Below are 288358 nucleotides of genomic sequence, written 5' to 3' on the forward strand. Positions count from 1 at the left end.
CCTTGCTGGATAGTCTGTTTTTACCTTATTCTTCCATGTAATCGTGTTGTGCTTCTTCAAGTTATATGATTTTACTGTGATTTTAAATTGTCTTTATGTTTGATGTAACCTGCCTTGAGCCTGTTTGTGGGGAGGGTGGGCTAAAAATTGAATAAAACAATTTATTTATTTATTTATGTCATTCATAGTCCGCCTTTCTCACTGAGACTCAAGGGGATTACATAGTGTGAGATCAGTCAGTATTAAAGACATTTCCATACAGTGTGAAGGACATTTCCATATACAATGCCTAGGATAAATAAATACAGTTTACAAAGACATAGCGTTCGCAAGGATCCAATACAGAGTAGGAGAATTGCTGAAATAGAACATAATCAATTCTAGGACTGACAGTAGACAACATGAGGCACAGGTAGTATATAGCAGTACAAATTTAAAAGCAATAGACAATATGTAAGGCAACATATTGATGAAGTCTATGGTTCCTAACTCATTAGTGAAGCATCTGAGCCCCCCTTCCTACAATACACCCCTCCTATCTGAGTAAAAAGCCTTTTTGAATAATTCAGTTTTGCATCGTTTGCGGAAAGCCAGAAGAATGGGGGTTCTTCTGACCTCCTGAGGCAGGCAGTTCCACAAGGTAGGGGCCACCATAGAGAAAGCCCGTGTGCGGGCTGCTGTTGATTTCACTCATATTCAGGCTAGCATCTGCAAAAGATCCTATTCAGATGAGTGAAGCTGCCTTGGAGGGACATAGGGCGGGGGTGGACCTTTAGGTATGCTGGACCAAGGATGCACAACCTTTGTCTATATTCAGATGGAGATCATCCACTAATGCTGCTAGTGCTCTGTCCCATGCCCTGGTCTGAATCCAGACTAGAAAGGGTCTAGAGCGCTATCTTTAGGAGTGAGGTGATGGATTAGTGGTTGAACATCTGCCCTGCATGTGCGAAATGGGTGGAAAAATCTACCCACCTCACAGGTAATTGTTGTGGGATAATAATAAAGTACTTTGTAAACTGCTGTGAGTGTGACATTAAGTTGTCCTGAAGGGCGGTATATAAATTTAATGTTATTATAATATTATTAATAAAATCCCAGGTTCTGGTCCTCATCATCTCCAGTGAAAAAGATCAAGATGGGTAGCTATGTTGATCTGTCTGCAGCAGTCAAAAAGAGCAAGAGTCCAGTAGCACCTAGAAGACTAACAAAATCATTGGGAGGGTATGAGCTTTCCGGAGTCACAGCTCTTCTTCAGACATGACTCACGAAAGCTCATATCCTACCACAAATCTTGTCCCTCTTATAGGTGCTACTGGACTTTTGATCTTTTCACCTGCAGAGGTGAGCTATGACTCATGAAAGCTCCTACCCTACCACAAATTCTGTTACTCTTAGACGTGCTACTGGACTCTTGCTCTTTTCCAGTGAAAAAGGATTTATTTTTAATTTTCTTTCTTTAAAACAGTGCCAAGCCGTCCTTTCCCTCAGCTTGTCCCCGGGGGCCCAAGGCAGGCGCCCCCCCCCCACTCAACTACCTGTAGCAGGTACAACTGGGTGAGGAGAAAGAGAGAGACCTGACCAGGCCTCAAAAGCAGCCGCCCGTTGTCATAGGAACGGAAAGTGTGTGTGTGGGGGAAGCCCACCTGCCCCTCCTCCCCTCACACAGGCTGCTGCGGCCCCAGCTAGGCCCCGCCTCCTCCCCCCTGGTTCCAACCGCCCTCCTCCCTCGGATGTGGCTGAGGGGGCGGATGGAAAGGTGGGAGGAGAGGCGGCGCGCTCGCTCGCTCCTCCCGCAGTGCGCATGCTCTCCTTCCGCGGCGGCCCCCGCTCGGGCGCTTTCGGCTCCGCTCGGCTATTTCCGCCTCTTTGTTGTACTAACTCCCGATCGGAATAATTTTTTTCCTCCCCTTTCTAACCTTCTCCTGCCCCCCCTCTTTAAATTCTTTTTAAAGCCCCAGCCCCGCCCCCAAGCGGCCCCCGCGAGAGTCTGAGGGGAGCGGGCCCCTCCCCCACCCCACCCGCGTGGCCGGCGCCGTCCTCGTTGCTGCTGCTTCCTCCTCCTCCTCTTCCTCCTCCCCCCAGCCAGGTCAGTGTCTTCTCTCTCTCTCTCTCTCTCTCTCTCGCCTTCCTTCCTCCCCTCCCCAATTCAGAGGCCCTGAGGGGCTGCTCCCCCCCCCCGGCCTCTGGGCCAGGGGGCAGGCATGGGGGCGCTGCTGAGGGAGCTGCCTGCTCTGGGTGGGGGGCGACGGCGGGGGCTGTTTTCAGGGGCGGGGGCTGTGAGGAGGCAGGTGGAGAGGGGCCAAACGCCTGCCCTCTTCACGCACGGCTCGGGGGTCTCTTTCTGAGGGGCGGGGGGGCGTTTAAAATTTTGGCAGGGTGGGTGGGCTTGAAGGGGCGTGGGGGCGCTTCCCTACAACTTTCTACCACTGGGCTTGTCCGTGCCCTCGAGAGAAAGGGGATGTTCCTGCTTCCTGAGTTGGGAGACTTTCTCGGATAATTGAGAGACACCCCCCCTCCCCACTTAGGGATGACTTATTGTAGTGGATTCTTTCTCCTCTTTCCCCCATAAACCTCAAGTTAAGTTATGATTGTAGAGACTTCTCTCTCTTTCTCCCCCTTCCTCATATAGTGCCCCCCTCAAAATATACCTAATGTTTGTTTTAGTGACTTCTTTCTCTTCCTCTTTCTAACCTTCTTCCTCTGTGTAGCCCTCTCCCTCAACTAATACTTAGTCCTTATTTTCGTATTTTGGGACCTTTTCTATTCCCATTCCCCATGCAGTCCTCCCACTCAAAAGTACAGCCAAAATTGCTCTATATATTTATCTATGCCTTCATTTAGTGACTTTCTTCTCTCTTCCTTCTCAAGTGTTGAGTTGCTCAGAAATTAGGTAGCCTTAAGATGTATCCTGTGCTTTAAATTTAAAAGCTGAAATTTAAACAAAAGTATCCTTCTCATACTTGTCACACACACACACACACACACACACCCCAGTTATGCGAAGGAGTAGTCTGGCTCACATGGTGACTAAGGGTTTGTTCACATCAGTGCCTTGCTTGTATGACAATGCTTGCTGCTTGCGTGGTTTAATTTGTGACTTTGCTCTGAAAATGTGTATGTGTATATATATATATATATATATATATATATATATATATATATATATATATATATATATATATATATATATATTCAAAGCGTTTGTTTGCTTGTTTGAAGGTCTGTCAAAGCACAATGCCTGTCTTGATTAACTTGTAGCTTGCCCTCCTTGGAGGAGCTGAAGCATTCATGACCTCAGGTGTCTTAAAGGAAATAATCAGTTTTGAATTCTGTAGTCCAGGGATTGTTCAGTCTGAAAATACCTGTTAAGGTTGTCATCAGGGAAGTTCATTCTCAACTACTTAGCCAAACTTTTTGTTTCAGAGTGGGCATTTTTAAATAGTCTCTTTGACGGTGAGATAAATGGCTATAGTGAGAGAAATTGTTACGGGAGGCACTGATCAGTTCAGAGCTGAAATGAACTTTTTACAGTACTATCCAAATTTAATTTTGTTTCTTAAACAGTCTGTTTTGAACACCTTTGTCTTTCTGGGATGGGAGCACTGCAAAAATGCGGATATGTATCGGTGAGACAATATAATTGTTTTGAAATGAGTGTTTCGTGTACTTGAGATCTTTGCTTCGTATCATGGAGTGCCAAACACACTTTTGTGGCTTCAAGTTCATTTGTCCAGGGTGCATTAAAATCCCTTTATGTTGGCATTTAAATTTTGTGTTGCTGTGGCAGTGTGGCAGTTAGAACCTAAATACAGATATGCTTTTAGAATGCTTCATATGCTCCTAGGTAGAATAATTTGTCCTAAATCTTCCAGCAAGCATATATTCCCCCCTCCTCAATTTTTATATTTTTACTATATCAACAGCATACTTTTGTAAGATGTAGTGTTCTTCACAACAAAGCTACAAGAAGTGCATAACTTCGTATGGGGGCTTGTCCTTGAACGACTCAATATTTTCAACTCAGTGTTATAGGAGTATGTAATCTGATTTTTTTTGGTTTTGTATGCAAATACATTGATACTGTATGGCAGGCTTTGCTTTTTCTCCTGATTCAAAAGCTTTATTATTTTTTTTCCTAACTTGTGGTGACCTGTTGGAAAGAAATGTTTGTGATACTGAAGAACTTATTACCTGGTGAGTAGTTCATTGCTAAGTTGTACACAGATCATCTATGCTTAAAAGAGAAATCTTATTTAAGTATACAAAGTGATATTTTACATAGTGAGGAGTATGTTTAAAAATAAACTAGCAAGGATCTCTTTCTTCCTGTAACATGGTAGGTTGCTACCCTCTTTTCCCCTTCCACGTGTACTGTGCAGAATGTACTTACTTCTGTTGCTCTTGTAATGTGGTCCAAAGAGACAGCGATAACTGGAATCTTGCAGTGATGCCAAAAATGTCTGATCAGGTGAACTTGGCTTCTCTCCGCAAAATCTTATTATGCCATAATACATCTGTTGGTCTTTAAGGTGTCACAAGTCTCTTCTTTTGTTTCATCTAATACATTGCTTTTCAAAGTAGCTGCTTTCAAGGAATCTTTTCCACATTGGTTTGTAGTTGTCACTGTGCAAAACAATTCATTTGGTTTGTTTCCTGGGCCTTTTGGGCAACAGATCGTCTCTGAAGCCCTTGTCTGACCAGAGTTTCTCCGAGCCCCTTTCAGGTGGGGGTGGGGGAATTGAGGGAAAACAGGAAAAATATATTTTAATAAGTAGCTTAAAACAGCCACTTTTAATAATTTAGGCCCAAAGTATATCTAGTCTAGCTTGATCAACTCTTACACTAACTTCAAATTAAAATCTCATAGTACCAATTGTGCATCTAAAGATGCATATACTGTTCACATACTGTGGAAGTGAGAGCTTCTAATTGGCTTTGCCATATATTAGCTGGGGGGGGGGCGCGGTCTGCCCCTGCATTGTGCGTGGCTCACGTACTTTTTCATGCCAACAGGAAAGAGAAATTCGTATTTCAGACCAGCAAAATTAAATTACAAGTTTTAAGCATAGCCATACAACACATCTTAGAAAAACTGTGTGCAATTGATTGTCACTCTAGCTTTCATTGAGATATGAAGTAATTTACGTACTTCTTTAGGTCTGTGTAGCTGTGAATGGCAGAAAAAGTGGCATGTACCAACACAGTTTCAGTGCCATCCTTCCTAGGGGAGGGGGAGGGGTCTGTCCTGTAATGCAGTCTGTTGGCCCAACTCTCATTGCAGCCAGACTTGATATCATATTTCAAGAACACAGGCTCATTCGAAGATAGCTGGCTCTGTGGTGGCCAAAAAGCAGCCAGATTGGCATGCCAATAAACTCTCCTGCATTCTGGCCTCGAACAACTTCTCCCATTCTGCCCACCTTTCATTTATGAAAGGCATTTGTTCAAGCATTCTGTGTGTCTGTACTTCATTTAATCCCCAGATTTCTTTTCAGTGGGGATCTTGCAGCATCTTACATCAGTCTTTTCTCCTTTATTTTATCCTCACTACAGCCTTGTGAGGTAGGTTAGGCTGACAGCATGAGTGGCCCAAAGTTACCCAGCAAGCTTCATGTCTTGAGGAGAGTGGGCTGTTAGCTAGTCTACTTCTCTTGGATCACTGATACCTTGTGTATGATGTCTTGCCATTTGAGCCAGCTCTCAGTGTCACATTTTTTGTCCTGCTTTCCTTCCAAGAAGCACCAGGAAATGTACATGGTTCTGTATTTCATATATCCTACCAGTACCCTGTGAGATAGCTCAGGCTGTGAGAGGGATACTGGGCTAGGGTCATCCAGCAAGTTTGGTCGCATGGAGCGTGTAATATGAATGCAGTGTATCCACTGTGCTAGAGATTATTTTCAGTTTGCACAAGAAAACAGTGAGTGAGCCCAGGATGAAGGGAAGCATAGAGGTACTTAAGCTGTACAGATATTTTTGTATTGTGAACACCTGTTTGCTAGCTCTGCTAGTCCGAGGGTTATAAACCAGTCATGTTACTGTCTGTTGTGTACATTCTTATCCTGGTTTTGCTTCAAAGAGCTCAGCATATTTTGTGAGTGTGGCTAGGCTGAGAGAAAGTGGCTGGCCCAAGTCACCCATTGAACTTTACGGCAGACCTGGGCTTTGAACTGTGTTTCTTCAGTGCTAGTCTGGCACTCACCTCTACACTGTACTAGCTTCCTTGTTTCGAAGTGTGAGAATATTCTGAGGTTAAAATGAACAGCTGTGCCTCGGTGAGGAAGGTGAACTGTAAATGAAGCAAGTAAATAAAATACTTCTGATTTCAGTAGGAATATTAAAGCCCCCCCCCTCTCTCACACAACTTTCAGGAAGAATCTATTTATTGCTGGCTTTATCCCTAAAACTCAGGTTGGGTAATGCAGATATTGCAGCAATTGCACTTTACAAAGAAAAAAATGAGTCACTGTTTCCTAGATGCATTCAATACAAATATATTGGTACAGCTCAGTGCCTTTATGCCTCCAGTCCCCTGGCTATAGCAGAGAAGCCAGAGTTGACAACCAGATCTGTTGCTCAGGCCTGGACAAATCTGGTTCCAATTTCAGAGTTGCACCCAGAGCCAGCCTGGCACAGCCTCTCGGAGACTCTTCCCTTTCACCTTTCTCTCTCTTGGCCACTGAAGACCAGGCTTTAGGCGTGGTGGTGATGGCTGCTGCCATTGGCAGCCTCTTTAAAAGTACTCTCCCACTGCTGCAGGGTGTAAGGGGCCAGTATTTATTTGCTTAGTTGAGTTGGGTGCCCAGAAATCATCCAGCTCTCCCTTTACTGCTTTAATGTTACACTGTCTGTACCTGTTTTACAGTGAACGAGAGCTGATCTGTAACTTCAGTCTGTAATATTTAGAATTCTAAAACTCCCCGCTCATAGAAAGCTAGTTTGTGAGGTAGAATCGTACTCTGAACCCTCATAAATATTCTCTGAGTGCGGGAGGTTTTTTTAAATATGGAGGAGCTTTGAACCCGGTGATTCTCCCCACCTGTAGCCTGATATGGCCCAATCTGTGACAAGCCTAATTACTTCATTTCTGAGTGTATAAATGATCTCTAATGCTGGTCCAGCCAGCTACTCAGTCAATTGCAGATACATTTATAAGTGAGATGGCTTCTCTCTCTCTCTTAGCATTTCTATTCTTCAGTAAGCCAAGAGAGCAGAATAGAGCATCGTTTCCTTCTGGCTTCTAAACCAGTCCCTAGACTGTGTTCGCTCTTTTTTTCTTACTGTAGTCCTTAACCCTGTCATAATATTTTTGTCTGTTCCTGTTTTGGCACCAAATATGTGCCTTTCTCTTAAATGTGTGGTTGAGCAGTGGAGAACGAATACCTTTTTATTAACCCCTTAAACATGGCCTTATTGAATGACTGCCAGTTTCAGACTTTGAAATTAAAACTGGTTGTCTAACAGCAACTTTTAAAGAATTTTGTGAGTCTTGAAGGTAACCACAATTTGTTTGATTTCCTGCTTAAAGCAAGGGTAGGTAGTCATGGTACACCTGTCCAGTTGTGGCTTGCCAGCCCATTTTACTCAGAATTTGGGGCTGCCCAGGCAACAAAAGTGAGCCTCTGAGATGCTGGCAGTGCAGCCAGCTCCCGTGGTGTGAGAGAAAGCAACAGACATGGCTTATGCCTGTTGCTGCTCCTGTATAGCTGCTTATGGAGGGGCTCTGGCTTTGCATGCAGAAGATCCAAGGTTCAGACTCTGCCTTCTCCAGTTAAAGGATCAGTTAGTAGGTGATATGGAAAACTCCCTATCTAAGGCCCAGGAAAGCTGCTGCAAGTTTGAGAAGGCAGTACTGACCTTGATGGGCCAGTGGACTGATTCAGTATAAGGTAGCTTCATGTGTTTATGTGCTAGCTGGATGAAAGCTGAACTCTTGAGAGTCTGGGGTCTCCCCTGGATCTTGGCTTGTTCCAGTATGTCGAATCAAATACAATCCTTCTCCCTCCCCGTTTTGGTAGGTAGAAATTGGTTTCCTTGGCACTCAGACCCAAAAGGTTGCCCAGCTATGGTGTGAATCATTCCAAGTCACACGGATAGGCTTATTTTAATTGGCCATGTTCTAGTCCTTGCGAGATTATCTTAAAGCAAGTTCTTGACCCACATCCAGTCCATTTTCCTGGATTTTACATAATGTTCAGGATAAAGGAAGCTTTGTTCACTTGCTAGCTGTTGCCATTGATATGAACGGTTATCTTGTCATTCAGAGAAGTGTGTTAAGTATATTTGTATATCAAAAGGCCTCTTCAGATGTGAATATTTTCTATGGGGAAAGCACTTCCAAACATGAAGTAGCGTGAAACCAGTATGTGTGTGGTCATAGTGGTCAGTTACCACCCAGTTTCAAGCCTCCCGTTCCTTGGTAAGGTGAGAGAATGGGTGGTGGCAGAACAGCTGCATGGGTTCCTGAATGAAATCTCAGCTCTAGATCCCTTCCAGTCCGGCTTCTGCCTGGGGCATGGGATGGAGACATCTGCAGAGACCTGGATCGAGATAGATTGGCGCTGCTGATATTACTGGATTTGTCGGCAGCGTTCGATATGGTTGATTATGAACTTCTGATCCACTGCCTCACCCATGTGGGGATACGTGGTGTTGCCTTGCAGTGGCTGGTCTCCTTTCTCCACAGTCAGGGACAAAGGGTGGTGCTTGGGAAGATACTGTCATCCGACCAACCTGTGGTGTGCGGTGTCCCACAAGGGGCAATACTCTCCCCATTGCTGTTCAACATCTGTATGCGCCCCCTTGCCCAGTTGGTGTAGAGCTTTGGATTTGGGTGTCGTCAATATGCAGATGACACCCAGTTATACCTGATGATGGATGGCCAGCCTGGCTTGGCCCCAGATGTCCCGGAGCGTGCCTTTGATGCCATGACTGGTTGGTTGAAACAGAGTCGACTGAAATTAAATTCTACAAAGATGGAGGTCCTGTATTTGCGAGGGGCGTTAGGTGCCAGACTCCGACTCCCGACCCTCAATGGGGCGCCGCTTACATCAGTGTTGTCAGTTAGGAGTTTGGGAGTGATCCTGGATGCCTCCTTGAAAATGGAGGCTCAGGTTGCAGCGGTTGCCAAGTCCTCTTTTTTAAATCTATGACAGACCAGGCAGCTTGTCCTGTACCTCTCAGTCAGTGACTTAACTACGGTGATCCAGGCATCGGTCATCTCTAGGCTGGACTACTGTAACTCGCTCTACACGGGGCTTCCCTTGAGCCTGACCTGGAAACTGCAGCTGGTTCAGAATGCAGCAGCACATGCTATTGTAGGAGTGCCGACTGGAGCGCATAGAACACCTATATTGCACCAGCTGCATTGGCTGCCAGTGGAGTACCGGATCAGGTTCAAGGGTTTGGTATTAACATACAAAGCCCTATGCGGACTGGGACCAGCGTATCTGCGAGACTGCCTCTCCTCATACGTGCCGCAGAGGATGCTGCGATCAGGAGAGAAGCATCTGTTGGTGGTCCCTGGCCCCAAGGAGGCCCGCTTGACCTCAACCAGAGCCAGGGCATTCTCAGTCCTGGCTCCAGCCTGGTGGAACTCTCTGTCCACTGAGACCAGGGCCCGGCAGGATGTATTAATCGTTTCGCCAGGCCTGTAAGACAGAGATGTTCTGCCAAGCATATGGTTGAGGTCAGGTTTAGCTTCCACTGGCTGAAAAATGGAGAAGAATAAAATCTGAATCCCAACCTACTAGGGTTGTCCACCACCTTATCTTGTTGAGCTGTGTCTGCTGCTATTGATTGCTGCCATCTGAATGTATATTTTTGCGTGTGAAGTTTAAAAAAAAATCTATTTATGGTTTTAATTGTATAAATTAATTTTAAATGTGTTTTAAAATGCTGTAATCCACCCTGAGCCCTTTGTGGGGAGGGTGGAATAGAAATCCAAAGAAAATAAATAGGTGCTAGATGCATGGTGCTAGATGCTCAAGATGCCTTCCACAGAGGATATATAATTATTTGGGATGCTCAAACTGTGCTTGGAGGCTGTAAAGGGGCTGGACAAGTCAGAAGAACTCTGAATTGATGGAGGTAAGTCAGTATGGGAATTGGTGTTCAGCCTGTTTCCTTAAAAGCTGCTGTTTACCACATAGAGGTGCTTCTTTGTCCCTTGATAGCCTGGTGAGGAAGGTGGTGAGGCGTGCTTTTTAACAGTTGGTATTGCTTAGCTGTGGTGATCCCTGGAAATAACTGACCCAGCTATCTTCATAACATGCCTTGGTGTGAAATCCAAATAAGATTACAGTAATATGCTGCATGTAGGGTTGTCTTTGAAGACAGTTCGGAAATTTCAGCTGATGAAACACTCAGTTTTGTAAGAGTTCATGGGAACCTGGTGTGTTGAGCGTGTAGCTTCACTGCTGTGCTGGTTACAATGGCTTCCAACTTGTTTCTTGGCCCATTGCATGTTGCTGCTTTTGTTTTTTAAAGCTCTTTGGAACCACATATATCCATACAAACTAGCCAGGATCCAGCATAAACTGCATTGTTTGGGTGACTGGCTTACTCCCCTTTTATTGGCTTGATTAGTTTGATTGATTTCTGTGGCTATCAGATTGTGGAACTCACTGTCTGTCCATATCTTTAAAGGCTTTCCAGAAAAAATATGAAGGTCTGGAAAGTGTTTTATAAAGTTTAATGGTGTTATCATCTCTGCCTGGGGTTATTAATTGGATTGTATTTTTGTCATGGTCTTATTGATGTTCTGATGCGTTATTCTCTTGTGTGTTCTAGTTGGGTAATAGAAAAGCAGGATATAAATTCTAAAATGATAATACTAACTTCTTTCACTGGAGTGTTTCCCTAGTAGGAATTTGTCATGTTTAGCAGCCTTGAGGGATAAGGGAGTAGTTCAGCGGTGGCCACTCCCTGTCCCATTTCAAGACCAAATTACAAGAGGGTGCCTCTTACGTTGCAAATTGAAGTACACCTTACCCCCACCCCCCACCGCCATGCCTTGGGATGGTTTTTACTTCTAGTCTTCTTAGCTGGGGAGAAAATCAGAATGTAGACCTGGCTCTGTGCAATAGCCAGCTGTATGGGACTTCTTGCTTTTACGAGGAATGTGGCAAACCCAAGCTGCCGGTGACATTTGGAGCACAGTTTCCCTAGGCTGGCTACCCATAGGTTTGTCAGAGTAAAGGATGGAATATTTGAATCATGCTAATTTTAAGAATTCCATAATTGAGTTTTATATAAAACTCTATAAAGGAGGGACCAGCAATTTGAGTTTGCTATGTACTGTGAGGTAAACCAGAAGAACCCAGAAGGTGCTTTATTCTCCCCAGCCCCTTCTCCCAAGTGGTTTTGTGATAAAACTGTTTGCTGACTAGGACTGTAAAAACTACAGGGAATTAAGCCACTACAACCAGTTAAATGTATGTCATACGAGCATGCTGCTGTATAATATTAGAAGCAACAGCATACATGCAAAACAGCATTCAACACTGCTGTTTTAAGAGCCATCAGGCAATTTAAATGCATGCATATGCTTGACCTTCCAGGTTTCATAAACTCTTGTGATTGTTTCCATTTTATTGGTGTTTGAAGGGGGGAAATTTGGAACCTCATATAGCAATGTGTATGCGCTTGAGCCAACAAAGGAAGCTGTGAGAAGGACTCTGAAAGCAGAAACTGTTGCCAAGGCTATTCATATAAAGTATAATCATAGGCAGACATAATCTGTGCACGTGAAGTTGGTCTATACTGCTTGTTCCCAGTACTGTCAATAGGCACGAGGGATTCATGTGATGGTGCCCTGAAGGCTTGATTCTAAGCCTCGGCTTTATAGCACAGTGCTGGAGGCTATTTAATCTTTCTCCTATGCCTGAAAGCAGATGCCTTCCTGTATATGTGATGGCAAGATGTAGCTTCCTTGATGCTGACCTCTCATATAATCATAGTGCTCTGCTTCCAGGTCAAGGAATTGCCACTAGTGTTTCGAAAAGCACTGCTAGGCAGAGTTGCATTTGGCAAATCACATTCTGAAATAAAATATTGGGGAGGGGGGAATCATAAATTTTTCTTGTGGAGCCACTGGTACTTCTAATACCGATAGTTCAGTCTCACAAATAGCCACTTACTTGGGGTCAGTAACATTCCTTCTGGGTGAGTAGTTTGTCTGATCTGCTGCTCCTCCAGTCAACTTGTGATGCGCATGGATGCCTACTGTCCGGTAAGCTGCTAAAAACTGAGCGGATCATCCTACTTATCTGCAGGTCTGTGGTTAAATCGCAGTGATAATGTAATTCAGATCTAAGGCAAGCATGAGTGGCTGCATGTTATTTTGTCGTTCCTTAGCAAAATGCAGAAGTGTCCCATAATTAGACATTTATGCTGCCAGGATATGACTTCTGAATCTAAAGGACTATGCGCCTCTTAAAATAAATGCAAGGATCAGTTTGACCCTTTTTTTAAAAAAAAGCCTTAAAGGACATTTTATGAGAGTAGTAGTGGATCGAACCATCCCACAAGGACATTTCTCCAACAAAGCTGCTCTTTCTCCAGTGGAAGAGCCATTTAATTTGGAGGAAGGCTTCAAACCTGAACCAAAAGGAAAGGTATAAATATTTTAATAAATAGTTAATTAAATAAATTAATCAAATTTGCTCAGTGGAGTGGTAGGATAGGAGTAGGATCCACCCTCAACGTTATCAGTGTTTCTAGGTGGAAAATGTAACATGTAATCACGGTTGAAAAATTTTACCCTCAGGCCAGCATGTTGAACATACAAATTTGCCTCACACCAAGACAGATGGTTGGTTTATCAAGTTCAGTGTAGTCTGCTATGGCTGGAGTGACTCTCCAGGGTCTCATGTGGAAAAAGGTCTTTCTCAGCATCTGATTTCTGAGATGTTAGGAATAGAACTCCAGACCTTCTACAAGCATATCACACACACACGGTTTTAAGCTGTTTTTCAATTGACACTTTCTTGTCTTGGAGGATGGCAGGGGTGGGGTGGAAACTATGCATGCAAACACTCTGTGATGATAAACAACATCATATTAGCATAGTTGATCTTGGTGCTTCTTCCTAGCAAGCAATAGGTTGTCTTTGAGCATGGTGGTAACATGTACATGTTCAAGGGCATTGCTGGTCGAAGAGATGCCAGTTGCTGATAATTAAATCTCAGTCCTTCTCAACCAATGGTGGCAGTCTGTTTGGCAAATCCACTGTTTGGCCCTATCTGTGATCTGGATTTAGTTTGCTTAATTGTAGCCTTGGAGTCCATGGTTGCCCTAGAAATCGGGTTTGTATGTCACCTCATTCAGGTCAGGTATGGCAGTAGGTAGAAAAGGGACCACTTCACGACTTACTTAAATACCTGCTTTTATCATTTCTGTTTTCATTGTGTCTGATACAGGAGGCAGTATGAAGAAAACCTGTCTGTGGGTGTCTCAGGAAAAGCCACAAGTGTGTATGATGAGGAAAGCTAGTGGTGACATGTAGCTTCATGGTTTTTCTTTGGGGTTGGCAGGGGGAAGAAAGTCGTCTCTGCTAAGCTGAGTACGTGCTCTAGTGATGGAATCATGGTGAAACAGAGGAAGTCTTTCAGTTGTCTGCAGAGAGTTATGCCTTGTCAGATTTGGTATGGAAGACGCCTACCAGGAGAGAGATAAATGCCCTCAGGACTCTCTTAGGGGACAATCTACCAGACAGTTTTCTGACATCCTGCTATGTTCGTGCCGATAGCAATGACTGCCCATGACCCTTTAACAAGGTTCTGGTTTCACTGGTAGGCTGAAGCCTGGATACCCAAATTAATGGGGGTGGGTGGACCGAAGTAGGTCTCTCTTCAGACCTAATTTTTCTGAATGGACTGATGAGATGATTTTTAAGACAGCATTAAACCTGTATATTTTACTGTTTTTAGCTTCAAAATAAGGGAGAGTGGGCGAATTTTGTCAGTAAACCTTGCATAGGTTAATTATTTATTTACTGAAGTTACGTATTCAGTGATTCATAGAGTATCCTCCAAGAGTGAGTCATGCATTTTTCTAGGATAAATATGTTAAAAGCACCTGTTCTTGCACTATTGGTTGGCAATCTGTTGTACATTTGGCACTGAAGAGTAGCAACTCAGCAAAGGGGGGTGTTGTCTGAGGTTGCTGGCCTCTTTTTGCAGTCATGATTTCTCGCTGTTCCCACCCACCCTCCGTCTCTCACCACCTATGCCCAGGAACTGAAGCAGCTGACAGTCCTTTCCTCCTGGTTCCTCAAATGTCTTGCAAGAGTTTGGAAAACCCTGTTGTGTTTGCCCACATTACCTTGCTGTTTTTAAATATGCCTTGGAAGCCTGGAGGCAAGGAGTGGCTCTTGGGTGGGAGGTGGGCAATGGAACAAGATGGCAGTGGAGGTGGTTTGGGGAGGGGCTGCTGTCTCCTTCCACACCTGCCACCTAAGGCCACTCTTTCATCTCATTTTTTAAAAAGTTACTTATAACCTTGCTTTTCTCCCCAGAGTAGAACCCAAGTGGCTTGCCACGTTCTCTCTTCCTCCATTTTATCTGTGTGACAATCCTGTGAGGAAGGTTAGACTGAGAGAGAACGACTGGCCCAAGGTTACCTAGCAAGCTTCCGTTGCAGAGTTCACATTCTGCCAGTGGAAAAAAAAGAGCCAGATTGTATACCCTTTTCATTGTATAAGTTTTTTTTTTAATTTAATTCATTCTTTTTGAGAGAATTAGATAAATTTGGGCAGTTCTTCCACTGGGTTCTGAGGAGACTAATATCAAGCTACCAGAGCTAAATTGTGGATAGGTTTTTTTAAATTCTGAGAATACCTTCCAGGAATTCTGGATTCATGTTAGTGTACCCATAATATCTTTCCAGTAGCTAGATCTGAGCAGAGAATTGTCTATAACCATAGGCCGTCACAAATTTTCCAAACCTCACATCAATTAATAAACAGTTAACTTCCAGTATCACTATTTAAAATGGTTAATTAAAATTGATTAAAACAGTACAGTATACCAAACTATCCCAGGAGTCACGAAAGATTGTGTTCTTGTTATCTGACACTGATAACCATGTGTCTTACAGAGTCTCTCAGTTTGCACTTGCAGCCAAGAAGATAAGATCTAAGGTGGTACTGAATGAGACTTTTCTGGATTTCAGAATGTGTGTTTGTGGCTGGTAGGATTTCTTTAGTGAAAACCTAATTTTTATGTGCGCTATGAGAATGGGGTAAGAGGTGCTGAAATGTGAACTTGGAACTCTGTCCTCCAGGAGGTGAGTGGCTGCAGACTTTCGGGGCTGAAATGAAAACTTTTCTGGGTTGAAGAAAGATGGTGTTTGTTGCTTGATGCTTTTTTGCTTCTGCTTCCATTGAGATGTTTTTATGAATTCTGTGGAATCTGATTTTTAGCTTGTACACTGCCTTGAGTATCTTCGGATGGAGAGGCAGTTGATATATAGTCAAGTTAAGATTATCCTGTTACTTAGCTTTAAACCGCCCCCTCTCCAATCATAGCATGTTGCAATAGAGCCAAGCGAGCTCTATGCTGGAATGCTGGCCTGGGTTATGAGAAAACTTCATATCCTGAGTACTGATAATTAAAAGTATCATTCCATTAATGTGGCCTGGACATTCAGCTGTTTAGATAATTTGAAACTACATCTGGGTTTACTTTGTTTCTTTCCCCACCACCTCAAAAAATGAAAGTTTACAAAAGCCCCCCTTTCATACAGATCTGATAGTTTGGGCGACTTAGACTGTGTTCTAAATTTTAGCTCCTTCTTATAATCAGTGCAGTTTAATTGTTTTGGGGGTACAATTTGAGCCCTTCATTTTCATGGAGAGTAGGCCTTCATATTTTAAAAAATTAATTAGAATGGCTTGGACTATACACTCACTCACATACATACATACATACATACATACATACATACATTCATTCATTCATTTCAGGGCTGTAACCAGGAAGTACCCTCACAATTTAACAAGCTTGACATCCCATCAGCCAGATAGTCAGTGAAGCCCAGCATCTTTTATTTATTTCAAATATTTTTATACCACTTTTCTACTAAGTGTACCCAAAGTGATTTACAGAAAAGATACAAAACAAAACAAAGTGAAAAAGCAAATAGTGTCAGTCATGCAATGCAGCAATAGCCAGATCAACTTGGAGTGGCGGAGTGAGAGTGGGGTAGAGAAATTCCTACACTTCCTTTTTTTTAAAAAAATAATTTTTTATTTTTTAATTACTAAAATCGAAAACTACAAAAAGGGGAACAGGGGGAGAGGGAAGAAACGACATATAAAAAACACACACTGCAACTACAAGTTTTGCATTCCCTTCATAATACAATTATTTAAAGTTAAACTTTCTAATATGCTATTAGATTGGTAGATCTCATAAAATACGAACTACAGTCAGGATCAGGTCTTCTCCCCCCCTGCCCCCGTGTCTCGGTCGCAGCTCTCTCTGAACAGCTACTAGAAATTCCTACACTTCCAAAGCCAGCAGCATAGAACCATTTTGCTTACTATTGAAAGAATAGTACATAATATGCAGTGTGAACTTCATTTAGGAAGAGACTCCATAATTGTGGTGCCACTAAGGAAAAGGCCATTTTTTCAGTGGCCACATGAGACCTCGTGAAGAAGTGGCTCAGAAGGTCAGTGTCATTGCTGCGTGGGTTCATGTAGGAGGAGAGACCCAGCCCCAGACCATTAAAGGGCTTTCAAGATGATAACCAGCACTTTGAATTGTACCCAGAATTTAGCTGTGTACCCTGACCTGGATAGCCCCGGTGAGCTTGATCTTATCACATCTCAGAAGCTAAGCAGAGTCAGCCTTGGTTAGGGTTGCAGAGGCAGGCAGTGGCAAAACACCTCTGTTAGTCTCCTGTCATGGAAAACCCACTGGGGTCGCCGTAAGTCCGCTATGACTAGAGGGCACTCTCCCCCACAGCTCAGTTATGGGCAACTCCAGTAAATAATGTAGATGGTGTACTCTGATCTGAATGAAGTTTCTGAAGACTCTTGCAAGGTAACCCTGTCTACAATGCATTGTGGTAGCCAAGCCTGGATGATACTAAAGTGTGACTAACTGACAACTTTGGTGAAATTGCAGCTTTCCTGGAGGAGACCCAGCTCACATATTGACTGGAGTTGCAGGGGGAGGGGGAGAATTTGTGTGTGTATGAAAGACAGATGCAGTATGAAAAGTGTATAGTGCATTTCTCACCCCCCTACGAGAGAGAGAGAGCTTTTTTATTTTGCTAGAATAGTTCTATGTTCCTAACTAATATAAGAAGGGTCCCTACCTGCACATCTAAGTCTGAAGAGGCAACTGAATGCCCTCAGCCCAACATTCCAGCCCATATTCTGCTTGGTTTGCTCCATACTACGCTGCTGGCCTTTATTATGAGGTATATTCAGGCCCCAGCATGCAGATTCCCCCCCCCCCCCCTGCAATCTAATCATCAGGATGTCTTGGATGATGTGTGTTGCATTTTTCTGTAGCTTGGAAATATTTGAGGTCCTTGCAGAGGTGGAGAATGGTCAGTAAAATCAGTAAAAGTCAGTTTTGGTCAGCAATTTGTCAGTTTTTTAAAATAATTGGTCAGTAAAGTCAGTATTTCTTTGTTTTCGTGAACACAATTTGTGGTTTTGTTTTTGCTACTGCATTTTGGGGGAAACGTGATGACTCAGTGAGAACACAGATAACTAGTTCTGGTAGCCACACTGTGGTTACAGATTGCACAGGAACTATTCTTACTTTACAGTGTCAGAACTTATCTGAGTAATGAAAACAATTTCAGCTGACTGCTTTTGAGCCATCTTGTGAACATACTGGGGAAGCTTTCCAGTTTGTTTCCAAGATTTTTCCCTCTCAAGGACAAAGGCACGGTATCTAACAACAGATGCGCTGGCCCTATACTTCAGAAAACAGTTGCTGAAGGACTTTAATAATGCATATTATACTTTGTGCTATGATGAAACCACAAATGCAGCATCTTAAAAAGAATTGCTGGTAGCTGTTAGATACTGGTCACAAACCAAAAACACGATTGTGACTAGGCACCTCTAGACTTTTTTAATGGGTTCAGCAACAGCTAAAGATATTTACAGTAAACTGGATGAAGCTTTGGCTTTGTCACAACTTCCTTGGTCAAAACTGCTAATGCCAATGGGCCAAATGTCAACAAGGCTGTCACTAAACTCATGAATGATTATCTTATTTTGACAGAGAGACAACCTATGGTAGGCATTGGCACTTGTAACATTCATATAGTCCATAATGTGTTCCATAGGGACATGGCAGTACTGGGAGATGATGTATCAAATTTAATTTTCCTTCTTCATGATTTTTTGATGGGTGGCTGTCACGAGGGGATTTCACGAAAATTCAAAAAGATCTTCGTATCCCAAATCATCATTTCTTGAAATATGTATTTTCTAGGTGGTTATCACTAGAAAGTGCTGCCGCAAGTTATGAATTACTTTAAGGACTTTGTCTTCCATAAAGTATAGAAAGATAATTAACCTCTTAAAACAAGAGACAGTGAAATAGAGGTGATGTTTTGTTGCACGAGTGCCCACTTATTTACAGAGTTCACTGGAGTGTTTCAGAAAGAAGAGCCTTTGGTACATGTGATGCACACTGAAGTAAAAACATTCACAAGAACCGTAATGAATTGCGTTTGTAAGAATTCAGCACCATTGTCCCTTCAAGTCTTCAGTGATGAGTACTAACATAACTGTGAGAGAAGAAATTAGTGGAAGTAGAATGTGTGACAAACAAAACTTTCTGAAAAGGAACAGCTACTCTTTTTAACGGGAGCAAAAAAACATTTCATAGCAGCCTGCAAACAACTTTATTTCAGTCATCTTTGGACAAGCCTATCCTCAGAAATCTTCAGTATTTAGCTCCAGCACAGCAGGTCAAGGAAGGAACTCATAAGGATATAATGAAAGTGGCAGCAGTACTCCCAATGAATTTTCCACTGGACATGATTGCGGATGAATGGACACTTCTTAGACTCGAAGATGAAACTGCCAGTGAAACTTGCCACATAGACACGTACTGGAATCAGTTCTTTGAAAAGACAGGAGAGCTCTGAATGCCCATCTCATGGTCAAAGAAACTTTATATCATGTATACAAAAACAAAGTATACCATGCCATTAAAGAGAAGGAGCAAAAAGAAAAAGGAACAGAAGTTAGAAAGCTTTCAGAAGATAATGAAAAGGATAGTATACAAGAGAAGCACGCAAAACTGAAAGTGCTGAGACAAGAACAGAACAAGAAGAGGATGATTGCTTGAATTTTGCTAAGTGATGCAACCGAATATGGTGGGATTCAACACTGCACGGCTCGTGCTAGAAAGCATGGAGAAAGTAGTGGAAGAAGAGAACGAGAAAAAATGCAGATGCAGTAGAGAAAACTGTTGAGAAACTAAAGAGTTTGTTAATAACTTTTTTCAGCAAAAAACCCAAGGATAAAGTAAAAACAAAGACAAGTTTTACCTAACAGTAATCATGTTTTGTTCTTACAATGATTGCTTTGTGCATGATTTTTAATGTTTTGCTGTTTTATTATCTGCAGTTATGTGATTGTTTTTAAAAGGGAATTTCTTTGCCTTAAATTTTGTACAATAATAAACCAAATCTTTATAAATTTGGTTTCCATTAAAAAGTGTGTGATGGCTGGCTATAGGGTTAGTGAAGGCCAGATAATAATAATTTTTAATGAAGTCTCAGTTTTACTTTTAAAACGCTAATTTATTGATAGGCTGGAATTAAGTTGTTCAGTAATTTGTCAGTTTTTAAAATTTTGGTCAGTAAAATCAGTAATTTTGACCTTTTGACTAGTTTCCATCCCTGCCCTTGAGACCTATGTCTTGAGGAAAAGTACAAAGTTTTCAGATATTTTTCAAAATAATCATGGTGCCTTTTGAGTAGTAACAAATTTCAGGGATTTGTTTCAGGGATCTCCAAGTGATAGCTAATGGGTGAAATGCATTGTGGTTTTGTGTACCCCCTCAGTAGTTTGACCAAGTCTACCTATAGTTTTAATTGGAAGGAAAAGAAACGTGGTGTGTGTGTGTGTGTGTGTGTGTGTGTGTGTGTGTGTGTGTGTGTGTGTGAGAGAGAGAGAGAGAGAGAGAGAGAGAGAGAGACCGGCAGGCCAGGGGTGTGTGTGCCCAAAATCCCTTTTGGGATTTTGCCAAGTCTGAGGGCATGCCACTGGGATGCTATTCTTGCTTGATGGAATCAGCTTAGGCATACTTGCTGTGAAGCTGTCAGTTTCTATGGTGAAATCTATTTCAAGTCCTTGGACCACTGGAGTGACCCCTGTATGTATGGAATTTAGCCAGTTGTGCTATTGTTTCCACTGCGGCACATAAGGAGCAGGTGAACGTGGAAGTCCCATTTTAATCAATGGAATGAATCCTAGTCCTGTCCTCTCACTCCACTGAGCTAAATTTGAAGCCTGCTTCCAATTTTGGTGGCCTTTCTCTTTAAGGAAGATCCACTTGTTGGAAGAAGGCTCCTGGGAGGATAGTTGAACCCACCACCCTAGTGTTCTTAGGATTGCAGCTGTAATGCCTTTTAATTTGCTCCACCTAGTTAGCCAACTGTGGTGTTACCTTTAGTGTCAGGAGTTGCTCACAGTTATTCATGTTCTGATTAAATCCAGGTGGGATTAATGCTATATGTTCTATGTGGGGCTGTCTATAGGGTACAGTTCAAGAGCCTCAGTTGATTTTAAATGGAGCCCTTAGGCCAGGGCATGACAAATCCCAGATGCCAAGTCACCATGGTGCCCAGAAATTTCATTTGTAGTGCTTAATATTTTCAGCCCTGATTTTATAGTCATGTGTCAGCAGTTCTCAGTACAAAACCTATTTATAATTTCACATAAGAATGACATAAAAAAGGACATGAAGTTTTTATCAAAGCTTATTTATAGACTAACTTTATACTGTGCAGTGATTGTAGATGAGTTAATTTCTTGACCAGTTGCTCTTGATATTGGCTCCAATATTAAATTAAATAGATATTTTTAAAGCAATAATGAAATTATGAAAAATTGGAGAGGTTAGGATTAGAGGTTAGCTTTTTGTTTTAATGAAGAAAACAACTTTTTAAAATTCTACATCACTATTGTCATAGCTGTAATAAAATTGCAGGAAACAAGATTAGGTTTTGTGGTTATAATAATTAGAAAACGTAATTTAAAATACAAAATCCTGAAGGCTGAAAAATGCATCTGGTTCTTTCATTTTTGTGCTAGGTCCTAGAGCCAAAGAAATTTTGTCAAGGCCTGCCCTAAGCTATTAACCAGTGTTACTGTTTGAGATCCTGTTTTGCTAGTTTTCTTTGCAGCACAATTCAAAGTGCTAATTTTGACCTATAAGGGCTATATTGGACCTGGAGTCAGTGTGATACCTTATCCCATCGGTACCTAGGATTACTAGGTCCCCTTCACTCCCGGTGGGAGGCACTCACCTTCTCCTGCACGACGACGTCACTTGTGGTGACATTACTTCTGGGCAATGCCATCACGCAGGCCTGTTTGGGGCCCAAATTGGCCTGCTGGCTGCGTTTAGCCGAGGCCTACTTGTTTATGCCCCGTTTTCTGATATTAAGTGGTATGCTTCACACATTGCCTTCTCAGTGGTAACAGCAATGGATGTTTGTCTGCTGGTAAATTTATATTCCTTTAGGTGCCAGATGAAGACATGTTTAATTTCTTCAAGCCTTTTAGATCCCCCCTGAAGTTCAGCTTCCTTGTCCTTTTACCAGAAGCTTTTGGCTGTCTTTCGAATTCTGTTTTTATGCTGTTTGTGATTTGATGTGTGTTGTTGCTCCTGCTTTAACTATTGGTTGTGTTTTGTCTTGATCATGACATTTTATATGCATTTTGTATGCAGCCTTGTATATAGTCATATACAGAGGCAGGGATCTAAATATTGCACACTAATTGATAGCTTTTTGGGAAGTGTCCTGACAGCACATGTAACAGTGGTTGCAAGTAACTGTGTTGATCTGCAGATAAATTCCAAAAAATGTAAGTCTTGTAATACTTAGAAATTTGGATATTACAGTGAGCCACTGAGGTCTAGGCAGCCAGCTTTCTGCCACATATTGGAGGTCAAATTTCTGCTAAGCAGGCCCCCCTCCAAGTTCTAACAGAAACCTACAAAATCATTTGAGCTGGCCAATTTTTATTATAACTGATTACTTAGGATAGGTAAAGGTAGTCCCTGTGCAAGCACCAAGTCATTACTGACCCATGGGGGAACGTCGCATCACAATGTTTTCTTGGCAGAGTTTTTATAGGGTGGTTTGCCATTGCCTTCCCCAGTCATCTACAGTTTACCCCCAGGAAACTGGGTACTCATTTTACCAACCGCAGAAGGATGGAAGGCTGAGCCAACCTTGAGCTGACTACTCATCTTCCCATCTTCCGCCAGGATCGAACTCAGGTTGTGACTCGTGAGCAGAGCTTGGGCTGCAGTATTGCAGCTTATCATTCTGCACCACGGGGCCACCTGATTACTTAGGATGCTTGATGTATTTAGGAAAATACTTGCAACATGGAGTGAATATCTTTGTGCCAACTGTATATTTGAATTGGCACTGGATAAGGTGGTGTGTTAACAATAACTCTGCACAGTAGCGCTTCTAATCTCAGTGTTTTTAACACATTCCTAATTAGGTGTGAAGTGATTGAAGTTGGTAGCATCTCACAGCGAATGAAGCGTATTCGGATTTCCTACAAATGTAGTTTGTTTACTTAGGTGGGTAGTGTATTAAGAGGGGAAGGTGATGTGAATTTAATTGATGAATTGAAGCCTCTTTTTGTTTTTGAAAAAGTTGAATCCATTTCTTTTGGAAGATAATCTTTGTGCTCAAGTTTTTCTCCCTTTTGGTGACTGAACATAGTACTTGAATATATTTCAAATGAATACGGAAAGTATAACGTGAAGACCAAAGTGAAGGGCCAGGTGGCAAACTGAAATAAACTATCTGTCCTCAGTTTGGGAGGACAAAAATGAGTTTGCTGGTAAAACAACCACCTTGTTCATTTATTTTAAAAACATGTTTTTGACTGCATAAGAAGCAGGTTCTAGAAATACAAAGAAGCATAATGAAACAATAAATAGAGCCCAGTCCATAAAGTCAGGCCCGGAATTTGAAGCACAATTTCAAGCATACTCATAGAAGGATTGTTGGCCCCCAAAGGCCCACAGCCCTTCTACACTGAGCTCTCCCTCTTTTCTTTGTAATGTACAGTTATCGAAATGACCCCTGTCATGCATTCTCCCCTCACCCCCCAGTGGGGAGTGTGTGGGGGGAGAGGGTGACTGGCAGTGCACGGTGTTGGAACAACACGTGATAAGGCTCCATAACTGCACTTCAGTGGAAAAGAGATAATTCACTGTGGAGTTGCTGTTTTCAGTGGCAGTACTGTGATTACCTTATCTAATTCTAGTGGCTTTTATAGTGGTTAGGAAGACATACCCTTAATGTGAAGGATGATTTGTTTTTCTTTGGCCTTCTGGATTACCACCTTTTCTCTTAAGAGGTGCCGATATCCTGACACAGAGATTCTATAAATTGGAGGGGAGGGGTTGGGGGAGCCTTGTCGTGGGTGTATGGGGAATTGTCTTCATTTGCTTTCCCCAATCCTTAATTGTTTGCAGGGCTTGCTCATTAAAATTAAAACAAATGAAATATATATGTGTGTCCTTTCTGAGGGCAGAGTGATCAGATGTAAAATTAGCTTCCTGCAGATCATGGTCCTTTGTAAACCAAGAGTAAAATTTTGGTTTTAAGTGGGTTCATAGCTCACCGTTATGAGGGAACTTGCTGTGTATTAAAACAGTGTTTGCACTAATGCAGGTATCATACCTAATTGTGGCTAGTGCTGGAAATGGAAGGGACAACAGATTTTTTTTTAATGAACAAGATGGGAGATGGCACAAGTTCACAAGACTGGTTTTCCAGTTTTCAAATCATGGTTTTAAGCAAGATAGTGTAGCATCTGTATTGGCACTTAGTAATAGATTCAGAAAGAGAAATTTGGTTATATAGAGCAGCACTTGCAGGAAAACACACTTGTGAGTGAGCATTCTGATATCCTCATGATTATGGGCAACTTATTTTTTTCTGTGTTGGTTCCCATAATGTTTAAAAGATGGGCTTTAGTAGTGTGCCTTTAAGCATTGGTGTGCATGTGCTTTGGAGCCTTTACCAGAACAGTATAATTATGTATTAGTACACTTGCCAATTCACACTAAGAATACTTTTACTGCTTTTTTTGAGCCTTTAAAAAGACAGGCGAAGATTCAGTTTTATAAAAATAAATCTTGAGTTAACTCCCCCCCCCATCATTTACAGATGTTGCTATGAACTTCACATGCATGTCAGTGCTATTTGATACCAGAGCTGGAAAAATACTTTAGGTTTCAAGGTGTCATTTTAAGTTCTAGCCCTGAACAGAAATGAATACTTTTATTTCATGGGCATTTAAGCTTAATAAGCTAGCCTGTTAGTACCCAGGAGAAATTAGGCAGTGGCTATTATTGTACTCGGCTTAAGCTGTTTTCTACATTTATATATAATATATGTAATGCATTGATTTGAAAATGGATTTTAAAAAATCAAGTTTTAATCATAATCCAGATAAAGCTTTCTAGTTTGCTTTGATTTTTGGTGGATGAGTCAAATGTATAACTGAATCTCTCCCATTGAAATTGAGGTGCCTAACAGTATCAAGATTTGTCTAGGTCTTGCCCTTTCCTTTTGAATTAGGATTCAGTTTGCATAATCACTGCTTAAAATTGTGTGAATAAACTGAAATGTGAATTAGTTCCAAAAAAATCATTCACATTTGGAACTAGACTTGTATGTGCTAAGCTGCAATAGGATTAGCCTTTTCTGTAGGTATAAAGAATTATTTGGCCTGAATTCCAAGTTGAGAAATCAACTGAGAGGTGAGCTCCACTTGTTCGCTAAGGAACAAGATGTACTAATCTGGAAGGCAGCCTATTCAAAGTATAGCCCATTGATCTTAATAGAATATACCTGTGATATGTTTCACACAGGGTATAAGTAGCCTAATGAATCTCATTTTTAGCCAGCTAGCACTGTGATCTTAGCCACTAGCATGTACATAACATAGAAAAGGGAGAGGGATAACATATCTCTTTAATTGTATTCCTAAGAAACTGATTAAACATCTGCATGTATAGTTGCTGGAATGTATACAGTATATCCATGTCTTGGAACAGAAAAATATATTAAGCTTCTATATCTTGTAACTGTAATAAATCTACTTTCCCTTGTCTGAATATACATAGTTTTGTCTGGTGCAGTTCACAGAATAAGCATATTACTCCCATTTTGCAGTCACTCCATTGGTTGTCTATCAGTTACTGGGTTCAATTCAAGATATTGGCTATCACATGAGAGCCAGATTGTTGTAGTGGTTAAGAGCAGCAGGACTCTAATCTGGAGAACTGGGTTTGATTCCCCGCTCCTCCACTTGAAGCCAGCTGAGTGACCTTGGGTCAGGCACAGCTCTCTCAGAGCTCCCTCAGCCCCACTCACCTCACAGGGTGATTGTTGTGGGGATAATAATATTCTTTGTAAACCACTCTGAGTGGGCATTAAGTTGTCCTGAAGGGCGGTATATAAATCAAATGTTGTTGTAGTAGCAGTTGTTATTATTATTATTATTATACAAAGCCTTTCAGTGTTCTTGGACTCACATTTTTGCGGGACCACTACTCCTTCTGTGCTTTTCTATAATAGCTTTGCTCATCTGAGTAGGACCTTCTGCAGATGCCACCCTGCCAATGGATGCGATAAACAACTGCCCGTACAGGACATAGTTTTGTCCCCACTTTCAGGCTTGTCTGAGAAGGTCAGGAAGACTCCCTTATGCCTGTTAATCAGCATACTATGTAAAACAGAATTGTTCAGGAGGTCATTTTTATAACGGTATCAGGACTGTATTATAATGGAATGGTTCAGGAATAGTTAATAAAGGGAATGGGACTGTGGATGTGTGGTATGTATTATCTGTTTGCTGTTTGTATTATCTTGCTGTCCATGCATTGCTTGTTATTAATGTAATACCACTTTCTCCCTCTGAGGCAGAGGACATCTTGATGGGTGATGCCCACCCTCCATTCAGGGAGGCTGGAACAAGTTTTCTACTTCTTGTCTTCCTAGTGGGAATCACCCTTTCTTTCAGTTTCAGTCCTGCCTCAACAGGGAGAGCAGCTTCATCCGTGCGCTGCCTTGCCTTTCAACTGGTTTTCTTCCTTTCCTTCGCTTCTACTTTTCAGAACCTGATTCTTGCCTTGTTTACTCCTTTCTACTCTCCCTCCTTGCTATTCTCTTCCTCCCTGCGCGCCTGCTGGAAGGCTTGCAGGGGGAGCTTTCTCCTTCCTTCCTTTAGCTGTGGCAGCCATTTCATGGCAAGACAATCACGGACCAGCTCTTCCATCACAATAGGATTCCTCTCCGAAGGAGAGTTGGAAGCCCCCCTCACCGCTGCTTCCTGGCAACAACCCCAGAGACAGTGGGGCAAACCGCGAGGAAGCTGCAGCTGCGGCCACTCATATTGCGAAGAGGCCAGAAGTGCAAAGGGCGCTATTCCTCCCTGGGCGAATGAAACACAGCAGCCATTTCTTGCCTTGCAAATGAGGGCAGCATTGCCAACCAGCTGGGAGGCGGCTGTGGAGTGGATTTCTCCACATCCTTAAGCCAGTCTGATGGCATAAGACCCAGTTCGGGGCAGCCAAGCTGGCCTGAGATTCAACAATCATTTGTGCCTCCAGAGCCCATGGTGAACGAAAGAGGACTACTCGTGAGTAATGCCATGGGATTGGGACCTGTGGTAGTACCTCAGGAATTCCTAACTGTCATTAGATTTTTTTTTTTTTTAAAAAAAAGCTAGGTTATCTTACCTCAGAAAGCCACGGCAGCCATTTCTGGCCTTGCCAATGCTGGCAACCTTGCCAACAGACCAGGAGGTGGCTGCAGAGTGGTTTCCCCACATCCAAAGCAATCAATAGGTGCAGGACCCAGCGAGAGCACCAAATAGCAATGGCCCTAGTGCTGCTGATGGTCTACTTGTGAGTAAATCAATTGGGTCAGGCACTGTGATGCTATTCCCAGATTTCCTAAACTTGATTACATAAACTGAGACTGCCAATTTTTGTCAGAGGGAGACAGGCCTCCCTCTGGTCATTCCTCTAGGCCTTCCACCCCCCCAAACAGGGAACTGTGGAAAAGACCATTTCTTACAAAGGGAATCTTAGCAGGACCTCTGAGGCAGCTAGAAAGGAAACCTATACCAGAAAAAGAGGGGAAACTGAAACTTACGCAGATAGTGAAGTTTTTTCACCCTGTTGGTTCCATATATGCCTACACACCCTTTTTTCCTCCGGGGAATGGGGCCTGCTCTCCCCAGGGTTCTCTATCTCTCTTAATCAGCACAGAGTAACTTTATTCTGTAGAAACAAAGAAAAGAACACAAGGCCTGGCAGGCCTTCAGAGGCCTAGCAGGCCTTCAGCTAGCTCCTGTAGACATGAGTAAACCCTGGACTGTAGCGGAACTGCTCCAGTTTTTAGTATCCTGGGACCAACAAAAAACTCCACAGCATTACAATTGCCTGTGCTAAGAGAATTCTTGCTGCAATTGTGTTCTTCCTATCTCTGGAATCTTTCCTGTATGACACCATTTTTAACAAGAGACAGTTTGGTGTTACGGCTGGAGTGTTGGGCTGGGATCTAGGAGATCCAGATTCTCATACCCTTCTCCTTGGGAGACCTGCCTGTGGCCTTGGGCCTGTGGCATTCTCTAGGCCTGGCTTACCTTATGGGTTTGTTGTGTGGCTAGAATGGAAAAATATGAAATGCTGTATACACCTTGGAGCCCCCACTCGGGCTGAAAGCTGGGATTTAGATAAACACAACCATCTTTATACTCAGAAAGGTGCCCTGGGACAAGAAGTCCTTGATGAACAAACTTTCATTGAATTGGCTAGTGGCAGGGTGTCTGCTGTAACCCTTAGCAAATATATTCTTAGTTCTAGTGGTCATTATTATTGTTGCTGAGGATCTACAGATTAAATCGCACCTCTTCTCTATTTCACTCTCTGTAGACAGCAAATGCTATAGACTGTTAGTCTATGTGAGAACCAGATTTTTCTGTTGCAATTTTTCCTTCAAGCTACTGATGAGCAGGTCATTATGACTTTTCTGCCATCCCCTTGAAGGGAGTATGAAATGTGTTTAACCCTATTCTAGGGCATAAAGGGTATGGGATTGATATCTCTAATAGCAGATTGCATTCTTGTAGGAAAAGATAAAAGCCCGGTGGCTCCCTAAGAGCTAACATTTATTTGCTATGTATTTTTGTGAGTTCAGTTTACTTTTTCAGATATCTGTGTGTTTCGTAGTGACTGTTGCTGTGACTTTACAGAGACTCTGAATTCTTAGGTCCAAATAGACAGCACTCTTGTTACAGGTAAGTGCATCCCTCCTTTCTCATGCCTCCACTTCCCCAGGACAAGAGGAAAAGGAGTGTACACCATATTCTTCACAGTGCCAAAAAGAACGGAGATTGGAGGGTGATACTAGACTTAAAATATTCAAGTTCATAAAACTTAGGCATCTCAGTGTGCAGACAATGAGATCCATCACAGAATCCCTACTACTGGATGGCGCACAGCACAGTGGCAGATCACCTGCCTTGCATACAGAAGGACCCAGGTTCAGACACTGGCGTCAGTTGTTCATGGATCTCAGGGCCAACCTACACCAAAGGAAGCATATCTCCACATACTGATCTTGTCCAGGCACCGAAGACTCCTCCGTTTCTGTGCGACGGGGCTCCATCTACAGTTCAGAGTACTTCCATTTGGCCTCTCTAGGGCACTGAGGGCCTTCACAAAGAATTTGATCAACCCAGTGTAAAGCTAAGGGAGGAACAGCATTAATCTACACACTTACTTGGAAGACTTGCTGATCAGGTTAAGCTCTGCATGCCTACAAGCTTACAGTTCCTGATCAATTTACAGAGAAGTTTTTTATAATCCAAACAGAGACTAGAACATCTGGAAGCCTTATGAGAACAACACACAATTGTTTGTTCCTAATTAAAGCAGTGGCAAAGAAGAGAAAGGCGATGTCACAAGGGATCATCAAGGCCAGGTATTTATTGATGACATTTGCGAAACTGATGGGTCTACCGATTCTGATTATCGCTGCCATCCAGTGAGGTCAACTACATAAAAGACCCTTACAGACTTCTGAGACCCTTCCAACTACAAATTATGAGCAAGAAAGTCTTTCCATTCCCCCTCACAGCAAAAATAAATAAATAAAATAATAATAATTTTAAAAAGCCTTGTATGGTGGACAACTGTGACCAGCCTTCTGCAAGGAAAGCAACACTGCATTCCAGTAATGGAACAGGTTCCACGGACACCAGTCTGTCCAGATGGAGAGCTGCACTAGAAGATCCACCAGTGCAAGGTTGATAGTCCAGCAGTGAGATGAGACCCTCTGTCAACCTACTGGAGCTTTGGGCAATTTATCTATCCCTACTACACTTCATAGATCCAGAGCAGTTAGCCGTGTTAGTCTGTAGTAGCAAAATCAAAAAGAGTCCAGTAGCACCTTTAAGACTAACCAATTTTATTTTATTGTAGCATAAGCTTTCGAGAATCAAGTTCTCTTCATCAGATGCCTGATCCGAACTGGTCAAATACAGAAGAGGAGGGGAGGGGAAAGAACGGGACATATATCACAAGAAGACAGGATGCAATTAGTGTGAAGGCAATCAAAACATTCCTTTGCTTGTAAATGTAAACATCTCCTTTTGGTGTGGAGTCAGTTTGCCGCAGTGAAGGTATACAATTCCTATGTAGTATAAGCCCTCGATAACCACAGCTCTCCATGCCAGCTGCATCTGACAAAGTGAACTGTGGTCCCCAAAAGCCCACACGCACTCAGGCTGAGATAATTGACAAACAAAGCACACACCAGGCGTCTCTGGGCTCCCCCAGACCACGCCTCTGTAAAGGAAATCTGTTACCTGTGATAATGTGATAACCATTCATAGTCTCTATTCAGTCCCAGCTTGACAGAGTCAAATTTGCATATGAATTCCAATTCAGCAGCCTCCCGTTGGATTTTGTTTTTGAAGGGTTTCTGTTGAACCACAGCGACTTTTAAGTCTTTGGTGGAATGTCCTGGTAGATTGAAGTGTTCTCCCACTGGTTTTTGGATGTTTCCATTTCTAATGTCAGATTTGTGTCCATTTATTCTTTTGCGTAGAGGTTGGCTGGTTTGTCCAATGTACAGAGCAGAAGGACATTGTTGGCACATGAGGGCATATATCAGATTGGAAGATGAGCAGCTGTAAGAGCCAGAGACAGTGTAGTTGATGCCATTGGGTCCTGTAATTGTATTCCCTGGGTAGATATAGGGGCAGAGCTGGCATCTGGGTCTGTTGCAGGGCCTGGTACCTGTGCTGGTGGCCCTGCTGGCCGATTCATGGTTGTGAGTGAGAAGTCGTTTAAGGTTGGGGGGCTGTCTGCAGGCAAGGAAAGGTCTTCCACCCAGGGCTTCTGAGAGAGAGGTATCATTTTCCAGGATGGGTTGTAGCTCCCTGATGATACGTTGGATGGGTTTGAGCTGGGAGCTATAGGTGACAACCAGTGGTGTTCTGTTGTTAGTTCCTTTAGATTTGTCCTGGAGCAGACTGTTTCTGGGTACTAGTCTGGCCCTGTTGATTTGTTTCTTCACTTCATTTGGTGGGTACTGTAGTCTCAAAAATGCTTGTTGTAAATCTCTTAAGTGTGAGTCTCGGTCGAGAGCATCGGAGCAGATACGGTTGTAACGTAAGGCTTGGCTGTAGACAATAGACCGAGTGGTATGTTTAGGGTGGAAGCTGGAGGCATGTAGATATGAGTATCGGTCTGTTGGTTTCCGGTATAAGGTGGTATTTATTCATCCATTATGTAGTTGTACAGTGGTGTCCAGAAAGTGTACCTGTTGTGTAGAGTGGTCCAGGCTTAGGTTGATAGTAGGGTGAAAGTTATTGAAGTCCTGATGAAATCTCTCAAGGGCTTCCTTCCCATGGGTCCAAATGATGAAGATGTCATCCAGGAATCTTAAGTATAGTAGTGGTTCCAGTGGATGGGAGCTGAGGAAGCGTTGCTCCAAGTCCGCCATGAATATGTTAGCATATTGTGGTGCCATGCGTGTGCCCATGGCTGTGCCATTAACCTGTAGATATAAGTTGTCACCAAATTCAAAGTAATTGTGAGTGAGTACGAAGTGACAAAGTTCAGTGGCGAGGTGTGCTGTGGTTTTGTCCATGATAATATTCCGTATGGCTTGCAGTCCATCTGCATGTGGGATATTGGTGTACAGGGCCTCCACATCCATGGTTGCTAGGATGGTGTCATCTGGTAGGTTGTCAATGGACTGTATTTTCCTGAGGAAGTCAGTGGTGTCCCGTAAGTAGCTGCGTGTGCTGGTGGCATAGGGCCTGAGGATAGAGTCCATGTATCCCGAGACTTCTACTGTGATGGTGCATTTTCCTGAAACAATTGGGCGTCCTGGGTTACCTGGTTTGTGGATTTTGGGTAGTAGGTAGAATCTTCCTGGTCGTGGTTCCTGGGGTGTGTCCATATGGATGCATTCTTGTATGTCCATGGGGAGTGTTTTTAATATTTTATTGAGTTCCCTTTTGTATTGCTCCGTGGGGTCAGAAGGTAGTATTTTATAGAATGTTGTGTTGGAGAGTTGTCTTTCTGCTTCTTGTATATAATTTTGTTTGTCCATGATGACAACTGCTCCGCCTTTGTCAGCTTCCTTGATTACGATGCCAGAATTATTTTGGAGGCTGTTTATGGCCTCTCTTTCTCCACGGCTGAGATTCTGCTTTAGGTGTTGTTGTTTGTCAATTATCTCAGCCTGAGCACGTCTACGGAAGCATTCAATGTAAAAGTCCAATGAGGAGTTACGGCCCTCAGGGGGTGTCCATGTGGAATTCTTTTTCCTGGAGTTTTGTAACGATGGTTGCGTATTGCTGGGTTGGGGGGGGGTGGGGGCTGCTGAGGCTGCTGTGATGGTGTCTGTTCAGTGCTTTGTTCATCGTTTTGTTCAGCAGAGTAGTTGAAGAATTCTTTCAGAGGCGTCTAAAATAGGCCTCCAGGTCTCCACAAAGTTGTATGGTTTGTGTGGGTCTGGCTGGGCAAAAAGATAGTCCACGTGAGAGGACTGATTCCTCTGCTGGGCTCAGCTTGTAACTGGAAAGATTGATGATGTTGCTTGGTGGATCCAAAGTGTTTTTGCTCTCTGTTGCAGGCAGGAGTTTTGAGAATTTCTTCTCCTTCTTGTTCTGTAATTCAGTGAATAGATTGCAATAAATAGTTTCTCTGGTTGTGGTAAACATCTGCCAGTTCCCGGTCTGTGCAGAAGGGGTGTGCTTCATGGAAGAGTCTAGTTCAGAGATCTCTTGCTTGATCCATTGTTGCTTGCTGTACATCAGTCCAATGAGGTGAATCAAGAGTTTCCTGGATAAGGTGTTGCATAGTTTCTCACTGTAGTCTGTGTAGTAAGTGGATTTCAATGGATTCCTCACACGAAGTCCCTTGGGTAGAATGTCCAGTCTTTTGCATTTAGAAAGAAAGATGATGTCTGTTTGTATTTGTGCCAGTTTCTTCATGAGGTTGATGGATTTCCTCTCCATTCGGCTGAATGCAGTGCTTTCCATGGTCATAGATCCAGAGGAGTTAGCCGTGTTAGTCTGTAGTAGCAAAATCAAAAAGAGTCCAGTAGCACCTTTAAGACTAACCAATTTTATTTTATTGTAGCATAAGCTTTCGAGAATCAAGTTCTCTTCATCAGATGCCTGATCCGAACTGGTCAAATACAGAAGAGGAGGGGAGGGGAAAGAACGGGACATATATCACAAGAAGACAGGGAAGACAGACTTTGTGCTTACTTTACAGCCTGGTGTGCTGTCACTTCTGATACTTGGGTGTTAGATATAATCCAGTTTGGTTATAAAATAGAATTTGATTACTTAACCATGTCTACACTTTTCTGTTAAATCTTCTTCTGTTCCTCAGGCAGAGCTTCTGGTGGAACTGCAAGCTCTGATTGGTAAGGGAGCTGTCCAGTTGGTTTCAGCACAGGTTGAACAACTGAGGTTCTATTCTAAATTCTTCCCAGTGGAGAAAAAAGATGGAGGGTTTAGACCCATTCCAGACTTAAAGAGATCTTAATGGGCATATAAGGTTACAGAAGTTCAAGAAGACTACTCCGTTTGTGGTAATGACACTTTTACCCCCTGGGTCTTGGTTCACAGTGGTTGATGTGAAAGATGCATATTTTCACATCTTTATCCACCCTTCTCGCAGGAAATACCTGTAATTCTCATGTGCTAGTACCACTCCCACAGACCTGAACAGATCAGGCACTGATCAATAATCAATAATGACAAGCAAAGGTTCACATTAAGAGACAAATACGTGAAAACAAATAAACAAGAACATAGAGGGAGACATACCATTTAAACATTTTACCACATGTGAGTCTTTGAGGTTAATAATCAACAAAAAGAAGTCAGATTTGATTCCTAAACAAATGGTAAAATTTATTGGAGCAACGTTGGATGCTAGAACCAATGGCATATTTACCCACTGACAGGATAGACTGGTTGGTTAACCTGGCCAGGCATTTTGAATCAAATAGATTTCAATCAGCACAAGCTATCCAGGTACTGTTAGGGCTGATGACCTCGACCACATCAGTGGTCCCATTTGCACATTTGAGGATGAGAACTTTACAACTGTGGTTCACCAGATGTTTTCACCTTGGGTTTTGATCCCTTCACACAAGATTTTCAATCCCCAGAAAGGTCTTACGCTCTTTAGGCTGGTGGACAGTCTATGATTATTTGTCCAAGGGGGTAGATTTTGGTATGGCATGTCATGAAGTTACTACAGATGCCTCTTTAGGGGGATGGGGTGGCCATTACAGGGATGTGTCCATGAATGGCATTTGTTCTAAATCAGAAAAACAAAACCATATTAATTTCCTGGAACTTCTTAGAGTGTTTTATGCACTTAACTGTCTTGCAGATATGTTGTCACACAAAAAGATCCAGGTCCTATCAAACAATACAACTATGGTATTCTACATAAACTAACAGGGAGGGACCATTTCAAGGAAGCTATGTGAAGAGGCCTACTGTGGGATTGGGCTATAGCCCATGGCATTACACTATCAGGTCTACATATAGCAGGCACACACAACACCAGAGCAGATCAGCTGAGCAGAATGGGCAGATCACAGGACGAGTGGGTCCTGACATACAAGTATGCACATCATACTTGTTGATTTGTTTGCCGCAGAAAACAATGTGAAAACCCCTATGGTTTGCTCCAGAGAAGGGAGAGGCAGTCATTCCCTAGGAGATGCCTTTCAGATTCGATGGACGGGGAAACTGTTTTATGCCTTCCCCCCCAAATCCCCTTGTTCAGAAGGTAGTCTGCAAAATACAAGCAGAAGGGACCAGGTACATACTGATAGTTCCATATTGGCCACATCAGCCATAATTCCATACACTCAAGCGTCTAGCAAAGGGATGTTATATCCACTTACCACTGGTGTCAGACTTGATAACGTATGGGCGCACACTACATCTTAGCTTGGGCAGGTTACACCTGACAGCATGGTTTCTAGAGCAGTAGGCATGCAATTTTCAGTCAAGTTGGCATACATTTTACTTAATGCACATAGACTTTCCACAAGAAGATCTTAATCATATAAGTGGAACAAGTTTGTCGTATGGGCAAATGCTAAGGGCTTAACACCAGATGCATTTCAGTTGTTTAGTATATTTGAATACTTGGTCTCCCTAAGGGCTTTCGGACTGTCATCTTCATCAATAAAGATTCACATGGCAGCCATTAATGCATTCCACAGGAGTGTTGATGGGAAGACAATCTTCTCACATTATTTGTCAAAACTATTTTTGAAATGTAAGTGTTTTACTTCAATAAAAAGTTTTTTTTAAAAAAACTATTTTTGAAAGATTATATAACTTACACCTACGAAGAACCCCAATGTTGTTGTACCCTGCCCTGAGCCCGCTTGTGGGGAGGGTGGGTTAAATATCGAATAAACTCTAAAACTAAACTAAACAATAGTGCCCCAATGGTCCCAAGTTAATGTCTAAGCTGTTTGAACCAATGGCAGTTTGTTCTTTGTTCCTTTTGTCAATAAAAGTAGCCTTTTTACTGGCTGTCACATCTGCTAGAAGAATCAATGAACTTAGGGCATTGAGCATAGAACCCCCTTTCCTATAAATATACCTTGATAGAGTAGTGATGCACACCAGCCTACAATTCTTGTCTAAGGTTGTCTCAAAATTCTGTGTATATGCAGAGCATATCCCTCCCATTGTTCTTCCCAGACCCCACGACAGCCCAAGAACATACTCTACATGTGTTAGATGTCAGAAGAGCCATTTTATTTTACAAAGATAGGACTCAAACCTTTCACAAGGACACAACATTTTTTATTTATCATTCAGGCCCTAACAAGGGCAATGTCAGTTCTAGGGATGGCAGTCCATGGCAGATAGACCCCCAAACCCCTCACAGCAAGCACTCCAGTGCATTGGCTGAAAAGGTTTTATTTTAGAGATCCAGTAAGTTCATGGGTACATCCATAGATGGATAAGTTGGCAGGAATGGGGATACAAGCATATGCACTTTGATATAAGGAGCATGATTCCCCCCTCCCCTTGAGCAGTTAGCAACTAGGTGCGAAAATCCCAAAGTCTCATGAGAAACACAATAGCTTTGTCTGGGCAGAGAAAAACAAAAGATTACAAGGAATCAAACTCCCTCTGTCTCTTGTGAGAAGTTACAGTACAGCTACAAGGTCAAACATACTTTCATTAGTACTTTCGTTTTAGGCAGATCAAGGATGGCATGATTATAATGGTTACAGTATATGAGCATGACATGAAAACACACAGGGTATCTACATTGATCAGATCAATACAGAGAGCAGAGAATATATGAATGGCATGGATGAATGGTATGCAGACATGACAGGCAAAGCTGCATCTACCCAGACTATATCTAGGTGGGTGATTTCTGTGATCAGACATTGTTATAACTTAGCCAATGTCCCATGCCCATTTGTTCTTTGAGCCCAATTGACAAGGGCTCAGGTGACTTCAGCTGCATTTATATGAGGAGTTCTTCTCATGGATATTAGTAGAGCAGCTATATGGTCCTCCAAAGAGACCTTTGTGAAGCATTATGCGGTGGATGTCAATGCTTGAAAAGAGTTGGCAGTGGGTCAAGCAGTGTTGCAGTCTGTCTTCACCTGAGAGCATCACCCCACCACCTGGTGAGTAGCTCAGTGTGGGACTGCACTGAAGACCGTAGATGAAAACAAGGTTGCACTTGCTTGTAACTGCTGTTCATCTAGGTCTTTGTGCAGGCACACATTCCCCCCCTCCCTCCTGCCCCACTGTGAGTTCTTGAGTGCAAGTTGGAGGGCGGCACAGGAGAAGTGGGGGAAGAGAGGGGCAAGCTCCCTGAGCACGTGACCATTTTTGGCAGGAAGCAGTCTGAGGGAGAGGCCGCCCGCCCTTAATGTCTATAAGCTAAAAAAATTCCTATTCTGAGCGGCTGACCAATCAAACATAGTTCCCAATGTGTGCCTGCACAAAGACCTAGACAGCAGTTACAGGTAAGTGTGACCCTGGTTTTCTTTTCACTGTGGTGTGCAAAGTGCATTCAAGTCATAGTTGACTTACGATGATGCCATATTGTTTTCATGGCAAGGGATGAACAGTGGTGGTTTGTCATTGTCTTCCTATGTATAAGGATCCTCAACTTCCCCAGTGTTCTTTCATCCAGTTACTGACTAGTGGCTGGCCCTACTTAGCTTCTGAGGTCTGATGAGGTTATGACTTAGTTAACATATAACATTTCAGCATTGGCATGTTTGTGGAATTTAAAAATACATAAATGTCTTTTTTTCTATAAGAAAAGTTGCAAATAAGCAGAATATTTGAGAAAGAATTATAGACTGCTGCATTCTATGCTATCCTACCAGAGATATGTGAACTTTGATCATCCGAGAGATAGGATAAAATAAGAGTTAATGTTAGAAAACAAATTCTGTAGTTTAAAAAGCTGTATTATTTGGAAAGAAACACACTCATACAATTATTAGGTAGCACTGCCAGCATATTTAGATACCAAGTTAAACTTCATAACATTGAAAAAATGGGACACTTTAATAATATATTATCATTACATCTTATATCACATAAATTGTTAACAAAATTATTTACATATAAGCAAAAACACTTGATAATGGTGTAGTATGCATAGTAATTATCATTATCTAATACTGTACATTATCTTCGTATTTTCGTACTGTACATTTTGAGTAAAACTTTCATTTCACCCATTTTTAAAAAAATCATGCAACCATGGTATCTCTTCTGTGTTCCCCCAATTTTTCCATTAATAACACTGAAAAATTCCCATACTGTATATTTTGAATGAAAGAAACCTTATCTAAGCATTTCACTCATTCTAAAATAGAAAATGTTTCATAAGAATTTTTTAGTGTTCCTCCAAATTTCTCAAGTTTTCCATTAGAAAAATTGAAAAAAGATCCTGGGGGGGGGGGAATCCATTTTCCATTTTCTCTTTTTCTCAGGCTTCCCCTGAGTCTGATCCAGCGATTGCAGCTAGTTCAAAATGCAGCAGTACGTGTCATCACCAGAGTGTCAGGCGGTGCACTTACAACACCGGTATTGTGCCAGCTGCATTGGCTGCCAGTGGAGTACCAAATCAGATTCAAGGTTCTGGCATTAACCAACAAAGCCCTACACTGACTGGGACTGGAGTATCTATGGGACTGCCTCTCCCCGTATGTGCCCCAGAGGATGCTCTGATCAGGAGATAAACAACTATTGGTGGTCCATGGCCCCAAGGAGGCCTACTTGGCCTCAACCTTGGCCAGGGCCTTTTCACTCCTGGCCCCAACCTGGTGGAACTCTCTGTCAAATGAGACCAGGGCCTGGCAGGATTTACTATCCTTTTGCCAGGCCTGTAAGACAGATGTTCCGCTAGGCGTATGGTTGGGGCTGAGCTGGGCTTCCACCAGCTGAATAGAGGCGATCGGGATCCCTCCCTGTCTAGTCGCTTTTTTAATGATGGTTTTAGGTGATTGACTGCCCCTGATTGGTTGACTGCCACTGTTTTTGTATTCTTTTAAATATTTATATTGTATTGCTGTTTTAAACTGTTTTAAAGTGTGCATTTTAACGTAACATTTTTATTGAATGTAATCCGCCCTGAGCCTGCTTGTGCGGGGAGGGCGGAATAAAAATCGAAAACAAACAAACAAACAAACAAATAAATTTTTGTCTCGGACCTTTCCCATCGTTATACAGGAAAAACCATCTGTGTCCCTGTGATCCACTGTGACCTTTCAATATTGGATCTAGTTTTGCTTTTAAGTGCATGTTTTATTTCTTGGATCAGGTTTATATGGGCTTACTGAGAGATTTCAAAGCAGAGGCTCTGCTTTAAAATCTCTGGAAATACATCAAAGTCCGAACTTCTCATTTTTTGGAAACAGTCGGATATTTTTACTTCAGTTAGTTTTTGGTGGCTACAGTAGGGCATCATAGAATGCAGTAGGCAGTCAGTCTCAGCCTAACCTACCCCTCAGGGTTGTTGTGATGATAATATGGAGGCAAGGAGAATGATGTAAGCAGCTTTGGGCTCCCCCATTGCAGAGAAAGGCAGTATATAAATGAAGTAAATAAATAATAAATATATAGATGAAGATAGGGGGGCTGTGAGATAAGTTGTTTAGTGGGTATGAAAAAGAGAAGGATGTAGGGTAAGGCGAGCATATGAAGGCTGCCAGGAAGAGGGAAAGAAAAAATAGTGTTAGGAAGGGGGTACAAAGGAAAGTGAAATATCCCCTGCAAGTCCCCACCATGCAGCATGCAACGGGGCCATGGCAGAGGCTTGAGCGGGGAGGGGAAAGGTGAAGACAGGTATTTAGAAACAGAAGTGGGCATCAGAGGATGTGCCCTGGACTGGTTTAAATAGTTTTTCATAGAACGGACTCAGAAGGTTGCTGTTGGAGATCAGCTATCTCCAGAATGAGAATTATCTTGTGGGGTCCTGTAGGGCACAGTCTTATCTCCCATGATGACACCCAACTCTATATCTTGCTATCCAGGTCCTGACAGGATACAGTAGAAATCTTAGATTGCTGCCTGACAGCTGTGGTGAAACGGCTGAAAAATAACAAATTGAAATTGAACCCAGACAAGAATGAAGTGATGCTTGTTGAGAAGTCAGAGATCTTGAAAGACATTGTACTCCCCACTTTCAGTGGAGTTCATCTGACCCTTGCAGCCTTGTTTAAGAACCTAGCGTTATACTGGATCCAGCGCTACTACTAGAAAAACAAGTTAAGGCAGCTGCAAAAAATGTTTACTACAGTTTCACTCTAGCCCAGAAGATGACTTCTTACCTCGACATGGCCAACCTGGCCACCTGGATCCATGCTATGGTAACATCAAAATTCCAACTATTGTAAGGCACTATACATTGGTCTCCCCTCTAAGTTAACTAGGAGGCTCTAATTAGTGCAAAATGCTGTGGCTTGACTGTTAGCAGGAGCAAACAGGAGCTTGAACATCACCCCCATCCTACAGTCACTCCATTGGCTGCTTATCAGCTACCGTTCTCAATTCAAGGTATTGGTTCTTACATACAAAGCTCTTCATGGCCTTGGCCCAGCATACCTACGAGATAGCCTCACTCCTTATGTTCCTCCATGGCAGCTTTGCTCATCTGAACAGAGTCTCTTGCAGGTGCTAGCCTGCAATTGAAATCAACAGCAGCCCGCACATGGGCTTTCTCTGTGGTGGCCCCTACCCTATGGAATGGTCTGCTGGAGGAGGTCAGGAGAGCCCCCACTCTCCTGGCTTTCCACAAATGATGCGGAACCGAATTATTCAAAAAGGCTTTTTACTCAGATAGGAGGGAAGTATTGTAGGGAGGGGGGGGTCTCAAATGCTTCGCTAATGATTTAGGGGCCAGAGACATTGTTGTGGAAATGTCCTTGACACTGTATGGAAACGTCCTCGATACTTATTGTTTTAATCTTATGCTATATAATCCGCCTTGAGTCTCAGTGAGAAAGGCGGACTATAAATGAAATAAATAAAATAAATAAATTGGCCTTTGAGAGAGGACTAATTGGGATTAAGCCTGGTCACAATGTAAGGTACCCGGTTGTCTGCCAGTGACAGGCAAACTCCTGGCAGTTTGCCTCCATGCTTGCCTGTCGCTGGCATTTGGCAGGAGGTGGCAAGCCTCCCAATGATCCCCCGCCACTGGTAGACAGCCTGGGAAACAGGTGGTGCACATGCTTTGGCCATCACTCCAGAAGTGATATCTTTGTGCTGGCTGTAGGAATGCGCCCCATTTTGTGCAGGGCTCATTTTGGCACCAAAGACTGTGTGATGACATTACTTCTGCAATGTATCTGTTGCTTTAGCTGTCCAGGGAAAAGTAATAATAATAATATTATGAACGCTTTGTTTTGATTTGTGTGCTCGTATTCTTATCTCAATATATGTTGCAGGGCATAAGACTGTAGGGTAGGAATTAACATATTATAAAAGGTTGGATGGTGGTGTAGATAACTGTTCCTCTGTGCTTTAGTTCCTAAAGTGGGGGATTCCAGCATTAAGAGTGCTAGTTTAAGTGAAGTAACTGTGTTTAGGAGTGCACTGTAAATCTGCCTACCAGTCACTCCTACCTAGAAATGCATCTCATAATGTCAGGTAGGTCTGTGATTACTATTTATTGAGGGAATGTGCCAGAGTGCTTTCTTCATCTGTTTGTAGTGCATTTAGAGCAAGTATTAACCTTTGGCTAGCCCCATATCTTCAGGGATCATATAGGGGCAATGTTTCCTCAGAAATACATCACTTTGAAGTTCTTGTCTTCACCTTCCTCAAAATCTGGGATTAGGCCTCAGGTATTGAGGAGGTATAATACTCAGGCAGATTTGAACTCCAGGACTTCACCCAACAAAAAAAAAGAAGTACCTCACTGCAGAAGACAAAAGTGTGGTGGGGCAGGGCATAATATCCAGTCAGTTTTAAGCCCCGCTACCTCTCACTGCAGAGAAGTAAATCTTTGGGGGATCTAAATACATTTCCTGTGCCTCACCTTTCTGCCCCGTTTGGTGTAGTGGTTAGTGCCAGACTAGGATCTAGGAGATCCAGGTTTGAATCCCTCTTCTGCTATGGAAGCTTGGTGGGTGACCTTGGCCAGTCATACAGTCTCAGTGTCACCTACCTTACAGAGTTGTTGTGAAGATGAAATGAAGGAGAGAATGTTATAAGCTACTTTGGGTCCTTATTGGGGAGAAAAATGCAATATAAATGAACAAATAAAAATACTTCTCATGAGAATAATACAGGTACACTAATTAAATCAACAAATGGCTTCATAGCTTGGTTATAAGCAAGCTGTTTTTCCCTGGGTAGCTGATAATATATGGTTGCATAGGTTTCTGTGCATGGCTGCTTGTAGTAACTATTACACATGTGCATTGGAGATGGGAAGCAATAATCTGACTCTGAAACCTCAATGGTGTTTTACATTTAGCATGTATTTAACTTTCATGTAATTTATTTTAGTCTGCCCATCTCTTTAAAGCTATGTGATAATTGAAATTAAATTGAGATTAAAATAGACAAGACGGAAGTGATGCTTGTTGGGAAGGCATCACCTAGGGAGGTGGTGAGCTCCCCTTCACTGACAGTTTTCAAGAAGAGGCTGGATGAATACTTGTCAGAGATGCTTTAGGCTGATCCTGCACTGGGCAGGGGGTTGGACTAGATGGTCTGTATGGCCCCTTCCAACTCTATGATTCTATGAAGGCAGAGATCCTGAAGGACATTGTACTCCCTACTTTTGAAGGAGTTCATGTGACTGTTGCAGATTTGGTTAAGAGCCTAGGGGTTATACTGGATCCAGTGCTATTACTAGAAAAAACAAGTTAAGGCAGCCGCACAAAATGCTTTCTGTAACCTATCCCTAGCCTGGAAAATGGCTCTTACCTCAACATGGCTGACCTGGCCAGCTAGAGCCATGCTATGGTAACATCAAGACTTGACTATTGTAATACACTATACATAGGTCTCCCATTTAAACTAACTAGGAGACTCCAGTTGGTGCCAAACATTGAGACTTGACTGTTATCAGGTGTTAGCAGGAGCATGAACATCACTCCCTGCAGTCACTTCATTGGCAACCCATTAGTTACTATGTCCGGTTCAAAGTATTGGCTATCACATACAAGGCTCTTCACGGCCTTGGTCCAGCATACCTACGGGACCGCTTCTCTCCCTATGTTCCTCCACATCAGCTTTGCTCTTCTGATAGGGTCTCCTGCAGGTGCCACCCTGAACATTGGCAAAAGTGACAGCAGCCCACACTCAGGCTTTCTCTGTGGTGGTTCCCACCCTGTGGAACGGCTTACCTGAGGAGGTCAGGAGAGCCCCCACTTTCCCTGGCTTTCCACAAATGATGCAAAACCAGATTATTCAAAAAGGCTTTTTACTCAGATAGGAGGGGTATATTGTAGGGAGGGGATTTCAAATGATCCGCTAATGAGTTAGGAACCATATGTTGTATTGGATTCCTACTAATGCTATGTCTTTGTGAACTTGTATCTATTTACCCTATGGCATTGATTTCGGAAATGTTCCTGATATTGACTGTACTAATCTCACACTGTGTAATACGTACTGAGTCTCAGTGAGAAAGGCTGACTATAAATAACATAAATAAATAAAATAATGATGCCACACTGGCAGTATATGGTATATACCGTGTGATGTGTAGAATTAATTCGGTCAATACTGCTGTTTGGTGTCACTGGACATTCTCTCATGACAGCATTATGGGACTTGGTTAGTCTTAGAATGTTGAATGATGAGGATCTAAGATCTCTTTCTGTTCACCTCCCCCTATGTACTCATGCCCCACACGAGATATTCCTGGCTCTGGGTTTGTCTTTGGCTCATAGAGTTGCCTTTCCTCTGAAAACTCTGCATTTGCTACCCTTCCTTGTTGTAGTTTGTTGTTTGTATCCTTTCAGAAAGTGAGGAAGGCTTCTGTTGCAGACTCCTCCCCTGCCTGCTTTTATTTCTTATGGGGAACTTATTTGGTGCTGGGGTGGAGGGGCGGTGGGGGGGCTAGAGTCATTGTTTTTCAGCTGAATGACACCAAAATTGCCCAAGAAGATTTTCAGGGTATAAGCTTTCAACAAGCAATGCTCCCTTCTTCAGATACAGGAAGGAGTGGAGCTCTTTGAGCCTTTATATCCCAGTCAGGAAGTGGGAAGGGTGAGGCATAGAAAAGAGTCAGGCTGTAAAGGTACAATACAGCTGATTGGAGCAGAAATTGGCACTTATGGTGAGATAAGAATCCTATGTCTCTATTCAGTCCTGAGGATTCCATTGTTCTGAAACAAACTCAGCAACCTCAGTTGCAGTCATCCCTTGAAGCTTCTTTGTTTGAAGACAGCCACTTTTAGGTCAGCTGTGGAATGTCCTGGAAGATTAAAATGTTCTCCCACTGGTTTTTGAGTGTTGTGATTTTTAATGACAGATTTATGCCCATCTATTCTTTTGCTTAAGGGCTGACCTGTATTTGACCACCAGTAGTGTTCTGTTGTTTCATTTGGGCCAGTCTTGTAACAGGTTATCCTTCGGTATCATTCCGGCCTTGTCAGTCTGTTTCCTTACTGCATCTGGTGGGTATTGCAATTCCAAAAATGTCTGTTGTAGATCCTACAGCTGAGATTCTTTGTCAGAGGAATTGGCACAGGTTAGCATCAAGCTTGGCTGCAAAGCAAGCAAGGAAACTCAAAAAGAAACTGAGAAAAACCACTATTACTCTGTCCCTCGGCTTAAACACGCCTAATACAGATGTTCTGTTAAGGCAGGCTGTCTGTCTTAGAAAGTTCCAACTTACTAAGAAGTCCTCATACCTTTCATGGTTCAGGACTCCATCCTGCACTAGCAATTTAATTTTTGATTTAATTTAATTTATTATATTTATATTCTGCCCTCCCCGCTTTCGCAGGCTCAGGGGCGGATAAGGAATCAGCTCTTATCTCCTTCAGCTTCCAGCTCAAGTCAGCCAAAATGAACCTTCTCCCTGTGCCAGGAGGTTTTATTCTTTCCATTTGCCCAACCCCTGGCCAAGTTAAAGGGGCAGGTCAGAAAGGCTTTCCTTGGAGGTTCCAGGAGGAAACCTTTCTGGCATGTTAGTCCTCTAAGCCCGTGTATTCTGCAACACAATGCATGTGGAAGGGTAAGCTTTTATCAGAAAGTCTTCTGGCAACATCTGCATAACTAAAGTCCAAGGCTGGGTGTGGCTTAGAAAGCATCTGGCCTTCTCTCCCCCCTCCTACTTCTTCTCAGCTAAGAGACACTTTTCAAAATGAGGTGAAGGTTTTGACATAGTCCAAACCTACAAATAAAAGCATTCCTCCATAGATGACTTCAGGCTTTTTTTGTGCTTCCTTTTCCCAGCACGCCAAGGGTGTAGTCTGAGACCAGCTACACCGTGTGTCTGTTGAACTCAGAAAAGCATTCTATACAGAGTGGTGAGGAAGTGGCCTTAAGATCATGCCTGGAGTTCCCCCCCCCCACACACACACTTTAAAACACACCCACACCTACACACACTCCCATACCCTCCCCCCCCCCCCCCGAGGAATTCTGGAGAGCCTGAACGCTTATTGGGCTTCATAAAAAAAAATGGGAGTTGCCTTTGGCTTTGCCTACTGAAATGCTTCTCTTTAGTCTTGACAGTGTTTGACTTCACTTATACATACGGAGGCTTGGTAGAGAAATCTCGAAGAACCCCACTCTGCTCTGGCATGGAAGCATTTGCTTCCAGTTAGCCATACAGCATGATCCAGAGAGTTAGCCGTGTTAGTCTGTAGTAGCAAAATCAAAACGAGTCCAGTAGCACCTTTAAGACTAACCAATTTTATTGTGGCATAAGCTTTCAAGAATCACGTTCTCTTGGTCAGATGCATGGAGGGCAGAAGGAAACCCTCTCCTCCTCTATATTTGACCAGTTTCCTTCTGCCCTCCATGCATCTGACGAAGAGAATGTGATTCTTGAAAGCTTATGCCACAATAAAATTGGTTAGTCCTAAAGGTGCTACTGGACTCTTTTTGATTTTCCATACAGTATGAGTAACAGATCCTTCAAGGCATGTAAGTTGCTAGATCCATTGCTTCAGTCTCATAGTATGAGACTTGAGTCATACAGTATGAGAAACTGTTTCAAGTTTGGGGAGGGCTAATCTGTTTTTGTACTCTTGTGCAAAACCAGCCTAAGTAATTAAAATTCTAGTTACCTGAGAGCCAGTTTCAGATTTCTTGATTCAGCTAGCTTGAGCAAAAGGCTCCTGTGGCAGTGCTTCCTTTTTTGACAGCTTCAAGAAATCTAAGATTTTGGCAGCTTCCTCTTCTGTGCAGTTTTGGAGTTGCTTTGAGCATTTTCACTTGAAGACATCAAACAGATAGGAGCAACCCTCAAGGGAATAACATGATAACAAATAATGAAACAGTGAAAATGTTTCATTATTTGAAACATTTTCCCTCTTATTTGTTTACGCATTTTCACTTGAAGAGCAGGTTTAGCTTTCCTTGGAGCAAGCAGTTTGGACATACCTGTTACCTAGATAGCTACAAGTGTCTACCCTCCGGCGCTAGAGGTGTCCCTCTGAGCACATTCAAAGCATGGACTGGAACCTCTAGGATGAATGCTTGTTGGAATATCCTCCTTTTATATACGTGTACACACACGTGCACACACCCTCCCCAAGTTCTCATGACCTGAGCCAATCAGTACTCTAACAAGGAGCAGGGATGGAAGACTTAATCCCTTAAACTTTTGTGAAATAACAAAAACAAAACTCCATTAGAACAATAGGATCAGTACAGATTTCCCCTATAACAAACATAACAAAAGCAGGGGAATATTCACATGTACACTTTCCATATCCTAAACAATCAGAAATCATATTTTGCTGAATTGCCGAGATCAATTATCCTGGTTAAACCTGAAGTTTCCTAAATATTCATTTAAGTCCTAGTGTATGTCAAAGTATGGATGCAATAATAAAACCATATGAAACTTATAGAATGTAGGGATAAAAAACTAAGTAAAATCTGGGAATCTACTTTGAAGTGACAGCAATTCAGCTGACCAAAGGCAGGTGCTATTCCCATAGCAATAGATGTGCAGGTGAACAGGTGTGTGTATGTGAGGCCAGACAAGTCCATTTGTTTCAAACCACTTCATTTTCCTTGCAGGAGAAAATGAAGTAATGCCTTTGGAGCTCTACTTTCCCCAGAGCTCTTTAGGATTTTGACATCCTGTCCGTGGGATCCGGACCTGTTCATAGAATCAAGTTCTTTAACAACATTTGCTTTGTATTTCACTGAGGAAGCAGCTTCCCTGTGGCAAACACACGTTCCACTAATTGTATTTAAAGCAGTGCAGTAGCATTTTGCGGTGTGGACGTTGTGATGCCACCTGCCTTCCATGCACAAACGACGTTTGAAGCCCCTCATTTATTTCTTTGCCTCTGTGATGGTGTCAGTTATAATCCAAGAGTTGGTTGGGATCACTTGGAGGAGGATAGCTGTAGCTGAAAAGGTAGCTCTGGTCACTATAAGAAGGCAATGGCTTTTTTAAAAAAGTATTTATTAAGCATGTGATAGTCAAATTAATAAGACAACAGTCACTACCATCCAAAGACAGCAACTTGGTTTCATTGGACTGTATTAACTAAGAGATGTTTGTCCCGGAGCAAAGCATTTTGGGGATCTGCTTTGCAGCTTTCACAGCAATATTTTTAAAGGTGCTGATGTTGCAGGGGTGGATAGAGGCATTTGGCATTTATTAGGAAGGCCACTACTTTAAGTGGCATTATATTTAGGTTGGCAACTGTAGCGTTGGCAAAGATGAGAGGGGGCTTTCTCTTTAGTACCTGGCAGCAGAGTGCAGATTCAAAATGCAAAGGCTGCCCTCAGCAGCTAATGAGTTGTATGAGTCATTCTCACATCATAGAGGCTCCTTCCTACCAGACCCTGACTTGAGCAAAGACTAGATTTTTACTGAAGCCAAGCAGAGTCAGTGCATGTAGGGAACACAGAGGGACTTCGTGTCCACAGCTGTAGATTAAACTGTGAGTATTTTCCTTCCTGTTCTTTAGGAATGGCTTAGAATTTAAAAAAATTAAATGTATATATTTACTTCCATTATACCCTACCTTTCTCCAAGTGGGGACCTAACACAACTTATATCATTCTCTTCTCCATTTTATTCTCACAACAGCCCTGTGATGTAGGTTAGGCTTAGATTGTATGACTGACCCAAGGTCACTCAACAAGCCTCCATGGCAGAAAGGATATTCAGACTTAAGTCCAACGCTCTAACCAATGATATAACAAAAATCTTCTTCCTTAATATTAAAGAACTGTGTGTTTTAACTAATTTAGCAGGAAGCTCTTTTTAATTCTTGGACCCATTTAATTTATAGTTTTGCCTGAGCTATAAATCTGACTTAAAATTCCTGTATGAACTGGTTCTGAGTATTCTAGGCACTGTTGGGATCATTTCCAAATTGAAGAAAGCATACTTTTTGGAATTATTTCTTTCTAAACTGAATTTGGATCTCTCCTCCCCCTCCCTCTCTGCCTCCTTGATGGATTATACAGAGCAAGTGAAAATACAATATAATCAACAGCTGGGACATTCACTGAGCAGAGTACAGTAATGGACAAAAGTTGACATTCACTGAAAGAGATACAATAAGGTATAGGGACAGGCACAGAACAAAACAAAAAAAACGAACCACGGAACTGGACCAGTTACGAACCAGTTCATGGTTCTTGGGGTTTAAATGCTCCTTTCCGGCCTTAACAGCAGCAGGGAAAGGGGCATTTAACAGTTTAAAGAGCCCTTTCCTGCATTGCAAGTGGCAGGTCCCTTTAAACTATCAGCTGGCAGGCTGCAGGGGGGATTCCCCCCTCACCACCTGCCAGCTGATAATTTAAAGGGACTTGCCGGTGGCAGGGCCCTTTAAACTGCCCAAATCCCAGCCGCCCCAGCCCCACACTTCCCTTCCCCTGCGGCGCAGCGTCCTTCCTCTCATCCCGGGAGGAGAGGAAGGATGCCGCGCTGCAGGGGAAGGGAAGTGTGGGGCTGGGGGTAGGGAGTAGAGGGCCTGGGGTTTGGGCAGTTTAAAGGGACCTGCCGCGGTAGGTCCCTTTAAACTATCCAGCTGATATCCTGCCAGCTGATAGTTTAAATGGACCTGCCCTTGCAAGTCCCTTAAAGGGGCAGTTTAAATGGCCATTTCCATGGGGAAATGGCCATTTAAACTGCCCCTATAAACACGACCCAATGAACCAGTATGCAGTTCGTGGAAGTTCTGTGAAAAAGAGCTTCCATGAACCCTGGTTCGCGAACCCCGAACCGGCCTGGTTTTGGGGGGGGGGGGGTTGGTCATATTTAGGTTTGTGCCCATCTCTAATAAGGTACAGTAGCAGAAAAAAACAAGCATAAAGTCAAGCATAACTAATTTACATGGCATGTTTAGCAATGTGGAACACTCCCAGGTCTGCATGAGCAGACAGTACCCAACAGAGTAATGATTACCTGCTGTCCTTTCCACACATCCTTATAATCAGGGTAAAAACTCTCCTGATTAATTCAGTTTTGCATAGTTTGCTTTTTCTAAAATGCATTTAAAGGTGCTTGTAAAAGGAATGAGAAAAAAATGACAACTGCAGAGGACCAAAAATACGATACATATTGGTTGATGAGAATTTCAAGCATAAACTAAGGAGACACGCTAAGCCCAGAATATGATGAGAGACACATATACTGCATCATTAGATTTGGAAACAGGTTCTGTAGCACCAAAAAAATAAGAAATCAAGGGGCATCTTTAACAGACTGACACCATTTTATGCCAGTGTAGGTGTTTGTGGATGTTACGATGTTTCGATGTTACGACTGGATCCTCAAAATGTAGTCATTTTGGTGGGGGTGGGGGGAGAAGGGTTAAGCGGCTTTGAAATGCAGAAAGTACACAGTAGAATATAAGTATGTAAAACTCAGATCTGATCAAGAAAAATACAGAGACCATTCACTAGGTTGTTAGGCGTGTAATGGGTGGGTCGCCTGTGGTTATGTTGAGAGAGGTTAACACTTGCAATGAGGAAGGAAACCCACATCTGAAGAAGTGGGCTCTAGTCCACAAATTTATGCTGGAATAAAATTAGTCTTCAGGGTGCCATTAGACTTCTATCACGAACCCTTTTGACCAGCCCAATGACCCTAACTTGGAATGATCAGAGAAAGAGCCTGAGGAGCCAAGGCCACGGAACCTGGAAGTCCAGATGGACCAGGGAGTGCCTGTTTCTGCAGAGACACCGGCTGAGGATGAACCAGCAGCACCAGAGGTCACTCTGCCAGAGCTTGCAGGGGAGATGTTGCTACCGACCTCAGAGATAGCTACCCGGCCTCCACTGGGCAGGGTATGAACCTGGACCTGTAGCCTGTTGGGACTGGCTTTTGTGCCACAAGAGCACTGGTGACGGAAGGCCAAGGCCAAGATAGCGCAAAGGAGGCAAAATGCCTGACTGGCCATGCACAATCTCAGCCTGGATCCAGAGCACAGTGCTGAAAATGGCGCTTCCTCAAAGGATCCTGGCCAGAGCACAGTGCAGCCTCAAGAGCTTCAACACCTGCCAGCAAGCGCAGCTGAGCCAGATTACCTCCCAACCTATTTAGGCTGAGGCTAGAGAAGGCTGCATTGCTGCGTCCACCAGTCCGCTAGGTACAAACCCTGTGCTCCAGCGCTGACCTTCAGCTCCGAGATCCCTGCTTTCAGCTCCTGTTCCTTGCCTGCAGCTGCAGTGGAGGCTTCCAAGTGTCACCAACCAAACCTGAGGCCCAACTCCTGAGGAGATTAGACCAGGCCTGCCTTTAGAACATATGGTTACCCCGTGTGCAATTATAGTACAATAGGATTTTTTAAAAGATTGGGCACTGTAGTGCAACAAATACACTTTTAATATGGTATTTTGTCACAGTGTAGGTTTACTTCAGATTTGCAAAAACATACTCTAAGCCCTGGGTGGGTAGCCTTTGTGAATGTTTTGATCTGAAAGAGAGGGCCACCCATCGCTATTCAATATATGATGGAGAGCCAGTTTAGTGTAGTGGTTAGGAGTGGCAGGACTCTAATCTGGAGAGCTGGGTTTGATTTCCCGCTCCTCTGCTTGAAGCTGGCTGGATGATCTTGGGTCAGTCACAGCTCTCTCACAGAATCACAAAGTTGGAAGGGGCCATACAGACGTTCCAGTCCAACCCTCTGCCCAATGCAGGATGAGTCTAAAGCATCTCTGGCAAATATTCATCCAGCCTCTCAGAGCTCTCTCAGCCCCACGCACCTCACAGGGTGATTGTTGTAAGGATAATAACACACTTTGTAAACCGCTCTGAGTGGGCATTAAGTTGTCCTGAAGGATAGCATATAAACCAAATATTATTAGCAGAAGTATAAAAAGAAAAATGGGGTGGGGGTGGGGGTGGGGGTGGGGGTGGAGATTGTGAGCCCTTGAAAGAGAATGCACAAAGCAAGATCAGAAGGACAGCACTTCCAACAGGTGGACAGCGTCTTTATGCTTTGGTGCCTTGTGCAGCCATCGCCTTTGCTTGTGCAGAGAACTGGCCCTGCATGTACGTAGGCTTTTTTCATATGGGGATGCAGGAGATGTGGGATTTGAGGTGGCAGGAGCAGAGAGTGAGGTGGCAGTCTGCAGATGTCCTGGGGTGAATCCCTTGTAATGAGCAGCAAATGAGAAAGAACAGAGTGACTTAAGAGGACATAATCTATTGAATTACGTTTTCTTTGAACTTAATTTAACAGTAAAATGTAGTAATATCTTGGAGTACCTATTTTTGACTGGCCCTCAGAAGTTCTCATATCCCTGACTTAACTTACTGTCATATATGCCTCCTGCATATCTGCCATGAATGTATATTGGCTCTTTCTCGGGCCTCTGAGAGTATGGGAAATTCTTTATTGCTGCAATGCCAGTAGATTATCTTGCAAATACTTTCTCTTTCTCCGCTGAGCCAGTGTCCTTTGACTGCCAGCTGAAACTGGCTCAAGATGTATTCTTCCTGAAAACCAAAGATAAGTTCATCTTTCTCACTGTCTACTCTAAAACAATGTCTCACTCCACATACGCACACACGCACACACACACGCACACCGTTAATGGTCCTCTTTCCCAAAGGTGGGAATATTCCCTATAATTAACATTGCTAGCCCCACCTACGTCACTTATACAATTCCACTGTCTGAACACCTTGTACTGAATGGATCTCTAATAAAGTTACTCAGGGTTTTTTTCTGGCAAAAGAGGTGGTGGAACTCTCTGTATTACCATGTGCGTGCACGCAGCACGTGCGCGTGTGCTCCCAGAAACACACGATGATGTCAGTTCCGGATGTGATGTAATCGTGCAGCGTGGCCACCCCCAGGGCACTCCCTTGATTCAGGCTTGCTCGCCTCCCCTTACCTGGCAGCAATGTTCCCTCTAAGCGGTTTAGTCTTGTGAGGCAGAATTCTACTTTGTTTTTTTTTTTTTAAAGTTTTTTATTGGGTTAGAACATTATTATTTTTACATTACATTCAATTTTCCCCTAATTTTTCGTTTCTAACCCCCTCCCTTTCCCCCCCTTTTGTTGACTTCCAACAGCTTTCCCACCCTCTGTCCCTTTTCCCTTACTTCTATTAAATTCCTCTGTCTAAAACAAATATACATTCTCCATTATATTAAGCAGTACATCTTTAACTCCTTTACTTATTATACACCCAAACTGTACGTCTTTAGATAAACAATTTATCCCATTTTCCAGTTTTAAATATTTCTATATATCATAAACCTATATATCATAAACCATAAAAATTTCCCACATTTAAATCAAACAATTTGATTTGTTCTCTATATATTACTCATTTCATCTTTTTATGGTAATTCTATATAACTCATCACATAATCAATCAATTTAACTCTTCTATGCATTCAGTTTGGTGCATATATATCTTATCAAAGAAAGAAAATATTGTTAATTACTCAATTCTACTTTGTGAGCAGCAACTTGTAAGTTTTGATCACACCTTTTCCAAAACCAGAATCCATTTGATTAAGACTTTTGAATTAGATTGTCTGAGGCATTGGTATTGGGTGCCATCAGTAAAGTTGGTTAATCTTAAAGGTGCTATTGGACTTTTTACTATTTTGCAACTACAGACGAACATAGCTAACTCTTCTGAATATTAAAGAGTGCATCTGTAATATATGGAGTTCACTGCCACATGAAGTGACAAATCCTAGATGGTATTAGGGACTTTAAAAATGATGAGAGAAATGTGTGGATGAAATGTCTATTCACAGTTATTTTAGCATAAGCGTTACAATCAGTAGTTTTTAAAACCAGTAAAACAGAAAAAAGTAAAACCAGTAGCGCCTGTAAGACTAACCAAATTGATGGTAGGGTATGAGCTTTTGTGAGTCACAATCTGAAGAAGTGAGCTGTGACTCGTGAAAGCTCATACATTACCACCAATTATATGTGCTATTGGGCTCTTGCTTAATTCTTCAGATTCATAATGTTAGCTACTTTACAAAAAGTTAAAGGGTTTGGCCGTTGGACCAGTTTGGGCTGAGAGGGTGTGACTGGCTCAAGATCACCCAGAAAGCTTCCATAGCAAAGTGAGATGTGAACCCAGGACTCCCAGATCCCAGTCCAACACTCTAACCACTACAGCATGCTTGCTCTCATCTACCATCCCCACTACCAGCTTCAAGATTTGGTAACAAAACCTTCACCCTGATTTGACATTCTCCTGAAACCTACCACAGGCAACTGGGGAGCATCAATTCCCGTTACAACCCCCCAGCAGCACAACACTCCTGCAGTGCTAGAGAAATTTTTTTTGCAGGAGTCAGTAATATAACCTACTCTTCCCACATTTGTACCTAGTCTTGGCTAACCAATGGATCAGTAACCATTGCCTCTGGCCCTGGCTAATGGGAAACCCTCATCCCAAGCCTGGGATGTCCCAGCTTGGCCCTGACAGGAAAAACATTCCCTCACAGAACACCTGCATGCCTGAGACCAGCCGAGCCTCTTCACTTGGCCTTTCTGTCTGGCTTCCCAGCTTCTCTGTCTCCCTCCTCCAATCCTTTCCACCTGAAATGGAGGTTCAGTTTCATTCAGCCAAACCTTCACCGTTCTAGTCACATCTAAGAGTGCCTCCATACATCTCGGCTAAATGGCATTCTTCACAGAACTCAAAAGATTTTGGGCTGCGTTTCCCATAGCCAATTTGTGTTTGGAAACTCAAAGCAGTGCTTTTACTCTGCAAGGTGAGGGGGCAAGTTTGCAGGGAAAGAGCAGATGGTGGGGTCAGTAAAGCACTCTTTCTCCCACAAGCTGCTACTCCTCTATAAGAATCTTCTTCACAATGCCACTTCGCAGAGAAGAAATGTTGCTTATTGGGAAACTGGACCACATTAAGGAATGTGTATCTCTGGCCTAATTATGTAGAAAACGTACAGTGAAGTTTCTTCCGACCTTGCTGTTTTCTGACCTAATTATTAGCCTCTATTGGTCTTTGTCCATCTGCACTGTAAATCTAACATGCAAAGAGACCTGCTGGAACCCACTGGTCCATCTAGTTCAGCGCTTGTTTCACATGGTTGCCAACTAGCTGCCCTGGTGGGCAAGAAATAAGACTTAGGGGCTGGTGGGGTCCTCTGATGTTGCCTGCCAGCACTGGTATTTAGAGGTTCACTGACTATAAATGTGGAGGTTTCCTCTGGAACTATAGCTAGTAGCCACTGGTGGACTTATCTTCCATGAATTTATCTAATTCCCTTTTAAAGCAATCTATGCTCATGGACATCACCTCATTCACTGGCAGTGAATTCCACAATTTAACTAATGAGTGAAGATTATTTAATGAGTGTTTGTCCTGAATCTTTCCCATAAATTTCATTGGTTGCCCCCAAGTTTTAGTATTATGGGACAGAGGGGGAAAGTTCTCCACTCCATGCATAATTTTAAGAACCTCTCTTGCTATTACCTGCTATTATCTTCCTTCACAAAGGACTGGCAGTCTCTTGGAACTGGCAGACAGCCTGGATTTTGAAGCCCTGAATCCTAAAGACAGTTATTAATGGCCTGATACTTCAGTTCTGCAAAGGATGCAAAGAACCCAACTTCCCAATGCGAGATACATGGAAAGGAACACAAAAACGTGGAATGCATGCAGGTTTATGGTCTTGGAGGAAGGAAATATTTTGCCATACATTGTGTTTTTTAAGCTCTTTGCAAATCCTGTGCAAATTTTATAACACAATATACATCAATTTCAATAATCAATGACTCATGAATTAAATAGTAAAGAGTCCAGTAGCACCTTTAAGACTAACCAACTTTACTGTAGCATAAGCTTTCGAGCGCCACAGCTCCCTTAATCAGATGCATCTGATGAAGAGAGCTGTGGCTCTCAAAAGCTTATGCTACATAGGTAACTTCTCTGGATCTATGATCATAAATTAAATGTCCTGAAAGTCTCTCTGTCACTGGGCTAAAAGGATGATCATGCATGAAAATATAACAGCTGCGAACATCAGAGCTATGACTGCTTGAGCAGAGTTCCATCACTTAGTATCGTGCCTGAAGGACAAAACAGGTACAGCTCTGAAATCTCAGAATAAAAGGGTGGGGGGCTTCCACATAAGAGTTTCCGCTGTGCCAGATTCTGCCTCATGTCCTTCATTTAAAACTATGAAAAAAGACAGCGAGGAGGGGAGATATAAGCAGCTTGTATAACAGAAAATAACTTCGTACTAAAGAAAGAAAGAAAGAGAAAGGGGAAGGGAAGGGAAGGGAAAGAAAGGGAGGGAGGGAAAGAGAAAGAAAGAGGGACAGAGGGAAGAAAAAAAGAAAGGTAGGCTTGCCCCACCGCTCTTACCTTGTGCTTGGAGTGGGCATCATGGAGAGCGTCATGCAGGGCACCTTGCCAAGGGCCCCCTCAGCCTCTTTGTTCTTGCACTCCACTGCTGACATGGGCGCTGGCAGAGCGAAGAGGGGCCTGGCCCGGGCTCAGAACTGGCCTGCTTTGCCACCACTTGACCTCCTTGGCTGTGTGCTCCGCTGCTGGTGCGGGTGCCTCAGCAGGTGACAGAGGCGAGGAGGGACCAGCTCAAACTCCAGCCAGCCTTGCCACCACTCAGCCTCCATGGCTGTGCACTCCATTGCCAGCACGGGTGCCTCGGTGAGCGATGGTGGTGAGGCAAGGAGGGACCAGCTCCAACTCTGGCCAGCCTTGCTGCTGCTCAGCCTCCTTGGCCATGCATTCCGTTGCCGGCACAGGTGCCTCGGTAGGCAGTGGCGGCGAGGCAAGGAGGGGCCTGGCCAGGCTGCTGCTCCAACATTGCTGCAGCTCGTCATTGCAGGGCAGGAAGCCCCTTAGGGAGGTGGGCCCCCAGGGTCTTTGGATGCTGGGGGCGGGGCCATAAGTCACGTGGGTGGTGGCTGGAGGTGCCGGAATGGTGTTCCAGCGCGTTCCAGCTCAAAAAAAGCCCTGAAGTTACTTCAACTGGAACTGTGGTGTGTTAACTGTGGAGAACTTGGGGATCTAACTGCCAGGGACTGACATTTTGGCAGAAGTCCTTTTTCTCTGAACCCAAAATCCTGAAGTTGAGCTACTGGCGTTATGCCATACGAGACCGACCCAAGGGACAGTTACTCAACCTAGAATCAAAACAGACCAATGGAAACAGGGTGACCGGAGGAACCCCTGTTGGATTAACGCCCAGCCTCAGCATCACTGGCTGGGAGTTCGGGGTGATCCTGGAGAGGAGGATGGATTACAGCAACCGGCCAGTAACCACCCTGAGGGAATGGTCGCCCCAGATGTCGACTGGCCAGCAGACTCAGGAAGAATTCCTGAAAGAATTGGGCGAATACATTGGGGGACCGAGGAGGTGGACCATCCAGACCCCGGCGCCCTCCCCCCCCCGTACCTTCACAGAGATGTCTGGTTGGGCTCCTGGGGAGACCATCGGGCATTCCCCAACCAAGAGGGGGACCTTTAGCCCTGCTGCAGCCAGAGCATCACGTGCAGCCAATAGGATTTCCCATGCATCTTTCACTGCCAGCTGGCATGGACTACGCCAGCATGGACTATGGAAATTAGAGGCCCATATTGACGGGGACCCTGAAGAACTGGGTTATTTTATCATGCAAGTGATGGAATTTTTCTAAGAGTTGTGCCACACCTTCCCAAACGACCTCAGCTGGGTAAGTCACCTGGGATCCCAGCTGGATGGTTCGGCAGCTAAGTGGTATGTACGAGATTGGGGCCCCTGGAACTTCAGAACCTCAATGCATTCATACGAGTGTTGAGGGCCCAGTTTGAGGACCCGTTAGAAAGAAAACAGGCCCAGACGAAACTGAAGCGGATGTGGCAAGGGAACCGCCCAGTCCCTTGGTATACATGGTAGAATGGTAGAATTCAGACAGTATGCAGCGAAGGCGCATGACTGGTCTGAAGGAGTCAAAATCGAATTTTTCCAGGCTGGCCTGAATCTAGGCTTGGTGGCCAAAGCCTTGATGCAAGATGATCCTGCCACCCTGCTGGGATGGTTCCAACTGGTCTGCGAGGTCGAAAACAGACCAGGTGGTGAAGCTCATAAAGATGCAACACCAGTCAGCTGCCAAGAAAACCTCCCTGGGACTGGGGAGGAAAGAGAAGAAGACCTTCGGCCCATGCTCCCTGGACACGGAGTGAGCTACCTGCATGAGAAGGGGATTATATCTACAATGTGGAGGAGTTGGCCATTTCTCCGCCGAATGCCTGGGGAGCAGGAAGGGGTGGATGGAGGGAGGCTACTCAGAAAAACAGGCTGCCCCCAAAGCCACCAAACCACCAAAAAAAGCTCCTAAAAAGAGAAGCAAAGTAGCAACCAGCCTCAACACTATGGATGGGTTGAGTGAGGAACCCTTGGAAGAAGAATAAACTCCTGACCAGCTGGCGGGAAACACCAGCAACCTGTTGTGAGGAGGCCCCTGCAGGTCCCGCCAGAGTCACCGCCTCCTGAGGTGAGACCAAAAGTGTCCTTACTTTACATGCCAGTGACTATAGTTAACCCCCAGCGGGGGACCCATATTAGAGTGCGAGCCTTAATTGAGTCTGGATGCACTAGGGACTTGATTGCCTCAGCTCAAGTCACAGGGTTGGGGCTGAACATGTGTAAACTAAACCACCCCATTGTATTTGAACAAATGGATGGGTCCCGAATGAAAGGAGCCCCGGCCAATGTAGAAACTGAAATGGTCCCAGTGTGAATAGGGAACCATTGGGAAGCCAAAACTTTTGTAGTAACTGACACCACCAAATTCCCATTGGTGTTGGGAATACAGTGGCTATGGGACCACAACCCATATGTGAAGTGGAAAATTGGAGAACTATGTTTTGCAGGGTGCATGTGTGGGGGGAGCGTGAGGAATTGCGTAAATTCATTGACAAGAATCTAGCCAGAGAATTCATCTGCCGGGCTAGCCCAGTATTGTTTTGCAAAAAGAAGGACGGGGCGGGGGGCTAAGACTGTGTACTGATTATAAGGGGATTAATGCTGTGTCAGTGTCCAATGCTTACCCCATCCCTCTGATTAGAGACTTGTTGGGAGTGGTGTCTCAAAGGAAATTTTTTTCCGAAACTGGATTTACTAGACGTGTACTTCTGAGTGAGAATAAAAGAGGGGAAGAATGGAAAACAGAGTTTAACACCCCTTTGGGACAATTTGAATACAGAGTCATGCCTTTCGGATTACAAGGGGTATGGGGGTGTTTATGAACCTAATTAATGAAGTACTACACAAATATTTGTATAAGAGCGTGGTTGTTTAACTTGATGACCTGTTGATCTATTTGGAAGATTATGAGTCCCACGTAAAACTAGTATGTCAGGTACTAAAGACTCTCTGGGACAATCACCTGCCGGTGAAATTATCTAAATGTGAATTCCATAAAAAAGAGTTGGATTTCCTGGGATACAGAACATCAAAGCAATGGTTAAAAATGGACCCCACGAAAATTCAAGTGTTGGTAGGGTGGGACCACCCCAAAACCAGGAGACAATTGCAATTGTTCCTGGGGTTTGCCAAGTTCTATAGACCATTCATAAAAAACTTTGCTCAAATTTCCTTACCCTTAACTGACTTGTTGAAAACCAAGGGTAAAGGACTACAAGGGGTGAAGCCCAGTGCTAAATTAAGTTGGGCTACTTAGTGCCAAGAGGCTTTTGAGCATCTAAAGACTTTATTCACTTCAGAACCTGTCCTACGTCATCCCGATGAGAATCGGAAGTTCGTTGTACAGGTAGACGCGTTGTGGCCATGGGAGGAGTTATCTTGCAGGCAGATGAGGAGAGGAAACTGCACCCCTGTGCCTATGTATCAAAAAAATTCTCTGAGGATGAATGGCACAGGTCGGTGTGGGACAAAGAAGCTTCAGCAGTTAAATGGGCTTTATGTACTTGGAGACATTGGCTGGAGGGGACGAAGGTACCATTTGAAATTTGGACTGGTCATAAAAATTTAGAAGTGTTATGCACCCTGCGAAAATTAGGCACCAAGCACCTCCAGTGAGTGGTGTTCTTCAAATTTAATTTCACGCTGAAGCACCTCCCTGGCAAATTTAACTTCCTAGCAGACGCCCTTTTGCGCATGCCCCAACATGAGAGCCAGAGAGAAGATGTAGTAGATACAATGTTCTCTCCGACCCAGTTGGGGGGGCAATAACCACCCGAAGCCAGGCAGAGTTGTTGAAACATAAGCCTTCAGCCATGGACTGGAAGGAAAAAGTGAAAAAGGAAGCAGAGAAGGAGGGGGATGCCTTGCCCAAAGACGAACTGCAAAAGGGAGAGGGAGGCAGATGGTACCATCATGGCAAACTGTACGTATCAGCTAGTTTGAGGGGGGAGGTGCTGAAACACTGTCAGTATTCTATAAACTGGCTGACCACTTCGGCTATTTAAAGACATTGCATTTGGTACAGACAATTTTGGCGGCCAAACATGAGAAAAGATATATCTCAATATGTATCCACTTGCCAAATGTGCCTGATGGGGAAAGCCGGAGGGGGGAACCACCAGGTCTCCTCCGGCCCCTGGAGACCCCCTCCCGATCATGGTCGGTAATCTCAGTGGACTTTATAACTGATCTCCCCTTTTCCAAGAGGAAGACTGTAATTCTGGTGGTGATTGCCTTATTTTCTAAGCAAGCCCATTTCATTCCGTGCTCTAAAATCCCAATCACCCAGAAATTAGCTATTCTTTTCATGCGACAGATAGTCAGACTACACTCATTTCCAGACAAGGTGATATCAGATCGCGGAGTCCAGTTTGTTGCCAACTTTTGGCGGGAGCTATTGAAACTGGCTGGAATTGAACAAAGACTGAACTCCGCCCATCATCCCGTGACCAACGGGCAAACCGAAAGGGTTAGTCAAGTATTAGAACAATTTTTAAGGTGCTATATTAATTCCCAACAAGACAATTGGACTGATTTTCTAAGTTTTGACGAATACTGTTATAACAACACAGTACACAGCTCCACAGGAGCTTCCCCCTTTATGGTAGCAGATAGTTCACTGTCCGTCTTCTGTGCAGCCCCACATGGGACTGCGCCTGCGCAGGCCTGCCGACCGGATTTTTCTTTTCTAGCTAACGTCCACTAGGGGGCGCACGTCCGATCCAATGCGCATGCGCGGCCGTTTCCCGCCTGAGCGACATTGGGCGACGTCGCTCCCTTCCCCTCAGTTTCTTCTTTGCCGCCGACCGGTAGAGATCTAGCTGTCCGCTGTGAAGAAGATAACACCATTTGTGAGGAGATCGTTCTTTTTGGAGAGTTGCCTGACAAGGCCTTGTTCAAACGCTGTTCGACTTGCGCTACGAAAATGACGAGGACGGATGGCCATTCTGTTTGCCTCGAGTGCTTGGGTGAAGGACACATCGTTGAGAAGTGTGAGAATTGCCAACGATTTACACCTAAGGTCAGGGCTGAGAGGGCAAACAGGTTGAATGCCCTACTCTGGAGGAGGGCTATGAGGGCGTCGGGAGCCCCGGATACCCCTCAAAAAGGGCCATCGCCAGTTAGCGGGACAGTCGGGGCCCCATCGGTGGCTGCACAGTCTGCCTGTAGCTCCGTTTCCACCCCCCGCTCCCGCTCTTCGGATCGGTTCCGACAAGCCCCGACTCCGACTTCGGATCCGAAAGACGCCTTGGGCCCCTCCTCGGATCGCGTGAAGCTTTCAAAGTCGGATCCGACTTGGAAACGACGACATCGATCCAGGTCTCCCTCGAGGTCGGAACCGCCTTCTACGTCGGCTCCGAAGGTGCAGAGGACTTCGTCGGATCCGAACATCCCGGCCGGATCAGCTCCTGAACCGTCAGATCCGACGCCAGAACCGGCATCATCAGTTCCGAAGCATACAGAACCGACTCACCTCAGCCTCGCTCTGAAGCCTAGTGCTCGATCGGACCCGCAGGCTTCGGATCCTTTGACATCTTCGGATCCGGTGCCTCAGAGTCGGGACGGCGACCATGCCTTGCCCTCTCAGGGTGAAAAGAAGGCCAAGAAGAAGTCGAAGCACAGACAGTCGACTTCGGTCCAAACTGAGGAGGTGTTCTGGGAGAAGCCCAAGACTCTTTCCCCGCACCTGTCTCCTCGGTCATCCCATTCTTCTGATGAGGACGATGACCTGCCTGACGCTCCACCTCTTGCTTCCCGTGCCTGGCTGGCTGGTGATTTCACCGGTAGAGAGAATCTACCCTGTCACTCACCGTGGAGAGGCTTTGAGAGAGATGGCTCCCTCTATGCGAGATCCCACTGATCATATTCACCATCCCTCGGCAGAGAGTATTGGGGTGACGTACGGAGTGAGTTCTCCCGCTATGGGTCCCCCGGACGGGGTTCTCCCTACCAGCAGCGCGGGCCTTACCAAGATCCAAGCCCTAGCCCTCCTTCTGACCCATCACCCGAGGACATCATTATCGGGACTGGTCGTATTTCTCCAACGGATGATTACAGACTCTATACAGAGCAGATGGTCCGTATGGCCCGTTCTCTGGACATCGAGATTTCGGCGGTAGATCCGAAGCCGAAAGATAAAATTGTGCAGTATGTCCAATCTGGGAATCCGCAGACCATCTCATTCCCATTCACAGAGGGATTAGTGGAAATCATCAACACGATCTGTGAGAAGCCAGCATCAGTTTACCCGACATCTCGTAAACTGGAAGCTCTATATAAGACCAGAGATGATGTCTGTACGTATCTCTTTGCTCATCCACCACCGTCTTCCCTCATTACTGAGGAGATGCAAACCCGTCAGCGCCAGGGTTCCAACAGCACTCAACCCCCCGTTTTCTAATCTTATTTCTAAATCCTAGTTGTCACTTTTTTATTACTGGTAAAGATCTAAACTATATCTTATTTAATAACTTTCAAAAGACCATAATTGTCCTTTAACATCCCATTTTTTCTCTAAGAAAGTGCTCCTTTCTGACAAATGACACCCGGATCAAGGAAGTTCCCCCCTCATAGTGGATGGACAGCTGCACTACGAAGTGAAGGACATTCTGGACTCTAAGTTAAAAAGGGGAGAACTGTTTTACTTAATTTGCTGGGAGCACTTTGATGAGGGACAAAGGGAGTGAGTAAAAGCCTCAGATGTAAATGTTCCCAAACTGATACGCACATTTCATAAGGCTTATCCAAACAAACCAGGTCCTTTGTGAAGATGGGAGGACTTTCTTGGGGTGGGCAGTATGTCATATATGCCTCCTACATATCTGCCATGAATGTATATTGACTCTGCCTCGGACCTCTGAGATTATGAGAAGTTCTTTATTGCTGCAGTGCCAGTAGGTTATCTTGCAAATGTCTACTTTCTCACTCTGCTGAGCCAGTGTCCTTGACTGCCAGCTGAAACTGGCTCAAGATGTATTCTTCCAACCAAAGATAAGTTCATCTTTCTCACTGTCTACTTTAAAACGGTGTCTCACTCCCCCCCCCCCCATTAACGGTCCTCTTTCCCAGAGGTGGGAATATTCCCTAGAATTAACATTGATAGCCCCACCTACGTCACTTCTTCCAATTCCACTGTCTGAACACCTTGTACTGAATGGATCTCTAATAAAGTTACTTCAACTGGAACCCCTGTGTGTTAACTGTGGAGAACTTGGGGATCTTACTGCAAGGGACTGACACTAACAAGTGTTTAAATTGTGGGATTTACTGATGGCCACATAATAACATTGATGGCTTTAAAAGGTGTTAAATGGATTCATGGAGGATTGGTTTATTGGTGGCTTTTAGCCATGGTGACTAAAGAGATCTTCAACATCCAGAGGTTTGATCCAGCAGGGCTCTTTTGATGTTCTAATTTATTTTTTATTTTTGACTCTTCAAATTACAAAGATTCATAAATGCTGGAAAGTCAGTATAGTTACATAGTTAATTAAGGAAAAACTGAATCAGTTGAAGTCATTCAACAAGAAACCTTGGGAGACAGCCCAAACAAAACAAAATCATACAATAATTAAAAACCAATATCCCATTCTGTTCCAGATTTGCTTTAAATTCAAACAGCTCAGTGAAAACATGAATCATTTCCAAGGTTCTATCATCATGTCTTGCCTTTAAAAAAATCAACTTGAATGAGAATCCCTATCTATTATTAACAGATGCCTATTGAATGATATTAATTAGCTTAATACTGAGTTTTGAATGAGTCAGTGTGTTAAGTTTTCAAAGAACAGAGGTAGCAATGCAATAAAAAAAAGTGTTTTTTGAAGAGTGGATGAAAACCTTTCAGTTGTTTCCAGAAACAAATCAGTAAGCCAATGAAGTGTATTTCATATTGGTAGGATGTTTTCCAACCAGTCAGTTCTAGTGAATAATGTGGGTTCAGTGTTCTCTGTAGTCTTCAAGAGAAGCCCTACCAACAATACATTGTAGCAATCAACTCTAGATGTTATCAAGGCACAGAAAACTAACAAGGCTACCTCTGTCCAGGTAAGGGAGCAACTGGCATGTTAGTCTAAACTGGCAAAAGTTGCTTTGTGCCACAGAAGCCTCCAAAACAAGGTTAATCTAACCACACACCCATCTAGTGAACTTCATCTTCATATAGTTGTATACAGAATAGGTTGAACACTATCTACAAGGCCTGGTGAACAAACCATCAACAGTACTGCTGTGTTGTCCAGATTGAATTTATGTTTATCAACAGTCTGTTTGTCAACTCTGGACACATGTTGCCTCTTCTGATTCGGATAAAAACATAAAAGCAAGTGACACAACACTTTGACTTCAGTTCATTGAATTACCTCTCTCAGCAATTTTATGTAAATTGAGAACAAGTGAGCGGTCTGGCACCCCACAGCACACAATTCATGACAGTAGAGTCTCCCAGTATTGTTCTCTAGATCCTCAGTGACAGACAAGAACTCAGCAAACAAAACTCAGTACCCCAGATACTCAAATTAGGCACAGATGGACAGTGTTGAGAGCACAGATGGACAGTGTTGAGAGCTACTGAGATATACAGGAGAATTAACAGGATTGCACACATTAGGGCTGCCCTGGTTTCAGTATAGAACCTGGGACAAAAGCCAGTTGAACATGAATCTATGCAATGAGTTTCATGCAAGGGGCAGCCCATCAATAGTGGAGAAGCCACTGTGCATTGAAATATCTTGCCTCCAAAGGGAAGATTTTGAGATGTGGCAATAGTTCGGACAATCATTAGAGTCCAAACAGGGCTTCCTAAGGAGCAGTCTAATGAGCGTCTCTTCAGAAAGGTTAGAACTAGATATGGGCACGAATCGAAATGTGAATCAAATTTCATGATGAATCTGAACGATTCATGTATTGCAAAAATGCGTTTCATGGGGCCACATTTTTTCACAAAATCTACGACTTTGGGGGCCAATTCATTTGATTTGTGAATGCTTCATGATGCAAGACAGGCTGGCGCAGATATTGATTCCCTAGGCAACATAGTCCCAGAATGTCTGCAGACCTTTTGTTGCCGTGGAAACCCTAATCTTAGCCCACATAACCTTGATAGGCAGCTCTCCCTGCCAGCCTGAGATCTCCTGTTCTGTTCTTTGAGAGCAATGAGCAGGGGGGAGATGGGTCTTCAGTAGCCATGGGAACACCAATCGCATCCCTCCAAACCCTGTTAGGCAGATCTGTCTGCCGACCAGATAGCTCCTGTTCTACTCTATGTGAACGTTCCTTATATAAGGCACAGCTCTGTGCCTCCTGCTTTCAGTTCCTGTAGACCGAGGGAGAGGGAGAGGGAGGAGCTGTTGCCGGGATTTGGAGTGAGAGAGAGTGAATTTGGGAGCTTTTGGCTGGATTTGCTGCTGCTTCAAAAGAGATTGAAAAGACTCTTATTTTCTGCTCTTGTCCTTGCTGGGAAGGTTGTTGGGTGAGGGTGCCTTTGAAGTCTCCCTGCGAGTTTGGCATCTCTGGGTATGAACGGGGCCATTGTAGGGCCCCGTTCATGAACCTAATGAATTGTTTTGTGAAACGAGACAATTTCATGCAAGTTCATGGTTTGCGGGACGTGATGAATCACGAAACTCAGGGTTCTTTTTTTCCCATTTCATGCCCATCTCTAGTCAGAACCACTTCCCCTTCTCTCAAAGAAGCAACAAATCATCATTTGGACTCAGATAATAATTTGAGTAAGCGCTGTAGTAAGCTGTGGTGCCATTTCCAGTTCAATACCTTGTCACAGCTTGAGGAAGTAGAAAACTGAAATTCATCCAAAGAATAACGGTAAGATGATTTCTCAGCAAAATTTAGCAGCTGTTCTATATCACAAGTGGCCTCCAAGTCAAGGCATCTGTGAACAATTTTATTTTTCAAGTAACTATTCCCTGATTCATCTCCATATATTACAAGCCAACTTGTTTATGTCAATAGGAAACACCCCAACGATTGTCACAGAATATTTAAATCAGTCTCTGGGGAAGAACCATCCTAACTGGTCTCCCACCTCTGTGGAGGGACAGAGCCAAGGTAAAACTAGACTTTGCTAGAAGGATCATGGCAACAGAACCATTGCAACCCGCCCTCCCCCCCGATCACTGTCAGTCTGCCCTGCAAATTAAACCAAGTACAGAGTGCAATAATATGGGAGAATCTCATTGCTGTCGAAGTGGTAGGAAGTTCTGAGCTATCCTATCAACAACAAGATAGCCTAGGCATAGAGTTCTCCAGGCACTGATAGTGGTGGCTCCTTCACCTTTTTAAGCTATGCTAGCATTATGCTAAGGATGCAACTTGTGAGTCCTTGCTCCCAGTCTCATTCCGCATGGCACACTTTAAGACGGTTTTTGACTGTTAATACCAATCGGTGCTGAATTGGCTTGGGCTCTTGGCATTCTGCACTGCATGACATTGAAGCGATTTGGTGCTTTTTATTCCAGACATGTTGAGATGCATCTGAAGCCACCTTTTACAGGGGCTGAAGCTGATGTCACTTTTTAAAAAAAAGTTTCAGCACATGCGTTGTAACGTTGCAGTGGTGGAACCCAGCATGTCCACCACCCGCCTCCTGCTCCTTGTCCCTGTATTTACTAACTGGGCAGTCCTGTGCCTACAATTTTTAAAAAAATTCTGGAGAGGTGATTGGCAGTGGAGTTCTGGGGGGAAACCTACAAAGTACTTTCTGTGCTTGTTCCACTAGCAGAATGCTCTGGCATGGTTTGAATTGTCTGGTTGGCACAAAACGGTGCCTCTCTGCCAGAGCAAAATGTTAAAATGCTGCTGCCCAAACAGAACAGCGTTCTCATTGGCCTCCTCACATCACATGACCATATTATTGAGATGAGTCCCCCATCCCCGTTTCCAAATCATTGAGAACATGAGCCTGGTTATAAAGAACATAAAAAAGTAAACCCAAGAAGTGATCAGCAGGGAATGTGGATTGCCATCAGGGAATGGAACGGACATTGTGCTTAAAGGTGTAGAATGCATGAACATCATAGTGTTGCAACTTTCTCTAATTAAAAGAGAGGGACGTTGGATGCTCAGTTGCTTGGGGTTTGTTTCAGGATTTTCTTAATGCCAAAGAGTCACTCAAATGATAAAAATGTAAGTTGTGAGCACAGTTTGTAAAGTTATGAATTTGTAGTCTTAATTCACAATAGAGCTGTATGAGAAATAATGCTGCAGTGTTTTGACCCTTCTTTCTTTAAAAAAGAAATAGAGTGTGTGTGGAGAGCTAGGGAGGGAGTGATTTCCACGGGGTAGTCAACCAATCAAGGACCAGGGAAAGGAATGGATGGGGAAAGAAGCAGTAGAAGATTAAGAATTCTGCACACTGGTAAGACTCATCAACAGTCACTCAACAGCGGCAGGAAAAAAGTTAGGAAAAGCTGGAGAAAGTTCAGTTCTGCATCTCATACCTCCTTTTCTCGTGTGGAACTCTGGAGATTGAGAGAAGCAGAATGAAATCTGAATTGCTGTAAATTGACCATGTCGAAAACACCCCAGTCTCATCTAGAAAGATCTTAGTAATGCATGCCAGGTAGGCATCCTCATCCAGGATTAAATATATGGACCTGGCAGTAAGGAGCAATGCCACCACAACAACTGAGGTTGGAAACACACGTGCATGTGCACGAATTTTCTTTCTCAACCTTTCTCTTATTTGAAGAACATGTAATAAAGATGGTTTACCAATGTCAGTCTATGGACGACAGGCTATGGCAGATAGACCCCTATACCCTCACGTCAAGAAATCCATGATCTTGATTGAAAGGCTTTATTCAGGAATCCAATCGAATCCACAGATAGGTTCATAGGATTGCTCAGAAGAAAAGCAAGCATACAAGCGAGTTGACAGGAATACCTAAATGTGTGAAAATCATTCTTCTTATAGAGCATAATTACTTATCCTCCCTCCCAACAGTAAAACATAACTTTTGGTGTGAAGAAGTTTGAGTACTCCTCGCATTGTTTACATATCAGTCTAGACACTAGGAAGGCATAAGATTAAAATTGAAACAGTGATTCATGAGAACGAACACTTTACAAGGTCAGAAGCTCTGGGAGCTTCAAAGCAGTTAGATAAGGCACCTGCGGCTTCAGTAGGCCTGTGAAAGCAAGGCAATTTATGGCATTGACAATATGGAGTATATGAGGGTTACTAGGTACTGCAGATCAGCCATCAGAGAGGCCAAAGCTCAGTACGAGCTGGGTCTGGCCAGGAGGGCTCGCTACAATAAGAAAAACATCTACACATATGTGAGAAGCAAACGCAAGGTAAAAGAGGCAATTGGACCACTGTTGGGAGTAGATGGAGAAACGCTGATGGAGGACAGAGAAAAAGACAGGCTTAATGACTTTTTTGCCTCTGTTTTCTCCCTGAAGAACTCAGGCACATCTAGAGATAGTAGAAAATGTGACAGGACACCTGAGTGGCTAATTGACATTGACAGAGAGGTAGTGGAGAGACATCTGGCTGCACTGGATGAATACAAATCCCCTGGGCCGGATGGGGTGCACCCAAGAATGCTCTAAGAACTTTCTAGAGAACTTGCAGAACCCCTGTCCATCATCTTCAAGGCCTCCTGGAAGACTGGGGATGTACCACAAGATTGGAGAAGAGTGAATGTCATCCCAATCTTTAAGAAAGAGAAGAAGGATGACCCGGGAAACTACAGGCCGGTCAGTCTGACTTCTGTTGCTGGGAAGATATTAGAACAGATTTTAAAGCGATCAATCTGTAAGCATCTCAAGGACCGCTCAGTGATCCGGGGAAGTCAGCATGGTTTTGTCCCTAACAGATCTTGCCAGACAAAGTCGGTTTCCTTCTTTGATCGAATGACCAGCTTACTGTATCGGGGGAACTCTGTTGATGTGATTCATCTGGATTTCAGTAAAGCTTTTGATAAGGTCCCCCATGACATTCTGATGAGCAAACTGTGGACTGGACTATAAGACAGTTCGGTGGATAGGGAACTGGTTAGAGGACCGCACCCAAAGAGAGGTGGTCAACGGCATTTCATCAGATTGGAGGGAGGTGTCCAGTGGGGTGCCGCAGGGCTCAGTATTTCAGTATTTTTATCAATGATCTGGAGGAAGGAGTGGAAGGGCTGCTCATTAAATTTGCTGATGATACCAAATTGGGAGGAGTAGCAAACACCCAAGAAGATAGAATTAAAATTCAACAAGACCTGAATACTCTGGAGAAGTGGGCAGCTGCGAATAGGATGCAATTCAACAAAGACAAGTGCACAGTATTACATCTGGGCCACAAAAATGGGAAGGACAAATACTGGATGGGGGATACACTTCTGGGCAGTAGTATATGTGAAAGAGATCTTGGAGTAAGAGTGGACTGTAAACTAAATATGAGCAGTCAGTGTGATGCGGTGGCAAAAAAGTCCAATTCAATCCTGGGTTGTATCAAAGGGGCCATAGCGTCAAAATCGCAGGAGGTCATAGCCCCTCTCTATACTGCCTTGGTCAGGCTGCACCTGGAGTATTGTGTGCAGTTCTGGAGGCCTCACTTCAAAAGGATGTGGACAAAATTGAGAGGGTGCAGAGGAGAGAGATGAGGATGATCGGGGGTCTGGAGAGTGAGCCCTACGAGGAAAGGCTGAGGGCCTTGGGAATGTTTCGTTTGGAGAAGAGGAGATTGAGGGGGGACATGATTGCTCTCTTTAAGTATTTGAAAGGCTGTCATTTGAAGGAGGGCAAGGAGCTGTTCCAGTTGGCAGCAGAGGGTAGGACCCGAAACAATGGGCTTAAATTACATGCACAAAGGTACCGGTTGGATATTAGGAAGAACTTTTTCATGGTCAGAGTAGTTCAGAAGTGGAATCAGCTGCCTAGGGAGGTGGTGAGCTCCCCTTCACTGACAGTTTTCAAAAAGAGGCTGGATGAATATTTGTCAGAGATGCTTTAGGCTGATCCTGCACTGGGCAGGGGGTTGGACTAGATGGTGTGTATGGCCCCTTCCAACTCTATGATTCTATGATACTATGACATCAAGGTACAGCATCAATAGTGGTTCACAGTAACAGCAATGGCTCATTGTAACAGCTCAGCTTGAAATAATGGCATGGATGAGGCGCAGACATGACATTTACTGCCCCCCTAAAGATGGCCCTTCCCCTTAAGGGCCAGGTTTCTCAGGATAGCGTTTGTGAAACTTTGCTATAAGTCTAGGAGCATTTATATGTGATTGTTCCACCCATTCTCTCTGCGATTCATCATAGTCCTTTCATCTTACTAAATAGAAAAGTTTGTGTTTTATTTTAGAATCTAAAATGTCTTCAACTTCATAATGGATTTATCCATCCACTAGCATTGGGTGTGGGGCCCCCCTTTCTGGATGCCATTGGTCAGGTGTGGGGGCCCCCTTTCTGGATGCCATTGGTCAGGTGGGGGAGCCCTTTTTAAAAGGTTGAAGTGGAATATTGGGTGAATTTGTCATAAGTTTTTGGGGAGTTCTACTTCCACAGTTACTTTGTTGATTAATCTCTTTACAGGAAAAGGTCCTAAATATCTCCACCCCAATTTTTTGCTGGGTTGCTCCCCTTTAATGTTCTATGTGGAGATGTACACAAAATCTCCTGGTTGTAGTTTCCATTGTTCAGAGCGTTTTCTATCAGCGAACTTTTTATAGTCCTCTTTTGCTTTGTCCAAAGCCTTTTGTATGATTCCCCATTGGGAAGTTCAATTAGTGCAACATTCTCCTAAGTCTCCTGGCTGTTGGGAGTCAGGGCTTGTAGCAAAAGGCAAGGCATTTCCTTCATATCCATGCACTATTTTAAAAGGGAAGCCCCTGTAGAAGAGTGCACTGAGTTGTTATACGCATATTTTGCAAAATATATAAAATCAATCCAATCATCTTGTTGATAATTGATGTAACACCTTAAGAACTGTTCGAACACCTGATTTGTTCGTTCAGTTTGTCCATTGTTTTGAGGATGATGGGCAGAGCTAAGACCTTGTTCAATTCCAGCAACTTTAAGAAGCTCTCACCAGAAGTTGGCAACAAATTGTACACTTCGATCCGAGATTACCTTGGTAGGAAACGAATGCAGTTTGACTATGTGCTTCATGAAAAGGCTGGCCAATTTCTTAGCTGTAGGAGCAAAATTCTTTATGAAGGGTCAGTAAAAGTTAGCAAAAACCCAGAAACGATTGCAGCTGCCTTATTGTTGTGGGGGGTTCCCACCCCACTACTGCTTGAACTTTTGCTGGGTCCATTTTAAGTCCCTGATGCGAAACCCGGTATCCCAAAAAATCCAGTTCCTCTTTGTGGGACTCACACTTGGACAATTCCACCAGCAGCTTGTGCTTTTGCAAAGTGGTCAGCACCTTTCTGACCAATTCAACATGAGATTTCTTATAAGGAGAATAAATCACATCTAGATAAATAACTACACCTTTGTACAGGTATTCATGCAATACTTGGTTGATTTAGTTCATGAAGACCCCCGAGGCCCCATGTAATCCAAAAAGCATCACAAGTTATTCAGATTGCCCCAGAGGGGTATTTGAAAGCAGTCTTCTATTCGTCCCCCTCCTTTATCCTCACTCGGAAGTAAGCATCTTTTAAGTCCAGCTTTCAAAAGATTCTTCCTTGTGCCACAACACTGAGCAAGTCTCTAATCAGAGGGAGGGGGGGTAGGCATTTGACATGGACACATCGTTTATTCCATGGTAATCAGTACACAGTCTTAGCCCCCCCCCATCCTTCTTTTTGTGGAACAATATGTCATGTCTGTACCCCTACATCCATGTCATTGTTCTAGGTGGTGAACCATTTTGCAAATGCTCTAACCACCACTTTCATTTCTCAAGCAGCCTGAGAACACAGCTGTCATCTCTTTCCTTTGAAGCTCACAGAAGTGACCTTGCACTGTCTGAAATGTTATAGTTTACTCTTATGCCTTTTGTCCTGTCTAGGCTGATGTATAAACCCTAGAGGAAATTCCCAGAACCTTTCCCGTGCAAACCTGTGGTCTAAGTGGGAGGGGGGAAATGATTGAGTATTTAGAGTGTACTTTCTTCAAGTTTCTATTCCTATCAAGGAAGTGTGTACTGCTTAGATGCTTTCTTGGCTCTGAGTAATTCTGTTGGACATAGATATGAAAATGATTGGATTTCTGAATAAAACCATTTTACCAAGAGCTTGGATTTCTTGTTGCAATGGTACAGAGACCTGTCTATGATATCCTGTCATCCATAGCCTGACATTATACAGGCACGGCATGCGGGGAGCTGGCTGACCGGATGAATCCTCGCTCCAAGTTTTTATCAATGAACTCTCGTAATTCCTTCCTTTCTGTAGGTCTCATAGAGTACAATTTTCCCGTAGGTAATTTCCCCCCTGGAAGTAATTCAATAGCACAGTCTGTCCCCACACTTTAGTCCATGCATGTCTTATGCATCGATCTCCTTTAAAAAAAATTCTCCTGTCGACCATTTGATGTATGGATCATGATCCCAAAGCCAACAGCTCCCCAGCACCAGGGGATATTTGGCTACATCACTACATATGTTCTGTTCTCCCAGTGATTCCCCATGCCCGTCGGGGTGAGTTCAGTTCTAAACCCAGCAGGATTCATACTAGACCTGTCCATTTGTTCAAAAACTATGGGTGTCTTTGAGTTCTACAACCTCTAGCCCTAATCCTGTGACTAGGGCTGGTGACATTAGGTCCTGAGTGCATCTGGAATCTATTAAAGCTTGCACTAGCATATGTGTCCCCTTTTTTTGGATTAAGTAACGTCATTGGCATAAACAGTACGGCCCCTTTTTCTCTAACCTCTGGGGGTTTGGGCTCTTGTGGGACCTGACATCGGGACGTTTTTACGGCAGGTCTCTCATTTCCTGACGGCAGAGTGAGGCTGTCTTTGGCTTCTCTCTGTGCGGGTTCTTTGGCGTCTCTGGGATCCTCATTGGCATCCAAGCTGGTCACAGGCCTCCCACGTTTCGGGGCCAATCTTCGGCCCAGCGGTTTAAAGGGGGGGGGATGGTTTTGGCGTGGTGCAGCCCCTTCCCCCTGTGGGCACTGGTCATACAGGGCAGTGAGATGCAAAATGTCCTATGCCCCCACACTGCAAGCATAGTCCTTGTTTCCATTGTAACTCTTGTTCAGTCCCTAGGTGAGGAGGTTTTGGCCCTGGATGGCTGCATCCTCTCCCTCCTGCAGTTGGCTTCCTCGCCCCCACCTGTTGTTGCATTCGCACAAGTTTCACTACTTGGTCCCTATTTTCGACCTTGCATGCTAACTGGATCCATCCCAGTAGGGTTTGTGTGCACACACCCATGCCATTGATGTGTTCTCTGATCTAATGTATTGATCCGATCTGTTCACTGTATTGATCTACTGCATGATTTCATGCCATGCTCACATATTGTGCTTTGTAACATAACCGCATAGTCAGGCCATTCTTGATCTGCCTGAAAACGAAAGTACTAATGCTGACATCACAGGGAAAGTAACCAGCCTGTTATCTCTGAAAATATGCAGCGCTGGTCTTTGATTTTTTGTAATCTTCTGTCGTTGCTATCCAGACTAAGCTATTGTGTTCTCATGCATTTTCATGCCTAAATGCAACCTGCTTCAAGCAAGGGGGGGGAATAGTACTCTCTATATCAATAGTGTCTTTGCTTGTATACTCATTCCTGCCAGCCTTTTCTATCTATGGATGTACCGATGAACTTAATGGTTCTCTGAATAAAAACCTTTTCAACCAATGCACTGGAGTACTTGCTGTGACGGGTTTGGGGGGGTCTATCTGCCATGGACTGCCGTTCCTAGAACTGACAACAAGGAGCAATTTCCTAAGCTGAAAGGGCAAGGATCTCCTTGATCAAGCTGCTGGGATGCCTGGCCAGGTTGATGATGTCTTGAAATCTGTTACTGTAAATGAAATCCCATCTTGGTATTGTCCCCTCTGCTGTCACCCTGACAGTCTCTTGCACACTTCAAGTGCAAACACAAGAGGAGTCTCATGGCACCTTAGGGTCTTAAAAGACCTACAAGATTCCTTTTTGGGTTTCCTGCTGCAGAGTAACATGGTTGGCTCTGGAATTTATCACACTTTGGGGAGGGAGGGATGCAAAACAGGACCCTTTGGTTATCCTTCCACTGCTCTAGGACTTAGTTGGTGTGACATAGTGGATAGAGTGTCAGACTAGGATCCTGGGATACATCGGTCCCAATCCCCACTCTACCGTGGAAGGGTGCTGGGTGACCTTGGGCCAGTTGCATTCTCTCAGTTTAAGCTACTTCACAGAATGGTTGTTATGAGAAAATGTAGTAGGGGAGAATGATGATCTAAGTAACTTTGGGTCCCATTGGGGAGAAAAAATGGGATAAAAATAAAAATAAAAGCATATGAAAAAATAAAGGTGTGCAGATGCCAGACAAAACTGTGTTGCCGGACTAGTTATTCCAGGAACCTTAGAATAACAGGTGGCTTAGAATAGCAGTTCTGATATATTTTCATGAACTTGTCCGCAGGCATGAAAGCTGAAAATTCCTGTTTGAATGAAAGCTGAGATTGTCACTAGTTCTCAATTCTCCTTGCCTGGCTCAGTGTGCTAACTTGCATATTGTACACTCTGCTTTATGAAGCTGTGCCTTGGTCTTCCTCATCTAGTTCTTCTAGTCTGATGGGCAGTATCTCTCCAGAGTCTTAAGTGACAGCTTTTCCTTGCCTACTTTCAGTGACCTGTTAAAACTGGAGATGCCAAGGATAAAAAACTCTAGTCTTTATGATGAAAGCAATGATGAGAGAGAACACCAATCTGCTTTGTAGCTGGCAGAAGAGAGGATTTTAGATTGGTTGGATTCAGTTTTCAAAGTGCTTTTCATCACACTATGAAATAAATGGTTAAGCATGAAGCTCTGAGCATAAAGTTTTATTGTCCCCTTACTATATGTATTCTGTCCTCCCTCCCTGATGGGCTTCATGCTCAGGATGATTCTGATTTTATCTTTGTGGTAAACCAAGTGATGTAACTAAAGCTGGGGGGATGGTTGATAGGGGCAGGATGTTCAGTGATCTCCATATCTGAGCCTAGTGCAAGTAATAAATCTGTCAATCATTTATTACTGTCAGGATGCTAGCATCTGCCATTCCTATGCGGGGCGGGGGGGAGGAATGTTCCAGTGTTATGTCTTGCAGCTTCTCCCGTGAACTGACTATTTCACTAGACTGTTCCTAGCACTGGGAAAGGAGTCTATGTGGCCTTGGAGGCTTTATCCTCCCTTGTGCAGATAGTTCCCAGCAGAAAAGGGGTGGGGGGAGAAATACTAGCCTGGGTATGATATATGTATATATGCTTTTGTGGTGCTTTATTCCTGATAATGACCATCGTAGGATGACCATTGTAAGATCATGATACTAGACTCTTTCAATAAAGCTTTACAAACCCTGTGGAGACTTTTGAAAAGTGTCTGGGCAGATCATTACAGTTGTCAGAAATCAACTTTTTATTTTCTCAACCTCTGAGTACCTGAACCCCAGTGCCTGTTGAATCCTGCTACCTGAGCTTTGACTGGAAGAGGAGAGGATACCAGTCTTGGGAGGCTTCCAGAGAACGAGCTTGGATCAAAAGACCCTGCAGAAGAGTGTGGGCCCAACGCAGATGCATTGGAAGGAACCGGAGGAACTTCCATCGGCTGAGGAAAGCTGTTCAGACCTGACAGACTCTGAGGAGGAATCTTCAGAAGAGTTCTCCAACATGGCAGAAGAGTCGGCGAGTTGACGGAGTAGCACGACGATGTGTACAGGGTTATGGAAGCCCAACTCTGCCTGTATGCAGACCTAGAAGTGATTAAAAGGTGGCTAGCAGCAGCTGATATCCCAGAACTGCAGGACAGAAGTGCTCAGTCGAACGGGGACTCTCCCGCAGCCTCAGATCTGCAGGAGTGACAAAGAAGCCGACTGTTTAGACAGATATATTGTCGAAGGCTTTCATGGCCGGAGAACATTAGTTGTAAATTTTCCGGGTTGTATGGATGTGGTCTTGGCATTGTAGTTCCTGACATTTCGCCAGCAGCTGTGGCTGGCATCTTCAGAGGTGTAGCAGCAAAAGAAAGATCTCTCAGTGTCAATGTGAGAGATCTCTGTCTTTCGGTGCAACACCTCTGAAGATGCCAGTCACAGCTGCTGGCGAAACGTCAGGAACTACAATGCCAAGACCACGACCATACAGCCTGGAAAATCTACAACTAACTGTTTATACAGAGCTTGCTTCCGTGGGAGATGTTCCCTTTGGGGCTTGACGGAGAGCTGGAGGAGAGGGGCCAGTTAAGAGCGACTACTACAGGGGAAGTACAACAGCTCAGGGCCCAGATGGGGGAGATGCGATGTGACATTCACACCTTCTTACGGAATGTTCAGGAGGCGTTGCAGGCGACCTTACAACCAGAGCAGCTGGGGAACCTGGCCAGCCAGCAACTGTTCCTCCCTCCACCCACAGACAAGGAACCCTTGATGGACCGCTGCTGCGGCTGCTGCCGGACGGGTTGGTCCTAGTGGGGCTACCCACACAAGCTGCTCACCCCGGCCTGGTGCCGCCGTCCTAGCCAGTGCTAGGCAGACAGGTACCGTTGGAATTGCCAGCATAACCCACTCATCCCGGCTCGGCACTGCTTCTCCAGCCTCTACTAGGTGGGCAGGTGCCATTGGGACTGCCTGCACAACCTGTTCACCCAGGACCGGCACAGCCGCTGCCTCAGCAGTTGTGGAGGCAGAGGAAATTAGAAGCCCGCTTTGAAGGAGACTCAGAGGAGTTGGGATACTTTTTAGTGCAAGCAGCCGAGTTCCTGCGAGAGTGGGGAGTTACTTTCCCTGATGAAGCAAGCCAGGTGAGCTATTTAGGGTCCAGGCTAGGGTGGGTTCTGGGGAATCAGTAAAGCTCCGGAGCTCCAGAGTGTGGGAGCTTTTATACTTGCATTGCGAGTGCAATACGAAGATCCCCTGGAGGGGGAGAGGGCAAGAACTAAGTTGAAGTGCATGCAGTAAGGGAAGTGGCCTGTGTGTAAATTTGCAACTGAATTTAGAGTATGTGCTGCTAAAATTCCAGACTGGACCGAATCAGTGAAAGTGGAATTTTTCTGTGCTGGATTAAACCCGGATTTAGTAGCTAAAGCAGTGATCGAGGATGATCCACGTATCCTGCTAGGGTGGATCCAGTTGGTGTGTGAGATTGAGAATCAGGAACAAGTAGTGAAGCTGCTCTGACTTCAGCATCAAGCTGGACAGCCTTGGGGAGCCACAGAGATCCGAGGGGGCTACAACTCGAGAGGGAGAGCACTGCTGCACTCAGCTGAGAAGGAAAGGAGCCTGGAACAAGGGCACTGTTTAAAGTGCTGTGGATCTGGCCACTTTGCAGCTAAATGCCCTAGTGGAAGAAAGGCGCCAGTGGAAGCAATCCCAGAGCCTGAGCAGGACAAGCTGTCTCAAAAGGAGAGGGGCAGTGCCGTCGAGCAGTGAGAAGGTGGCAGCTAGGGTAAACCTAGAGCCCAAGAACTCCAGGAATGGCAACAGCGAGGAAGAAGAGAAGGTGATGAGAAACGGTGGAGGCCTGCTGTGAAGGGCACCAGCCAGCGGGTCCAAGAAACATCGGTGCCGCTGCCTATGGTGAGACCAAAAGGAGCTTTTTTTTTTATCCTCGTCACCCAAATGCATCCAAGGTGGGGAACTCATATCAGAGTTTGAGCCCTGATTGACTCTGGATGCAGTCGAGACCACTTTCCCCTGCTCTAGCTGCCAGTTTGGGACTGGATCTGGTGAAATTGTCAGAGCCACTCCAGTTTGAGCAAATGGATGGTTCCCCTGTGAAAGGAACCCTTGTGTATCTATGAGACTGAGTTAACCCCAGTGGGAATGGGAAGCCATTGGTAAGAGAGAACCTTTATCATCAGCCCCACTGCCAACTTTCCAGTGGTGTTGGGTGTCCAATAGCTATTTGACCATGATCCATATGTACAATGGAAGGCAGGGCGCTTATACTTCCTGGCGGAAGAATGCCAAAATCACATATGGAATACTCGTTGGGGCCCCACTCCACTTTCCATGCCAGAGATGGTGTGCCTGACCAGGGAGGAATTTGCAGAGATCCAAGTGCCTAAATAATCATGAATTGGCATACCACAATATCTCATTTTTAATAAAGTCAACAGAAGAACATTGAGACTGCCAGAGTGAAAGCTATCCTGTCACAAGATTGAAGAAGAGCGAATGTTATCCCAATCTTTAAGAAAGGGAAGAAGGATGACCCGGGAACTACAGGCCGGTCAGTTTGACTTCTGTTGCTGGGAAGATATTAGAACAGATTTTAAAGTGATCAATCAGTAAGCATCTGAAGGACCGCTCAGTGATCCGGGGAAGTCAGCATGGTTTTGTCCCTAACAGATCTTGCCAGACCAACCTGGTTTCCTTCTTTGATCGAATGACCAGCTTACTGTATCGGGGGAACTCTGTTGACGTGATTCATCTGGATTTCAGTAAAGCTTTTGATAAGGTCCCCCATGACATTCTGATGAGCAGACTGTGGACTGGACTATAGGACAGTTCGGTGGATAGGGAACTGGTTAGAGGACCGCACCCAAAGAGTGGTGGTCAACGGCATTTCATCAGATTGGAGGGACGTGTCCAGGGGGTGCCGCAGGGCTCAGTATTTCAATATTTTTATCAATGATCTGGAGGAAGGAGTGGAAGGGCTGCTCATTAAATTTGCTGATGATACCAAATTGGGAGGAGTAGCAAACACCCAAGAAGATAGAATTAAAATTCAACAAGACCTGAATACCCTGGAGAAGTGGGCAGCTACGAATAGGGTGCAATTCAACAAAGACAAGTGCACAGTATTACATCTGGGCCACAAAAATGGGAAGGACAAATACTGGATGGGGGATTCACTTCTGGGCAGTAGTATATGTGAAAGAGATCTTGGAGTAAGAGTGGACTGTAAACTAAATATGAGCAGTCAGTGTGATGTGGTGGCAAACAAGGCTAATTCAATCTTGGGTTGTATCAAAGGGGCCATAGCGTCGAAATCGCAAGAGGTCATAGCCCCTCTCTATACTGCCCTTGTCAGGCTGCACCTGGAGTATTGTGTGCAGTTCTAGAGTAGGGGTGTGCAAGCCAAAAATTTTCGGCTATAGCCGAAAGTAGAAAGCCGAAAGAAAATTCTCTATCGTTAAAGCTGAAAGCCGAAACAAGAATCTCTTTCGGGATTCGGGATTCGGGATTCTTTCGGCATTATTTCGGCATTCTTTCGGCTTTTTTCTATGGGAAAATGCCTCCGTCTTCCAGGATGCCTGGAGGAGGCATTTTCCCACCGAATAAGCCCAAAATTGGTGGGGACCTTCCTCTAACCCTTCTCTAACAACCACCCAAGTTTCAGACAGATTGGACTTTGGGGGGCCATGTTATGGCCCCCCAAAGCAGGTCCCCCCATCCTCCCATAAAGGAGCATCTTCTTCATTATTTCCTATGGGGAAAAAATGAAGAAGCAGGCTTCCTTTGCCAGGGGTGGCATTTTGCATGCAAAATGCCCCCTTACCCTCAGGGGCCCTTCTCCCACCCCTCCTCCCACCCCCCACCAAGGCTCAGCCTGCTCCCACTTGGGGGGGCCATTTCATGGCCTCCCCAAGTAGGTGCTCTAATCTCTACCACTGACAGCTGGGGGAGGCTTGTGTTGCCAGGGGTGGCATTTTGCATGCAAAATGCCCCCCAACCCTCTGGGGCCCTTCTCCCACCCCTCCTCCCACCCCCCACCAAGGCTCAGCCTGCTCCCACTTGGGGGGGCCATTTCATGGCCTCCCCAAGTAGGTGCTCTAATCTCTACCACTGACAGCTGGGGGAGGCTTGTGTTGCCAGGGGTGGCATTTTGCATGCAAAATGCCCCCCAGCCCTCTGGGGCCCTTCTCCCACCCTTCCTCCCACCCCACACCAAGGCTCAGACTGCTCCCACTTGGGGGGGCCATTTCATGGCCTCCCCAAGTAGGTCCTCTCAGCCCCTAAAGTCCACCCCTTACAGCCCCACACAAACCCAATTCCCCCCCAGCTGCCGCACACAGACCCAAATCCCCACATTAGCCCCTCACAGACCCAAATCCACCCCCACCTGCCCCACACCCATAACCCCAGGAACAGGCTGGCAAAGGCCAGCCCTCTCCCTTTGTTCCCTATGCTGGGAACTTCTAAACTCTCTTTCCCTGGGCAATTCTGCACAGCCCAGGGGTGCCACAATGGTGGGCACACTTCTGAGTGCCAGCTGGTCCCTGTGAAAGAACACCTGAACCACAGACACCCTCCCTCAAATTCCCCCACCACCTACAGAGATAGCTGGCCAGCCAGCCCCATTGTTCCCTATGATGGGAACCAACTGCACAACAAAGAATAAAACAAGAACAACACAAAATAAAGTTTTTAAAAAATTATTTTCTCCCTTCCAAAGTACAAGTAGGCAAAGCATTATGACACATTACACCAGCAGTCCCCCACACAGAAAAATAACACAACTCACTTAACATCAGAGAATCACAAAGCACGATTCCTGTCAAAAACACTTTATTTCTTGAACAGCTTTAGGTTACACAGCAGGGGGGAACACCAAAGGGCTTGGCAGCAGTATCTTACACAAAAATAACACAACTCACTTAACATCAGAGAATCACAAAAGCACAATTCCTGTCAAAAACACTTTATTTCTTGAACAGCTTTAGGCTACACAGCAGGGGGGGGACACCAAAGGGCATGGAAGCAGTATCTTACACAAAAATAACACAACTCACTTCACATTAAAGAATCACCCCAAAAAATTGCTGTCAAAAGCACTTTATTTCTGTAACTGCTTTAGGTTACACAGTAGGAAGGCACCACAGAGCAGGAAAGCAGTGTACTACACAAAAATAACACAACTCACTTCACATCAGAGAATCACACAAACACAATTGCTGTCAAAAACGGTGAAGTGGGTTGTATTATTTTTTGTAGTACATTGCTATCATGCCCTTTTGTGCCCTCCTACTGTGTAACCTAAAGCTGTTCAAGAAATAAAGTGTTTTTGCCAGGAATTGTGTTTTTGTGATTCTCTGATGTTAAGTGAGTTGTGTTATTTTTGTGTAAGATACTGCTTCCATGCCCTTTGGTGTTCCCCCCCTGCTGTGTAGCCTAAAGCTGTTCAAGAAATAAAGTGTTTTTGACAGGAATTGTGCTTTTGTGATTCTCTGATGTTAAGTGAGTTGTGTTATTTTTGTGTAAGATACTGCTGCCATGCCCTTTGGTGTTCCCCCCCTGCTGTGTAGCCTAAAGCTGTTCAAGAAATAAAGTGTTTTTGACAGGAATCGTGCTTTGTGATTCTCTGATGTTAAGTGAGTTGTGTTATTTTTCTGTGTGGGGGACTGCTGGTGTTATGTGTCATAATGCTTTGCCTACTTGTACTTTGGAAGGGAGAAAATAATTTTTAAAAAACTTTATTTTGTGTTGTTCTTGTTTTATTCTTTGTTGTGCAGTTGGTTCCCATCATAGGGAACAATGGGGCTGGCTGGCCAGCCATCTCTGTAGGTGGTGGGGGAATTTGAGGGAGGGTGTCTGTGGTTCAGGTGCTCTTTCACAGGGACCAGCTGGCACTCAGAAGTGTGCCCACCATTGTGGCACCCCTGGGCTGTGCAGAATTGCCCAGGGAAAGAGAGTTTAGAAGTTCCCAGCATAGGGAACAAAGGGAGAGGGCTGGCCTTTGCCAGCCTGTTCCTGGGGTTATGGGTGTGGGGCAGGTGGGGGTGGATTTGGGTCTGTGAGGGGCTAATGTGGGGATTTGGGTCTGTGTGTGGCAGCTGGGGGGAATTGGGTTTGTGTGGAGCTGTAAGGGGTGGAATTTAGGGGCTGAGAGGACCTACTTGGGGAGGCCATGAAATGGCCCCCCCAAGTGGGAGCAGGCTGAGCCTTGGTGTGGGGTGGGAGGAAGGGTGGGAGAAGGGCCCCAGAGGGCTGGGGGGCATTTTGCATGCAAAATGCCACCCCTGGCAACACAAGCCTCCCCCAGCTGTCAGTGGTAGAGATTAGAGCACCTACTTGGGGAGGCCATGAAATGGCCCCCCCAAGTGGGAGCAGGCTGAGCCTTGGTGGGGGGTGGGAGGAGGGGTGGGAGAAGGGCCCCAGAGGGTTGGGGGGCATTTTGCATGCAAAATGCCACCCCTGGCAACACAAGCCTCCCCCAGCTGTCAGTGGTAGAGATTAGAGCACCTACTTGGGGAGGCCATGAAATGGCCCCCCCAAGTGGGAGCAGGCTGAGCCTTGGTGGGGGGTGGGAGGAGGGGTGGGAGAAGGGCCCCTGAGGGTAAGGGGGCATTTTGCATGCAAAATGCCACCCCTGGCAAAGGAAGCCTGCTTCTTCATTTTTTCCCCATAGGAAATAATGAAGAAGATGCTCCTTTATGGGAGGATGGGGGGACCTGCTTTGGGGGGCCATAACATGGCCCCCCAAAGTCCAATCTGTCTGAAACTTGGGTGGTTGTTAGAGAAGGGTTAGAGGAAGGTCCCCACCAATTTTGGGCTTATTCGGTGGGAAGATGCCTCCCCCAGACGTCCGGGAAGACGGAGGCATTTTCCCATTGAAAAGCCGAATGAAAGACGAAAGAATCCCGAAACGTTTCGGCTTTTTTCTTTCGGCTACCCGAAACGTTTCGGGATTCCCCGAAACGTTTCGGCATTCCCTGAAAGAAGCCGAAACACTTTTGTTTCGGCATTCTTTCGGCATTCTGAATGCCGAAACGCACATCCCTATTCTAGAGGCCTCACTTCAAAAAAGATGTGGACAAAATCGAGAGGGTGCAGAGGAGAATGACGAGGATGATCAGGGGTCTGGAGACTGAGCCGTATGAGGAAAGGCTGAGGGCCTTGGGAATGTTTAGTTTGGAGAAGAGGAGATTGAGGGGGGACATGATTGCTCTCTTTAAATATTTGAAAGGCTGTCATTTGGAGGAGGGCAAGGAGCTGTTCCAGTTGGCAGCAGAGGGTAGTACCTGAAGCAATGGGCTTAAATTACATGCACAAAGGTACCGGCTGGATATTAGGAAGAACTTTTTCATGGTCAGAGTAGTTCAAAAGTGGAACCAGCTGCCTAGGGAGGTGGTGAGCTCCCCCTCACTGGCAGTTTTCAAGAATAGGCTGGATGAATATTCGTCAGAGATGCTTTAGGCTGATCCTGCACTGGGCAGGTTGGACTAGATGGTCTGTATGGCCCCTTCCAACACTATGATTCTATGATTGAGAATCTATTAGGGGTGTGCGCTTCGGGTATCTGATTCGTGTAAAATACCCAAATTGGGCCCGATCCAGAAAGCTTTGGGATTTCAAAAGTATTTGTAATGCTTTGGGAAGCTTTGGGGCCTCCGGGGATTAAGTTTAAAGGCAGGGCTCTTTAAATTTACTCATTTCCCACCCCCACTTGTCCCCACCCCCACTTACCGCTGGAAGAAACAGCCTCTCTCCTGTCCGCTGGCCTCTGGCGGCAGTGGTGGCCCTCTCTGCCAGCAAGCTGCGCCGGTTGTGGCGCCTGCAACAGGGAAGGCTCTCTCTGCCAGCTGGCCGTGCCACCTGTAGCTGCACGCCAACATGGCGACAGCGGCAGGGAAGGCCCTCTCTGCCAGCTGGCCACGGCTGCACAGCGACAACAGCAGGGAAGATCTTCCCCACCGGCCAGTTGGCCAGCGCAGCGTTGGGCCGCTCCAGGCTTCCGCTGGACCAAGTAAGGGGGGTGGGGGTGGGGTTTAAAGGTGGGGTGGGAGTTTAAGGGGGTGGGCCTCCCCCCTCCCCCCTTCCCCCTCCCCCATCACTTCAGTATGCTCCGAATCTTTCTGGAGCATACCGAAGCGACTTGGAAACCCTAATCTGAAGCGGCATGCAGCTTCGGATTTCAGGGCTTTTCCCAAAGCTTTTTCCCACTTTGGGTAAACCCGAAGCGGGAAACACGAATATTTTTTGGGTGCACATCCCTAGAATCTATAAATTAGCTAAACAATTTAACACCAATTTCTTGTTCCTAAAGTGATGGTATTTTGCAGCAAAACTTAAATGGTGTTGAAGTTTGATGTCTTGAATCCTTTGCTTGACAAATGTTGTACATTGTTGTATGGTTCTTGGTGTTCTGGCATTTGAGACGTTCCAGATTTCTAGCCCCAGCTCTGATTTCTCCATCCTCAAGCACTGAAGTCGAACTTTCCATAAAACAGCACTAGTAAAGATTGGGCAAAGCTCAATAACTATACCAAAACACTTGTGTAGGCCCTTAGCCTGCATACAATCAGACTGCAGGGACTTGCCATTTGACTTAGAGCCTTTTTATCCTGATAAGGACAAGGTACTGCCTGATTTTATGTTTCCATTTTTGAAAAATGAACAGTTGATTCAAAAACACAGTGGCATATTTGAAATGGGTACAATACATCTGTTGCCTTCCCTTTACATTGGTTGCTGGCAAATTTCAGATTGATTTCAAGATGGCTGTGCCTGCTTTTAAAGCTTTTACATGCTTTGGGCTTGGCTTATCTGCATCTGTGTACATAATATAACTCTATTGCTGGAATTCTGCTTTGTCTCATAGACATGCTTCTCCTCCCCCCCCCAGCTATTTTCCTTGCAAGTTCAAAAATAAAATTGTTACCTGTAAAGCTTTTCCCCACCTCTTTTTCATGTTTAACCCCTTCTAGCATTTTGATGATGTTGAGTATTTAAAATTTGTTTTCTGTCCATTACTTTTGGGGGGAAGGTTTTTATAAGTGTGGTGGGACACTGTAACAGGCGGAAAACAATTCTGTTTTAAAAATAATATTGGTAAATTTCCAGAAGTAAATTCAGTTGGTTTCTTTTTGTGATGGCTGTTGCTTTGGCTGCAGAACTGGCACTCTTAAGTGCTTCCTCTTTGTTGATGTCTAGGTATCTGGTAGATGGAGGCTTCCTAACAGAAATACAGAATAGGTGCTAGGAAAACATGTAGCTTGAGGGATATACTAAGGGAGGACTAGCTTGAAGCCTCAGCAAATTGGATGTACACTGCTCTGGTTCTGCCCTTGATTGCGGAATAAAGCTCATGATTTCTGCTCCAGTAATGCTGCTTTGCTTTTTGCTGCTAGTCTAATGCTGAAGCACACTGGAAAACTGCCCCACCTTCTTCACACTCAAACAATTTAAATAAGGCTCTGGACACATTATTAGTGCTTAAGGACCTGTTTGAAAGGGCTCTTAATGCAGCTGTTAATCCCAATGCAAGTAGCAGGGACACCAGCAATCTACGAGCTGGTTCAAGTTGTAATGATGTGCAAATATTATGTAAGGGGGGGGTCAGTGCATGGATTTATGAGCCTTTTAAACAATATACCAATATATCAAATGAGAGCATTTCACAGGCCTAGCATCTAGCTTTAAATCAACCCCGCATCAGACACAGAATTTGTTACAATAGGAACTGTGTGACAGCTTTTCCTAAGAGAACCTTCTAAAACTTTCTTAACAATCAAGTCCAAGCATCATGAGTAGAGATGAGCCCGATCTGAATTACGATTTAAAAAAAAACCCGATTTTGGCGTTTGCGCCATCGTGACTCAGCTAATCGGTTCCATCCACGGCATCCGATCCAGCGGTCGGGAGTTTGCTTGTTCAGGACTTGATCAGATTGGTCAGTTTCTGTTCGGAATTGCAGACACTCTGGCACCAATAATTTATTTCCGGGGCAACGGAGTCAGGGGAATGAGCTGTGTTTGCCCTCCTTCTGTCGCCCTCGAAAGCTGTAAGCCCAGCTTTCCTTGATTTGCAGGCTTCCTTCCAACCACGGAGCAGCAACCCAGGGGAAGGAGGGGGAAGGGGGTGTTCTGAAGCCATGAGCACAAAGGGAAGGCAAAAGGCAGCGCAGGAGGCTGGGAGGCCGCCTGCACCATTCACCTTTCCCCAGGACAAGGGGCGGCCGGCTTGCGGGAAAAGCAAAAGGCAGCGCAGGTGGCTGGGAGGCCACTCGCGCCGTTCGTCTTTCCCCAGGACAAGGGGCGCGTGGGCAAGCCGGCCGCCCCTTGTCTTACGGGGCAGGTGAACGGCGCGGGTGGCCTCCAAGCCACTCGCGTTGCCGCCAGCTCCGCAGCGCACTGGGACAGCCGGCTTGCTGCGTGGGCGGGGGGGGGGGGCGACCCAGGCGCTCATGCGTGCATGCGCACAAGAGCCTGACTACGGTTGCCCTGGGCGCTGGCAACCGTAGATCCGGCCTTGGGAATGTCCCCTCCCTGAGGGGAGGCGGCTCGTTGCCGGGTTAAAAACTCCCCCCCTCTACTCTGTGTGTGTGTGTGTGTGTGTGTGTGTGAATGTCCCCTCCCTCCCTGAGGGGAGGCAGCTCATCGCCGCCTCCCCCTGCCTGCCGGGCCTGGCGGCGGCTGCCACCAACCACCATTCCTATATCTCTGGAAACAGAGGGGCCCTCCCACTTTGGCCTCCCTGATTCCCAATTCCAGACCGGAAACGAGACTTGGTCGGTTAGAATCGGCTACCTGCGTTCGGCGCCAGCCCAGATCCACGAACGGCTAGATCGGAATTTTTTTTGGGATCATGCCCATGTCTAATCACGAGATCTCTTTACATTGAAAGAGTTGAGGCTGTTTGGAAATCATACGTCTCAGTTCTATAGAATCATGCACTTTCAAAGAACCTTTCTGTAATTCTATAATGCCACCTTTCTGTCAAGAATCTATGAGATATTCTCATTTTTGGGTACTGGAAATCTACAACCAGGACTGTTTGCCTGTTAGTTTTGAAGCAACCAAAACAAGGGGTGCCTCCACTTGGCTAACTAGCAAACCACAAGCATAAGGAAGGCAATGTGCAATGAAACATAACCTTAAAGGAAAGTTATACAAATCGAATTTATATTTAACCATTATTAAAGTGCAATGTGCCCAGTGTAAATACCCAACGGGTAGCCAAGAGGCCGGCGTAGACCCGTTGTCTACTCTGCAGGGACGGTTTGCCGTGGCTGTTCTACAAAGGACTTTTGATTGTGACATGGTCTACACATAGAGAAATATTTATATACCTATATTTATGCAGCAGTTGGTTTGTTCATATGCATTACGGACGGTTTCATTTGTTGTATGTGGTATTTATGTAATTATTTTCGTATCAATTTGTATTTACACTGGGCATATTGCACTTTAATAATGGTTGAATATAAATTCGATTTGTATAATTTTCCTTTAAGGTTATGTTTCATTGCACATTGCCTTCCTTATGCTTGTGGTTTGCTAGTTTTGAAGCAACGGCACAATGAGTTGCACATCTCAAGATGCAAAGCTTTTGTGGTCATCATTCATTGCAATAGAACTTCATGTGGATTTGTTTCTACTCTCACCTTGAAAATCACGATAGGTTCATGCCAGTGATGTGCATGGCATGGGGGAATCTGCTGCATAGGAGGCAAGGGCAGCTCTGAAGAGTGCAGCTCCTTCTCCCTTTTCATTGTTTGCCACTTTTGCAAGTTTAGCACCAATGGGCCTGGATTCAGTGTACAATTTCATTAACAAGACTGCTCTGATTCATTCTCTTGGCACCATCTGTTCACTAAATGAAGCGGGGGAGGAAGGTGGAAGAAGTGGCACGTGATTATGTAATAACTAGTGTGTTAGAATGAATGATGCTTAATTTGTCACTTGTGGCTGTCTGTTCAGTTTTAACCATTTTTATCTCTGAGTAGTGAATAATACAAACCACAAAGTAAGTGAAACTTTCCGAAGCTTATGGTGTGAACTGGTTTTTCTTCTAGGATAACTACAGCTTAATTCGTAGGGTTATCTGCAAAGGTGCATAAAAATCCTTCTATTAATGGCTTAATCAATGTAGAGTATCCCCTTCCCCCCAGCAAGGGGGTGGGGTATATTCACAAAGCAGCTGTGAGAGTTTTATGCTCTTTTAAAAACCATATATACAAGGGACCATAGTTGGCTTTTGACATTCTTGCATGGGGAAGGTATCTCAGACCTGTGTCATCGTATTTTGTACTTTTTTCCAAGTCTTGGGGAAAAAGAGATGGCAGTTACACATTAGCAAACAGAGTTGCAATGGCATAAACTTGGCTAGTAGTATAAAATTTTTGGTGAGCATGCCAGCATGATGAACATGGTTTGAAATATTTGTTTATCACATACACACATTACAGTTCTAGGTTGCGCTTTAATATGTACCTATAGATGCCATATTGGAGCGAAAGAGTACATGGAGGGGTCATATGAGAGCCGACAAGTTTGGCAGTACTTTTTTGCGGAAAGAACAGATGACTTAAGGTCCCCGTGGACTGCATTCTTCTTCTGACCCAAGTAGGTTTATCAGAGTTACTTGGCAGAAAGGTGGAAGTTGTTAACTGGAAGATTTGTCCTGAATTAACCTTGACAACACACCTGATTTTTCTTAATTTAACTTGCAGGGATCATTTATCTCTGAAGGTTGTTAGAACATTTTCCACAGGACAATCAAGTGATATTTGATCATTGTTCTTTACAAATCTAGTAGCAGTGGTTTGCTGTACCTTTACTTTGGTGGTGGAGAATGCCCTCAAGTCTAAACTGACTTATGGTGACCCCTGGTGGGGTTCTCAAGGCAAGTGACTAACAGAGGTGGTATGCTGTTGTCTGCCTCTGCAGCCCAGGTCTTTGTTGGAGGTCTCCCATCTCATTACTAATCAAAGCTGACCCAGCTTAGCTTCTGAGATCTGATGAGATCAGGCTCACCTGGGCTATCTAGGTCAGGGTCCCTTTATTTTAATTGTACATTATTTTAGTGAGACAAGCAAACCACCAAACTGACATCTGTAGTAAAAAAAACTAACATTCATAGTGGAGTAGTTTGACTCTCGGGATCATAATTTCTTTTGTTACTAAAGCAAGAAAATTGATGCCTTTTCTGGTAAGAAAACAGTTGGAAAAAAACTTACTTTGTTATAAATGGGGCCCATTCCATGAGCATTTGGGCGCGGGGGGGGGTGCTTTTAAAAAATGAAATAGGTTTGGTGGTTGGCGGAAAAGGATATGAGACAGAAAGGGTGTGTAGCTTGACAACAGAGTTGCATTTAGAAGATTTCAATGACAAGTGCACAAGTCAGAGGGGAACTGTTTCCCCCCCCCCACCTGGAAACAACCTTGGGGAGCGGGTAATGAATAAACAGCCCTGGCTGAAGAGAGGCCATTTCTTATTGATGGTAGTGAGAGACTATTGATTTATCTCTGTGTGCGGCAGCTGCATACATCAAACAGGTCAAGACAAGTTGAGAAAGAGGGCTTTCAGGATAGCCTCCTCTACTTCAAGTGGGAAACCTTTGGCCTTCTGTTAGCATAAGTTCAGCTTGATTTTTATTCTGACACTCTTGAATGTTAACTGTAGAAGATTAGCAAAACTTCCCATTCCTGTTGCCCTGTGGTGGCAGGGAAGAATGACATCTCAGGTGGATTTCAATTAGCTGTCCCTTTATTAGCTTCATACATTTAACTTTTCTTCTGGTTTTGGCAGTGTTCACCATTTTAAATGTCAGTATCACCTTCAAATTCATTGAGTTCGGTAATTTTAATTGTTGAATTCACTGAGAATAATGTCCCTTTGGCAATTGTCGTGTTAACTTTCAGGTTTTTTCCTATCTTTTCAGGTCTCTGGATGGCAGACTCTGAAAAGAAATGCAGCTTTAAGAGGTATCCCTCCTAGCAAAATATTACTGTCTGTCTACCATCTTTCTCTCGCATTTCTGTCCTTCCTTTTCTCCAAGGAGCTCGGGGCAGTGTATTTCTTAACATTATCCTGACAACAATCTTGTGAGGATAGATGAGTCTGAAAGATAGTAACTGGCCCCAATTCACTAACAGTGAATGGGCTTAGACTGGAGTAACTCTGCTTAGGATTGTACTATAAGTAATCTTCATGGCTGAGTGTATATTGGAGTTCGTTTCCCCAGTCCTAGATCAATCACTACACCACATTGTCTTTAACCACGTGTCACTGGAAATGTTTGGAAAGAGAATAGGTGTTGTCTTGTTTCAAACCAGTGACATATGAAACAGAAAGCAGATTTAACTCAACCAAAACCAGTCCTTTTGGAGGTCTAATCAAGATGAGGTTTTTTTCTCTCTTTCCATGAGAGAGACTTATTTCTGTTGGTAGTCACTTTAAAGAAAAGCGCTGCTGCAGACTCACCAGGTAGAGCCTGTTTTAACACAAACATCAGGTCCAGTGTAACCTGGTTTTGTATCCGCCTCCAATGCTATGGCATGGCAGCCACGTATCAACTGGAATTGTGCTTCATCGGCAGCCTCTTGGCACTCTTCCACAAAATGCTGTTGAAGATCTCTGTGATCTTTTTAAATTATGCATGCAAAATGCTTGAGATTTTCCAGCTGATCCATCCTTCTACCTAAAGCTAGGGAAATCCCTCTTAGTGGCAAGCATTCATACTCTGGACACAAGAAAATGTTGACACGAGTCTTAATATTTGGGAATGCTGCCGAGTTTTTTTTTCTAGTTAAGTTTGAAGTTTTACTGGGAGTAGCCAGACGTCCCAATAGGAATGGTCAGCTTCAGAATAAAGACACTAACCCATCCATGTCAGAACCAGTCTCCAAATTTCAATCCTGCTCTCCCATCATTCCATCATCATTTCTGATGTGACCAAGAAACAGAACCCCAAGGGATACGAAACAGACAAAGCTGTAGCCCAGTGGTGTTTCTGAATAACCTGTGTTATTCTCTTGTATGTAAGTAAATGGGTGCACTTGGGGGAAACTTTATAGTGGGCAAAATCTGCCCACCAATCTTGATAGTGGCCTGACCTTCATAAGCTGCTGATTAAGTCCAGCTGTTTGGAGCAATTACACTGGCTAGCAAGTGCTGTGCTCCTGAGCAAGGTGTTGGCTTTGGCCTTTAAAGGCCTATGTGGCTGGAAGACCGTCTTCTCCTATATGTTCCTGCCCAGGAATTAAGATCACAGGGAGAGGCTGTCCTGACTGTCGCATCAGCTAAAGAAGCTCAATTGGTAGGTCAGCAACTTGTGGCTCAGTACAGAACCAAATATGGCACTTGAGAAAATCATATGAAGATATATGGAGGAATAGGTTGAGTGCTATATTATGCAACGTGGGTATAAAGGGAATAGCAGGCAAAGATGTTTACAGACTAAAAGGCTTCTTAGAGATGCTTCACAGAAGGTGAATAATCCCAAATGCAAATCAATACAGATTAATACCACTGTATTAAAACAATCATGCAGGGTTCCAGTGGATATTTATTATATATTGTGATATTGTGAGACCCTGTGTGGGCCACTGCTAATAAAGGAGTTGCAACAACCAATGTCTGAGCTGCAGAAGCTTTATGGATGATTAATAAACATGTCAGCTATCAGAAATGTTAAGCTGTATATTTTCAGTTATACAAATGGGTGGTCTTATGTGGGCTCTTTGTTGATCTCTTGCTCTGCATTTTGATGTCATTTGGCTCTTTAATTACAAACCGTTGCTGACCCCTGCTTTAGACTGCAGCAGTTCCCCACCAACTGTACTTTATCAGCCACTGCCACGTAAATGCAGCATGAGTCATTTAAGTAGATGACAGCATCTGACTTTTGATATATATTTTTTCATATGCATATAATATGTATTTGATGCCAAGCAAGATACCTCTTTTGCTTGGGAGGGACTATGAAAAGCAGAAGAATTTTTGCATAGAGAAGCAAGCTTCTTCCAAGAGTTTAAAAGTGTTTGTTTTATACTGAATGGATGTAAATTTTTATCAGATACAGATTATTTTTAAAAAGCAAGAGTAGTATTGACAGGAGGAGAGTTTAGAAATAAGGGGTATGGGTGTGTGGGCTGCATTTCCAGGCTGACCCTTGGGATGAATAGGGAGCAGGAATTGTACAAAGTAGAGGAATACTATTCAATCATTTTATGCATGTTTGCAAACACAAACCAGACTCACATAAGGACTAACACCCCCCCCCCCCCAATTTTTCAAAAATACAAGAGTATGATGCATCTAAAACGTGTGACAGGTGTCAGGCTGTTTAGGCTTGCTCATGCAATGGAATTATATACAAGGACGTAGCCCTGGATGCGGAATGACCTGCTACTATTTGATGTTCAACCTAACCTCAGTTGGTGCTTCTTTTCCCGTGAAGCATGTGAGCTTTCTGTTTTCATAAATCAGCTAAGGTTATGCTGTGTATTTTGAGGATTCGTGGATCTTGTTCACTGCTACCTCTAGGCATTTGATACCTCTGAGGCATACACTTTGTATACAGTGTGCTCAGTAAAATATTCTCCAATAAGAAAGTACTGCTTCATGCAAAAGGTAATTAAGGTATAGGATTAACTGCTAAATGAATGGTGACAGATGAATTCCTGCTCTGTAAAGCATTTTTTCCTTCATGAACCAAAATATATTACCTTAATAAAATGAAAAGTACAGTACTTATTTGGAAAACTCGGATCACAACTGAGGTTTTTTGTAATGACTATTTTAGCTCACCACAGAACTCTTATACAGGTCTGTTAACCTCTTAATCTATGTAAAATTCAAAATCAAAAAATCAAGTTCTCAAGTTCAACTACCACAAGCAACTTTAATGTAATTGCAAACATGTTCAGCGGGAAAGGAATGGAACGTGGGCAAGGAGTCTTAAATGTGGGGGCGGGTTGTATGTGTGGAGAGCATATTCTCAAATCTAAAGACTCAAGTAAATTGAAAATCTTACTGCCTTGAAATTATTAAATGTGTTCCAAAAAAAAAATTAATTAAAATGTTTTCTCAGCCAATGAGTCTCAGCAGTTCTTACTGAAAAGCATCTTCATTTGGTGACACCTGCAGTGTAGGAGCCCATTGCAACAGATGGTGGAACCAGTTTCCCCTCCTGTTTTAATTGTTCCAGACTTCATTTTTCTTCTGCCGCTGCATATTTTTCCTGGTGAGAGAATATGAACAGGTGTTTTCATTTTGCTTCTGATAGTCTTCAGAAGTTCTAGTAAGTCAGTTTCCTGATCATGGACTTTTTTATTCAAGAGCTAAATGTGCTACTCAAATTTGGCTGTTGCCTTTTATCTTCTTTAAAGAGCTTGAAGTCATTTTGGTTGGGATAATTTGTTTTTTAAGGTCAAGGTTTTCAGCCTTTTTGACTTTCAGAGTTCCAGAAGTTCCCCTTGGTGAAAGAAGAGAGGGAGGGAAGGAGGGGTGCACATGTGCACACTGACACCCCCCTCCTTTTGAAAATGAATAAATATCATAAACAACCTTTTGGTTTGTCACCTACAATCCTAAATGCAGTCCTAAGAAGAGTCACTCCAGTGTAAGCCCATTGACTTAATTGGGCTTAGGCTGGAGTTACTCTCTTTAGGATTGTACAGAATATGTGTAATATGTTTACCTGAGGTAAGTTTCCACAGACCCTAGTAACTCTGCATTCCTTGACCTTGGATGCCTAGATTTCTATCAGGCCAGTTTTCACTGACCTGAAGTCAACTGCAGGTTATGCCATTCTAGGAGTTTTACAGTGATAAGCCTATTCTTATCATTGCATGCAAACTGATATTAAACATAATTTGATCCGCTTCACCAGTCCTCTCCCATGGAACATACCGCATGCAGGAGTAAAAAAGCAGAATGCAATGTTTGAGCGCTACATGCTTCAGTAGCAATCAGGGATCTTGATACTTATGCATCTGAAAATGGAACCGTAAAATTTCTTAGCCATTTCAGTATTTTGTGGATACGTATGTGCCAAGTCTGCAGCATTTGGTGATTTGTGCTTATTGTAAGGCAGCGGTTTTAAAACTGTGCAGCAGAAACTCCTGGATTCTTCAGAAGCTTATCTCAGTGAGAAGGTTTGCAGGGAACCTACTCCTGATTGTCCTCTAATCCCCCCTCCCAGTTTCATGAAGATTGGACCCCAGGGGCTAAGCCTATGAGCCCCTCTGAACAAGGTACACTCACCCACTCCATTGTTTCCTATAGGGGAAAAAGTCAAAGTTGACTCGCGCTGCAGAAACACACTGGGGGAAGGCTATCACGGCCAAGACACACTCCCAATTCCCAAATGCATGCAGAGCTCATCCCAGAGAAAGCCCAACAGAAGCAAACTGAAGGATGGGAATGGCATATATCTAGAACAAAAGTGAAGCAAGGGGATCAGCAATCGACATCTGGACTGTACCATTTCAGAGTGTAAATGGGGAGATGTGTGTCTGTATAGCTCCTCCATAAGTATGGGTACTGTTCACACAGCAAACTTAAGGCAGAAGTGCAGAATGGCTAGGCTAAAGTCTTCCCTGGCTTGTTGATTTTGTATGGGCAGGGATATTCTTTTTCATGGTGGGTGTATGGAAAAGTATTGGATTGTGCAAGCCACGCCTGCAGTTTGTAATGGGATCACACTCTGCCTTTTCAGTCTATTCCTCTTATGTCTTTTGTCTTTGTTTTTTAAAGGTTGTAAGTGATGGCAAAGTCCATCTTTTGTTTGATACAAGGTGTTTTGAGGGACGGCTATTGGAATAGCAGGATAGAAATGTACCATTTTAGTTGCATGTTACAACTCAATCTGTCTGCTCTTGGGAGAACCAGATTTCTGTTAAACCTTTTACTCACAAAGAAACATTGCAATATACCCTTTAGGATACCATTTTTATGCTCCTTATTCCTGAACTAACAGTGTAATCCTAAGAAGAGTTACTCCTGTCTAAGCCCATTGAAATCAGTGCTTAGGATTATACTGTGAGTCTTGTAAGTAAGAAAACATATGGCAGGCTTATGCTGAATATCAAGTGTTTCAATTACCCAAACACCAGTTGCATGCATGGATTGCCTTGGTTATCTTACAGACACCAAAGATGCTGACGAGAAAGATCAAGCTTTGGGACATCAATGCCCATATAACCTGTCGTCTTTGCAATGGTTACCTTATTGATGCTACCACTGTAACAGAATGCTTGCATACCTGTAAGTATAAAAACCACTATTTATATAGTCACATTACATTTTTTTTTAATGTAAGGGGATTGGGGTTTTTTGCTGGATGTGGGATAGGATTTGAGTAAGCTGACCTCTCTTTTGCTATCTCACATTTATTTATGGAATGTACTATCTGCTGTTCTATTCAATCTAGGCCACCAAGGGGGCTAACAATTAAAAGCAGAACATTATATGTATCTATTATAACTATCATAAAACTATGAAAATCACGAACATTAGGATCCATGTAAGGGCCGTAAACCTGGTGTGTAAGGCAGAGTGCCTTGCTGTAGTTCTCCCTGCCCTCTGGTGTCCAACTATGCAAAATACCAGGTTTATCAGCATCCCAAGCCTTTCTGAAACTAATACAGCTCTCCAGGCACAGCCTGTGGGTTTGATCCAGACCAACCTGGCAAGTTCCACTGATTCTCCCTCATGACATTCCTCAGGGTCCCACCACTGACCATGATGATCAGTGGGCTGCAGGGGGAGGGGGGCAGGTGAAGAAGAAAAGTTCTTTGTTGGTCTTTCTGGGCAGTCCTGCATGGGACTGTGCACGTGCAAGCCTGCCGATCAGAGGGTTTTTAAGCTAATTTTTCACCACCAGAGTGCGCCCCTTTCCTCCCTAAAATGCCTGCATGGCTGTTTTCCTGCTGAAAACAGCCCTTTAGGGAGACGCAGTGCCCTCTGACCCTCAGTTCCTCTTTTGCCGCTGGTCAGAGAGGTTCACAGCTAAGACTCCTAGGGGTCAAAGCTTCATAGTTTTTTCCTTCGTGTTCTTTGTGTCTGTGTGAGTACAATGTCAGATAAAGCTCTATTCAAGCATTGCAGTAAATGCAACACAAAGATGATGAAAATGGATGGGCATTTTTTATGTCTGACTTGCGTAGGAGAGGAGCACAATACTCAGACATGTAAGCATTGCTAAAGCTTTACACCCAGAGCCAGAGCAGAGAGGGCAGTTTGCTTAAAGGCATCATTATGGGATAAAGCATTGGCGGTAGCGGGACCCTCCCTGAAGACCTCTAAGCCAGCACAGCCTGAAGGCGCCGAGCCCTCGGATCCAAAGACCCCCTAGACTCCGAGACCCAGTTCTTTGGGGTTGAAAACCCCTCAGAGTTGTGCCCACTTGAGGCACTGAATGCATCGGACCCAGCTTGAACCTGACCAGACCAATCAGAACCATTGGTTCTTGTTATGGGAAAATCCAGACTCCCACAGCCAAGAATACATGGAATGTGGCATCTACGGCCACAGGCCTGATCTCCCTTTAAATCTACCCCCCCATCCTCACAGACCCAAAGACATGCTCCCCAAAGTTCCCTGCCACCCCCAGAGCAGGCTGGCCAGCCACTCCCCATTGTTCCCTATGATGGGAACTAACCTGCACACGAGGGAACAATATACAAACACACATTGAATACAGTTTTTAAAAAATTCTAACTTTCAAATTACAACTTTAAAGGCACACTATTGTAACACATCACAGCGGTCTCCCAAACAATAGTACCACAGCTCACTTCACATCAGAGAATCTATCACTTTAGGTTATTATACCATGTGGGGCAAACCTCTGTACCCCCACCTCAAGTCCACTGAAGTTCTAAGTTGAAAGGCTTTATTCCAGAAACCAAGCATTGCTAATACTAGAGGAAAAAATACATTAAGACAGTAATTCTCAATAAGTCTGGCATACACCTGTGTCCAAGGCCACAGTGCTGACTGAGACAGTCTCTGAGTGATAAGAGATAACAGGTGTCCCAGGCCTTTGAAAGGAAGTTGGGTTAAAACAACCACAATATGACATCAAGGCATAGCACAGTCATTTGGCAAGTGGCACCAGCAACCAATGCACAGCTATGACACAGCAACTCAGTGGCATGAATGGGACCCATTCAGGACAGAATAACAAAACCACACAGACACGGTTTCTTTCAAAACCACTTTATTTCTTGGCACAGCACAAGGGCAAGCATCCATCCCTCCCAAACCAAAATGAAAGGGGGAAACCCTTGCAACTTGGTCCAGCAGAACCGTTGTCATTTCCTGTAGTTGGGCTTTCAGTTCAGCCAGTGGGGAAACACCACAGAGCAGAACTGTACCCAGCCACAAGTGCAACACAATGACATTTTCGGAGCACAGTTACAGAGGTTTCCCCCACACACACCCTGCCAGCTTCAGGTTGTACCAGCAAACATCTGTGAAAAACAGTGATGTAGCCTTCATTATCAGCTGGCCACCTGCATCATCCCCACCTGCCCCCACCTCCACCACCCCCACCCCTTCAACATGAACATTTTAACAGCATGCAATAACATTAAACAACATTGGAAAACATCAAAAAACAGTAAAGAGTAAACAGGTGCAAAGTATCCCTAACCTAACCAGTCCCTATCTAACCTATTTCTCCCTCCAGTGGCAATCAACATTTCTGGGGCATGTTATTATTTTCCAGAATAAATCCATAAACATTGTTCTCTTTGCAATGCAAAGCAAGCAGCCAGAAATTCCCGCCTAAATTTCAGGTTGGGAGGGGTTAGGAGGGGTGAGTGCTAGAGTAGGAGAATTATAATTAGAATTATTTTGGTTATTATATGTGAGGCATATAATAACCAAAACTGACACTTTAAGAAGATACGTAAATAAACTGGCAACTAAGAATTTCCCATACCATGAAAAATAAGTTGGATCTTAGTAAATTACCAAAGAGTGACCTTCGGATATATGCTCTATCTGAGGGGGGGAATTCCAGATATTTTGGTTCCAACATTTACTGATTCTAGGAAGCTATTAGCCTCATAGATTGCTATTTTAATTGATTTGTTTACCTCTTAACCTAATGTTATTATTTGTTGTAAGAACCAAATCTTCTAAAACTTTACTTTATAGCATGTTTTGCAATATGGTCAACCCTAATTGCGTATAACGGAATGTATGCCTTCAGTATCTCTTTTACATCTGTAATCCTTAGAATCTCAGTGGGGAAGAAGCTCCTGGGTCAGAATCACCAATGATCTTCACAGAGTCTTCATGGAAGCCTAGATTATTTTTTCTGAATTCAGAGTCTGCTTGTAATGAATATCGAAATTCAGTTCCCTTTTCCACATCAGTAGTTTTCTCCCACTGTTTCTTAAGTTCTTGGATGGCTTGATTGGTTCTTTGAGATGCCTGATTTGTTTTGGACAGTCCAGAAGGTCATTCAAATCCATCATCATGATCTTCAGGAACTCCTTCCATGGCCTGATCAGCTTGCTGAGATAGCTGTACTAATTCATTGTCTTGTGAATTTAGTTTTGACTGATCTTTCTCTCCTTGACACATCTTGGCCAAAATATTTCCATAATCTTGCTTTGCTTAGCAAACTTTCAAGTTTCTTTGTGAGGGAGGAAGAGATCCTTTGTATAATTTCTTCTCGAGGCTGATTCATGACTGCAACCATTTTTTTAGACCAGCAGGTGGTGATAGATGGTGAAACTACGCAGTTCAAAAATCCACCATATTCTCTCCCCCCCCCTTTTTATCACATATCTGTGATATGTATAAATCTGTGATTTGACTTGGCAGTACTGGTGAAGAAGTTTAACATGTGCCTGTTTAAGTACTTGCTAGAAAGTAAGGCGCTTAACACTGTATCCCTGTGAGTGTTCTGACTACGAATTCTTCTGCAAACAGTCTGCAGGAGTTGCTTGGTAAAGTATCTGGAGGAAAATAACACTTGTCCAACATGCCGAATTGTCATACACCAGAGCCATCCACTACAATATATTGGGTAAGTAGGATGTGAAAAGTAATGGGCTTGCTTTTCTAATCAGCAGGTCAATTTGCAATGATGATTTATGCTTATTTTTTATTTGTATCCTATTTTTTTCTCCCTGATCAGGGACCCAGAGTGGCTCCCGATTGCATTTTTGGTCCATCTAATTTATCATCCTCTAATTACTGGGCACTTGATTCAAACTAGTGTGGGAAATCACTCATTTTTCCTTTTATTAGCACTGTCATCTGCATTTAGGTATAGCCAAGTTATTTTTTCTTTTTTATATTTAAATTCTGAATTTTAATTATATTCTCTATTTTTATCTATTTTATAAAATATTCTATTTATCATATTTTTTATCTTACAGATATTGTACTTTTAACCCATTGTTATTTAGTAATTGCATATCTGTACCTGATTTTAATCATATTAAATTATGCTCAAGGCCTATGGCCATATAAACAGAATAAAGGATGATGATGATGATAATGATTTTTCCTTTTATTTAAGCTATATGTGTCTTAAGGTTAAGGGATGAATGGCTTCAGTGCTCATTCCATTATTCAGTGTTAAATAACAATTAGAAATTCTTCATGGCAGAACTTGCTTTTAGACTTCTGTTTTTCTTTTCTTGCCAGTCATGACAGAACAATGCAAGATATTGTTTATAAACTTGTTCCAGGTCTTCAAGAAGGTAAGTTATGCTATACTCTTGAGTAAACATTACATGAGGTTAAAATTCTTCTGTGTAGAGCTTTGAAGGTATGGAGTCATGGGTAAAATGGCATCATGTCTGATTATGTTTCGACTTGCTTTAGCAAGTGAGCAACTCCAGGCAGAGTAATTGTTCATGACTAGAGATGGGCATGAACCGAATTACAAAACAAAGTTCATCACAAACTGGGCAGGTTCATGGTTCATGAACCAGCGGTTTGTGGGAGCTCATTTCTCACAAACTGACGAATTTTAGCCCAGTTCATTTGGTTCGTATTTCAGTTTGTCACTGCAGACAGCCTGGCGTTGATCAATCAGTTACCTAGGCAACGGTGGGGAGCTCTCTGCAGACCTTCTGCTGACCAAGAAGTGACATTTTCGTGAACCAAATGAACCGGTTTGCAAACCAGGGCAAGTTTGTGAAAGTTCGTGGTTCGTGAACAAACGAGCCGCCATTTTTTCAGTTCGTGTCCACTTCTATTCATGACCATTTGGCTATATCCTTGTTTGTGCATGTGTTGTTATAGGTGAATATTGACATTTAGGAGTCATTCTTAAGATTAGAAGAGGCTCCATTTATGGTGGAAGCACTCTTGTTTCTAGGACTATGGGACCCAAATTAGTGGTGTCACTTTACAAATAACTGGGAGACAACTGACAATGTGATATGCTAAATTTTATTGTAAATTATGTTAATAAAGACAGTCAAATAACTATTATTTCAGGTTCTGTAAATTGCTGCAGAAGTGATTTTTGGCACAATATTGGTAAATAGTATCTATTCAGTCTCAGAATAGTTTTTCAGATATAGCAGAAATGAATATATCAATTAATGTAGTACAATGAAGAAATTGTATTTGTAGTAATGTAAACATACTGGGAAAATGGAATCCCTTTATTTAATGTAACCTTGTAAGTATTGATATCCTATGGGAGAAATATTTAATTTTTGTAATAAGCATTAAAAACTTCTAAAATAAAAGATATCAAACCCAGCTGAGTACCTGTAGTAAACAGCCAAATGTCATCCTCGTTTCCACCATACACCAGTAAAGAACACATACCAAAGAAATACAAATGTATATGTCAAAAACAAATCTCTTAAAACAAACATTTCCCATTGAGAATTCTAAAATCTCAAGAATTACAGGTATAAGCTAACATTGTTCAGACATCTGACATTTACTATATAACATGTATAAAGATGGAATCAAACTATACGTATTGTTCAAAGCAGTGTGAGATTATTTGTTTTCAGGATATGGGTTTCTATGCCTTTTCTTTTAAGAAATAATAAAAATTTTGAAAATATGCAAATTATTCTAGGAAATTGTCAATCCCATTTCTTTGCCGTTCTTTGTACTGCATGCCTCTGAGAATGCAATGTAAATATCATTACTGTTTTTGACTTAAAAGTTGCATTAAGAGTATATCTGGCAGAAGGGGAAGAGACTGTCCCCCAAGTACAACTGAACTAGTGCATGTGATAGATGGCAATAATATGAGATTTTAGATTTAAAAGTAGAATTGTGCCCTTTGGGAAGTGGTTTACGCTCAGAGAAAATGTGTCCAGTTTCTGCTCAGCAGATTAACTACAGAAAAAATACCAAACATTAGAGGGTGCTCTTGACACATTTGTTGAAATTGCTAGAAGAGGAAGGAACTGTTTACTTGACTTGGTGAAGTCCATTGATCTTAACAAAAGACACTGTTTTAAAATGTTAAACAGCGGAAATGAGGAAGCAGAGGGAATTCTACCACAAATTGGGCATGGAAGTACCAGGTGACATCAAAGGGGAGACGTGCTCAGCCAAGCAACATTTAGATTCCCACCGTAATGGTAAATAGACATTGCGTGTGTTTTGCTGTTTTAAAAGAGTCCTTGTATTTCCCAAAGAAAAACTGTTTGAGCTTTATTTCAAGGTGGTTTGAAGTAGTGTGTATTTTACTAAACAGCCTTTGCTTAAAGAGCCAGGTACACAGTGGCTTGTGAGATACAGTGTGTTTAGTTTGCCATGGGTTGGAAATTGGGTTGCCACCAAGTGCTGGCAACTGGTTGGGAGGCTTGGGTGGGTGGGGTTATTTAAAACACCATTGCTTGGGTGGCATGACATCACTTTCAGGTTCACACCAGAAGTGATGCCACAATGCTGACGTGACCCTGATTTTTGCAGCATTTCCTCCCTGCCACCATACCAAGAGATGGTGGGTTTGGGGGTGGGGGGCTGCCAGCCAGTGGTAGACCTGGCAGCACTAGTTGGAAAGTTGTCCCCATAATCTTTAAATGTTAAGATTCTCTGGTGTAGGACTCATCGTCTACTTAATACACACACACAGTGGGCAAACGTTTCGTATTCAATAGCCAGTTTTCAGTCTTCAAATCCCTAGTGTGTCTGTACCATAAGTGATTGTCTTGCCAGTAAAACAAGGGGCAGTGGTTCAGTGGTAGAACATTTTCTTTATGTGCAGAAATCCCTGGCATTTCCATTTAAAAGAATCAGGTAATGAATGATATGAAAAGCCCTCTACCTGAGACCCTGGATATTCTGCCAGTCAGAGTAATCACGACTGAACTTGATGGACCAATGATCTGGTTTCAGTGTAAGGCAGTGACATATGTCCGTATGTCCAAAAGCCCAGTCTTACGAGTTGCTGCGAATTCTAGCAGTGTTGATGGGTTTTTTGCAACTACAGAACAAATACTCCGGCACTTAAGTGGTTTATTGCAACATGATCTACTTGAGGTAAGAGCCTAGTTCAGGTATACAGTGTAAGCTGAGAAGGCAGCAACTTACAGGATCTAAGCTAGGATTGAGTCCTTGTCTTAAGGGTGCAAGTGGCCCTCTAATACAGGTGGTGGTGCAGGAGTTACCAGTGATGCTTTTGTGGCCAGTGGCTCCTGTTTCCCTTGTGATTCTGTATCATTACTGTACAAGGGAGCCTGTCCCTCTTTTAGGGTGTGGAAAAGGGTCAGTTTCCCTCTCTGTTCTCTCATTTTGTTTGCCAGTTTTGATGTTGCACATATGCCTTGTTATGGATGCTGGGATATATTTTTTCCTGGCAGTCAAACAAAGCTGGCTGTATCCAGCTTGGCAGGAGCAGAAGTATGGTTTATTCACACTACTGCAGATAATGGGCACTAAAGCAGTCTGTGCAATGGGAGCATTTAAGACAAGGCATGCAGATTGCTACTCCAGCATAAAATACTGATAATGCAGAGAGCATGCTGGTTTTGCAGGCTGCTCTTTAGCTGTTGGAAGAGCTTAATTAATTGATTGAAATATCAGTACCCTGTCTTTCCTCTTGACTCTAGGTGGCTAGGGTAGTGTCCATATTGTTCTAGGAGCAAGGCTTTTAAAAATGGAATTTAGTTTGTAAACATAAAAAGGATATTGCATTCAAAGTGTACAAAATATTAGTTCCTAAAGTAATATTGCTTAATACTGAGACTAGTTTGGCAAGTCATTTTTACCAGGGCCTGTATTTTGAACAGAGTCGAGGAGGCCAATATACACTGATCTATTCCTAAAGGGAAAGGGCTCTTAATCCCTTTTCTGCCAGTGTGAATACCTGCACAGGCCCCAGCAGAATCCTTCCTCAGTGGCTCTTTACTATTTTTACCTGTGCCTTTCCTTGTATGGGGCAGGGGAGTAAGTGGCTGAGGTGCATAATAAGAGAATAGTTAGGTGGGTAGCCATGTTGGTCTGCAGTAGAACAGCGGGATTTGAGTCCAGTGGCACCTTAGAGACCAACACATTTTTCACAGTGTAAGCTTACAAGAGTCAGAGCTCCCTTCTTTGGAGGATAAGAGAATAGCCTCTGTTGCAGGAGGATATTGGGGATAAAAAAAACCCATTTCCAGTGTCTCACCTTGACAGACGGTGGCTCAGGTGTGGAGTGAGAATGGGGAGAAGAGAAGGGCGGAGCTTGAGATCAGTGGGCATGTTAGCAGACAGATTGGAAACACTTCTGGGGCCAGATTTGATGCTGAGCCTTCAGATTTCCTCTTCCAAGTACAGAGAAATTTAAATGGTTAAAATGTCAGAGCCAAAATCTGTATGTCCCTGATGCTTTTTTTTCTCCTCTTAAAAATGTGTTTTCATTGCAGAATGCATAAATGCCTATTGATGAGAAATATGGAGGCAGGGGAATTTGCTAACAAACCGTTCATGTTAGAAGCAGCAAGGACTTAGCTTGTTGCCTTATTTCTGTGTCCTTATCTGAAGTTAATGGTCTTGGAGGCTCTAGTTTTTGACTTCAAATGTCCAAATCTGTGGCATATATATCAAACACAGAGTGCTTGTCATTAAGCTTGAATTGATCTTAGTATAGGGGCACATTTGCTTAAAAGCAGTGGGTGAATTTGGAATCTTTAAAGTTTTCCACTTCATCGTAAATGTGCTTTTTTCCAAACAGGGGAAACAAAAGCAGATGAGAGTACAAACAAAGAAACGTCAGAAGAGAAACAGGAAGAAGATAATGATTATCACAGAAGTGATGAACAGGTATTCTTTAAAAGTGGTCTTTTTATTTAAGAAGGTGGCATGTAGGTCAGCAATTCTCAAACTCCTTGAAGTGGGGCCAACTTCTAAACAGTCTATCCTTTTGGGTGAGGTGTGTGCTCCCTTTTAAACTAACTCCAAGGTGTTTTTCTTATGTTGGGGAGAGGCAGTCTCAAATTAATTAAAACTGAACAAGTTCATGTTTAGTATTTATAAAATATATAGCATTCCGGAACAGGAGGCTGCATTTTATGGCCCTTTTGCACATTATGCAGAGGCAAACCCAGATCTGCCATTCAAAAGTCCTCTTCCGTTCTTCCTCTTTCCTCTTGGCCTCATGACCCTCTTGCAGCCAGAGAGTTGTGACACTAGGGGTGTGCAATTCGGGTTTCCGATTTGGGAAAAATACCCGAATCGGACCCGATTCTCAAAGATTCAGGATTTCCAAATCGCCCCCAGCATGCTGGGCCCATTTCAGAAACCCCGAAACAAGGCTTCCTGAAGCTTTGGGTTAAGGAGTTCAAATGATTCTTTCCATGCCGCTGCGCAATGGCGGGAAAAGGGCATTTAAAGTCCAGCTTCAGCTGCTTGGTGGGGACTTCCCTGCCAGGCAGCTGAGCCAAGCCAGTGGGGTTTAAATGCCCCTTTCCGTGCTGCTGCCTCATGTACCCGATGGAGGGGGAGACAAGGGAATTCCTTCATCTCCTCAGTATTGGGTGAATGAGCTGAAGCACGGCAAGTTTAAACTTGCCAGGCCTGCTGCTTTCTCCTTCATCTGATGAAGGGGAGACGGGGAAATTCCTCCATCTCCCCTCCATCGGGTGAAGGAAAAGTGGCGGCCTGGCAAGTTTAAACTCGCTCTGGCCACCACTGCCTCTTCCACACGATGGAGGGGAGATGGGGGAATTCCTCCATCTCCCCACCATCAGGTGAATGAGTAGCAATGTGGCCAGTTTAAACTTACTGGGCTGCCGTTTTCGCCTTCACCCAATGGAGGAGAGATGGGGAAATTCCTCCATTGGGTGAAGGAGAAAGCAGCGACCCAGCAAGCTGAATCTTGCTGCAGCCACCGTTGCCTCTTTCAACTGATGAAGGGGAGACGAGGAAATTCCTCCCATCTCCCCAGGATCAGGTGAAGGAGAAAGCGGCCGCCTGGCAAGTTTAAACTCGCTGCAGCCACTGACTCTTACCTGATGGAGGGGAGACGAGGAAATTCCTCCACCTCCCCAGCATTGGGTGAGTGAGTGGCAATGTGGCAATTTAAACTTGCCTCGTCTCCCCTCCATCATGTGGATGAGGCAGCGGTGGCCACAGCAAGTTTAAACTTGCCGCGCCGTTGTTCATTCACCTGATGCCAGGTAGACAGGGGGATATCCCCCGTCTCCCCAGCATTGGGTGAAGAGGAGGCAGCGGCGGTGGGGCAAGTTTAAACTTGCCACACCGCCACTCACTGACCCTTTGCCAGGTAGATGGGGGAATTCCCCCCTCTTCCCGGCATTGGGTGAAGAGGAACCTACAGGGGCAAGGAAGCTTCCATGTGCTCCAAATCTTTACGGAGCATATCGAAGCGGGTCAATAAGCAATTTCCAACTCTTTTTCCCGCTTTGTAAATTACGAAGCGGGAAGAACGGAATCTTTTTTTGCTGCACACCCCCAGTTGTGACATACAATTTACGAATCGTTGGTATATAACTAAAGAATTTTCACTACAATATAATTAACAGCTTTTTTAAAATTTACAAGGTGAGTATTTGTGGAGTTCAGAATTCTACTTTCTCCATTTTTGCTGCTACAAAAGAACTTACAGGAATTCCCCATTAACAAATATTGGCTGTTTTTGACCTTCCCCTGACAGGTCAGCATCTGCTTGGAATGCAACAGCAGCAAATTACGTGGATTGAAGAGAAAGTGGATTCGCTGCTCAGCACAAGCCACAGTCTTGCATCTAAAGAAGTTCATTGCCAAAAAACTTAATCTTTCTTCTTTTAATGAGGTAATAATTGAATACAAATTTTCTTTGTATGGTGAAAATTAAGCATTCCACTGTGGACCTTTAAATGTTTTTTAAATCACATTAGAAGTGTTTGGAAATGTTTTATTCTAAGCTTTCCAGTAGCTTGTTTGATAGCAAATGATGACACATGGAAATATTCCCTGGGACGATGGCTATAATATCAAAAATATGGTTGCCTCTGATGATCTAGTTCTGGGCTTTTTCAGCATCGGTCACATTGTCCCTCAGTTGCATCTTGACACATTCATGGATTGGTGGCTTATGCTAACTGGAAGTCCTAACCTCCCAGTCTTTCTGCTCATCTGTGCTATTTAGTAAAAGTAGCCAAGATGCTTTCGGACTTTACTCTTCATCTGGTATATAAACTTGCTTTTAAAAGAAAATCAGTATTGCCATGACCACTAGCTATTGTGTTAGAAGCCATAGGTAATTTTGGCCTTGTTGATTTTGAAAGTCCATTCATGCATTTAAAAAGAAGTGTCTTCTTGTTGTGCTAAAATGCTTTGCATTTCCTAAAATAGGCTGCAGTTGGTTCATTGTCTTATAAGGGAGGATGCTCTTCTGTTCCACTGGTTGACTGAATTGACTGATTTTGTTTGGAAAATGGTGTTGTCTGCTCTCTTGAGTTCCCTGCTTGATTAAACCAGTGGCCCAGGTAGTCAGCATCCTGTTTCACACAGTGCCTACTGGTTGTCCTGGAGGGCCAACAAACAAGGTGTAAAAAATGTTTTCCTGCCTCTGGATGTAGAGGTTTTTGTGGCTGGTAGCCATTGATGAACTTATCCTCCATGAATCTGCCTAAAGCCTTCCATGCGCCCATGTGGCCTTTTGTCCCAAAGCAGTTTTAGGTGGGTACCCATGTTGATCTGCAGTAGAAGAGCAAGAGTCAAGTCCAGTATCACCATAAAGACCAACAAGATTGAAATGGATAACATTTGAGTGAGAACTCATTTAACTGGTTCCAAAATTTTATATATATGGGGAAAGAATATAGACATCAAGTTTAACATCAGAAATGCAATGGAGAACAAACATTCAAATCTCTTAATGAAGTCATTAGATACTTCATGGCTAAACAATACATGCAACAGAAAAATGAAAATTGTAGGGTTGTTATGTACAGTTGATAGTATAAGATTTATAGGTATAGTAATTTCAGATAAATCGGGTCCTAGGGTTGTATATCATATTTTGATACATGTTCAAGAAACGGCAACCATTTCTCCATGAACCCAGTAGTTTTGGGTAAATGTCTGTTTGATGTTGGCCATCTGAGATCTTTTCCATTATCAGGTGGTCCTAGACCTTCGTATACCCATTTAGATAAAGAGAGGGCTGATTGTCACTTCCATTTTTGAGTGACTGCTGTTTTTGTGGCCACTAAGAGACTAATTAATAAGTTGTGTCTAATTTTGGGAATCAATATTCTTGCCAGTAACTCCAGACATTCTTAAATTGCAATGTGTATAGGAATCGTATGAGTCTGTCATTTAATCTGTGTCCCCACCTGGGGGTGGGTGGGGAGAAAAGACTTAATGAGTGGTTCTGATTTGTCAGCCGTGTGTGGGGTACACTTTCAAATGATCGTAGCCTAGAAAGCCCTGTCCTGTGAGCTAAAGGCAGGGGGTGCCTAGCAAATATAGGGCTTCTCTTCTGCACTTCCTAATCCCACTGGTTACCCCTGTAGTTTCCATGTTTTTTGTATCCTTCCTGTTTTATGCTGCCTGTTTTCCCATGTCATAGAGTTAGATGCCTGTAAATGTGCTTTCCCCAACAACAGTAATGGAATAGTGGCTTCTCCAGGCCTCCTTCAGGCTTCTCTTCATTTGAATCCTAGCCGGGAGCCAGCTGTCCTCATGGTAAATTGGTTCTGTGTAAACTCGGTTCCGTGTACAGGAATGTTCAGAACTTGAATATGCTGATTTTGATCAATAAAGCCACAGCTCTGGACCTTGTTTTCTGTAAACTTTGGGTCCTTTGTGGACTGGAGGGGTGCACATTGTGACCCATCGTTTCATTTTTCCCCACACCAGCAGAGTGTGCAGTTTTGTCCTGAAGCAAGTATGTGCAAGTCTAGTAAGTGTCTAAATATTACTTCCACACCACATGGCTCAGATTTATTTATTAAAATATTTGTATCCCACCTTTCTTGCTGACCATAGTTGCTTAACAATCACACAGACAAACAAAAAGCTCCAGCTGTGACCCACAGGCAGCAAACAGCTGTTGTGAGACTGAAACTAAGACCAAAATAACAAGACTAAATGAGCTACCAAATGCCTCCTTATGTGTCTGGCAGAGAGAGCCAATAAGTTAGGACCCTTTGTGCCTTCTTGGGAGTGGAGTTCTGGAATGCTACAGCTGCTACAGAGAAAGAATGGTCTTGTACTGTGTCCAGTTGGACAACTCAAAGAGAGGGCTTAACCAGGAAGGAGACCTTGGTAAGATCTGAGATGGCAAACAGGCTTATCATGGGAGAGACGGCCCTCCAGGTAATAAACAGCAGATATTTTGTAGATAACACACCGTTGCTTGAGGGTTGAGCTCTAGATGTTTGTGTTGTTAAAGGACTTTTGCTTTGTGTTCTGATTCTTGGAAGTAGTTCCTGTATTTTGCTCACTGAGAGGGTAGATTTCTCCCTTAAGATCATCACTTTCTTTTTTACACTTCTAATTCAGATATGATTGTCACGATGTACATATGTTAAATTGATTTTGTTTGTGAAATAAACAGTCTCTCTGTATTTTTTTTTAAATCAGCTGGATATATTATGCAATGAAGAAATTCTGGGCAAGGACCACACTCTCAAATTTGTAGTTGTTACAAGATGGAGATTTAAGGTATGTTGTCAGTACTCTGGAAGATCAGTGCTTTTAACATTGTAGATTAAGTAAAGGTTGGTTACGTAATTCAGCCGGCAGGTGGTGTACAGCCTTTCTCAGATTCCTTGTGGCCCTTGTGGTATAACGGCTAAAGTGTTGAACAAGGAGTCAGGAGACTTGGATTCACATGCTTTCTCAGCCCTGAAGTTCACTGGGTGACCTTGGTCCAGTCATACTATCTCAGATCAGCCTGTCAAAAAGGATAGTAATGAGGTTAAAATGGAAGACTGGGGAATCATGTAAGCTGCCTTGATAATTTTTGTTTGTTTGTTTGATTGATTGATTGATTGATTGATTGATTGATTGATTGATTGATTGATTGATTGATTGATTGATTGATTGATTGATTGATTGATTGATTGATTGATTGATTGTTGGGCTTCTATCTCACCCTCCCTGCGAGCGGGCTCAGGGCGGGTTACAGCAGTAAAACATAATTAAAATTCACAATAAAAATGCAGAATTTCCATAAAACACCACCCCCAGACAGCAACCGTACAACCCACTCTTGCTAGTAACACACGGAGGGGTGGGAGAAGGAGGGGAACAGGTCATTCACTTAAACTCATATGAGGGGGTGGGCAGATGGTCTAGTAAGAGGCCGGCTAGGAGCCTCTCTGGATGACTGCTGGACTGGCCTCAACCATATGCTTGGCAGAACATCTCAGTCTTGCAGGCCCGCCAAAACAATAGAAGATACTGGCAGACCCACGTATCCACCGATAGAGAGTTCCACCAGGTTGGAGCCAGGACCAAAAAGGCCCTGGCTCTGATATAATAACATAATAATAATGGTGTACTTATAGACCGCTCTTCTAGACAGGTCAGTGCCAACTCAAAGCTGTGAACATAGTCAGTGTTGCTGTTATCCCCCCAATACAGCTGAGGAGCTGGGCTGCGAAAAGTGGTTCATCCAAGGCCACCTGCTGAGCTCATGGCAGTGGAGGGATTCAAGCCAGCAGAGTGATGACTCGTAACTACAGATGGGCATGAATCGCATTACGAACTTCAAAAACCCACGGAAATGGTGATCGCGCAATCGCGATCCGGCGGTTTGTTATCGGCCACGGCCAATGAACCAGTGGTCGGTAAAAGCCTGGTTCAGTGCGTTTGGCCACGGTTCGGGAAGCCAGATAGTCAGGCGCCAGCAATCAATTCCCCTGGTAACAGAGCCGGGGGAATGCCTGAACTCTGTCTACACTCCTTCTGTCGCCCTGGAAACCCCAATGGAAGCCCAGCTTACCTTGATCGGCAGGTCTTTTTCCCAACCACGGAGCTGCAAAGCGGTTACAAGTTGGGAGAAGACACCCAGGGGAGGGAGGGGGAAGGGGGTGTCCTGTAGCCACGGGCACTCCAATCTCATCCCTGCAAACCCTGATAGGCAGCTCTGAAGGCCAAACACAGACCTCCTGCGTTGCTCAATGGGACCTGTGTTTATAAAGAGCCATGGGCTCCCAGGCTGGGTTTCACTTTCAGCGAGCAGTGGAGTGGGACAGAGCTCTTGCTTGCCACTTGCTAGCCCTTGGGGAGAGAGACTAATTCAGCTTGGATTTGGGGGATAGGGATCTATCTCCTCTGGTTCCAGGGCTGCTGCCCGGCTCTGGGGCCAAGCTAGGTGGGCACCTCGGCTGAGGGCTCACATTGATTATTGATCAGTGCCTGATCTGTTCAGGTCTGTGGGAGTGGTGGGCTAGGGCTCTAGTCCCTCCCTCCCTCTGGCGCCAGGGCTTCTGCCAGGCCCTGTGGCCAAGCTCAGTGGGTACCTTGGCTGAGGGCTCACATTGATTATTGATCAGTGCCTGATCTGTTCAGGTCTGTGGGAGTGGTGGGCTAGGGCTCTAGTCCCTCCCTCCCTCTGGTGCCAGGGCTGCTGCCAGGCCCTGGGGCCAAGCTCAGTGGATACGTCGGCTGAGGGCTCACATTGATTATTATTAATCAGTGCCTGATCTGTTCAGGTCTGTGGGAGTGGTGGGCTAGAGCTCTAGTTCCTCCCTCCCTTTGGTGCCAGGGCGGCTGCCAGGCCCTGGGGCCAAGCTAGGTGGGCATCTTGGCTGAGGGCTGACCAAATGATTCTTATTATTATCACAATCCTAATCATTTGAATTGTGATTCTTATTATTACTATTATTATTCTTAGTCTCGGTGCCTGTTCTGCCCAGGTATCTTGGTGTGCTGGGCTATGGCTCTAGCCCCAGCCTCTGGTTCCAGTGCTGCTGCCAGGCCCTGGGACCAAGCTCAGTGGGCACCTCAACTGAGGGCTCACACAGTGTTATTAGTGCCCGTTCCGTTCAGATCTGTGGGAGTGGTGGGCTAGGGCTCTAGTCACTCCCTCCCTCTGGTGCCAGGGCTGCTACCAGGCCAATCTCAGTGGGCACCTCCGCTGAGGGCTCACATTCATTATTATTAATCAGTGCCTGATCGAGTCAGGTCTGTGGGAGTGGTGGACTAGGGCTCTAGTCCCTCCCTCCCTCTGGTACCAGGGCTGCTACCAGGCCCTGGAGCCAAGCTCAGTGGGCACCGCAGCAGAGGGCACACAGAGTCATCTCCTTTCCTGTCCTCCTTAATTCTAGTTTGGTGGCACAATGAATCTTCCTATGTTGGCTGCCAAGGGTGGTTGTGGGGTGAAGTGCAATGGCAGTCCTCCTGGTTCAGTTGTGAAAAGCAGTATTGGGTGTGGCTCGGGGGCCGCAGGGAGTCCTCCCGCTCCCCCCAATTCACCTATGTGGGCTGTGGAGGCCCAAGAGGTCTTTGCGCAGGAGGGAGAGAATCTCTCTCAACATTTTGAGGAGGGGTGGGTGGGCGATGGATCCCTGGAGGAATGGTATGTGTGTTATGAAAGATCCCTCCCGTCCCCATCCCAAACTCTCGGTGGTGTCCCCTCCTGCAGTCCACCTCTCATCCCATCGTCTGTGTCCAGCCCCGCAGCGCAGCCTGTAACCGTTCGTCCTCCTTCCCCTGGGACAGTTAGCGGTCGACGTTACAACACCTCCATATGGAGGCACTTTCGGGCCTTTCCTGATGACCCCCGTGTGGTGCGGGGCTGTGCCTGTGATGTCCTGGTGCACAGGGGCAAAAACCCAAAGCACCTGTCTTCGATGGCCCTGACTTGGCACCTGAAGAGGCACCACCCAAGCCTGTCTCCCTCCTCACCCAGTGAAACATCTATTGGGGGGAGAAAGGGGGCCACCAGCTCTTCTGAGCAGGGGTCAGAGGGAGGATCACTTTGTCCTGAGGTTGATGCTGGTGAGAGCAGAGCGCTCGGGCAGGCCGTGCTGGTGGAGGTTGTCCCCTCGGGGTCTGGGACAGCGCTGCTTACAACCTCGAGGCTGATGGCTCAGGAGGCGGCTGTTGCTGCACTGTTCCTCAGTGGGACCCTCGGGTGAGGACCCGCGGTGGCTGTGGGATCAGGCCCCTGGTCCGAATGACACATCCTCTCCCTCCCACGCCGGGAATACCTGCGTGCTACTCTTTGGCCTGGCGGTTGCAGGGGGATCTTCCCACTTACCCCCACATGACAGGTCCTCTCCCTCCCATCCTTTCCGGCAAGGCAGGAAGGTGGGTGATGCTGCTGATGGCAGCCTCCTTTGGGCACTTGCGCAGCAGCTCGGGAACTGTTTCACATATCGTTAAGCCGCACGGTGCCCCCATCCATCGCAAACGCAGAGCCCTCTGAGCAGGGGGGAATGGGTCGCTCGACTGATGTCCTTCCCACAAAGGCAGGAAGGTGGCCGATGTCAGCCGCTGCTGCTGCTGTCACGTTTCCATCTCCCCCTCTCAGGAACCCCTCTGACCCGTCCAAACAATGCCTCCTGTCCTGCCCATCCCCTACTTTTCGCAAAGGCAGGATGGCGGATCAGGTCAGCCCCTGCTTCACGAGGGACTATCCTGTTACTGCTCCTTGGTTACACAGCTCGGTTGCGCTCGCGCAGCCGATTGTATTGTGTACAGATACAGTCGGTTGACAGTGTGGCAGCACCCCTGTAATGATTTCAAGAAATGGGTGCATGCGTCTTTAAATGTTTGGTGAGATAGGTGAAGAGTGGGGGTGAAAGAGAGAGATGAGTGAGTGATATGATTGGTTGATGACAGAGTGGGTGGAGTGAAGGCGGTTTTCAGTTATTGAGGGAGAGAAAAAAGATTCAGTTAGGGCAAGAGAGGCGAGCTGTGTGCAGCCTGAGTGTGTTCATGTATTTGTGAGGGAAAGGCAACCTGAGTGGAAGCCTGAACTGAATGTGTCTGTGAGACTACATATTCATTCTATTTGAAGCAGGCAAACTGTGTGTGCGCCTGAGAGAGGAAGAATTGAGAGTGAAAAGAAAACAGGCTGGCTGTGTGCTGTCTGAGGAGTTCTCTGTGAGAGAAATATAGAGCCTAGAGAAAGAGGCTAACTGTGTGTGAAGCCTTACAAGAGATCTGTGTGAATGAGTTTGGATGAAGCAACTAGAAGAACTAAGAACGACTTTTATGTAACCAATACGCTTCTTAAAAAATAAACTTTGTTTAGTTATATCCCAGAGTTATCTCCCATTCCTATCCTCAGGGCCACATAGAACCACGAAGGAGCCTGACGCTCAAACACGTTACAAAAGGGAAAATTTAAATAAAACATTTTGGAATAATATATTCCTGGTGGCAGCAAACTACCCAGAGGGTGTAAGGGGGAGATTTAAAGCAAAATCCACCCTAAAGAAAGTACAGGTCATAACAACCCCTGTCAACGGGACTCACGGGACCTCTTTCAGCTGGGTGGGAATGTCCCCCGCAACTCTCGTCCTTTCCGTCAAGGCAGGAAGGTAGGTACTGTCTGCTGCCACCTTATTACTCCTCAGTGGGACCCTCGGTTGAGGACCCGCAGCTGCTGGGGGATCTTCCCCCTCCCCCTCCTCATGTTGGACAGAACAAGACAGACAGATAGAAAGATGGATTGAAAAACAGAAACAAAACAATTGGAAAAAGATGGACACACAAGCCTACGTATGGATGATGATAAAGGAAAATAGAAAACATAGTTATTGAAAGATTAAAAAAAGACCTGGAGGTTGGGGGGGGGGATCTTCCCACTTACCCCCACATGACAGGTCCTCTCCCTCCCATCCTTTCCGGCAAGGCAGGAAGGTGGGTACTGTCGGCTGCTGTTGAAATTTTCCTTAGTGGGATCCCGAGGTGAGGACCCGCAGTTGCTTGGAGATCAGGCCCCCGTCCGAATGTCATGTCCTCTCCCACCCACGCCGGGAATACCAGCGCGCTCCTCCTTGGCCTGGCGGGCGGGCACATGGGTGCCGCCAGTGAGCGGCCAGATTCCCCGCCCCCTGAGGGGAGGCGGCTTGTCGCCGCCTCCCTGTGCCCGCCAGGCCCGGCTGCCACTGCCAGTACACACATTCCTGCCATCGCAGGGAATACCGGCACACTCCTTTTTGGCCTGGCGGACGGGCACATAGGGGGGTGCCGCTGGCAAGGAGCCAGACCCCCCCTGTCCCCTGAGGGGAGGCAGCTTGTCGCCGCCTCTCCGTGCCCACCAGGCCTGGCGGCCGCCTCAGTACACACCTTCCGGCCCTCGCTGGGAATAACAGCATGCTCCTTTTTGGCATGGCAGGCGGGCACATGGGGGGTGCCGCCGGTGAGCAGCCAGAACCCCCGCCCCCTGAGGGGAGGTGGCTCGACACCTCATTTCCGTGCCCGCCAGGCCCGGCGGCCGCCCCACTACACACCTTCCGGCCAGCGCCAGTAATACCAGCACGCTCCTTTTTGGCCTGGTGGGTGGGCACATGGGGGGTGCCACCGGCAAGCAGCCAGACCCCCCTCCCCCTGAGGGGAGATGGCTCACCGCCACTTCCCCGTGCCCACCAGGCCTGGCGGCCACCGTCTTCACCCACATTCCTGCCGTCGCAGGGAATACGAGCGTGCTGTTCTTTGGCCTGGCAGGCCGGCACATGGGGGGTGCCGCTGGCAAGCGGCCAGACCCCCCAACCCCAGCGGCCCAGCGGCCGCCCCCAGTACACACCTTCCGGCCCTCACTGGGATTAACAGCACACTCCTTTTTGGCATGGCGGGCGGGCACATAGGGGTTGCTGCCAATGAACGGCCAGACCCCCCGCCCCCTGAGGTGAGGCGACTCGATGCCGCCTTCCCGTGCCCGCCAGGCCCGGTGGCCGCCCCCAGTACACATCTTCCGGCCTGCGCTGGGAATACCAGCATGATCCTCTTTGGCCTGGTGTGCGGGCACTTGGCGGGTGCCGCCGGCCAGCGGCCAGATCCCCTGCCCCCTGAGGCGAGGCGGCTTGTCAGTGCATCCCCGTGGCCGCCAGGCCCGGTGGCCGCTGTCAACACCCACCTTTTGTACACTGGGCCAGCGTCAACCGGTGGCTCTAATTGTATCGAGTGGGAGTTTCCTGGGGGCCTTGAATTGGAGAGGGTATAACTCCAAGATCCCTTTTGCAATCTTGTCCAAACTTGGGTGATGGCTGTAGGAGAACCTGCAAAAGACTCCCCGGGAATATGGGCTGTGTTAGTGCTACCGGGGCCGTTCCGCGTCCCACGAACCGCGAACCAGTTCGTCCACGGAAAATGTTGGTTGGGGTTTGCAATCTCAGGATCGTCGTTGGCACCGAACCACGAACCACTGGTTCATTAATTTTTTTTGGTTCGCGCCCATGTCTACTCGTAACCCAACCACTTAACCCTTATGTTACAGCAGCATCAGTATCTTGGAGGAAGGGCAGGATAGACAATTATTTGATTTAATTTATTTATTACCTGCCTTTCTCCCCAGTGCGGGACCCAGAGAAGGTTACATCATTCTCTTTTCCTCGGTTTTATCTTCACAACCACCCTGTGAGGTAGATTAGGTTGAGTCCATGTTGACTGGCTCAAGGTCACCCCGCAAGCTTCCATGGCGCAGAGAGGATTACAAACCTGGGTCTCCCAGGTCTGCAGTGGTTCTCAGTATATATCAAAATATAGAGATGGCCCTTCCATGCTCCCAAGTTGGAAGCTGCTGATGCATTTTGCTGCTCTTCAATTTCCTTCCCTGCAAATTGTGTAAGGATACCCCACAGGTCCTCCTTCCCGTTGTACAGGCCCTTGGGGCATCCTCTGATTTGGGAAGGGGAATTTCTGATAGGTTGCTGAAGTGTGAGGGAGCTCCTCGTTGGCCAGTGGTGTGGTGTCTGGTGGCAGTGGAGCCACTGTCGAGATGCTCCGGTCTTCCAAGCCGCTTTGCTGTAGAAGAACCAAAATCCTCAGGCTGAAAAAGTTGGCTGTGGCTGACATTCCACATTGAAATAGGATTCTGCTGGCCTTTTCCTTAAATAAATGTATTTTTTTTATCTTTCAGAAAGCACCTCTACTGCTACACTACAGACCCAAAATGGACTTGCTGTAAGAACTATTCTGTCCTTCTGGACAGGCTTTTTTGTTTGCAGAGACTATCATCGGGCACCTTCTTCGTGCACCACGCAATTCACCCGTGTGAAACAAACCAGCAGAATCCATTCCTGGAAACAGTAGTGCTTTCCCATCCAACCATTCTTCTGAATATTTCTCCTAGGGATGTATTAAACCCAGCTTTCTGGACAGGAAAATATTTATACTTTTTTCTACTAAAAACTAAATTAATTGCAACTCAAGAGGACACTACCAGCACGGAGTTTACAGACATCGGAAACACTTCACAGTTCCCCCAATGTGCAGCTTGGTTCTTGGCTGCTGTCTTGCGGTGACACCCAATAAGTTAAAACATTTTGCAAAGAGGACAATGTCGCTTCACAACTTAATGTAAGGGTGGTATATTTTATTGCAAGGAGTTCTGTCTTTTATACCTCATATCCATCTTGTCTTTTTAGTAAGCCCTTCTTAGGATATTTAACAAGATCTAATGACCAGTGATTATCTTTTGCTGTGTTACACTGTTTCTGGTTTATGCCCCGTTGCCTATCGCTGTCTGGCTCATTTGATTGAGGTTATCAAAAGAGTTTCAGTTAGTGTTTTTTCCCCCCAACCCCTAACTTTTCCCAACTTCATTGCCATTTTACTGGGTCACATCCTCAAAGTGCTGAACGTTTTGGAAGAACCTTCCTTGCGGTGTTAACGGGGTTTTGCAAAGCGAGAGATGATGTCAGGGTGAGGGATTTGCCTTTCCCGTAAGGGAAATGAGCCCTCAGCAGCCTTATTTACTTGAACTCCATTATTGTTCCTTTGAACAACACACTGTGTGAATGCTGCAATGTATTTTCTATGGACTTGCGTTAGGGCATTGACCTCCCTGCTGGTTTTTATTTTCCCTAATTAAGACCGTTTGTGTTCAGCTGATTCTCTGCTGAACGGCCATTATAGGATCAGACTGAGTTGGTAATGTGATACTTTCTGGCCTTTAAGTCTGTAAATCTGGATTTGTGGTTAATTCAGCCCCTCCATGGAATACTTTACACCCCTAAACAATATAAGCTCTCTCTCTCTATATATATACAGTTGAAAAAAGGTAATTTACTGCTTTCCTTTAAACATCTTGGGACTTTCCCCCCTCCTAGTGTGTGTGTTCGGAAGTAATTTCTTCAGCTTTACCTTACGCCCAAAATGAGGCGTGAATTAGAACATGCTATCCTTCATTGGTAAAAGACGCGCAATGCAGGGGTGGAGAAGTTTATTAGGGACCACAGTTTCGAAGTAGGCTGGTGTGGCTGAACCCAAGAACAGGCATTCACGTTCTCATTTTTGCATGTTTCCCTACACACAGGCATGCGGTTTTTCCTCTCACATGCACACACATAGACGCATAGAGGCATGTGTATTCTTTGCATGTACACAAATCAGCCTTTCCTCCTTCATGCACCAGCATGAGCAAGGAGGCAGCTGCTGCTGGGACTGGTAGGCAAGAGGGGCCTCCTCTTTATTTCTCATGACGCTTTGCTGTGGTGTGGAATGCTGCCTTGAACTAGCTCTTGCCTGTATCTCTACATTATAACCCCACCTGATTAACACAGGTGGGATTGGTATTTGGTAGGAGACCGGGAGCAGCAGGCTTTGGGAGGGGACGTGTTTCAGAGAGACTGGCAGAAAAGCAGATGGGGCCAGAAATTCCCTATCCTTGGTATAAGGTCTTTTCTACCTGGGGCTTAAACCCGAGGAGTGATCTAGAGTGAATCCTTAGGAATTTGCCCGTCTTTGTTTCTTGCTTTTCTGAGCTCCTTTAGGGTAATGGGTTTTCCATTGTGGAGCAAGCCTGGACAAGGGCATAGTGTGGTGTTATGTCCTTGGGGTATGGCCTGTACAGCAGTGTGACGTGGGATGCTGTGTTTTTCCTGGATAACTTTGAGATGAAGTATCCCTGTTTTACATGTTTCAGCTAACAGACACTCCATTAAAATACTGGTCTTTTCCATTCTCTTACCACCACCAGAAGAGATCCCCCAATATCATCAGTAAGGAGCAGGTGTTACCATTTCCTTTCCAAGTTCTGGTTATTCTATTTTCACCTGCTAGAATTTCTTTTTCTTTTTCTTTTAAATTACTCTTATTGGAAATGGAACTCTCCCAAATATCAAAAATAAACAAGACTCTCATGGCACCTTGAAGGCGAACAAAATGTTATTCTAGCATAAGATTACATGTACTAGATTGTACTTTTTCAGATGACTATATGATTTTTATCTCACAGTAAGTATTTAACTATCTTTGCGAAATCTGGAACTTACCACCCTTTGCAGGTGTTAAACTAGTTTAGTGCAAATGGTCTCATATTCTTAAATAATTACATTTCGACTTGTACTTCCTGTATTTTATGCACCTTTGATCCTGCTAGTGTTGGGCTCTTGTTTTTCATATTTTCCATTTAAAATGGCAGCATATTGAAGATCTGAACAAGTGGTTTTCTTAGTCCATAATAGCTTATGCTGGAATAAAATTTTGTTACATACAGTACAGTCGTTTTTACTTCAACAGATTAGTGTGGCTTACCCCTCCAGAATAATTCACAAACATCCTCTTCCTTCGTCTGTCCTCCAGTGGCTCATTACAATATTAGAAACCCATGTTGTTGACTTATGTGGCATTCCATTTCTACAATTATAATGGAAAATATGAATGTCCAGAAGTCAAAGGAATCAAGTAAATCCAAAGTGAGGAAGATGAGCAAGCATTGAATGTCAACATGAATATGTGAACAGGTGGGAGGAAAAACACAAGCTTCATGTCCCATTGAGATGAATGGGAAATCAGTGGTGTTCTAATGCCCTCCCATTGATTTCAGTAAGGCTTGCACAGGAGATTTTCCCATTGGAGCGTGCCTTTAACATTTGGTTCTCATGAGGTAGGATGCTTAGGGTAAGCAGTTACTTATTTGACAAGACGTATTGCTTGCCGTTGTCTAGAAAACACCTCCTAAGGCTATTATAAAAGAAAATGCCTGTTAATGGAAAGGACATCGCTTTTTTGGAGTTTGGTGAACTGTGGAGAATTCATGAAGCCATTAAAGAACACAAGTGCAGCCTTAAACTTGAGGTATCCTAAATTCAAAGGCCGCGTGGTGCTATCTGAACATGTATTGGCTAACACTGCTTTGTTGAGCCTTAAACTGGGAGCCCCTGCCCCAAAGTCTCTTGATTCAGTTAAATTTTTTTAAAAGGGTTTAATGACCATTTACAACTATTCAGTCTACTACCTCAGACTAGATACACAGCTGAATTGTAAGACCCGTGCCATCGTAAAATATGGAATACAGATATTATCCTGTGTGACTTAAACTGAGGTATTAAATAATATCAAGATGTTAAAAAGCCCACATCTCTTGACTGCAACAGTCTACAGAATCTGTATTGCTAAGTTTCTAGCAAGTTTTTGAATCACTTGAATTTGATACGGTGCTATATAAATATATTTAAATATATATCTAGTTGCGTGCATGAAACCAAAGCCAGCCATTGACACCTGAGCTGGTTTTGTTGCTCATAAGTTTGCTTATCTCTCCTTTTGTAACAGCCTGATGAGGACAGCCTTGGCAGAAAATCCCTCTCCCCTTTTAAAAACAGCTTCTCAGAATACCTTCTTTCTTCTGTAGAAACTGTGTTCCTTGGGGTGTTTGTGGTTTAGAAGACCTAGCTGGGCTTTTTTTTTAAATCAGAAAACTGTATACAGTGAATTCCAAGAGAAGATCCTTGTAATAGGTATTGCCTCTCTTCTGTGAAGCTTTTAAGAGGCAAAGGTTGCATAGCAGCTATGTTGGTGAAACATTCAATTGATCTTCTGGTTCAAGGTCTTCAAATCGCATTCACCTTGTGTGACTTGGGTTTGCTCTGGCCACTTGGAGTGTCTTCTGGTCAGTTAAGCGATATATAAAGTTACTGTGAAGTCGTTTTTTTAAAATGACTGCTTACCGCTGGTAAATAAATGCAGTAAAAATTGTTGTGTTGCATTATCCTCGGCAACAAGGAGACAAACGTTACGCCGGTTCATTGTCTCACTTGTTATAACTTTCTTTTAAAATAGAGAAATCAGAATATATAATATTGAATTTTAAATAAGATTTGGGGGGTTTAAAAGTTAACTTTATAAAATTATTTATTCTATTTTAAGCCTTCTGTCTTACTTTTTACCATCTAAGTATTTTTTTGGTTTTGATGGTCCAGCTTTATTTATGGGCATATAAAATGAAATTGTGAGATGTTTTTACAAGCTTCTTCTTCTTTTCAGAGCCAAATTACACATTACGTTAAAAGGCAGTTTGTGCCAAAAATGGCAGCAGCATGCATGCTCTTCTTGCCTCCCTCTTGACTGACCAGTCATGATGTCTAGCGCAACTTACCAGTGCTCTGTCATTGTGATGTTTTGTGCTTCTTCTCCCTCCGCTTCCTCCAGCAGAATTTTGGGACTTAGATAAATTGTGCAGGATTATAGGTCGGAGACGACTTGATGGCACATAACACACACATCGTGGAGTGGTTGGTGGGGTGGGAGTGGGATTAGATATGCTGTTGCTCTTTTCAGTGGTGTTTGCCGATTTGCGTATAATGTCTGGTTTGGTCTTGACTTTGATTTTTTTGGTGTGTTTTATTTTGTATGGATAAAGAGCATTATTTTATGCTTTTTGTGCAATAGTTTTGAAACATGCTTTTGTTAGGCATACATTTTAAATTGTAAATGTAGCATCTACTAATCGCAGCTCTGAAAAAGGAATGTAGGTGGGTTTAAATGTACATTCAAATGGGCTCTTCTGGGTTTTTTTTTTCCTTTTCTATTTCTTGGGATTTTAAAGATTGACATTTGGGACTTGTGTCTATGTGCAAGAACTACCTGTTAGCAATATTTTTAAAATGATCTGGCGAGAAGTCTTAAATGTGAAATGTGGAAGGAATTGGCAAAACTTGCAGCCCATCTGAATTTTATTTTGTGTGTGCCATTGGTATGTCTGATATCCCCCCCCCCCCAACTGTGTACCATCTAACTGGGAGATCTTTCTTTCTTAGTCGTTGTGCAATGCTCCAGACACAACAATCTAACCTCTGGGGAAAATGCAAACAGTTTTTAAATTATTATATGTCAAAACTATGATGGTGCTAATTTTTTTCCCTCAATAGGATTTGAGCCTTTTGAAAGATTATCTAGTTCTTATTTTTTTTTCATAACAATATAATTAGTCTTGAGAGATTTATTGTCCTGTTTCTTTTCCAATTGATGATAAATGTATTTGCATAGATAAATCTATTCACAATGATTTGAAATTGAGCTGTAAGTTCAACACAACGGGAGAAAGCCAACCAGTTTGTACATCCACATGATGACTATTTGATAAATTTATATTTTCACCCATACATAAAGAAACACATATCTTACAGACAGCAAAACTGTATTTCACAGAGAGAAAAAATCTGATTTCTGTATTTCCTCAGGTAATTGTTCTGTTTTAAACATGTCACATGATACCTTAGCCTATATATTGTGTGCATGTGCCCTTGGATTTAAATCTTTAGGAGATCAGGGCACAGGCAAGCAATTGCATGCTAGAATTGCAAGTGGATAAGCTCACCTAGAAGTCAAAATGTGGACTTGGGAAATACAAACTTTTTCTTAAGATGCATACTATTGGCTAGGCAAAGCACTTTCCTTTTTTTTTTAATTTAGTGGAATGGTGCACATATTTCCAGAAACTTATTTCTAACCCTTTAAATTGGCTGTTGTCGTTTGGTAGTTAATTCCCTCTTAGGCGTGCACAAACTATACCCAGAAGGCAGCTCACGAGGTCTGAAGCTACATGTTCACAGTGACTTGGGCACATGTTCACAGTGACTTGGGCTTGGGAACCAGGACACCAGCAGTAATTGCCAATCAACATGAAAGCTTGGTGGTTTGCAGTAGAAGGCAAGTAGAAGATGGCTGCATCCTACTCCACTGGCAAAGGTGTCTGCAATCCTAACTGGGGGAGCAGTAAAGCAAAGGTTAAGGGCCTTCTCTAGTACTCTTCTCTGCTGCAAATGGCTGCATTACCTCCTGCTTTACAGCAGATAACTGAGACCCCAGACCTAGGCTTACTGCCAAACCTGTAGGTTAAGGCCAAAGACATCTGCCAATATCTACACGGTTGTGCTTAGGCATGGCATTGAACCTATCAAGGATGACTTGTGGGTCACTGTTCTCCTTTAACACTTGGAGCCAGTAGTTTGGGCCAGTGAGTACATTTGAGGTAAGGGCCCTAATCTCCTAAGGAAAGTTAAGTGAGGCACATTGCACACCAACCCTACTATGTGCTCAATACCTTAAGTAGGTGACGGCATAACCATCTTGAGATGAGCAAACCTTTCATCTTCAACAAATGTAGGGTTGTGGGACAATAAGCCAGTGCAACCATTTAAGCCTTTATCCTCACTTATGTGGCATAATAAAAGATACTGAAAACTCTTGCCGTATTAAAACAAAATCGTATTTTTGACTTGGTTTCATTTGGAAGTTTACATTTTTTTTTCACGCTTTGTGTTGCTGTGTAACTTTTGTACTCTTGGTGGCTAGTTTTGTCTAAATAAGCCTTTGGGGGGGGATTATTGCTTAATGTTTTGATTTTATGATAGTGAAGCTTGTATTCAGTGTTCTGCCAATTAATATTATATGCTTGTAATAAAAGCAAAACAAAAACAAAACCCCACAGCCCTGCCCGTTCTTGTCTAAGGGTAAGAATGTGCAGCAGATATGAGACAGTCTTGGCTCTGTTAAAACGTTGTATGAAGTCATGGTTTAATTGAAACTGTTTACCAGCTTCCTCCCTGGTTCGACTTCTTTGGGCAGAATGAGGCTGTTGTCACCTGCACTTTACTAAACAAAAAGTAACTGCGGTACAAAACAGTGCCAGAAAAATAAACTGGTTTTTGCAATTGAGGGGGTGGGGTTTTTTGCCCCAGGCAAGGTGATTGAGTATTTTATTTCACCCCTGAAAATGAAAACATACGGAGTTAACCCCCTCTGCCAACTGAGGAATTGAAGAAAGTATTACTAAGTTCTGGTTTCAGCTGTTAAATGGGCAAAAAGTTGGGGAAAGGATCTCAGCAAAAAAAGCATTCCATCTGTTGAAAATATGTATCAAGGCTTTGGGTGTTCAAAACCCGGTCTGGGAGTTGTAGAACAAACCATGACCAGTATCTTTTTTGGTGGAACATTTGACTATCCTGAGATATATTGGAAGCCAGCTCAGGGTAGAGAATATAACTTGTGTCCGTTTTTTATTTTTTATTTAGGTTATTTATAGTTTGCCTTTCTCGATGAGACTCAAGGCAGATTACATGCTTTTTACGTAGTTCAACTCTGGTTAGTTAGTCAACCAAACTTGGGCATCTCTACTAATTATAGTTTCATCATAAATTATGCAGAGTCATCTGTGTAATCTTAATTTGTAGGGAGTTCCATTTTTTTCTGGTTGCAGAATTTTGGCTACCTTTGGGACTGAACTGAATTCATTTTTCAGCACCCAAGTGCACACAACCTACTTTTAAAGTTCTGATCAATTTGATGTGGCTCTTGTGTGTTCTTTTGCTGTTTCTTATTGACTCTCTTGGATCAATTCTTTCTGCATCTTAAACTCAAGACAAGTGAGTAAATTCTGGCCGGGTTCCTGAAACAATTGCTGACTATATGGCTATAGACCACTAATGCCTGGTCTATAGCTTTGGGGCACATGGATATGAAGCCAGAGAACTTCTGGTTGTGCCATGACAGTTGAATAATTCAAGGCTCCTGAGAGGCTATGCACCCATAGAGGAGGTTGCCCACTTCATCTCTGCCTGATGGATACCTATGGCCACACCTCTTTTCAGTGATCCTAGATCAGCTGGGATTGGCTCACACAGATTCAGACAGAATGACCCACCCTTAGAGGTTTCCTCTGGCTTCTTTGTGTGTAATTTTAGGATTGCCTCCTTTTAAAGCAAGAGGCACATCCTTCAGGAATCGCTGTTCTCAGAATCAAAAAGAGTCCAGTAGCACCTTTAAGACTAACCAATTTTATTGTAGCATAAGCTTTTGAGAATCAAGTTCTCTTCGTCAGATGCATGATCCGATCATGCATCTGACGAAGAGAACTTGATTCTCGAAAGCTTATGCTACAATAAAATTGGTTAGTCTTAAAGGTGCTACTGGACTCTTTTTGATTTTGCTACTACAGACTAACACGGCTAACTCCTCTGGATCTGTTCTCAGAATGTGAGCACTTACTTGTCTACGTGTACAAAGCAAAACCTTTAATGGTACAGTTATGAAACGCTTCTATCAATTCAAGGAAAAGATTGGATCTCAGTACTATCCACTTGCGAAACATTGTGCGAGTGAATAGATCTTACTGAAGAGTAAATTTTTTAAAATTATAATATTACCATTCACTGAGCTCTATCATGCTTTAATACAATGTTCACCTGCCGGAAACTGACATTCCTCTCTTGTGAAGGCCAACAAATTGGTGGATTTCTTAATAAATGTATATGGTTTGGACAGTTGTGCATTCTGCATTGCTCTGTATAATTCTCATCCGCCCATCTGTTCATACTTTTAAAATCCAAGTCTTTATTCATAGTTCTGGATTTTCGATATCAGCCAGTGGGGTTCATTTCAGGCTAGCAGACGTCTCGAAGTTGCCATATACCAAGCCAGACCAATGATCAATCTACCTTACTAGAGCCTATCATGACAGATACTGAGGACAAAAGAATGTGGGACAAAGCATGTGCCCTACCAAAATAACACCCCTTCCCCAGATTTCACCTCCTCAGTATATCACAAAGTAAGATGGCGCCCACTCCTCTTGTCTCCAGCATTGCTCCTTCCCACTGAGCTATTGAGCTGTTCATAAAGCTTTTTTCCAAGCTTTGGTCTAAAACTGTTGTCCAGTTCCAGTATTCTGTTCTCAGCAACATCCAATAAACACCTGGTAGGGCTTAGTAAATGTGCTCGTGACATTTTTATGTTTAACAGCTGTTTAGACCCCATCCCTGGCCTGATTATATTGAATACGTATTATATTTCTTGTCATCTTTTGCCTTCTCACAAAATAAGGATTCACAAATTTGCTACAGATGAGGGACAGAGGCAGTAAGTTGGGCGTGGGAAGAGCAGTAGAGAAATTAATCACTTTAATATGCAGGTTCCACCTTGAGATACATTCAGAAGACATCTGCTTTTCAAACTGTGCAAGGAACAAAACAAATTTATTTGACTACTTCAAACATTAGTCAATGCATTTTTTTCAAACGGAGGATTCAGGCTGCTTTACATATTTTCTCTACGTGACAGTTAATTTCCTTGTACATCGAAAAATGGATACAAGAGACAGAGTAGCTTCCAAATGCTTATCTGGGGGCAAAATAGACTTCTTCGTGATACGTTCAATCTGCCCCCTCCCTCTGTATGTAGGACTAATCTCGGACTGTGTGATTCTGAATCCACTCTTCCAAAGGATGAATGCTGCTTTTTCAACTGTGTTTCCCCCCTGATCACTTCTTTTTGGAGCAGAACTGCATGTGCCCTCTTTATGAAGAGGAAATCCCAAACAGCCAGTTTGGTGTAGTGGTTAAGAGCACGGGACTCTAATCTGGAGAGCCGGGTTTGATTCCCCACTCCTCCACGAAGCCAGCTGGGTGACCTTGGGCGAGTCACAGCTCTCTGGATCTCTCTCAGCCCCACCCATCTCACAGGGTGATTGTTGTGGGGTAATAATAACACTTTGTAAACCGCTCTGAGTGGGCATTAAGTTGTCCTGAAGGGCGGTATATAAATTGAATATTATTATTATTAACATGCAAGTCTCTTCCTTTTAGAACACCTGGCATGAGAAAGGAATAATAAATTAAGAGAAAGGCTGTCAGTTTGTTTCAAATTAAAATGAAGGCGGAGAGGGTGGAATCTTAGTACCATGGACAGAAATTCCTTAATATGGTTTGTGTCAGAGAAAGAAGAAGACGTCATGAGATTCCTGCATTTTGCAGGGGGTTGGACTAGATGACCCTAGAGGCCCCTTCCAACCCAGTTGATTCTATGATTTTATATGCAGTTTATCATGCCAAAGGGGAGATTCTGGAGCAGCGGAGCAGGCAAGGGGAAACTTCTGTGGGAAATTGGGTCTCAGATTCAGGTGATGCAAAAACTACAACTGAGTGACCTTGTCTTGCCACTCTTCTCAGGATGCACACAGGCAGTGGTGGGAAGTATTGTATGCTTGTTCTCCGCAACAAGAAAAAAGACAGCTTTAAATCAAAGTTTTTTTAGGGGGGATTTGATTGACAGGAGGAAAGTTGGAAGGGGTTGTGGCTGCCAAGAAGGCTCAGTAAATGGAGAGCCAGAGGGTGGTGTGATCAGTATGCTGGGCTAGGATTTGGGAGACCCCCCCCCCACACACTCTGCCATGGAAGCTTGTGGAGTGACCTTGGGTCAGTCACTCTCAGCTAACCTACCTCACAGGGTTGTTGCTGTGAGGATAAAATGGAAGAAGGGTGAACAGAGTTGCAGGCCATTTTGGTCCTCATGGAGGAGGAGAAAATATAAATTAATTTTTCAAATGGCATCTGGATATAAACCAGATCTTAAAAGTCTTAACGATCCATATAACTTTTTTTGGTTTGCCAGTAATATATTTAAGCTTGGATACACAAAAGATTACTGTGACCCCCCCTGCCTCCCTTTCTACCTGCAAATTCTGGCTGATTTGCCACTCGGGTGCGGGGGGGGGGGACGACCCACAGGGAAATTAGAGGCCTGCAGCAGGAGGGGGAAACTGGGAACAAAATTCTTTCCTTTCATTGAAGGAAATCCCACAACTATATCAAAGCCATTGCATTTTTCTTGACAACAGGCTCTAAAAATGACTGGAAGTTGGAAAGGGGCAGATTAGTACACAAGAGAAAAAGTCTTTGCTGAGGTATTAAGTTTCCATGTGTTTCACTAACTTCCAGTAGGTGGCAGTATTGCTACATGGAGTGACTCTGTATAGAAATCCCACCCCCACCCCCACCCCTCCACCATGGTATTTCCTTATCAGGGCTAATACTGCAGAGAGCTTCTGTATGCTGGGAGTGAAGGGAAACAGGAGGCATCTGCCTAGCAAAAAACACCCTCTTTTCCCTCTGTCTCCCCACAGGCCACCCAGTGATGGTGATATGCAGTAGATTCAGGACTGACAATAATAAATACTACTTTGCACGGTCTATAACTTACAAAGCTCTCTGCGACAAGATGTAGTGCTGCGGTACTCTGCAGGTTCCAGGAAGCCACTTTTTAAATTTCCATCTATCAAAAGAGGAACATTTAGTTCCATTTCTGGCATAAGGCCTGCTCCTCAGAGAGGCTCTCAACTAACTAGTTCTTCTGCCAGCAGCTGTTTCAAGGTGAGACTCATCCGCCAACCACAAGTCCCACCAGACAAGGTGCCAAATAGGGGAAGAATGCTTCAAAAAGCCACTGGTGGCGTGCAAAGAATCACGTGTGGCCCCCAAGCCGCTGCGCGAGTATCGCTGAAGTAGCGATTGCCTTTAACTTAAATGGGCTTTCAAAGGGGATGCTTGTAGGACAGGTCTATTAGCCATGATACCCAAAATGAGGCCTCTTGTTCTGGGGCAGAATACTTCTGAATACCTGCTGATGGGGTATAACAACGGGGGCAGACCTTTTCAAGGGCATCTAGTTGGCCACAGCGTGAGACATCGATGGACCATTGGCCCAATCTGTTGGGCCTGGAATTTATTTATTTCTGTCTACTTTATTTATGGCTCACCTTTCTACCCAGTGGGGATTCTCTTCTCCATTTTATTCTCACAACTCCTCTGTATACTCTCCTCTGTGTACTCTCCTCTGTATACTCCTCTGTGTACTCACCTCTGTATACTCCTTTGTATACTCTCAGCCTATATACTATAGGCTGAGAGTGTGCAATTGGCCCATTGTTGATTAGTGCCTTCCATGTAATATTTCTGTTATTGTCTCCTGATTACATTTTTTGGTAAGCAACTCTACAGCTATCTGCATGGTTTTATTCACTCCTCTTCTGAGGAAGACTTTGAAAGGAGTGATAATTTGGAAGCTCAACAAAAAGGAAGAAGGAAGATCAAAGGAGAATATTTGAGAATGCTAGGAGAGTTTGGTTTTAATATGAAGTGTTTAAGCTGTATTTCACTAAACATGAGTTGCGTTTATCTTAGTCTTACTACTGGACTAGCTGGTTGGACTTTGAATACATATCGTGGTTGGATTGTATACATTGCATGCTGGGCGGTTTTCTTGGAAGAACGTACCCATAGTCACCCAACAAGCTTCCATGGCAGAGCAGGATTTGAACCTGGGTCTTCCAGATCCTAGTCCGACACTAACCTCTACACCATGCTGATGTGAGGAGGAGGCAGTCTGCCAGCGTTCAGAGTGTGGAGCTGTGCTTTCTGAGCTAGGGTGATGCATTGGGGGTTCCACAACTATTCTCAGCTCTAGCACATTTAGCGCACCCTTTTTGGTCCTCCTGGTCATATACTGGCAGAGAAGGGTGATCCATCCTCCTTGGGGACATTATTGCTCCAACAGGTATGAAGTGATGGAAACATTCCTTCCCTGTGGTGGGACAGGTCACAGTTTGGGAATCATTGTATTAACATAAATTTATGTATTTATTTATTTACTTTATAGTCTGTTTTTCTCACTGAGATGCAAGGTGAATGTCAGGCTATAAAACAGTGTAATCAGACAGCATAAGACAACCAGCAAACTATGCCATCGTTCTAGGATTACAGAATTAGAGAGCAATGGGAAGAACAAATTATCTAAGGTAAGGTATACTATAAAACAATACAGGAAGTGGATTACAGGGTATAGGACAATGCCGCAAAAGCAGGTAATTCCTAAAATAATCATTGCAGTGTACTCATAAAAAATGCCTTCCTGAACATTTCTGTTTTGCACATTCTGCACAATGACAGAAGGGCAGGAGGGCCTTCATGACCTCAGGCAGGCCATTCTACAGGGTGCTTTTCCAGTGTTGTCTGTCTAAGCTCTTTCAACTTCTGCTTGCAATATTCAGTGATACAAGTTTTCCAGGCAGTGGCAGCAAAGATGCTCATTTTGTCCTAGGTGACACAACAGTGCCCACATTCCTGCGACAAACTTTACTTGTTGATTTCTTACATCTGCGAATGCAAATGTGTAAGACATTCTATTTCAAGCTTGTTTTATTTAGCCTTATTTAATTATCAGACTTTTAAAGTTGCAAAGGGATTTTTGTAACCTCTGTTGTTATGAATGTATATTCAGCCACAAATTAAGCTATTTTAGTTAATCTGATTCACACCCAATTCAACGGATGGAACAACTGCGCTGTCTAATTTATTTTCTATGACATTTTAACAATGCTTTAGCTGAATAAATCTCTTACGTAATTCCTGCAAACTTTACAAGATGGTAATTGACAAAACAAAGTCTGTAGTCTCTGATTGCTTTGTGAAGGTGTAATAAAGTTGGTATTGGTAGGGAATTTCAAATTAAGAGGAGGAACAGATAAGAATTAATTTGTCAAGATTAACGTGCTATACAAGTTCTTGATAGGCAAAGAGTGTCCCTGGAAGCATGCAGTGTACTTGGTAGCTCTGTATGCTTTAATAAATGTCAAGAGGCATTACCACGTGCAGGTTTATTTAGATATTTGTGTATTGCTCTTCTCCCCATTGTGTCTGCTGACTACATTTTAAATTGATTGCTAGTTTTTTATCACAGAATTGTAAGCCCCTTTCCAGAACAGCCGTAGATGAGTGCGCTTGCTGACCAGCCAGCTTGCCTGAGGAACGTGCAGGAGGAAGACAAGGACCCAACCCGGCTGCCCCTCTCCTTACCTCTCTGATTATAAGGCTGGCAAGCGCTGCTGCCTGCCTCCCTCCCTCCCGTTGCCCGACCTAGTGCTTGTCAGGCCTGCTAACCACAGTACTGCCATATTGTTTGTAACTGCTGTATTTTCCAGTTTTGTTTGTCTGCAGGTTCACAGAGACAGCCAGCTGTGTTCCCAGGACGGCCTTATCTAGCACGGCTAGCCACAGACCTTGGAGGAGTCTTATTTTCGCATTCCCAAACCTCTGCTTCCTCTAGACTATGGGGGGGGGAATTAGAAAGGAGGGTTTGATATATTGCAACATGTAACTAGCACGTCATTCTCAACAAAGCTTTGTGTTCAGCCAGAAGCTTTCTTGCCTTTGGATTTATTATGGACACCTGTACTTTGAATATAATCTTTCAATAAAGACCCTTTTGACTCAAGAGACCTTGGAGTTCTTGCAGCAAGGGGTGGGAGATGAAATCAGAGTAACTTGAATTCCATGGACTTACAGTGCTGAATCCACATGCAGAGAGGGGAAGGCTCAGACTCAGCTTTGGTGACGCTTCTTTGCAAAGGTGCCAGGGACAGGGAGGGCAGGATAGGTGCGCTGGGCTTCTGCAGGTGTCTAGCCCCCACATTTCGGCTCCTTCTAGTTTGGAAAGTTCCCTGAATCCATCACTGTCAGCATTTAAAGAACTCTGTGCAGTGTCTGGAAGCTGGGCAGAACCTGTGCTTTCATTTGGACCTCTCACAATGCAACCTCCCTCCCCATCTTCCAGGATAGTTACATGCTCATGAATTACTCTGTGCTATTCCTGAGGAGCACTTCAACCCTGCTTTTCAAAAGAAAGAAGTACAAGGCAGCTATAGATACATAACCTTGACTTTATAAAAACATCCTCTTAGCTCGCATTTCTGTAGATACCTACTGTAGCTAGATTCCTTCCTATTCACTGTAGATAGATTCACTGTAGATAGAAGGGGGAAACAGCTGCAGGGAGGGGTCCCTTTACAGCCACCCAGAGGGACACTGGGGATACCGTTCCAACAGCTGTTAGAGCTATGCAAACTGGAAGCTCGCTTTGAAGGAGACCCTGAAGAACTGGGGTACTTCTTAGTGCAAGCAATAGAGTTCCTGAGAGAATGGGGCCACACCTTCCACAACGAAGCCAGCCTTGTGAGTTATCTAAGTTCCTGGTTGGGGTGAGCAGCAGCAAAATGGTATGTTATGCTACACGGTCAGAGTGCCAGAACTGCGGCATGTGAGAGCTTTCCTGTTTGCACTTAAGGCACAATATGAAGACCACTTCGAGGAGAAGCTGGACTTTCTAGGATATTGGGTCTCCCCAAAGGGCTTGGGGATGGACCCGGCCAAGGTGCAGGAGGTGTTGGGGTGGGAAGCCCCTACAACAAGACGGGAGCTTCAATCATTCCAGGGCTTTGCGAACTTTTACAGAGCACTCATAAAGAATTTTGCCCAGTCTGCCCTGCTGTTAACTGATCTACTAAAGACTAAAAAAAAGGGGCCAGATGGAGTGAAGCTGAGTGCTAAACTGGCCTAGTCTACTGAGTATCAGGAAGCTTTTGACAGGTTAAAAACACTGTTTGCATCAGAACCCATCCCGTGTCACCCCAAGGAAAACAGAAAGTTCATTGTGCAGGTGGATGCCAGTGATATTGCAATGGCGGCAGGGGGAGTGATATTACAGGAAGGGAAAGATGGGAGGCTTCACCCCTATACTTATGCCTCCCGCAAGTTTTCAGAAATGGAGAAACACTAGTCTGTGTGGGACAAGGAAGCAGCAGCCATTAAATTAACCCTGTTGACTTGGAGACACTGGCTTGAGAGGGCAAAGGTAATTTTTGAGGTGTGGGCGGACCACCAGAACTTGGAAACCCTCAGAATGCCCTGACGGTTGGGCACGAAACAGCTCTGGTGGGCTTTTCAAAGTTTCAATTTATGCTCAAACACCTCCCTGGGACATCAAATTTCCTAGCAGATGCTCTGTCCCACCTCCCGCCACATGAGAGCCAACAAGAGGCAATTGGAGACCCAATGTTCACACCAGCACAGCTGGAAGGGCTGTTGTGACACAACAGCTGGCACGCAAACTCCTTTTAACACTGCCTAACCCCTGGTTAGAAAACGTCAAAGAGGAGATTAGAAAAGAAGGGGGTGGCTCTCCAGATTCTCTCATGGAAGAGAGGGATGGATGCTGGTACAGAAATGGCAAACTGAACATACCAGAAAGCCTTTGTGGGGAAGTGCTAGGAAAATGTCATAATGATAAACTGGCCAGTCATTTCAGGTTTGTCAAGATCTTAAATTTAGTTCAGAGACAATTTTGGTGTCCAGGGATGAGGAAAGACATTTCTCAATACATATGACTTACCCAGGTTGCCTAATGGGGAAAAAATGCGCCGGGTGGGGGAACCTCCGGGACTATTGCAACCACTAGAAACCCATTCCAGACCCTGGTCTATGGTTTCTATGGACTTTATTATTGACTTTCATCCAAGCAAGGGGAAGACTGTGATTCTGGTGGAGGTGGATTTATTTTCAAAGCAAGCCCACTTTGTGCCGTGTTCTAAACTGCCCGCAGCAAAGAAGCTGGCTACTCTGGTTATGCAAAATGTGGTGCAACTGCACTCTTTCCCTGATAAGGTGGTCTTGGAAAGAGGATGTCAATTTGTTGCCAAGTTTTGGCAGGAGCTTCTGAAAGTGACCAGAATTGACCAAGGGCTTAGCTCCTCCTACCACCCGGAAACTAATGGACAGGCAGAATGCACTAATCAGATCTTGGAACAGTTCCTGAGGTGCTACATTAACCTTCAGCAAGATGATTGGTAGATTACCTGCCATACGCAGAGTATTGCTATAACAACAGAATCCACAGCTCTAGTGGAACATCCCCCTTCCAAGTAACGCAAGGGTTTGTGGGCAAACCGATGCCTATGTTGGAGGATAAATCCCCAGGAGGGGAAGGAGATTTGAGGGAATGGTGGACTAAAATAACTGCTCAGTGTGAGCTGGTGAAACAAGTCTTGGAGAAGGCTAAGCAGGACTATAAGATCCAAGTGGATAAGAAACATTCTGCCCCCTGGGAACTGGAACCTGGCAACACAGTGTATGTGTTGACTAAGAATTTTAGGAGAGAACAACCAAGCAAGAAGCTAGGTTGGAAGTATTTAGGACCTTTCAGGGTGATCAGATTGGTAGATTACCAATGATGTGACAGTGGAACTGGACCTGCCAAAGAACTTAAAGCATGTTCATCCGGTATTTCATTTCAGCCTTCTGAAGAAGGACCCTGGACCCGACAAGTGGCATCAAGAACCAGTGGATCCGCTGTCTATCATGGTTGGGGGCCAACTACACCATGAGTTTGACCAGATATTGGACTCTAAGTGAAAGAGACACACGTTGTTTACCTGATTCAATGGAAACATTTTGATAAAAAGTCATGCAGAATGGGTCAAATCTACTGATATTAATGCTGATAAATTGGTGAAAGCATTTCACAAAAAATACCCAGACAAGCCGGGGGGAAGTTAAGTTTGGGGGCAGGGGTAGGATGTCAGGGTCGTGGCCCCTGCCATAAGCTATACTTTACAAGCTTCATGGTCTAGCAGTTCCTGCCATACTTTAGGAACTTAATGTTAACTATTATGCTGGGTCTTAATATTTGTTGACATGCTGTATAAAATCTTGTGTGTAAAGGATCCTGTTAGCTGAGACGGCAGAGACTATGGGCCAAGCTACAAGTGACAAATGACACTTGAACGGCAAGTGAACAGAGTGCTCACACAGTGATCAAGTGGAGTGCAAGTGGACCGCAAGTGAACGGAGGAATGCATGTGAGTCTGTTCACTTGCCATTCAAGTGTCATTCGTCACTTGTAGCTTGACCCTATGTTATCTGACTATGTTGAACTTTTAGCGAGAAAAGAGCTGTTGCCATAGATACATAACCTTGACTTTATAAAAACATTCTCTTACCTCGCATTCCTGTAGATAGCGACTGTAGCTAGATTCCTTCCTATGTGTCAGACAGTAGCTTGCTAAAAGTTGCAATCCAGACTACCTCTTGCAATCAGACATGAGTCCATTGGTTTCAAAAGATTTACTGAATATAAGCAACCATTATAGTCCACTATCCAAGGTGCAATATCTTGGCTGGTACATGAGTATTGTTACGAATGACAGGCAAAGGTTAAGGTACAGAATAGCATACTCCTGCAGGCCCCATCCTCCCTCCATAGTTCTCAAAACAAACGGCTTGAGGCTGAGAAAGTGAAAGTTTCCCAAGGTTGGAAAGGTTGTAGTCATAACATTCCTCTTCACTAAGATAAATGCTACTGAGCCGCTTGCCACCTGCAAAAGAAGCACTTAAAACACTGACAGGATTAAAATGGAGTCTCTTTGGTTTGAACACACAAGAAACATAGTCAGAACATGACATTATGCACTACAGATAGATTCGCTGTAGATAGAAGGGGGGAACGGGGCTGTGCTTAAATGTCTATATATGCTGGGTATTGAGAACCAGACATTATTCCTAACAAAGAACATTTGGGATGCTGAACTGGGGATCATCAATAAATCTTTAACTCATGCAGTCTTGGACTCTTGCAGTGAAGCTAATTGAGATTCAACTGGCAGATCCTTAGAAATAGGAATATGAACTACTCATCCATCCGGAGAGTTGAATACTATTTCAAAACTCATGAGGAAGTGAGTTTTCAAGAAATGATAGGATAATAGTGTCCTTCATCAATTAAAACTTTTTTGCCCACCGGAAAGAAAAAGGGAATGAATACATAGAGATATATTGCTGTATAGCTCACAAAATGAGCATAACTCATTGTTGCTTAAATTTGTAAGAGGTGAAAACTTTGTGGTGTGTAGTGCAATTGTTAGAGTGTCGGCCTAGGACTAGGAAGGCCTGAATTCAGACTCCTAATCTGCAGTGAAGCTCTCTGGATGACCTGGGGCCAGCTGCCTTCTCTCTCATCCTAACCTATAACTCACAGGGGTTTTGTGAGCATAAAATGGGGGGAGGAGAACAATGTATGCCACACGTAGCTCCTCCTCCTCCTCCATGTCATTTATAGTCTGCCTTTCTCACTGAGATTCAAGGTGGATTACACAGTGTGAAACTAGTAGAGTCAATTTCAAGGACATTTCTATAAACAATGCCATAGGGTAAATAAACACAAGTTTACAAAGACATAGCATTAGTAAGAATCCAATACAGAGTTGAAGAAATGCTCAAACAGAACATAAGCAATTCTAGGGCTGACATAGGATCACATATTTAAAGCAACAGATTAAGGCAAGATAGTAGTGAAGTCTATGGGTGAAGTCTACAGTGGAGCATCTGAGACCCCTCCCTACAATACAAAAGCCTTTTTGAATCATTTGGTTTTGCATCATTTGTGGAAAGCTAGGAGAGTGGGGGCTCACTTGAGAAACAGAATGAGGAAGAGAACCTGCGCCATGGTGTGGTTAGAGTGTCGGACTGGGATTTGGGAGACCTAGGTTTGAATCCCCACTCTGCCATGGTAGCTTCCTGGTTGACCTTGGCCAGTCGTACTCTTAGTCTAACCTACCTCACGAGGTTGTTTTGAAGATGAGAACTGGAAAATGGTGGAAGCCCCATTGGGCCTCATTGCAGAGGAAAATGGGGGTATAAATGAAGTAAATGAGTTATCCTAGTCTCCCTGGGCAGAGAAGTGAGGAGTGGAAATCAAAGGCTTGTACAAAGTACACTGCAACTAAATATGTTAATTATAAGACTGCTACTGAAAAGGGTATTCCTGCATCCTGGGTGACGTACCAGTTTTTGAAAATCTCAAAATTTATGGCTCAAACTATACCTCAAATTTGAAAAATATTTAAATTTAGAAACATTTTGAATGCAAAATTCAGTTTAAAATATATGTGTTGAAAAGGGCAGAAAAGGACAACTGAATGATCATAGCCTTTGTTTTTGTGATCATGGTGTCTCCCCTGCCAGAGAAATGTGTTTTGGGGTTAGAAAACTGATGGCGAAGGGGAGGGTTTATAATTTCTAAGTGATATAAAGAGAATAGATAGAGATGTTTTTCTCCATCTGTGAGCTAGAGTGAACCCGAGCAATTAAGGATCTGGCAAATAAGCAAGAGGAAAGTAAGTTTAAATAGTTATGTATTTTTTTAAAAAAAGATGTGTAATATTGTTCAAGTGAAAACAAGGGCATTGTGTGATCCTATCCCAGGGTTGAAGAGGTAACTCTATGGCATCTTACAGTTTGCATAGTCTTAGACTGGCTGCTGAAATTATAACAAATCTGGTAGACCTAGATCCAAGCTAGGTTGGGTTTATTCAAAAGGATATGAGTTAGACTTTAGCCAGTCCAAAGAACTCAAAAGTAACTCAAAGTTTCCAGGCAGATTATGTTTTAATCCAGGTTGAGAAGGAATATTCTGTAGTGACTTGCATAAGGGTAGCTCCGGTGTAGCAAATAAGACCTAGACCTAAACTAGGATTAAAGGATTAAAATTAAAGGCCACACCTCAGGGTTTAACCAGCCAAGGCATATCTGCCATGAAGGTATATGAGTTCTGCCTCCGGCTTCTGAGAGTGTGGGGAGTTCTTTATGGCTCCATGCAATCTTTACTTTCTCTTTCTTGCTCCACGGAGCCAGGGTCCTTGACAGCCAGCTGAAGCTGGCCCGTAGTGTGCTACTCCTGAGAACCAAAGATAAGTTCATCTTTCTCACTGTCTGCTCTAAAACAATGTATCACTACAACCCCCAACACCCCACCCCCCTTAATGGTCCTCTTTCCCAAGGCGGGAAGATTCCCTATAACTAACATTGCTAGCCCCACATACGTCACTTCTGCCAATTCCCACTGTCGATGCACCTTCTACTGAATGGACCTCTAATAAAGTTACTTCATAGAATCATAGAATCATAGAGTAGGAAGGGGCCATACGCTTCATGTCCTACCCTCTGCTGCCAACTGGAACAGCTCCTTGCCCTCCTCCAAATGACAGCCTTTCCAATATTTAAAGAGAGCAATCATGTCCCCCCTCAACCTCCTCTTCTCCAAACTAAACATTCCCAAGGCCCTCAGCCTTTCCTCGTAGGGCTCACTCTCCAGACCCCTGATCATTCTTGTCACTCTCCTCTGCACCCTCTCAATTTTGTCCACATCCTTTTTGAAGTGAGGCCTCCAGAACGGCACACAATACTCCAGGTGTGGCCTGACCAAGGCAGTATAGAGAGGGGCTATGACCTCCTGCGATTTCGATTCTATGGGCCCTTTGATACAACCCGGGATTGGATTAGCCTTTTTTGCCACCGCATCACACTGACTGCTCATATTCAGTTTACAGTCCACTCTTACCCCAAGATCCCTTTCACATATACTACTGCCCAGAAGTGTATCCCCCATCCAGTATTTGTGCTTCCCATTTTTGTGGCCCAGATGTAATACTGTGCACTTGTCTTTGTTGAATTGCATCCTATTCACAGCTGCCCACTTCTCCAGAGTATTCAGGTCTTGTTGAATTTTAATTCTATCTTCTTGGGTGTTTGCTACCGCTCCCAGTTTGATATCATCAGCAAATTTAATGAGCAGCCCTTCCACTCCTTCCTCCAGATCATTGATAAAAATATTGAAATACTGAGCCCTGCGGCACCCCACTGGACACCTCCCTCCAATCTGATGAAATGCCGTTGACCACCACTCTTTGAGTGCGGTCCTCTAACCAGTTCCCTATCCACTGAACTGTCCTGTAGTCTACTCCACAGTCTTCCAGTTTGCCCATCAGAATGTCATGGGGGACCTTATCAAAAGCTTTACTGAAATCCAGATAAATCACGTCAACAGAGTTCCCCCGATCCAGTAAGCTGGTCACTCGATCAAAGAAGGAAACCAAGTTGGTCTGGCAAGATCTGTTAGGGACAAAACCATGCTGACTTCCCCGGATCACTGAGCGGTCCTTCAGATGCTTACAGATTGATCACTTTAAAATCCGTTGTAATATCTTCCCAGCAACAGAAGTCAGACTGACTGGCCTGTAGTTTCCCGAGTCATCCTTCTTCCCTTTCTTAACGATTGGGATAACATTTGCTCTTCTCCAATCTTGTGGTGCATCCCCAGTCCTCCAGGAGGCCTTGAAGATGATGGCCAGGGGTTCTGCAAGTTCTCTGGAAAGTTCTTTCAGCACTCTTGGGTACACCCCATCTGGCCCAGGGGATTTGTATTCATCCAGTGCAGCCAGATGCCTCTCCACAACCTCTCTGTCAATGTCAATTAGCCACCCAGGTGTCCTGCCACATTTTCTACTATCTCTAGATGTGCCTGAGTTCTTCAGGGAGAACACAGAGGCAAAAAAGTCATTAAGCATGTCTGCTTTTTCTCTGTCCTGCATCAGAGTTTCTCCATCTACTCCCAACAGCGGTCCAATTGCCTCTTTTACCTTGCGTTTGCTTCTCACATATCTGTACACCTTTTTCTTGTTGTAGCGAGCCCTCCTGGCCAGACCCAGCTCGTACTGAGCTTTGGCCTCTCTGATGGCTGATCTGCAGTACCTAGTAACCCTCATATACTCCTCTTTAGAGGTCTGTCCTTCTCTCCATTTCCTGAACATTTCCTTTTTCTCCCTTAGCTTATTCTGGAGCTCTCTGTGCATCCACATTGGTTTCTTGGAGCCCTTACCATGTTTCCGTCTTGCTGGGATAGTGAGGGCTTGAGCTTGCAAAAGCTCGTGTTTGAGAATGGCCCACCCTTCACTCGCTCCTTTCCCTTCCAGCACACTCCCCCACGGAATGACTTTCATCAAGCCTCTGAGTTCATCGAAGTTGGCCCTACGAAAATGTAACCTACAAGTCTGGCTATGAACTTCCTTGGCTCCCCACAGCAACTGGAATTCAAGAAGGACATGGTCACTTCCCCCTAAGGTCCCCACCACCTTCATCTCATCTACCAATTCTTCCCTGTTGGTTAATATCAAGTCTAGTATGGCCGAGCCCCTTGTAGCTTCCTCCACCTTTTGAAAAAGGAAGTTATCGGCCAGACAGGTCAGGAAATTGCGTGATTCATGACGCTTTGCTGAGCCTGTCACCCGGCACACATCGGGGAAGTTGAAGTTACCCATAATTACAAGGTTCTGATGTCTGGATACTCTGCCAATCTGTTCAAAGAGGGCAGCATCCATTTCTTCTTGCTGGTCAGGGGGTCTGTAGCAGACTCCTACAATAATACCCTTTGTCCTTCCTCCCCTTATTTCTACCCATATACTTTCCACCGGGCTGTCCGCCCCATTCTCCATAACTTCTTGACAATCAAGCCCTCTCCTCACATACAACGCCACTCCACCTCCTCTTCTACACTTCTGGTTTTTCTTGAACAACTCATACCCATCCACTAGCACATTCCAGTCATGGGAATCATCCCACCAAGTCTCAGTAATTCCTACTATATCGTAGCCCTCTGTTTGCAATAGAAGCTCAAGCTCTTCTTTCTTATTGCCCATACTTTGGGCATTGGTATATAGACACTTGTAGCCTTGTACCTTTGTTTGACCTTTCCTACCCAGGTGGGTCCCCACTGTGTTCACTTCGTCATTGAAATCCCCACGTTGATCGTCCCCTGTCCCTTGTGGCATCAGTTTAAAGCTCTCCTGATGAAGTTCTCCAGGTTCGTTCCAAACGTTTTCTTCCCTGCCCTTGAGAGGTGAAGCCCATCATGTGCTAGAAGGCCTTCTCTAAGAAAACCTATCCCATGGTCCCAGAACCCAAAGCGCTCCTGCCGGCACCACCATCTCAGCCAGCGATTCACCTCAAGTATGGTCCGCTCCCAGTGTGCTCCTCTTCCTGTGACTGGAAGGATAGAAGAGAATACCACCTGAGCCCCCAATGTCTTCAACTGCCTTCCAAGGGCTTCATAATCCTCTCTAATTCTTGCAACAGTATTCGAAGCCGTGTCGTTCGTTCCCACTTGAATCAGCACAAACAGGTACTTACCAGCAGGCTTGATGAGTTTTGGCAGCCGGTCGGTAATATCCTGAATTCTGGCTCCCGGCAAGCAACACCTCTCTCGGAATAGGGGATCTGGCCCAGAGACATGGCGTTCCATGTCTCCATACTTCAACTGGAACACCTGTGTGTTAACTGTGGAGAACTTGGGGACCTAACTGCCAGGGACTGAGTTTACATTTAAAGAGTTCCAAGCAGAGTAAAATAGTAGAGTCCAGTAGCACCTTTAAGACTAACCAACGTTATTGTAGCATAAGCTTTCAAGAGTCACAGCTCTCTTCATCTGATGCATCACCAGAAGAGAGCTTATGCTACATGCATCTGACAAAGAGAGCTATATTATTAGCTGGATGTTAAGTTCCCCTAGCACATGACTGCTTCTTGGTTTGTGAAACAACCCCATTTCTAATAGCCAAGGGCCATCCCCTGAGGAGATAGGCAAACGTACTCATTGGGGTCAGCCACAGATACAGTATTATGCCCGACAAACTTAGGAGAGCAGTCAGGTTTGTAGAAAAATCTTTTAAAAATAAAATCTTTTAAAAATAAAAACTAATTAGGGGAAGTACTCTTCAAACGATAAGTAATATCTGTGCATGTACAGACCCTGCAAAGGAAAGAGCCAGAGTTTGTGCAAAAAAATGGTGGTAATGGCCAACTGGAATCAGTGAGAAGAGCAAGTTTGCTTTGGCTTGCTTTCTTCTGTCCACCTGCTTCTCTCTCCCCCTCACTATGCCAAGCAGCGGTGAAGAAGTGAGCAAACCGGTAGGCAGGTATGGCAGGCAGGTAAGGGGAGAGAAACTATTGAGCAGATAGGCTGGTGGGGGAGGAAGGTGATACGTATCTGGGCAGGAGGGGGAAGCCTGGAGGTGAGTGTGTGGTGTAGGAGAGGTGGCATGTATATAGGAGATGGGAAAGAACCGAGTCACAGCACCACTTGAAACAGAACGAGCATTAATGATATGTGCTTTTGAAGACTAGGAAGAAAGGAGAGATAGTTAAGTGTTAAAGTTAAATAAATATCAGCTTTTGATTGCTTCAAATGGAAAATTGGCATATATTCCTATTATTTAGATTTTCCTCTTTTTATTTTATTTTATTATAGCTTTTTATATTTTACTTTGTTATAGTTTTTATAGCTTCACCGCCATGGTGAAGGTGTCATATTAGACTTTCTGTTTTTTTCCCAATCTCTTTGCGGTTTTTATTTTGTATTTTTTCCTCTTTTTCTTTTATTTTTTGTTTTTCTTTGTCTTCTTTCTTTTAGCTTCGTGTATTTTTACTTAGTCTTTTTTTCTTTTCTTAACTGTATGTTTTACAATTATGCTGGAATTTTGAATAAAAATTTTTTTTAAAAAAGGAAAGGGGAAGGAACCCAAAGTAGGTGAGGTGGAATGATAAGCTCCAGATAATGCCCGTTAGGAGGGGGTGGGGTACAATTCCCAGTGCTGTCTTGCCAAATGCCAGGAGATCTGGGGAGGGCAGTGGTTTGCGAGGATGTGATATCACTTCCAGGTGATTCTCTAGGCTGCCTCCCCTATTCTGTATAGTCTTTACCATTGAGACCTGGGGAGATTTCTAGCATGTCACTGTATGGAGGCCATTTTTTCTTCCGCTTCTCTGTTCCTCAGGGACAGGAAATTGGGGCTTGGGCTGGGTAATTCCTTACCCCTGGTGAGTACATGGGAGGCCTAGAGTGGGGATAGAATGGAATTTCACCTTCTTTGGGATTCCTATCAGGTCCCCACTGTTCGTATGTAATTTTATAGAAAGGAGTCAAATATAAATTATCCATCCAAAATATCCTGCTGGGACATCTTCCCAGATTTTCCAAACTGATTAAATGGTGAAACACTTGGACCAACTCTTGCCAAGAGTTAAGTCTCCTTGACTCTGGCTTCCATTACTGCATAGTTTGGCCGACATTTGCCACTAATGGGACCCTGGTTTGAGGAACAAAATGTAGACTCTCCCCTCCCTTCGTAGACCACCTGTGTCACATTGCTCTCTGGGCAAATAGTCAAATTTAGTTGCAAATTCCAACAAAGAAACTTTCTGCCTGTCTCAGATGCATCAAATGAATGCCCTGAAAGAAAATGAGTATTTTTTGTAATAAAGGCCAAATGCAAAAAACCAAACATTTGAGCTTCTGTGCAATGGAAGCACAATCAGGAAGAGAAGAATCCATTGTGTGCTGCAAAAGGTACCTCTCCGAAGGAAATATTATTCCCCCTGCTATAGTAAATGTAAGAAGATCAAAGGGTCGTCTTTTGTCTGGAACCTTTTATTGTATTTCCTCTTTGCTGCAGGATGGCCGTCGACTTGCTTGGAGGCAGCATAAGCCCCTCTGAGTGGTGCTTTGACCTAGTTAATCCAGAGCCGCCCCCCCCCCTTTTGCAATAAATCTTAATGCTTTGGTTGTTTTGTGTATGTTGAAAGGGTAAAACCAAAGCAAAATGAAAGCCTTTTTTCTCTTGGCCGTTTGTTCTTTTCTAATGGATTGGGGGCAGTCTGTCAGCTTCAACGGCAGTTGAGAAAGGGTCTAAATATCAGGGATATGGTCTCCTGTGCTCACTTTCTTTTGAGGGTTTTGCAAGATCACAATATAATTATTTCCCCATGTTTAAGGGCAAAATGACAAAATACAGCTTCTTGTATTGAATTCTCTCCCTCTTGAACATTCTGTGCCATGTTTTCATTATGTATTTTTCCAATCCCTCCACATCATTGGCTGTGCTTTGGGGGTGGGGTGCTGAAAAAAGGAAATGCATAACCTGATGATATTGTGATGAGACTGCAGAGATTCGCCCTGGCAAGCTGGAGAAAGATCCCATTTGGCCTCTTCTCACCCCATCTGGAAACATTTTATGCAAACAAATCACATGACTTATCTAACTCCAGGGGTCCCCATACTTGAATGCAAGATCAGGTTTTTTTCCAAGTATGCCATCTGTCCCCCCAAAGATGGTTGGTTTACATTCAAAGTTATATCCAGTAATTTGGGGTGTGGGGTGTGGTGGGGAGTATAACATTTTTAGGAGGTCATCTTACAGCATTGCTTTCCTTTGTAGTAAATACGGGTATTACATGTTACTAACAGGGATAGTTAATGCAAGAATGCCATTTTCAGTAGTGCATTGTAGTTCCACCCAAGGTCTTTGCAATTCCCAAAGTGGCTCCCCTCCCCAATCCTTTACTTCCAAAGTTTACCAGAGAACAAATTGGAAACACAAACCATTATTAGCTCTGAAAAATGGTACTGAGAGCGTTTAACTCTCCTTCTATTTCCAATAAGTATAGCTGTTCTTTTAAGGCCAGTTCACACCCATGGATACAAATTTATAACCAACTTTCATCATATATTATTTCTATTACACTTTTCTCTTTTTTTCTTGTAACAATAATCTACTTACCTCTCCACACAAATATCTAAACATCACAAGATGAAATTTAGACTGAGCAAAGATCATCAACATTTTCATAACCAGGCTCTACCTTTAAACTCCAGGAAGCAACATTGGACAGTGAAGAAAGCTGACAGGAGGAAAATTAATTCATTTGAAATGTGATGCTGGAGTAGAGTTCTGCAGATACCATGGACAACCAAAAAGACAAATAAGTGGGTTCTAGATCAAATCAAGCCTGAATTCTCCCTAGACGCTAAAATGACAAAACTGAGGATATCATACTTTGGCCACATCATGAGAAGACAAGATTATCTGGAAAAGTCACTAATGCTAGGAAAAGTGGAGGGCAGTAGGAAGAGAGGAAGATCTAAAACAAGATGGCTTGACTCAGTCAAAGAAACCACATCCTTGCAGGATCTGAGCAAGTCTGTTAATGATAGGACATTTGGAGGTCTTTCATTCATAGGGTCACCGTAAGTCGGAGGCAACTTGACCACACATAAGTACACACAACACAGCAACACTGGGACCCACTGAGCTTCAAGCACATGACAGGAAGTTGCATAAAATCAGCCTCCTGTGACAAGTAAGGAGGTGTCAGAGTTGTGACAGCACTATAGGATATGCTCCATACTGTAAATGAATGTGCAGCATTGGATGAACAACTAGTAGGTGGCCAGGTGGGGGAACAGAAAGAGAGACAAGAGAGTCTTCGAGGTGGCAGATGAGTGAGATTCAGGTCCAGGGGCACCTTAAAAGACCAACGAGGAGTCTCTGTACACGAGACAGTTGACACGTGAAGAACACGTGCCAGGAGATGTAATGGTAGCTAGGAACAGTAGTTTAAATAGACAGAGCCAGCAGCAGGGCAAAGGCTTTGCTATACACTGGAGCAGTGTGAAGGGGCTGTGAAATGCCAGAAGGGAAACTTCAGCCCATTAGAACCTCTCCAGGTCCAAGACTGACTCTGGAAGGCAGCTCCAGCCCATTTCAATTTCTCGCTGCCCTCTGGTTGAGATCCCACAGTTTTAGACTGAAGAGGTGAAAATGACAGAGCCTTTGGGAAGGAGAAGATGAAATTAACAAACCTGAGGAGCAATCTCCGCCTGCTCTGTCTTTTTAGACTATGCTTCCCAGCTAGCATTGCCTCTCCCGACACTTGACGAACACACACCAAGGTGTCCTATGTAGAGAGACAAAGTCTTAGCCAATCCTACTTCACAGGATTGGTGTGGATAAAACAAGGAATCAAGACCCATGTGCTCTGCTTGAAGCTCCTAGGAGAGCAAGGACAAGAATGTAGTGGATGAGAATGAAATCTCAAACATGTGTGTTCCTCATGATGGTGGGAATATGTGACTCAGCAAGTCCTTCGTCCTCTCCCTCTGTTAGTAGAAAGGCCAGTTCCACGATGCCAAGACCCTTGACTGGATTTCAGCTCCTTTGATATATATAATTTGAACAGGGAACAGTAGTGTGTACTCCTCCGTTTGTTTCATCTTATGTAAATTATGGTATCTTTCAACATAATTAGTGTGGGAAATCGCTAATTGCTGGTTTTGTCCTTTCCCCATTTTTATATGTGTATTCAGTTTTTCTGTAATTGTATCTTTCTCTTTGTAACTTTGTATTATGAAATTAAAGAGTCATTCTCTGGATCCATGTACAGTGGATGCTTCCATGTAATTTAGTTAACCCTCACAAACCGACGTAATGGTTTGTGGTCTTATTAACTGGAGCTTCGTAATAGGTTTGCCTTTAACAAATGGCAAGAGTTTTAAAATTCAAAGCTATTTCCCCTACCTCTCTATGTGTGTGTGTGGGTGAGATATGAAAAATTCTCAACTCAGCATCATGCCCAATGTCAGGTTCTGGCAGTTAGACCCCAATAGTACTTCACATCAAACACTCCAGTGCAGTGCAGTTAAAGTGGCTTCATTCAGAATCTATCAGTTCAGTGCACACGTGACTACAGCATTGGCAGAAGTGACGCGGGGATGGAGGGTCAGGCTAGTTACAGGGAAAGTTCCCGCCTTTTAGGATAGGGATGGTTAGAAGCCAAGGGGGGGGAGGGGGAGGAAAGAAAGAAAAAGTGATTTTAGTCCTCAGACTTCGCCTGGCATCCAAGGTCATTCTCCAGTCGGCTCCAGAAGTGAAAACAACCACCTGCAAGATAAGTGGAACAGCTACAATCCTAACTGCAAAAGGCATATCTCATATCTTCAGTACACAGTACAACATACACTTATCATAGTCTCAGAGGATCAGCATCCATTACAGAACACCTTCATGATAGATAGGTTAGCATGCATATCTGACATACTGTCCCCCCAAGGCCCCCTCCCACTCAAGAAGGACCCGGTTTCCCAGGATAGGTTCTGTGGAATTTTTGTACAAGTTTAGGGGCATTTACATCAGAGCTTTTACCCATTCTACATTGCTTTTATCAAAATGTACCCATTGAATCAGGTAAAACAGTTGATCCCGTTTTACTTTAGAATCTAGAATCTCTTCAGTTCTGTAGTGTGGCTGGCCATCCACCATCAGGGGAGGGGGAGTCCCCTGTCAGGGTGCCATTGATCTGGAGGAGGGGCTTTCTTTAGAAGGCTGAAATGAAAGACGGGGTGAACATTTTTTAAGTTCTTTGGGAGTTGTACTTCAACAATTACTTCATTTATTACCCTTACTACTGGAAAAGGACCTAAAAATTTCCAGCCAAGCTTCTTACTTGGTTGCTGCCCCCTTAGGTTTTTGGTGGATACGTACACAGCCCCCTATTTGTAATTTCCAGGGAGCAGTTCTTTTCTTGTCTGCTTGAACCTTGTAGTCCTCTTTGGCTTTCTCTAGGGTTTTTTGGATCAGCTCCCATTGCTTGTTAGTTTAGACCACCATTCTGAAAAGTCCCTGGATGTTGTGATGGTCGGGGTTTTAACAAATGGCATTGCTGTGCCTTCATAACCCTGGGCAGTCATGAAAGGGGAAGCTCCTGTTGAGCTATGCATTGCATTGTTATAACAATATTCTGCAAAAACAAGGAAATCCATCCAGCTGTCTTGTTGATAATTGATGTTGCAGTAAAGGAACTGTTCCAGCACTTTTGGTCTGTCCATCAGTCTGTGGATGATAGACGGAGCTAAGTCCTTGTTCAATTCCCACCATTCGCAGTAGCTCCTGCCAGAAGTTGGCAACGAACTGGATTCCGCGATCCAATATTATCTTATCTGGCAACGAGTGCAGTCTAACTATGTGTTACATGAACAAGGTGGCTAATTTCTATGCAGTTGGCAGTTTGGGGCAGGGAATGAAATGGGCTTGCTTTGAAAACAAATCTACCGCCACCAGTATCAGTGTTTCCCTTCGAGGGGGGGAGGTCAGTGATAAAGTCCATTGAGACAACAGCCCATGGTCGAGAGTGGGTTTCTAACGGTTGTTGAAGACCGGGGTGGTTCCCCCTTCTGGGCTTCCACATCAAACACACTTGACAAGTGGATACATACTGAGACATGTCTCTTCTTATATTGGGCCACCAAAATTGCCTTTGCACTACATGCATCGTTTTTAAATATCCAAGTGACCAGCCAATTTGGAATCGTGACATTGTTTCAACACTTCCCCTCTTAAGCTGGCTGGGATGTATAATTTGCCGTGTCTGTACCAGTTTCCATTTTCTCCTTTTTGTAGTTCAGTTTTTGGCACAGCATCTTCTTCTTTTTCCACTTCCCCCATAACTCTTTCCTCCCAGTCAGGAAGGTTTGGCATACTATTAGCCTTTGTTGCTTGTTTACAAGTAGTTACTGCCTCCCCCAATTGGGCTGGTGAAAACATTGTATCTATCACCTCCTCCTTTTGGCTTTCATGCTGGGACATGCACAGGAGAGTGTCTGCCAGGAAGTTAGACTTGCCAGGGAGGTGCTAGTGTAAAATTAAACTTGGAGAAGAACTCCGCCCAGTGTAGGTGTTTGGCTCCAAGTTTATGTGGGGTGCGCAGTGCTTCTAAATTTTTATAATCAGTCCAGACTTCAAAAGGCACTTTAGCCCCCTCCAACCAATGTCTCCAGGTACACAAAGCCAGCTTGACTGCTGAAGCTTCTTTATCCCATACCACCCAATGGTGTTCAGCTTCAAAAAATTTTTTTAACGCATAGGCACAGGAGTGTAATTTCCCATCATCATCTGCTTGCAAAATACCCCCGCCCATTGCCATGTCGCTTGCATCCACCTGCACAATAAACTTAGCTGGGGCCCCTTTCATTCGAGACCCATCCATCTGTTCAAACACGATGGGATGGTCTAATTTACACACGTTTAGCTCCAACCCGGTGACTAGGGCCAGGGGCAACCACGGCCCAAGTGCATCCAGAGTCAATTAACACCCACACTCGAATGTGGGTCCCCCTCCAGGGGTTAACTAAAGTCACTGGCATGTACAGTAAGGCCCCTTTTTGTCTCACCTCTTGAGGTTCTGATTCTTTCAGGACCTGTTGGCGGGGCCTCCTTACGACAGGTCGTTGTCATTAACCACCAGCTGGGTGGGAGTCTCCTCCTCCAATGGGTCTCTGCTCGACCCGTCTGAACCCTCCATTGCTTGGAGTATGGTTGCTATTTCACTTCTTTTCTTGAGGGCCTGTTTAGGTGGTCTGCCTGTCAGGGCTGCAGCTTTCTTCGTCACTTGGCTCCTCTCCACAGGTTTTCTTGGCCCTCCTGGGCATTCAGTGGCAAAATGCCCCACTCCTCCGCACTGTAGGCATAGGCCCTTCTTCATTCGAATGGCCCTCTCCATGTCCGGGGAGTGGAGACTTAGGGCTCTCCTCTCCTTCCCTCCTGTTCTGGAGGGGGGGGGGGTTCTTGGTTGGCCTCTGGTGCTGCATCTTCAGTAGCTTTACTACTTGCTCCAGGTTCTCCACCTCGCTGGTGAGTTGGATCCATCCCAGCAAGGTTCTGGAATCAATCTAGACCAAGAGCAGATCCTTAGTATTGAAGCTGCTGGAGAACCATTAACTGGATCCGTGCCCGGCTTCAGCATTACCAGATGGGAGCTTGGGGTGATCCTGGAGAGGAGGACATATTACGGGAGCGATCCAGTAACTACCACTTGGGAGTGGGTGCCCCGGGGGTCAACGTGCCAGCAGACTAGAGAAAAGTTCCTGGAAGAACTGGACAAGTTCCTCAGAAGGGGCTTGAGGCTGATCATTTTTAGCCACACTTCCCATTTCCTCATAACATGTTTTATTTAGTTACACACTTTGGGTGACTCTAAACCTCCCATTCTGCCTTTGAAGCTACTGGTTGACCTTGGGCCAGTCACTCACTCTTTGCTTCTCCTACCTCATAGGATTGGTGTGAGGATAAAGTGGAGGAGGGGAGAATAAGGTAAGCTGCTCCAAGTTCCAAAAAGCAGGTTATGTAAATAAATTTGGGGATTCAGGTCAGGGCTCTGCAAATGCTGTGATTATGCAGGGGTACGGGGAGGGGTGGGGGTAGAAGAATATGATATTGGCTGAAGAATTATGCTTCTAGAGGATTTCAGCATTTGTATTTTAAAATAAGCAATTTTCTAGTCCTTGTGACCATAAAGATATGTGTGAAATTAAGTGGCTAATGCCTGCTGAAATCTGAACATAGTGACTGAAAGGCATTTCTAGTGAACAGAAGAAAGGCTTATTAGAATTAAGAAAATATACAAATTTGCAAAAATAATTTCAGGCACAAGATTTGGACTGCCTAAGTACAGAGCACAGACAGCACTGATTTAGATCATGGATGATTCAGATTTAGATAATGCAGCATTCTGCGTTTTTTGATTGGCATTTGATAGCATATTCCTAGCCCAAATGAAAATCTATTAAGTGTTTTTACTAACTGCTTAGGCCTGATTAATAGGTTATAGTAATTGCTTTGTCAAGGTTCCTTGTCACACTGGCTCAGTAGCATCTCTAGAGTAACTACAGGATCTGGTCAGATGATGCAATTCCTTCCTGTGCTGGAATCTTGGGAAGGAAATACTTTGTCCATCATACAAACCCTCCTCTCTACAGATCTTATTGGGATAGCTTGAAGTGAAACTCAAATCATAGAAAAGGGAAGCTGTTATACTCCAATGAATTTATACAGCTTTCGATTGTATTTCTTCTTGTGTCTGATAGTGAAGGGCTGTCCCTCCAAGCAATTTTTTTAAAAAAAAACCCACAAAATTGGCCGACCATGATTACAGTCCTAGTTTCTATAACCATGAAACAGAATCCAGGACAGAGTTAGGCTATTAGAATGAGAATGGGTTTGGCTCTCAGGGGATCTCAGTTTTCTGGGATTTAACAAATAGGCTGTAATTTTCAAGAGATGCTGCCCTCACAAATTGGGGTATCTAGAGATAGTTGGCTGACCCAGCTCCAACCTTTTAGGCTGTCTTTAATTATATATATCTCAATTCTTTCCTACAAGTTGATGGTGCCATTCATTTCCTGTAAGAATGTTGGGAAAAACTTTTATTACCTCTGTTTGCCAATTCTGTAGTCTCCCTTCGTTCCTTGTCTGAGTAATAAATCAAGGCTTCAAATTTGGTGATCTTAGATGTTAACTGGTATTCTATAACCATTCAACAGTTCTTCCTTGCAAGAGGGGAGTCTTTTCTAGCCTGCTCTGAGAGTATGCCTCCAAGAAGAAGAAAAAAAGGAATCAAACAACTAATTCAGAGAATTATGGAATTTATTTAGAACAAATCTCTTTAAAAATTGTAATACAAAGCTCTAAGGAACCAAACTGTAACATATGGGAAAACATGTAATGCATAAGGTAAAATTCCAGAACTTAACTTTATTTCTAACAATACTAGTCCAGCAGAAGCAAAAGTAATAACATTTGAAATATATATTGCCATGCTACAACATAATATCTCACCAATTCAGGAGATCTGTATTGCAGAGAGAGATGTTCAGCTTTCTGGGTGGGGCACCTGCAAGCCAGAGCGGCGTGGAAAGGGGAGCAGTCTTCCCCTATCACTCCTGTCCTGTGTTTTTTTCTCAGTTCTGCGCCCATCTTTTATACCCTCTTGGGTGAGTCTGCCCACCTCTCTCATCCAATCAGATCCCTGGGATTTATCTCATTTTTGACAAGGAAAGTCCCATAATCAGTAAAATTCTGCAAAACAATTGTGACCTTACTGAATTTCCTTTGTTCTGGGACTTGGCTCTCCTGTGGTTACATAACTTCCCCCTTTCCCAGAACTATTCCTCCCTCTTGGATCATTTTAACTCATCTTGAATTTTCCCAAAACACATCACTATCAATCCTCTGGGTTATTTTGACCTATTCCCAGAGCCAACTATGTTTCCATTGCCACATCTCAAACCTTGTCTCTTAAATGAATAACATCTGTTAACTTAGTCATTACTTATATAACCATCTATCCTGACTAATACAAATATACCTTTGTGTGTATGTGAATATTCTTTTATATAAATACATGATCACTACATGATCCTATACCGCTATATATACGAGCATACACTAACATGTATATATAGATGTGTTCCATCACGAAGAGTCAATAAATGATTAACTGTATCATTTGTATCAATGAGCTTTTCAGCAAAATAGAGCAAGGGTCACAGCATTTTAGGTCAGTAACACGGTGGAATATGGCTTTATTATGGCATCAAATTCATGCAGGTTAGGCTCTACACTAAAAATGAATAAATGAGGTAGCAGCTTAAATAAACAACAATACTTGAAAAATACTAAAAGTTATAACTAATTCCCTATTCTAAAAAGTGGCCTGATCTCTTCTTCTTCTTCTAAGTTCAACTATTAACTTTATCTGGAAACCCCTGTACTTTCCTTATGAGGAATTATGTTTCCATAATCTCTCTAAGTTTATCCTAAAACCTTGAATGTGGGGATTTCCAATGCATGAATAAACAGCATGTTAACCTTTAAAACTTAAACCATCTGCAAAGGAGAAAGTAAACTACTAAAGTTGCGCCCCCCCCATCAGTCTTCCTCTCATCCTCAATTATCAAATTGAGTAAGGGTCTTGTGAAGATTTGCTAAAATAAAAAATGGAAGTCTGTATCCTTGCTCTCAGAAAAAACATGAACTCTCAACTCATGTTATTCTGAACATTTATCTCAGAAGGAAATCATAAATGATGTCAGCAAAAGGAAATAGAGTCATAGAAGCATAGAGTTGGAAGGGGCCATACAGACCTTCCAGTCCAACCCCCTGCCCAGTGCAGGATCAGCCTAAAGCATCTCTGACAAGTATTCATCCAGCCTATTCTTGAAAAGTGCCAGTGAAGGGGAGCTCACCACCTCCCTAGGCAGCTGATTCCACTTTTGAACTACTCTGACGGTGAAAAAGTTTTTCCTAATATCCAGCTGGTACCTTTGTGCATGTAGTTTTAGCCCATTGCTTCGCGTCCTACCCTCTGCTGCCAAAAGGAACAGCTCTTTGCCCTCCACCAAATGACAGCCTTTCAAATATTTAAAGAGAGGAATCATGTCCCCCCTCAATCTCCTCTTCTCCAAACTAAACATTCCCAAGGCCCTCAGCCTTTCCTCGTAGGGCTCACTCTCCAGACCCCTGATCATTCTTGTCACTCTCCTCTGCACCCTCTTGATTTTGTCCACATCCTTTTTGAAGTGAGGCCTCCAGAACTGCACACAATACTCCAGGTGTGGCCTGACCAAGGCAGTATAGAGAGGGGCTATGACCTCCTGCGATTTCGACGCTATGGCCCCTTTGATACAACCCAGGATTGAATTAGCCTTTTTTGCCACTGCATCACACTGACTGCTCATATTCAGTTTACAGTCCACTCTTATCCCAAGATCCCTTTCACATATACTACTGCCCAGAAGTGTATCCCCGATCCAGTATTTGTGCTTCCCATTTCTGTGGCCCAGATATAATACTGTGCACTTGTCTTTGTTGAATTGCATCCTATTCACAGCTGCCCACTTCTCCAGAGTATTCAGGTCTTGTTGAATTTTAATTCTATCTTCTTGGGTGTTTGCTACCGCTCCCAGTTTGGTATCATCAGCAAATTTAATGAGCAGCCCTTCCACTCCTTCCTCCAGATCATTGATAAAAATATTGAAAAGTACCGGGCCCAAAACTGAGCCCTGCGGCACCCCACTGGACACCTCCCTCCAATCTGATGAAACGCCATTGACCACCACTCTTTAAGTGCGGTCCTCTAACCAGTTCCCTATCCACCAAACTGTCCTATAGTCCAGTCCACAGTCTTCCAGTTTGCCCATCAGAATGTCATGGGGGACCTTATCAAAACCTTTACTGAAATCCAGATAAATCACGTCAACAGAGTTCCCCCAATCCAGTAAGCTGGTCACTCGATCAAAGAAGGAAACCAGGTTAGTCTGGCAAGATCTGTTAGGAACAAAACCATGCTGACTTCCATGGATCACTGAGCAGTCCTTCAGATGCTTACAGATTGATCCCTTTAAAATCTGTTCTAATATCTTCCCAGCAACAGAAGTCAGACTGACCGGCCTGTAATTTCCCAGGTCATCCTTCTTCCCTTTCTTAAAGATTGGGATAACATTCGCTCTTCTCCAATCTTGTGGCACATCCCCAGTCCTCCAAGAGGCCTTGTGTCAGGTCCAGTATATATCTTAACTATACTGACTCCATTTTCTAATGCTTTTAGTGTTTAAGTATTTTCTCCTCAGGTGCACCAGTTCCCAGGCAGCATTCCCACCAGAGGAGACTGTTTTGTCTAACACCGTTCCACTAGGCATTGGCCTTGAAGGAGAGCAGCTTCCCAGGACTGAAAGATGTTGTTTTGAGAACTGTGGGGGGAGGCTGTTCCAGATGGGTATTGTTACTCTGTATCCTATGCTTGCTCTTCATTGGTAACAATGATCATGTACCATCCTGAGTCTCCTATTCAGGACAGTGGACTATAATGGATCTTTTCTGCAATAAAGCTTCCTTTGCCAGACATTGGACTTATTCTTGCTTCTAAAGGGAATCTTGCAGAGAGTACCTTATCTAGCCACAGTCTGACATTTTGTTACCAATCATGTCTGAGTCGGGCCCAGCGGAATCCAAGGTTGTCCCGGACAGGGATCCTTTGTTTGATCCGTATGCGTCTCCCGACAATCAACCGGTGCAAACCCAAGACTCCCAGGAGCTGGGAGCAACCGGGAACGGAACCGGAGCCTCCACTTCTACCCTGCCTCTCATCGACTTCAGTACTCGGAACGAGACCGAAAGCAACCTTGGGGCAAGGCCGAAAGCAACCGCTCTCCCCTTGATCTCGGTACCCACCCCGTCGGAGTGGGGAGCCAGACCCCGAGAAACCAGAGAGCGCCGGGCAGGTGGACTCCATCCACGAGTCTCGATGGACGGGCGCCGAAGCCTAGAAACCGTCCCGGAACTAGATAGCAGCCAACCATGGCGATATTGGAACAGGACGTTTGAGCAGATGGAGGGGGACACGTCTCGCCGTGGCGCCCTGAGTTGGGATTATTCCGAACTTGCTCCGTGGAAAGAGCCAACGGAAGTCCCTGAACAAAGTTGGGAGCAGATACGAGGTCGCACCTATGCGGTAGATACCAGCATCTCGGCCGTGACGGGTATGGCCAAGGGAATTCTAGCCGCGAGGTCGCGAATAGTCCAAGGGGACCCTCCTCCGTGGGGCCCTTTCTCCCCGGTGAGTACAGCGAATGAAGGTGCCCTGAGCGAACAACCAGGGCCAAGTCGTATGCAACAATTAGAAGCTAAGCTGTTGGATATGGAAGAAAGTTTGGCTCACGCCATTCATTTAATTTCCTCAATGGGGGCAGGAGAAAGACTGTCTCCTGAAGAGATGGCGATACAGATAGCTACCCTTCAAAGGCCTATCCGATGGAGGAAGTTCAGCAGCGGTCGTCACCTACCAGCGAGGGGGGCACCTATCCTGGCGAATCGGGAGAACAACCCAAGGAACTTCCCACTCAGCGGGAAATTCCACCGAGAAGGGATCACCCGGTTGTGCCACCCGGTGAGACTCCCATCGAACCTCCTATCACGGGAGGGGATGTGCCGCCAGACGAGACCCCCGTTGAGAGGCCTACGGAAGGGGAGGAAAAGCCAAGTGATACACCGGTAATACCCCCCCATACTTCCCCTATAACGGTCCGGCCGGACCAAGCGGGAGCACCCGTGGCTCCATCCGGGGAGGGAGCCCCTGGTCAACCGCGCGAAACTGTTCCCGTCGGGCAACCTCCGGGAGATGGTCTACCAGCGCCAAAAGACCAGCCGATGCTTCCCAGAACAACAACGCCTGGGGGGGCAAGCCCGCGCGGCCTTCCACCCATTCGGCCTTCGCCGCTGCGGCCCCTTCCGCTTCGACCACAACTAACCCCGCCGCTGCAGCCGATTCGTTTGCCACTAGAACAGCCCATAAGACCACCTCCGAACCAACCGATGGGGCCTACACCACTACGACCCCGCCAACCCACCCCTCAGCGGCCGATCATTACTCCGCCGCACCGACCTCAACCGCTACGGCCAGCACCTCCGGCATTGCCACCAGCCCAGCCGAGAGCACCACCACCAGCCCAGCCGAGAGCACCACCACCAGCCCAGCCGAGGCCGCTACCCCCGGCTCAACCGGTGATGCCGCCGCCAGCACAACCGGGTCCCCCCATACCTCAAGTGCCATTGATGCTTCCGGCGGACTTCTACCCAGCACCGGCTCCGAGGCAAGACCTCCCAATGGGTTGGGTGAAACTGGACGCCGCTTTTGATGGGTATCCCTCCAAACTGGGCTTTTTTCTAGTGCAAGTCGTGCAATTCTTCAACCGGTGGGGACACCTCTTCGGCAGCGAGGCCAGCCAAATTGAACATCTCGGCTCCCGCTTACAAGGGAAAGCAGTGGACTGGTACGTAGGATTATATAATATCGGGGCCCCAGAACTCGATACTCTCCAGGGGTTGGTAGATGCTATTAGAGCACAATATGAAGACCCCTTAGAGGAAACCAGGGCCCGAACAGAATTGCAGGCCATTAAGCAGGGCAGCATGTCAGCGAGAGACTATATCACGAAATTCCGGCAATTGGCTGCCAAGTGCCCCAGGTGTGAGGAGTCCACAAAAATTATTATGTTCAAACAAGGACTTAATCCGAGACTTTTGGACAGAGCCCTCATGCAAGACAATCCCCCTACGTTGTTAGGTTGGATCCAACTTGTTTGCGAAGTGGAGAATCGCATTTTAGAAGTCCGTTTGGTTGAGCAACAACAACAAACGGGACAAAGAAGACCATTGACCTTACAGAAGGGAGCTCGGGGAGCTGGCTACGCCACCCGTGGAGCGAGAGATGCTAGATGGCAACAAGGGCTGTGTTTGCAATGCGGACAGGCTGGTCACTTTGCAGCACAATGCCCCTACCGGCCTGTGCAAAGACCTCCGCTTCAATTACGGCGTCCAACCCTTGCTCCGTTCCCTACGCTCCAACGCCCGACTCCAGCTCCACGAGCAAACAGAGGCCGCGGCGCTTCCCAAAGGCCAGCCTCAGAAAGGGGGCTGGAAGCGGAAGAAGTTATGGAATACGATCCCGCTTCCCCATCTGCAGAAGTCAATCCAGAAAGTCCCCAGTCGGGAAACGAGATGGATCTGTCGTAAAAGGGCCCAAACGACAGATCCGCCCTAAGCCCGTCCCTGCACGGAACCGGCCACCTGGGTCCATTTTATTCATGCCAGTGACTCTAATCAACCCAGAGAGAAAAATGCACATTCGAGTGCAAGCTCTTATTGACTCGGGTTGCTCAAGAGACATCATAGCCCCAGCTCTAGTCAATGGACTGGTCTTACCAACTCGGGATTTACAAAATCCAGTAATTTTTGAACAAATGGATGGTACCAGCATGAATCCGGTCACGACTGAAACCATCCCGGTGATCACAGGCATGGGACAACATTGGGAAAAGAGGTCCTTTGTCATCAGCTCTACTGCCAAGTACCCGTTAATTCTAGGCAGCAAATGGCTATGTGATCACAATCCCTACATAGACTGGGCTCAAGGATGTATTACCTTCAATCATGCCAACTGTAAAATTCACCGTTGGAATCAAAACTGGGGCGAAGACCCAACATACAAAGAAAAGGCCCTTCTCACCCAAGAAGAAGTCAACCAAATACCCGAACCGTACTGGCCTTTTCTAAATGCTTTCTCGGAGGAGGAAGCTGATACTCTACCCCCGCACCGACGAACGGACTGTGCGGTGGAAATTTTACCCGGAGCCTCATTGCCTAAAGGACGACTCTATCCCATGAGTCTCCATGAACGTGAAGAGCTCCGGAAATTCATCGACACCAACCTCCAACGAGGGTTCATCCGCCCAGCCTCTAGCTCCCACGCCGCTCCAGTTCTCTTCGTGAAAAAGAAGGATGGGGGACTCAGACTGTGCACGGATTTCCGAGGACTAAATGCAGTGTCCACCAACAACGCCTATCCTATACCGCTCATCCGAGACCTTCTCAACGTCGTGGCCCAAGGTAAGATCTTTACGAAATTAGATCTAAAAGATGCTTACTTCCACGTTCGTATCAAGGCAGGGGATGAGTGGAAAACCGCGTTTAATACGCCCCTCGGACAATATGAATACTTAGTCATGCCTTTTGGATTGACGGGAGCCCCGTCTGTATTCATGTCCATGATAAACGAAGTTCTACATGAATTTCTGTACAAAGGGGTGGTGGTGTACCTTGATGATGTTTTAATTTATTCTGACACCGAGGAAGAACATGTTCAAATGGTACAAAAGGTCCTGGCCACTTTGATGAAGAATAAACTGCCCATCAAATTGTCCAAATGTGAATTCCATAAAACCGAACTCACTTACCTTGGGTATTGTATCTCACAAGAAGGGTTGAAAATGGATCCAGCCAAAATACAGGCGATCCAGGATTGGCAAACACCCACCACCCGCAAAGAACTGCAATCCTTCCTGGGTTTTGCCAACTTCTATAGAGACTTTATAGCAAATTTCGCCCAAATCACACTCCCCTTAACAGAATTGCTGAAAACCAAAGATAAAGGGGACCAAGCCAAAAAACCCTCTGCTAAACTACAATGGACCCCCGATTGCCAAACGGCCTTCGAATGCCTTAAAAAGCAATTTGTAACGGAACCCATCCTCTCCCACCCCAACGAACAGTCCCCCTTCATAGTACAGGTCGACGCCAGCGATACGGCGATAGGGGGGGTTTTGCTGCAGAAGGGGGAGGATGGGAAATTGCGGCCTTGTGCATTCTTGTCTAGAAAATTCTCAGAGGCAGAAAGGAATTGGAATGTGTGGGAGAAGGAGGCCTTTGCAGTGAAAGCAGCTCTCACAAACTGGAGGCATTGGCTGGAGGGGGCGAGATACCCTTTTGAGGTCTGGACAGATCATAAAAATTTGGAGGCCCTCCGAAGCCCACGCAGACTGAATGCCAAGCAATTGCGGTGGGCGGAATTCTTTTCCAAGTTCAACTTCACCCTCAATTATCTCCCGGGCAAAACTAACTTTTTGGCAGACGCCCTGTCGCGCATGCCCCAACATAAGAGCAAACGGGCGGAGACTGTCGACACGGTCTTCTCGCCTAAGCAACTTGGGGGCGTGGTGACTACTCGCAGCCGTGCTAAGCAGCCCCTCCCGGCCGACCAAGAATGGAAATCGAAACTTAAAACTGAAGTGGAGAAGGAGGGGAATAAAGCTCCGCTAAACAAACTAACCCAATCCCCACAGGGGGATTGGCTAGCTGGGAGCAAGTTTTATGTCCCGGACAGCCTTAAGCTGGAAGTCTTACAGCGCTGTCATGATGCTCCCACTGCTGGACATTATGGGTACCTGAAAACTTTACACCTAGTTCAAAGACAATTCTGGTGGCCGGGCATGCGCAAAGACATTTCCCAATACGTTAGTTCATGCCCTGTTTGCCTCAGCGCCAAGACCAGGAAAGGGAAACCTCCGGGTCTCCTACAACCATTAGAAACGCCGAACAGGCCCTGGGAAGTAATCTCCATGGACTTTATCACTGATCTACCTCTTTCAAAAGGACATAATTGTATTTTAGTTGTGGTAGATCTGTTCTCCAAACAAGCCCATTTTATCCCCTGTACTGCTATACCCTCCGCTCGAAAACTAGCGGATCTGTTTCTAAAACACATCGTAAAATTACATTCTTTTCCGTCCAAGGTGATTTCGGATCGCGGCGGACAGTTCGTTGCCAACTTCTGGCGGGAGCTTTTGAAAATGTTGAATATTGAACAAGGTATCAGTTCAAGCCACCACCCACAAACCGACGGGCAATCCGAAAAAACAAACCAAATATTAGAACAGTTCCTTCGTTGCTACATCAATTTCCAACAAGATAACTGGGTGGACCTTCTCCCTTTAGCCGAATTCTCCTATAACAACAGTGTACACGCTTCAACGGGAGAAGCCCCCTTCAAAATTGTATATGGGACTCACTTCAATCCCTTCCCATTGGACGCACCCCCTCTCCATTCCTCTAAATCGCCAGATGTATCCTCATGGTGGGGGGAGGCGGTGCAGCAATGGACTATCATTAAAAGACACCTTGAAAAAGCCAAACTGGATTACAAAAAGTATGCAGATCGCCATCGTGTGGCCGAATGGGAATTACAACCAGGAGACCATGTGTATATTTCCACAAAGAACCTAAAGCTAGCTCAGACAAGCCGCAAACTCGCTCTGAAATTCTTAGGACCTTTTCCTGTGCGCAAGGTAATAAATAAAGTGACTGTTGCTGTAACATTGCCCAAGAACCTTCGCCATGTGCATGATACGTTCCATGTCAGCCTTTTGAAGAAAGCTCCCATCGACAACAAATGGCATATCAAAGCTCCACCCATTCCAACTTTAATTGACGACCAAATACACTATGAGGTGCAACAAATTTTGGACTCTAAAATCAAGAGAAATCAGCTTTTTTACCTCATTAGATGGAAGGACTTTGATTCTGGTTACGATGAATGGGTGAACTCTGCACATGTTCATGCTCCTAGATTAACCAAAGCTTTTCATACTCGCTACCCATATAAGCCAGGGGGGGATCTATTTTAAGGGGGGCAGAAATGTCAGGTCCAGTATATATCTTAACTATACTGACTCCATTTTCTAATGCTTTTAGTGTTTAAGTATTTTCTCCTCAGGTGCACCAGTTCCCAGGCAGCATTCCCACCAGAGGAGACTGTTTTGTCTAACACCGTTCCACTAGGCATTGGCCTTGAAGGAGAGCAGCTTCCCAGGACTGAAAGATGTTGTTTTGAGAACTGTGGGGGGAGGCTGTTCCAGATGGGTATTGTTACTCTGTATCCTATGCTTGCTCTTCATTGGTAACAATGATCATGTACCATCCTGAGTCTCCTATTCAGGACAGTGGACTATAATGGATCTTTTCTGCAATAAAGCTTCCTTTGCCAGACATTGGACTTATTCTTGCTTCTAAAGGGAATCTTGCAGAGAGTACCTTATCTAGCCACAGTCTGACACCTTGAAGATGATGGACAGGGGTTCTGCAAGTTCTCTAGAAAGTTCTTTGAGCACTCTTGGGTGCACCCCATCCGGCCCAGGGGATTTGTATTCATCCAGTGCAGCCAGATGCCTCTCCACAACCTCTCTGTCAATGTCAATTAGCCACCCAGGTGTCCTGCCACATTTTCTACTATCTCTAGATGTGCCTGAGTTCTTCAGGGAGAAAACAGAGGCAAAAAAGTCATTAAGCCTGTCTGCTTTTTCTCTATCCTGCATCAGAGTTTCTCCATCTACTCCCAACAGCGGTCCAATTGCCTCTTTTACCTTGCGTTTGCTTCTCACATATCTGTACACGTTTTTCTCATTGTAGCGAGCCCTCCTGGCCAGACCCAGCTCGTACTGAGCTTTGGCCTCTCTGATGGCTGATCTGCAGTACCTAGTAACCCTCATATACTCCTCTTTAGAGGTCTGTCCTTCTCTCCATTTCCTGAACATTTCCCTTTTCTCCCTTAGCTTATTCTGGAGCTCTCTGTGCACCCACATCAGTTTCTTGGAGCCCTTACCATGTTTCCGTCTTGCTGGGATAGTGAGGGCTTGAGCTTGCAAAAGCTCATGTTTGAAAAGAGCCCACTCTTCACTCGCTCCTTTCCCTTCCAGCGCACTCCCCCACGGAATGACTCTCATCAAGCCTCTGAGTTCATCGAAGTCAGCCCTACAAAATCTAACCTACGAGTCCGGCTATGAACTTCCTTGGCTCCCCACAGCAACTGGAATTCAAGAAGGACATGGTCACTTCCCCCTAAGGTCCCCACCACCATCTCATCTGCCAATTCTTCCCTGTTGGTTAACATCAAGTCTAGTATGGCCGAGCCCCTTGTAGCTTCCTCCACCTTTTGAAAAAGGAAGTTATCGGCCAGGCAGGTCAGGAAATTGCGTGATTCATGACGCTTTGCTGAGCCTGTCTCCCAGCACACATCGGGGAAGTTGAAGTCACCCATAATTATAAGGTTCTGATGTCTGGATACTCTGCCAATCTGTTCAAAGAGGGCAGCATCCATTTCTTCTCACTGGTCAGGTGGTCTATAGCAGACTCCAACCATAATACCCTTTGTCCTTCCTCCCCTTATTTCTACCATATACTTTCCACTGGGCTGTCCGCCCCATTCTCCATAACTTCTTGACAATCAAGCCCTCTCCTCACATACAACGCCACTCCACCTCCTCTTCTACACTTCTGTTTTTTCTTAAACAACTCATACCCATCCACTAGCACATTCCAGTCATGGGAATCATCCCACCAAGTTTCAGTAATTCCTACTATATCGTAGCCCTCTGTTTGCAATAGAAGCTCAAGCTCTTCTTTCTTATTGCCCATACTTTGGGCATTGGTATATAGACACTTGTAGCTTTGTACCTTTGTTTGACCTTTCCTACCCAGGTGGGTCCCCACTGTGGAGCTGCCACAGGCATTCTGGGGGAGGAGATGGGTAGCCCCGCCAAGCATCAATGAGCAGGCAGCCCAGAAGCTGGCCAGGGCAGCTCCTCATGAGCAAGGCCAGGCATGCTCAGAAGCACAGAAGCCGGCTGGGGCAGCTCCTCATGAGGAAGGCCAAGGAGACCTCAGCTGGGGATGGCTCGCATTCAGCCCCACCCTGCCAGCAAGGCAAGGAAGCCAGGAAGGGATTAGTGGTAGGAGGGAAACACCTGAGGGAAGGCACAGCTGGGCCAAGTCAGGAGAGGGAACAAGCCTGGAAGGAGGGCGGGACGGGGAAAGGAAACCCTATATAAGGTGGCTAGGAAGAGCTCTGAGGAAGTGGGTGTGAGTAAGGAGTGATGATGTGGAGTGAGAGCAGTGCAATGCAAGAGTTGAGGCTTGGAGGAGAGTTCTGGAAGGAGGAGATGATGGAGGATGCAGAGGGTAAGCAGACCAGGTTGAGCAGGCCAGCGAGTGGACTGAGAGGGAGTCTGGGTGATGTATACCGCCCCTCCTTCCACAGAGCAGGGTCCTGCAGTATCCCTGGCGCTCCTCTGATGTCAGGGCTGGCCCAGCTGGGGCCCTGCCCGGCAGCAGCAGCGACAAGCCCTGACAACTACCACCTTCTGTTTTTTTCCACTTCCATGAGGCCCCATGTCTTCTGCACTCCCTCTTCCAGATCTTTGCGCTTCTCCTTCCACTGTCACCTCTGTCACCATCTCTAGCACTTCAAAGCGATTCTTGAGCTCAAGTGGACCAGAGCATCTTCTTCGTTGACGCCTTTGGGTTTGTACTGTAGATCTGAGAGGAGGCTCAGAAGGGAGATCGACTCTTTCTCCTCCTCCTCGACTTTCCTCTTCTTGGCTGTGCGGAGCCCCCAGGCTGTTGTCAATAAAATCCTCTCCCTCCTTGATCTCCTGAAGGGTGGTGATCCTTTCCTCCAGGCTCTGAACCTTTTCTTCCAAAACTCTGACCAGCTTACACTTCTGGCAAGTGAACTCTGTCTTCTCTTCTGGGAGGAAAACAAACATGGCACACACCATGCAGGTGACTGCGAAGGGGGCTTCAGTAGACATGATTGCCTTCCAAATATACCTAGAGTACTTCTAGCTTCAGCTCTCCACCATGTGCTCTTGCCTCAGCTCAGGTGCTTCTGCTCTGCCTCTGGCGAGGAGGAGCCTTTTTTTTCAAAAGGTCACTTCCTGCCTAGCCCAGCAGGGCCCCAGGACACTAGGGGGCGGGGCTTGTAACCAAGAGCCACAGCAACCAGCTGCAAACAACAGCAATTCACTCAGCCCCCAACAGCCTCACACAGAACTTAACCAGAACCACTCTCTAGCAAGCTACCCAGAACCACTCACCCTCAGCTTCTCACACAGTAGCTAGGAAAGGCAAAAGGCAGAAAGACAACAAACCCTTACCTTCTAGCTTCAGCTCTCCACCATGTGCTCTTGCCTCAGCTCAGGTGCTTCTGCAGAGTATTCTCATAATCTGTGTCCAACTGCCAAAAATCTGAGCCACTTAATTGTGTTCAAGATTCTTCATGGTCCAACTGCAATCCAAACTTTCCAAATCGCACTGCTTTTGGCTTCAATAATTGCTGTTGGTTTTTGGCAGAACATCTGTCTTTTAAACAAAGGCCATTGTGAAATATCAGAGTTCAAACAAAAAGGCTGTTACAAAACTTTTCTTCCCAGCAAACTTAGCTCTTCAGCCATGTATCAAAGGGAGCATGGATTCAAACAGGCCCATGGATTTACCTTTCACAGGTCTCAACAGGTCTCAACAAGAAGCAGAAAAGGTTTATTATGAGAAGTTCTCAGATAAGCCTGATGAACATGCTATTACAGCAGACTGCATGCCAAAAACCAAGTGGCACTTACATTTATGATACAAGTAAACAACAGTTGCTTACAGTAGAGAGGATTATTACAAGAATACATAAACAGTCAAATGAATGTCTCATGATGTTCAGAACATGATAGATTGACAGGTCAAGATTGTTTCCTTTCAGGTCATATAACATAAACTACCAGAAAGACTCTGTGGTTGTCTCTACATTGCTGAGGAAGAACATCCCCAAGGCTAAGAACAGGGCAGGAAGGAAACATATATAGCCTTCATTTGTTCTCAGAGTGCGAACTGGCTTTGAACAGCAAGGCCTACATTTTATTATAACCAAAATACTGGCTGGAATGAAAGGTGATAGGCACACAGGGAGAAGTGTTGTTTAGTCAATTTAGACCACACATATAGAAAACAATAGAGCATCCTAAAAATTCCCTAACAGAGAAAAAGCAAAGTTCTACATTGATGAGGAGGATAGGCAAACCTGTCTCTCTGCTCTTGAAACTGAAGAACTGAGCCACCATTGTGAGGAACCTGAGAATTCAATGTATCTTTGGGTATAGCTATACATTAGACCCTGTGGAGAGATCTTTGCAATACATCAGCTCCCTTCCAGCCTTGCACTATCAAAATCCTGGTTGCTTTGTAAGTTAAAAGAATAAAAATCTGTTGGGATGAATTGTAGCAAAATGCGTTGCAAACTGAGGGCTTATTTTGAAATGAAGCTTGTCACTGTGTGTGTGGATGCCTTTGATCTTGATCAATGGCTGTATCTTGAAATGATGGTTCTTTTTCTGGAGTGGGGATTTTAACGTCGCTGCAAAATTGAAAGCTCTGAATCATTAAACTGCATTTTACTTAAATTTTAAATGACTGAGTTGTTACTTGAGAAGATTAACTTTAAATCTCTCCCTCCTTTGATCTCTTTTTTTGTGTGCTTCAAATGTTTATTTTTAATGTAATGTTACTATTTCTTTCCCCATGAATGTTCATAACATTTTATCCCAACAGCCCGTGAATTCTTTTCCAGTTTGCAAAGAAAATAATAAGGACCAAACCAGATAGCAAAGAATGTGTTTCAAAGTAAGGCTATGATAATATTTTTTTTTAAATGGTGGGTTTCTATATTCTGAAGAATAAAAAAATTGAGTAAAAGAATTAAAGAAGCGAGAAAAGAGGGTGGGAGCTGGCAGGCGGGCAAGTTCTTTTGTGAGTAAAGGTTCTTCTGAGGGGAATAGGCGTGTGCCCTGCTCCCTTTAGGTGATAGGCTGTGGCTCTGTGGGAGAATACTTGCTTTGCATTCCCTCTGCTGCTCAGTCTTTTCCTGGGTCTCCTTAGACACAGACTTGTGACTCATTAGACACCTACTAGACTTGATATTAACCAACAGGGAAGAATTGGTAGATGAGATGAAGGTGGTGGGGACCTTAGGGGGAAGTGACCATGTCCTCCTTGAATTCCAGTTGCTGTGGGGGGCCAAGGAAGTTCGTAGCCAGACTCGTAGGTTAGATTTTCGTAGGGCCAACTTCGATGAACTCAGAGGCTTGATGAGAGTCATTCCGTGGGGGAGTGTGCTGGAAGGGAAAGGAGCGAGTGAAGGGTGGGCCATTCTCAAACACAAGCTTTTGCAAGCTCAAGCCTTCACTATCCCAGCAAGACGGAAACATGGTAAGGGCTCCAAGAAACCGATGTGGATGCACAGAGATCTCCAGAATAAGCTAAGGGAGAAAAAGGAAATGTTTTCAGGAAATGGAGAGAATGAAAGACCTCTAAAGAGGAGTATATAAGGGTTACTAGGCACTGCAGATCAGCCATCAGAGAGGCCAAAGCTCAGTACGAGCTGGGTCCGGCCAGGAGGGCTCGCTACAATAAGAAAAACTTGTACAGATATGTGAGAAACAAACGCAAGGTAAAAGAGGCAATTGGATCGCTGTTGGGAGTAGATGGAGAAACTCTGATGCAGGATAGAGAAAAAGCAGACAGGCTTAATGACTTTTTTGCCTCTGATTTCTCCCTGAAGAACTCAGGCACATCTAGAGATAGTAGAAAATGTGGCAGGACACCTGAGTGGCTAATTGACATTGACAGAGAGGTAGTGGAGAGGCATCTGGCTGCACTGGATGAATACAAATCCCCTGGGCCGGATGGGGTGCACCGAAGAGTGCTCAAAGAACTTTCTAGAGAACTTGCAGAACCCCTGTCCATCATCTTCAAGGCCTCCTGGAGGACTGGGGATGTGCCACAAGATTGGAGAAGAGCGAATGTTATCCCCATCTTTAAGAAAGGGAAGAAGGATGACCCGGGAAACTACAGGCTGGTCAGTCTGACTTCTCTTGCTGGGAAGATATTAGAGCAGACTTTAAAGGGATCAATCTGTAAGCATCTGAAGGACTGCTCAGTGATCCATGGAAGTCAGCATGGTTTTGTCCCTAACAGATCTTGCCAGACCAACCTGGTTTCCTTCTTTGATCAAGTGACCAGCTTACTGGATTGGGGGAACTCTGTTGATGTGATTTATCTGGATTTCAGTAAAGCTTTTGATAAGGTTCCCCATGACATTCTGATGGGCAAACTGGAAGACTGTGGACTGGACTATAGGACAGTTTGGTGGATAGGGAACTGGTTAGAGGACAGCACCCAAAGAGTGGTGGTCAATGGCGTTTCATCAGATTGGAGGGAGGAGTCCAGTGGGATGCCGCAGGGCTTGGTTTAGGGCCTGGTACTTTTCAATATTTTTATCAATGATCTGGAGGAAGGAGTGGAAGGGCTGCTTATTAAATTTGCTGATGATACCAAATTGGGAGGAGTAGCAAACACCCAAGAAGATAGAATTAAAATTCAACAAGATCTGAATACTCTGGAGAACTGGGCAGCTGTGAATAGGAAGCAATTCAACAAAGACAAGCGCACAGTATTACATCTGGGCCACAAAAAGGGGAAGGACAAATACTGGATGGGGGATACACTTCTGGGCAGTAGTATATGTGAAGGAGATCTTTCGGTAAGAGTGGACTGTAAACTAAATATGAGCAGTCAGTGTGATGCGGTAGCAAAAAAGGCCAATTCAATCCTGGGTTGTATCAAAGGGGCCATAGCATCGAAATCGCAGGAGGTCATAGCCCCTCTCTATACTGCCTTGGTCAGGCCACACCTGGAGTATTGTGTGCAGTTCTGGAGGCCTCACTTCAAAAAGGATGTGGACAAAATCGAGAGGGTGCAGAGGAGAGCGATGAGGATGATCAGGGGTCTGGAGACTGAGCCATATGAGGAAAAGCCTTGGGAATGTTTAGTTTGGAGAAGAGGAGATTGAGGGGGCGGGGCTTGTAACCACGAGCAACAGCAACCAGCTGCAAACAACAGCAATTCACTCATCCCCCAACAGCCTCACACAGAACTTAACCAGAACCACTCTCTAGCAAGCTACCCAGAACCACTCACCCTCAGCTTCTCACACAGTAGCTAGGAAAGGCAAAAGGCAGAAAGACAACAAACCCTTACCTTCTAGCTTCAGCTCTCCACCATGTGCTCTTGCCTCAGCTCAGGTGCTTCTGCTCTGCCTCTGGTGAGGAGGAGCCTTTTGTTTCAAAAGGTGCCTTCCTGCCTAGCCCAGCAGGGCCCCAGGACACTAGGGGGCGGGGCTTGTAACCACAAACAACAGCAACCAGCTGCAAACAACAGCAATTCACTCAGCCCCCAACAGCCTCACACAGAACTTAACCAGAACCACTCTCTAGCAAGCTACCCAGAACCACTCACCCTCAGCTTCTCACACAGTAGCTAGGAAAGGCAAAAGGCAGAAAGACAACAAACCCTTACCTTCTAGCTTCAGCTCTCCACCATGTGCTCTTGCCTCAGCTCAGGTGCTTCTGCTCTCAACTCAGGTGCTTCTGCTCAGAAGCACAGATCGATTCCTTACACTGCTTGTGAAATATTCCTCCTGATGGTAAACTGTGATTTATAATTAATATATTTTGGTCTTTCTGCTGGCTTATAATATTAAGTATTACACATTAGAAATCTGAAGTATCCAGATTTCTAATATGAAATCAAAATGCTCTTGTTCCCAGCGCTGGTATTTCAAACAGGAAAAGGACATTTGTGTCCTATATTAGTAGTAATTTGGCAAGTGCAGTTCCATTCCAAATTTGGAGGGAAAGTAGGGTTGCCAGCTCCAGGTTAGGAAATTCCTGGAGAATTTGGAGGTGGAGCCTGGAGAGAGTGGGATTTGGGGAGAGCTCTCAGCAGAGTACAATGCCAAAGCAGCCATTTTCTCCTGGGGAACTGTTCTCTATGGAAATTGAACTCAAAGAGTGGCAAGTTCACCTTCAGGAAGACTCTCCAGGGGAGCAGGCGCGTATAGTGAGGGCTGACAGTGTTGCCTGCCTGGGAAAAGATGTGCTCACTCTGCACCCTCATCAGAGAGCACGAGATGAGCCTTTCAGCCTCAAGAGAGAGGTCTGGCCAGGCTGCCTTTCTTGGTCCAGTAGCTGTGAGGACCGGTGGAAAACAACTCACAGGGCTTCACAAGGTAGATCCTTATGCCTCCACTGAATCCTTGCTCATGTGCCTCATATTCTCAGAGGGAATAAGTGCTTCCCTGAGGCTCTCCATCCCCAGGGACGTTTCAGGAGTGGTTGAGGGAGCAACCATCTAAGAAAGGGTGGTTTGGGGAATGGAATAGCTGGTCCCTCCCATCCAGGGCTTTTTTTCTGGGAAAAGAGGTGGTGGAACTCAGTGGCTTGCCCTCGGAGAAAATGGCCACATGGCTGGTGGCCCCGCCCCCTGATCTCCAGACAGAGGGGAGTTGAGATTGCCAATCTCAACTCCCCTCTGTCTGGTGATCAGGGGGCGGGGCCACCAGCCATGTGACCATTTTCAAGAGGTTCTGGAACTCCGTTCCACTGTGTTCCCGCTGAAAAAAAGCCCTGCTCCCATCCATCCCCTCTGCTGGCAGAGTGCCCCTCCTGGCCTGCATATGCTGTCAAGAGGGCTCGTCTCTCAGTCTGGTGAGGTTCCCAGCCCTCTTGGCAATGCTGTCCTTGATGTGCAGGTTGCCCATGGTTGCCAACATGTATGGCTCCTTCTCAGTGAGAGGTTGTGTGGGGGACTTGATGCCTCTTGCAGCCTTATCATGAGCTTGCCCTCTGCTGGAACAAAGTCTGTACATTCTGTGTCTGGGTCCAGGAAGGAGGCCATTTTCCTCCGAAGCATCTGAACCAGAGGAATGGCCAGACTTAGGGTGACCATGTCGGATGAGACCACAACGGTGAGGTCCTTAATGATCCTAAGGGCCTCCACCATCTGCGAGATGGTCAGCTGATCCTCTTGGCTGAACGGTCTCTCTCCCCTCCAAGGATTGCTCTCAGAGAGCCACATCATGGTGGCGGCCTCCTGCTCCACCAAATGCTTGAGTGTGACATGAGTGGTTTTCCAGCAAGTGACAATGTCACTGATCAGGAAGTGCTCTGGCATGCCTGCCCTGTCTTGCTTTGGGGGCAGTTGCTGAGTTGCTTTCACAGTGTGCGAGAAGTGACCTCTGATGTGACAGCACCTCAGGAGGAAACACTGGAACTCACAAGATTCAACATCCAGTCCAGATTCCTCAGGACAACAGAGACCCAGAGGATCCTTCCCCACAAGGTGAAGTTTGTTGGCTGCAAAGTAAATACACTTGATGCCACTTGCTCAGCTGCCAGCTTGATGTCTGAGCCACCATTGGTCTCCATGTATCCCATGCTGCCATCACTGCCTACCAGCCTCTTGATGGTGGCACCAAAAAATCTACCAACCCTCTCAAAACACTTGGTCAAAAATCATATATTTTTTAATATTTGTACTCTGACAAATATCTACTATAAAAGCTTGTTAATTGTTTTGGCTCTAATGTGTCCTGGACATGAAAAAGTCTCCTTTTAAAAAGCCTTATTTAGGTAGGTGCTATTAACCAACTACAGTAGGAAGAAGCTTACTTTATTTCAGGAATAAAGCAATTCCCTGAAACCCAGATTATGGGGTCATCCTATGGCAGTACAAACACGAGTTCTAAAGCACCTTGCCTGGCTTCATTGGAGCCAAGAGACCAGGGCAAGACAGAAGCAACCTAGGGTTTTTGGGTTTTTTTTTTACTGGCGGGAGGGTGCTATTTACCTATTTGACTATATCACACCAGAATGTTTCTTATGCCTACACAAGCCTCTTAAGGAGAAAACTCAATTGATCCCTATAAGTTAAAATTAATTTGTGCTGTACTTAGCCTACATTAAAAAGGTATGATCTGCCACCCCGCCCACCATGATGGTACTGCCTTCCGCTGTCTTCCTGAGCGTAGCTGGGGCAGTTCTCCCTTGGCCTCAGACTTGGGCAGGGGAGGGGGTTTCACCACCTGGTTCCTCCTCCTGCCCGCTGTGCTCTGACACACCACTTGTTTGGTCTCTTTGTGAAGCCAGCACTCTGCTCCATGGCTTCCCTGGGAGTCTCCCTTATTTTGCACCCTTCCAAACCCTCTCCTCTTAGGCAGCCAATCTGCCCTCCTGCTCCCTGTGCCCTAATCCCTTCACGCCTTCCATAGAATCATAGAATCATAGAGTTGGAAGGAGCCATACAGACCATCTAGTCCAACCCCCTGCCCAGTGCAGGATCAGCCTAAAGCATCTCTGACAAGTATTCATCCAGCCTCTTCTTGAAAACTGTCAGTGAAGGGGAGCTCACCACCTCCCTAGGCAGCTGATTCCACTTTTGAACTACTCTGACAGTGAAATTTTTTTTCCTAATATCCAGCCGGTACCTTTGTGCATGTAGTTTTAGCCCATTGCTTCGCGTCCTACCCTCTGCTGCCAACTGGAACAGCTCTTTGCCCTCCTCCAAATGACAGCCTTTCAAATACTTAAAGAGAGCAATCATGTCCCCCCTCAATCTCCTCCAAACGAAACATTTCCAAGGCCCTCAGCCTTTCTTCGTAGGGCTCAGTCTCCAGACCCCTGATCATTCTTGTCGCTCTCCTCTGCACCCTCTGGATTTTGTCCACATCCTTTTTGAAGTGAGGCCTCCAGAACTGCACACAATATTTCAGGTGCGGCCTGACCAAGGCAGTATAGAGAGGGGCTATGACCTCCTGCGATTTCAACGCTATGGCCCCTTTGATACAACCCAGGATTGAATTAGCCTTTTTTGCCACCGCATCACACTGACTGCTCATATTTAGTTTACAGTCCACTCTTACCCCAAGATCTCTTTCACATATACTACTGCCCAGAAGTGTATCCCCCATCCAGTATATGTCCTTTCCATTTTTGTGGCCCAGATGTAATACTGTGCACTTGTCTTTGTTGAATTGCTTCCTATTCACAGCTGCCCACTTCTCCAGAGTATTCAGGTCTTGTTGAATTTTAATTGGTATCATCAGCAAATTTAATGAGCAGCCCTTCCACTCCTTCCTCCAGATCATTGATAAAAATATTGAAAAGTACTGGGCCCTAAACCGAGCCCTGCAGCAACCCACTGGACACCTCCCTCCAATCCGATGAAACGCCGTTGACCACCACTCTTTGGGTGCAGTCCTCTAACCAGTTCCCTATCCACCGAACTGTCCTATAGTCCAGTCCACAGTCTTCCAGTTTGCCCATCAGAATGTCATGGGGGACCTTATCAAAAGCTTCACTGAAATCCAGATAAATCACATCAACAGAGTTCCCCCGATCCAGTAAGCTGGTCACTCGATCAAAGAAGGAAACCAGGTTGGTCTGGCAAGATCTGTTAGGGACCACTATGGATCACTGAGCAGTCCTTCAGATGCTTACAGGATGACCCTTTAAAATCTGTTCTAATATCTTCCCAGCTACAGAAGTCAGACTGACCAGCCTGTAGTTTCCCGGGTCATCCTTCTTCCCTTTCTTAAAGACTGGGATAACATTCACTCTTCTTCAATCTTGTGGCACATCCCCAGTCCTCCAGGAGGCCTTGAAGATGATGGACAGGGATTCTGCAAGTTCTCTGGAAAGTTCTTTCAGCACTCTTGGGTGCACCCCATCCGGCCCAGAGGATTTGTATTCATCCAGTGCAGCCAGATGCCTCTCCACTACCTCTCTGTCAATGTCAATTAGCCACTCAGGTGTCCTGCCACATTTTCTACTATCTCTAGATGTGCCTGAGTTCTTCAGGGAGAAAACAGAGGCAAAAAAGTCATTAAGCCTGTCTGCTTTTTCTCTGTCCTGCATCAGGGTTTCTCCATCTACTCCCAACAGTGGTCCAATTGCCTCTTTTACCTTGCGTTTGCTTCTCACATATCTGTAGAAGTTTTTCTTGTTGTAGCGAGCCCTCCTGGCCAGACCCAGCTCATACTGAGCTTTGGCCTCTCTGATGGCTGATCTGCAGTACCTAGTAACCCTCATATACTCCTCTTTAGAGGCCTGTCCTTCTCTCCATTTCCTGAACATTTCCTTTTTCTCCCTTAGCTTATTCTGGAGATCTCTGTGCATCCACATCGGTTTCTTGGAGCCCTTACCATGTTTCCGTCTTGCTGGGATAGTGAGGGCTTGAGCTTGGAAAAGCTCTTGTTTGAGAAGAGCCCATCTGTGTTAGTTCCCTTGTGATAGGTTGAGATCCTGCCGCTCTTCTGAGGGCCTCACCTTCCTCCCTGGGCCTGGCCCAAAGCCTTGGCTGAGCTCTCCATTGATCCGAGCCCCACCCCCTTGCCGTGGATCCCTCTCCCTTTATGGCTTGTGCCCTTCCTGTCAGCATCCGGCCTGGTCTTCCTCCACCATCCTCACTGCCGGCCAACATCTCCCCTTCTTCTTGCCTCGGCTGGGGAGGGCATCTGCGGGGGGCTGAGGGCGCCACCTGCCCCAGGAGCTCCCTGGAGCCCGTCAGGAGGCCTGGCATTGAGGCAGGGAGCTCGGGTGCAGCCATGTGCTGGGGCCACATCGCTGAGGAGGCCTCCACCTGCGCCAGCCTTGGGCTTGCTCTGTCTCGCTGGAATGTCAGTATCTGCAGTAGTGGTGGCTGCTGCACTGCCACGGTCATCAGCTGGCTGGCGGCCCACTCTGCCTCCCACCTGGATGAAGCTCTTGAGGACACCGGGCCCATCCTGCTGCCAGGTGAGTGGGTTGATGGGGGCTGCAGTGGGTCATCTGAGGTTCTGGGGAGAGTCTCCCTCCAACCTTCTCCTGGCCAATAGGTGGGTGTTGAGGTTAAGTCCAGGGTGTGTGCCTGTGGCCCTAGACAAAAGGCTTTTGAAAAGTTCACCTAATTTTCTGAATAACCCAACAAAAGGACTCAATTTTCTGAATAACCCAAAACTCCACTAGTGCCAAACAAAAGTAACAGTAACTGCTGTACAGAATAACACACCTCTTGGTGAAAAGCAACATTCCCCCCCCCTCAAAGAAAAAAACGGAACAGAAACTCTCAACAACAAATAGCAAGCAGCAACTCTTGCTTTTAAACCAGAAGAAGCAAGCAAGCAACAACAAGAGAAAAGCTATTTCCTGGCACATAAAAACAGCAAATCTCTGTGAAGAAAATGCTCTTTTTCTAACTTATGCAGAAGCCATGTTTCTTGAGACTTTGGTCAAGAGGCCTTGTGCTAAAGAAACCTCTTGCTAGGAAAATTCCTATTTGCTAGAACCAGCCCCCCCCCCCCACACACACACTTTGCTAGCAGCGTGCCTGAGAAAGTAACTGTCTTCAGAGTCTCAGCTCCCTGCGGCCTTGGAGATAAGATAATGTGTTCTGCTTGTCAGGGAGTGAGCCTCCATGGTACAGCTATCTGCGAGCCAATTAACAATCTTGACTGCTCAAACTATTTGCTCTCGTGGACTGGTGGGTGGTGCCGGAAACTGCAGATTTGGTCTCACCCCTCCTCTCCTCACATACACACCTACCTTTGGTGACATCAGCATTTGGACACCTGATTGGCTAACAGGTCTGAACTACTTAGGTTTCCAAATGGCATAAAAATAGCTAAACATCACGGAGCTTTAAGCTTGTGACTTGACTGTACAGTGACTTGACTGTAACTCGCCCATGGCGTCATCTCTGGCTCAGAATCTGTGGATGGATGCTCATGCAACCATCTTTTCGTTTTGCTGGGATGCCTAGCTGTTTGTGCTTGTGGGCCTCTTGAACAGAGACTTTGACTTCTGCACCCTTGACAACATCTTATTTTGCCTTTTGGAATACTGTGGTATGTATTAGCTAACATGCTTTAGGATTTATTGTTTTATCCCCACAGTCTGTCTCATGTATTTAGAATAACTTTGCACCTTAAATAATTATATTTTCCTTCTGTTGTGGTTTTTGACTTTGAAGCCTCAAAGCAATAATCATTCTGTTGAACCCACTTTGTGAACCTGTTAGACCACCTACTACCTTAAGATTCTGTTTTGTGAACTCTGCTTGCAAGCCACCCTTGCAAGGTAGACTTCTGTTTAGTTCCCTGACAGGCTTGGAGTGTTGTCCCTTACTCCTGTGCCTTGGGATAGACAAAGGGACTGGTGGCAGCCTACTAGGGCAATTGTGAGGCTTTTCTTTCATTGCCTGTTTTGTAACTCGTGTGAACCAGCCTGCTAGACACCGTGTGGCTCTTCCCCTCAGCTGGGTCGAGATGGTGTCTTCAGTAAAAAATGCCAGTCCCAACTCTCTCTTGCCTTTAAACCAGTGTAGAAGGCAACAACAAGAAAAAAAGAGACCCCACCCCCTGCCAGAAGAGCAGTCCGCAAATAAATGAACAGCAACTAACTGGAAACAAACAATCTAGGAATGGCCAAAGCACCCCCACAACAGCAAACGCAGTTTTAAAAAGGGAAACTGTAAGAAAAAACGTGTCCCTTCTTCCCTCCTTACCCTATCCCTTCCACATACCAGGCCAACCTCCCCTCCTGCAAAAGACAGGAAGAAACAGTAAGTCTACAACTCTCAAAACAGGTAGAAGTTCTCCAGGCACGCAGCAGAGGTCTTCCTCCAACCAGGCACAGCAGAGCAGGCAGCAAATCCACTGGGGGGTAATCCCAAAAGCAAAGAGAAGAGAGCAGGACAGAGAGCATGCAACAGCTCTTAGCAGTCTCCAGAACCAGACAAAATGGAGGCTGCTCTGAGCTAAGTTTGCTTTTTTAACTCCTTGCAGGCAGTTTGAAAGAAGTTCTCTTTTTATTGAAGAATCCCATTGGTCAGACAAGAAGAGCTTCTGCACGGATTGGCCACTCACTCCCCCTTCCTGCCTCACTCCCCTTCATTCCCCCTCCCCTCTTGGGAAAAGCCTGGGAATTCTGTGGGGAGAGGGCACTGCAGCCTGGAAAGCAGCCCGCCAAGTGGCTGAAGCCGCTTTTGCTGAATTATCTAAGCCCTCTTGATCCAGCTTCCTAGATCATATCTGGGATTCTTTTGTCTGAACAGGCAAAAGCTCCCCTTCACCTGCAGTTTTCAAGAAGAGGCTGGATGAATATTTGTCAGGGATGCTTTAGGCAGGGCGTTGGACTAGAAGGTCTGTATGGCCCCTTCCAACTCTGTGATTTTGTGAAAGCCAGATTTTGCTGAATTGGCATAAATCCAGTTGTAAAATCTGGTTCAGAAAGCTGGATCACATACCCCTGGTTGGGGCCCTGGTATACATATAGACATATGTCTATACATATAAACACAAAGACATATAGATTGGCCAGAGACATATAGATTGCCCAGAAGCGCATGTGTTTTACCTGACCTGCAAGGAGGATGTTCCAAAGTGAAGCCTAGACATCTGTACCCCCATTTGAGTACCACAATTTTGTGGCAAATTCTATTTTGGATTCTATTTTGGCCAAATTTCTATGTGTGGTATTCTTCATATGATACCGGGCTCAGATAAAACACACAGAGTGTCAAGCAATTGTTGAAGTTAGAATGGCTTGAATGAAGCTGGTATGTCTTTGTATTATCCAACAGCATGCTTTATGTCAGCTTCACAATTTTTCAGTGCAGTGAGTTAGCAAGATACAAAGGCCTTTCTGTTGTAGTGAATTTACTATTTCATCTAAAGGATACAGGAGAAGCCAGATTTGAAAAGGACAAGCTGGAACTTGATAAAATATTTGTTTTCTTGCATGGTGTGTGTTTTCTTCTGCAACTTCCAGACATTTTTGTAAACCTTGTTAAGCACAGAAGGGTGGTGGTAAAGTTCTCCTAACACAACAGAGGAGGGCTAAGCAACCTTTTATGGCTTGAGTATACAAATGCAGTGTGTCCTTGTACAAAGGAGGAGACCAGCACATAAAGAGGAGGGTTTCTAAAATCCCTTCTAGTGTTATTTTCCTACTGAAGCTATTTTTACCTATTCAGGAGAAAATTTGAGCTGTGCACTGATTCCCCTCTCGAAATTTTGGTTGCTGCAGCTGCATTTGATAAAACACACCAGCCAAAAGGGCCATGGAACAAGACTTGTAGTTTTGCCCTAAAGAAGCCATATTTGCAAAGAAAAGATTTTAACTTTTGACTGGGGGAAGGGGGTCAGTGGCACCTGATTGCAGAAATCAACCTCATTTCAAAGAGGAGAGCAGATGGAATTAACAGCCCTTCACTAGAGGAAAATACCTTTGTTTAATACTGCTTCATACCTGAGCCAGTGTCAAAACAGGTTTCTAAGAAGCAGTGTATCTTTTTCATTCAATCTCCTTCAATTGTCCTCCTTGCTATAGATCCCAACCCACATGGCTTTTGTCTGTGTCCATGGTTCCTAGCATAGACTTTTTTGGTGGTCATATGTAAACCCCTCTTTCCTTTTTCACTGGTAGGAAACTGGTTGAGTCCAACCCACTGGATCCATGGTTGCCATAAGCGGAAACAGAACTTCCTGCCTCCCCCCTTCCCTTTCTCCCAGGATCAAAATTTTGGGGAGATCAATGGGTTACAGAAAGGAGATTTTCTATTGATGAAAGTGCCTTCGGTTAATGGAAAATCAGCTCTGGAAAATCACTTCTGATGCTTCTAGGTATTCAGGGGTAGCTTCTATATGAAGATTATGCTCTACTCTAGTGACCAAACTGGAGTGAGATTTTGTTTTGAGTATGCTGCTATCCTTGATTCCCCTCCCCTGCACCATCAGAGGGCTTCCCACTGCTTAAAAAAATCACTAGTAATATTGCAACTATGACTTTCAGTATGGTGGTGAAGGCCCTGACCTGGATAGCCCAGGCAAGTCCAATCTCGTTAGATCTTAAAAACTAAGTAGGGTCAGATTTGGTTAAGAATTGGATGGGAGACCTCCAATGAAGATGACGGTTGCAGAAGCAGGCTATGGCAAACCACTTCTGTTAGTCTCTTGCCATGGAAATCCCACCAGGGGTCACCATTAGAGATGGTCACAAACAGAAAAAATGGCAGTTCGTTCGGTTCGTGGTTCGTTGCGGTTCATGAACTTTCATGAACTCGCTTCGGTTCATAAACTGGTTTGTTCAGTTCGTGGAAAAATCACTTCTGGGTCAGCAGAAGGTCTGTAGAGAGCCCCCCCCCTGTTGCCTAGGAAATTGATTGATCAGCGCCAGGCTGTCTGCAGTGAAAAACTGAAATATGAACCAAATGAACTGGGCTAAAATTTGTCACGGTTCATGAGAAATGAGCTCCCAGGAACCGCCAGTTCATGAACCATGAACTGGCCCAGTTCATGATGAACTTTGGTTGATAATTCAGTTCTCGCCCATCTCTAGTCGCTGTAAGTCACCTATGACATGAGGGAACTCTCCACCACACGTGATGGTGAAGATGGCAAGAATGGAACAGTAAAAAGCTCCGTGTGAGTGCTCTGATGTTGTTGGAAATTACTCTGTATTTGCAAGACAACGACTGCATCAAGGGGAAGCATTCCCATGTGAAAGCAAGCAGGGTGTTGCAATGCTACAGACCTTTTTTCCCTAACCAAAGACAAGCAGAGTAAAAGTGTTGGGTGTGCTTAGTGGATCCAGTGAATGGTTAATGCTCGTTTATTGAAAACCTGGAGTCCACAAAGGGACTCAGAATGTCTTGCAGCACAGATTTCACAAACACCCCATTTACAACCCTAATAAATCCAACCTAATTCAGTCTTAACATTTTGCACAGATTCCTGCATCCAACGACTTCTGAGGTGTGAGTTTATTTTCAGATAACTTGAAATGTATTAACACCTTGTAAAGACTTGGTTTGAATTATTTGTTTGAAAACATTGCAAAGATTCAAAGGTCTTCTTTGTCCAGGGTGTTTTAACAGTGTTCTCATGTCAGTCTTTAAGCGCCTTGAAGCAATTATGCAATGTAATCAGGCGCTGAAGAAATGTAACATTTGCCTATTAATTTTCATAGGGGAAGCCTGCTCCGCATTGTGTCTGTCAGCACTCTCAGGGCTGAAGTTATTCTGAATCACAATGGCACAAAAGCGAGAGACTCTTGGGTATGTTCATAACATTTGAAAAGACTGTGAAGCAGCTAGTGAAATTATTTCTCTCCAGTTTATTTTCAACTGATTTATAAATAATTCTCTGTATTCATCATGAATGCTTGAAAGGTCCCAGTTTTTGTCGTATAGAGAGATGGGAAACAGAATGTGGGAAGAATGTAAATTCTACAGCCTACCGTAATTCCAGAAACTTTAAAGCAGTGACATTTACAAGCGCGTTTTGCACCACCCTTTATTTATTTAAAACATACGGTACAGTTCTTGAAGTGGCTTTCAAAAAATAAAAAAATACAACATCAGTAAATGTTAACTTAGAATAAAATCATTAACTTATCCGGATGTAAACCAAAGTTCAAATCATTATCATCAACCGGACTGGACCCTAAATAATGGAGACAGCAAAGAAAAAAAACAATCAATATAAATCAGAATTCTAGCTCATTATGTGATGGTTTGTGGCCACATTGGGGTTACCGGCAGTTGCCCAGGTGGCTGGGCTGGAGAGTTAACTGCACTAGTCCTTGGTTTGTCTATGTGGGATATGTGTGTATATTTGTGTGTGTGTGTGTGTGTGTGTGTGTGTGTGTGTGTGTGTGTGTGTGTGTGTGTGTGTGTGTGTGTGTGTGTGTGAAAGAGAGAGAGAGAGAGAGAGAGAGATGGGAGGGCAGTGTGTGCTGTGTCACTGAGTTTTGAGCAGATTCCATAGCACCTTTGCTCCAGTTTGCAACACCGTGAGCAGAGATGGCTGCTTTCAGCTGCTGCTAGTTTATTACAGTCCTCTACAGAGCTCAGCAGCGTTCAAAGAAGCTGAGAATAACCAGGACTTTTTGGGAAAAAACAGAGATTCCTTCTGGACTTCCTATTATATAAACTAGAGAGAAAGAAATAAGGAAGGGGGAGGAACTCACCAGGTCTTAATGGAAGAAACAGCCTTTCTAGGAATCTAGAACCATTCACTTAACACTTGCAGGTGCTCATTGGCTACAGAACAGTAGTTGCTATAATTAAGGCGAGCAGAGAGTTAAAATGAGTGACTATGGATTCCTAGAATGGAATCTGGAGACCAGCTGTAATTTTGGGCTATCTTCAGGCTCTTTCTGGTAGCTGGCAACCCTACTGAAAATGAGCATAATTTTTCAGCTTCAAATAGCTGCTAGAGTTCTCATTCCAAACCATCTGAAAGAACAAGGGACTATTCAGCCATCTGTTTGTGAGTCTCCACTCAAAGTACTGTCTTCTATAACTTTGTTTATGAAGCTTGCAAATCCCTTATGAGATCATAAACTTTTGGAAAGTTTTTCCCCCAAAGATCCTTTACATTACACAATATAGAGATTAATATTAGCAATGAACACCACTTATGGAAAGTGTTCTTGTCAGATACTATATCACCAGCCAAGGATATAAGTAGCTGCTGTAGCATAGTGGCTGGGCTATGAATCAGCACTCTGCTGGTTTGAATCCCACTACAGACATGAGCTCAGCAGATGGCCTTGGGTAAGCCATTCCTCTCAGCCCAGCTCCCCAGCTGTATTGTGGGGATAATGATAACACTGACTTTGTTCACTGCTCTGAGCATGGCACTAATCTGTCCACACAGTTATAAGCACACTGTTGTTGTTGTTAAATATATAATTTAGACCAGCCTAACCTGGTTAACCTAGGTGAGCCTGATCTCGTCAGATCTCAGAAGCTAAGCAGGGTCGGCCTGGGTTAGTAATTGGATGAGAGACCTCCAACAAAGACCAGGGTTGCAAAGGCAAGCTACCTCTGTTAGTCTCTTGCCATGAAAACCCCTCCAGCGGTTACCGTAAGTCAGCTTTGACTTGAGGGCACTCTCCAACACCACCAAGTTGTAGATAAGCACAGAATTGCCAGCTATATTGTTCTCACAATACAATAGTTAGTATCTAGGGGAGCCTTAACTGTTGCTTGGCCCCATACTGTTTGGTGGTAGATGCAGCTCCCTCAGTGTTAAAGATTCCATTATTCTGTAGTATGATCATGGAACAAAACACAGCATGGAGTAGTGCTGCCAGGACTTCCTCAGTAGTGTGAGAGCCAAAACACACGAGAAGAAATACCCAGATTCAGCACGTGTTCTCTTACCTCAAGGTTTGCCGGGATCTGTAGGCGTCCTGGAAGCTTAAAGTTTAGCATTTACAGAGCAGCAGGAAGGGAAATACAGGTGCTTGTATTTCCCTTCCCCTTCCTGCTGCTCTGTAAATGCTAAACTTTAAGCTGCCAAGACACCTACACTTCCCAACAAACCTTGAGGTAAGAGAACAAGTTTAGCAGCAGGAAGGGGAAGGGAAATACAGGCGCCTGTATTTCCCTTCCTGCTGCTCTGTAAATGCTAAACTTTAAGCTTCCAGGACGCCTACAGATCCCGGCAAACCTTGAGGTAAGAGAACACGTGCTGAATCTAGGTATTTCTTCTCGTGTGTTTTGGCTCTGAGTCCTTCTGCTGGCAATCTTGTTTGCCTGCTGCCACTGGAAGCAGTAGTGGGAGAAAAGGTTTTTTTAAAGTGATATTTTCCAGAGAAAACCCAGAAGTGACTTAGTTTAGCTGTAGGAATCTCCAGAAACTCTATGGTTTTTACCATAGAATTTCTGATGATTCCCAGAGCTACCTTAAGTCACTTCCAATTTTCCCCAGAAATGACATTGTGATGTAGCTGATGTTGCTCACTCTCTCCAATCCTCCTGCCAGTTACAACCCCAGCATGAAGTGAATTTGATTCTTAAAAGCTGACCTCACCAAACATAATGATTTACCCCACCCCAACTTTTTTAAAAAAGTTTTTTTAAAGCTTTCTTCCATATAAGTGAATAGAATGAAAGGCTGTATATGGGAAATACTCCAGTGAGGTCAAATTCTGCTCTCCATTCTTGTGATTTGGGATCCCATCTTTCAAATTCCTCAGGGTTTTTTGTTAACCAGATTCACAAAGCTAAATAGACTGTGTTATTACTGCTATTGTGAATATTCTCTGTTTTTTTTGTTGCATTTGAGCTATGTAATTACATCTCACCCCATGGTTCTTGTATTTCATGAATAAATTACTCAAATTACTCAACAGTCTCAATACAGTTATCTGGATTTTCCCAATTCTTGCCTCCTACCCTCTGCTTTCTGTCATTTAACACTCACTAATGAATAAAAGTACTGCCCTTTTAGATCACGATCACCATTTTTTTACTCAGGAATGCTTGGTGAGGGATTTTGTCTGCCAGATCAACCTTACATTAACATTCTCAAAGAACTCCTGAGGTTGGCAAGGTAGGAGGATTTACTGTAGAAGCCAGGCTGATTCTTCTGTCAGGGATGCTTCAGGCTGATCCTGCACTGGGCAGGGGCTGGGACTGGATGGTCCGTGTGGCCCCTTCCAGCTCTTGTGATTCTATGATTCGTCAGTTGGGCTTGTTCTTCCAGGTGCTGAATAAGTCTCTCTTGAATAATCGTTCCTACGAATGTATCCAGAACAGAAGTTCTGCTAACTGATCAGTAACTTCCTGGATTGTTTATTCAGATATAAAACAATGCTCAAATAATCACCAGCAACTATTGACCATCAATAATCAGAAAGGGTAGGATTCGGTTTCGTTTTCTCCGCCATGTCGGACGCTCCTCTTCGCTGGCTCGAGAGGAAGCGGCCGAGCACCCTGTCCGGGCGGCTGATCTGCGAAGATTAGCCCCCAAAACTCCCAGTGAGGGAGGCTGGGTCCGGGACGCTGCGGGAAGAGCCCCCTGGAATCAATGCGGGGGGTTAATTGCCCGTTTGTCCCTACGGAGGCCGGCGGACGTGCGCGGCGCCTCGAGTGCTGCCGGGCCATGAGAAACGGCAAAGAGCAGAATTAGGCGAGAGCCTACAAGTAAGCGAATTCCTTCTGTTATTACAAGCGTACGTGAAGGAGAGGTGAGATCTGAAGCCAAGAAGGCTCACTCTTCCCCTTTGCTGAGTCTCAAAATTTGGTTGGCGCCCCCCCCCCAAAATGGCAACAAAGAAACAAAGTCCTGCCCTTGGCAAGTCAGTTTCGGCTGCCTTAAAGGGAGAATCGTTGGAGGAAATTGTACGGAGGGCGGTTGGTGAAGCTATAAAACCCTTTGTTGACAAGCTGAATGAAACAGATCAAAGAGTCGGCTTAATTGAGAGCGAAGTGAAAACCATCAAGGAAGCAGCGGGGGGGGGCAGAGAAGTCTGCTCGGGAAAGTGCGTCACTCGTGAAGGCTACGAATAAAGAGCTTAAACTGGTGGAGAATCAGTTGATCGGGCTACAAGTGGAACGAACACAGACAATTTTGCGCCTCCAGAATGTGAAAGAGGAGGAAAACGAGGACCTACGGGGTCTTGTCTCGGAACTATTGGCGACACCCGCGAGGGCAACTAAAGAAGAAGTTAAAAGCGCCATTTTGGAAGCCCGTCGGGCTACTTCAAAGTATGCAATGAAGCGTCAGTTGCCGCGCGAGATCATCATCGATTTTTCATCTAAGAGGATCCGGGACACTATCCTATACAATTCATACAATGCGGATTTGGACTTCTTGGGCAACAAAATTAAGATATTGAAAGACGTCCCATTTCTAGTCCGGAAAAGACGTTTTAAGTATAAAAAGTTCGCAGCTCTTCTGAGAGAACGTGGAATAAAGTACAAATGGTTATTTCCGGAAGGAATCTGGTTCACCCATAAAGATCAAGCCTTTAAGATATTATCAGAAGATCAACTAAGGGATTTTGAGGACAGGAACCTAGAATTCCAGTGCACCAAGCAAGACGAAAAGGAGAAGTCTGAGGGGGAGGGGGAGGAAACGAGCAATGCGGCTGCAGTTGCGCAGAGAGAACTCCGTCCGGGACCCAGGAGGGGAAGAAAAATTTAACTTGAAATTAAATTGTAATTTGCATTTAGTAAGGTCAACCACTCCATCAATATAATATAAAGCTTTAACTTTTGAATAATGGCAGTATGAAGGGAAAACAGAAATGTAGTGTTTAATGTTTAATGTTTGTAGGGTACCTTCCCCTTTTTTCCACCCCTCCCTCCCTCTCTCTTTTTTCTTTCCTCTTTCCTATCCCTTGTGTTATTGTAGTCTTTTGTAGTTACTGTTTTGTAGGGTATGTATGTATGTAGCAGTTGTATGTTAGATATTGAAAATAAAAATAAATAAATAAAAAAAATAATCAGAAAGGGTAGAAAATCAATATTATGTTTACTATTTACCAATTACCTGCTAGGGAGATGGATTGTCATTATGTGACACACATTTGTTACAAAATTAAGAGTTTCACATTTGAAAACCATTGGGTATAGGTTGTCCGGACTTTTGTTTTAAATTTGTTACTGAGAAGGCTGGGAAGGCTCCCACACTTCTACCATTATGCTGACTGTGAGATCATTTTTGCAAAGTAAATAAGGCTGTCGTGCAATAGAACGGTTCAGGAGGGTGCTTTTATGAAGGGAGTAGCCTATTTTGTAATCTGTCTCCTGCATTGTTTATTGCATGTCATATCTTTGTTTTTTTTTTGATTGCATAGTCATTCATACTAGATCAAATCAAGCCTGAATTCTCCCTAGAAGCTAACATGACAAAACTGGAGCTATCGTATTTCAGTCACATCATAAGAAGACAAGATTATCTAGAAAAGCCAATAATTCTAGGAAAAATGGAGGGCGGTAGGAAAAGAGGAAGACCTAAAATGAAATGGCTTGGCTCAATAAGGGAAGCCATGTCCTCCAGTTTGTAGAATCTGAGAAAGTCTGTCAGTTATAGGACGTTTTGGAGGTCTTTCCTTCATAGAGTCACCACAGGTTGGAGGTGACTTGATGGCACATCACACACAGAGTCGTTCTTCAGATGTCTTAGGAATACTGTCTGACTGTATTGGTTCTGTATTTTGCAATCTGCCCTAAGTCTCCATGAGAAAGGCAGGCGATAAATGAAGTGAATAAATAAATGATTCATGGTGCCTCTATTTGGAACTCTTGTGTTTGAGAAAAATAACTGTATACTCATTGCTGCTAATAATAGCTGGGTTTTTCCACTGAGATTTTGCACATCTGCTGAAATGTTGGGTATCTCACTTTGCTCAACAGTTTTTTCTTTTCATTTCCAATATGTAAGCATGTGTCTCCTTTATACCCCACTAATCCTCTGCTATGTGTTAGTTCTAGGGAAAGAAATGATGGTAAATCTAGTAAATATATTTCAGGGAGAGAAGGTAAGATGAACAATATGGATGATCCTTGTTTTATTCATGAGTCGTTGTGGAAAACAATTTAGTCAGGCTTTGGTGTAGATTTTCTTGAACACCTCTGCTCTGCTAAGTCATATAGAGTCACATTCCAGTCTGATGGTTTTGGTTCACCAAAGCTTTTATTATTTACCTGTGGAAGAAACAACATCCCCACCAAAGGCATGTGTATCAGGAAATGTAATGACAAACAATAGCACTCTTGATCACATGGCTTTGCTTCAAGGAATAAAACTGAGCAATTTTTTTATATAGGCAATTTTGTCATGCAGCAAGCAGCAACAGTGAAGTTCTGAGCATCACTGGATTCTGTTTAAGAGGGAAAAGGGAGGCCGGGAAAAGGTGCTTGCATTCTTCCAAACAAGAGGGCTATAGTCAGGGCTTTTTTCCAGCTGGAATGCGGTGGAACGGAGTTCCAGAACCTCTTGAAAATGGACACATGGCTGGTGGCCCCGCCCCCTGATCTCCAGACAGAGGGGAGTTGAGATTGCCCTCCATGCCACTGGAGCAGAATGGAGGGGAATGTAAACTCCCCTCTGTCTGGAGATCAGGGGGCGGGGCCACCAGCCATGTAACCATTTTAACCAAGGGTATTAAAACTTTTAAAAACTCCCCTCTTGTTTCAGCTGACCCTGGAAGCATGCACGCACTTTGCAAGCGCACATGTGGTACCAGGGGCACTACCTCCTGCCAAGAGTTGCCCCCTGTGCTGGCAACCCACTGAGTTCCACCACCTCTTTACCCAGAAAAAAGCCCTGGCTATAGTAATTGAAGGAACATAGGACTCTTCATATATGATACAGCAAGAAACTTGGGATTGCCAGCCGCTTAGGGCTTTTTCAGAGTTTTTCTTTATTACAGGGAAATTCATTCAACATTATCCCATGAAGCCATGAGTCATATGGGAGGAGTCGACAGCATGACTCCTCCCATCAATATTGCTCCAGTTTCTAGGAAGGGAAATGCTGGCACGGGAATGAACTTTGGTGGGGACTCACCTCACCTGACCCAAGGCATTTGCCAGAACCGTTGCAGTGTGGGAAGGAGTGCTGCAGTGGCTTCCATGCTTACAAACGTAATGGTTGATGGGATGGTGAGTGGGCACTAAACAGGGAGTAGCAGCCAACCTTGCCGAATGATACACAGTTTGACAAAACCAGTTTGTTACATTCACATTTTGTATAGGTATACGCTTGATAAAAGTGCATGCTCATGATTTCCATGTGTGAACTAGCTACAGTAGCTACCCCAAGGCTAGCAACTAATGGAAGAGGCTGTATGCCGTATTTACTATTTCTTTTTTTTCCCTGTTGCAGGTGGAGCCAGAACCAATAGAAGAATAAAGTTCCACAATGCCAACAAGAGGCCAACAAATAAACACCTTGTTTCATATGAAAAACTTCACCAGGGGATATTAAAATAGTCCACCATGCATCTAGAATGAAAAACGATTATAATAAATATTTTTGTCAACCACCAAGAATCTCTTCATAATATGATAGAAATTCACGCACCCACTGGCACACATGACATCTCCTGTGAGTCAGTATTCAGTGCACCCTCTGCTCTGGCCATGCGCAAAGCTCTTAGTTGTAATTGTAATTCAGAGGACCTGGCAGTCCTACAACTAGCCAACGCTGAGTCCCTTTTAGTTTTCATAAAGACCAGATGAAGAGAGAAATCTTTTTTTTTGTCTGTACCACATTAGACAACAACAGGGCTTGAATGTTTTCCAGTACCTCCCACCTCATGGAAACAAAAACCCTCACTAAATCTCCCAGCACATAGAAAAGTAGCTGCAAAAGAGAGAGGTTCTGTCTTACCCTAATCCTTGATCTGCTAATATAGCATGTCAAGGATATATAGAAAATTCTATATTGAGGATCATTTGGTTGTGTGCATTCCTGTATATAATAGTATGATTCAGGCAGAGGCTTTCTACTTGATGCTTATGAGAATTTGGCCTAAGTATGGCATAAGAAACTAACAATAGGCACTGTGCACTTTATATAAATAGCACATTATTCACATTACAGGCTTAAAGAACCAGTGTGGGAACTTTGTTTTGTTAGTTTCTTATCTTTTCCCACTTAAGCCTCTGTTGAGCGAGCTAAGTATGGCATATTGATCTGAGTGTGTGTCTGTGGGAAAACCGCCCCCGATCTCTGCCACCAGAGTCTTTGCAGTTTAGAAAACTGCAGTTGTTTCCCTATTAGAAGAGAAGGATGTGGGAATTGCAGAGGCCATGGCCTGAACTGGAACCCATGTCAAATACTGGCAGCCAGGCCAGAAGGAGAAGCCAAACAAGTGCAGTCCCACAGAAAAGTTTATGGGGAGAGACAGGAAGGTTGGCCCTTCCTGCCGATCAACTTGTGGCGGAGAAAAGAGCCTGATTCACATGAGGAAGGAGGTGCTGGGTATGATGCAGAACAGAACCCACTTTAATCTGGTCCTAATTGCATAGGACTTCAGAAAGTCCCGTAAGTTAGACATCAAAGAATTCACCAAGTTTATTTCTTGTGCCACTGTAGGCATCTACAGTGGGATAAGTCTTATTAGCCGGTTATGTAGAACCTCATGTGCAGTTTACATCGAAAGCTAGTGACTTTGAAATGAGGAAGGGCAATATGAGCTTCTCTGTGTGGAAATAAAATGCTGGACATGATGGCCCTTTGCGTGATCCACCAAGGCTGGTGCTCTTAGCTGAGCTCAACAATTCTTTTCCAGAACCTTTGTGCCCTTTGATTATCAAGTTACATTGTTAGATGGATAACTTTTTATATATATGAAAAGAAAGCTTCTGATATGCGCCGTGTTTGGGGGAGCTCTTTTGGAACAGCTTTAAAATGGTGGACAATTGCTGGCCGCCTTGTACAGACTGCACAGCAGCCTATTTATCTATTTGACTAAAACACAACCCCTGAATCCTTCGTAATTCCTACACAAGCCTGTTAAAGGGAAAACTCTGTTGGTCGCTATTGTCAGTCCCTGGCAGGTAAACCCCTCAAGCCCATCCACAGTGAACACACGTTGGTTCCAGCAGAATCAGCTTTATTAGGATCTATGTAGTTCAGGTCTGTTCTCCATCACAGAGCTTGACAGAAGTAACAATTCAAAACAAGCAGTCTATGTTATAGTTGACTTTCCCCGCAAATAACAGTTAGGTTTTGGTGCGCAAGCCTACAAGTGTTCTACGAGAAGCTACTCAGTTATGACTTTGTACTAGGTATACAATGCCTACTTCCCAGCATTTGGAAACTGGAGAGAAAACTAGAATCTAGGCACATCAAGGTCACGGCTAGCTGAGACTTGCATATTTCTCTAAAATAAGAAGAGAGGCCCTTTCTGGGACCTAAGGGAGTAATGTTTGCAATATGGTTACAGAGGATCAGAGAGAGTTACACAGCAATTCAGTAACAAAGCAGTATAGCTGAAGCTTCAGCATATTGTGGCACAAGCATTATAACAAACAGACAATCATGGCTTGCCTATATACAGACATGACACCTATAAGCTAAAAATTAATTTCTGTTGTTCGTTAATAAGACCTACACCTAGCCTATGTAAAAAAGCCTTTTGAAATGCTTGCCTACTTCTCTGGACTACCCATAGGAAAACTTCAAAATTCCACTAGTGGCAAAAACAAAAATAACAGTAGCAAAAAACAACACACCTCTTGGTGAAAAGCAATCTCTCCCCAACCACAACAGGAACTAACAACAAATAACAAGCAGTAACTTTGGTTCTGAAACCAGAAGAGGAAGGCCAGCCAACAATTAGAGAACAGCTATTTTCCTGCACACAAGAACAGCAACTCTCTCAAAAATGGCGAGCGGGAGGAAATGCTCTCCCTTGCCTTTAAACCACCATGTGAGGCAATGAAAACAGGAGAAAACCGAACCCCCTCCCTAGAACCCCCTACAGCAACTGTAGAACCCGAACACCCAAGTTCAAACAATTTAGCAAAAGCCCAAACACCCACCACCACAACAAAAGCAGTTTTTAAAAGGTAAACTTTAAGGCAAAACTTCTCCCCTCCCTACCCTATCCCTCCCAGACACCAAGCCAGCTCCCCCTCCCACCAAAGGCAGGAAAAACCAATGAGTCTATGACTCTCAAACCAGTTTCTTCAACAGGCAATGAAGGTGTCTTCCTCCAGGAAATGTACAGCAGCAAGCAGGCAGAAAATCCACTGGTAAATCCCAAAGGCAAAGAGAAAAGAACAGGCCAGGCAAGAGAGCCAGCAACACTCAGTTGCAGACTCTCTCCAAGACCAGACCACACAAAATGTGGGCTGCTCTGAGCCAAGCCTGCTTTTTCAAACTCCTTGCAGGATTCTCTAATGTGATCTGAGAAAACCAGACTTAGCTGGATTGGCATAAATCCAGCTTTCCCCCAGGTTCCCAGACCCAGATTGCACACCCCTACTGACTAGCTCCCTGTTCAGTGTACATTTGGTGGTCCACCTGGATTGATTGATGCATAATGTGTGAAACAGACCCTTAGAGCCAGTTTAGTGTAGTGGTTAAGAGCGTGGGACTCTAAACTGGAGAGCCAGGCTTGATTCCCTACTCCTCCACTTGAAGTCAGCTGAGTGACTTTGGGTCAGTCACAGCTTCTCAGAGCTCTTTCAGCCCCACCAACCTCACAGGGTGATTGTTGTGGGGATAATAAAAACATACTTTGTAAACCGCTCTGAGTGGGTGTTAAGTCATCCTGAAGGGCAGTATATAAATCGAATGTTATTATTAGACTGCATGGCTTCTAGCTTGCACTGCTAATGAGACCTCAGTGGAGACATAATTTTGCCACTGTTAACTGTTTATGATGGTTTGGCATGTTGTATGCTGAACTTCAAAGTTGTGCAAATAGTTTTGCAGGTAGGTCAGAATCTAAGAAGTTTGTGTTGCTCTTTTGAATCAAATTTTTTGTGACCATTGTAAAATGGGAGCACATAGTGCCTTCAGGCAGCTGATAGGCTCAATGCGTCTGGCTTTAGGAAATATATAAAATATAATAAAGAAGGCACTGTTCCTACTTACAAGAGCTGGTATTTTGGCAGAAATGCTCAGTGGGAATAATTAAAAGAGAGGATCTTGGTCTTCTTGTCTTACAGTGGGATTTTTGGAGTTCTCTCTGCAATCAGTAGAGAGTGCTGAAAATGATTACAACTGTGTCCATGTGTTTAGTTTCTATTATTTATTTCATTTTTGTGTTGCCTTTCCTCCAACAAACTTGGGGCAGTGTAGACTATCCTCCCTCCATTTATTCTACCTACCACCTCATGAGTTCCTTATGCCAAGAGAGTGACTGGCCCAAATCACCCTGCGAGCAGGCCCGACACGTCCATGGAGGCAGTGCTGGCAGCCGCCTCGAGCCCTGAACTCTAAAGGAGGTGCTGTGTTGGCCCCTGATGACCCCCGCCCCCCCGACCCAGAAGTGGGCCACATCCCTGCTCGCCTCTCTGCCGCTTCATCATTACCGCCTGCCTCGACTCGGCTCTCGGCAAGCCAGGTGCCCAAGTGGTGCAGCAGCAAGTGGGGAAGTGACCAGGGAAGCAGGACGCCTCCCTGCCCCTTCGCTTCTGCTGCCCGCCTCAGTTGAGGGGGACACTCCTGCGCGATGACGTCCCAAGTGACATCATCACGCAGGGTCAGAGAAGAGTTGGGCAGGGGACGCAAGTATGTATTTCATCTCAGGCGCCAGAAACCCTGTCCTGTCTGCAAGTTTGGTAGGGAGAAAGATTAGGACTTTCATCTTCCTGGTCCTAATTGCTGCATCACAATGTCTCTTCATTACACTGATTCTGTATAAGACTGGACCCTGTGGGATGCACAAAGCCCCTTGAGATGAGAAAAAATGAAAATAGATTGGTTCCAGATTTCTGCAACACAAATCCTAGTGCACTGTTGATTGGCTGTCCCTTCCTATTGATTATATTGACTTACTCCATGTAATCCACCTTGACTCCCAGTGAAAAAGACGGACTATAAATAAACAAAACAAAACAAATATTATATATGCAAAAAACCCTGCTTGATTTGTATTTCATTAGTCCAAATGTTACCATCTTGCTTATAAATATCCATTTGCTTGTCTCTATTTTCTTTTTCTTTGAGAGAGAAGTAAACAGTAAAGACAGTAAACAAAGCATAAAATGCCATAAGCAAAATATGTAATAGTGCACAAAGACTATAGAAACAGAATATATAACAGCATATTATACTACAAACCATTTCTCCTCTCCATCCCCTTACTTACATACACTCAACGTTTTATATTTTAAAAATGTTAATGTTAATTTTATGGTTGATCTATTTCAGTAATAGCTATTCTTAATTTTTTCTTAATTTTCAACTACATAGTCAAAAAAGTCTTTCCATTTTTTCTGAAATTCTAAGATTGGTCTGTTATATATATAAGAAGTTAATTTGGCCATAGAGGCATATTCATACAATGTGTTCATCCACTCGATCACATCTGGGCAAGATTCTATCTTCCATTTTGCTGCATATACTACTCTTGCTGCTGTCACCATATATTTAAAAAGTTCATTGTGTGCTTTTATAATGTTACTAGGCAAAATATTTAATAATATATTTTTAGGATTCAACTCAAAGCAGAACTTTAATATCTTTTGCATCTCTTCATGCATTTTTGTCCAGTATCTTCTTGCTTTCTTACATGTCCACCACACAGTTTAGAGGTGGTATCTTCTGTAGACATGGGCACGAACCGCATTACGCATGGAAAAAACCAACAAACAGGCCGCTCAGCTGCTCGCAAATGGGCTGTTTGTGATGCGCCATTCCAGCCCAACAGGTGTTCATCACAAGCCTTGTTTGTTGTGCTTGGCCACTGTTTGGGAAGCCAGACACTCAGGCACCTTCAATCAATTGCCTCAGCAATGGAGGGAAGGACTGCCTGAACTCTGTCTGCACTCCCTCTGTCGCCCTGGACACCCCAATCAAAGCCCAACTTAGCTTGATGGGCAGATCTTCCTTCCAAGTGGGGAGCTGCAAATTGGTAACAATTGGTAATGTGGGAGCAGACACCAGGGGGGAGGGAGGGAGAAGGGCCGTGTTCTGTGGCCATGGGAACTCCAATCTCATCCCTGCAAACCCTGTTACAACCACAGGCCTGTGTTTCTCAATGAGACTTCTGGTTATAAAGGGGCACTGTGCTCCCAGTTCTGGCTTTCACTTGCAGCAAGCAGTGGAGTGGGAGAGAGCTGTTAATAGTGTTTTGGGAGAGAGACAGGGAGAGTGCATTGGAGCTGGGATTTTTTCTGTGTGGTTAGATAGGGATCTCTCTCTCCACTGGTTCCAGGGCTGCTGCCAGACCCTGGGGCATAGCTCAGTGGGCACCTTGGCTGAGAGCTCACATTACTATCAGTGCCTGATTTGAACAGGCTTCTGGGAGTGCTGGGCCAGGGCTCTAGCCCCTCCCTCTGGTTCCAGGGCTGCTGCCAGGCCCTGGGGCCAAGCTCAGTGGGCACCTCAGCTGAAGACTCACAGTGTTGTCCTATTTTCTTTCCCTCTTTTTGCTGGCACAACGAGGCTTCGGGTGGGGGCAAAGCGTGGTCGTGGGGGGAAAGTGCAAAGATTGTCCAGGTTGCCCTATGGGAAGCAGTACTGAGTAGGGCTCTGCAGCAGCCGCTCTCCAAAAATCACCTGTGGGGGCTGTGGAGGAGGCCAAAGAGCTCTTGCCACCGGGTGAAGAGGAACTCTTTAAAATGTTTGAGGAGAAGGAGGCTGAGGGATCCATGGAGGAATGGTTTGGGTTTGATGAAACATCCATCCCATCCCCATCCCAAACTCCCGGTGCTGTCCCTGCCTGCCATCCACCCCTGACTCTGCCTTCCATTGTCTGCTCTGCAGTGCAGCCAGCAACCCTTCATCCTCCCTCCCCTGGAAGAGTTAGCGGGCCATGGTTCAAATCGACTGCATGGAGGCCCTTCTGGGCCCTTCCAAATGACCCCTGTGTGGTGCGGGGCCCTGTCTGTGATGGGCTGGTGCACAGGGGCAATGACTCGAAGCACCTGTCATCGATGGTCCTAACCAGGCACCTGAAGACGCACCACCTGAACCTGTGGATTCCGTCCTCAGCCAGTGAAGCATCCAGTGGGGGGAGACAGAGGGTGTCAGACTATGGAATCTCAGTTATCTAGAGTTCGTCTCCCCCCTTCTGCAAGAAGCACAAAGTTTCTTGATTCCAAAAGGTTTATTGAAAAACAATGCTCAGGATACAGTTATCCATATTCCAAGGACTAGGAAGCCTTGGCTGAACGAAAGCTTTGTTGAGAATGACACACAAAATGAAAGTAACAATACTTCAGACACCCATTCCCAGCCTCCCCCCTTAGTCCTGTCTAGAGAGCCTGGGAAGGCGAGGGCATCAAGGTCGGCCAGAACGGGTTGATAAGAGAATTCTTCGCTCCCATGGATATAGGCAGCCTGGACAGCACCTGGGCCTGGAGGGAGAGAACTAAACAGCTACAGATTATAACATGAGAACATGGCGTAGCTATGGCTCGAGAACTGAACAGCAAACTGGCACTCTGACAGAGGGCTACCAGCTCCTCTGAGCAGGGATCAGTGGGATGGTCACCAGAATCCACCCCAAGCAAGAAGCCTTGCCTTGAGGGTGCTGCCAGTGGGAGGAGAACGGTCAGGCAGGCCGCCCTTGGGGAGGTTGTTCATCGGGGTCAGGGATAGCGCCATTGAAAAGGGTGAGTTCAAGGGCTCAGGAAGCGGACATTTGTGTGGTGGCGGAGATGATTACCCTGCAAGGATTCCCCCTATCTGTCGTGGAGGACATAGGCTTCCAAAGGCTGCTTCAGCACTTTGCCCCATGGTTCTCCATGCCATCATGGTGCATCATTGGTCGTCGAGTCCTGCCTGCCCTCTACCAGTCCGTGTGAGACATGGTGGTCAGGGAGCTGTTGGCCGCCAAAGACCATACCATCCACTTCATGGCAGACCTCTGGAGCGGCTGCCATCATGGGCACCTTGCCGTCACCACCCACTGGTGGCAACCAGAGGACCTCCGCTGCCCCAGGCCAAGAAATGTTCCCCGGAAAAAGGTGCCATGCTTGACACTGGGCTACAGGGTAGTTCTTCTCCAGGCCCGGGGGATGGATGAGGTCCATACTGGGAAGAACATCGCCACCACCGTGAAGGCGGCTCTGAGGGAGTGGATGGGGGGGGCAGAAGGGTTTGTCCGTGGCTTCATGGTGACAGATGTAGGAAGCAACCTGTTGGGAGCCCTGAAAGAGGCAACCCTCCCGGGCCTAGTGTGCATGGTGCACAAGCTGCACCTGGAGGTGAGGGACATGCTCAGGCTAGGGAGCAAGCCAAGGGACAGCTGGGATGAGGGAACATTGCGGACGTGCAACCTCATGGAGAGCCACTGCCACATCACTTCCCACTTCTCCCGCAGCATCAACTCTTCCCACAAGCTGTTCCAGAGGTGGGGGGGGACCCCGAGCACCAACTCTTTCAGGACCTGCCCACCCCCTAGAACTCCACCTATGACATGATATGTCATCTGGTGGAGCAGAGGGGCCTGTTGCAGGACATCCTGTCATCCACGGACATTCTGAGGAGGGGAGAGGAGCTGAGCCTCAGCTCCATGGAATGGAGAGTCCTTGGCCAGATGCCCTGGATGCTAAAACCCTCTAAGGAGGCCACCGAGCTCCTGTGCTCCTATGAGGCCAGCCTGGGTCAGGTCATCCCCTTGATCCATGGGCTCAACCAGTTCCTGGCCAAGGAGCTCGAGCACAAGAAATAGCTGCTCCCTAAGGTCCAGGACTTTGTGAGGAGGATCCAGGTGTGCCTGGCCAAGCACTTGCATCGTCTGCGCCACGAGGCACCGTACCAAATGGCCTCCCTCTGTGACCCCTGGATCAAGGGCAGCATCACCATGCGGGTGGGTCAGATGCTGCGCTGGAAAAAGGAGCTCTGCAAAGTGGTGCTCTGTTACCAGAAAGAGAAGGCCAGCCTGAGGGAACCGGGCAGGGGCGAGGGGTGGGTGGTGGAGAAGGAGGAGCAGGAGGAGCACAAGGAGGAGCAGGAGGAGGAGGAGGGGCGGGGGAGTTTGGAAGAGACCCACACCAGGGGAGACCCGCCCAAATGGCCCCATTTGATCTCTGGGCCTCGTCGGTGGGCTGCGTGGTTGGCCACGGCACAGTGGGTGCGTTGCTCACGGTGGAAGACTCGGTGGAGGCTATGGTGCAAGAGTACCTGGCGGAGCACACCAAGCCCCCCACTTTAATCCCTTGGAGTATTGGGCGAGAAAATCATCTGTCTGGCTGGACCTGTCCATCGTGGCAACCAACATCCTGTCCTGCCCTCCCACCAGCGTGCAGAGCGAGAGGGTGTTCTCCCACCTGGGAGACCTCCTCTGTCCCTGCCATGCACGTCTGGAACTGGACCTGGTAGACATGTTCAACCTCCTAGGGCATCCCTCCTTGGACCTGGACCTATCTGCCCTCTGATCCTCCCCATGTCTACTGTGGCTCTCGGCCAAGGTGCTGTGCAGCGGGCTCCAGCACTCCTCGGTTCTCGGGGCTGCCTCCATGGCTGGCAACCTGTGGTCCTCCTCTCCCAGACAAGTTCCCCGATGTTCTCTCTTTCTACCTATCCCTCTCTTGATGGCAACTATACGACCCCTCCACACAACCTGTCCTGCCCATCCTGTTCTCTAGCTGACAATTCCCTGGATGGTCCCTCTTTCATCTTTTCTGTCTTCTGTTGCAACCGCACTGACCCCTCCCAATGACCTCTCCTCTCCTGCCCACGAAGGCCAGACGGTGGGTGATGTCAGATGCCGCTGCTTTTGGCCACGAGGGACAGCTCTGCTTCTGATGATGATGATAGGGCAACACAGCCTGGGAGCCCCTATCTACAGACTCCCACTGACCCCTCTGTGCGTGGGGGGTGGGTGGGGTCTTCCCACCTACCCTTTCTGCGAAGGCAGGAGGATAGGTGCTGTCCACTGCTGTTGCTGCTCTTGGCCATGAGGGGCAGATAAGGAACATGTAGTTGCACATGTAGTTGTGGAGCATGGGGCCCCCCATCCATGGGCACCTGCTGTCTCCTCCCCTCTGAGAAGGGGGGTGGTTCACGGCCACAACACCCATCCTTTCCACGAAGGCAGGAAGGTGGGTGATGCTGGCAGCAGCCTACCTGAACTGCCTTGACAGGTGAGCTGTCTCTGATTGGAGCAGATTCTGTGGAATTGCAGTACTCTGTTGAGGAAACTGCCGCAAAGGGAAGGGGACGATCGACATGGTGATTTCAATGATGAAGTGAAAACAGTGGTGACCCACATGGGTAGGACAGGTAAAACAAAGGTACAAGGCTACAAGTGTCTATATACCAATGCCCAAAGTATGGGCAATAAGAAAGAAGAGCTTGAGCTTCTATTGCAAACAGAGGGCTACGATATAGTAGGAATTACTGAGACTTGGTGGGATGATTCCCATGACTGGAATGTGCTAGTGGATGGGTATGAGTTGTTCAAGAAAAACCGAAGGGTAGAAGAGGAGGTGGAGTGGCGTTGTATGTGAGGAGAGGGCTTGATTGTCAAGAAGTTATAGAGAATGGGGCAGACAGCCCAGTGGAAAGTATATGGGTAGAAATAAGGGGAGGAAGGACAAAGGGTATTATTGTTGGAGTCTGCTACAGACCACCTGACCAGCGAGAAGAAACGGATGCTGCCCTCTTTGAACAGACTGGTAGAGTATCCAGACATCAGAACCTTGTAATGATGGACTTCCAGTTTGGGATCCATGAAGGTCTAATGCAGTTCAGGGAGCTGAGCTGTCCGTGCCACTGTTTGTAGGGGCTGGAGGGGTGCAAATTGCCCATAGCCCCCTGTTCTCAGGCAGAGAACAAGCAAGTACGCTCAAGACCTCGAGAGTGCGTTGATCTCAGGTGTGAGGGGGGGTCCTACGCAATTATCCCCCATCCACCCTTGAGGTCCCACTCATAGACAGGCAGCCAAGATCTCTGCAGCGGCTCTGGAGTCAAATTCTGACATAAGACCCTCATGCCCAAGCTTCAGCAACACAAAGAAGTACTTTGAATCGATTGGATAATTGACGCAGTGATTACAACCCAAGAGAAAAGTTTAAGAAGGTAAAGATTGCTATCTGTCAGTATGGGACAGATTACAATAAGAAATAAAGTGATAAAGAGAATTAGGCAACTGCGACAGACTTAATATATAACTGAGAAAGTTCCGGCATACAAATTGTTAAGAAGTGACTTTTTAAAGAGAAGTTAGAGCGGAAAAATGAGTATTGTTTACATACCTGCGGCTTGGAGGAGATAGTGGACTGTGAGAAAGTTTCAGTATCGCGAGAGCTGCTGTGCAACGGAGAGGAACAGGAAGTGCATCACAACCATAAAGAGACGGGCAAGAAGCGGCTTGTAACCAACGGAAGTGGAATATCGCCATTTTGAAGAAGGGCAGAGTTTTGACTTCAAGGAAAACGGAAGTAGGACATCTTGGATAAGGGTAAGGGCGGCTGCCTCATAGAAGATCATAGAGAAAAGACGCCCGGCATTTTGGATTTCGTAAACACTAACTTTTGGAAAAAACAATTTAAATTCGGACTTTTAAAAATAAAATAAAAGAATAAATTTGTGCCACGGAGTTAAGGAAAAGAGCAGACTCGTGGAAGCGAAGTAAAGCTAGCCCCACAATGTCGAAAAAGGATTGGCAGACGGCACTGGAAAACTTAGATAAAAAAGTTACAGAGGGAAATAAAGAGATGGAGAAAAAAGTTATGGAAGGAAATAAAGAGCTTAAAGATATGATGCAAGAGATGGCAAAAAATTTGAAGGATTTTAAAGAGGCATTTAGATTGGAGATGGCAGAACTATCCAAGAATATGGATCAAGTCCAAAAGGACTTACAAGTCACACAGCAGAGAGTTAACGCAGTAGAAAACGCATGTATGTGATACAGAAGCCAGATATATAGCAGTGGAAATAATTTGGGACTCAAAGAAGACTTTGGTGATTGGAATTTATGCGCCTAATGGTGCGAAAGAAAATTTTTTCAAGGATTTACAGAAACAGTTAGATGAACTGACCTATGAACAAATAATCCTGGCAGGCAACTTCAATGGAGTTATAAACTTGGAAGAAGACAAGAAATCTAAAAGTGCACATAAAAAAAGAGGACTTTTGCCAAAATCTTTTTTTGCGATTAAGGAACAAGAAAGTCTGGAAGATGTATGGAGGAGACAAAATCCCAAAAATAGACAATATACATTTTATTCAGAAAGACATTTCACACTATCAAGAATTGACATGATCTGGGCCTCCAAAGAATTGGCGGTATGGACTAAAGATGTGGAGATAGTACCTAGGGTAGGCTCAGATCATAATCCAATTATGTGGAGATTTGGGAAAAATACCAAAAGAAGAGGATGGAGGATAAATGAGGATTTGCTGCAGACAGAAGAAAATATTGCGTTGCTACGGAGGGAGACCAAATTCTTTATACAATATAATATGAATAAGGATGTTCCTGTCCAGGGTTAGCAGCCCAGCCCCCGGACTTGCTGACAGGCAGTGGCAGGGGGCAGCCGGGAGACAGCAGTTCAACTGCTCTGTCCGGAAAACAGAGCCAGAACCTGCCTACTCCAGGGGGAAGGGGCGAAAGGCCAAAGCCTCAGAAGGCTGGAGGGAGCAGGGAGAAGCCAGCTAGTCCCACCCCCCAGGGGAAAGAGAGGGGGCTAAGCAGGCTAGAGGAAAAGGGCCAAGGCAGGGGGAATAGGGACCCAGCAACAGCCCAAACAGAGCCCTTACCTGCCAAGGAGGAGAAGCAGCCACTACAGCCCAGAGCCACGCCCTGGCTAGAGGACAGCAGCCTGGCTCAGGAGGTGCTAGGAGCCAAGCCCTTCCAGGTGGAGCTGCCACAGGCATTCTGGGGGAGGAGATGGGTAGCCCCGCCCGGCATCAATGAGCAGGCAGCCCAGAAGCTGGCCAGGGCAGCTCCTTGTGAGCAAGGCCAGGCATGCTCAGCAGCACAGAAGCTGGCTGGGGCAGCTCCTCACGAGCAAGGCCAGGCATGCTCAGCAGCACAGAAGCCGGCTGGGGCAGCTCCTCGTGAGCAAGGCCAAGGAGACCTCAGCTGGGGATGGCTCGCATTCAACCCCACCCTGCCAGCAAGGCAAGGAAGCCAAGAAGGGATTAGTGGTAGCAGGGAAACACCTGAGGAAAGGCACAGCTGGGCCAAGTCAGGAGAGGGAACAAGCCTAGAAGGAGGGCGGGGCGGGGAAAGGAAGCCCTATATAAGGTGGCTAGGAAGAGCTCTGAGGTGGTGGGTGTGAGTAAGGAGTGATGGTGTGGAGAGAGAGCAGAGCAGTGTGAGAGTGGAGGCTTGGAGGAGAGTTCTGGGAGGAGGAGATGATGGAGGACGCAGAGGGTAAGCAGGCCAGGTTGAGCAGGCCAGGGAGTGGACTGAGAGGGAGTCTGGGTGATGTATACCGCCCCTCCTTCCACAGAGCAGGGTCCTGCAGTATCCCTGGCGCCCCTCTGATGTCAGGGCCAGCCCAGCTGGGGCCCTGCCCAGCGGTAGCAGCAACAAGCCCTGACAGTTCTGACCTTCAAGGTATGGGACACCTATAAAGCTGTGATAAGAGGAATATTAATGGACTTGAATGCAAGGGATAGAAGGAGAAAGGAAGAAAAGAGACATGAAATTATGGAGAAAATTAAAGCTAAAGAGATACAATTTAAGAGAAGACCAGGGAAGAAGAAAATTTATCAGGACATAAAAATTCTGCAGGAACAGCTGATGGCAATGAATAATAAAGAATTGGAGTGGAATTTGAAAAAAATGAATCAGAAGTCATTTGAAGGTGCAAATAAACCTGGGAAATATTTAGCGTGGCAATTAAAGAAGAGAAAGGAGAAGAGAACTATAACTATGATTTGAGAAGATGATAAAACATGGGTGGACCAATCAGCTATTAGTAAAGCCTTTTAAAAATTTTATGCAAAATTGTACCAAAGAAAAGAGGTAAAGAGAGACTCAATAGTGGAATACCTGGAGAAAATAAAGCTTCCAATAATTTCAGAGGAATGGAAAGAAAAGCTAAACAGGGAAGTGAAAGAAGAGGAAGTAAAAGAAGCCATTAGGGAAATTAGGGAAAGCACCAGGTCCGGATGGAATAACGGCTAAGTTTTACAAAACGATGGTTAATGAATTGGTACCTTTCTTGAGAGAGGTAATGAATGGAATTTTGCAGGGCCAAAAGATCCCTGATTCATGGAACAAAGCCAATATATCGCTGATCCCGAAAGATGGACAAGATTTGACTAATGTTAAAAATTACCGCCCAATTTCGTTATTGAATAATGACTACAAGATATTTGCGAAAATTTTGGCGGAGAGGCTAAAGGGATGGCTGTTGGAATTCATTGCAGAAGAACAGGCTGGATTTCTACCCAATAGACAAATTAAGGATAATTTAAGGACAGTGATAAATGCTATTGAATATTACGATAAGCATTGTGATAAGGAAGTTGGTTTCTTTTTCGTGGACGCTGAAAAAGCATTTGATAATCTGAACTTGGATTTTATGTTTGCCACTATGGAAAAGTTGCAAATGGGAGATAAGTTCATACAGGTAGTTAAAGGAATTTATAAAGACCAGTGTGCAGCGATTGTAGTCAATGATGATTTGACCAAAAAACTGAAAATAACTAAAGGTATGAGACAGGGTTGCCCATTGTCTCCATTGTTGTTTATTCTGATTTTGGAAATGTTGTTGATTCAAATACGAGAGGACGAAACAATTCGAGGCATAAAAATAAAGGAATTCTCCTACAAAGTCAGAGCATTTGCGGATGATGTAATGTTAATAGTGGAGGATCCAATATACAATATGCCAAAAATACTGGACAAAATAAAGGAATTTGGAGATTTGGCTGGATTTTACGTGAATAAAAAGAAGTTGAAGATATTGTGTAAGAATATGACAAAGCAAAAACAGCAAGAATTGATGGAGATTACAGACTGTGAAGTAGCTAATAAAGTGAAGTATTTAGGAATTGAGCTGACTGCGAAAAATATAGATTTATTTAAAAATAACTATGAGAAATTGTGGATACAAATAGAAAGAGATCTGATAAAATGGAATAAATTAAATTTGTCATGGTTGGGAAGAATAGCAGCAGTGAAGATGAATGTGCTACCACATGTGATGTTTTTATTGCAAACAATTCCAATCATTCGGGACTATAAACAATTTGATAAATGGCAAAGAAAAATTTCGGACTTTGTGTGGGCAGGCAAGAAACCTCGTGTGAAAATAAAGGTGTTTCAAGATTCAAAAGAAAGAGGCGGCCTGCAATTGCCAAATTTAAGATTATATTACGAAGCAATCTGTTTGGTTTGGTTAAAAGATTGGATAACGCTAAAAGACCATAAACTGCTGGCTTTGGAAGGATATAAAAAACTGTTCGGATGGCATGCCTATTTGTGGTACAATGAAGTCAAAGCGGACTCTATGTTTTTGCATCACTACATTAGAAAAAGCCTTTTCACAATCTGGAAGAAATGTAAGAACTATATGGAAGGTGATATTCCCTCATGGGTAGTACCATATGAAGTAATAGATCCGAGAGTGGTTTATAATAAACAACAATGTCTAACCTATAAAGAGATAATGTCGATGGAACATAAAATGTCAAAAATTAAAACGGAAGAAGAGTTATCTTCTCACTATGGATGGTTCCAATACCGGCAAATAAGAGATCTTTATAACTCGGACTGTTCAAAGGGTGGAATAAGATTGGAAAATTCGGAATTAGAAGAAGTGATTTTTCAAGAAGGAAAAAAGGAAATTTCGAAAATTTATAAAATACTTTTAAAATGGTACACGGAAGATGAGACAGTTAAAGTCCAGATGGTGAAATGGGCAATAACAATGGAATCTTGGGAGCATTTATGGAAAAATACGTTGAAGATTTCAACTTGTACCAATATTAAAGAGAATGTCTATAAAATGATGTATAGGTGGTATCTAACACCAAAGAAAATTGTGCTAGGAAATACTAATATGTCAGATAAATGCTGGAAGTGTAAGAAGCATGAAGGATCATTATATCATATGTGGTGGACTTGTGAGGTAGCTAAGCAATACTGGGGAGATATAACTAAAGTAATTAATGAGGTTTTGCAAACCCAAATAAATAAGGACCCAGAATTGTTGCTGCTGAACTTGGGAATGGAAGATGTTCCAAAGCAGTATAGAATACTGTTGTTTTATATGACTACAGCGGCGAGACTTTTATATGCGCAGAAATGGAAAGTGCAAGAAGTACCAACTATAGAAGTTTGGATATATAAATTGCTGTACATGGCAGAAATGGACAAAATGACAAGAAAATGGAAAGATCTCGATCCAGGAGAATATATTGCAGACTGGGGGAAATTGAAACAATATCTAGAAAAAAAAATGGGATGTGAAAGGAGGATTGTGGCAGTTTGAGAACTATTAATTTGTGATTTTAGAAATAGAAGAGAGAATTAACTTTACCATTAATGGGAAAATCCGCTTATTAATCAACCTAAGCTAGTAATATTATTAGTTTGACTTTTTTCAAAATACTTAGTCCAATTAATGATGTAGACAATGGATATATTAGTGGAGACAATATAGTATATATAAAAGAATTTGAATAGGCTTAGATTAAGAGATATAATATATGTATGTTTTAGAGGAATATAGTAGAAAATAAGTTAAGTAATAAGATAGGTTAAGGGTTGGAAAGCTGTTGGAAGTCTATAAGGAGGGGGGAGGGAAAGGGTGGGGTTGAAATAAATTCAGTAGGAGGGGATATGTATGTATTAATGATGTACTCACCAATAAAATTAAAAAAAAGAACCTTGTAATGATGGGTAACGTCAACTTCCCCGATGTGTGCTGGGAGACAGGCTCAGCAAAGCGTCATGAATCACGCAATTTCCTGACCTGCCTGGCCGATAACTTCCTTTTTCAAAAGGTGGAGGAAGCTACAAGGGCTCGGCCATACTAGACTTGATATTAACCAACAGGGAAGAATTGTTAGATCAGGTGAAGGTGGTGGGGACCTTAGCGGGAAGTGACCATGTCCTCCTTGAATTCCATTTGCTGTGGGGAGCCAAGGAAGTTCATAGCCAGACTCGTAGGTTAGATTTTCGTAGGGCCAACTTCGATGAACTCAGAGGCTTGATGAGAGTCATTCCGTGGGGGAGTGTGCTGGAAGGAAAAGGAGCGAGTGAAGGGTGGGCCATTCTCAAACACGAGCTTTTGCAAGCTCAAGCCCTCACTATCCCAGCAAGACGGAAACATGGTAAGGGCTCCAAGAAACCGATGTGGATGCACAGAGAGCTCCAGAATAAGCTAAGGGAGAAAAAGGAAACGTTCAGGAAATGGAGAGAAGGACAGACCTCTAAAGAGGAGTATATGACGGTTACTAGGTACTGCGGATCAGCCATCAGAGAGGCCAAAGCTCAATACAAGCTGGGTCTGGCCAGGAGGGCTCGCTACAATAAGAAAAACTTCTACAGATATGTGAGAAGCAAACGCAAGGTAAAAGAGGTAATTGGGTACTGCCACAACCAGTGACGTCCTTTCCATGAAGGCAGGAAGGTGGGTGATGCTGGCGGCAGCCTACAGTTTGACAGAAGAGGGGCGGGACAAGCCTCTCCCAGAGCAGCATGCGCAATACAACACAGTGGATGTTGTGGTCCTGCCGGTCCTGCTTCGCAATGCGGCCGTTAAGGGCATCCTTTCCTTGTCGAGCTCAAGGGCTCTCTTTGAACCTCACCCTCTCTGGAGCCACCCCGATCCTTCCCATCGACCTCTCCTCTAGTCCTGTGACCATCCATCCTTTCCGCCTAGGCAGGATGGTGGGTGATGCCGGTGGGAGCCTACACCACTTATCTGAAGTTCCTGTCCTGCCTGCGCAGGAAAGGTGTCTCAGACTGGTGTGGATTGCTCTATCACCAGCTCATGGGGCTGCTGGTCCCTGTTTCAACCTCTCCCTGTCCGGAACCACTCTGACCCTTCCCCAACCTCTCCTGTCCTGCACATCCCGCCCGTTCCGTGAAGTCAGGAAGGTGTGTGCTGCACTGCTGTCTGCTGCTGCTGGTTTTGGCCACAAGGGCAGCCCAGAAGCAGTTGCTGTCCCTTCTGAGCAGGGGGAAACAAGTCCTGCACCACAACTCCCATCCTTTCCGTGAAGGCAGGAAGGTGGGACATGTCCACTGCCGCCACCAGCCCGCGGCTCAGTGGCTTTCTCGGCTCATGGCTCTCCAACGAAAGGGGTATTCCCACTCCTGCACCATGATGCAGCCAGTGGCAACCTGTTGTCCTTCTCTCCTGGCAAGGTCCTGGACATTCCCTCTTTTGACATCTCTCTCTCTGGAACTGCTCCAACCCCCTCCAATGACCTCTCCTGCCCACCCCATCCTTTCCATGAGGGCAGGAAAGTGGGTGATGCCAGCTGCCACCACTACCCGGCTCTGATGCTGCTGCTGATTGTAGTAGGGAAACAGAGCACGGGGGCCCCTATCTATGGGTTCCAGCTGACCCCTCTGGGCTTGGGGGCAGATGGGTCCCTCCCACCCTTTCTGTGAAGGCGGGAAGGTGGGTGCCATACTGCTGCTGCTGCTTCTTGGCATGAGGGGCAGCTCAAAAGCTTTTGCAGATACAGTTTTGCAGAAAGGTAAGGGATGCCCCCATACATGGGCACCTGCTTTTACCAAGATGCACCCCCATCTATGGGCACCTGCTCTTGCCCCTGTGCCTGGGGGGAATGGGTCCCACAACTCACTTCCTTTCCATGAAGGCAGGAAGGTGAGTGATGTTGTCGGCAGCCTCCAGTTAGACACAGGAGGGGCGGACAAGCCTCTCCAGCAGAAGTTGACACAATTCTTCAGGGTGGATATTGGGGTTGTCCGTCCCGGTCATGCTGTGCAATATGACCAGGAAGCCTTTGTCCTTTTCTCCATGTCAACTCCCACATTCTCTTTTTTGATCCCCCCCTGGAACCGCTCCAACCCCCCCCCCCCAACCACCTCTCCTGTCCTGTCCATCCCATCCTTTCCGCGTAGGCAGGAAGGTGCGTGATGCTGATGGGAGCCTACGCCGCTCACTTGAAGTGCCTGTCCTGCCTGCACAGGAAAGGTGTCTCTGAGTGGTGTGTGGACTGCTCTATCACCACTCAGTTCCTGGGGCTGCTGGTCCCTCTTTCAACCTCTCCCTGTCTGGAACCAGTCTGGCCCTTCCCAACCTCTCCTGTCCTGCACATCCAGCCTTTCCCCATCAAGGCAGGAAGGTGGGTGCTGCCTGGTGCTGCTGGTTTTGGCCACGAGGGGCAGCTCTGAAGCAGTTGCTGTCAGTCTTCTGAGCAGGGGGTAATGGGTCCCATGACTCCCATCCTTTCCGCAAAGGCAGGAATTATTATGTGATTCTAAGAACAGTAAAGTCTATAGCACTAATGAAGATAATAAATACAAATTTTTGCAAAAAATAGTAATTACGAGAGAGACATAAAAAGCAAAATCACTCAGGGCAATTCACTGAAGCCTGGAAAAACAGAAACTTTTTCACCCGAGACCTAACAATCAATATGAATTAACTGAATTCACAAATAGTTGTGAGCTCTAGAAAAAGACAGTTTTCTTGTGGCTGGACTCAGTGTCTTGGCATTGATATTTCCAAGGGCTAATCCTGTGGATTCCTTGTATCCTCAGATGATATCCCATGCCGGGGCCAGCAGTTCCGCATTACATTGCACTACTGCTGTAATGTGGTATTGAATCACAAAGAAGCATATTTTTTAACGGCATCTGTGTGATGCTAGCCTTAGGTTGTAGCAGTTGGAGGACTGGACAACATCCGTCTCATTGACACACTTTTAACATTAATGATATCCTCAATTAACTGGACCTAAACTAGGCTTACCATTTCCCCAATGAAAGAGGGGGATTTAGCTGTCAGGTGGGGGAAATGGGGGGCAAAATTAGCAATATCTCTGTGTGCCTGTTGACACCAGCAGCCTCCCCGTGTTCTCTGTGACACACTGACATCACTTCCGGCCACATGGAGAGTAACATCAGTGCATTGCTGATGAACCCTACCCACAACCCAGTATTTCTCCCCCACTGGTTGCCAGGGGGGAAATCTGAAACTAAACATGTGATAAAGTGGTGACAGCTATGAGTGGAAACACACAAGACGAATTTAACATGAAGAGCACTTGATTGGTCCTGCAAGCTTTCCTGGGAATGGCTGTCTTATCCCCTGCTCCAAGCAACTGGAAGAAAACTGAGCAAAGTGGATTTTCTTGCAAAGTTTGAACTTGAAGCTCCTGTCCTCATGTGTCTTAAACGCAGAAACGCAGTCCAGCGAGGCAGGAAACGATTGCCAACTCCTGGCTGGAAGATGAAAAATTACTGACACGTAAGTCATGAGGTGAGACTAGTTTTCAGCCCCACATCCTTGGAGATGTGCAAAGATTTTAATAATAACATAATAATAACAACATTCAATTTATATACCGGCCTTCAGGACAACTTAATACCTACTCAGAGCAGTTAACGAAGTGTGTTATTACCAAACAATCACCCTGTGAGGTGGGTGGGGCTGAGAGAACTCTGAAAGAGCGGGGACTGCCCCAAGGTCACCCAGCTGGCTTCAAGTGGAGGAGTGGAGAATCAAAACCGGCTCTCCAGATTAGAATCCTACTGCTCTTAACCATTACACCAATCTGGCAAATTGTCTTCCAGGAGTTCCTGAATTAATCACTTCCACACCCTGCCAATCTTCCCTTATCCACTCTCCCAATCTGGGCTATTCAGGGATATGACAAGCTTTACCTGTCCAGCAATCGCGGGTCATCAAGCACCTTTCTACCTTTAGTAACACCCAGGAAGTTTTAATAAAATCTTTCCCAGTTTTATTGTCTCACCCCAGAGACAGCCATTAAGTTACTGTTTTGGGGCAGAAGACGCTGTCCTGCCCCAGGGTATGTTATATTTAGGGTACCCTCCGCCACAGTTCTGTGTGTGTGTTCCGGACCCACCCACACAGCCTCAGACTGCATATTGAAGCCTCCTTCTTCTTGCTGTGAAGTGCTGGTCACTCAAACTGCTCTTCTCATGGATACCTCCTCTTCTGGACTGGTAATTGTCCCCCAACTCTTCATTCCTTTCCAGCTCTCCTCCCTATTTTCCAGTTAGCTCTGTGTGTATGCTGGGTGTGTTCTCTGCATATTTGACTTGCTCTTCCCCTTAATAAAAACCATTTCTGTTGAACATCTACTTGTCTTTATTAAGAGTTCTCTAGAAGAATGATTCTTGTATACACAGGTGGAGAATCTCACTGGTTGCCCCCTCTTGCACCCTCTCCTTTTATGCTAATTTCCCCAACTCGTAAGGATCCCCCCATTTAGGATAACACATGGGGATAGATCCTATGGTGGACAAACCATGACACACCCTGAGATGTGACCTCTCCCAGGGCTACCCCCCATGGCTGTCCAGGAATTTGCAGCCAGCTGTAGCTACTGAACCAGAAGCACAGGAAGCTTAGGAGTAGGAGCCACTACCAGAATCTGGGATTGCTGCAGGACCCATGAAGGAGAATGGTCGATTGCCAAGGACCCCACAGTTGCCCCCAGGACAACTGAGCTGAGAGAAGATGGAAAGCCCAGGCCAAAGCACAGCTCAGATGGTGGAGTGCCCAATTAGCTGCCCACAGCCTTTCTTCTGACCATGAGGCATCTGGAGACTAAGATCCACCGTAAGGCTTTGCAGGATGCCGGACAAGGTCCAGCTGTGAGTGACTGCAGACTCCAAGCCGCTGCTATAGGTGCAAGTACTCATTTCTCAAAAAAGTCTGAATTCAGCTCTGGCTGCTGTGGGACTAACCAGTCCAATGGTGCTTGCTAGCCTGGCCTTGATGGAACTTCTGCATTCGTTTGGGTGTGAACAGAACAAGTGGAGTTTTAGCAGAGTTAGCAGTTCATGGGATGGAGGTGAGGAATGCAGGTGCCCTTTGGGAGGCATACAAATGCTTTGTTTTCAAACATCCTAATGCTGGGAGAAGAAGTCCAGTGCTGTTATTTTAAGTTCATTAGTTCATATACTTGCAAACACAATCCATTATAGCTTCTCCAGCTGATGTTCCTCTGAAGCTGGGATGCAACTCAGTTGCCAGCCTCTAGGCGGGCGGTGGAGCTTTCCACCACAGAGATCAGTTCCTTTTGAGAAAATGTTTGCTTTTCCAGGGTGGAATCTATGATGTCACTTCCTTACTAAGCCCTGCCCCCAAATCTTTAGGAACTTCCGGGCTGGGATTTGGCAGCCCTAAGACACACAGACACACTCGCTCTCTTTCACACACACACTTTGGAAGGCAGGCAAAGGGCTCAACTTTTGCCCACTCCACATGAAGAATGAGGGAGGGACACAACCTTTTAAAATCTGCCGGTGTTCATTCTACTTCCAGTTCATAGAAGAACAACAACGGCACAGCATTGGTAAAATGTCCTCCTATAGATTGTCCCCTGATGTGCAATTGAAAACACAAAACACCACCACCTTTTTTTGGGGGGGGGGGGTGGGAGTGGGATTGTAAGATCCTTAACAGAAGCATATTTCTTTTAATGAGAGCTTAATTACTGCATTTTCCTCTTTTCTGTATCTCTTCGATTCTCTAGAGGAAACCCTGTAAAATGTTCCCAACTCTGTTTTTTTCCATTGGGATTTGTGAGCAAAGAGTATTAAACTGTCTGTCTGGAATGCTTTTGGGGCAGAGAGGGACTTTTTAATGACGTGCAAGATTTCTCTTTGTGGAAAGAGTTTATAGATTTTCTTCCTCATACTTCCTCTACAAACATAAGAACATCCCTTTCTGGAGTGACATTTCCCTCCAGACATCTGTGAAGGTTATCTAAGCAGCTTTTATGTGTTTAGGACTCTAAATAGGCTTCCCTCCCAGAACAAATGACGAGAGAGCTTGTTATGTATTGGGCTAGCTTCGAGGAAAACAGGGCTCCTCAGGTAGCCGGTCCTATTAGGGATTAGGGTTATCAGCAACCAGTCATTTCCCCTGGATATGAGCCAATTGTGGTCATGTAAACAAGTTACCTTTCGTTTAGTGCCTGCAAATGAAGGATCCTAGAGCCTGTGTTCTTATTGGGGAGTTACTGAAATGGGGTGGGGTTGGAAGTGCATATATCTGGTTCCTCAGGAGCCACATTGTTGTTCTTTTGCAAATAAAGTTACTATCATGAGCTGAAGTCACTGCCTGGCTGACATCACTTGAGCACAAAGCTCAATATTTAATACTGGCAACAAGGATGTGATTTAAGGCAGGTATGCAGCCCCCTAGCCAGAGTGCTAAGAGCAAAATCACTACATGCGGGTAAGCATCCCCGCGCCACGGAGCTGAAGCACACACCGGCAAGGAATTGTCGCCTTGGCCGGGTCAGCACTCACTCACTCCTCTGCCTAGAATACGTGTGCTATGGCCGCCGCAGGCCACTTCAAGCCATTTGACTCAGCCTCCGAGGACTGGGAGTCCTACATCATGAAGTTTGAGTTCTACCTCAAGGCAAACAAGCTAGAGGATGCGGAGTTGCCGAGAACTACATTCTTCAGTGTCTGTGGGTGGTCCACGTTTGATATCGCCTGGGCGTCGCTTGCAGAGCCTTTGCAGAAGTCACTGCATGCTGACAACACTTGAGCACAAAGCTCAATATTTAATAGAGCTACTTTCAACAGTCCTGCCGCTCTGCTCATACACATCATCTTTTAACATAAACAGAGCTGCTAAGATGGGGAGGGGACCAGAGGTACAAAATTCAGGGGTGGAGGCCTGGGCCTTCCTGCAGCTGGGCATAGAAACTCCACACCTACTCTAATCAAGCATCTTAAATATCCTTCTGAGTGTGAGGGAGGATCCAGAGGGAATCTATGAGTCTCTCTCTACAGGAGACATCTGACACCAGATTGGGGTGGTAAGCTTAGCCCCCGATTGACTTGCCTGTATAGAACCTCTGTGTGTGTGTGTGTGTGTGTGTGTGTGTGTGTGTGTCTGTGCACTTCTCCATCTGGTGTAGCAGCAAAAACAGCCTCTTGTCAAGTTTGCCACTTGGAGGCATATTCTGTTAACCAGGGCACGGCTGGAAAGATTTCCAGCCTACTGCCTGGAGTGAAGCCTTTGCCCCACCCTACACCATAACCAGCCTCAAAATATCACATTATTGTTCCACAGTTGTGGTGATAAAAGAGAGAAGGCCAATGTACTGCAGGGACCTATGGAAGCCAATGAAAATTCAGCCTGGTGTTTGGTCACGCATCTGTAGCATGACAAAGAGATAGAACCCAGAACCTGGCTTTTATTACACCGAGGCTTTCTCCACTCCCTCTTCTTTTGAATGTTTAGGCACTAGGAAGTTTCTTTGTCATTTAATTTTGATTTCTCCCGGGTATGTGGTATTACTGACCTATCCTGTTTACCTGAATACAAAACTCTCTCTCTCTCTCTCACACACACACACACACGTTACTGCATGCGAGGCAGATGGGATGAGAAAGTTCCACATGGCTCTAAACAACCTAATGAGATGTGACAAGATGTAAATGAAAGCCATCCAGGTGAAGTCTTGGATTCACTTTGTGGAGATCCATAAAAGAAACTCCCAGGCACTTTTCACTAGGGCTTCAATGAAACAACAGCTAAGCTTGCAAATTGGCGTTCTCTGTGAATTGTCAAAGCGTGGCTTCGTCCCGAGAGATGAAAATAAAAACTCAAGCAAGGAACATTGCAGAACTGCTAAAGACACATTACTATTATTTTGGAAACAATTGCCCTAAACCCCCTTTGTTTTCCGAACTTCACTCTATCTCAGCTTAGGAGTCTGATGAGTAATTGCTTAGGTCTGGGAATGGAAGCTCAGCTGCTATCGATGTGAACTGCTTGATATGGTTTCTGTATTCAAGATTGCCTTTTTCTCATTTCTATTCTGTATTCTTGGGTCAAGTCAATAAAGGTTTTGCTCTTGTGTCTCTCTGTGGCTCTTTCTTTTCCCAGGTGGGGTATCAAACCTAAATTCTGTCCATGTATACAAGGACTAAAATAATTGCTCATCCAGGACCTGCATGTGAGTGGACCCCTGACATGGGGTTTCTCAATTGGTAACAAAGTCATCTGCCCAATGCTGCCATAATGGTGCAACTTTAGGTCTGTTGTCATATATTGGAGTATTGTCAATTTTGACATTTCTTGCCTGGCAGCTGTTATTATTATTCTCAGTTAATACTGTTAAAAGTTGGTTGCTGCTGAATGCCAGCTGTCAGAACCTGTAAAGTGTTGACTGTAATGTATCAGATACTGTTGAATGTTGACTGATACAGGCAGCTCTCAAATATTTTCAAACAGAGGATTCAGCCTGTTATCCATAGTGTGAGAGTCGAGGTGTACATAGACAAGAGCGTCCCAGTTATCAGTTGAGAAATCATAAAAAGGAATGCCGAGATGATGATAATAATAATAATGTTCAATTTATATACTGCCCTTGAGGACAATTTAATGCCCACACAGAGCGGATTACAAAGTGTGCTATTATTATTCCCCCCCAAAACAATCACTCTGTGAGGTGTGTAGGGCTGAGAGAGCTCTGGAAGAGCTGTGACTGACCCAAAGTCACCCAGCTGGCTTCAAGCAGAGGAGTGGGGAATCAAACCCGGCTCTCCAGATTAGTCCTGCCACTACACCAAACTGATTCTCATTTTTTTCCCTCATGTGTTTGTCTCGCAGTCTCTCTACACATTGCAAATTACCTGGGGATGCTCAAGTGTAGGATTTTATGTGTGGTCCTCAATTCACGTGCAGGCTGTTCCTACTTGGTGCACTTGCATGCCGCTTTCAAGGGAGCTCCCTTTGTGTGGTTGTATCTTCAAGTGAGTCTAGCTCTGTTTTCACTGTGAAGCTTCTTTGACTTACCAATTTGCATTTCTTTAAGGTGTGAGAAAGTGTCAAAATTTGCATTTCAATGAATGGATGTGGAGGTAGGGGAAACTGATATACTTTTGCAGCTGAGGAGGAACTGATATTGAATGCATGAATGTATTCACGCAGAGCAAATTGAAGTGTGATTATGTGAGTGAGTGCATGGGAAGTTGTAGGGGGTGCGTAAAATGACATTCACTTGAAAGTCCCTAGGTACTTTAAAATGTGAAAAAAGACCGTATGGAACAGAAAACTTGTGGGAGCTGTTTTGGCCACCATCTTGTATATCTGCATGGGAAACCAGTAGTTTCCCCATGGATTTGTTGTCATGGGCCAAGAGACACATCTCTGATTCGCTTATAGTGTTCTTTCCAAGCAAGATAATCTGATCATTCCCTAAATGGTTTTGGCATTAGAAGTTCAGCATATTCAGAGAATTCCTTTTTGCAATATAAACAAAATCTTTAAAGAATGAGTTGCTTTGACCATTGAACTATATTTTGGGCATTTAATGCTGCTTCTGTATCTTGAATTATATGCACATGTCTTTCGGATTGCACTGTATTTGATATCTTGAGATTACATCTAAATTTAGTACAATTTTGGAGGTGAAACCTCTGGTATTCCAACAAATAAAGTCTGATTTGACATAACTTTTGCAAACATACATGTTTTGCATTTGCACTTTCCAGTCTGCAAGAGACCTTATACTGATATGCTGGTGCAACTTCAGGTCTGTTATCCCTAGAGAGCACCCTAGTGGGAGAACCTAGCTGGGAGACCCAGGTTCAACTCGATGTTCTGCCATGAAAACTTCGTGGATGACCTTAGGCCAGTTAGGCCAGTCACACCCTCTCTCAGCCTAACTGTTGCTAGGAGAAAAATAGAGGAGGGGAGAATGATCCATTCATTGAAATGCAAATTTTGACACTTTCTCACACCTTAAAGAAATGCAAATTGGTAAGTCAAAGGAGCTTCACAGTGAAAACAGAGCTAGACTCACTTGAAGATACAACCACACAAAGGGAGCTCCCTTGAAAGCGGCATGCAAGTGCACCAAGTAGGAACAGCCTGCACGTGAATTGAGGACCACACATAAACTGCCCTGCGATTATTAGAGGAAGAGCAAGATAAGAACAGATTTATATAAATAGTGATCTCCAGACCCAAGGAGCATATCTTCTAAGGAACTCTGTTCTCTAGAGGGTAGTTAGGTTGGCTGATAAACAACTGTTGGCGGCCCCTGGCCCCAAGGATGCTCGCCTGGCCTCGGCCAGGGCCAGAGCCTTTTTGGTCCTGGCGCCTACCTGGTGGACCTCGCTGTCTGCAGAAACTAGGAAAGATTTACCACCTTTCTGCTGGGCTTATAGGACAGAGATGTCCCGCCAGGTGCATGGTTGAGGTTGGGGCTTGCGTGAGCTCCTCTTTGCTGGTCTCCTGCTGAGCAGGGAACGCAGCCCCCTCCTCCCGATTGTCTGCCCACTCACCTAACGTGTATGCCATCGCCCATCCCGTGGGATATATTAGGTTGGGTTTGGCATATGGGTGGCTGTGAAGAGTTGCTGCCACTGATCTTTATGTTTTATTGTATTTTAATGTGATAAATGTATTTCATGTATTTTAATGTGATTTTTATTGATTGATGTTACCCACTCTGAGCCCGCTTGTGGGGAGAGCAGGTTATAAATTTAATAAAACAAACAAATAAATCTTGTATTGTTGTCTCAGCAGAAGTCAGGGGTAATAATCAGCCTTCTTCTAAACAACTAATTTCTTACCCAACTGGCCTTGGCCTTAGGATGTGGATTGATTCCATTTCCTCTCACATGCTGAACATGACATGACTGGCGATGCTTTGCATCCTCTTAACATGGACAGACACAGGTGGGAAGCAGGCCGCTTTGTTTCTTAGCCTCCTTGGAATTGGCACTTGGAGCTTTCCTTACTGCAGCCTCCATGATCAAGAGAGGCTTTCCCCCGTTTGCATCTCCACCCATTTTACGCCACCTCTTGGCCTATCAGTGTTGGTGTTCCCTAACCACTCTTGCCTAGGCAGGGGAGGCAAGCCACTGCCTAGAAGGCACCCAGCTGGATTTTGTGTGGTGTTTGAACTGAGATTCTAACTTTCCCCTTCCCACGCTGCACAAGATGCTTTGCATGTGAGTGTGTTACATTATCTTGATATAGTATAAAGACAGGTCTTTCCGCAACAAAAAAGTTACTTTATTTTTTAACCAAAAGTGTGTCATTGAGGCCTTGGGACGTGGATCAGCCTCCTGTGGCTGGCAGTAACCTCCCATCCCCCACTTTTGAGGTAAGGGGGGCTGGCAAGCAACCCCATATATAACGTGGCTTTGAAATTTGAGGGAAAGGGGGATGGGCACTGGTTATAATAATCTTTGGCATGCCCTACCTCCCATCCCCCACTTTTGAGGTAAGGGGGGCTGGCAAGCAACCCCATATATAACGTGGCTTTGAAATTTGAGGGAAAGGGGGATGGGCACTGGTTATAATAATCTTTGGCATGCCTTCCTCAGCAAGGCTTGCCAGACCACCTACCTTCCTTCTTTTAGGTACCAGACTAAAATATTTCTTTTTATCCAGGATTTTAACAAAGGGGTATTATCTTTTATATATTTTATGGTCTACTTCTGGCTGTTTTATCTACATCATTCTAGGCTGCTTGGTGTGAGAAATGTGTGTGTGTGTGTGTTGCTGTTTAGTTCTGGTTTGTTTTAAAAGTCTTAGCTTGTTTTTTTAAATTGCTTGTTTTATGGCTCTGGTTTTAATGGCTGTGTTTCACTATCTTCGTCTTAAGCTGCCTCTAGAAGTCTCTGTAGACATTTTCTCAATGAGAACATTGCTTGCGATTTGAATCCAGAAAAGGACTGACACATTGTTTCGGAACTGAAACAATGGCCATTTCCATATGCCCTTAAAGGGACGGGCCGCTCACCAAATGCTGGAGGTTTTTCCTCAGGAATCCAGATGTTTCCATTTGGAAAATGGTTGCGGGCCATTTGGCTTCCTTTTTTTTGGTAACACCCAGTTCCCCTCTATGATAAACTCAATATACTGAAGAAATCAAAAATAATATAAAACAAGCTATGAACCAAGCAATAATGTCTCACAAGATAATAATCAATCAAACAATTTACCAATCATAAATAGTTTACCAATCATAAATAGCTATCAGATAATGCACATTCCAATCGGTAGTATAATACATGAACCAATATACAACCAGAACCAAGTTTGAATGAGTCTTTCAAATGAAATCTTTCAAGAAGGAAATCTTTCAAAAAGGAGTCCTGGATAATCAGAGTCATTCAAAATTCAGCCGTCAATTCAGCCAGCTATTATGGCTCCGGATACCAGACCAGACTGTTAATTGCTCTGAGACAGTTGCACTGACCTTTAGCCCCTGAGGAAGCCCATGAAGCGAAACACTCTTTTGCTGGCAGTGTGTTGGGCTGATATTTTTGCCAGCTGCTTCTAGGATTTATTGGACCTTATTTACAGCATGGATACCATCATTTGGACACTGGTGAAAGGAACGGCTGACATTTATCACATTCTTCTTCCTGTACCTTTGGACTTCTTGACACCCAAGATCCATATTGTAATCTTGACCAAACTTGGGTGATGGCTGGAGAGGAGCCTGCTGCACATTCCCTGTGAATATGGGCTCTCTAAATGCTAATGGGGCCACTCTGGCACCGACGAACACCAAACACGTTCGTTAACGGGACATGTTCGGTTCTGTTTGTCTGTTCGTGTCCATCATCAGGAATGAACAACGAACACCCTGTTCAGGGTTTTTTTCCTGTTCGTGCCCATGTCTGCTCATGACTTCTCCTCCTCTTTCCCTGTTTCCTTGGGAGATTTTTATTCTTGCCTCATGTCCTTCCAAAGGAGAAGGATATATTTTTCAGAGATCCTGCCATAAAGGCCTCTCCAACACACCTGCCTTCAGCCTTGATGCTGCACAAGGTGGCCATGGCATAGGGAGGTGATTTCTTAGACTAGGATCCTTTCAGGTGGGTAGGCGTGTTGGTCTGTAGAAGAGCAGGATGCTGGACCCGAATCTTGCTCTTTAGACTAGGTCTCTTTCTACTCCAAAATATTGTCATGAATTGAATTTGCCTCAAGAAACTGTAAGTTCTATCTTTTCTACAATTCAATTGCCTGAGGATTCATTGCTGCATGTTGAGGGAAATACTTCTGACTGTGTAACTCTGCTACTGAACGAAATATAACTATTTCTAATAAATAGGTCACAGATCCACTTCACACATTATGTGGAAGCGAAGAAACCAGAAATGCAACTTGTGTTTGCTTCTGTTTCCTCAGCTTCAACATGACATGCGAATTAGCTCTAGAATCAAGTGAACTGTGAATGCTCTGGTGAAGGCAAAATAGAGGAATGCTTCTCAAATGTATCAATCAAGTACTGAGTGCTTGAAAATGCAACATCAGATTTGGTTTCTTTCTTCAGTGTTTGCTTTTTCAATAGATAGCCAATCAGATGTAATTTGTTGTGATAAGTAACACAGGGAATTGGCAATCTGAAGTTAATTTTTTGCTAGGTATGGGTTAGCAATGACTTGAAATCTTCTTTGAATTAAAATTTGGGGCACCGAGATTTGACAGCTGCTTTGCAGATGAGAACGAGCATTCTGATCTTGTGACTCCTTAGAATATGCACAGTTTCCTTCAGATAGACTCCAGCTGACATATTAGCAAATTGCTTGTTTGGAAATGCTATCACAGACTTTTTTGTGATTCTAAAAATTGTCAAGATGATCCCAATTTCTTTTCCAGGTTATGTTTATTTATTCAGTTTTTATACTGCTTCTCTTCAATTAAGATCTCTAATATCTAGTACTGGATGATATACATTATACAGAATAGATCTATGTTTTGTAGGCTGAGGGGGCCAGAGTTGGCTTGACATGCTTAAGCCATTAAATCCTCAGTTTTAAAATTACTGCATCTATGGCACTTTATAGTGTCTAGTCTGGATCTTAATAATGCGAGGATGAGATGAGGCAGAACCAAGGAAGATGCAGAAAACGCAAGTCTGTGTTCAGCAGAGGAGAGCCGAGTTGTCATGTTGCTCAGAGCAGGAAGCGTATCTTACCTGGCATTTCTTACACAGCCTTCAACATTTCAGGGATCAAAGCTAATGCACTGGGTTTTTTATTGCATTTTTTCTCAGTGAGGTATCTATGATTCTCCTCTCCCCCCCCCCTTTTAACTTTGCAACAACCACCCTATGCGGTAGGCTAAGCTGTCCAGAACTTTAACTATTACACAACACTGGCAAGTAGTGACAGCCTTGTTATGCTGGCTTTACAATACCTACTGTCACACTAAGGGTTGCTGATTTGCTGCTGAAGCTCCCATCCTCCTACAGCCAGGAACACTTGTTGCGGCAGCCCCAGCCACCAGCTCCCACGCAGGGACTGAATGCCATGCATGCTCTGCCACCTCCCTAGGACCGAGGGCTGGAGCACAGTCTACTCAGCTCCCTCTGGTGCTGCTGCCGTGCTCCTTCCTTGCAGAGCATGCTGGCAGCAGCCAGAGGGAGCTGAGCAAGCTATGCTCCAGCTATTGCAGCTTGGTGCCTCAGCTTGTTCCTGGGTCCTGGGCAGCAGAGGGGTGAGTCAGAGGTGCTGCCTAGTGGGCTGGCAGGGAGTGGGTGCTGTCCAAGTGTGATCTCCAGCCCTACCATGAATGGCCATTACCAAGACAAGAGCTATTCTGAATGGGCTGACTGCAAAAGTAAATCACGAGTAAATCCCAAACTTTGCTCTCCTCCTACTGTATCAACAACATCCTGGGCAGGAGGAGCCCTGCAAGATGCAGCTGCTGGGGGCAGCTCCTAGCCTTGCGGCGCATGCCAGCAGTGGCCAAAGGGAGCTGAGTGGACTATGCTCCAGCCCTGGATCCTAGGGAGGGGGCAGAGCATGCACGGCATTTGCTCAGTTCCTGAGCAGGAGCTGGTGGCTGGGGTTGCCACAACAAGTGCTCCTGGCTGGGGTGGCAGGAGAAGGGAGCGCTAGGCACCACCACTGCATGGCAAGGTAGGCATGCGGGGGGCTGTCTGCTGGCTTCCTGGACTGCTCTACTCAATAAGACCCTTGACTTCAACAGCACCAGCAGAGCGGTGGGAGGGATTCTCCCCCTCTTCTCTCTGGTGGCCATTTTTCTGACTGCACTTCTCAACACGTGAAGAACATACGTTGGGCATCTCATGTTGTTTCCCTCTAGAATTGGCTGTGGGAATGAATGAGACTGAACCTTGAACATCCTTCATGTCCAGCAGATACTGTCCCATTGAGCCCTAGTTTTCCCCCTAGTCAAACTCTTGAGTTCCTTACCATGGCTGAGGGAAGTGGACTTCAGATACTGCAGACATGGTGTTGTGATTTCTGGAGACAGATCCTGTACTGGGATTAGCAATGCCTGCTTGCATGGGCACTTGATTCCCACCTGCTCAGCCTGTATGTTTATAGATACCACAGATTAACCATTGGAAGCCATGCAGGAGCTTCTGGCTATGCAGGGATGTGAAAATCACCTTTTGTAGTTTACAATACCCCTCCAGCCTAGTAAAACCTGATGGTTGTCACTGCTGAGTTCTAGAGTGAAAAATGTGTGAGAGAACAATTAAAAACAATCCAATTCCCACCATTTATTCTCCTTTTCTGACATTTTGGGCTTTGAAGGATATCCTGTGATGTCAGAAGTACGGTTTCAGTCAATAGCTGTTATAATTTCATCGCAATGCTTTTTGCAACTTGTCCTGTGCTCTTAGCTATCAGGATGGAAAGGCATTTCCACAAGCATGGTGTTATACTGTCTCATACATAAGCAGAATGCTGGACTCCATCTGTATAGATTTTCTGGCCACTCCATCCATCTAATGCAACAGCTCCTGGAGGAAAGATGTCTCAACAGCTTTTAAAAATGATGTCAGCTTTTTTAAAAAAATATGTGACTCGGCTTAAATGTGGCTTCATCTCTGCAGGTTTTCTTATTGGCAGGCTGCTTAGGAGGGCTGCAGTTTGGATTTGTCTCTGCTCTGGCAGAAGCACAAGGAGAGACGTTGCCTCTTATTGCTGCATCGCTATAATGAGGTCACTGCATACCCTCCTAATAAAGTGTGCACCAGTGGGTATGAACCGACAAACAGGGGTGCCATTTGGTTTCCGGCTGGTGAGACCTGTTCTTAGCTGACCCCTTAATTCTCATTTGAAAGAAGAAGTGATCCTCCTCGGTGATTTGTTCTGAATTGTTTGCACACAGGGAATTGGGGTTGCATAAGGGTGGCTCGCTCCTGTTTTTCTGTGGCCAGTGCAGGATTCTCTTTTCCAATGGTAACGTGATCTGGAGGCTGTGCAAAATATGCTCGGCATTCACATTGGTTTTTAGAGCAGTGTCCTCACGGTGCCTAATTAAGCAATAAATCACCACTTAACTCCAGTCAAATGAAAGCTGAACAGGGAGGGTTATGCACAAAGAAAAATAAAGGGTAGTTGTTGTTGTTTTTTAAATAGCCCATTGCCAAGGTGAACCCAAGTGCTCTTTCTAAGGGACTGGCCTCCAGACAGCCTGTCTCAGCTTTAATGGCTTTTTCATCAAGGCAATCAGTTTCTGGGCTAGCCCGGGCAGAGAGAGCTCTGTTCAGTCTGCACGTTGCCAGGGGTAATTAACCTGCACACTTCCCTGCAGGCCTATTATTTGCACTTCCTGTGCCTCAGCATTGTGAACAATATTGATTGACGAACTCCTCCCCCCCTCCCGAAATCCATATCTGCTCCTCTTTCTCCTCCCACCCACAGAACTGAGAAAGCATCTCTTCTTAGAATCAAGTATACCTGTATCACAGGCTATGCTGGGGTCTATGCCGAGTGCCAATTTATTATTAGTAAAGGAGAGGTATTAAAGAGTAAATCAATGAAGAGGGGTTTTTTTTCATGCTGTCTTTTTCTTTTTAAAGGTAAGCCAGGCAAGGTTTGATGCAATGGCTGTAACTGGCTGTTCTGTTCAGAATGGAACCGTAAAAAGCACAGAACGTAAGATCAACTGCGTTGGAACAGACCAACAGTCTGCTGAGTCCTGTGTCCTATTTCCAAGAGTCTCTCTACTAGAGGTGGGCACAAGCCAGAAAAAAACCAAACCTTGTGGTTTGTCAAATTTCACAAACCACAACTTTCACGAACCTGCCCCTGGTTCGCGAACTGGTTTGTTTGGTTCGTGAAAACGTCACATCCAGGTCAGAAAATCATCACTTCCAGGTCAGCAGGAGGTCACTTCTGGGCCAGCAGAAGTTCAATTCCAGGTCAGCAGAAGGTCTGCAGGAAATCCATCCCCTGTTGCCTAGGAAACTGATTGGTTGGCACCAGGCTATCTGCAGTGATGAACCAAAAAACAAACCAAACGAACCAGCCTAAAGTTCGTGGCGGTTCATCAGAAATGGGATCTGACGAACCACTGGTTTGCAAACCACGAACCAGCCTGGTTCCTGCTTCATTTCAGTTTGTGCCCATGTCTACTCTCTACATGAGACATCAAGCATAGGGAGATTCAATATTAGCCGGAAAGTGTAGTTTAAAAAGACAGAGCCAAAGGCTTTGTCAATTTCACCTCTCTATACAAGGGTAGTTTAAAAAGACAAGGGGATGATGGCTCCTCAGAGGGTTTGTTAATTTAATCTTTGCCTCTCTGAAGGCTCTGTCAATTTCACCTCCCCTTTGGAGAGCTGAAGATGAAATTAACAAACCCTCTGAGGAATGATATCCACTGACTGTCTTTTAAAACTACACTTCCCGGCTAACATTGTGTCTCCCTGTACTTAAGTGTCCCCTTGTAAGATGTCTTATGTAGAGAGACTCCAAGAGTGGCCAGCCAGATGTTACCAGGCCTACTGGTCATGACCCTCACTTACTGACTGCATCCCAGCATCTGGCAACCAGGGGCATTGTGCATTGTGATTATTTACATGTACTGCTTTTCTCCCCATTAGGGACCCAATGTGGAAAATTAATCATTTTCCCCTCCTCCATTTTGTCCATAAAACAGCAATTCTGTCAGTAGGTTAGGCTGAGAGATGGGGACAGGCCCAAGATCACCCAGTGGGCTTCCATGCTGGAGTCCAACACTCTAACCCTGAGGTCTCCAACCTTTTCAAGCCTGTGGGAACCTTTGAAATGTTAAAAAGGGATGGTGAGTGTCAAGCATCCAATGGCAGAGCCAAACACAATACCTCCCTCCTTGCTTTGCAAAAGAATTGCAGAAGGGGAATAAAAAGAAACAAAGGGAAGCCTGCGGGGAGGAAGGGAGAAAAAGAAAGTGGAATCAAAAGAAGGAACGCCTGAAGGGGGAATGGCATCACCAACCAGATGCTTACCAACCCTCTTGATCCTCTGGTTCTTGCAGCTGCTCTTGTGGCCATAGGATACCCTTTCATTTGAATAAGGGCAGCCAATGACAAACGTGCCTTGCAATGCCCTCACCCACTTTCTGAAAAGCTCAGTGGAAGAAAGGGGAAGTCCTGGAGGGTGCCATGGTACCCATGAGTGTCACGTTGGGGAGCCCTGCTGTAACAACTACATCACACCAGCTGAGACCCAGTTGGGTGCAGTGATTAAGAATGGCAGGACCCTAATATAGAGAGCCAGGTTTAATTCCCCACACTGTGTGACTTTGGGTCAGTCACAGCTCTTTCAGAGCTATCTCAGCTTTCCCACTTCACTGGGTGATTGTTGTGGGGATAATAATAACACACTTTCTAAACTGGTCCGCATGGGTGTTAAGTTGTCCCGAAGGGAGGTATTTAAATTTAATGTTGTTGTTGTTATCTAAACCCAGTGAGAAAACTACAACACCCTTCCTTTTATGAGTCATTCGTGGTGGCAATCAAAGGCAATTAGAATCAGGCAGTCACCACGGTCCGTCTCAGCTCTCATCTTGAATCATGCCAGGTCAGATTACGGGCCATATCCAATTGAAGTCCCTATGTGACTGCACATGAGACCCGGCAGAGTTCTTGGAGAGCCTTGCTGCTCCCCTCTGTCCTTCACTGGCTGTGTCTTCCATCTCCACCCCCTTGGCAAAGAGCTGCTCTTAAGGCAAGTTGTTTAATGATGCCGAGAGCAAACAGTGTCCCCTGGCGCTGGTCTTCATCAAAAACTCTTACTCAGAACGCAACAGCAGGTGGATTGTAGCTAAGGCCCTTGCTACCATTTTTCTTTTTAAGGGAACCTTTTTAAAGGGAAGGAGAAATTAAGAGGAGACAGGTGTGTGTATGCATGCTTGCCAAATGCTGCAGTGTTCAGGTTCTGATGTATGGATTGCTGTATTTTAATCCCGATAGTCAGCAAAAGCCATGTTCGCTGAGCTTTCCTGAGCGTACTAATAGCAAGCTGCAGGAAATCTGGAAATGAAAGGCCCCTGACAGTGAGAATCACTAAAGCGGGTAGATGAATGCAGCACCTCCTAATTCTGGCCAACAGACCCCTCTGGCATGCAAGGGCCACTGGAGCGGTACAGTTCTCTGCAGTAGCTATAGCCGGAATGCTTAAAACAGTAGCTGGGATGCTTTCAGAATAAAACAGAACTCAACAGATTCCTGGAGTGTAGCTCTGTCGATGGTGTTTGCTATGATAATGAAATGCTCTTTCTCTATACTGAGGCAGCACACCACAGCATTAGGAACTAGATGGTGAGAATGAAAGAGGGAAGTACTTTAATCCCCTACTTGTGAGACTCTCGGAAGTGTTTGTCTGGGCTCTTTTGGTAACTAAATACTGGATTAGGTGAACCTCTGGAATGATTCAGAAAGGAGGCTTTTATGTTGAACATTTCAGTGCTTAACAGAGATGGCCTTGTCATGGAACAGTGAAAGGTGGAAGATTTGGGTTACTATTACAGTGGCATGTGCACTTGTGCACACAAACAGAGAGAGGTGACTCAAGAGGCACAAACCACTAAAAACTCATCCATGTAAATCTTATTGAAACGTTGATATGAGCATTGGCATAAGTGCAACATAGCTGGTAGAGGCAGTATTCTTGCCCACACATGGCACAAAATATAAGGATGAAAGAGAATATGGTAGAATAGTTGTGACTAAGAACTATTATGTAACTGGTACAATGTGGTGATAAGCTTCCAATATTAAGAATGAACTTTGAAGAGTATCATGGTGCTTGGGAAAGAGCAGATTTTCATGGAAAACTGCACTAGATGTTGGGCAAGGTTTTATTCTATTTTATTTCTTATCCACCTTTCTTGAGGAGATCAAAGTGGATATAGAGCAGAACCACAAGTGACAAAAGGCACAGATTGGACACTTGTCTGCTTCCCTCAAGTTTTGATGGGAAATGTAGGCAGCTTGGCGGAATATTGGACAAGTGACAGTTGAAAAGTCCATTGGACAGCAGTCAGAGAGCCAAGCTGCGAGACCAGGATGCCTACATTTCCCATCAAAACTTGGGGGAAGCAGACAAGTGTCCAATCTGTGCCTTTTGTCACTTGTGGTTCTGCTCATAGAGAACCAGCATGAAAGGAGAGACACATGGATTTTCCTTCTTCTCTGAATTCCTTCTGGGAGCTGGTGGTGAAGGAAACTTGTGGATTGGTTTGTTCAGGAAAGAGAAGAAAGATATTGGAACCTGCTGTTTGCATGGTTCTCCCTATATGTTGCATGAGTTGATTTCTAACTTTGCCTGTAGCTATAATGATTCTAACGGAATGTGCCTGAATTGCCAGTAGGCATAAAGCCTCCTGGATTTTTAAGTTGACTTGGACGCAAACCTTGATATAAAGAAGAACAACTGGCCACTGGTTGTAAAGTCCAGGCTGCTGAGGCTTCCTTTTGGGCTTCACTCCAAATGGGGCTTAAGCCTTATTGCATTAGGAACATCTGGTTTCTTACATGCAAACTGAAATGTTGGGTAAAGACTTCTAACCCTTCCCAGGGCCACACTGTGACAACAGAGGTTTTGGTAGCATTCTCCATTTATTAGCTACTTATAAGCCACTTACTTAGGCATAGGGAAAGTCTTTTTACAGTGCAATCCTAAACAGAGTTACTCCAGTCTAGGCCTATTGAAACCAATGGGCTTAGATTGGAATAATTCTGTTTGAGATTGTATTGTTAAACTCTCTCCTCCCGACCCCCTGGTTAGAGCAGGCCAGTTTCTCCATCTCATTCTTTAGTTAACCCTCAGTTGCTCTTATCCTTCCAAAAGCAACGACTGTGCTCACTCCCTATCAGGAAATTTCCTTTATTTTTTGAGGGGGCTTTTCTTTTTTCAAATGAGAATTGTTCTGTGTTCCTAGGCAGCATCTTGAATATGCAGGAAACCACGGCTTTGGCCCTATGCGGCCCTATTTAATGGCCCTCAGTGTTGGGAGACTGTTGCTGTGATGTCACTCTTTTTTCTGCTACGCTATATGAATTTGATTCTAACTGCAATTGGATTGAATCTTTTGTTGTGACTGAGTATGGCTTGGTGATTTTACAGAACAGGCATAAATATATTTATTTATTTATATTTATTAATTATATTTATAGTCTGTTCTCCCCACAAGCCCGCTCAGAGAAGATCACATTAATAAAACACAATATAAAAGATAAAAACAGGTAGCATAACAATAAAACTACAACAGTACAATTCAATAACACACTGCAGTGCTCATATTGCACAGATCCCTCAACATCAAAATCCCATAGAGCAAGGTGGCCAGCTGCCAAGTATATCACAGACTTGGGGCAGCGTCTCCCAATGGCAGGAGGCCAATTGGATGGCCCACTTGCCTCAAGCACCATATGCCTGGCAGAACATTTCTGTCTTAGAAGTCTGGTGAAAAGAGAGTAAGTCATGCCAGGCCTGGGTTTCCACAGACAGAGAGTTCCACCAGGTTGGTGCCAGTGACGAAAAGGCCCTGGCCCTGGTTGAGGCAAGGCAAACCTCCTTGGGGACCAGAACCGCCAGAAAATGTTTTTCTGCCGAGCGAAGTACCCTCCGCGGAATGTATGGTGAGGGGCAGTCTTGTAGGTATTGTGCATATCAATGCACAATACATGCATAGATACTAAATATTCCTCTGGTACATCCCTTCCATTCCCCCTCCAGCTTCCCATTCAGATACCAAATGTTGCTGAATGTTTTTGAGCTGCAGTTGCTGTGTGATAAATGTAATCAGATCCAAGGCGAGGCAACACACTATTAAACTAAGATTTCATGACCAGTTTACTTCAGGGTGGGGAACTAGAGGGACAAAATTCCAGAGGCCATGGCCAATGGAAGGCCCCATGGAGATGGGCAAGTCATGTGATTTGTTTTCTGATGAGGTGTAGGTGGGATTTGGGCTGTTTGAGGGGCCCTCGAGGGAACATTTATTTGGAAGCCTGCAGGTCTTTTGGCAGCCCTGGTTTAAGGTATAGTAGGTGATGAATAGTATTTAACAGTATGTAAAATGGGGTGTCCTCCTTAGGCAGCGATCTTTGCTGTGGAAATCATAGTAATACAAGGGGTGTTAAAGTATACAAATATACAACAGGGGATGGTGTTACAAGGACACAAGGTCAGCCCTTGTTGCATGATATGCTTTGGATAGCCCAGGCTTGTCTGTTCTTGTCAGATCCCAGATGCAAACAGGCTCAGCTCTGGCTGGTACTCGGATGGGAGACCATCAAAGAAGTCTGGGATTGCTATGCAGAGGCAAGCAATTGCAAACCACCTCTGAGCATCTCTTGCCTTGAAAATCCTAGGAGGGTGCCATAAGTTGGCTGTGACTTGACAGCTAAAAAACCAACAAAATGCTTGGGAGAAGTATGAGAAAAGAGATCAGTTGCAAGCAGTTTTGAGAATGTGTTTCCCATGCATTCGAATTTGCATTTGCAAATTTGTTTCTTCTGACTTTAAATTGCCCGGGCAGCTTTTGACTTCATTAGATATGCATTAGCTAATCTAGCGAGTAGCGCTCTTGAAACACAATCAACAAACAGCCAATTCAGAAATAGAAGATAGCTCATCATGCCTTCATGAATAAGAAAAATAAACCCTCTCTTCTTATTTTGGTTCTGAATTAGTTAATGTAAATCTTCTGCTTCCTATTCCAAACACAACTGCTGCAATTTAATAAGTATATCTCAGGCACTGATGTGGTGCATTTGATGACAAGGATACAACTTTCCGGGAACAAGAGAACAATAATAAGAGAAAGAAACTCTGGTGAGTGCACGTGTACATGATTCTGTCCATGCTGATATACAATCCGATGTGTGTGGAAAGCAGCCTTTTGACGTCCTACGGAAAGTTGATGATTTATGCCAAATGACAATCTAAAAAAAATGGTTTTACAGATGAGAATTTCTTATGAGGTTCCATCCAAGCATAATAATTTAAAAGACTCTCTAGAACTATGAGTCTGTGTGAGGGAGAGAAAATAAAAGTGGGTTAGCAAAAAGACACATAGAAGCAAGCATGGAAACCAGGTTTTTGTCACCTATGTGTTATGTCAGTCTGAATTCCAGCTACATAACACACACGACGCTATTTTGGGTTGGAAATGGCCACAACTTTATTGATTACAGCTGGATGGAGCATTGGCCAGGCATCTGGGCACGGATCCCCATTGGCATCGGAGGGCCCGCCTGCTGCCTGATGCATATCCCGCCAGCCCCATGCTGGCCCAACACAGCAAGTGTTCTGCCACCGCCAGCCATGCTGGATGACCGTTGCCTCCCAATCCGTCAGGGTGAGCAGTCTCAATGCCCGCCACTCACCCTATTGGGATCTGGCCCAATGCCTCAAACTTGCCACAGGAGGAAGGCCAAAGGCCCGACTCCCACAAACGCTCCAACTGCTGCAACCAAAAAGTTGGAGGCACTTCCCGCCCTCAGGGTTCGCGACTTTGATGACCAGAGGAAGGCAAAAAAAACCCAAGAAGCCCTGGCCAATCTGGACCCTTGCAGGAAAAAAATTTTCCTGGCCCCCGAAGGCGACCAACACAACTGGCCCTAGGGATCTCTGCTGGGACCCCCAGGGGCCCGACCGCATCCCCCTGGCCCTACTACTCCTGCTACTCTGCTTGTCCAGATGTTGCCACCAATCGCTCGCTGTCATTCTAAGGGGGATGCCGTGCCTGCAACTAGATCAAACAACATTCGTATATTCTCTCCTGACATAACCCAAATATGGACTGGAAGCTCACCTGCCAATCATTTTTATGCGGTCTGCCGACAGCCCTGCCTCGGCTGCTGTGGTAGATGTCCTGATGCGGAATGAGAGAAAGCTGTACTCGGTTGGTGGAAGGCCTGCTGCTTGCAGGCTGGACTTCTGGGCAGCTGTGAACTGGAATGTTGAAAGTAATCCACTGTTAGCATGAACCAGGAGTTGGCCAGTCATGGTAGGGCATCTGTCCAGGTACTCCCTGACAGCCCGGACAGGGCAGGGGCTGCTATGCCCCATTGGGCAGAGCTGCATCGCCACTCCTCACCCCTGCTGGTCTGTCTTGGAGCACTGAACTTTGACCTGCAACCTGCCACCCTCAAGCGAGATGTCACCCACTGCCAATACCCTGCTTGTCAGATCCCCGGATGACGCCGCCACCAGCTCCCCCACATGAAAGGCCTCATAGAATGCAAGGCAGAAGGCTGCCCTGAAAAGCCTGGTCTCAAAGGATGAAGAACATACCCCAGGAAGCCGCCTCAGGATGACCCTCAAGGTGTCTGCTGTGATTGGCTTCCAGGAATCCCTGCAGGGGGGTTCCTGGCGATCTGAGCCCACCATGGCCCGCTGTGTCAGGAAACTGTTGGTTGGGTCAGCCCGGCCCATTGCCTTGCAAAAAACCGAGATGGCTGCCACGTGCATCCTGATGGTCTTAGGCGCATAGGAGAATGAGCACTTGTAGTTCTCTTGGTCGTTGGGATCGGGCCACTTCATCCAATATCTCCTCAGACAGGCCCTCCAGGTACTGGTTGGTGAGGGCAGCTTCATTCCAGTCCAGGTCCTGGGCCAGTAACTGGAATTCAGTGGTGTATTGGGCCACAGTCCCATTCCCCTGGGTGAGGGCACGTATTCTTTGGTTTGCTTTGACGGCCTTCAAAGGGTTTGCAAAGGTGGCGGAAATGTAGGCCACAAAGTTTGGGAAATCCCCTAGCAGCGGGGATTTGGCCAGTAACAAGAGTGTGGTCCATCTTGCTGCCTGCCCCTTTAACAAGCTGAGGATAAAGCCAACCTTGCTTTTATCCGTGGGTAAGTCTCTGGCCCGGAGTTCAATATACAGCTGGCATTGGGCAAGAAACGCTGGGAATTCTTCCACGTTGCCTTCAAAACTGTCAGGAAGCTTCACTGGGCATTTAGCAGGCGGAAGTGCAGCAGGGGCAGTAAGTAGGGTGGCAATCTGCTGCTGCAAAGTCACCACTGCTTGCGTCAATTGCAGTACCTGGTCCTGCAGCAGCGCCATGCTCCCCAGGGTGGGCATCGCCGTGTCCATGCTGGGAAGTTTTGGGGTGGAAGCAATCTGTCATGGGCTGGGCCCGCCCAAGCTGGTAGCCCAGGTACTAACACGAAGCCAAGGAGTGTCCAAGAGTCACAAGCCAGGTCCAGTCCACAGTCAGAGCACAGGGTAAACGCCAAGGGTGTGTCCAGGATCCAAAAGCCAAGCCAAGTCCAGTCCGTAGGTCAGAGCATGAGAGTATCAAGGCAAGGTGCAGGCAAGAGCAAGACGCAAGGTACCAGGAAGTGGTTGCAGGTAATCAACACGTTGCCTCCACACCTGGCAGTTGCTCCTGACTGGCTTTTATAGCCAGGCGTGGTTTTCAGCCAGCTGCTGGGGCTCCATCCTGATGCTACTCATCGTCGCTCTCCAGCAGCTGGCGTCGACTCAGGCGGCGAGCACTGCGCCATCTCTCTTGCAGTTCCAGTCTCTGGCATCGTCTGCAGCGTTCTTTGGGTGTGGGCGAACTGGGGGGGGGGTGGAGATCCCTGGCTGTGCTGCACCTGTAGCCTGGGATGTCCCTGGCTGAGCTTCCCCTGTGGTATTGGGGCCAGAGGGTGCTGGTGTCTCAGCTGCTGGCTGTAAGCTCTGATCGGCCAGCAGCTGCTGCTCCTGATTGCCGGCTTCTGCTGAGTCAGGGCTAGGGCTGGTTACACAGAACTCCTCTTCTCCTGAGGAGTCCCGGCTGGCTACACGAGGTTCCTCTCCTCCCGAGGAGACCCCACCCTCAGACTGGGCCATGACACCATCCCCCCTCCCAAGGCCCCCCCTCTCCTGAGGACTGGACAGCCCAGGTTTTTGAGGATAGGCCTGGTGGAATTGCTGGATGAGGCGGCGGGCATGGATGTTCCCAGCAGGCTCCCAGGAGTGGTCTTCTGGCCCATATCTCTTCCAGTCCACCAAGTACTGCAGTTGCCCCCGCCGGCGATGGGAGTCTAGGATCTGAGTGACCTCATACTCTTCCTGCCCTTTGATGGTGATTGGAGGAGGGGGCAGCGGCTTGAGATGGTGTGGGTCTGGGAGTGATGCCGGGACTAAAGGGACCGATGAAAGACAGGATGGATCGGGAGGGTCGGTGGCAATTGCAAGTGATAGGCTACGGGGTTAATCTGGTCCGTGATCATGAAGGGTCAAAGGAACCGGGCAGCCAGTTTTCTAGAGGGCCTCTGGCTACGTATATGGCGGGTAGACAACTAGACCCGATCGCCCACTGACAGGGGGCTGCAAGGTTGCCGTTTCCAGTCCGCAGCTTCCTTGTAGGTTTCCTTGGCGAGCTGTAGTTGTTCCCGCAACAGTTCATGCATGGACTGGAGCTCCTGGAGGCGTTCGTCCATGGCTGGGATTCCCGACGAGGGTGTGGTGCTAGGGAAGAAGCGAGGGTGATGGCCATAATTAGCCACAAAGGGGGTCTGTTGGGTGGAGGAATGCACTGCGTTATTATATGCGAACTCGGCCAAAGGCAGTAGGGCTAGCCAGTCATCTTGTTGATGGTTCGTATAGCATCCCAGATACAGCTCCAGGGTAGCATTCGTGCACTTCGTTTGCCCATCTGATTGGGGATGGTGTGCTGAGGATAGGTGGACTTGGGTGCCAAGAAGGGAGTGCAGTGCCCACTAGAACCAAGAGGTGAATTGGGCTCCACGATCGGAAATTACATGATCCGGTCACCTGTGGAGTCGAAAGACGTGCTGAAGGTACAGTTGTGCAGTATCCCGAGCGGTGGGGTTCCGGAACAGGGAATGAAATGGGCCATTTTTGTGAATAAGTCTACCATCACCAGGATGCAGGTATGGCCTTTGGAGCAGGGCAGGTCTGTAATAAAATCCATGGAGATGGTCCTCCAAGGCCCAGTGGGTGTAGGTAGCAGGTGCAGAAGACCCAAGGGTCTGCCGGGAGAAACCTTGGCCCGCCTACATGTTTCACAGGCTGCCACATACCGGGCCACGTCTGATTGCACACGGGGCCACCAGAACTCACGGGTCAATAGATGGGTTGTCTTGTGGCGGCCAAAGTGCCCAGCCGGTCTGGAATCATGAGCCAGTTGTAGGACTTTTGTTCGCAGTGAGCCCGGTGGTACATAAACCCGGCCTCTGTGGGTCAGCAGACCATCTTCCTCTGCAAATCCATCCACCTGGGGTTGGTGGGACTCCTGGATGTTCCAAAGGTATCTCTGAGCTACTGGGTCCAACAACTGTTGAGCCTGTATCTCCTCAACCAACCCCTGTTGGGTTGCGTGGCGGCGAAAGTTTCTGGAGCCAGGATAGTAGTTAGAGGCTGTTCCCAGCCCGGGGGTGAGTTGTACTCTGGTTTCCGGGACAGAGCATCGGCTTTCTTATTCTGGGAACTGGGGACATACATGATCCTAAAGTCAAAGCGGGAGAAAAACAACGACCAGAGGATCTGTCTCTGGTTGAGGCGACGGGCGGTTTGGAGATGTTCAAGGTTCCGGTGATCAGTGAGCACTTGGACTGGGTGTTGAGCCCCCTCCAGATGGTGCTGCCAAACCCTGAAGGCTGCCTTTATCACCAGCAGCTCCGGTTCCCAGATGGTATAGTTCCTTTCTGCGGGGGTAAGCTGGCGAGCGTAGTAGGCACAGGGTTGGGGGACGCTGGAGGAGGTTGCACGTCATGAGAGCACTGCTCTGATGGCAGTGCTGGAGGCATCCGCCTCAACTGTATAGTGTAGCTGGGGATCTGGGGATCTGGGGATCGAAGTACCGGTTGCGTGACGAAGCATGCCTTTAAGGTCTGGAATGCCTCGTTGGCTTCTGGTGTCCAATGGAAGGGTTCTCGAGGCTGGAGAAGCTGGGTAAGGGGGACGGCTATGGATGCAAACTGGGGGATGAACTGCCGATAATAGTTGGCAAACCCCAGAAATCGTTGCACATCCTTCCGTGAGCAGGGGGCTTGCCAGGTCTGTACAGCTTCGACCTTAGCTGGGTCCATTTGGATGCCCCGAGGCAAGATCACATGGCCGAGGAATTCTACGGCAGGCAGGTAGAATGCACATTTTTCCAGTTTGGCGAACAGGCCATGCTGCCGGAGTCTTTGCAGCACCATGCGCATGTGCTGGGGGTGTCGAGCTGGGTTCCGGGAATAAATTAATATATCATCCAGATAAATGATGATGAACTGATCCAGCAGGTCAAGAAAGAAGTCATTCATAAACCTCTGAAACACTGAGGGCGTGTTAGTCAGGCCAAAGGGCATTACCAGGTACTCGTATTGTCCATATCTGGTACTAAAGGCAGTTTTCCACTCATCGCCTTCCCGGATGTGCACCAGGTTGTAGGCTCCCCAAAGATCCAGCTTGGTGTAGATCTGGGCTCCCTTAACTTGCTCCAAGAGGTCAGAGATCAGCGGCAGTGGATACCGGTCTCGGACGGAGATTTTGTTCAGGGTCCGGGAGTCGTTGCAGAGCCGGAGTTCTCCACTTTTCTTTTTGACAAAGAGGACTGGGGCAGACGTGGGTGAGGTGGAGGAGCGGATGAACCCTCACCGCAGTTTGGTTGTGAGGAAGTCCCGGAGTGCAGCCAGCTTCGGCTCCGATAATGAGTACAGGCAACCCACTGGCAGGGGGGCGCCGGGGATTAAGTCAATGGTGCAATCATATGTCCGATGCGGGGGGAGTTGGTCTGCCCCTTTTGCCTCAAACACATCCGCAAAATCTGCGTATATCGCCAGTAGTGCAGAGGCCTCTGGTGCAGCAGCTGCAATTGGACACGGGCATTGATTTTCATGTGGGCATGGCATCCGGAAGCAAAGGTCCTTCTGGCCCACCGAATAACCAGATCATGGCAACAGAGCCAGGAGAGCCCCATGACAAGCGGAAAGTGGGGGATGCCCACAACATCGAAGGAGAGCTGCTCACAGTGATGCTGGATCTGCAAGAGAAGGTCCTGGGTCTCCTTGACCATTGGCCCAGAACGCAGTGGCTGCCCATCAATGGCCTCAACTATGGTGGGGGTCTTCTTTGCCCGCAAGGGAATCGGGTGCTGTGCGGCAAACTTGACATCCATGAAGCAGCGGGATGCCCCTGAATCTACCATGGCATACACTAATAGCTATCGGCCGTTGGGCAGGCACAGCTTTACAGGCACCAGGAATGGTTTGGGATGGTCACAAGAGCCATTGGCTGTTCCAATAAGTAGTTTAGCAGGAGCCTGCTCCAGGTCTATAGCTGGGGTCCTCCTTTTTGCAGGGCAGCCATCGGTGTAATGGCCCACCCCACCATAGTACCAGCAGAGGTTGTGGGCGTGACGCCGCTCCTTCTCCTCAGGAAGCAAATGGGTACAAGACATGCCCAACGGTGCTGGTTCTGCCATCTTTTCGGGCAAGGCCTGGGGCGGAGGCTGACAGCTTAGCACATGGGCTTGTCTCCAGTTCTCTAGCGGCCCATCGATTCGGAGCATAGGAGAATGAGCACTTGTAGTTCTCTTGGTCATTTGGATCGGGCCACTTCATCCAATATCTCCTCAGACAGGCCCTCCAGGTACTGGTCGGTGAGGGCAGCTTCATTCCAGTCCAGGTCCTGGGCCAGTAACTGGAATTCAGTGGTGTATTGGGCCACAGTCCCATTCCCCTGGGTGAGGGCCCGTATTCTTTAGTTTGCTTTGATGGCCTTCAAAAGGTTTGCAAAGGTGGCGGAAATGTAGGCCACAAAGTTTGGGAAATCCCCTAGCAGCGGGGATTTGGCCAGCAACAAGGGTGTGGTCCATCTTGCTGCCTGCCCCTTTAACAAGCGGATAAAGCCAACCTTGCTTTTATCCGTGGGAAACTCCCTGGCCCGGAGTTCAATATACAGCTGGCATTGGGTAAGAAACGCTGGGAATTCCTCCGTGTTGCCCTCAAAACTGTCAGGAAGCTTCACTGGGCATTTAGCAGGCAGAAGTGCAGCAGGGGCAGCAAGTAGGGTGGCAATCTGCTGCTGCAAAGTCACCAGTGCTTGCGTCAATTGCAGTACCTGGTCCTGCAGCAGCGGCATGCTCCCCAGGGTGGGCATTGCCACGTCCATGCTGGGAAGTTTTGGGGTGGAAGCAATCTGTCATGGGCTGGGCCCGCTCAAGCTGGTAGCTCAGGTACTAACACGAAGCCAAGGAGTGTCCAAGAGTCACAAGCCAGGTCCAGTCTGCAGTCAGAGCACAAGGTAAACGCCAGGGATGTGTCCAGGATCCAAAAGCCAAGCCAAGTCCGTAGGACAGAGCAAGACGTAAGGTACCAGGAAGTGGTTGCAGGTAATCGACACATTGCTTCCACACCTGGCAGTTGCTCCTGACTGGCTTTTATAGCCAGGCATGGTTTTCAGCCAGCTGCTGGGGCTCCATCCTGATGTTACTCATCGTCGCTCTCCAGCAGCTAGCGTCGACTCAGGAGGCGAGCACTGCGCCGTCTCTCTTGCAGTTCCAGTCTCTGGCATTGTCTGCAGCGTTCTTTGGGTGTGGGCGAACTGGGGGGGGGGGTGGAGATCCCTGGCTGTGCTGCACCTGTAGCCTGGGATGTCCCTGGCTGAGCTTCCCCTGTGGTATTGGGGCCAGAGGGTGCTGGTGTCTCAGCTGCTGGCTGTAAGCTCTGATCGGCCAGCAGCTGCTGCTCCTGATTGCCGGCTTCTGCTGAATCAGGGCTAGGGCTGGTTACACAGAACTCCTCTTCTCCTGAGGAGTCCCGGCTGGCTACACGAGGTTCCTCTCCTCCCAAGGAGACCCCACCCTCAGACTGGGCCATGACACACAGCCTCATTCATCCATGCTGAGCCCGCTTGCAGGGAGAGCGGAATACAAACATGATATAAATAAATAAATAAATCCAGGAATGCCTCCTCTGGCACTTTGTCCTCTGCCCAGCCAATCTTCTTGGAGAGGAAGGCTGAAAATGCTGAAACAGCTGGCCCGTATGCCCGCCTGGTAGATGGTGCAAGCAAATTCAGAACTCTTTGGATGATCCGATGTTCCCGTGTTCCCACAGCTCCTCCAGGAAGGGGTCTGGGTGTTGTTTGGCATTTGGTGCCAAGTCCCGAAATCTGTCCTCCTGAAAGCGAGAAAGGGCGTCTGCTATGTCATTTTTCACCCCGCCTATGTGGTGAGCTCCGAACAGAATGTTGTGCTGCAAGCAAAGAAGTACCAGCTTACTCACCAGCTTCATGACTCACTCCGAGTGTGACGTTTGCCTATTCACCACTTGCACCACCGCCTGGTTGTCACACCAAAAAAGGATCTTCTTGTCATGGAACTGTTTGGTTCAGACAACTACCATGACCAGGATCGGGAAGAGCTCCAAGAATGTGAGGTCTCTGAGAGTGCTGTCTCCCCTCCAGGCCTCCGGCCATCTTTGTGCGCACCACCATTGCTCCCAGTACACTCCAAAACTACGTCCCCTGCAGCATCTGAGTGCACTTAGAAAGTCGCCCCCAGATCAAGGGGCTTGCCTGACTAGGCAGGCGCAGAATGGTCTACCAGGCGCCACCACCCTGCAGGCGAAGTTCAGACTGCCCAGGACGGATTTTACTTCCCACAGCAACTTCTTCCTTGACCCAAGCACAGCAGTTACTTCCCCCCGCAGAGCTTTCAACTTGTCCTGGGGTAAGCTGCCAGAGCCCTAGAAGGTGTCTATCTGTATCCCCAGGTAAGCTAGACTTGTGGAGGAGCCCTTGGTCTTCTCATGGGCCAACGGGACGCCTGGCCATCTCCTGGAACAGGTTAAGGAGCCTCTGACTATCATCGCTGTTTGCTGTGCCTGCCATAAAAAAATGTCCAGGTAGTGCTTAATGAAAGGGTAGCTCTCGCGATTTTTCAAGGCCCATTCCTGGTGTCAGGCTATGGAAGACAGGATATGGCAGACAGATCCCTGGATCATTGTAGCAAGACACAGGTCCTTGGTTAAATGACTTTTATTCAGAAATCAGATCTTTTCCATATGCACAGGTCCATAGGTTTACTTAGAGGCAAAAAGCGACTAAGCAGTACAGCTTCTTTGAAAGGAATAAAGGCTTGAGGAAGATACAGGTCTAACTACTTAAACATTCCCCTCCCTTCTAAACCACAAGTTTGAGCGGGAAGAAGTCTGGGAAACTTTTCTGGAGTTTATACATTAGCTAGACAAGAACTGTAACATTTCAGATATTACAAGGTCATTTCAATTACCTTTAAAGAAAGAGATTACCCGTAGCTCTCCCAGCTGTGTTCCCAGGCTGTGAGAGGGAGAAACGAAAGTGATGCATACAGTCAATCAAATGTAGCGTATGGTGCAAAGTTCCGGGGGGGGGGGGTTCACATCATTCACAGAGGCGCCTTTTAAGTAGGACAAATGATGAATCAGGCAAAACTCTCCAGGCAACCAACAAGCACAAAAATGAGGGGTCCCTAACAAATCTAACTCCACTACAGGCAAACGCCCAAGGAACCTAATAAATCTTCACTTATAATATCAAAATATTTTGTTATTTACGTCTAGTTCACCATGTGAATACAAAAAGTGTACAATCATACAAATTCTTACAGTACATACATATATACACATATGTCCCAAAGTTGCTGCAAAAATTCAAAGTTGCTGCAAAAATTCAATGGCAGTCCTTTTGTATAACCTCCTATGGAAATTACTGGAGGGGTGAAAGTTCCTGGAATAAGTCTTCGTCTTGTCCACACAATCCGTATAAGTGGGAACACCAACAGGATGGTCAATAGCAGAAATCAACAATAAGTATTTCAAAACAGCCAACTCAGAAGAGCCTCATAGGATCCCTCTGGATCTCCAGGTAGGTGGCAACGAGCCCACCAGCTTAAAGTTGCTCGTTTCGGTTTCCCTTCATCCTGGCCTCCTCTCATAGTAAAGACCACAACGCGAGGAAACCGGCTTACGCTGCTGTTCCACAAGGAGTACACGGCTGCGGGGACTCTTCTGCGGAGAAGAGTCAAATGGGCCTGCCACCCGCCCCATGCTCAGCTCCTTCTTGATAATAGCTGCCACCACGTCTGGGATGTCCCATGCTGATTTCAGGTTGGATGCATCTGTGGCTATGTGCAGCCCTCCATAAGGAATTATGAACCCTTCTGTGAACCCTTCCCACAAAATGGCGGTGGCCGCCCAGTTAGTGTACTGCTGCAGCAGAGGCCACAGTGTAGAAGGGAAAACTGGAGTCCGGGCAGGGTCCACCAGTCCCCATACATGCCATCTTCATTTTTTCCCTGCATTGGTGGAGCCGCCCTGGCCGCCTCCCTGACTTGCTCATTTCCCATCATCTCCCTTTGCCTTGTTGCCTGTTGCACCTCCACGAAAGGGCCACTGAGATCTGGCACCCCAGGAGCAGTCCTGCTGTGAGTGACGGCCATAGGACACCTTGCATATACATAATCAAAATGGCACCTCATCTGTTGACAGCCCCCCACACTGAATTTCCAGCATGGCTTCCTGATGGCATAGTGCCTGGTCCCCAATCCCTTGGCCTGGGGCCTGTCTCCTGAGACCCTGCTGTTCACTGCCCAGAGCCACCCCATACTGTCTGCCTTGTCCCAACGAGTGATGTCAATACCGGATGCCTTTTTCTGGAATTCCTTGTCATACCTGAAGACCGCCCAGTCCCCTGAGGACACTTTGATCTGCATAACTTCCCTCTGATGAGTGGTGAGACGCCATCCCCTCTCAGGGTAGGCTGCCTGATCCACCCCCACGTAAACACTGTAGCCCAGGACCCAAATGGTGAAGGTGCGTTTGGCTGGGTGCTCCTTCTTGTGTCTCTTGCGCTTCCTGAAGCAGCCACAATCCCTGGCCAGTTCCTCCACTTGCAGCAGGGTGAAAACATCCACATAATACCTATTCAGGTTGCGCTCCTGCACTTTTGTGGATAGGTTGTACCCCAATGTAGCCTCCCTGGGGCCCACTTGCAGCAGAGACCGCCTGCACCTGGCAGGGCAAGGGTGTTCCCAAGAGGCACATGCCCCTTTGTTGGTCCTCCTGCAGTGCTGGCAGTGCTGCACCCAGTCTGCCAGTCCAGGAGCATAAGCTGCTGTTTCCCAGTAACCCCATGCCCCGTGCTCCCAATCCTCATCCGCTGATGACTCACCTCGTGATTCCCTGGACAACGAGGAACTGTGGCTCTGACTTCTGTGTTGCATCCTGTAAGACTTCCACTCCAAAGCTTGATCCCGCCCCCAGCTTGTCCCCTGCTCTGTATCGCTCTCCCACAATGCTGCTGGGCTCAACAGGTCCTCTGCTAGATCAGCAGCCCCACTGACTTTGGGAGATGGGCTCCTAGATGCTTTTGGCCGGTCGGCCTTGGGCCCAGTCGATGGAGGGGTTAGGTGCCCCCAAGCCTGCTTGCCCACCGCCCCCCTGAGGCTTCTAGCCTGTGGCTCACTTCACTGCAGGGCCCTCCTCTGCAGGGGCATGGCTGCTGCTGTTGCCCAGTGCAGCCATGATGGAATCCAACAAGGCCTCCATGTACTCTCATAGGCCTTGGAATGCTGCATGAACTGCCTTCCCTTTGCTGGATGGTCTAGCAGGGTGCCTGTTATGCTCCCCCATGGCAGGTGCCTGGCCATGGCTGGGTGCCTGCCGGAGCTCCTCCCACAACCTGCGAGGGGCCCCCGCAGCACCCCTGGTTACTGACATGAGATCCGCCCACCCAGACATGACATCTGCCCACCCGGATGTCATGTCTGTACCTCATCCATGCCATTAATTGATGCTGACCTTTTATTCTGAACCAGTGTTTCATGCTGTACTTCGATGTCATATTGCCAATGCCATAACTACTTTGCTAACCTGAACCAAATCTGCACCAAGATTCTTTACATGGGACCCTCCCCTGGGCAGCATACAGGCCCTACAAGCGGCATATGAATCAGAGAATTTTCAATCCCCGGAGGAACAGAACCAGGCGATGAGGATACAACGAGAATGGGAACGAGAGGTCTGAAGAGTACAAGAAATGGGGATCCTGCTGGTGGGACTGGTTGGGAAACCACTGCCAAGGGAGCAAGAGAGAGCTCCCCAAATGGGCCACCCCTAAACGCTGTGGGATTCTGTGGGACACTGTGGGACTATCACCTCCAGAAAGGGGAAGGCCACTTTTAGTAACTCCTGCACAGTTCTTGGAAGCTCAAGTAATTCTCCCAACTACACAATTTCCAATAGTAACTGGAGTGGGGAGAGGGAAATCCGTTCTCCCCCCCCCATCTTAGTGACTGGCTCTAATGTACCACCCCGAGGAGTTGGGGTCAGTCCGCTTGGGGGAGCACAGCCTTTGATAATTTCCACGGCCGCGAATGGTGTAGGGGCACCAATTGCCACAACACGGAGGAGAGGATCAAGGAACCTACAGGTGCAAGCTCCCCCTGCAGTCATGACAGTTCCTATTTTGCCACCCCAGGGAAGAGTGGGGGGTCAGCAATGGGGAACACAGCCAGTGAGCACTCCACCTGTTGTAATGAGTGTAGGGGCATTGATTACTGCAACGGGGATGAGAGTGTCCTGAAGCCCCCAACCACAGGGAGCCCCTATTGTAGTCCCAACGGGGACAGGATTACAAATGGGCCATCCATGGCAAGGAGGCCCCACAGTATACCCCTCTAGGAGAATGTTGGGGGCCCAAGCACAACCGCTTCAATCACCTCACAGAGTGGTGACCCAAGCAGCCCCCATTGTGTATGGAGCCAATGTAGCACAAAACATACCCTATATGGCGCAGGGACCCATCCAGCAAACCCCCCCCCCAGTGACACCCCAATCCAGCAGCCAGCAGGGCATCAGAGAGTCAGAGTTCCCGGGGTGGGACTGCCGCAAGGATGGATTAAATTAGAAGACAGATTTGATGGAAAACCCGAAGACTTGGGATTTTTTATAGTATAAGCCATGAAGTTTTTCCAAGTTTGTTTCCAACTGGACACAGCTGAGTGAGCAATTTAGGTTCTCGATTAGGGAGCCCGGCAGCTGCATGGTATGTGACTGTATATGAAATGGGAGCACCCGAATTATATAATTTAAATGCTTTTGTGTATGCTTTAAGAGCACAATTTGAAGACCCGCTGAAAGAGGAAAGGGTCCGAATGAAACTCAGGACCATAAGGCAGGGGTCCAGATCCGTACGAGAGTATGCTGCCTAATTTAGGCAATTGGCCACCAAAGTTTATGATTATCATGGAGTCAAAATTGAACATTTCTGAAATGGACTAAATGCTGTCCTGCTAGATAGAGCACTGATGCAGGACGACCCGCAGACATTGTTAGGATGGATCCAATTAGCATGTGAAGTTGAAAACAGAAACCAAGTTGTGAAACTCATACGAATGCAACAACATGCGGGGCCAAGGAGGCCAACCACCAAAGGAAGAGGTTGGGGCCAAGGCCCCCCCATCCTCAGAATGGGGAAGGAATTACGATAGAGACAAGGACTGTGTTTAAAATGTGGGGGTGTTGGACATTTCACAGCCCAATGCCCTGTATGGCCAGTGCCAGGGGGAAGAGGCCAAGATGCACTGAAACCCGCGGGGCCCCCTAAACCACCTGGCCAGAGATTGCCTCCGAAACATGGGAGGTCTGAGACCAGCTTGGATGCTGATGAGGGTCCCGGAGACGCTGGGGAACTCGCACAGAAAGAAGCAGAGGAGAGCCTCACTCCACCGTCGAAAACGAAGCAGACCTGCTGTAAAAAGGTCCCGATGACAGGTCCCAAAAGAGCCCAAGTTGCCAGAGGTGAGAGAAAAGTGGCCCTACTATTTATGCCAGTAACTTCACTTAACCTGAAAAAGGAAACGCATGTACGAGTGCAAGCTCTAATAGATTCCAGATGCACTCGGGACTTAATTTCACCAGCCCTGGTCACGGGGTTAGGGCTAGAGGTGATAGAACTCAAAGAACCTATAGTGTTTGAACAAATGGACGGATCTAGTATGACTCCAGCACCTTATAGAACTGAACCCACCCCAACGGGCATAGGGAAGCACTGGGAGAATAGAACGTACAGGGGTACAGGGGTCTATCTGCCATAACCTGTCATCCATAGCCTGACACTGGGCGGCACATGAAGCCTGGCAGTACCGCATAGCCAGGGGCAGCCCCTGGCACGGCAGGCCCACCACAGGCCTGAGCAAGCCGGCAGGGTCCCGGCAGGGCCGCTGCATGTGATGCCCATGGCCCAGCAGCACCAGGGACAGCCCTGGCATGGAGGGCCAGACACAGGCCCCCACAGGCCCAAGGACCCTGGCCAAGCCACTCCACACCCACCTGGGCAGCACTTGGCGGGCTGGCAGCAACCTGGGAAGCCCCAGTGTGCTGAGGCCAGCATAGGCCCCCCCACAGCTGCGGGCGGCCCTGCTAGGCCCTGTGCCCCCAATGCCCCAGGCAGCCCCCCTGTACCCTCAGGCCAGGCCACATCAGTGCAGGGCCCACACCTCCATCCCAGCCCCTCCAGCCACCCCCCAACCCCCAGCCCCTGGTGGACAGGCTGTGGGGGCCCTCAGCAGAGAAGAGGGACTGGCCACGGAGAGAGGGGCAATGGGAGGGGGGCCAGGAGCTGCATAGCAGCCCCCCTCTGTTGACTTAGCTGTTACCCCCTTTTGCTTTTTAATGTTTTTTAAAGTGAGGGGGGAGGGCCCCCCCCAGGCCCGAGTGGGGCCTCTGCATCCCTCCCAGGAGCCCCTGGCAGGAGCCCTTTATACCTGAACAGACAAGGAAAGCCACGATGAACGTGTTGCTCCGAATGTGCTGCTCCTGCCAAGGCTCCGGAAAGGAATGGCGCTGACCGTGCAGCGGGACCAGAGGAGGGACGGGCGCTCCTCCTCTTCCTGGCTGACCACGCCTCCCCTGCATCCTGCACGGCCCGGTGCCAACATAGCCCGCTGGTGAGTCAGCGAGCTTCTCTTGAAAGAATTGGAATGCTGGATTTTTGCTGATTAGCAAGTTTATAGTGAGGAGTATCGTTTTTCTAAATTAAAAGTTTGTCTGTGAGGTTGTTTGGCTTTTCTGTTGAATGCGTTTGTGATTGTTTTAGTGAGGGAATTAATTCATACCTTTTTGACAGAAACTTACTCAGAACCCGTCTGTGGAACTTTAGTCAAATCTCGTTGCCAAACTCCGTAAGTTTCATATAAGGAAGCTTAATGCTGTTTCCCAGCTCTTCCCTGATGCTACCTCAGTTTTCATAGCTTGATCTCCAAAGTACTCAGCTCAGAGTAGAGATGCCTGAAATGACTAACTCTTGGCCCTTCAAAGCAACTGGAGTACTCAATTCTGCGTCTCTTTTAGGCTTTGGGAGGATTAGATGTTCCATCCATTATCTTTCTAAATTTTCATGGATCATGCTTGAGTGCTTTTGGGTGCTGGCCAGTGAAAAGAAGGTGACTTTCCTCTTATGCTAGCTAAGAGCTTATGCAAGGAACATTCTATCCCAGCAGATGAAGTAAAATAGACAACAAAATGGGCTCTCTGCTGAGATGCACTCTCCATCTTTCCTGTAACAAAGCAGGTGGCTGTACGGTAAACAGGATGGATTCTGGCTGAAGTCAGCTGATCCAAACAGGCACAGAACAGAACATGATTTGGAACGCCTGATACCCTGGCAGCAAAATACCATCCGTGTTCAGTTGAAAACCATGCATTTCCCTGGGTATCAGTAAAATACTTTAATGTGTTGTCAGGGAAAATATATGTTTTGTTGTTGTGCACATGCCTGCCTCTTGTCTGTGTGATAGGCAGTTTGGGTGCAGTCCCTGAAAGGTCTGTTTCCTTGTGATGAGAGAGCACATGAGACTTATGGCAGTTTTGTGATACCTGCAACACGTGCTGGGGAAATTTTTTAATTCCTCAGTGCACCCCTCTTCTTAGTCTGAGTAATTAGCCAAGACTTCAAATCTAGTGATCTCAGAAGTAAAGTTTATTTTTCAATAAACTTGATGCACAAGGCAGATAGCTCCAGAGGAGTTAGCTGTGTTAGTTTCTAGTAGCAAAATAGTGAAGAGTCCTTTAAGACTAACCAACTTTACTGTAGCATAAGGTTTCGAGAACCACAGTTCTCTTTGTCAGATAGCAAGAGCGCATACCAGAATTTGATAACACCCACTTTTATACTTTTCAGAAGGAAAAATACAAGTGGACAACTTTGTTTACAGAATAAGAAATTTTTACATGAAGGTAAACAGTCAAGTGAATATATAAACAATCAAGTAAGAGTTACATGATTTTCAAAGATGTTAGTCTGTGGTAGCAAAATCAAAAAGAGTCTGACGAAGAGAACTTGATTCTCGAAAGCTTATGCTAAAATAAAATTGGTTAGTCTTAAAGGTGCTACTGGACTCTTTTTGATGATTTTCAAATATGATGATGGATTAAAGGTTAAGTACATATCTGCTTTGGGTCAAATATTATAAACAAAATCCTGAGACTCCAGTGATATCTAGACATGTTTTCGAGAGGATATACCTCTTGGGAAACATCCGAGCTCTCACTCACTCCAGCGGCCTTCATGATTGGCCTTCATGTTGTACTGACTGAACACAAGAAGAACAGAGTACAAAGGAGTAATAAATACAAAGTGTGTGAGAGTGCATGTTGATTTGATACACTTTAGTTACTCCAGAGCATAGAAAGATGAGAGACATAAAGAGAGAGCAGGATAACCCAAAATTCCCTAACAATACATTTATAAAGGTTTACCCAGTGTGTGTGAGTAGCAGGCCAGCATTCAGGCAGCGCTAGTCTTGCAAAGCAACTTCTGTGTTCTCAGAAGCCACCACCATCATCTTGGGAGTCCTCTAAAGCTCCTTCTTTCCAGCTAGCTACCAAACTTGTGTCACTTGCACTTGACCACATTTCTCTAACATCCACAAAAGGTTTGCTTAAAGCATTAACCAATGAGGAATATTGCAATATCTGCAACGTTCGCAGTTCTGACTTGGATGGAGTTCCCATTCTACGAGGATTGCTGCAGGAAGAATTGTAGCTCAGAATCAAGTGGCTTGGTCAGCAGGTTCCCCTGGTGTGGCTTTTGGTTGTAGAGTACCTCTTCAGGCGGCAGAAGGGGGATTGTAACATACTCTTTTATCCATATTTTTACTAAGCTTCCACTATCCCAGAAGAAAGATTTATCTTTTCTCTTGAATAGCTTTCAGCAATTAGTTCAAGACCTGTCAAACAGGACTGTTCTTTGAACAAATTCTGCTTATCAACATTGCTGAAACAAAGCATAAGTAATTAAACATGACATCTTCAACAACATGGAAACTACCCAGTAAGAGCATATTTACATCATCAGACAGCACCCAGTAGAAGAGTCTACAATTCTATCCCTTTACCCGTACATCTCCCTGAGCCATTTCTTACAGCACAACCCTATTATCTGAGTAAAAAAACTCTTTGGAATAATTCAGTTTTGCATAGTTTGTGGGAAGTCAGGAGAGTGGGAGCTTTCCTGACCCCCACGGGAAAACCATTTTATAAGGTGAGGGGACTTTATATAATCTTGCTGTCACCCTCCTTAATCCACTGCTTGACTATAGAGGAAAATAACTGGCAGCTTTTTATGGGTTTTTATGTTCTCCCCTTAGGTGTGAATCACAGCCGTTCATTTATAAGGGAAAGATGAAAGGTTATGTCTCAGGGGCAATATCTGGGCCTCAATAACAACAACAACAGCAGCAGCAGCAATGTAATGTATGCCAGCATACCAGCCAAGATTGTATTCTGCATTTTATAATGGTCAATGCTGTTTTGTACTGTTTGCCAGAATTATCTTACTATATAAATGAGTAAGTGTATTTCAGATAACTCACTTTATATCCTGCTGCACCACCAGAGGGTGCTGCCATGGAGGGAAGCCTATGCAAGGCACCATGTCCCTCCAGAAAACGTGCCATGGTGGGAAGCTCAGGCCGGGAGCAGGATGGGAGCAGGTGGCAATGCCTGCCTCCCGCCTTCACCCAGCTGGTATTAGGAGTGAGGCAGGTGGCAATGCCCACCACCCAACCTAAACCAGCTGATATTAGGAGTGGAGCAGGTGGCAATGCCCACCCCTTGCCTTCACTCAGCTGGTATTAGGAGCGGAGCAGATGGCAATACCCACCACCATCTTAACACAGCTGGTATTAGGAGTGGAGCAGGTGGCAATGCTTAACCCCCACCATAACCCAGCTGGTATCAACAGTGGAGCAGGTGGCAATGCCCTCCCCTGCCTTAACCCATTTGGGATCAGGAGTGGAACAGGTGGCAATGCCCACCTTGCACCTTCACCTGGCTGGGATCAAATAGAGAGAATCTGAGGGCACTATGCTTGGGTAAACATGTACAATTTGAGCGGGGCAAAGCCACATTTTATAGGAAAAATGATCCCTGAGGCTGGAGAGCATTCCAGCCACTAGGACAAAGAATCGCCTGAGAATGACAAAAGTTTGAGTACCTTTTATTGGTGCTACTGGGGTGTGACAAAAGAGTAAGATTGGGTTCTTCTGGTGTTTGACAACAAAACGATTGCTCGTTAATGTCCCTGGAGTTAGGCTAATGAATTTAGATCTTCTTTTTTTGCCAAATTTTAAGTTTTATTTAAAGAAATAAGAAAAGAACAGTTAACAGTGCATAGAACCGTATACAAAAAACTATTAAGTATATCTGTAAGATTGTTTAGATATAGTAACAGATTGAATAATAATAATAAAATAGAATACATACCAAATATAGTTATAATATATAAGATATATTTCTTTTTTGCCCCCCTCCCTCAGTTCCAAGCTGATAATCCAAAGTGATACTAGGTATACTTTTCACCTATTGTTAGGGGTCCAGCAGAAATGAAACTATATGATATTAATTCCATTACTCAGCTTAATAGCTTAAAATTGGTCAAGTCTTAAATTAGTGAATTGACCTATTATATGTATAATATGTTGATCCATTGACTCAAACAATTGAAGAGGAAATAATAAAAACAATATGCAGAAATATTACTTCAAAAGGGAAAATGTAGGAAACTTAACAAATACTTTGAGCAAATATGTATGTCAAATTGATTATAAGTAACCAAATATATAAACTACTGAATAAAGTTTTTCCCCTCCGTGAGCAATGAGTTAATTCATTTTAATCAGTTATTAATATAGCAATTAGTAAACTAAGATTAGTCTAGTCTTAAATTAAATTAAGCTATTGTGTATTTAGTATGTTAATCTATTAACACAAAAGGAATAAGAAATTAATAAAAACTTGGTATTTCAGAAAGAGGGAAATGGTATTTCAAAAATAAAAGATAAAAAAAGAGGAGGAGGAAAAATTAACAATTACTTGAAGGAAATGTGTAAGTAAACTGCCAGATAAAATTTTTCCCCCTCCATCAAAAATAAATTTGATCGGGATCAATTACTGAAAAATATCTTTAGATTTGATCTTTGTCTGAAGGAAAGATCCCAGATGTTTGATGTTCTAAAATCACACTTTATGGCATCCATTATACATTCTAAATTGGATTGTTTAATTTATATATAAGATACATCAATGACAGCTTTTATGAGATAGTTAACCATAATTGCATGTAACAGAATAGATGCCCTCGCTATCTTCTTTGCATCCGTAATCCTTGAGATCTCAACAGGAGAGACCACCGGGGTCACAATCACCAGGGATCTTCACAGAGTCCTCAAAAACAACCTAAACTATTTCTTCTGAGTTCAAGGTCTGCTTGTAGTGGATGTAGAAATTCAGTTTCCTTTCCCACATAGGTAGTTTTCTTCAACTGTTTCTCAAATTCTTGAATAGCTTGATTGGTTCTTTGAGATGCCTGATTTATTTTTGGCAGTCCAGAAGATTTATTTTTGGCAGTCCTTGTGTTCCTCCATGGCATCTTTGCTCATCTGAACGGGGTCTCCTGCAGGTGCCACCCTGCGCATGGGCAAAATCAACAGCTGCCCGTACATGGGCTTTCTCTGTGGTGGCCCCTGCCCTGTGGAACAGCCTACCTAAGGAGGTCAGGAGAGCCCCTACTCTCCTGGCTTTCTGCAAATGATGCAAAACTGAATTATTCGAAAAGGCTTTTTACACAGATAGAAGGTCTGTATTGTAGGGATGCTACATAGAGATGCTACACTAACGAGTTCGGGACCATAGACTTCACCACTATGTTGCCTTACACACTATCTATTGCTTTAAGTAGGTACTTCTATGTGCTTGCTCCCCTTTGCCTTAAGTATGACTCTACTGGGTAGTTCTGGGTTGTCGAATGTCAGTCCTAGAATTGCTTATGCTCTGTTCAGCATTTCTTCAACCCTGTATTGGACTTTTGCTAATGTGATGTCTTTGTAAATTTGCATTAATTTATCCTATGGCATTGTTACTGAAATGTCCTTGATATTAACTGTACTAATCCAACACTATGTAATCCACCTTGATTCTCAGTGAGAAAGGTGGACTATAAATGACATTAATAATGATAATGATAATGATACTTTCTCTTTGTCACTTTTTAAAATAAAAAAACTCAGTAGATGCTGACAAGCCTAAAGCATCCATATTTTCAGAATAAGGTTATATCCAACCCAAAATCAGCAGAAAGCACTGATGGTGGCAGATTTTCTCCATGTTACCATTCTACGGAAGCTTCTTTTAACTCCTAGAATGAAGATCTATGGAGCTGTTTGACCACAAAACCATGTGGGTCAAAGGAAGATGAATCGAGACAGGGGAACTGTGTGGAACCACCCTATTTCCATCCATAGAGCATTATGAGTAGAAAAGTCCTGGGTACCACTCTTACAAAGGCAAGCATGTCTTTCCTATTGGATTACAAGTGAGAGTCAGTGAGAATGATACCTGGTATTGAATAGATCTCGGCTACAAACTTATATTGGTTTTAATGCCTCTTTAATTTGTCATAACTCCTTTGAAAGAATTCTGAGAATTGTGATTAGCTGAGAATTCTCTATTAGAGATATATTAGGACTGCCCCTCCCTAGGGGGAGGGGATAGCTATCAAATGGCTTAAAATAGTGATCTTAACACACACACAAGAGTCCTTGAAAGTTAAGGCTAGCAAAATCTTCTCTTTTTCTCAGCATGGCCCCAATGCCATCATTTGTGAGAGGAGAACATCTTTATTGAACATATGGAGTTTGTTAGTTGGCACATTGAAGTGGCTCTGCTGGAAAGCAGTTAAGCTTTTAATCTGTGTTAAGGATTATGTGCTTCGAGGAGGCATAGAGTGCTAAATAATTCTTGCACAAGTGTGAAGAAGATCAAGCGGATGATCAGTTAGGGGTACTTCCCACCTTCCTGTTTCCATCTGCGAGAGTGCTCTTACAAGTTGCTCTTTTTAAAAAAAAATCACCATGTGGGAAGGATTTATACCTCCATTGTTTTAAGAAGTGGAAACAGGAACATTATGTAAATATTTAGGCTGGACGTGTATGGGGGAGTTGGAACATGCCGTTGTGGCCTGTCTTTATGTTGCTCTGGATGTGCTTCTCTTGGACTTCACATGTACATAGGTTGCCAGATCCCCTTACCCTCCCATTGGGAGGGCAGGGGCCTGGCTCTTACTTTGTCCTTGCTCTTTGTGCGTGCGCAAAACATGCATGTGCTCCTGTGCCTGTGTGATGACATCATTTCCGGAAAGTGATGTCATCACTAGACATGGGCACAAACAGCATTATGAATGGAAAAAACCCACGAACAGGCTGTTTGTCTCTTTGTGAACGGGCCGTTCATAAGGCGCCATTCCAGACGAACAAGTGGTCATCGCAAGCCTCATTTGTTGCGTTCGTCCACTGTTCGTGAAGCCAGACACAGGCGCCTTCAATCAATTGCCTCGGCAACGGAGGAAGGGACTGTTTGAACTCTGTCTGCACTCTCTCTGTCACCCTGAACACCCCAATCAAAGCCCAACTTAGCTTGATGGGCAGGTCTTCCTTCCAAGTGTGGAGCTGCAAATTGGTTACAATTGGCAACATGGAAGCAGACACCGGGGAGAGGGAGGGAGGAGTGGGGTGCTCTGTGGCCATGGGAACTTCAATCTCATCCCTGCAAACCCTGTTAGGCAGTTCTTACTGCCAACCACAGACCACCTGCTTTTCTCAATGAGACCTCTGGTTATAAAAAGGCACTGTGCTCCCAGTTCTGGCTTTCAGTTTCAGCAAGCAGTGGAGTGGGACAGAGCTGTTGCTAGCCTTTTGGGAGAGACAGGGAGCTGGGTTTTTGTGTGTGAGGTTAAATAGAGATCTATCACTCCACTGGTTCCAGGGCTGCTGCCAGGCTCTGGGGCCAAGCTCTGTGGGCACCTCAGCTGAGGGCTCACATTGATTATTATCAATGTCAGTGCCAGATCTGGTCAGGCTTCTGGGCATGCTGGGCTAGGGCTCTAGCCTCGGCCTCTGGTTCCAGGGCTGCTGCCAGGCTCTGGGTCCAAGCTCTGTGGGCACCTGGGCTGAGGGCTCACATTTATTATCAGCATCATCATCATCAGTGCCTGATCTGGTGGTCAGGCTTCTAGGTGTGCTGGGCTAGGGCTCTAGCCCCAGCCTCTGGTTCCAGGGCTGCTGCCAGGCTCTGGGGCCAAGCTCCGTGGGCACCTCACCTGAGGGCTCACATTGATTATTATTATTATCAATATCAGTGCCTGATCTGGTCAGGCTTCTGGGAGTGCTGCTGGGCTAGGGCTCTAGCCTCATCCTCTGGTTCCAGGGCTGCTGCCAGGCTCTGGGGCCAAGCTCTGTGGGCACCTCGGCTGAGGGCTCACATTGATTATTCTTAGTATCAGTGCCTGATCTGGTGGCCAGGCTTCTGGGTGTGCTGGGCTAGGGCTCTAGCCTCATCCTCTGGTTCCAGGGCTGCTGCCAGGCTCTGGGGCCAAGCTCTGTGGGCACCTCGGCTGAGGGCTCACATTGATTATTATCAATATCAGTGCCTGATCTGATAAGGCTTCTGGGTGTGTTGGGCTAGGGCTCTAGCCTCAGCCTCTGGTTCCAGGGCTGCTGACCGGCCCTGGGGCCAAGCTCAGTGGGCACCTCGGCTGAGGGCTCACCCTGATTATTACTGCTGATCTGGTCAGGTCTCTGGGAGTGCTGAGCTAGGGCTCTAGGCCCTCCCTCTGGTTCTGGTGCTGCTGCCAGGCTGTGGAGCCAAGCTCAGTGAGCACCTCGGCTGAGGGCTCACCCTGATTATTAGTGCCTGATCTCATCAGGTCTCTGGGAGTGCTGGTCTAGGGCTCTAGCCCCTCCCTCTGGTTCCAGGGCTGCTGCCAGGCCCTGGGGCCAAGCTCAGTGGGCACCTCAGCTGAGGGCTCACCCTGAGTATTAGGGCCTGATCTGGTCAGGTCTCTGGGAGTGCTGGGCTAGGGGTCTAGCCCCTTCCTCTGGTTCCAGGGCTGCTGCCAGGCCCTGGGGCCAAGCTCAGCGGCACTGGAAGCTCAGCTGAGGGCTCAGTGAAGTGGGAGGGAGCAGTTACTTGGGAGAGATACAGGGAGAGTGCAATGAAGCCTGAATTTTTCAGTGTGCGGGGGAATAGGGATCTATATCTCCTCTGGTTCCAGGGCTGCTGCCTGGCCCTGGGGCCAAGCTCTGTGGTGGGCACCTCTGCTGAGGGCTCACAGTGTTCTCTCCTTTTTCTGTCCTCCTTAATTCTCATTTGGTGGCACAATGAGTCTTCATGTTGTGGGGGCCATGGGTGGTCGTGGGGGGAAGTGCAAAGGTAGTCCTCCTGGTTTCCTCGTGGCAAGCAGCACTGGGTGTGGCTCAGGGGCAGCAGAGAGTACTCTCACTCCCCCAGATTCGCCTTTGGGGGCTGTGGAGGAGGTCAAAGAGGTCTTTCCGCTGGGGGGAGAGGATCTCTCTCAAGATTTTGAGGAGGAGGAGGGATTCCTGGAGGAATGGTTGGTGTTTTATGAAACATCCCTCCCATCCCCATCCCAAACTCTCGGTGGTCCTGCAGTCCACCCTTCACTCTGTCTTCCATGACCAGCTCCGCAGCGCAGCCTGTAACCGTTCGTCCTCCTTCCCCTGGAACAGTTAGTGGTCCACGTTTCAAAGCCTCCATATGAAGGCACTTTCAGTCCCTTCCTAATGACTCCCGTGTGCTGCAGTGCCGTGCCTGTTATGTCCTGGTGCGCAGGGGCAATAACCCAAAGCACCTGTCGTCAACGTTCCTGACTAGGCACCTGAAGAGGCACCACCTGAGTCTGTGGTCTCCATCCTCACCCAGCAAAACATCCAGCTGCCAGCTCCTCTGAGCTGGATCAGTGGGAGGGTCACCAGAATCCACTCAAAGCAAGAAGCCTTGCCCTGAGGGTGCTGCTGGTGGGAGCAGAATGGTCAGGCAGGCCGTGCTCGTGGAGATTGTTCCCTCGGGGTCTGGGACAGCGCCGCTTAGAACGGTGAGGTTGAGGGCTCAGGAGGTGGGCCTTCACGTCTTGGCAGAGATGATTGACCTACATGGCTTGTCCCAATCCATCGTGGAGGGCATGGGCTTCCACAGGCAAGTAGCATCTTGCCCCTTGGTTCTTCATGCCGTCGCCGCGCACCCTTGCCCATTGAGTCCAGTGGGTATCTCAAATGAGGGCTGGCATGTTTGGATCAGGTGGAAGTGGCAGGGTCAGGCAGGCCACCCCTGCAGAGGTTGTTCCCTTGGGGTCAGGGACAGTGCCATTTAGAACAGTGAGGTTGAGAGCTCAGGAGAACTCATCCAGATGCAGGCATTTGTGCCACCATGGCTTCTCCGGCCAGGGGCAAAGCTGGGGGGGGGCACCTCTGCTGAGGGCTCACCTAGATAATTATTAGTGCCTGAGCTGGTCAGGTATCTGGGATTGTTGGTGTCATGCTCTAGCCCCCCTCAGATCCCAGGGCTGCAAAAGTCCAGAGGCAAGCTCAGTGGGTTTCTTGGCTGATGGCTCTCATAGGTTTGGGTCTTCTCGATCCTGTTCCATGGGGTAACCCGTTGTCCTCCTCTCCCTGAAAAGTTCCACATCACTCTTTCTACCTCTACCTCTCCGGATGGAACCACTCTGACCCTTCCCTGTGACCTCTCCTGTCCCGCCCATCCCCTCCTTTCTGCGAAGGCAGGAAGGTGGGTGATGCTGGCAGCAGCCTACTTTGGGCATTTGTGTGACAGCTCAGGAGCTGTTGCACATGTAGTTGAGCTGCACGGTGCCCCTATCCATTGCAACCGCTGTGCCCTCTGAGCAGGGGGGATTGGGTCCCACATCTCCGTCCTTTCCACAAAGACAGGAAGGTGGGTGCTGTCAGCTGCTGCTGGTTTTGGCCACGAGGAACAGCTCAACGGCTGTTGCACATGAAGTTGAACATCATGGTGCCCCCTATCCAAGGTGCCTGCTGTCCTTTCTGAGCAGTGGGGAATGGGTCCTGCAACTCCGTCCTTTCTGCAAAGGCATGAAGGTGGCCGATGTCAGCTGCTGCTGCTGCCCTGTTTCTTCCTCTCCCTCTCCACTCCCTCTCCCTCTCCACTCTGACCCATCCCAGCAACCTCTCCTGTCCTGTCCATTCCCTCCTTTCTGCGAAGGCAGGAAGATGGATGATGCTGGCAGCAGCCTCCCTTGGGCACTTGTGCCACACAGTTCAAGAACTGTTGCACATGTAGTTGTGCTGCACAGTGCCCCCTATCCAGGGCACCTGCTGTCCCCTCTGAGCAGGGGGAATGGGTCCCTTGACTCCTGTCCTTTCCACAAAGGCAGGAAAGGCTCACAGTAGTAAGTAGTGCCTGCTCAGGTTAGGTGTCTGTGAGTGGTGGGTAACCGCTCTAGCCCCCCTCAATTCTCTGGACTGCTTCCATTCTGACCCTTCTTAGCGACCTCTCTTGTCCTTTCTCTCCTGTCCTTTCTATGAAAGCAGGAAGGTGGTTCATGTTTGCACATTTTATCACTCACATGGTCCCTAGTTCTCCTATGAACCCTTTGGAGACGTCTGCTGTCCAGCCCATCCCACCCCATCCTTTTCGCAAAGGCAGGAAGGTGGTTGGTGCCTGCCAGTGCCACCAAAACTGTTATCAGTAGTGCCCATACTGCCTGCTCAGTTGAGGTGTCTTGAAGTGGTGTGGAACTGCTCTGCCCCCCCTCAGTTCTCAGGGCTGCTGGTCCTTCTTTCTGCCTCTCCCTCTGTGGAACCACTCCGACCCTTCCAAATGACCTCTCCTGTCCTGCCCATCCCCTCCTTTCCACGAAGGCAGGACGGTGGGTCATGTCAGCCGCTGCTTCACAAGGGACTACCATGTTACTGCTGCCTCCTTGGTCATGAGGAACAACTCAGCTGCGATTGCACATATGATTGTACAGTACAGTGGTACAGCACGGTTGCACAGCATGGTGGCTCCCCTGTCAACAGGACTGACTGGACCACTTTAAGCCGGGGGGGAATGTGTCCTGCAACTCCCATCCTTTCCGCAAAGGCCAGAAGGTGGGCAATGGCAGCAGCTGCTGCTGCCCTGTTTCTTTCTTTCCCTCTCTGGAACCACTCTGACCCTTCCCAACTACCTCTCCTGTCCCATCCATCCCATCCTTTCCACTCACGTAGGAAGGTGGGTGATGTTATCTGCCACCACAGAGTACCTCGGTGGGTTCCTCGGATGAGGCCTCACAATGCTTGGGATCTTTCCAGTTCCCTGTCCATACCGCTCCCTCTCAGGTACTTCCACAACCCTTCCCAATGACTTGTCCTGCCCCATCCCCTCCTTTCCATGAAGGCAGGAGAGTGGTTGATGTCAGCAGCTGCTGTCAGGTCAGGGTCTACCCGTTGCTGTCGCCAGGACTTCCAGGTTCAGCTCCTTACTGTGGCCGGAACCCCTTGGTCCCTCTCTCTCTGACCACTTCGTCTTCCCTCTTTCCTCCTCTCCCTCTCAGGTACTGCCATGACCCTTCTCAATGACTTGTCCTGCCCCATCCCCTCCTTTCCATGACGGCAGGGACATGGTTGGTATCTGCTGCTGCCGCTTCTCAGCAACAGGTCCAGCTCAGCTGCTGTTGTGCAGATGGTAGTGCAACACAGTGCCCCCTGTCCATGGCACCAGCTCTCCCCTCTACCCGGGAGGAATGAGTCCTGCCATGACTCACGTCCTTTCCGTGAAGGCAGGAAGGTGGTTCATGTCCACAGATGCTGGGTTTGGGCACCAGGGGCAGCTCAGGAACTGTGGCACATGCAGTTGTCCTACACGGTGGTCCCAATCAATGGCACCTGCTGTTCCCACTGAGGAAGGGGGAATGGGTCCCACAATGCCATTCTTTCCATGAAGGCAAGTGGTGGGTCATCTTGGAGGCAGCCTCTGCTTTGACACTGGAGGGACGTCCAATGCTCCATGCATGTCCAGCTGGTGTGTTTTGTCCGGACTCTACACCATGCAAGGGGCGGACAACACCATTGGCCCCAATGCTGTGAAGTACCCCATCTGGTGAACATATGTCAGTGTCTGACCTGCCAGGTTGTGTGTTTGTGTGTACGAGGCCTCCACATACGTCAACTTGTCTTGCTGGAGGATTTTCTTAGCAGATTGTGGTTGGGTCATTTTGGTCTGCGGTGGCCAACAACATCAACCACCTTTTATACCTTCCAGAAGGTACCCTCCGGGAGGCCTTGACAGGTGGGCACATGGGGGATGCTGCCAGCCAGTGGCCAGATCCCCCGCCCCGTATGGGGGAGGTGGCCCACTGCCGCCACCCCCCGCCCACCAGATCCAGCGGCTGCACTCATCACCCTCCTTCCAGCCTACACCGGGAATAAACAACCTTAGGCCTGGTGGGCGGTACATGGATGGTGCCCCTGGCCAGTGGCCAGACGCCTGCCCCCTATGGGGGAGGCGGCCCACTGCTGCCTCTCCCAGCCCACCGGGCCCGGTGGCCGCCAACATCACCCACCTTCCGGCCTACACCAGGAATAAACAACCTTAGGCCTGGTGGGCAGGCACATGGGTGGTGCTGCCAGTGAACAGTCAGACTCCCCACCCCCTATGGGGGAGGTGGCCCCCTGCCGCCACCCCCGGCCCACCAGGCCCGGCAGCCACAGACATCAACCACCTTCTGGCCTACGCCAGGAATAAACAACCTTAGGCCTGGTGGCCAGGCACGTGGGGGGTGCTGCTGGCGAGCAGCCAGGCCCCTGCCCCCGCCCCCGCCACCCCCAGCCCGCCAGGCCCGGCGGCCGCACTCATCACCCACCTTACTTACTTCCATCTGGAATTTGCCTCTGGGATGCCTGGAAGGTGGGCACATAGGGGGTGCTGCCAGCGAGTGGCCAAAACCCCTGCTCCCTAGAGTCCACCACTTGTACATGGGGCAAGTTGTATATTACAACTTACAAATTTATTTTTCATTGACCAGTGATTCTGGCAATACGTATGTGTAGTCCTTTGATAAGCGTATCAGTTCTTATTGAATGTGAATTTCCACTCTTGAGATATACATTGAATTCATGCCTTAAAATATTGTATTTTTGACGAAATTTGTATGAGCTTTTTAGCCTTGCTACAATTGTGTTTACTCTGTGGGCATAGAGTTTTGGGTGGTTGGAACGTTTCCCCCCCTTCCTTGGTGTGGGTCCAGGGACATTCGTTTTACCCACTGTTTGTTAAGCAGTTCATGCTTTACTGTCCACTTAGAGTTTATTTTTCTTCACGATTAAATTTTTTACTTTTGTATATAATTTTGGTAAGTGTCTTTAGTGAAATGTTAGTTAGTTGGTGACGGTTTTACTGTTTTTGGCTTGTTTGATCCGTGACCCTCTCTACTTTGATATACAAACTTGGGTGATGGCTGGAGGGGAGCCTGCTGAACACTCCCTGGGAATATGAGCTCTCTAAGTCTAACAGGAGCCCTTCTGGTGCCGACAAACAAAGAACACCAAATACATTCATTAATGGGGCATGTTCATTTCTGTTCATCTATTCATGTTCGTCGGCAGCAATGAGCAACGAATAGCATGTTCGTGGTTTTTTTTCCATTTGTGCCCATGTCTAGTCATCACCCAGGTGCAGGAGCAAGTGTGTGCTTCTCAGCAGGCTGGTTTGGGCCCCAAATGGGCCTGCTGTGAAGTATGGGAGTCCTCCTGGGGCAGTGTGATGATGTCACTCCCGGGAAGTGATGTCATCATGCCGCCCCAGGAGAAGTAACATAGCCTGAAATCTTCAAGTGCTAGCCATGGGGAAGAATTGGTAGTCTTCAATGTGTTCAGGATGAAACTTTATTAAGTGCCATGAAACATGTGGGGCTTCAGTATAAAATATTCTGCACAAAAACATTATCTTCTTTTAGAAAACAATTATATGCTGCTTTTCATATAAAATTAACAAAGCAGTTTACAACAGAAAACACAAACTGCAGCAGATTAAACTCAATAGAAAGATATGCACAGCCACAAAATAGACTTAGAACCACAGGGCAGCACTGTCTTGCGCTTGGATGGGTGATCTCCTCAGGAGCCAATTGCTTATTTGGCTGGCCTGCAAGGTTGCTGAAGGCTTTGAGCTCAGAGACTGGAGCTTGGAACAGAGGGCTGGCATGAACTGGTTGATCCAGCACTGGAGCTCTGCAAAGCCTCAGCCTAAACAGGCTGAGGGGTGAGCTGGCTCAATTGCATCAGCTAGAATGTGTTGGGACTCAGGAGGCATGACTTTGCTCTGTGCTGGCCAGGGGCTTGCAGGGAAGGATCCCTTTACGAGTCCCAATCTGAATCTATCGTGAGACGGTGTGTGGCCAGTCTTGCACTTCTCTGAGCACTACTGTTCCCTTGGGGTGGGAGGCAATCTGGAGGGGCTATGGACCTTGGTTCATAACCTGCCTGGTAGGCCACAGTGGTAGCCTCTGATGCAGGTAATACTTGTGGTCTCAGGGGTGTGGTCTTGGGTGCTGCTGGGCCTCACTTGTGGACATCTGCAGAGTGGTCTCCAGTTCATGGTCAGATGGTGCTTCTTAGGGCTTCCAGGTCCCCTTACCCTCCCATTGGGAGAGGTGGACCAGCACTTACCTTCCCAGTGCTGGCTGGACACTCCTCATGTGCACAGCTGTGTGCTGGAGCAATGTTATCACTTCCGGGAAGTGATGTCATTGCGCAAGGCTGGGGAGCATGCACACACTTTGCAGTCCACTGCAAAGTGTGGGAGTGTTCTCAGGGTGGCACGATAATGTCAGTGATGTCATTGCAGGAGCACACCTGGGAGGCCCATTCTCCACCTTTCTCCCTGCTGGCCAGGTAAGCAGTGGTGGGGGAGGAAAAGTGGGAGCAGGAGATCCTCTGCCCCCCCAGAGGAATGAGATCCCTAGTGCTTCTGCAGCATCTGGCCTGTACTGGCACTGCTGGTCCCTGAGCTGAGCCTTCTGGGTCCAAGTCACTGGCCTGATCAGAGGGCTGGTCAGAGAAGATTGTGACACGAACATTTAAATGGTATCAAAAAACTCCCCAAATAAATGGTCTTTTAAAGGATTCTGGAACATCTGCAAGAAAGAGGACAACTTCTGGGAAAGAAAGTTCCATAATCCAGGGTGTAAGGTCCTCTCTTGAGTTTCCACAGCAAGCCTTCACTCCAGTGGATTGCAGGACCCAGGTTGGTTCATGGAACTGCAGGTGAACTTCAACTATTTAAGGGTTTTATCAGCATTTTGAACTGGGCACAGAAAGAAATTGGGAGCCCGTGCAGTTAGTATAATATACTATTACTATAATATCCCAGCCAAAGCTGGCACACAGGGCTCAAGGGAAGCTGAGGTTCTGGCTGCCCCACTGCATGAACAATGCCAGGGCCCCTGGAGGCTGCTCGTGTGCAGCCAAGCCCCACCTCTCTCACACCACTCACATCCATGTTGGAAGCCTTGATAGAGCACAGGGCTCCTCCCTGCTCGACCCCCCACTGATGGCTGATGGCCAGAGCAGCCTGTTCTCCACCCAGCCTCACCACCCAGCTGCAATGATGCCTGCAGGTAAGTGATGCCTGAAGGAATGTCCCTCCGGGCTGCTTCCCTGTTCTGTGTCTTAAGAGTGGATCGTCTGGATAATCAGCTTATTTATTTTTTATTTGCTTCATTTATAACCTCTTGATAGGCACCCAAAGCATCTTACATCAATGATCCTCCTCCTCTTTTGCCTGGAGACGCCTCAGGATAAACACAACCTGGAATCTTGGCTTCTTCTCTTGTTCCCACTAGACAGCTCTGTTGCTTACCATGTGCTACTTCGTCATCTGATAGATCTTAGAGACTGAAATCTAAGCCATAGAATGGAGCAGTCGAATGCACACTGCATCTCTGTCAAGAAAGCCACAGTTGTTGAGGCTCTGAGAGCGCTATGATTGGATCTCCGGATCTTCCTTTTTTAATTCAAAGCACCCCTTCTGGAGTGCGGTTTCTCTGATCCAGTTTAACCCCCTCCCCCGGGGTTGCTTTGAACTTCAAGCAGGACCTGGGTTCCCAAGGGATTCCCATATAGTTCAAAGAAGCGCTCCTACAAAGCAACAAATGACGGTGACACATTTTAATGAACTGATTCTGGCCCATTTTAAGTTTTAGATGTCCTTTAGAAACAATATCAGAGCTAAATTGGCCTTGATGATGAATCTGAAATACAGCCCAGAGTATGAGGAATATTTGATTGAAAATCTATAAGGACTTGGTGTATATTTTAAAGGCAGGGTTAAAAACTTTATTCCAAATTGCTATTTTTAGCCTTTTCTTCACATTGATAGTGGAGATGGTGGAGAAGGAGGAATACGGAATGTCTATCTGAGAGTGAAGACTGCTGTCCATAAAGGTTCTCTGAAGATAAAGCACCGTAAGAGATAAATGCCATATTTACTCAAATGGAAGGTGACCTTGAGTATAAGACACCCCCTGCTAAAAAAACTTACCTCATTTTTCCTTTTTACTGGGTCCAACTGTAACTTGTATACATTACAGGTAAGCAAAACATGCTTCAGGGATCTCCAGCCTTTTCTAGCCTTTGGAATTCTAACACAGGGTGGTAGGCCCCAAAATGGCTGCTGCAGGAAGTGGAGCCAACCACAAAGGCAGTGAGGTTACTACTCTGGTAGTAACGGTTCAACATTTCAGGCCCATGTTATGTTTAACAGGATGCCTTTTAAAACAAACCCATTGATTTGAAATTTCATGCATACACCTAGCTTATCAGAATACTTGCTGAGCAACAGCCTCACCCAGGGGTCATTTCATAGAAAAAGAGCAGCAGGAACTCATTAGCATCACTCATTAGCATCACTCATTAGCATATGTCACACCTCTTGACATCACTGGAAGTGTGTCATTAGCATAATTGATTTGATCGGGCCTCAGATGGCCAGGTTTCGGCTGCTGCCAGACGGGGGAGTGTTCCCCCCACCGACCCGATCCGGGCCATTTTGGCCCCAATCCAGGCTGAAGGGCCCAAAATGGCTGGAAACGGCCTGTTTGGGCCCGGATCAGGGCCAAAATGGCCAGGACTGGGTTGGTGCCGGGCAGAAGAGGGTTCCCCTGCCTTGTACCGACCTGATACGGGCCGTTACGGCCCTGATCCAGGCCATTTCAGCCCCAATCAAGGCCAAAATGGCCCAAAATGGCTGAAAGTCAGGTGGATGGGCCACCTGACACGTGACCTGTTGGGGGAACAGCCGGGATGGCATTCCGGCGCATTCCCCCTCAAAATGAGCCCTGGGGAATACCATAGTTTGGATTATCTTGATCTTAGTTTCCAGAGAGCCAGCTTTATCTTTAAGGATCTTTTCTAGCTCCCTCATAGCTGCTCTTCCAAGTCTCAGTCTTCTGATTTCATTGCAGTCTCCCTTTGGGTTGATGATTGAGCCAAGGAATAGAAAATCTTTAACAATTTCAATTTTTACATTGTCAACTTTAAAACTATCTAATTCCTCAGTAGTCATTACTTTTGTCTTCTTGATATTCAGCTGTAATCCTGCTTTGGTGCTTTCTCCTTTAACCTTTATCAGTAGTCATTTCAAGTCTTCTCTATCCCTAGAATACCTGGGGAAAAAACATTGCCTTGCATTGGAGTAAATACTGTACTTAACACACTCATTTTCCTGTAAGACCTGAACAAAGTGTTCTAGTTGGGTAATTTCATCTCCCTAATTAGCAAGTTGGCTGGCAAAAACTAAATCTATGTTAGTGACTTACGCATGACCTCCCTTTTTATAAACCATTTAACATTTGTTTAGTGCCAACTGTTGGCTACTTGCTACAATTTTTCTCCATTTTGCTTCAATATATGCATGACTGTTTTTGGTTATCCAGCAAACGTACTGCAAATAGAAGCTTGAGGGAAATTTAAATTAATATAGAGAAATGGATCTTGCTAATATTTTTTAAAGCAAGGTTGGGCACAGTAAAGCAGTTATCATTGGCAAGTTGTATGAATTCATCTGCGATGTCTAATGAAGAATGGATGGGTTTTGCTTTTATATCTTTGCTCCATCCTGACTCTCAAACTACAGAGGGCTTTTTTCAGAGCATCTATGTAACACTCTCCTCCAATCCCTCTACTGCTGTATTTTGCCGTGGTGTTTGCCAGACTTACCTTGCTCCAATCTTTCTGGAAAGATCAGGTTCAAAGGAGTGTCACCTGTAGGGTGGACAGGACAGGACAGATTTCAAAAACGCCCTGTCCACATCTTGGCACTATTTTTGCTCTGCCATTGGTAGGCTTTTTGCTGGCTTTAAAAAATTCATTAGTAGGTATAACGCAAAAGTATCCCAACACCATCGAGATAGAATTACGACCATTTTTAAAAAGCTGACAAAAGCATTCTGGTGGCGTGTAGACATGGGAACGAACAGCATTATGAACGCAAAAAACCCATGAACAGCCTGTTCTGCTGTTCGTGAATAAGCTGTTCATGAGGCCCCATTCTATATGGGTCGTTGCAAGCCTCGTTCATTGCTGTTTGTTGCTGTTCATCAAGCCAGACAGTCTAGCACCTGCAATAAATTCCCATGATAACTTAGGCAGGGATTGTCTGAACTCCTGCTGTTGCCCTGGAAACTCCGAATCAAAGATTCCCGAAGCTATTTGTATAGCTTCGGGAAACTTGGAGTTTAAATACCCATTTCAATGCCACTGCTCAGCTGAATGAAAAGGGGCATTTAAACCCCTGAATCAGCTGCTCGTCGGGGGCTTCCCTGATGAGTGGCTGAGTGCCGGCTGCCCTTCTCCTGGTGTGAGAGGGATGGGGAGAATCTCCCCGCCCCTCTCACACCAGGTCGCAGCAGCCCAGCGCACTGGCTATCTCGGTGCTGAGAGGGACAGGAAGATTCTCCCCCCTCCCACCAGGAGAGCCGGCACCACCGGGCTTCTGCCTGGTGTCAGAGGGACTAGGAGATTCTCCTCAACCCTCTGACACTGGGCAGAAGCAACCCAGCACGCTCGCTCTCCCAGTGAGAGGGGGGAGAATCTCTCCATCCCTCTCAGCACCGGGAGAGCCGCTGCCGCTGGGCTGCTTCTGCTGACAGGAAGAAAATTGATTAATTTGCAACGTGGTGCTGGAGGAGAGTTTTGCGGATACCATGGATGGCCAAAAAGTGGGTACTAGATCAATCAATCAATATATCTAATACAGTCAAAGACCAAACAAGTAATACAGTCAAAGACCAAACAAGTAACAACATACAATCTCATTATTACAGTCAAAGTAAAACATATTGTTCCAGAATCCAAATTCTTAAATATTTAAAACTTTAAAATTAATAAAATATATTTCCCCCTATAAAATACTTCTGGAGCTGGAGCCACAGCAAATTTTGCCACCTCTAAGGTGGTATCTTGATCCCTATCGGCTAAAAGCTTATCTAGATAAAATCTATCATTTCTGCCCAGGAACTGATTGCAAATCAGAGTTATATGGGCCGCTCTAATATTTTGGTATAGTTTACACTCAAAAAGAACATCGTTTCTATCTTCCCGGCCCCACATATGCACTCCCTTTCCTTGTGTGGTTGTTTTGTATATTTACCCTCTATGACCGCTGAGGGTAACATATCCATTCTAAGAAGGGTACCTGCTCTCCTGTAGTCAGCTTTGTCCAAATTTTGTAAATATGGCATCATTGTCACTTTACGCTTTCAATTCCCGGAAGATAACCTTATTTAGGTTGTGCTGTCTTTCAATGTCCAGAATTCTTTGTTTAATAAAAGGTTTAACAGAGCCAGGGTACTAGATTAATTCAAGCCTGAATTCTCCCTAGAAGCTAAAATGCCAAAACTGAGGCTATCGAACTTAGGTCACATCATGAGAAGACAAGATTCTCTGGAAAAGTCAATCATGCTAGGAAAAGTGGAAGGTCTAAGAAAAGAGGAAGACCTAAAACGAGATGACTCAATAAAAGAAGCCACGCCCTCCAGTTTGCAGGATCTGAGTAAAGCTGTTAATAATAGGACATTTTGGAGGTCTTTCATTCATAGGGTCGCCATAGATGAGGAATGACATAACACAGAGCTGCAATGTAGACTTTTCTAAATACAAAACTATTTAAATGAAAAGGAGTCATTGTACAAGGTATGTACAAACTGTGGCCTGGAAAGATGATGCCTCAGACCAAGCCACAGTTAAATACAAAGTTGCAGAGCTCAAGTTGGAGTGGATATGGAGCCATTTTATCTGTAATGCATTAGGCAAAATGATCACAGCGGGCTACCAAGGACTCTAACTTCCTCTGAAGGCCAACCCCAGTAGGCCTCTCACAACAGATAAGTTCCACAGGAAGTGCAAATAAATAGTGATGGAAAAGTAAGGTTTTTTCACTGTTATACCTGTTTAGAGAAAATTCTAAAATCATCTTAAATCTGTGTGTGGCTTACCTGGTATGAGTTTTTATTCACCATTATTTCAGCAATTGCTACTGTTTTGTTTCCAGCTCTTCTCTGAACCAAGGAGCCATTCTGGCAACCCTGAGGAAACAGATGGTGGAGATATACTGAAACAGCGTCCGGCAGCACCATGGCATCACTTCCAGTTATGCACCAGCGAATAATGTTGTGGCGGCAGCAGACACCATTTTGGCCTCCCATCTCATTCCCACAACCCTATTGAGGGGTGGAGGAGGACAGAGGGACATGGGAGGTTGTTTGCCAAAGTGGGCAACCTGGCCATCCGAGATGGGAGAGACCTCAGCAGGGATGTAATACCAGAGGGTTAGATTTGCCAACTCTGGATTGGGAAATTCTTGGAGATTTGGTGGTAGAGCCTGGGGAGGGACCTCAGTGGAGTATAATGCCGTAGAGTTTTCCTTCAAAGTTCTTTAGGGGAACCGATCTCTGTCAGCTCAAGATCAGTTGTAATTTTGGGAGATCTCCAGGCTCCACCTGGGAGCTGGCCACCCTACATAGGGTCCACTCTCTAAAGCTCCCATTTCCTCCTGGTATCTCTATAGTCGGGAGACCAGTTGTAATTCTGGGAGAATTTCAGGCTCCACGTGGAGTTTGATAACCTTGATTTAGCTGATTTGCACATAAAACAACTATTCTGGAATATTTGAACTATCTGCTGATTTGTTTCTAGGCCAGATCTAAGGTTCTGGTAGGGATCCTATTCCTTCAGTGGGGGTGGGGGATCCCCACTTTCACCCTCCATCCTCAGCCTCCACTTAGCTGGCTGGCGGGGGAGGAAGGCGCACCATGGGTGTGCTTGCGGGGTGGTGCGATGATGTCACTGATGTCAGCATGTCACCCTAGGAGCACTCCTGCACTTCGCTGTGGGATTATTCGAGCCCCAAACTGGCCGAATTGGGCCTGTTTGAGGCCTAAATCAGCCTGCTGTGAAGTGGGCATGCACACCTGTGCCTGCATGGTGATGTCAAGTGACATCACAGCGCAGCTGTGGGGACCATACACACTGCGCATATGCAAGTAGATAATGCAAAGGGAAGAAGGAAGAAAGAGCCAGGTCTCTGCCCCTCCCTCTGAGTGGGTACCTGGCAACCCTAGGTTCTGGTGGTTACCTTTAAAGCATTTCATGGCATGGCATCTGCATACTGGAAGGGACTGCCTCTTTTAGTACCAGAATTGTGATCTTGCCAACAGCTTTTACGGAAAGAGCCCACCACATAGATCTGTACGGTTGGCCACAGCTTGAGCTCAGGCCTGCTCCACAGCAGCATTAACACTATGGAATGGCCTCCTGAAAATGGTTTAAATGGTTCTCTTCTTTGGGGGAATTTAGTTACTGTGAAAGTGAGATTTTTAGATGGGCTTTTGGGTTGATTGATTTTTTCCTTAATTTTTCTTGGACATTTATATATGAGGATGGATTGCAATTTTATGGTTATGTTTTGATAGATTTTAATTGTGTATGTTTATTGTTCTTCACTCCAGTGAGTCCATCTTAGAAAAAATACAGTATATAATTAAAAACCATTAGAATCAACATTGCAAAATCTGTGTAGTTATATTTCTGCAGATAAATGCCTACTAAATTTTTTGGCATACATTGCCGTGCACATGGAAACAATTTTTTAAAAAGCTTCCTACATCTATAGAATGAATGGTTTGCAAAGTATCAGTAGTCTGTCATCTGTAGGTCTTCCCAGAAATTAACAAGTGATAATATTAGAAATTTGTATAGCACTTCAAATGTTCAGAGCATTAGATTATAACTGCAATTGTTACAATAACCCTGTAAGTTTGATGAATATTATTAACCCCATAACAGGATGTGTATGTGAAGGGAGAGTGATTTGCCACTACAATTAACTCATTAGGTGATCTTAGGTGAAATTCAGACTGAAGACTGAGTCATAGTTCTGTCTGTCAATATATCTAGCACAATTCTGTCTCTCACTTTCTTCTAGGAGTTCAGGGTTCTCTTTTCCTCATTTTATCCTCACAACAATGCTGTGAAGTAGATTAGGCTGTGGAGGTATGAGTAGCTCAAGGATACCTCCAGGGAGCTTTCATGGGATATCCAGATCTCTCAGATGCTACTCCAAAACTCTAACCATTACACTACACTGTTGTTCCCCAAATGTCTTAGAAATTATGCCACACTAGCTCTCAGTGGTTAGTTTAAGACTTTTCAGGACTTTTCTTATGCTCCTGAGATGCTGGGAAGGGACTCGGGAATGTTCTTTTCTCTAATGGCAGGGTTTCCATGGAGAAACGTTTGCTCTTTGCAATTCAAAGTACTTTACTAATGAATTTCTAATTGGAGCCAGCTGCTCCTTTGGTAGCTTAAGCTTTCCTGTGTCCAGTCACCTTAAGTTCCTGCTGTACGGATTCTTCGATTGATCAAAGATGTCAGCTCTAATGCGGCCTCATGTAGAGTTTGTTTCAGGTGGTTGAAGCAAAAAGGTTAGGCCTGTCTCCAAGGGACAATTTTTGGAAAGGTTATTTTAATGTCGCATTAATGATTTTGAGTTCCTGGGAATATAATTTTCAGTTTTTGATGAATATTTTGAAAAGGAACAGGTCATCTTTGTGATTTTTTGGGATACAGTTCTTGGTATCGGGATTATGATCAGAAACAGCTACAAACGAAAGCCTTTGGAGATAGTAGTAGACGTCAGTAGCCGCAATTATTGGATTTTTCCTCCTCCATTACTTAGTGAGGTTCTTGCTTGATGTGTACAGTAGTTCAATTCCGCTCTTTATCATTTGCATCACTTTACAATACCACTTGTAGACCATAAAAAAACAATAACCCTGAATAAAGGCCCACACAGAATATCTAAGAATGGCTTCACATATCACTTTCCTGATTCAGAGTTTGTCTGTTGGCAAAAACAGAAGTGTATTGAGCACAGTTATTTTTTTCCCTGTCCCTTTTTGTAAATGGTCACATATAGGATTTCATGGATGGTTATATTCAAAGTGAAAAAATACTTTATTTGGTCACAGAAGTCTCTATTCTAGCTTCTTCAAGCATTAATATGAGGTTGCCTTATTTTTCAATACTGTTTGTAGACTCCCCAAACTAAGGGGCTGAAGGGTGATGTAGTGGTTAAAGTGTCGGACCAGCACATGAGAGTTTCCAGTTCAAATCTCCACTCAGATAGGATGTTTTCTTGGACAATCACTTGCTCTCAGAGTCTCTGTACATGAGACATCTTACATGAGAATACTCAAGTGGAGGGAGACACAATGTTAGCTGGGAAGTGTAGTTCAAAAAGACAGGGCCAAAGGGCCTGACAATTTCACCTTTCTACACAGAACTAGGGGTGTGCAAGCCAAAAATTTTCGGCTATAGCCGAAAGTAGAAAGCCGAAAGAAAATTCTCTATCGTTAAAGCTGAAAGCCGAAACAAGAATCTCTTTCGGGATTCGGGATTCGGGATTCTTTCGGCATTATTTCGGCATTCTTTCGGCTTTTTTCTATGGGAAAATGCCTCCGTCTTCCAGGACGCCTGGAGGAGGCATTTTCCCACCGAATAAGCCCAAAATTGGTGGGGACCTTCCTCTAACCCTTCCCTAACAACCACCCAAGTTTCAGACAGATTGGACTTTGGGGGGCCATGTTATGGCCCCCCAAAGCAGGTCCCCCCATCCTCCCATAAAGGAGCATCTTCTTCATTATTTCCTATGGGGAAAAAATGAAGAAGCAGGCTTCCTTTGCCAGGGGTGGCATTTTGCATGCAAAATGCCCCCTTACCCTCAGGGGCCCTTCTCCCACCCCTCCTCCCACCCCCCACCAAGGCTCAGCCTGCTCCCACTTGGGGGGGCCATTTCATGGCCTCCCCAAGTAGGTGCTCTAATCTCTACCACTGACAGCTGGGGGAGGCTTGTGTTGCCAGGGGTGGCATTTTGCATGCAAAATGCCCCCCAACCCTCTGGGGCCCTTCTCCCACCCCTCCTCCCACCCCCCACCAAGGCTCAGCCTGCTCCCACTTGGGGGGGCCATTTCATGGCCTCCCCAAGTAGGTGCTCTAATCTCTACCACTGACAGCTGGGGGAGGCTTGTGTTGCCAGGGGTGGCATTTTGCATGCAAAATGCCCCCCAGCCCTCTGGGGCCCTTCTCCCACCCTTCCTCCCACCCCACACCAAGGCTCAGACTGCTCCCACTTGGGGGGGCCATTTCATGGCCTCCCCAAGTAGGTCCTCTCAGCCCCTAAAGTCCACCCCTTACAGCCCCACACAAACCCAATTCCCCCCCAGCTGCCGCACACAGACCCAAATCCCCACATTAGCCCCTCACAGACCCAAATCCACCCCCACCTGCCCCACACCCATAACCCCAGGAACAGGCTGGCAAAGGCCAGCCCTCTCCCTTTGTTCCCTATGCTGGGAACTTCTAAACTCTCTTTCCCTGGGCAATTCTGCACAGCCCAGGGGTGCCACAATGGTGGGCACACTTCTGAGTGCCAGCTGGTCCCTGTGAAAGAACACCTGAACCACAGACACCCTCCCTCAAATTCCCCCACCACCTACAGAGATAGCTGGCCAGCCAGCCCCATTGTTCCCTATGATGGGAACCAACTGCACAACAAAGAATAAAACAAGAACAACACAAAATAAAGTTTTTAAAAAATTATTTTCTCCCTTCCAAAGTACAAGTAGGCAAAGCATTATGACACATTACACCAGCAGTCCCCCACACAGAAAAATAACACAACTCACTTAACATCAGAGAATCACAAAGCACGATTCCTGTCAAAAACACTTTATTTCTTGAACAGCTTTAGGTTACACAGCAGGGGGGAACACCAAAGGGCTTGGCAGCAGTATCTTACACAAAAATAACACAACTCACTTAACATCAGAGAATCACAAAAGCACAATTCCTGTCAAAAACACTTTATTTCTTGAACAGCTTTAGGCTACACAGCAGGGGGGGGACACCAAAGGGCATGGAAGCAGTATCTTACACAAAAATAACACAACTCACTTCACATTAAAGAATCACCCCAAAAAATTGCTGTCAAAAGCACTTTATTTCTGTAACTGCTTTAGGTTACACAGTAGGAAGGCACCACAGAGCAGGAAAGCAGTGTACTACACAAAAATAACACAACTCACTTCACATCAGAGAATCACACAAACACAATTGCTGTCAAAAACGGTGAAGTGGGTTGTATTATTTTTTGTAGTACATTGCTATCATGCCCTTTTGTGCCCTCCTACTGTGTAACCTAAAGCTGTTCAAGAAATAAAGTGTTTTTGCCAGGAATTGTGTTTTTGTGATTCTCTGATGTTAAGTGAGTTGTGTTATTTTTGTGTAAGATACTGCTTCCATGCCCTTTGGTGTTCCCCCCCTGCTGTGTAGCCTAAAGCTGTTCAAGAAATAAAGTGTTTTTGCCAGGAATTGTGTTTTTGTGATTCTCTGATGTTAAGTGAGTTGTGTTATTTTTGTGTAAGATACTGCTGCCATGCCCTTTGGTGTTCCCCCCCTGCTGTGTAGCCTAAAGCTGTTCAAGAAATAAAGTGTTTTTGACAGGAATCGTGCTTTGTGATTCTCTGATGTTAAGTGAGTTGTGTTATTTTTCTGTGTGGGGGACTGCTGGTGTTATGTGTCATAATGCTTTGCCTACTTGTACTTTGGAAGGGAGAAAATAATTTTTAAAAAACTTTATTTTGTGTTGTTCTTGTTTTATTCTTTGTTGTGCAGTTGGTTCCCATCATAGGGAACAATGGGGCTGGCTGGCCAGCCATCTCTGTAGGTGGTGGGGGAATTTGAGGGAGGGTGTCTGTGGTTCAGGTGCTCTTTCACAGGGACCAGCTGGCACTCAGAAGTGTGCCCACCATTGTGGCACCCCTGGGCTGTGCAGAATTGCCCAGGGAAAGAGAGTTTAGAAGTTCCCAGCATAGGGAACAAAGGGAGAGGGCTGGCCTTTGCCAGCCTGTTCCTGGGGTTATGGGTGTGGGGCAGGTGGGGGTGGATTTGGGTCTGTGAGGGGCTAATGTGGGGATTTGGGTCTGTGTGTGGCAGCTGGGGGGAATTGGGTTTGTGTGGAGCTGTAAGGGGTGGAATTTAGGGGCTGAGAGGACCTACTTGGGGAGGCCATGAAATGGCCCCCCCAAGTGGGAGCAGGCTGAGCCTTGGTGGGGGGTGGGAGGAGGGGTGGGAGAAGGGCCCCAGAGGGTTGGGGGGCATTTTGCATGCAAAATGCCACCCCTGGCAACACAAGCCTCCCCCAACTGTCAGTGGTAGAGATTAGAGCACCTACTTGGGGAGGCCATGAAATGGCCCCCCCCAAGTGGGAGCAGGCTGAGCCTTGGTGGGGGGTGGGAGGAGGGGTGGGAGAAGGGCCCCTGAGGGTAAGGGGGCATTTTGCATGCAAAATGCCACCCCTGGCAAAGGAAGCCTGCTTCTTCATTTTTTCCCCATAGGAAATAATGAAGAAGATGCTCCTTTATGGGAGGATGGGGGGACCTGCTTTGGGGGGCCATAACATGGCCCCCCAAAGTCCAATCTGTCTGAAACTTGGGTGGTTGTTAGAGAAGGGTTAGAGGAAGGTCCCCACCAATTTTGGGCTTATTCGGTGGGAAGATGCCTCCCCCAGACGTCCGGGAAGACGGAGGCATTTTCCCATTGAAAAGCCGAATGAAAGACGAAAGAATCCCGAAACGTTTCGGCTTTTTTCTTTCGGCTACCCGAAACGTTTCGGGATTCCCCGAAACGTTTCGGCATTCCCTGAAAGAAGCCGAAACACTTTTGTTTCGGCATTCTTTCGGCATTCTGAATGCCGAAACGCACATCCCTACACAGAACCTACAGAGATTGCTCCTGAGAGAGTTTGTTAATTTCATCTTAACCTCCCCAAGGCTCTGTCAATTTCACCTCCCCTTCAGGGAGGCAATGATGAAATCAACAAACCCTCTCAGGAGCAATCTCTGTAGGCTCTGTGTAGAAAGGTGAAATTGACAGAGCCTTCAGTTCTGTCTTTTTAAACTACACTTCCTGGCTAACGTTGCATCTCCTTACACTCGTGTGTCCTCGTGTAAGAGATGTGATGTACAAAGACTTTAAATCTAACCTACCTTTTAGGGTTTCCTCCAGGGGAACAGTTCTCTGTAGTCTGGAGATTGGTTGTAATGCTGGGAGATCCCCAGGCCCCCACCTGAAGGTTGGCAACCTAAAAACAGCCATTGTTTTCCGTGGTAACTGAACTGTGTTGTCTGGGGATCAACAGGAGATCTCCAGGCCCTACCTGGCAGCTGGCAACTCAACAAACCTTTAAGGGTGGTTATGAGGATAAGCTAAAGGCAAGGAGTATCAGCATCCCACCCACCCACCCACCCGCCCGAGTTCCTGGGGGAAAGAGTAAGATAAAAAAAATGTGTATAACATGGAAGTTGAATGGCTTCCCAAATTTCACTTTCTTTCCCCACCTTTGGGGTGGGGAAGGTTCTCCCCACCACTGCACCTTGTTAATTTGTTTTATTATTTGTATATTGATTTTAGTTTTGTTTTTATCAATTTTAACTGTTCACCGCCCAGAGCCCCTGGGATGGGCGGTATATAAATTGAATAAATAAATAAATAAATAAATAAATAAATAAATAAATAAATAAATAAATAAATAAATAAATAAATAAATAAAGGTGCAAGCACCGAGTCATTACTGACCTATGGGGGGATGTCGCATCACAATGTTTTCTTGGCAGACTTTTGTTATGGGGTGGTTTGCCACACTTTCTTACTACATACTGTTATTTTAATTTTCCAAAAGAGAAAATGAGTTACATTCTGAATGGGAGCATGTTTTGGGTCCAATAGCACTTTAGAGTCCGGTAGCACTTTAGAAACTTGAGTTTTGACTCTTGAAAGCTCATACCTGGAAATCTAGTTGGTCTCTAAGGTTGCTACTGGACCTGAATCTTGCTCTTCTACTACAGATCAACACAGCTACCCACCTGAAACTATATTTTGAATGAGGTATCAAAATATTGTGAAGCCAGCAGCTTATTTAACATTCTTAAAAATAAATAGATTCAGAAGAGTGTTCACCCTGGCAACATGTTTGCCCCTTCCTTCTGTAGTATTGGAAGGCAGATATCACAAAATCCCTTATCTGGAAAGGCTTTATTCTTGTCCGCTAACAGAGGTGGAAACTATAGAGCGCATGTTCTTTAACTGCCCATATTATAAGGAAGCATAGGATGAGATGATCACACCGTTGTTAGGTAAAATCTCTGGTCTCACTGATAAAGTTAGACTCGATTATCTCCTATCTGATAAGAATGCCAAGATTACTCATCAACTAGCCAGTTATTGTTCGGTGATATTCAGGTCTCAGAAATATTCTGTACTGTAACTAGATCCTAATTTTAAATTGTCTTATTTGCTCCATTGTATACCTTGAATTTCTTCAGTGTAAATGTGTTGTATGATTGGTCAAATAACCGTAAATAAATTGAATGAATGAATGAATATGAGGTACCATATTCTCTGTTGCTCAAGGGGGCTATGATTATAGTGGGTTTGAATTATTGTTATTTGCCTCATCCTTCCTCATACAGAATGCTTTAAAGGGAAAGCAAAGTCAGATGATGGTTTAAAGAGATCAGATTCTTCTCTTCTTTCCACATTTGGAAATACCTTCAGCCTCTTTGAGCCTTGCCACTCCAGGCAGCCAGAAGCCCAACAGTGCTACTGCGCATCACAATGACTGAAAACTTGAAACCTCTGAGGGGGAAATGGCCGCAAGACACCTCTCAGTGCTAGAATTCCCCAACCATATGGCCTTTTCATTCTACGTGGCCACAAGTTTCTGGTCTTGAGTTGACAAATTTGAGTTAGGGGATGAAGGGAAGAAGGAAGTTAATTTCTTATTTCAGATTAACCACGAGCCATTGCTCAGCTGATGGGAACTGGATGGATTCCAAGGGCTGCCTTGCGTACTAGTAATGACCAAAATACATAATCAGAGGATTTGGCTTATGGAAGCTTAATCATCTTTAATGAGCTTCATTATCTCAAAGAACAATGGACGCTGAAGTGTCTGGTCTCAGTTTTGTTAATATTTTAATATGAATTCCATGCTCATTAAAGCCTAACATAGCTGGGAATTAATTAAATATCCTTTATCCAACAAAATGATATGGTATAGGCTGCACAGTTACAGTTCTGCCATGCAAGGATCAGCATCAGTCCTTTTTCACAAGAGACAGATGACTTGATTTTTAATTGCCATGTCCTCAAATGACATCACACTTATTTGCACAACCAAGTAGAAATCCTCCACCAGGCAGCCCAGGTCTCTTTCTCCAGGTAGAAACAGCAGTGCAGCAGCAGTTGGTAAGAAGCAAATCCACTGGTAAATCCCAAAGACAAAGAGAAGAAAGCAGACCAAGCCAGAGAGGCAGCGGCGGTGGCCTCTATCCACAGCCAGGCCACACAAAGGGAGGCTGCTCTGAGCCAAGCCTGCTTTTAAAACTCCTTTCAGGCAGTCTGAAAAAGGCTCTCTCCTCTGAGAATCCCATTGGCCAGACAAGGAGAGCTGATGCATGGATTGGCCACTCTCCCTCCTCCCTCTCCTCCCTTGGGGGGGAAAAATGTGGGAGAAGCCCGGGAACCAGCCAGCCAGAGGCCAAAGCTGTGTTTCCTGGATTAACCTGGATTTATCCAAACTTCTTGATCCCACTTCCTGGATTGGATCCAGAATTCTCTAATCTGATCTAGGAAAGCCCTATTTAACCAGATCTGCATAAATCTGGCTTTTTGACTGTTTCCCAGATCCAGATCACACACCTCTACTTATTTGGAAGCTCTCTAATGTCAAAATCTCCCAAGCATGTGGAAAGTTTAGGACTTCCAGCCTGTATTCTTTGGGTTTCCAGTTTTCTTTCCTGTTTTGTTAGTTTTCCTTCTATGTCTAAGGAGAATCTCCTACAAGTGATGTCCCAGATACCATTGGAGGTGGTAATACATGTGTGCCTAATTCAGAGGGGTTTGTTTCCTCCCATACTATGGCTAAAAAGAGATAACCGGGGTCCTCCTCTTACACCTCCCATACCACTTGTGGATTTTCTGGGCTTGCCAACCTCTAGGTGGGGCCTGGAGCTCTCCCAGACTACAGAGATCAAGTCCCCTGAGGAAATGACAGCTTTTGAAGGCAGACTTTTTGGCATCTCCACTGAGCTCCCTTCCGTCCCTGAACTCAAGCCACCCCAGCACCTTCCGAAAGCTAACATAGCACTGCCAGCATAGGGACTCTTAGGTTTGTTAATGAGGATCCAGCTACCCGTATTGCTTCTCATGGAGGCATTGTTCCTATTCTTTCCTGCAGGGGTCCCTCTGAGAACCAGCCTTGCTTTCTCAGTTGACTCTGCAAAGGCCCCACTCTACTGCCACAGAGAGTGAAAGGAGGGACAAAGACGGAGCTGCAAGTACTCGATCCCTCGAGTGGGTCTCTGGTTGACAGCTTAGGCCAAGTTCCAGAAAAGAAAGGGCTACCCTCGCCAAAAGTCAATACAATAAAGGGGGGGGGGGGAGGGAATCCCGCGAGGGGTTGAAACGAGCAATGCTCCAAGACAACGAAGCTTATGAAATTAACTCACATGGAATGAACCTCAAGCTCTTGAACCAATATCAATAAAGTCTACAACTTTCAAAGCTCCAAAAATTTTTTAAAGTAAGCAAAATAAACTTACAATAGGCAACGCCTTACTTTTCAATGCTCCAAAAGTTTTTTAAAAAAGCATAAACTTACAATAGGCAACGCCTTACAGCATATTCTTCAAAGGGGAATACAAACACAAGTACCAAGAGGCGACGCCTCACAGCATACAGGCTAAGTGGTTTAGCACCGTTATAACAAACAGGCAACCCTATTATGCAGTATGTAATACAGGCTAACTATATACAATTGCAATCCATATAAACTACGTGACAGTCCATTGAGTGACAATAATAATGCGTTGGAGAGAGGAGGGGGCTAGGCCACCCTAGCGTCGTTGAACATCTAGACACGCCCAATCTGGGGCCGGCTGAAGCACAGATTTCGTCCCTCGCCTCGTCAGGAGCGTGTGCGTTGTGTTGTCTTGTCCTCCACGTTCGCGACTGTGTAGTCCTTGCATCTACAAAATAGATACACCTTGACAAAAACAAACTGAATAAACTGCTCCATAGTGGGTACCCATACAAATTTTATAACACTAACCTGTTCACTCAAACAGTATTCGTAGCCTGCATATTTTCCCCGTGCTAATAGCAACCGGCAGCAGTGAATTCCTTAGCGCGCCGTGGGTTGATTGGGACGCTCATCTTTAAAGCAAAATCAGCTACCAACATTTCTTAAAAGGGCAATACTTCTTAAAAGGGCAATGCCCCCAACGAAGAATCTGGTGGGACCAGGCAAGAATTAATTCTGGCAGGCGACGTAAAGTTTCATGGGCAAGTCCAGTTAGTACGTTTTCCGATCTGGAGACGTCGGGTGTTTCCGACAGCTCCGGTGATGAGGGCACAAGCAGTAAGACTCTTCGCACACGGACTATATATCCCCAACAACGGGGGTCTTTTTTAGAAAAAGGCAAGAGGAAACCCTTTCAAAGGTCACGGATGAGAACTTAGTTTTCAATCTGTCTAGTCGCCCTCTATCTCCTGCTGAACTGTCGGTCCTTAATAAAGGTCTAGGTTTTGTCCCCACCCCCCATTACAGACCCCTACAAACACGTGTAGATATTTACAAATTGGTACGCCTCATTAAGCTCAAGTTGTTTTTTGCCACACAGCCGCTTGCGGGGCGTGACGTCCCTTCCCCGCTGCCCCGTCGCCTTAAGGGCGCATCGACTTTTGTTCCCCCTGTTAGTGACCATCGCATTGATACATTTGAATTTATGGTTTTGAGGGACATTACCGCGGTAGAGGATAAATGCAATCAAGTTCGGTATAACCTGAACCGCGAGGAGAGACAGGCCATAAAGGATCTGCGTTCAGATTCCTCTTTGGTGATTAAACCGGCTGACAAAGGGGGTGGGGTGGTCGTTATGGACAAGGGATTGTACATTCAGGAGGTTCTTAGACAACTACAAGATTCCGCCAGCTATTTAAAGATTCCATCAGATCCGACGGGCCATATCCAAAGCCTTATTAAGTTAGTTTTGGATGAGGCGAGGGAGATGGGGGAAATTGAAGATAATCTTTATCACGCCTTACAGGAGAAATCTCCTAGGGTTCCATTATTTTATATATTGCCGAAGGTGCATAAACAAGTTTTCCCCCCTCCAGGCAGACCGATTGTGGCAGGCTGTGGTTCTGTTTTAGAACCTTTAGCTATACTTTTAGATTCGGTTCTTCAACCAGCTGTGACTAGGATAGACTATCTATTGCGGGATACGAAGGATTTTATTAGCCAGGTGGAGGACCTTCCATTGGAACAGGACGTTTGGTTCTTAACAATGGATGTGAACTCCCTCTATACGATTATTCCCCACGAGGCCGCCAGGCAAGTTGTTGAGGAATCACTTAGGCAGAGTATGGGGGTTGGTTCTCCCTTACCAATACCGCTTTTGCTGCAACTGTTAGATCTGATGCTAGAGAAAAACTATTTCAAATTCCAGGATCTATTTTATTTTCAACAACGGGGCGTGGCCATGGGGTGCTCGGCTGCGCCGAGCATCGCCAATCTCTTCATGGCACGCTGGGAAATGACTTACATTATGAATGAGGTTAACCCCTTTAGAAGTAATATTTACTTTTATCGGCGATACATTGACGATCTTTACTTTTTGTTTTCTGGCGCGCACCAGATAGAACTATTTTGCAACTGGCTCAATGACCGGGACCAGAATGTGCGCTTTTCCTGGCGTTATGCCAAAGACCAAATTGATTTTCTGGATGTCAGTACATATAGACATTCTTCAGGTACGGTCAAGTTAAGGACGTTTAAAAAGGTCACTGACCGTAATTCATACTTGGATTTTCATTCTTTTCACCCCAGACATCTAAAGGAGAATATCCCATATGGACAGCTGTTGCGCCTCTTGCGCAATTCATCCACAACTAAGGATTTTTTGACAGACGGGAGGTCTTTGTGTATAGATTTTTTAAATAGGAACTACCCTCTAGGACTTATCGATACAGCCTTCTCTCGTGCCAGGATGGTAGACAGGAGAACATTGTTCCAAGTTAAGACCAGAAGGAATGAGGATAGGATTAGGTGGGCATTGGACTATACCCCCATCGCTAATTTGATTAAGAAAGTTGTGAACCGGCATTGGACCATTATACAGGATATTAAAGGCTGTGAACAGCGACCACTATGCGGGCTTAGGAGGACGACTAGCCTCCGTGATAGCTTGGTCCATGCCCGCCTTGACACGCCAACAGAGAGGGCACACCTACCCCAGGGTAATTACAAATGTGGGAGGTGCGCTATGTGTAGTCTGATGTGGGAAGGCAGAGAGTTTAGGATCAGGGATGATAAATTAACCATTCATCACTTTGCCTCCTGCTACACTACAGGGGTGATTTACCTAATAGAATGTCCATGTAAGTCCATTTACGTGGGCTGTACTTCCAGACCGTTGAAAACCCGGATTTTAGAACACCTCTCTCGTATTCGCAATAAGGTGGCAGATGCGCCTTTGGTGCAACATTACATGGAGAATGAGCATGAGAGTGTGTTTCGGGTCTTGATACTAGAAGTGATGCCGAGGGGAAGTTTTAACCAAACTGCGCTTTTGCGTAAAGAAGCCTATTGGATTTTGAGATTAAAATCTGTAAAGCCACAGGGCTTAAATAGTGAATTGGCTTTAAATTGTTTCTTATAGTTTCAGATTCTCCGGTGGGGGCATTGCCCTTTTAAGATTGCGCTTTTGTGTGGAGAGAAGCTCATTAGACTTTGAGCCTAAAATTTGTAAAGCCATAGGGCTTAAATAGTGAATTGGCTCCTATAGTTCTAGATTCTTCGTTGGGGGCATTGCCCTTTTAAGAAGTATTGCCCTTTTAAGAAATGTTGGTAGCTGATTTTGCTTTAAAGATGAGCGTCCCAATCAACCCACGGCGCGCTAAGGAATTCACTGCCGCCGGTTGCTATTAGCACGGGGAAAATATGCAGGCTACGAATACTGTTTGAGTGAACAGGTTAGTGTTATAAAATTTGTATGGGTACCCACTATGGAGCAGTTTATTCAGTTTGTTTTTGTCAAGGTGTATCTATTTTGTAGATGCAAGGACTACACAGTCGCGAACGTGGAGGACAAGACAACACAACGCACACGCTCCTGACGAGGCGAGGGACGAAATCTGTGCTTCAGCCGGCCCCAGATTGGGCGTGTCTAGATGTTCAACGACGCTAGGGTGGCCTAGCCCCCTCCTCTCTCCAACGCATTATTATTGTCACTCAATGGACTGTCACGTAGTTTATATGGATTGCAATTGTATATAGTTAGCCTGTATTACATACTGCATAATAGGGTTGCCTGTTTGTTATAACGGTGCTAAACCACTTAGCCTGTATGCTGTGAGGCGTCGCCTCTTGGTACTTGTGTTTGTATTCCCCTTTGAAGAATATGCTGTAAGGCGTTGCCTATTGTAAGTTTATGCTTTTTTAAAAAACTTTTGGAGCATTGAAAAGTAAGGCGTTGCCTATTGTAAGTTTATTTTGCTTACTTTAAAAATTTTTTGGAGCTTTGAAAGTTGTAGACTTTATTGATATTGGTTCAAGAGCTTGAGGTTCATTCCATGTGAGTTAATTTCATAAGCTTCGTTGTCTTGGAGCATTGCTCGTTTCAACCCCTCGCGGGATTCCCTCCCCCCCCCCTTTATTGTATAGGCCAAGTTCCAGGCATCAGGTGCTCCAGCGAAGGCTGAACGTTCGTCTTGCATAGCTCTCTGTTCCTTCTGCGGGGACATCAGCACAGCAGCCTCCTAATGACCTCACTTCTGGTTGTTGCCAATCCACTTCTATTTGGATTGACATGGCTGCCATGGGCTCTGTAATGGGCACTGCAGTTCCACTGACTCTTTTCCTAGCAGCAAAAAATGGCACAACATAGAGGATTAGTGAGGTACACTATAAACTCCGCAGTTCATAACTGATGCAACATAGAGGCTGAGGAGGAGAAAGTTTTCCTCCCCTCAAGAGGGACAGGATCGGAAGAACGAATGGTTATGTCCCAGCCAGTGGTTTATAGCTCTTGAGCAACCTCTTGCTTCTCGGTAGGCTTGCCATTTGCCAGAGGGTGGTGGGCAGCTCCTACCTCTCGGTTCCAGCTGAGGCTCTCCACTCCAGCAGGAGCAGGGCTGGAAGTGATGTCATGCCATATCAGGTCTACTTTGTGCCTGGAAATGCCCTCACAATGCTCTGGGAGTTGACCCATCTCTATGGTTTTCTCCAAAGAGATGGCTGAACTCCTAAAGCATCATGATGTCATGACATCATGCAACATTGCTCCCTATCTGTTCCCCCAACTCCCGTGGTGGCCAGCGCTTGACTGGCAGCCCTACCTCCTGAGCTGAAAAAGCTGGCTATCCTTGCCTTTAATAAACACAAACATCTTATGGAAGGATGCCTCCTTGATGTTTTGAGGTGCAAATGTAGCTGAATCACATCATAGTATGAGGGCTGCCTGCATGATTGGATAGCGTAAAATGAGAAAGAGCAGCTGCCTGAATGGCAGCAACTTCTGTTTATATCACTTGCCTGCTAGTTGGTTCTCATATTCAAAAAAAGAAAAGAAAAAAAAGATTGTTCTGTTTTCAGCTTAAATCTCTTCAGGTCCTCCTTCCTGAACTATAATATAGTCCCCCTTTATGTCTGGTGGTAAATATTTCCATTATAAACATTATTCTTCTCTGAATATTCCATTATAAACATTCTTCTCTGATTTTTTTTAAAAAATCTTTCCTTTAAATATCAAAGCTGTTATCTGTTATATTCATTGTAGTTCACTTTTCACATAACAGAACATTTTATCTTGGCATGCAGAAAGTACACTATATAGATTGATTTTGTTACACTATTCTGTTACCACTATCAAACTATATTTGAGCGACAAAACACACTTTTGATAGTGGAATTGGTACTGCACATGCTGATTTCTTATTGCCAAAAAAGCTGCTGAATGCTCCGTTCTACTTTACATATGTGCCTAAACCTCAAGAATGCAGCACAGCTATCATTTCCAAGCTTTCTCTCCATATTTCCTTTGGAACGGATGGCACTGCAGTTAATAATGGAATATAATACAGGTGTCATGCTTATGCTAACCTTTCTCTGTAGAAAAAAAATGCAATAAAAATAGCAAGAAAGCCTTGTTGGATACTTATACTGAAATGCCAGTATGGTATAATGCAATGAAGTTTACATATTCTGCCTTTTTGAAAGTTTCTGCATTGAAGTTTCTTCATTGCTGATTCCACAAGACTTCTCTTTGTTTTTGGTGCCCCAGGGTCCTGTTTGTTTTTGTGGCAAGAGATGTACCCACTAGGAGTGTGCATAATGGAAAAAACGAACTGAAAATACACACAGAATTCACTGGTTTGGCTTATTAAAGCAGCTTCTGGAACACTGAACCAAATCCAGGAAACTAAATTGTAATGAGTCCCTCCTGCCAAAAAATGTGTGTATTTCGTTTTGGTTCATACCTTCTAGCAGCAGGCAGGGCTTGCCACACAGGGCAGCAGCTTGTTTTCCTGAACAGAGCCAATCAGATCTCAAGGGGCTAGAGACCTTATTTTATGAATTAACTCTGTTGGCTGGAAACAGGAAAGAGATCAATGTGTGTGAGTGCATCTCCCCACTCACCCTATAGCTACTCAGCAAATGGCATCCTCTGTATTCCTGCCAATCAGGTCCTCCTAGGGGGAGATACCTTCCCTCCCTCCTGTCAGCTTTAGAAACATTTGGGAGGGAGACGACTTCAATCATAGGCTGCAATTTGAAAGACAATTCAAAAGAGAGTAAGCACTATTGAATAACATGGGACTTATAGCTGAGTAGACCTGTTTAGGATTGCTTCCATAGTCTTTCAGGGCTCTTTCTTTTTCTGAGTCAAATGACAAATATGTACCAACTCCCCCCTTTAAAAACAATCCTGCCTGTCCCCACAGAAAAGAAAAACCTCTTTGGACCGCAGGTGGGGATGGGGGGTGTTTAATCAATCATTGTGCCAGCCTGCCTGAACTTTGGCAATGGAGAGGATTGGCAGTGAGAATGCCCCATTTTGCAGCAGAACATTGCACATCAAAAGGAAAGATTTGGAGGGAGGTACTAAAATGAATGACAAAAATGTCAATTGAAAACATGGGAGTGACATGAAGGCCCAATTGGATATAAGGTGACCACAAATGCCTATTGGCTCCTTTGAAATACATTACAGCACAGAAAAGTTGCAATGACAATGTGGAAAGGAGTTAGAGAATTGTGCTCTGTGGCTGGAATGAATGTCCCAAGAGTAGAATGATGGTCCCTGGGACCAGCTAAGAAGCTCTGGGGCTGGAATGATGGTGGTCATGATTCTCTAACTCCATTCCACAATTTCATTGCAGCTTTTTGGTACTGTAATTTATTTCAATGGAGCGAATACAAGCCAATTGGCATTTGTGGCTCCCATTACATCTAATGGGCTTTCAAGCCTCTCCCATAGTTTTCAGTGGATATTTTTGACCTTTGTTTTAATATCTTCTGGATTTAGACCCTCACTGTGGCATGTCGGGAACAAAACTACAAAGAACAAGGATACATGAAACCAACCAGCAACAGCAGAATGCAAAGGTACTATTATTAAGATTACAGAAAAACAAAAAAGTGAACATGAAGCAAGATTGTTGTTTGCACTTGTTGCAACACTCTCCTACTTGGGAACACCTCGCTGCTTCACCTCCTGACACTCACTTTTTATGGTCCCTTGTTGTTGTGTGTTATTGTGCTTGAGGAAAAACTCAGTGGATCAGTGGCTTAGACTAAGAGGTGGGCTAATGGTTAATGCTTTTGGGGGGGGCTAAGAGTGAAAACTGTTGCCCCAGAGCTTTGTTTCCCCCCCCCAAAAAAAGAACAGTGTTGTGTGTTTGCACACGTAAAGCCAATACATGTGCAACAGACTGAAACCCATGAAAATGAAAAGGGATTGGTTCCAAGCCAGCATCAATTAACCCAGAACAAACTAGTAATGAAATAGAATTGTTTTGGACCCCCTTGGGACTGAAACTGAAATGGAAACTTCCTTGGTGCAAACCCCTAGCGGCTGGCCTACCCCTCTGGAATTAGTCTGCCTTTGGCATTGCTGCAAATTCTGACCATTTGAATTCTAGAATGCAGACGCAGTTAGGGCTGCTATCTTTGGAAATTTCTGGAGATTTGGAAGTGGTCACTGGGGAGCATTTGGAGAGGGGAGGGAGCTCAGGAGCAATGTTTCTTCCATAGGAGAAACAGAAGCCCTAGAACAGCCATCCTTTGTGCTCGACCAGCTGGGCATAGTCAGGGGGCGAGCAGGAAGAAGCTGACCCAAGGCCGCTCTTAGATAAGAGTGCAGTCTTCCCAGGAGCTGGACAGCCTATGTGAAAAACTACACACACACCCAGAAGATGATTGCAAAGTTCACAAAGATGGATGGACTGTGGGTAACAGACCTGCCATTTTGCCCCCCCAAAAGCCCCCCTCTACCCCCCTGGTCCTGGCTTGTCGTGGTATTTCTTGTGGAAGCTAGTTGTAAGACGAGAAGTGTTCACATGGGAGTGTTCGACCCACTCCCTGAAACATTCGTCAAAGTCTTTCCACCTGATTTAGTAGTAGAGTTTTTTGTTTCTCCATTTAGAGTCTAAAATTTCTTCCACCTCATAGTGGACTTGGCCATCAATCAGGGTAGGATGTGGAATGTCTTTCTCTGGGTGCCACTCATCCGGGGGGGGAGCTTTCTTTAACAGGCTAAAGTGGAAGGTTGGATGCATTTGGTGTAGGTTCTTTGCCAACTCAAGTTCTACTGTCATGTCGTTGATTAGCCTCTTGACTGGGAAGGGACCCATGTATTTGAGTCCTCTTTTTTTTGCATGGCTGGTCGCTTCTGAAGTTTTTAGTGGAGACATACACTCTGTCTCCAGGTTGTAGGCTCCATTGTTCTGTGTGATGCTGATCTGCATATTTTTTGTAATCTTCTTTGGCTTTCTTTAAGGTTTCCTGGATGATAAGCCACTGAGCTGTTAAGGAGGACCACCATTCTCCTAGGTCCCCTGACTTAACAGTTTCTGGATTTGTGGTGAAGGGTAGGGCCTGTCCTTCGTATCCGTGTACTATCTTAAAAGGGGACACACCTGTATAACTGTGCACTGCATTGTTGTATGCATTTTTGGCAAAATGGACAAAGTCTGTCCAGTTGTCTTGCTGGTAGTTCATGTAGCAACGTAAAAATTGTTCCAGCACCTGATTAGTGCGTTTGGATTGCCCATTGATTTGAGGATGATGGACAGAGCTTAATCCTTGTTCAATGCCTGCAGTTTGGAGGAGCTCCCACCAGAACTTAGCTACAAATTGTACTCCCCGGTCTGAAATTACCTTAAGGGGAAAGGAGTGAAGCCTCACTATATGTTTCATGAACAATTTAGCCAGATTCTTGGCTGTTGGGATGGTAGTGCAAGGGATGAAGTGTGCTTGCTTGGAAAACAAGTCCACCACTACTAGTATACACGTGCACCCCTTCGAGGGTGGTAGATTGGTGATGAAATCCATAGAGATTACTGCCCAGGGTCTGGAGGGAGTCTCTAAAGGTTGGAGTAGTCCCGGGGGCTTTCCCTTCCTGGATTTTCCCATTATGCAAATTGGGCAGGTGGACATGTATTGGGAGATGTCCCGTCTCATGTTGGGCCACCAGAATTGGTGCTGGATGAAGTGGAGGGTTTTCAGGTAGCCGAAGTGGCCAGCTAATTTGGTGTCGTGGCAGTGCTGGAGAACTTATTTGCGTAAACCGCATGGTATATAGAGTTTACTGCTTTTGTACCACTCGCCTCTTCCGTTTGGGTGAGTTCACTTCGAGGCGCTTCTTCCCCCTCCTTTTCCACTTTGTCTCTTACCCGCCCCTTCCAGACAGAGAGATCAGGTTCCTTATTAAGCTGTTGTTGCACCTTTTGGCTGCGGGTTGTCACTGCCCCTCCCAGTTGGGCTGGTGAAAACACAGTGTCAATAATTTCCTCTCTCTGGCTGTCATGTTGGGGCATTTGTGAAAGTGCATCTGCCAGGAAGTTGGTTCGTCCTGGAAGGTAATTGAGAGTGAACTTGAACTTGGAGAAGAACTCAGCCCACCGGAGTTGTTTGGCATTCAGCTTCCAGGGTGTGCAGAGAGCTTCTAGATTTTTGTGATCGGTCCAGACTTCAAACAGATTTCTGGCTCCCTCTAGCCATTGCCTCCTCGTAGTGAGCGCAAGTTTAATAGCAAAAGTTTCCTTTTCCCACATGCTCCAGTTGCCTTCTGCATCCGTAAATTTCTTAGGCAGGTAGGCACAGGGGTGTAATTTGCCTTTTTCATCGGGTTGCAATAATACCCCACCCACTGCCGTGTCGCTGGCGTCCACTTGCACAATGAATTTGCAGTTCTCATCTGGGTGCTGTAGTACTGGCTCCAAGACAAACCTACTCTTAAGTGCCTCAAACGCCTGTTGACACTGTAGGGTCCACTGTAATTTGGCGTGGGTTTTTTTCTCCTGTACCCCTTTGCCCTTGGTTTTTAGTAAGTTCGTTAAGGGCAGAACTATTTGGGCAAAGTTCTCTATAAATGGCCAATAAAAGTTAGCAAACCCCAGAAAGGATTGTAGTTGTTTCTGTGTCTGGGGCGCTTCCCACCCCTCCAGTGCTTGGATTTTTGCTGGGCCCATCTTTAGTCCCTGACTAGATATGCAATAACCCAGGTAATCCAATTCTTCTTTGTGGAATTCACATTTAGACAACTTCACAGGCAGCTTATGTTTTATCAAGGCTTTTAGCACTTTCCAGACCAGTTCAACATGTGACTTTTTGTCCGCTGTGTAAATAAGCACATCATCAAGGTAAACCAGCACCCTTTTATACAGGTACTCATGTAGTACTTCATGAATGAGGGTCATGTATACGGCTGGGGTGCCTTTAAGACCAAATGGCATGACTAGGTACTCGAATTGTCCTAGGGGCATGTTAAAGGTGGTCTTCCACTCATCTCTGATTCTTACTCGGAAGTAGGCATCTTTCAAGTCTAACTTTGAGAAAATTTTGCCTTGAGCCACTACGCTGAGTAGGTCTCGAATTAAGGGGATTGGGTAGGCATTTGACATTGACACTGCATTGATCCCCCTAAAGTCTGTGCACAGCCTTAATCCTCCGTCTTTCTTTTTTATGAACAGGATGGGGGCGGCATGAGGGGAGCTAGCGGGCCTGATGAAACCTCGCTCCAGATTTTTGTCTATGAACTTTCTCAGCTTCTGGCATTCAGCCGGGCTCATAGAGTAGAGTTTGCCTTTAGGTAGTTTCTTCCTGGGAATTAGTTCAATAGCACAGTCAGTGTTGCAGTGGGGGGGAAGTTCATCTGCCTCCTTTTCACTGAACGCTAGGCAGAGATCCCTGTACTCCAGTGGGATGGCCTTCTCTTCCTCCTCAGCCAGTAAGATGACATCTAGAGGGGAGGGAGCCGCCCCACCCCACTCCTTTGTCCACTCATGCACACTGCACTGACTTCCTTTGAACACAACAACTCCCTCTGACCATTTGATGTAGGGGTCGTGATCCCCTAGACAGCGGCTCCCCAATATTAGAGGGTATTTGGCTGCATTACTGACTATGGAGGGGCGGGCTTCCCAGTGCTTTCCCATCCCGGTAGGTACCGGTTCGGTTTCAAAGGGGGCAGGACTCATGTTTGATCCATCCATTTGTTCAAAAACGATGGGATCCTTTAATTCTTGGGTCTTCAAGCCCAGTCCATTTATTAAGGTGGGGGATATATCTCGAGAGCACCCGGAGTCTATAAGAGCTTGGACCCACACATGAGTCCCTCTTTTCGGGTTTACAAGAACTACTGGCATGAATAATATGGCCCTCCTTTCTCTTACCTCGGAAGGGGTGGACTCTTTGGTGACCTGCCATTGGGGCCCTTTTACAGCAGGACCTCCACATTTCCTGACTGTGCGGACACCTCACCTTCTTGGGGGGAATAATTAAGTTCACCTGGTAGTTCTTCTGCCTCCAACCCGGTATCTGGCTTCCCTTGCCGGGGTGGTGGCTTGCGTTCTACCTTTGGAGCTCGCGGTGCTGGTATGGGTCGTGTTGCTGCTCTGTCCGGAGGGACCCTGAGGGGACATCGCACAGCGAAATGTCTGCTATTTCCACATTGTAGGCAGAGACCTTGCCTCCAAGTGTCTCTCATTTCTTGGCCGGGTCCGGGTCCTCCTGGTGTTGCTCAGCCACAAGTAGACAAACCAGGAGTCCGTCTGGCTCCCGGGAGTTGGTGCTGCTTCACTAGGCAAACTACCTGGGTGTGGTTTTTGACCTCGCACACCAGTTGAATCCAGCCTAGGAGGGTGGACGGGTCATCTTGCGTCAGGGCCCGATCCAGTAGCTCAGGATTTAATCCATTTCGAAACATTTCTATCTTGACCTCCTCATGATAGCTCAGGCATTTGGTGGCAACTTGGCAAAATTCAGTGGCGTGGTTCCTGACCGGCCGGGTACCTTGTCAAAAGGCCCGAAGTCTAGTGCGAGCTCTCTCCCCCTCCATGGGATCTTCATACTGGGCTCGTAACGCTGCCAAGAAAGCTTGCAAGTCATACAGCTCGGGGGCTCCGGTATCGTGAAGAGTCACATACCATTCTGCCACCATGCCCTCCAGCTGGGAGCCCAAGTGGATGACGCAGCTCTGTTTGGAGGGAAATAGATGGCCCCACTCATTAAAGAATTGCAAGGCTTGTACTATGAAGAAGCCTAGTTTTCGTGGCTCCCCATCAAAGGTGGCTTCCAGTTTCACCCAGCCCATTGAAATGTCCATAGCTCTTGCTCAGGCCTCTGGATAAATGTTAGGGGCAGCGGGAGACACTGGGTAGCCCCACTCCGGGGGAAGGGGAATGACGGTCCTGTCTCTATGTCTGGGTGGTAGTATTCCTCCAGTTGGAGGGGCATACTGGCCAACTTGCTGAGGCAGCGGAGGAGAGGCCATGAGTGGAGTTTGTAGGCCTGGTAGTCCTTGGACGATTCTTGGAGGTGCTGGCGGATGTGGCCATGGGAGAGTTGGGGCAGCCGATCCTGCCCGCCAAGGTCTCAGCGGTCCCTAGTAGGGCCCTGGCCCAGGTGCTGGCATCAAAGGTGGTGGTCCCTGTCTGGGCCTGATGACTTGCCTCACACTGGAACTTGCTGGCACCATGGGAGGGCAAATGGGTTCAGTCTCCGTAGCAACTGACTGAGCCATCGCGGGAACAGGTTGGGGTGGCGGCGGCAGCAGGGCAGGTGGAGCCTCCTGGGTTGGGGGTGCTGGTGGCCCCGCCGGCTGGGCCATCATGAGTTCCATGAGCTGCACTGCGTGCGCCAATTCTCCCCTCATCGCCATCACCTGGGCCTCCAGCGTGGCGTAATGAGCCTCCTCGGCCTGGATGGCCAATAGTTCTTCCCTGCCCCCAGTACCTCCTGTGGCTGGGGCTGTGGCCTGGAAGAGTTCCTCCTCCCAGGCACGCTGCAAGTTCCATGCTCGTTCCCACTCCTCGGCCAAGAAATGTGGTTCGGTTGGGGCCCCAGAGTTTTGGGTGGAGCCTGCTCCAACAGGTGTCCCGGAGGCATCCTGGTAGTCACTCGACCCCGATGAACTACTCTCCTGAGGCTCTCTGTGGATTTCACTGGCTAATTCCAATATTTGTACATCCCACAGCGCCGATTGCGCCTTGTCCAGGGGGGTTGATGGGGCAGCGTGTGCAGCGGAGTACAGTCCCAAGCCCCCGATCCCCGGGGGTTGTGGCAGTCCACGGGCATTGTCTGTCCATCCCTGAGTAAGACCTGTTACCGCTAGCATATCATAGCGCATTATTTGAACCTGTTCCATGAGGACATCTAGACGGTCCCCCGCATGTTGCACCCCGCCTGTCAGTGGTCCCCAACTTGTTCCGGGCAGCACGAGGGGGCAGCTGTCTCACTTCCCTGCGCCTACACACAGCACCCAGCCATCTCATCCCACCAGAGATCAGGAAGGTCTCGGCCGTGAATCCCAGATCTGGGAGCACGGCCGTGTGAAGCACCACTGTAGACGTTTGGAGTGACTCCCAAGTATAATCCCCCCATTTCCCGCCCCACCAAGGTTTCAGGGATGGCAGGCAGTTGGGGGTCCAGACTGCTGCTGAGTCCCATCCCTGCAGAGTAGCGTGCAAACAGAGTCCCTCTGCGCTGCTCCTTCTCTTCGCATGGCCTAGGGGCCCACTGTCTTGGGGTAGGTAAGGATGTCCACGACAGATGCGAAGCCCCACTCCTGGGGATCGCACCTAGGTCAGCCCATGATCTTCTGCCTGACAGTATTGGGTCTAAAGATCCCGGTGGTTGGTTGGAAAGGCCTTCCACCTCCTCTCCCAGGTCATACGACTCTGTCGGTGTAAATCCGGTAGCCATCTCTCTGGGGTGTAGGTTGAAGGGAGAAGGATGATTCTCAACAATACGTCAATCTATGGAGAACAGGATATGTTGGAACTGACTCCCCACCTTGCAGCAAGAAATCCAAGCTCTCTTGAGTCCAGGTTTTTTAATGAGAAATCGTAACTACAGCGTATATATGTCCATAGGTTACTCAGAAGCAATAAAAGCGTCTGGCTGTACATAGGGCTCTTGTTGAGAATGACATATGGAATGCTTGCTACAAAGTTTCAGTCCCTCTCTGTAAGCCCCCACCCTCGGTGTCCAACCAGCTGGGCATAGTCAGTGGGAGAGTAGGAAGAAGCTGTCCCAAGGCCGCTGTGGTGAGCCATCTTAGATAAGAGTGCAGTCTTCCCAGGAGCGGGACAGCCTATGTGAAAAATTACACATACACACAGAAGATGATTGTAAAGTTCACAAAGATGGATGGACTGTGGGTAACAGACCTGACACTTCCTCAAAATAACCTAAATGCTGCATGTGTGCCTGCATGTATGTGCTTGTGTGCTTCCGATTTCAGCTCAGCTGTAACCTGTAGGGGTGTGCAAGGCCAGCCAGATTTGGTAAACCCGATTCAGGTTTAACCAAATCAAGAAACCGTTTTGGTATTCACATTTCGGTATTGATTCGGCTTGATTCGGCTTGATTCGGCCATTGTTTTCAATGGGAAAACCTGCTCCCGGCTTTCCAGGAGCCGGGGGGGAATTTTCTCTCTGAATCAAGCCAAACATGGTGGGGACCGTCTCCTAACTCTCCTCTAACTACCTCCCAAGTTTCAGAAAGTATGAACTTTGGGGGGCCATTTTATGCCCCCCCAAAGAAGGTGCCCCCATCCTTCTACACTTTCCATTGTTCTCTATGGGGAAAAACAAGTCATATTTCTAGGTGGCTTGGGGTGGCATTTTACAAGCAAAATGCATCCAACATTCAGGGGACCTGCTCCCACCTGTCCTACCACCCTCCACCAAGTTTCAGGGAGATAGCACTTGGGGGGGGGCATTTCATGGCCTCCCAAAGAAGGTGCCCCTATCCACCCCCTCTCCACTCCATTATTCCCTATGGGGGGAAAAAGAGGCTTTTCTGGCTAGGGGTGGCATTTTGCATGCAAAATACCCCCAGCCTTCAGAGGCCCATCTCCCACATGTCCTCCCACCCTCTACCAAGGCTCAAGTAGATCCCACTTTGGGGGGCCATTCTATGGCCTCCCAAAGATGCTGCTCTTAGCCCCCCCCTTCTCCATTATTTCCTATGGGGAAAAAAGAGAGGCTTGTCTGGCTAGGGGTGGCATTTTGCATGCAAAATGCCCCCAACCTTCAGGGGCCCATCTCCCACCTGTCCTCCCACCCTCCACCAAGGCTCAAGCAGATCCCACTTTGGGGGGCCATTTTATGCCCCCCCAAAGGTTGTTCTCCTGCCACACCACTTTATGTATTTCTACTGTTGGGAAGACTTCAACACAGCAGAAACACATGGGACTGGGGCTGCCAATGGCCACAGCCACAGTCCACCAGCACCCAAACTGCCAAATACCACACACACCCTCCCCAAAACCTAACCTCCCCTGTCCTGTGGCTAGCCACTTTCTATTGATTCCTGTTATGGGAAAACCTCCCACAGCAGGAACCCATGGAATGTGGCATCTATGGCCACAGGAACAGTCCCCCTTTTAAATCCACCCCCCACAGACTCACACTGACCCAAAGACACCCTCCGCAACATTCCCACACCGTCCACTACCCCAGGAGCAGGCTGGCCAGCTGTCCCCCATTGTTCCCTATGATAGGAACTCTTAAACTCTCTTTCCCAGGGCAATTATGCACAGCCCAGGGGTGCCATAATGGAGGGCACACTCCTGAGTGCGAGCTTGACCCTGTGAAAGCACACCTGAACCACATACACCCTCCTCCAAATTCCCCCACCACCTACAGAGATGCCTGGCCAGCCAGCCCCATTGTTCCCTATGGTGGGAACCAACTGCACACCAAAGAATAAAACACAAACACACACTGAATAAAGGTTTTTTTTAATTATTTTCTCACTTTCAAAGTACAAGTAGGCAAAGCATTGTGACACATTACACCAGCAGTCTCCTACACAGAAAAATAACACAACTCACTTAACATCAGAGAATCACAAAAACACAATTGCTGTCAAAAACTCTTTATTTCTTTAACAGCTTTAGGTTACAGAGCAGGAGGGCACACCAAAGGGCATGCCAGCAGTCTCCTACACAGAAATAACACAACTCACTTCACATCAAAGAATCACAAAAAGCACAATTCCTGTCAAAAACACTTTATTTCTTTAACAGCTTTAGGTTACACAGCCTCCATTCCAGAAACCAAGGACAGAATAACAGAAACCACAAACACAAACACAGTTTTTCCCCAAACCACTTTATTTCTTGGCACGTGAGGCCATGAGGGCAATCACCCATCCCTCCCAGACCAAATTGATAGGGGGGAACCATTGCAACCAGGTCCAGCAGAGCCATTGTCATTTCCTGCAGCTGTGCTTTCAGTTCAGCCAGTGGGGAAACAACACAAAGCAGAACCGTGCACAGCCACAGGCACAACACAAAGGCGTTTCTGGAGCAGTGTTGCAGAGGTCCCCCCCCCCCTCCGTCAGCCTCAGCCTGTACCTGGAAACATCTGCAAGACACCGATATTGCCTTCATCATCAGCTAACCACCTGCATCATCACCAAATGTCCCCAACCCCACCGACCGCACCAACCCAACATGAACATTTCAAACAGCATGCAAATGCAAAAACAGTAGAACACCTCAAACAACATTAAAAAACATCCAAAGAACAGTAAACATAAGCATCCCTAACCTACTTCTACCTCCAGTGGCAATCAACATTTCTGGGACATGTCATTATTTTTCAGAATAAATTTGGTCCCACAGGATCTGTTACAGTTTTGGGTCAGTGTTTCATGAAAGAGT

General features: G+C 45.6%; 1 protein-coding gene across 1 annotated transcript; it reads left to right on the top strand.

The window, feature by feature from the left end:
* The first annotated feature begins 1899 nt into the window (after positions 1 to 1899).
* PCGF3 (polycomb group ring finger 3) lies at positions 1900 to 122398 on the top strand. The gene is made up of 10 exons (XM_054987320.1): positions 1900 to 2089; positions 89075 to 89117; positions 94287 to 94404; positions 98089 to 98185; positions 98812 to 98867; positions 100617 to 100727; positions 103304 to 103392; positions 105245 to 105382; positions 108163 to 108243; positions 115619 to 122398. The coding sequence occupies exons 3-10, from the start codon at positions 94296 to 94298 to the stop codon at positions 115664 to 115666; spliced, it is 729 nt and encodes a 242-aa protein (XP_054843295.1). The 5' UTR covers positions 1900 to 2089; positions 89075 to 89117; positions 94287 to 94295; the 3' UTR covers positions 115667 to 122398.
* Positions 122399 to 288358: the final 165960 nt, after the last annotated feature.

This window comes from Eublepharis macularius, chromosome 8 (assembly GCF_028583425.1).
Source record: "Eublepharis macularius isolate TG4126 chromosome 8, MPM_Emac_v1.0, whole genome shotgun sequence".
In the NCBI taxonomy this organism is placed as follows: Eukaryota; Metazoa; Chordata; class Lepidosauria; order Squamata; family Eublepharidae; genus Eublepharis; species Eublepharis macularius.

Excerpts from the sequence above, each read along its gene's own strand:
- PCGF3 (XM_054987320.1), top strand. The coding sequence starts at position 94,296 with ATGCTGACGAGAAAGATCAAGCTTTGGGACATCAATGCCCATATAACC. Across the intron at positions 105,383-108,162 it reads ATCTTTCTTCTTTTAATGAG|CTGGATATATTATGCAATGA; the intron begins GTAATAATTGAA and ends TTTTTAAATCAG. Across the intron at positions 108,244-115,618 it reads TTACAAGATGGAGATTTAAG|AAAGCACCTCTACTGCTACA; the intron begins GTATGTTGTCAG and ends TTTATCTTTCAG.